Here is a 288358-nt window from a genome sequence, read left to right on the forward strand (position 1 = left end):
GGCACAACATACTGTTCATGGCTAACGATCCGGCAGGGAATGGATGTCAGGTCCGGGCTTATGAAGAGGAGAGATGATGATCAGGACCAATGTGTCAGAGGAAACAAAGTGTAAATTAATAACTTCTCCATGCTCAAAGGGATATTCAATGTCTGCTTTTTTACCCAGCTACCAATAGGTGCCCTTTGGAAAACTTCCCTGGTCCTTGTGGTTGAATCTGTGTTTGAAATTCCCTGCTCGACTGAGGGACCTTACAGATAATTGTATGAGTCCATGCAACTTAGTGAGTCCATGCAACTTAGTGAGTCCATGCAACTTAGTGAGTCCATGCAACTTATGTGACTTGTTAAGCACATTTTTACTCCTGAACTTATTTAGGCTTGCCATAACAAAGAGGTTGAATACTTTTTGACTCAAGACATTTCAGCTTTCACTTTTAATTAATTTGTAAATATTTCTAAAAACATAATTCCACTTTGACATTATGGGGTATTGTGTGTAGGCCAGTGACAGTAACACAAAATCTCAATTTAACCCATTTTAAATTCAGGCTGTAACACAGCAAAATGTGGAAAAAGTAAAGAGTGTGAATAGTTTCTGAAGGCACCTTACATTTATTTAGCAACGCTCGCACACGCAACATGGCCGGTGAGGTTTTCACGTAAATCAATTAAAACTTTATTTAAAGTGCATTTAAAGTTTGATTTGATTTAGTCAAATTCTTTAACTTGAATCCAAAATATCAATTATTAATTGTAATTAAAGCCAGACAGTGGCACAAGATGGAACTATTGAAGCATAAGCATCTCCTCCAAATGTTGCGTTTGTAACAGTATAGCTTCCGTCCCTCTCTTTGCCCCTACCTGGGCTCAAACCAGGGACCCTCTGCACACATAGACAATAGTCACCCTTGAAGCATCGTTACACATCGCTCCACAAAAGCCACGGCCCTTGCAGAGCAAGGGGAACAACTACTTCAAGGTCTCAGAGCGAGTGACGTCACCGATTGAAACGCTATTAGCGAGCACCCTGCTAACTAGCTAGCCATTTCACACTGGTTGACAGTCTAAGCCCAAGCCCTGTCTAAGTTGGGGTAGAGGGTTCTACTAAGCTATATGGAATTGTTTTAAGGTTATACGAAGGATAATTCTGCTATTTGATTTTGAATTATTTATATTTTGCCTTACTGCTATTAGCCCATACAAACATATTGAATAACAGAGTCACTACATGGAACAACAGATAAAAACCCCTAAAAAATCTAAAGGAAGTTTGTTCTGGAGTGTCTGTCATACTGTATATCTGAGAGATATAAGAAAGATCAGGAATTTATTGTGTATATTATGTATTTAACCCCTTATTTTTGGCAATGAACAGTCTCCGTATATACTTCCATTAATTTTTTCAACTGGTACCAGGGGACCTTCAGACAAGTCTTATGAGGCCTGTGGACATGTTAATTAGAGTCTCACTTTTCCACAGAGGGGTCATATTAGTGTGTAGCCCAAACCGTTCGGCCAATAGAGACAGAAGTTGGCACTGACTTCAGACTAGTTCCAAGACGCTTGTGGGGGGACCTTCAGACAAGTCTGGTGAGGCCTGTGTACGTGTTCGTGAGAGTTTCACCTTTCCATATGGGTTAAAACAGTTTGTACAGTCATGGACAAAAGTTTTGAGAATGACACAAATATTAATTTGCACCAAGTTTGCTGCTTCAGTGTCTTTAGATATTTTTTGTCAGATGTTACTATGGAATACTGAAGTATAATTACAAGCATTTCATAAGTGTCAAAGGCTTTTATTGACAATTACATGAAGTTGATGAAAAGAGTCAATATTTGCAGTGTTGACCCTTCTTTTTCAAGATCTCTGCAATCCGCCCTGGCATGCTGTCAATTAACTTCTGGGCCACATCCTGACTGATGGCAGCCCATTCTTGCATAATCAATGCTTGGAGTTTGTCAGAATTTGTGGGTTTTTGCTTGTCCACCCACCGCTTTGAGGATTGACCACAAGTTCTCAATGGGATTAAGGTCTGGGGAGTTTCCTGGCCATGTACCCAAAATATCGATGTTTTGTTCCCCGAGCCACTTAGTTATCACTTTTGCCTTATGGCAAGTTGCTCCATCATGCTGGAAAAGGCATTGTACGTCACCAAACTGTTCCTGGATGGTTGGGAGACGTTGCTCTCGGAGGATATGTTGGTGCCATTCTTTATTCATGGCTGTTTTCTTAGGCAAAATTGTGAGTGAGCCCACTCCCTTGGCTGAGAAGCAACCCCACACATGAATGGTCTCAGGATGCTTTACTGTTGGCATGACACAGGACTGATGGTAGTGCTCATCTGGTCTTCTCCGGACAAGCTTTTTTCCGAATGCCCCAAACAATCAGAAAGGGGATTCATCAGAGAAAATGACCTCACCCAGTCCTCAGCAGTCCAATCCCTGTACCTTTTGCAGAATATCAGTCTGTCCCTGATGTTTTTCCTGGAGAGAAGTGGCTTCTTTGCTGCCCTTCTTGAATACCAGGCCATCCTCCAAAAGTCTTTGCCTCACTGTGCGCGCAGATGCACTCACACCTGCCTGCTGCCATTCCTGAGCAAGCTCTGTACTGGGGGTGCCCTGATCCCACAGCTGAATCAACTTTAGGAGATGGTCCTGGCACTTGCTGGACTTTCTTGGGTGCCGTGAAGCTTTCTTCACAACAATTAAACCTCTCTCCTTGAAGTTCTTGATGATCCGATAATTGGTTGATTTAGGTGAGATCTTACTGGCAGCAATATCCTTGCCTGTGAAGCCCTTTTTGTGCAAAGCAATGATGACGGCACATGTTTCCTTTGCAGGTAACCATGGTTGACTGAAGAAGAACAATGATTCCAAGCACCACCCTCCTTTTGAAGCTTCCAGTCTGTAATTCGAACTCAATCAGCATGACAGAGTGATTTCCAGCCTTGTCCTCATTAACACTCACACCTGTGTTAATGAGAGAACCATTCACATGATGTCAGCTGGTCCTTATGTGGCAGGGTTGAATTGCAGTGGAAATGTTTTTTGGTGATTCAGTTAATTTGCATGGCAAAGAGGAACTTGCAATTAATCTGATCACTCTTAATAACATTCTGGTGCATTTGCAAATTGACATCATACAAACTGAGCCAGCAGACTTTGTGAAAATTAATATTTGTGTCATTCTCAAAACTTTTGACCACGACTGTAGGCTAAACATTTTGGACGCAACAGAACATTTTGTGAGAAGAACGAATTTCTTGATGTCTCATGTTCTGACAAACACCACTCTAGCTCTGACAGCATATGTGGAAGTGCGACATCGTAGGATGCGTTGGAATGAGACTCATCCAATGCAAAAAACAGATATAACTATCTTAAACGGACAGCTTGTTTTGGGGATTTTTTATTATGCTAATTTGATTTATGCGTTAAAATTATATGAAGTAAAAATATATATCTCCAAAGTTTTTTTTGTGTTTTTTTTATTATATGAAGAAAAAATAAATATCCCAAAAGTTGTGCACTGGGCCTTTACTAGCCCTGTATTAGCTGACCGATATAGCCGTCTGTAGCGCGGGCAAATTATTTCCTTTTCAGCTCCCATACCCAATGGCTTTTGCGGCTGTTTTCATTTTGGGGGGGATATTCTGTGCCATTGAAGTCGGTATCTGTTCACACAGTACCGGACAGGACCGGGAGCCGCTACAGTTCTGTTCATGGGGTCGACTGAATCTGCGCAGCAGCGGGAGGATAGCCGCAAGTGCGACGACGAGGAAGCTAAAGCAGATGAGGAGGAGAGTGCGAACAACCTACAGGATGGCGAGACTCCAGATGCCAAGGTAAAACTAAATAGCAGATTGATGTATTGATAACTAACCCAACAGGAAACACATTTCTATATCTACAGCATCATCAAGGGGATGTTGTCCTTAAATAGCTGAAGTGAAATTTAGGGAACGTTTTAAATATGGACAGAGGAGTGCATAAACAATCACCACACTGTTACAGTAATTATACATGTATCTTATTAAATGGTAGGCTTTTATTCGACGATGTTAATAGAATAACCTGTATATGTCTCCTGACATTCAAGTGAAAGGCTTATATGGCCAATTAAAGCCTCACAATAAGAGACGATGTTTCTCAACTGTCTGTGAAGTGTTGTTTTTGTCGGGCTGCAGAGATAAGGTTGGTCGTTCAGTTGATTGAAGTGAGCACCAGTGCCAGATACCGACCCCATTTAACAACAATACATTTGATACAGTATCTATTTTCACAGCTTCACAAAGTATTCCACTTCATTCCCAAGTATTTAAATGAATTAAATGGCACTGGAAATAAGCTAGGTAATAAAATCAAAGGGTTACATTTTCACTACTGGAAATTGTCCAACCATTATCTTTCCAGGATATATATTAGCCATATGTATGAGAAGACGTTTTACAATCGGAAATGATACAATATTTCTGATGTAAAACATGTCAAATGGCCACCGGAATATTGCATTGACCCCCACCCCCCATATGTTTGTACACTGCAGCTACTCGCTGTTTATCTATGCATCGTCACTTCATCCCTACCTACATGTTCAAATTAATGAACTAAACCGCACACTGACTCGGTACTGGTACCCCCTGTATTTGGCCTCGTCATTGTTATGTTATTGTGCTACTTTCTTTTTTTACTTTAGTTTATTTGGTAAATATTTTCTTAACTCTTCTTGAACTGCACTGTTGGTTAAGGGCTTGTAAGTAAGCATTTCATGGGAAGGTCTACACTTCTAGTATTCGGCGCATGTGACAAATAAAGTTTGATTTGATGTTCTCTTTTTAGTCATAGTTATGGCCTGATACATATAGGCTATTCTTTTGTTTATTCCTATTGACTTGCTTTACAAAGCATCACCTTCGGTGCTCGGTTATCTCCACCAAGTCTGTCCCCAAATAATTTGATTTGCTGGTTTTAAGCATTAAACTTTCAAATAGGTCTTTGTTGATTGTTGCTGGGTGCTATCGTCCTCCATCAGCACCGGCCTGTACCCTACCTGCCCTAAACGCTCTCCTGGCCCCTTACACTAAGTCTGAATTTGTCCTGCGAGGTGACCTAAACTGGTACATGTTTGAACCACCTGACCAAGTCCTAATTTTGTATAGCCTTTTAATCATTATATGCGTTATTGTTTTTACCATCTAGAACCACTTTGGAAACAATTGTTTTAATTAATACTTTCAAGTGATATCCTCTGGGTCCACATTGAACATTTTGTGTTATATGTCTGTTACCCAAAATAAATTCAATTCAAAGCAATGGGACTCCCTACATTTTTCTCAGAGTACTACCAATCCCACAAGGTATGACTCCAAACACCCAGAAAAGGCTACTCTCCTCGTTGTTATCCTCACAAATAATCCTGATCGGTACCAGTCTGGTCTTTTCTGTATTGACCGTAGTGATCCCTGTTTTACAGCCCGTGTTCATAATAGCTGCTCAGTGAAATGACCTCTCCTGATTTGTCATAGACGCTTGCAAAAAAACTTTAATGAGCAAGCCTTCCTTCATGAACTGGCCGCTGTGAAATTGTATAGAATCAGCTCTGTCGAAGACGCTTGGACTTTATTTTTAAAATATTTTCAGTGGTATTGTTAACAAACACATCCCCATAGCGAAAATAAGAATTCAAAACAGTTCCAGCCCCTGGTTCGACCGTGATCTTGCCGAGTTACTCCACCTCAAGCATTGCATTAGGCGAAAGGCTCGGAACACGCATGCTGGCTCTCGTTCAGGCAAATGAGAAATAAGTGCACTCAGGCTATCAGGGAAGGCCAAAGTTAGTTACTCTAAGGAGCAGTTTGCTCTCTGTGTGTCTAACACCAAGAAGTTCTGGAAAACGGTGAAAGATCTGGAGAATAAACCCTCCTCCTCACAGCTGCCCATGTCCCTTAATGTTGATGATGTGGTTGTTACTGACAAGAAGCACATGGCTGAGCTCTTTAATCACCACTTCATTAAGTCAGGATTCCTATTTGACTCAGCCATGGCTCCTAGCCCATCCAACATTTCCTCAGGGGAAATGGGAACCCCTTCTAATGCTCCTCCCTCTTTTTGCCCCGATGCTCCTCCCTCTTTTCCGCCTGCCCTGCTACAAAGTCTCTCCCTGCAGGCGGTCACTGGGTCCGAGGTGCTGAAGGAGCTCCCTAAACTTGACCCCAAAAAAACATCTGGGTCAGGTGGTTTAGACCCTTTCTTGTTTGTACCATGTTTTGTGCTAGTACCGTGTTCTGCTGCCATGTTGTGTTGCTGCCTTGCTATGTTGTCATGTGTTGCTGCCTTGCTATGTTGTTGTCTTAGGTCTCACTTTATGTAGCGTTGTCTCTCTTGTCGTGATGTGTGTTTTATTCTATATATGTCTTTTATCTTGAATCCCAGCACCCGTCCACGCAAGAGGCCTTTTGGTAGGCCGTCATTGTAAATAAGAATTGGTTCTTAACTGACTTGCCTAGTTAAATAAAAGGTTAAATAAAAATAAATAAAATACAAACAAAGCCCTGTACTTTCTTAGTAGGCTCTCTCTAATAACTTGGAGTTAATATAATTCTCACAATACAATCTCATAGCAAATTTTTCAGATTTATCCCACATGAAAATTACAATAGTTTATTTATGCATGAATACTGTAGTATTACTAAAGTTACAAAACTGCTGTGTTTTTGCAAACATTACTGTAGTATTTACTAGTGGTTTTTGCAGATAAAACTGTAAAAAGGCCTATTTACTATAGCATTCTACAGTATACTACAAATGATCAAGGGATACTACAGTGTGTAGTATATTATAAACTGGGGGGTTCGAGCCCTGAATGCTGATTGGCTGACAGCTGTGGTATATACCGTATACTGTACCAAGGGTATGATTAAACATTTATTTTTAACTCTCTATTTATGTTGCTAACCAGTTTATAATAGCAATAAGGTACCTTGGGGGTTTGTGGTATATGGCCAATATACCACGGCTAAGGGCTGTATCCAGACACTCCGCTTTGAGTCGTGCAAAAGAACAGCCCTTAGCCGTGGTATATTGGCCATATATCACACCTTGTGCCTTATTGCTTAAGTATACTACAGTTTACTACACAATTCTATAGTAAGCACTGCAGTATTCTATAGTAAACTGTAATATTCTTTCATATTCAATTACACATTGTGTCAGTCCTTTTTGACACTTCTCTGCGAGTCAATGATTTGATTGTGTGTTGCTATTATTATGCTGCCTCTTAGTCAGGTCTTCCCTGAGAATAATATGTCTTCCTCAATGGGACTAACCTTAAAGAGATACCATCTTCTTGTCTCATTGGAGGGTCCATTCATTATTTGCACTATCATGGTCCATGTTTGACTTTTCAGTTGTTGGAGACCATTGAATAGAATACCAGAATACCAGTGGAAACTGCTACTAGTGGAATGGTGACCTTCCACTCATAGATGTATCTAAGGGCTTGATTCAATCCGTATAGCCCAAGTTCAGCGCTATAGTGCGATTGAAGTTTAAAGACAATGTTGCCACGTTTGCGGAGACTGCATTCACGGTAAACGCTGACTGTAATCACGGCTCAATCGGTAATTACCTTTACATTTCAACTGAGCTATAGTGCTGAACTTTGGCGATACGGATTGAATCTAGCCCTAAATTAAGTGTGTGACCCTAGAGAGAGAGAGAGAGAGAGAGAGATAGAATTTCACCTTGTCTGCACTCTTTATAAAGCATTGATTATCTTTGCACTGTAAGACACGATGAGCTCAGCTGTGGGTGAGCAGGAAGTCTGTTAGCTGTGTCTGAGGACTCAAAATCTTCATTAAATACTTAGGTTACACAGTATAATACCTTTCCAGATTAAGCCATTATACATGCTTTTAACATGTGTAGATGCTTACAAAGGCTTCACAAATGTTGACAAATAATTACTTTTTTTGTCGTTGTTTATAAATAGATAATAGAGATTTAAATTGAATAGATTCATTCATTAAAAGCTTATTCATGATCATTTATTACCAAATGTTACCACTTGATTACCAATTTAGATATTCAAGGGATTAAAAAGAAACAACTACAATGGCTTTGTTGCTGAGGGTTTGTGTGTGTGTGTGTGTGTGTGTGTGTGTGTGTGTGTGTGTGTGTGTGTGTGTGTGTGTGTGTGTGTGTGTGTGTGTGTGTGTGTGTGTGTGTGTGTGTGTGAGCTGTTTTAAAGGACCACTCCACAGCAGGGATGGATAGAATCATGAGTCAGCAGCAGCTATGGTCCAGCCAACGGAGCCAAGTGTCTCTACATGGATGCTACCCAATTGGCACCCTATTTAGTTGTTACCATTTAGGACAGACATCAAAACAGGGAAAGTATATGTGGGTTGTTGAGTACGTCACTAAAAGTCACAAGAATTTGTCACAACGTAAAAGCGATGTAATGACACGAGGAACCATTGTGCAATGTTTATTTTGCACCTTGTCTCATGCATATTGGTCCAAAAAACGGTGTAGAAAACCTTGAACATTATCACATTATAGAAATAAATGAAGACTTTGTACTTTACTGTGTGCTTTTGGTCAGCATTTTTCTTGCAATCTTATTAGAGATTAACTATCTTCAGAGTAATGACTCGAGACGTCGGTTATAAGGCGAAAGTTTCTTTTTTAAATTATTGATAAACCTTAACATTTTACCACTTTAGATTCTACAAAACAATAAAAGCAAGTTGCTAGCACAAGCCACGCGAATCACTTGTCGGGTTCTTAAGTGGACCACCAGTGAAAACATTGACATGTTTAAGATGAGACAGAGGCCCTTTTGCCATTGTTCTTTGTTGTCTCGTAGTCACAGAATGACGAGCAGCATCGGTGTCTCCTTGTAATACATTTCAACCCAGCACAAACACTACTGTTAAACATTTGTGCCTGAGATTCCTTTTTAGCAACCCAAGTTCTACAAATCTTCCAAGCTTATTTGTCTGAGGTGGCAAATTCTCAGATTCTTTGCATGCAAAATGATCATAACTTCATAGAGGACGTCCTGGTTCCTGATAAGTTGAAAGCAATAAATAACATTAAGGGATAACATGACTCATGCACTAGTACTGCTATTGCAGTCTTAAAAGCTGTCAATCTAATTAACATAATACAAACATTCCCATAAAGAAATTAAGCTGGAGATATCATCTGCCTATGTTGGCCTTCCACATCTGCAGAGGAAGGTGGCTGAGCTACAGCTGTGTGTCAGACCATGAGACATTCCGAAAATGGGCCTACAAACTTTTATGTTATTACTCTCACGAACTTGATGGTGTTCTCCATTTTGCTCCATGGCCCCACTAGTGTCATGTCTGAAGGTAACCCATACACACGAATGAAAGTAAGCAGGTAGTTTTGTGCCAACAAAAATAAGGGCTTAAAATAAATATATGTAAAAAAATATATATATCTCCTAGATATAGGACAGACACTTCAAAACACTTATTCATTATTATAAATTGTTTTCCTGTCTTTTTTTTACATTTATGAATGTGTTATTCAATGCATTTATATTTTATTTAAAAAAGTATATATATATATATAAGTATATATATATTCCATACCAAAAAAAGAAGATACCTGAAAGAGATCATAAAATTAAAAATCAAATAGTTAAATGATCCATGTTATCTTACAACAATTCCATATGCTAGTTTAGTACCCGCCCCACCCCAGAGGTCAAGTCATGTTGTATGTATGTGTATATATATATATATATATCTCAAAATGTTCCCTTCTCCGTTTTAGTTACTCCAAAAGAATGGACAGATGTCCGGGCTGAGTGAAAAAGCAGCGGGAAAGATTGAGGTGGTCAACGGACTGTGTGAAGACAAGGGTCGTTGCAGACGGTGAGTCATCACAGTGTGGACGAGAGTTCATTTGTGTGTGTATGAGAAAGGATCTACTTTTGGTTTCTTTGAAAAAGAGTTCCGTTGTTTCCTCATGTTCTTGCAATGTTACGATCATGGTGAACACTTCACATTAAGCTATATATGTGGTTGTAAAGAGTTTATTTGTAGTTTATAATTATAGGTTATTTGTATGAATCAGGTAATTTAACAGTTTTGGGTAATGCATATTTGTTTTTTCATTGCAGTTGGTGAGACAAATTCAGTTATCATTTCTCAGAATAAGGACATTCTGGAGACGATAGAGACTCTCACAGAGAAGATACCACCTCTGGAAAACATGATGGGAAGGAATCACCAGATGCAGACGATGAGGCATCAACAAATGAGACTAAAACAGAAGTTAAATTAAATAAAGTCAATGAACGTTTAAAAAAATTATTCAGTTCAATTGGTTTAAAATTTACATTGAAAAAAGACTGACACAACACAAGAAGAAGTGAGCCCTAAGAAAGTAGATGGAAGCAAGAACTCCTGAGGATATCAAGGACACAAAAGAGACCACTATAGATAATGCTGGGGAGAAGAGCAGATCAGATCTGACTGATGAAACAATAAAATCAATTGTTGGTGATACACCAAAATAGTCTGTTAGCGATACACTAAAAGAGCTTCTAGATGATACACTAGAAAAACTGGTTGACAAAATACTAAAAGAGCCTGCTGATGATATACCAGATGAGCCTACTGATGATACACAAAAAGAGCTTCTAGATGACACACTAGAAGAAGCGCATATCGACGATGCACCGAATGAGGTTGTTGATGACACAACAGAGGAACCTGCTGATGATTGTACCTCTTGCCATATGATGACAGACCTCACATTTGTGACATTTTCTCTATAAAACCACCAAGGAACATACCACAGAAATGATAGAACCTAAGGAGGAAGTCACACCTGAAGAAGTGGCAAAAGTAGAGAGAGAGGCAGAGGCACCAGCCCCACTGGTTCCGAAAGTTGACGAAATGTCTCCATTGAAACATTTTTTCCTGATAGGACAAATACACAAGCAGGTTAATCAAGAACCCACAAAAGAATACAAGGTGGAACCTAAGGATGAAGTCAAAGAAGAACCTACGGAAGAACCCAAGACCGAATCCAAGGATGAACCCAAAGAGGAACCAAAGGAAGAAGTCAATGAGAAATCTAAGGACAAAGTCAAGGAGAAAGTAGAGGAGGAAGTCTTCCCAACCGAAGAGACAGAGGCACCAGCACTAACCATTCTGAATGTTGAAGAACAAATTATATCCCCAATTAAGAAGTTTTTCACTACTGGAATCTTTGCCGGTTTAAAGAAAAAGAAAAAGCTTATAGAAGAGGAAACGCCCGAATATGCGACCGTTGAGAAGGAACAGGAACTGCAAAGCATTGAAAAACAGGAGGACATAAACACAGCAGAGGAAGCTGGACTTGAACAAGAACAAACAAAAGAGGAGATCAGTCCAGGTGTTGAGGGGGAACAAAATGAGAAAGAACTTCAATTTGAAATTGCAGCCACAATGTTAGCCGGAGTAACAGATTCCCTAGTGGCTGAGGCATCCAATGTCCCCAAACTCATTAAGAGTAATGTCCCTAAAAGTAGTGGAAACAGAGAGGATGTTCTTGAAGAGCAGAGAGCTACTAATATATTACAGACAATTATCTCAAATGAAGCTGAACTTCTTAGTTCAGGAAGTTCAGTCCAGGATATTCTTGAAGACCTGTGTCCTTCTTGGAGTTTCGTAACCATTATAACAAATAAATTTGAAACAAATGAAGCCAAACTTCTTAGCTCTCAAAACAAAGTTAAAACACAGGAAATTCTTGAAGAGCAGTCTCATTCTTGGGGATTTGTCACAGTCACAGAGGATGTTCCTGAAGAGGAGCCAGCTCCTGTGGTATTACTGACAGTTACCTCAAATGAGGCTAAACTTCTTAACTCTCAAGAGAAAGCTAAAACCCAAGGAAGTCCAGTCCAGGATATTATTGACAAGCAGTCTTCTTCTTGGGGATTCCACACAGTTATCTCAAATGAAGCTGAACTTCTTAGCTCACAAGAGAAAGCTAAAAATCAAGGAAGTCCACTGAGGAAGCTCTTGTCTGGGGCTGGTTTGAAGAAGCTTACTAGGAAGAGGAGAGGTAGTAAACCAGACAAGTTGACTGGATCTGGTGAGCATGTAGCTGAGGATCTACTGTCATCCACAGATTCAGTGGAGTACCAGAAAGAAGAAAGTACTGCCTCTCTGCCAGATGAATTATCAGCAGATCAGGTAAATGTGTCTGCTCAGGCTGGGTTGAGCCACGAATCAGATGATGTAACTTCTGACATTGAAAGGAAGAAGGATGGTACCTGGACTTCCTTCAAAAAACGAATGACACCCAAAAGACATCTCAAAAGATCCTCTGAGAGTGAGGATGAGTCAGCACTTGTAGGCTTACATGAGGAGCCAAAGCAAAGTGAAGGGGAACAGGTACTAGAACATATCACAGAAGAGCCCAAAAAAAAGGTTGAGATATCTGTTTCTTGGGAGGCTTTCCTATGTGGATCTGCAAAGAGGAGGGGCAGAAAAACATCGGACTCAGAGGAGCAAGTACCCATGAATGAAGGTAAAATACTAAGTGAACCAGGAAACACTGCAGCGTCGCCATTGGACAGTTCTCAGGAGAGAGGCTATGAACATTTTACCTCTTTCCCTGAGCAAGTTGGAAGTCCCTGGGGAGTGAAGGGGTGTCTACATGGAAATACCTTAAAAAGCTGATCACCCCCAAAACAAAGGCAAAAACCGAGGAGGCTGTCAAAGTTAACTCACCAGAGCAGATGCAATCTGGCATCGAAATCACCAAAGAGAAGTCTTCTTTTTCTCTAAAGAAACTCATCCCTGGACGCAAAAAGGGAAAGCATGGAGAAAAGCAGGAACCAATCTCTTCTGACAAGGCAGATATGGGTGTTGGATCGGACTTTGAGGAGGACTCTGAAACGCCAGCAGTGGTCCCCATGTCAGAGTTTGATGCAGAAGAGCAAGGAGAGAAACACAACATATCAACTGAGGCTGTTATAGAAACTCTATTACACATAACAGAAGAAGAAACCCAGCCAGACGTCTCTAGCACTTTCACCGAATCGACCATACCCAAAGACACCCTGCCCACTGAAGCAGAGAAGGCAAAATATACTGTGGAACAGTTGGCCCCATCAACATCCCCCACTGCTATGAAAAACTTTGAGCACCTTACGGAATTCATAAGTAAACATCAGCAACTTAGTGATATACCTGAAGAAGCCACTCAAGACGATACCATAGCCGAGGACCTAATAGAGTTGACATCTGAAGCAGTCACTGCCCCAGAACCTCTAGATGAAGAAACAACAGAAATGGTTTCAGCAGTGTCACAGCTGACAGATGAGTCCCCCAAAACATCAGGCAGCACAACACCTGTCCCAATAGAATACGAGTTAAAGGATACAGAGTTACTTCTGCATGAGACTGTTGATACCATTAGCAGAACCCAAACTCTCTCATTGGTAAATAGAAAAGGCCCACATCTGGAAGCTATTTCAGTTTCTCCACAAATATTACACACACCAAAAGAGAAGGAAGCAACAGTTTTGATAGCTCATGAAAAATCAGATGCAGTTGAAATCCGCACAGGTGAAGAGTCTCAACAAATTGATCTTGTTGATAAAAGCCCAGTGACTCCTATGGTAGAGTGTCCATCTGAGGTCACTGAGGTAGTACCCACAGAGTTGGCACCTGAGGACACTGAAGAGTCTGATGCTGCAAGAATCACTACAGATGATTTACACAAAGCTGAAGATGAATCAAATCCAATCATGCTCATAGAAACTGAAAAGGACCCACCCAATGAGTTAGAAGAGGCAAGACCAGAACTTGTAGCCTACATTAGTTCAGAAGAAGGTGTAGCTCAGGTTGACGAAAAGGTGGTAGCAGAAGAAACTCCACAGCCTGATACAGAGAGTCTGGATGTATCATTCACAGACAAACTTATCTCCATACAACCTCTCACGGAGTTCACTCTTGAAGAAGAGAAAGCAGAATTCCTCGATGTTGCGGAGGATGCTGCAGACAATGAGAATGCACCAGTTATAGAAACAATCACATGTGAGGTTCAAGATGTCACAGCTGCAATGCATGACGTTTCAATGTCGGAACCATCTGACGTTCTGGAATGTTTGATTGCCATAGTGACACCTGAAGTAGAATCCCCAGAGAAAAGGGATCCTGTGGGTTCTCTAAGACCACTTGAAGAAGCAAGACCAGTACTTGTCACCACCGTTAATTCAGAAGAAGCTCAGGTTGAAAGAAAGGACGTTCTGAAAACTTTGATTGCTGTAGTGGCACCTGAAGTAGAATCCCCAAAGAAGAAAGATCCTTTGGGTGCTCTAAGACCACTCATATGCTCTGCTATGGTTCAGACACTAAAGGTAGAGGACATGGTTGTGATGAAGAATTTGCCTTCAGCACAGTTTGTTGATGGCCATGTGATCCAAGTACAAGTGACGGATGCAGAGCTAAAGTCAGCTGAAGAAATAGTTGAGATAGTGCTTGAAATGGGCTCATCTGATGCAAATGATCACAAGATTCTATTACAACAGGTGAACACTGAGATTAAATCAGATGAAGCAAATGTTAATACAACCTGTGAGGTGGGCTCAACTGATGATCACGAGATTATAGTACAAGTGGCAGATGCACCGTTAAAGTCTGCTCAAGTAATTGTTGATCAAGGGCTTGAAATGGACTCAACCAATGTCACTGATCATGAGATCCAATTGAAAGGGTTGGATGTAGAGATTGAATCAGCTGAAACAATTGTTGATACAGTTCTTGAGGTTGTCTTAACTGATGTCAAGGGTCATGAGATCCAGGTACAAGTAACAGAGGCAAATGCTGAGAAGGGTTCAGCTGAAGCTATTGTGGAGACAGCACTTGAGGTGGTTTCCTCAACCGATATTAAAGAGGTCATAGACGTTTGTGACAAAATGGAGGACGAAGGAGAGGGTGAGAATGCCACTGAGAAGATTGAGGACGACATGTTTGAAGAGGCCAGCAGTATTATAACTCAGGAAATTGTCCAACATGTGCAGCAGAACTCATCAGAAGACCCCAATGCTGTACCACAATCAAGTGAAAAGGCTGAAGTTGAATTATCGAGTGAAGCAGAAGTTTCAAAATCACCAGAGAATACACCAGCGGTCGCAGTTATAGAGAGTCAAGGACATCCACATGTAACTGCACAGGTGCAAAAGACAATTAATTTATTTGAAAACTACTTCGATCTTAATACTCAGGGAATTGCACAAGAACCTTCAGAAAAAGAAACGGAGCCCTCGATTGCTCTCGAAGTTGATACAGTACGTGAGGATATAAAAACTCCTGAGGCATTTGTAGAGCCCACTTCTGAATTCAACAGCATACCTGATGACACAGTTCCCACTACATTTGCAGAGTCTTGTTCACAGGCAGATGTGCAAGATGTTTTTGGAACAGAGGCTGAATTCATGATTTATTCTGAAGTAGATCAAGCCATTGATGTTTCAGACTCTACTAGCGGGCATGAGAAGGAACTAGTGGGAATGGTAGTAGAATCAGCAAAGGAATCAGTGGAGTCGTTTGAAAAGAGACTATCTATTGAATCCCATGTCCATGTCCACATTAAACCCAGAAATACTGGAGTTGTGTCTGCGGGATTAGAGTCACCACCGCATGCTATTTGGTCACCTCCAAGTACTACTGCAGAAGTTGCAGTGAATACTGACAGCCTTCTAACAGAATCAATAGAAAGTGCAAGTACTATTGCAAACAGTTCTGCGAATACTGACTGTGTTCTAACAGAATCAATGGAAAGTGCTCAACTTTGTGAAGTCAGTCAAATTGAGCAAACCAGTGACACTGCACCTCATACCCCACCTGCAACAGTGCTGTACACCCTAAACCCTGAAACAGAACAGGTAATGACCAATGCAGTAGGGTCTAACCCACACATAGAGGAAGAGAATGACCTAGAACTGTGGCTGGATGCTGAGGAAGATATTGGCACGGTAAAATCCAGTATCTTGGAGGTTCTAAGCAAAAAAACAGAGGAGTAGAGAAGACGCTACAGGACAGTGGAGATATATTTGATATTGCACTTGAGCCTCAAAGCTTTCTGTCTGGAGGTGATACCTAATAAGACTGCAGCCATTCCACCAAACTGGTAAGTCAGTCCTTTACATTTCTTGTTATTCTACATAGTATTTAAGTACTTGAAGAAGTACACAAATATAATGTCTCCTGAACTTGTCTCCTTGAACTTTCTTCTCTTAGGTTTAACGAGTTAAAGGAGTGCCGGACTTACCAAAGAACAACATGAAAGAGAAAATAGAAGTCCGCACATGAAGGATGACTCACCACAACGGAGCTAATGAAGACATCCTTCGGATCGTTGAATACATTCATGTTAGTTACAATGTTATTATATCAAAGTTGAACTGTATGTGTAAATTACTTCTACTTATTTAAATACAACCAAGTCATCTTATCAGAACTTGGAGGTACAATAATGTATATTATATAATATTTATGTTAAAATGTTTGTCCTTCTACAGAGTATATTTATCTGAGGTGAGTTTTCTTTAGCGTTAATGTAATTTGTGGGTTGAACAGAAGCCTTCCATTTATCAACATAACAACACTTACATTCAACACAGGACATACGTACCCCACTGCTCACCAAAACAATGCAAAGACAAACTGAGATTAGATATACAGGTATGTAGATTTGTTTGCGTTGTTACTGTGTCTTCTGTCAGACACTAAATGTTTGCTCGACTCAGCACATAACGGTAATACAACATTTGCTCTAGTCATGTGTAGTGACTAGAATTTGTATCACATTTATCATCATTCCTAAGAATATTGCCATCCATCTTCATTATCTCAGAATTATAGTTGAATTGCCAAGTTTTCAAACTATGCACTGCGATGGTTAGTTGACACAGACCAAAATACTAAAACAAAATGTGTGTTTATCACGAGTTACGTGATGTATCGGTCACAGACAAACTTATCAACAGAACTATATTTGTGTATTCATTTTTTTGCCTGTGAATATACACGGAGTATACAAAACATTAAGAACATGACATAGACTGACTAGGTGAATCCAGGTGAAAGCTATGACCCCTTATCGATGTAATTTGTTAGATCCACTTCAAATTCAGTGTAGATGGGAGGAGGGGGGGTGGGGGTGGGGGGAGGGTTAAAGAAGGATTTTTAAGCCTTGAGACAATTGAGACATGGACAAAATATTGAAAGATGCTATGCAGAAATCGCTCTGCCATTTCCTGCTTGATAAAATTCTAATAGTTCGCTTAATTTAAGTTTGTGACAAAACAAGCAAGTATAGTGTAGAGAATCATTGTACCATCTAAAATATATTTTCCACAATCAAACATTTTGTATTTTCAGCTGTTTGAAGCTGGTGTACAAAACTGAAAGTAAAAGACACAAAAACGAAACTTAAGAATGGCAGGCAGAGAAATAAGTGCACATGTAACAGATCTACCACTTCTTCGACTTTCTTTCAATGACAATGACAGATCTATAACACACATTTCTATATGAATTTGGCCAGTTAGTGAAAAAAGTGACATAATGCAGCTTTAAGTGCCTTTGAATGGGGTATAGTAGTAGGTGCCAGGTGCACCGGTTTAAATGCGTGTCAAGAACTGCAACGCTGCTGGGTTTTTCACTCAACAGTTTCCCATGTGTATCAAGAATGCTCCACCACCCAAAGGACATCTAGCCAACTTGAAACAACTGTGGGAAGCTTTGGAGTCAATATGGTCCAGCATCCCTGTGGGATGCCTTGCCTTGACGAATTGAGGCTGTTCTGAGGGCAAAAGGGGGTGCAACTCAATATTAAGGTGTTCCTAATGTTTTGTACACTCAGTATATATATATATATATATATATTCCTCTTTATCTTCACATGTAATATTAACTAATAACTAAATGCAAAACATAAAATAGTTGCATGAACACTTTTATATTTCAAAGCTGTGAATGAAATAAATGAAAACTATTTACATCCGGCTTGAAGGACCACTCTGAGCCTCTTGGGGCCTTTCTTACAGATGAGTTAAGGTTCTGTCACTATGCTTCTACCTATACTAAATACACCAAGACGTGATGACAATACGCAAGTTAGTTCAGTCTACTTTATCTTATAAAATCAAACACAACAAACTTACCATAAGGAGATGACAGCTGTCACCAAAAGTATGTGCTCTAGATATTCATGGCTCATATGAATGTGAATAACATTTGACATGGCAAGACCACAGACAATTAGCATCTTCTAAATGACCTGCAGTGCCAGGCAATAGGCTCAGCTTTTTCCAGACAAGTCACTGGGTTGATGAGATATTGGATTGTTTGGTTGAATTATTACAGTTTGCCAGAATGAAGAAATACACCGAAATGTATGTCTGCAAATATATAAATACGTACAGTGAATCAATACATATAGGCAATTTAAAGTTTCAACTCAAAATATAAACACAAGCATATAATGCCCCAAAAAACATGCATATATTAATGATGGGGATGTAATGACGCACCGATACGCATCAGTTCCTTATTCAAATGTTTAAAATAGGACTGCGTCGGTCCATGGACCACAAACCATCCATATGTAGCATGCATCGGTCAGAAAATCGATTCAAAAGTGACGAATCGCACATTCGCAATTCTTTCTACCTTCCCGAAAAGACCTCATACTTGTGTGACAACTAATGCGAACCAAGCATGTAACTGTGTTGACTGTCATTGCTCTACAAATCATTTTGATTGTTGAATAACCCTAGGGAATGTATTTATTTATTACAAAAAACACAAAGGTTAAATAAATAAAATAGATACATCCATTAGGCATCTCCCAGTCCTCTAATCTGATTGGTGGACGGCATCAACTTGTCCTCCTTTGGGGTCGGCTGATTGGTTCTGGATGGTTGTTTGGCCCTAGGGTTTTTAGGAAGTTTCTTCCCACTTCCAGGCATGGTCACTGGTTTAATAGGGGCCGTTGAATAGAGCCTCCTCTGTATACTGACACCCAACTGTCTGGTGGAGGTGGAATGACCAATGATAGCTGATGGCGACACAACACCAGTGCTGAAACATGGTGACACATTACGAAACTTCTCGCTTCCTGTGTCCTCTGATAGTCCTCTGATGCTGTTGGGAGTGTGTGTGTTTGAATGACAGGTCCTATGATGAACATATAGATAGAATAGAGTTCTAGGTGGAGTCACATGCAGCCGGACAGGGTCCGACATATTGACAGGGGTGAAGTCATCGGAACATGTCCTACTCCTCAAAGGCTGCTGTATCCTCAGACAGCACAACAGGGTCCGGAGCATGTTATCTGCATGGAGGGACTGTACACAGGAATGTAAACAGAAGAGAAAACATAAGCATTCTGCCTAGCTAAATCAATAAAAGTGAAATATTGAATAATGATGGGAACAACTATGGGTTTTATTATATTCAAAAGGACCCCATTATAAAACCTTTACATATTGAAATGCATTTTGGCAATGTACTGTACATTAATATGGCTAGCTATATATACTGCAGGGCAGGAAGATTGACCTTGGCTGACTGGCATTGAATGGGAATGCATGCAATAGCTAGCTAGATAGATTACAATAAACGTTCTGGGCAACATTAGCTATGGTCAGAGGTCACTATATTGTGGCTGTTCATGATCCTCACAATAAAGCAGGAGAGTATCACTATCCCAAATCAAACCTTCCATGATGTAGCTAAGGTTCGTGCACTAGCACGTGCAAGGCACTATAGCTAAATACCGAGCTTCAAATGAATGAGGATGTAACCAGACAGAAGGGGCTTTAGTTATAAATACCTTTGATGTAACGTTAACGTTAGCTAACCTAAAGAAAATAACTCACCAAATCAGGCTTTGCAAGCAAGAATATGTTTCAATGGCTGTCATGTTAAAATGACTACAGTATCTACGTTAAGTCACACTAGATCCGCATAACAGTTTGAGATTTGAACGCAAGCTTGTTGTGCATAAAGTTTCATTTGAACAGCTACGGTATTTTCTGGTTGCAGTGATGCGTCGTAGTGCCATCCTGAAGCAAGGGATCCTGAACAACAGTACCCCCTGTGGTGAAACGAGAGACAATGTTTTCTGTTGCCTGGAGACTCCTGGAAACAGCACTGTATAGCACTTGGTTGAAATCCCAACCCAAAACTCTCACCTATATCTATTCTATATATAAGGCGACCTACAGATAACACAGAGAAATAAAATGGAAAGTATTGATACCGCAACAGAAGGCAGACAACTGGATAAGGTAAAATAGAAATGTCATGAATAGAGCTGACCTTATTCTGCATGTTTGTTCTACACTTAAAGGACTTTTTTGTTTTGTTGTTGCTGCAAACGTCACCGCAAATCGCAGTGTTTGAAAATCACTGTTAAAAAAAAATGATGTTATCTGGTATAACTTTTTTACCTAATATTTTTTTTAAATAAAAAAACGTAATTTGCCATTTTCACATATACACAGGTAATGAAAATTAGGTTGTAAAGTTGTCCTTTAACATAACCTAACATATTGTTATAATTTAAAAAAAATTTACCCACTTTTTCTCCCTAATTTCGTGATATTCAATTGTGATCTTGTCTCATCGCTGCAACTCCCCAACAGGTTTTGGGAGAGGTGAAGTTTCCTCCAAAACATGACCCGCCAAATTGTGTCCCTTAACACCTGCCCGCTTAACCTGGAATCCAGCTGCACCAATATGTTGGAAGAAACTGACAACTAGAGTCAGCCTGCAGGCACCCGGCCTGCCACAAGGGGTCGCTAGAGCGCGATGAGCCACGTAAAGCCCCCCCCGGCCAAACCTTACCCTAACCCGGATGAAGCTGGGCCAATTGTGCGCCGCCCTATGGGTCTCACGGTCATGGCCAGTTGTGATAAAGCCTGGGATCCGCTGCCTTAGACCGCTGCGCCACTAGGAGACTACTAACATAACATATTTAACTTGTTCCACAACATTGTGCCCTGCTTAATGTGTCCCCAGGTGGAGCCCTGCCTTGAGAGGGACAGACTGAGGATGAGGGTCTCTGTGTTGGAGGAGAGTGTGAGGTCCTACGAGGTAGAGTGTAAAGCCAGCAGAGAGACGGTGATGAGACTGGTGGCAGAGGTGGCCCGGGAGAGGAGGAACACAGCAGGCAGTGCAGAGGCTCTCGATCTGCTCAGACTGGTATGTATCCATATGTGCATCCTTTTAAAACACATACGCTTTTCACTTTGTGCTGATACGAGCTGTACTTTGCTCGCTCTGATATATATTTTCCAGGGCAGTACAGCCTGGAATTGGCTTGTTTCAGTAGTGTACTACCGTCATCTTTGTTGTGTATATAAGCATCAATTAATGTGTTAAATCTTTATACATGCATTATGTACAGTAAATGGTTATTTGTTGCAATTTTGCATTTCCTTATCAAAATATGTCTTCCAGGATTTAGATAGTGCCTTGCTGATCAAGAGGAGCACAGATATGGAGAACCAGAGTCTAGCAGAGAGGCTGGAGGCCAATCAACGTGTGGTTGAGGCAGCCAAGCAAGAGGCAGGGTGCCTGGAGAGGCAAATCCAGGAGCTGGAAGGGAAACTCCAGACCAGCCAGGGGAAAAAACAGGCTACAAAGGTAGGATTTCAATATTCCCAGGTTTTCCCAGAAATCCAGTTTGAAGGATTCTAGAAATTTTGAGACTCCATTCACAGGGGAGACTGCAGGCCCTCCTGGGGGAGGTAGGGGCCCTTCTGCAGCTGGGTCTCTCCATGCCAACTGAGGAGGAAATACTACAGAGACTCGGGGACCTCTGCACCAGGCAGGAACGTATGAAAGCGGTAAGTAGGGTTTTTTCTGTTCTTATACTGCTACATTGTTATTACATCGTGTGACAGTTTCAATAGGCAAGAATATAAGATACTGATAGATAATCAATCAGGATTTTCAATCATTTTATACATGGAGATACAATGTTTGAACGATAGCCTAAAGTGGGTGCGCATTGCAATAACCTTGAGTAGTTATTCTTCATCAGTAGTTGTGTTTTTAAGTTTTGGCCGCCAATATTTCCTGTCAGATTACGGAGGAGATGGAGAGGAGGCTGTCCCAGGTCCGTGAGGATGTGTCCAGGCAGACAGAGCTCCACCACAGTGCCCTGCAGAGAGCCCAGCTGGCTGAGCAACAGGTCACAGACCTCAGCAACAGGCTGCAGGGTTTGGAAGCTGAGCTGATGACTTCAGACGTGCACCGAGATGGGCTGAGTCATGACAGACAGCTTGTGAGTGAGCACACTGGCAACCATGTAGAGTGTGCAGTAGGTGAACACCACACATTTCTCCACTGGTGCTGCCCCCCCCCCTCCCCAAAATGATAACAGTCTTTATAACTAATGTTAGACACAGTATATAGAACATATAACTACGGTAGTATATAACACTATTGATACCTCCATGCTATAGTACGCTATAGTAAATAATCCCACAGCACCCAATCCCCCTCCTCAAAAAATATCTAAACAACTACACCCTTGCCTTTCATGAACCAACTCCTTTTACCTACTAGCATGGGCTTTTCTGATACTTTATTGAGGAAAAATTGACATACTATAACTGAGATGTGGTTGTCCCACCTAGCTATCTTAAGATGAATGCACTAACTGTAAGATGCTCTGGATAAAAGCGTCTGCTAAAAGACGAAAATGTAAATGTAAAATGTACACTGGGTGTACGAAACAATTACGAAAACCTGCTCTTTCCATGACATAGACTGACCAGGTGAATCCAGGTGAAAGCTATGATCCCTTATTGATGTCATTAGTTGAATACACCTTAATAGGACCAGGACCACGACCATCCTCGTACTAAAATCATAATGGTACATTTACTGTAAATGGATTTGGATGTTTCTAGAATAGCAGAGATATTACTGCCTTGGCCTGTATTCAAAGTGTCCCCAGAGTAGGAGTACTTATCTAAGAACAGGCATCTAAGAACTCTTATTCGTTATGACCACCCGTACGTAAAATGTATGCATGTATGACTAAGTCTCTTTGGATAAAAGAGTCTACTAAATGGCATATATTATTTAAAAGGCTAAATTGCAGCACTCCAACTCCGAGACACTGTAAATATGGGCCTTGTGTTTTTCCATGCAGTATGAGCAGTTCCTGGAACAGTTGTCAGAGAGGATGAAAGTAGACGGTATCGCCACTGACCTGGGCTACGACATGAGGCTTCAGCTCATTCTGTCTCGGGCAGAGCAACTTGTCAAACTAGAAGGGACGGCTTTGGTGGAGAGCAAGACCCTGGCCCACAATCAACAGCGAAAGGTACACAAAATGAAACTAGTAGCTACTGAACCAACAACTTAAGAGTGCACATATCATTTGTTTATAGTCAGAGGGTTGTTTGCACACCTTACATCGTTGTGTACATTGTCACACCTTACATCATTGTATAAAACAAAACTCAAGCATTTTTGTATGATCCGCATTCCACAATGTACAGTATTTATAATGGATCGCACGCCAACATTTATGTCAATCTAGTTACTATCATTACTGTTCCATCTACTAGTATCATTGTATGGCGTGCTTAAACACCTGTTTACCATGTTTACCGTATACCATGTTACCTGCAGTTGAAGATCCAGAAGGAGCGGTTGGAGAGTAAGGAGCTCCACATGGAGCTGTTGAGGAGGAAGGTGTCTGAGCTAGAGGAGGAAAAGAGAAGTCGCTCAGCCCTGGCCATGCAGCGAGACGACGCCAATGTGACCGCCCGGAAGATGCAGGTAGCCTAGAGGTTAGAGGGGTGGGCTAGTAGCCAGAAGGTTGCTGGTTCAAGCCCCAGGCACAGGCGTAAAAAGTGGAAACTGAACCGGCAACTGAAGGGCTGCTGGTCTGTGATCCCAGGTACTAGCTCCTGCCATTGTGCCCTTTAGCATGGCACTTACCCCCTAAAACTGAACCCCTAAAGCTCCACATCCAGGGGCGAGGTTAAGATAGACAGAAGACACATTTCTGTTTCTTACTAAACTGACGATAAAGTATGTATTCTACTGTATCTAAAGAACCTATTATATCTTAAGTATCTATTCTATCCTAAAGAAGAAGGTGGAGCGACTACAGGAGGAACTAGGATCCAGTAAGGTCTCCATCACAGAGCTCAAGGCCCAGCTTTCACACACCAACGAGCTGAAGGTAGAGGGCAGGACAGCTCAGGCCCACACATCCTCTAGAGGCAGAGTCATATAACTTCATTTCCTGGCAACTTCCTGTAGCTACAAGATTGCATATTGAGTTTGAATAAAAGTTGGTTATTAAAACCCCTAAGCACTGTCTTATAAGTAAATTGGGAATAATTGTTTAAAGACTATACTTTCTAATGTTATGTTGTTGTCAAGTAACATGATCAAAATACATTCATGTCCAATTTGGAATGATGTGTCGAAGCTCAAAGTCCTGGAGCAGAGTCAGACCAATGCGGAGCAGAGTAAGAGACTGGAGGACCTGGAGAAGGGCAAGGCCAAGGTGGAGAAGAAGTTCAGCACAGCCAAGACAGACCTACAGAGCCAGGAGCATCTGGCCAGGGAGGCCCAGCAGCAGTTGACCAGCCTTAGACAGACCCTGGCTCAGCTCACTGACAGAGAGAGAGAGGTGGGGAGGATGGATGGATGGATACATAGTCGTATTAACATGCACATGTACGCACGCACGCACACATAATATAATTTGATTGAGGAGTACAGAAAAATTCCACCCGAAACCTGACTGGCGGTATGTTTACTCTGTTGTTTCAGTTGGTAGACTTCCGTATGGTGGTCTCTCAGATTTTAGGTCTGGATGTCTCAGCCCTGGCCCTTCCAAACTATGAGATCATCAAATCTCTGGAGAGCCTGCTTCACCCCCACCATGACCTCCACCACCACTCTCTGGCCCTGTCCTGGCCCTGTCCTACCCACTACCAGAACCACCATCTCCTACAGCTCCAGGACCGAGATACCTCTGGGTCTGTCACATCCCGCTCAGCTTTCTCTCAGAGGTCCACTGGCCCCGATGCTCTCCTGTGAACGAAGCGTACATCTGCTCATCCTGAGGACTCTGCTCAGGACAGGCACCTGTATGATATGAATGATTTATTTAAATGATCAAAATGTATTCATTTGAGATGCATCATATATATTTTTGCCCGTTGAAATTGGATTTGACATGAGTTTATGTCGTATCCAAAGTCAGATCCACTTACTGTCAAGTCAATAGCACTGAATCAGCCATTTTAAATAAAAGACACAATCAAAATGAGAATTTGGCATTCAATATTTGTGATTTAGGCTCAGATATACATTATAGATATACATTTATATTATGTACAGAACATGTTAAGTAATCCTGGACTGTTATACATGTAATACTGAACGCACAGAGCCATAGAAAATATACAGTTGTTTTATAATTCGTTATAGTTTTGATTAATAGTAAGTAGATCATTTCCATATTTTCAATTACAAAAATAACAACAAAATGTGTTCAGTACATTATTTCCATACAGTTCATATTTTTAAAGGTTTCTTATACAGTCAAACAGTTTAGAGCAAACAACTCATTATTTCATTTGTTTTACATACACACTCAAAACACAATTCAGATTAAATAGATTCTTCACACACAGTATAGTTCATATTTCATATTTAAAAAATCAACTATTCAACACGTATCAAGTAAAAGCATAATTAAAATCAAAGATTATAACTGCATGCCAAAATACATGTAAAAAATAAATTCAATGAAAGTCATCTTAAAATGTTAAATTACAAATTGTCAATGGTTTACAACAGGCAAATTCACAGGTTACATGTTCTGTATTGAACTAGGTGTCAAATGGCAGCTGTGTTTCAACCCAACAGTTCCAGCATCCAGTTGATATCCACTGACTGCAGTCAGAAACACTTTTGGTTCTTACATGTGCTGCTCCCAAAAAATGCTTTTCCCGTCTATACATGACAGACAACTAAAAGATGACATGAGTGATTCTATCAGCCACAAAAGATACGTTAAAGACAGCTGCTGTACTCCAACCACACAAAGAAGACACGTCCAAAGATCAGTTTGAGATTTGGGTTCCTATGTTTCTTGCACAAGGAGCCGAATGACGGCATTGCTTATCTGTCTATTCTTCATGGAAGCTGCAAGGTAGTGGAGCATTGAAACTGTTCCAATACAATTAAAAACCCCAGACTGTGATGATGTTCAAAAACCCCAACTGTCCTCCTCAGGTTCGTCTCCATGCCAGGGCCAGGCTGGAATATACCGGAAGTAATCTCGCTCGGCACCCAGAACCAAATGTTTGGTCTGTCATGATAGACTACACAGGAGGGGGCCCGTTGGTGTATTTGAGCATGGGGTAGAAGGAACGGGCAAAGTTATTGGACTGGCTGCAGCTGAAGTCCCCCTCGTACATTGGCACCAGGCAGGCCATGCCCACCAGCAGCAGGAGGAGGAGCAACTGGAGGGGCATTGCCACGCACAGGACGCGGTACAGGAATGACGATGGTATCACCTCGGCCTCAGAAGGGGAGGAAGCGGACCCAGCGACGTTGGGAGACCTGATTAAACACGATTCGGGGAGCACACAACAACACCAAGCCAAGTAGATTTAGGTTATGACACCTGTAGAGCTACGGATCTGCATCCAGACCACACATCCATCCAAGTATACCGTATGTACTGTAGGTAGATTCATTAGAATCAAAAAAGAAATGAATAAACTATTTACTTATAAGATATAAACTATGCCAAATGATCTTGAGGAACTACGGTATGGCAGTTCTTGAACTACAATTACAATGACGAACTGTGTATCTCCACAAACATGATCGAATAACCAAACGATATCTGTGATCAATACACTGAGTCATTTGAACATCACTTGACAAACATTTTCAAGGAACACAATCCTTTCCGGCCCATAAAATAAATATGTGGAGCTGACATTCCTTTCTAAAGGATGCGAGGTGTTAGGATGCGAGACAAAAAGGAGCAGTTGAACATTTAGATAGACCTACAAGGGTCTCACTGATGAGTTTATATCCTGTTAAAATAGCATGCCAAGACAGGAGCATAGCAGCATAGAGCAGTCTGTTTTAAAGGGGGTAGCTGTAGCTCTGCTCTTTTTTTTAATAGCATTAGTCAGCAGCAGAAGCATCGTAATACAGCCTCATCTGACTGTGAAAAACATTGGCTGCTGTCAAACTGAGAGGAACCGTAATCAGTCAATGCAGGGAGTAAACTGAAAACCGAAAAGCAATGAGGGCTTCTTGAATTTCCTGAATTGATCTCAGCTCTGACCGGAACACTAAATCGCTACGAAATACGTTAAATAACCTTTTTGGACAATGCACAAGGGATGTAAAAGTAACAAAACAACAGCCGAGAAGAGTTACAGTACAGTGACTTTGCGGCAATGTGATACCTGATGTTGATCTGTTTTACATAGCTCTGAGGTCTATTTTATAACTGTGAAATTAGCTTACTCTAAAATGATTACTAACAATATGTGTGTAGATAACACTGATGTCTGTTTTACCCTCAGGTTTGACCGTCTAGACTCTAGACTGTGACCAAAATCCCCCCCCCCACAGCCCCTCCTAACACTTCACAAATGGAGACCTGAGAGGCGAGACCCACAGATGGCAGATTGAGGGGAACGAGGGGGAGATGGTGGATTAGTTATGTGAAATAGAAGAGATGTCACACACAAGAGAAAGAAAGAGAAAGGAATAGAGAGATAGACTTGCTGCCATCACATTGTTCATTGCAGACACTTGCTGGCTTGGCAATTCAAAAGAAAAACTGTGTGTGCCCATCAGCAGTAGAAAAGGAGCGTTAAGGGCCCTGTATTAGAGAAACAGTTTACAGTATGTTAAGCACTCAAGGTGCATTCTTGGTAGCGCAGTTAATCAAGCAGCCGAGGACATTGGCGGCGAAGAGGCTTGCAAGTCTCATTATATTTTGTGGAACTGTAGTGTAAAGGATTTGTGGGATATATCCACCACCTACTGTAAACCCCTAGCCTCTACATAGTATCTAGAATGGTAGAAGATGATGGAATTCATTTAATCATTCATCTTTAATGACCCTTTGGTAGTAAGTAAAAGTATCCCTGTATTGTTCATTTTTGTTGTTGTTGCACTGTAGCGTTGCCCTGTACCGTATGCGTGCAGTTTAGCACAACGGACTGCGGTTTCAGAACAGGTGTAACATGTTCCATGAGTTCCATTATCTTCTGGGTGTTCTAGAAACCAGGAGAAAGGTACCTGTGTGGTCTGTGTGGACTGCTCACAGAGGGTCCAGAGGTCTGCTGGGACAGACTACATTTGCCCCGTTGCTGTTTGCAATGAACAGGGGGGTAAAAGAAAGAAAGTATGTTTCAGTCCAGGCAAATCAAGAACAAAGCTACCGATGAAAAGGAACTACCCAAAATGAAAGATTAGAAAGGCAGCAACAAAATCAGATGTGTGAAGGAAGGTGACAACAAGAGAGATAATTCAATGGAAAACAAGGAAACTGGCTTTTTTTTTCAAAGTACACTGCTACTTTGAACCGCTACAGCTGAATGGCCATGCTGTTATTTTGAACAGCGTGAATTCATACGCTGCTGAAGCACGACTTGTACTATGTCCTATATTATAGGATGAATGACTTGTTATGTGGGAGACACAAGATATACATGTACTGTATCTTAAAATCATTGAGATCAATCATCGGGATTGACTTTTTTAAAAACAGGTCATTCATTACGTTAGAGAAAAACAAAAAGAAATTAGAGAATTGGATTGATAAAAACCAAGCAGGATTAAATGTTCTACTTTGTGTTTTCAGCAGTATCAAAGAGCCAGTATTCCTTGAGCACTACACTACAGGGACCTACAGAACACTAAATAATGGAAGAACAAAACAAGAAAGAGTCAGTCTGGTAGAAGTAGAAGTTTAGGGGGCAGAATTTGGGACGTAAAGACATGTTGACTTCAAATGTTCAAATTTGGGTAGAAATTGAAGTCAAGTCAATCAAGAAGAGAAGGGGAAAAGAAAAAAGGGGGAAAGAAAAAAAGAATGAAAAAAAGAGAGGGAATAGCCATGTCTCCAAAACTCTGGTGGGTTTGGCTCGGGGAAAAGAAGACATGCAAGGTGTAAAGGTGTGGAAACAGGATCAGAGTGTGGTGGGAAAAGTACATCAGTCGATGTACAGATCAGAGGTGAGAAGGAGAGGTGCTGGGATGGTGGGAGGGAGTGACTCTGCATGGGCTTAAACTGGAGAAAACTGAGCGTTGCATTCGGGGGCACAAGTGATGCACTGTCTGGGCCTTTCGGGGAGTACCAAACACTTTCCTTCTGGTAGAGCACCGTGTTGCGCAAGGGGGACTACTATACGTTACCGATCGACGGCGACTTGGCGTGCTCCTGCCCGACACCGGGCTGATGGAACCAGAGGTGGTGTCCAGCTCATCAGCCGACGACCATGAAGACAGATCCTGAGAGGAGAGAGAGAGAGAAGCAGGACCGAAGGAAGAGAGAGAGAGTAAGGGGAGGGAGAGACAGAAAGGCAGAGAGAGAGACACACACACACACAGGGAGGGACCGAGCATGAGAAATTGTGTTAGATACAGTAAAGAAAGGCACCAAACCTTTCTCCTGTACTATTTATTTTTGTGTCATTTGTGTACTGCATGGACGTGCATTCAATTGCTCTATTTAATTGTGCAGTACAAGCGCTGCTGTTCTGACCTGTTGGCTACTAGTGATGTTCAGAATCTTCTCCAGCTCTCTGAGGTCTCTGGTCACCTCCTTGAAGAGCAGTTTGAGGCGGTTCCCGATGACGTGCACCTTCTCTTTGGCCTCCAGACAGTCGCAGCCCTCGCTGTTGACCAGCAGCTGCAGGGACATGTCCTGCAGGGACGACACTTTCCTCTGGGAGTCCAGCAACTCACCACGGATTTGCTGTAGAAGGAGAGGAGTGGAGATAAAAATGGTGGCTCAGGCTCACTATCATAGTGCAAGGAGTCAGTGATTCACAGAATATGTTTTTGCATGTTTAACATTGACTACATTGCAGTCCGACTGCACAGAATCTCTGATCTATAAATGACCTTGCATTCCAAACAACTAATCATAAAGGAATCAATATTAGAGATTCTGCATCAAACGGATTCCTAAAAAACAGAGTTGAACTAGCCTCTCGTCACAAACAAGATTTGGTTCTGAGTTTCAGGATTACACATCAACATAAGGCTTCTCTGCCGACCATGAGTGTCTTGTGGTGATCGTGGAGGGTGTCGCTGTCCCGGATGGGGTCAATGGGAACGATCTCGTTCCTCCTGCGGTCAATGTTCTCCAGCCACAGTAGCAGGCCGTGACTCATCTCATGGAAGTCCTACAGGAGACGAGATGTGAATACAAATGCAAAGACGATGGAGTATTCAGCACTCCACGCCACCTTCTATCAAAAGTCGTGGCTTCTACCGAAAGTAACATATTTCACATGTCTAACTAATGATAAACCTTGATTTTGATGTCCTGGACACCGAGACTGTCTCAGTTGTCAAACATGCAAACAATATCTGTCCAGTTTTGGATCTTTGATTAAGTCAACAGTAGCCTGGTCTACTTCTTAATCTTCATAATGGAAATGCTACCAAAAATTATTTACTGAAATTTGTTACGATTCACCAAACAACATTTTTTTGAAAGAGGGAGCAAAGTACTTGGAGCATATGTTTTCATTTCAGTCTCCTCCATCTCCACTAACTGAAGTTAATTACTAGGATTTTTTTATATGAGTATTTTTAAATTAACAGCTGTACAGAAAGCCAATTTACAGAGGAGGAATTTCTTGATGCAATTAAAGCCTTTAAAATCAGGGAAAACTCAAGCACTGGATGGCAAACCAGTTGAGGTATATCAGACTTTTTTTTTAATGTACTCAGAGGACTGCATTTAGCATGTTTTAACCACTCCAGATACTCAACAACAAGAGACAGAATCATTAGATCACTTGTTTTGGTACTGCCCATATGTAGCTTGTTTTTGGTTGGGGGTTCAGGGATGGCTGAAGAATAACAACATTTACCTGGTGCTTAACTCTGCAAATAGCACTGCTGATTTGAAAAGTCATAGTTAATCGATCCATAATATAATACTCTTAGAAAAACATTTGTATCTTTAATTTACAATCTGTAGAAACTATGAGAATAGAAAGGTTGGGGACTTTTGTGAAACATCACAGCACAGTTGAAAAATACATGGCTAAGAGAAATCCCAAAAAATTATGGTATTCAGAGATAGATGGGAGGGGTTAAGGGGAGCTGAAGGGTGGGACATAAAAAATAAACACAAACACGTTTTGAAAGACGAACGTAAAATATACTGTGTTCGTAAAATGTATATAGTATATATAAGCTGGAAGTAGAAGCCTAAGTATTGTTATCCATTAGTTTACTCCAAATAAGGAAGGGATGATTAGGGTTAAGTGAAAATAATAAAGAAGGAAAATATATACATATTATATATATTTCCCCCAAAATACTGTATATGGGGGACTACAAATTATGCAGACAATTACATTGATAGAAGCCACTATCTACATGCAATATAAAAGCTGATCTACCCCCTAAAAGCAAAACAAACCAAAATAACTGTAGCCTGGTCCTAGATCTGTTTGTGCTATCTTGCCAGCTCCTCAACGGCCATTTGAGTTGGCAAGACAGCACAGATCTGGGACCAAGCTAGGTGGATAAGACAGCTGGACACCTACGTGACACTGCATGAGGGCATTCTGTAGTGCTGCCCTCCACTCCCCAGAGAGGTGCCAAGTCTGTCCCAGCGGTTGTTCATCTCTTTCAACCTGGCCTGCAGGTCCTGGCATTCCACTGTGACAGACTGGACAAAATCTGCACTGCACAGGTTAATGGATAGCACAATGGCCTTACGCTTGTCAACAGCCTTCTGCAGCTCCTGTAGAAAGACATTATGGAAAGAGATGATTGGAGATGGTGTATAATATCAGCATAGAGTCTTTAAAAAAAAGTAACTTATGAGAATTAGGGTTGCACAATTTCAGAAACGTTCCCTAAGAGCCCAGGTTTTTAAGAAATCCCATTTGGAGGATTCCCGATAACTAAGAGGGAATAAGCAAGGAGGGAATCCTCCAACTGGGAACCATCCAACCGGGATTTCTGAAAAACCCGGGAACTTTGGGAAAGCCTTGCAAATCTTGCAAGCTTTTATAATCGTAGTGAGGATGCTAAACACCCATTTCAGGACTCAGAGAGCAAAAAGCCAAAGATCACCTTGAGTTTCTTGATGCGCATCTCCATGGTCTGGATGTCGGTGCTGAGGTCCAGGCTCCGCTGCTGCTCTAGCTCCGCCGCCGCCTGCTCCAGCCACACCCACACGGCACTGAGGTCAGAGTTGAACTGCTGCCACTGCTGAAGGTTCTGCTTCAGACGCATCTCTTTACTGAGGGCCTGGGCCTGCAGCAACTCCCAACGTTCTATCACACCTACACCACAGGGGTGGAAGAAAGGGGTATTATAATATATAAATGGCGTTATACAATATAGCTATACTATATTTATCCATCTCTTTACTGAGAGCCTGGGATGGGGCAGCAACTCCCAGTGTTCCATCACACCTACACTGCAGCGGGAAGGAAGGAGTATTTTAATATTTATTTGGTAATGGGATATATACGTATTTATTTATTATATCTATGTCTTTCTCTCTCTTTACTCAGGGCCTGAGACTGCAATAACTATCCTACAGTACAGTACAGTATAGGAGGAAGGAAAGAAAGGGTATGAAATTATTCATTTGGTAATGGGATATATGTGTAGTTTATCTAGTTTATCTATTATTTATCTATTATTTATGTCTATGGCTAGTTATATAGTCAGGCATTTGAGGTTCGATAGATATTGTAAATAAATAACATCTACCAAAATTAAACCAGGAATTACATTCCACTTATTTAAGTTGATCTAAGTGTTAAGGAACTATATTGAGCCATTACATCACTTCCTTTTTCACTAGGGTATAAAAATGAGGTAACACACATGCAATATCCCCTTGTCATCCAATACCATGAAGAAAAGAAAAGAACTGGCCGTTCAAAAGAGACAGATGGTCGTAGACCTTCATAAATCTGGTAATGGCTACAAGAAGATCCACAAACGATTGAATATACCACTGAGCACTGTCAGGGCAAGTATTAAAACATTAAAAAGATATGAAACAGTTGAAAACCTTACGGGTAGAGGACGCAAATGCATTTTGCCCCCCAGGATAGGGAGAAGGATCGTGAGAGAAGCAACAAAATCCCCAAGAATCACTGTGAAAGAATTGCAGGCCTTGGTAGCGTCTTGGGGTCACCAGGTTTTAAAAAAGCACCATCAGATGCCACCTTCACAACCACAGGCTCTTTGGAAGGGTTGCCAGAAGAAAGCCCTTAATGACCACAAGACACAGACGCAAACGCTTGGAGTTTGCCAAACGTAATCTAATTTATGATTGGAAGAAGGTGCTCTGGTCAGATGAGACCAAAATTGAAAGTTGGTCAGATACAGCATCGGCATGCTTGGCAATGAAACAGAGAAGCATACAAGGAGAGGCACCTCATACCCACGGTGAAATATGGTGGTGGGTCAGTGATGTTTTGGGGCTGTTTTAATTCCAGAGGCACTAGTTAAGATTGATGGCATAATGAATTCCACCGGCAATTTTTTCTGACAATCTGGTTGCCTCTGCCGGAAGGCTGGGACTTGGCCGTATGTGGACTTTCCAACAAGACAATGACCCAAAACAGACCTCAAGATCCACACAGAAATGGTTCTGTGACAACAAAATCAATGTTCTGCCATGGCCATCTCAGTCGCCGGACCTCAATCCAATCAAAAACCTGTGGGCTGAGTTGAAGAGGACAGTTGATAAGCGCAAACCCAAGAATGTGAAGGATCTTGAAAGGATCTACAGAGAGAAATGATCCAAAATCCCTCCAAATGTGTTCCTTAACCTTGTCAAACATTACAGGAAAAGACTCCATGCTGTTATCCTTGCCAGAGGTGGTGGCACTAAGTACTAAATGAGGAGTGCCAATAATTATGAAACCTTGATTTTGGTGAAATGTATTTTGTATTAAATAATTCTATGATTGTGGTGGGTTCCATTGAAACATTAATAAAGTACAGTATTTCTCACATGTTTGTATTTTGAGTTTCTCTATAATTATATTGTTTATATTTTTTAAAGTATTGTTTGTGCATTGCCAGTCAGGCGGGCCAGTAATTTTGGAGCCACTGTATGTGGTAGTAGAATAGAGGCCTGGGGAAGCACTCTTGGTGTGTTGTGAAAAGTGTTCTGAAATGTAATGTCATGTAATATTTAACATTGTATTTAACTGCCTTATTGTTGCTGGGGTCCTTAATAAATACAAATACAAACATTTATTTGTAAAAATATTGAAAAACATAATTCCACTTGGACATTATAGGGTACATTTAATCAATTTTAAATGCAGGCTGTAACACAACAAAATGAGGAAAAAGTCAAGGGGTGTGAAAACTTTGAAGGCACTGTATACAGTACAGTATCAACATCTGAAAGCCAAACGTTACCTGTTGTTTGTGAATCACCACCAATGGGGTCAGCGAGTCCTGAGGCCTTGTCCTCATCCCCCTTCAGCTCGTAGCCCACCCTCTTCACCGTGTCTATACTACCACGACACTCGCCCAACAGACGCATCTACACAACACGATTGGACAGGCAGCGGATGGAAAGCATGTCACTGAGATGTTCACATCATGTAATCCCGCTGAGTAGATACTTATTTTACAAACCACAATGATTTGTGTAGATAAACACACAATGTTTCCCAAAGACCTTCCATTGTCAAAAGTTTGGACACACAAACTCATTCAAGGGTTTTTCTTTATTTTTACTATGTTCTACATTGTAGAATAATAGTGAAGACTTCAAAACTATGAAATAATACATATGGAATCATGTAGTAACCAAACAAATGTTAAACAAATAAAAATATAATTGATATTTTAGATTATTCAAAGTAGCCACCCTTTGCCTTGATGACAGCTTTGCACACTCTTGGCATTCTCTCATCCAGCTTAATCTGGAATGCTTATCCAACAGTCTTGAAGAGTTCCCACATATGATGAGCACTTGTTGGCTGCTTTTCCTTCACTCTGCAGTCCAACTCATCCCAAACCATCTCAATTGGGTTGCGGTCAGGTGATTATGGAGGCCAGCTCATCTGATGCAGCACTCCATCACTCCTTCTTGGTCAAATAGCCCTTACACAGCCTGGAGGTGTGTTAGGTCAATGTCCTGTTGAAAAATAAATGATAGTCCCACTGGGCGCAAACCAGATGGGATGGCGTATCGCTGCAGAATGCTGTGGTAGCCATGCTGGTTAAGTGTGCCTTGAATTCTAAATAAATCACGACAGTGTCATCAGCAAAGCACCCCCACATCATCACACCTCCTCCATTCTTCAGGGTGGAAACTACACATGCGGTTGGAACCAAAAATCTCAGGTTCGGACTCATCAGACCAAAGGACAGATTTCCACCGGTCTAATGTCCATTCCTCGTGTTTCTTGGCCCAAGCAAGTCTTTTCTTCTTATGTGTGTCCTTTAGCAAACTCATCAAAAAAGAAATGTCCTCTCACTGTCAACTGCGTTTATTTTCAGCAAACTTAACATGTATAAATATTTGTATGAACATAACAAGATTCAACAACTGAGACATAAACTGAACAATGGGATTGAGATCCGGGCTCTTTGCTGGCCATGGCAGAACACTGACATTCCTGTCTTGCAGGAAATCACGCACAGAACGAGCAGTATGGCTGGTGGCATTGTCATGCTGGAGGGTCATGTCAGGATGAGCCTGCAGGAAGGGTACCACATGAGGGATGAGGATGTCTTCCCTGTAACACACAGCGTTGAGATTGCAGGCAATGACAACAAGCTCAGTCAGATGATGCTGTGACACCGCCCCAGATCATGAGGAACCCTCCACCTCCAAATCGATCCCGCTCCAGAGTACAGGCCTCAGTGTAACGCTCATTCATTCGACAATAAACACGAATCCGACCATGATCCCTGGTGAGACAAAACTGAAACTCGTCAGTGAAAAGCACTTTTTGCCAGTCCTGTCTGGTCTAGCGACAGTGGGTTTGTGCCCATAGGCGACGTTGTTGTCGGTCATGTCTGGTGAGGACCTGCCTTACAACAGGATTGCAGATAGTCTGAGCACTGATGGAGGGATTGTGCGTTCCTGGTGTAACTCGGGCAATTGTTGCCATCCTGTACATGTCCCGCAGTTATGATGTTCGGATGTACCGATCCTGTGCAGGTGTGTTACACGCGGTTTGCCACTACGAGGAGGATCAGCTGTCTGTCCTGTCTCCCTGTAGCACTGTCTTAGGCATCTCACTAAACTGACATTGCAATTTATTGCCCTGGCCACATCTGCAGTCCTCATGCCTCCTTGCAGCAAGCCTAAGGCATGTTCATGCAGATGAGCAGGGACCCTGGGCATCTTTCTTTTGGTGTTTTTCAGAATCAGTAGAAAAGCCTCTTTAGTGTCCTAATTTGACCATGAAGGCCAAATTCAAGGAATCTCTTCTGAATAGTTGATGTTGAGATGTGTCTGTTACTTGAACTCTGAAGCATTTATTTGGGCTGCAATTTCTGAGGCTGGTAACTCTAATGAACGTATCCTCTGCTGCATTAGTAACTCTGGGTCTTCCTTTCCTGTGGCGGTCCTCATTATAGCCAGTTTCATCACAGCACTTGATGGTTTTTGCAACTGCACTTGAAGAAACTTTCAAAGTTCTTGACATTTTACGTATTGACTGACCTTCATGTCTTAAAGTAATGATGGACTGTCATTTCTCTTTGCTTATTTGAGCTGTTCTTGCCATAATATGGACTTGGTCTTCTACCAAGTAGGGCTGTCTTCTGTATACCCCCCGCTACCTTGGCACAAAATAACTGACTGTCTAAAATGCAATAAGAAGGAAAGAAATTCCACAAGTGAACTTTTAACAAGGCACACCTGTTAATTCAAATGCATTCCTGGTGACTACCCCATGAAGCTTGTTGAGAGAATGCCAAGAGTGTGCAAAGCTGTCATCAAGGCAATGGGTGCCTACTTTGAAGAATCTCAAAATATAAAATATATTTTGATTTGTTTAACACTTATTTGGTTACTACATGATTCCATATCTGTTATTTCATAGTTGTGATGTCTTCACCAATTTTCTACAATGAAGAAAATAGTAACAATAAAGAAAACCCTGGAATGAGTAGGTGTGTCCAAACTTTTGGCTGGTACTGTAACTCACAGAACGGTGATAAGGGTCTCTTATCAGACATACCAATAACATTCATGGAATAGTTTAAATCGTAACTTCATGTTTACAAACCCTGAGAGCCACATTGGCTGCAGAAGACTTAGGTGTCTAGTCTAGTGAATGAGACCAGTAAATTACACAGTGAATGAGAACAGCAGTACTCACATATCCCATGTATGAAGCATCCAGCTCGGGGCCAGTTGGGGTGCGGCTGCGGATTATGTTCTCTGTCTGTTGCAGGTGGAACCGGCTTGTGTCCAGAACCTTGTCCAACTGTAGGATGTGAGTCTCCAGGGTACCTCCCTCTCCTGAGGATGGGAAGATGGGATGGAATACAGTTAGATAAAGGCTTTGATTTTATGTTCAAGGGCCGGTTTCTTAGATCTAGATTAAGCCTACTCCTGTTGGATTTAAAAGCACGTTCAATGTAGATTATTCAGGAGTTTTTTTTATTTTAAATTTTATTTAAGTTTTATTTAACTAGGCAGGTCAGTTAAGAACAAATTCTTATTTACAATGACGGCCTACCCCTGCCAAACCCGGACAACACTGGGCCGACCGTGTGCCGACCTTTGGGACTCCCAATCACGACCGGATGTGATACAGCCTGGATTTGTTTAAAGGAACATTCCACCCAATAATCTAGTTTTCAAGATATGTAACTTTCAAAATACATGAAAATAATATGAAAGTTACATATTTTGAAATCTTGATTGCTGACAAGCAAAACATTTTGGGACTATGTCAACAATGGATTAATGAAACCATTACCAAAATGTAGTTTTTGGGTGGAGTTTTCCTTTAATCTGTCTTAATCTGTGCCCGAAAAACCGTCCCTAAATGTTTTCTTCAAACAAACATAGAAATCCATCCAAAACATTGTAAGATATCATTAATTGTGAGTGTTATCCATTCAGTGGTAAATTAGAAGACAAGGGACAAAGGACATTTGTAACACAAAAAACAACATCTCCCCAACAGTGCACAACAACATGCACCTTTTGAAACACACAGGATGCCAACCACAAATTAGCTTGAGGTTAGCTACAGTAGCCTATGTGCTGCAAAATGTAATATAAAAAATACAAATTGTTAGGAAGTGGTGCTGTCGGTTAACAGTAATTGCTGTTATGCTTCAGTGTGCGAGTAAGAAAACCAAACCAAACTACTAGCAGGCAGTAAGTAGGCTGTTAGTGTTATTTTTCCACACTACGGCATCTTGCCTACCATCCAAGGACCTCAGGGTTTGTTCAGTTAGTTTAACAAAGGCCTCAGGGCTCTCTGGGATCACTACATCTGGAAGAAACATATACATACACACATTTCGTACAATTAACAAGGCTGAATATGAGTGTGCTTTAACAGCCACTGTACAATACTGTATCTCTCCACTGTGATGTCTCCACTCTCTCTGAGATCGAGGCTATCTTAAGTTGTGAGGGGTGTGTTATCCTTAGTATCTGACAGTAAGGATGTGAGGGGTGTAGACTAGACTGACCTGACAGAGCAGAGGCAGAAGTTGATCCCTGGTAGCTCCCCTCATCTCCGTGCTCCCCCTGCTCAGACGCCAGGCCCAGGGCCCTGCTGGCGCTCTCCAGCCCCCGGCTCAGGTCGTAATCGTGGTCCCACTCCAGGGGGATGGAGTCCACACTGGCTGGGGTGTCCCTGCCCGAGCGCTCAGCACCAGTCCGCAGAGGGGCAGCCAGGGAAGCAGAGTGGCTTAGGGAGGGTAGAGGGGACATCAGGCAGTCTCCCAGACGCTCACTCCAGGGAATGCTGGACAGGTCCCCAGGTTCATCTAGTTCAAACTCCCGGTCCGAGAATGACACGTCGTACTCGTCACCTGTTAGCTGGAGGAAGAGGAGTGGGAGGTACACTTATGAGACAGTGAACAAAGACAACGACGAATCAAGACATGGCATCATTTGGTAAAATGGCCACAGGAGAGAATGTGCTCAACTCTATCCTCTTTTTTTTTTTTTTTTTACTATGAAAGGGTGCTAGAAGCCAAGTCACCCAACATTAAAAGGGGGCCAGTAGATGTCATCCCTAGGCTTACCGGTAGGCGTATGAGCTTCTTGTAGTAGCGCTCCACACGTCCAAACACCTCCTGGCAGTATCTCTGCAGCTCTTCCAGCTCCTCCTCTATAACAGCGGCATCCAGAGGCTCACTCTTCTCTAGCAGCACCTCACCCTGGTGGAAGATATGCTCAATCTTCCCAGTGGTCAGAGAGATTTCCTGCTGGAACGCCTGGTAGACAATCAATCAATCAATCAATCAATCAATCAATCAATCAATCAATCAATCAAATGTACTTCATTTTACCTCAGAGGTTGTCAAAAAGTGGAAGAGAAGCAGAGACCAACCAGGCAAGGTTGAGTTCACAACCACCAGGTGTGAAACTTATTAGCAAAAATAGTGACTTGTTCTCCCGAGTGGCGTAGTGGTCTAAGGCACAGTGCTAGAGGCGTCACTACGGACCCTGGTTTGATGCCAGGCTGTATCACAACCGGCCGTGATTGTGAGTTCCATAGGGCGGCGTACAATTGGCCCAGCGTCGTCCGGGTTAGGTTTTGGCCGGAGTAGGCCGTCATTGTGAATAAGAATTTGTTCTTAACAGACTTGCCTAGTTAAATAAAGTTTCTTTAAAAAAAATGACCAGTAGCATGTACCTTGGCAGCCCCAAGGTGTGAGGTATTGTGGGCATTCTTACCCTGAGCTGTTTGATCTTGGCCTGGATATCACACTCTGAGAAGTGCTCTATGTTGGTGAGCTGCAGGTCCATCTCCGTGAGCCACACCAGGATGCTGTCTCTGGCCGTCTCAAACTCCTCACGCTGACTGATAAAGTGCTGGAGAAATCATGGATGCTTTAGGATACACATTTCTCGCAGATTTTCTTTCTTCTACCAATGAATTGTAATTTTGGGCAGACACTCCTCATGATTTCTTTCTGTGAGCACTTTGGATATTTAGGAGTGCAGAATTGGACTATATACAATACTTTATGTTGTGTTACACCTTGAGTCTGCGGAGGATGGAGGCCACCCTCTTCTGCAGGTTGTCCCAGCGCTGGTTCCCGTCATGGGCCATCTCCCGGAGGCGACAGGAGGAGTCGGTGCGGTTCTCCCTGGCCAGACGGCGGTACTGCTTATTGATCAGCTCCAGCTGGGTCAGACTCTCATGGACCTGACGTTGGAATGCCTACAGGACAACATAGAATTCAAATATATATATTAATCAACCCACACATTTAGTATTGATCAAGGAAATGTTGATTAATCATTCAGTTGACAATTTAGTTGATCAATTGATCATTTAGTATCAATCAGAGACAAGTTAGTCCATCCATGAGTTTTGTCTAGATATGTACTGTAGAGGTACTGTCTTCTGAATATGAGATACATGGGGAGAGAATATAGTGGTTTACAGCATATCAAATAAGGTGGTCTGTAATAGATGTACTGTACCTCAAACTTCTTTAGTTCTTCCTTGGCCACAGTGTAGAGCACGCCTGACGAGTTGGGCAGAGCAGCAGTCTTCTCTGAGGTCACAAGCCACTCCTCAAAACGTGCAAAGTCCTCTAAGAACTTCTGCCATAAACGCCATGTCTCTTCAATCCTTAGAAATGAAAACGATATGGACTATTTTAAGTTATGGCGACAGCCTACATTATAAGCGATCAAATAGACTAACCAACCCTAGAGTTACATCACCGCACTTTGCTTGATGAAATAAAATTAAAATGGCACTACTGTAGAAACAACTGCATCTAAAAGTAGTAGCCCTTTCCTGCAGTCAAATGACCAAATCACCCTCTAGTGACCTCAGGGGTGGAATGTTATTCATATTTTTCATCTTTTCATAATTAATAAACATATATATATTTGTACATTTCTATGTGAAACGGTTTGAACATATCTACTCATTAAAGGATTTTTCTTTATTTGTACTATTTTCTACATTGTAGAATAATAGTGAAGACATCAGAACAATTAAATAACACATATGGAATCATGTAGTACCCAAAAAAGTGTTAAACAAATCTAAATATATTTTAGAAATATATTTCATATCTTCAAAGTAGCCACCCTTTGCCTTGATTACAGCTTTGCTCACACTTGGCATTCTCCTCATGAGGTAGTCACCAGGAATGCATTTCAATTAACAGGTGTGCCTTGTTAAAAGTTCATTTGTGGAATTTCTTTCCTTCTTAATGCGTTTGAGCCAATCAGTTGTGTTGTGACAAGGTAGGGTTGGTATACAGAAGACAGCCCTATTTGGTAAAAGACCAAATCCATATTATTGCAAGAACAGCTCAAATAAGCAAAGAGAAACGACAGTCCATCATTACTTTAAGACATGAAGGTCAGTCAATATGGAAAATATCAAGAACTTTGAAAGTTTCTTCAAGTGCAGTAGCAAAAACCATCAAACGCTATGATGAAACTGGCTCTCATGAGGACCGCCACAGGAAAGGAAGACCCAGAGTTACCTCTGCTGCAGAGGATAAGTTCATACGAGTTACCAGCCTCAGAAACTGAGTTCAAGTAACAGACACATCTCAACATCAACTGTTCAGAGGACACAGCGTGAATCAGGCCTTCATGGTCAAATTGCTGTAAAGAAACCACTACTAAAGGACACCTATAAGAAGAAGAGACTTGCTTGGGCCAACAAACACGAGCAATGGACATTAGACCGGTGGAAATCTGTCCTTTGGTCTGATGAGTTCAAATTTGAGATTTTTGATTCCAACCGCCGTGTCTTTGTGAGACGCAGAGTAGGTGAAAGGATGATTTCCGCATGTGTGGTTCACACAGTGAAGCATGGGAAGAGGAGGTGTGATGGTGTTGGGGTGCTTTGCTGGTGACAATGTCTGTGATTTATTTAGAATTCAAGGCACACGTAACCAGCATTGCTACCACAGCATTATTTTTTTTTTTCACCTTTATTTAACCAGGTAGGTAAGTTGAGAACAAGTTCTCATTTACAATTGTGACCTGGCCAATAAAGCAAAGCAGTTCGACACATACAACGACACAGAGTTACACATGGAGTAAAACAAACATACAGTCAATAATACAGTATAAACAAGTCTATATATGATGTGAGCAAATGAGGTGAGATAAGGGAGGTAAAGGCAAAAAAAGGCCATGGTGGCAAAGTAAATACAATATAGCAAGTAAAACACTGGAATGGTAGATTTGCAATGAAGAATGTGCAAAGTAGAAATAAAAATAATGGGGTGCAAAGGATCAAAATAAATAAATTAATTAAATACAGTAGGGAAAGAGGTAGTTGTTTGGGCTAAATTATAGGTGGGCTATGTACAGGTGCAGTAATCTGTGAGCTGCTCTAACAGTTGGTGCTTAAAGCTAGTGAGGGAGATAAGTGTTTCCAGTTTCAGAGATTTTTGTAGTTCGTTCCAGTCATTGGCAGCAGAGAACTGGAAGGAGAGGCGGCCAAAGAAAGAATTGGTTTTGGGGGTGACTAGAGAGATATACCTGCTGGAGCGTGTGCTACAGGTGGGAGATGCTATGGTGACCAGCGAGCTGAGATAAGGGGGGACTTTACCTAGCAGGGTCTTGTAGATGGCATGGAGCCAGTGGGTTTGGCGACGAGTATGAAGCGAGGGCCAGCCAACGAGAGCGTACAGGTCGCAATGGTGGGTAGTATATGGGGTTTTGGTGACAAAACGGATTGCACTGTGATAGACTGCATCCAATTTGTTGAGTAGGGTATTGGAGGCTATTTTGTAAATGACATCGCCAAAGTCGAGGATTGGTAGGATGGTCAGTTTTACAAGGGTATGTTTGCAGCATGAGTGATGGATGTTTTGTTGCGAAATAGGAAGCCAATTCTAGATTTAACTTTGGATTGGAGATGTTTGATATGGGTCTGGAAGGAGAGTTTACAGTCTAACCAGACACCTAAGTATTTGTAGTTGTCCACGTATTCTAAGTCAGAGCTGTCCAGAGTAGTGATGTTGGACAGGAGGGCCGGTGCAGCATTCTGCAACGACACGCCATCCCATCTGGTTTGCGCTCCGTGGGACTATAATTTGTTTTTCAACAGGACAATGACACAACACACACCCTGGCTGTGTAAGGGCTATTTGACCAAGGAGAGTGATGGAGTGCTGCATCAGATGACCTGGCCTCCACAATCACCCGACAGCAACCCATTTCAGATGGTTTGGGATGAGTTGGACTGCAGAGTGAAGGAGAAGCAGCCAACAAGTGCTGATCATATGTGGGAACTCATTCAAGACGGTTGGAAAAGCATTCCAGGTGAAGCTGGTTGAGAGAATGCCAACAGTGTGCAAAGCTGTCATCAAGGCAAAGGGTGGCTACTTTGAAAATCTCCAATATAAAATATATTTTGATTTGTTTAACACTTTTTTGGTTACTACATGATTCCATATGTGTTATTTCATAGTTTTGAAGTCTTCACGATTATTCTACAATGTAGAACATAGTTAAAATAAAGAATAACCTTGAATGAGTAGGTTTGACTGGTACTGTATATAAAGTGTAATATTGGGATGCAAACTCAAAACTCCATATCTGACATGATATTGTGTCTTTTTTTAGTGTTTTATTTTTTACTTTCACTTGTACCCCTTTTTCTGCCCAATTGGTAGTCTTGTTCCATCGCTGCAACTCCCCTACGGACTCGGGAGAGGTGAAGGTCGAGAGCCATGCATCTTCCGAAACACGACCCTGCCAAGCCGCACTGCTTCTTGACACACTGCTCGCTTAACCTGGAAGCCAGCTGCACCAATGTGTCAGAGGAAACACTGTCCATCTTGCAACCGAGGTCAGCTTGCAGGCACCCGGCCCGCCACAAGGAGGCGCTAGAGCGCGATGGGACAAGGAAATCCCGGCCGGCTAAATGTCCCCTAACCTGGACAATGCTGGGCCAATTGTGCGCCGCCTCATGGGTCTCCCGGTCACGTCCGGCTGTGACACAGCCTGGGATCGAACCTGGGCCTGTAGTGACGCTTGTCACTACAGGCCCAGTGACATTTGGAAGGCCCTGTGTATTATTTTTTTAAGCCCATAACCATGTGTGTGAGGTGTATACTTTTGTTTCAAAGTAGATCTGTTTAAGACTACCAAAAAAACACCCTGTGCGACCTGATTTAGCCACCTGCAGTAAAAGGTTAAGTTAAACTGTGTAGGTCTTACTTGAGCCTTCTCTCCATGGACAAGGCACAGATGCTCCTCCATCGGCGGTCCAGGCTGCGAGTGGCCTGCTGGATAGATTCACACTCTGTGTCCGTGGCACAAGCGTCACAGTCGTGCAACAGCACCTCACACAGGTTCAACACAGACGCCACACCCGTACTGTGCTTCTCTATGTCACGCTGAAGCTCCTGGATAGATGGAGAGAAAGATGGAAGGATGTTATGGTATGCTATGTTAGAGAATGAGGGTGGGATCTTTTCAGAACCAAGAAACCCGCTAAGATCTTTCAATAAGCCCTTCTCTATTGTATTGTCTGTAAGCATGTCTGCTAGGAACTAAAAATGATCTATAAAATATCAACATAAGCAACCATCATTGACTATCTACAGTATCTGTATTAATAGCTATACCAAGGGGTGTAAACTACAGTGTGTTTTCAAAGTACTCACAGCCCACTGATGCGGTAGCCTGGTGGTGCCAGATCTGTTAATGCCATCTTGCCAACTGCTATGACAACGACTACGGGAGTCTACAAGACAGCACAAACAGATCTGGGACCACCAAGCTGACGGGATATTTACCTGCTGCAGGTCCAGCTTCCTCTGTATCTCCTGGGAATCACAGGTGTCATAGACGATGGGTCTGGATAGCTCAGTCTCTATGTGGGCCAGCCAGGACCGCAGACTACTCATGTTCTTATCCAGCTGCTGCACTGCCACCAGAGTCTCCCTCAGCTTCTTCACTCTATAGCAACCGGATACATGATGCTTGTTTTAGAAGAAAACATACCACAGCAGATTCCTAGTAAAGAAGCACCTAAAAACAATTAACACAGTCATTAAACCACTTCTTTCCACTCATTGTTTTTATTTTATTCAAGCTATATTTTACTAGGAACTTGTGGTCAAATTGTGCTAAGTACAGTACTGTACACTGGGCCAGCCAGAGAGTTTCTGAAAGTCAAGAAGGCTGCATCAAAGCAAATATTAACGCCAATGGCGTGTGTAAACAAATGTGTGTATATATCCTAACCCACAGCAGTATAGCATATCCATGTACTTCCTATCCCACACACCCGGCCATAGTATATACAGTGCATTCGGAAAGTATTCAGACCACTTCCCTTTTTTACACATTTTATTTTATTTTATTCTAAAATTGATTAAATAGAACATTTTCCTCATCAATCTACACACAATACCACATAACGACAAAGCGAAAACAGAAATACCTTATTTACATAAGTATTCAGACCCTTTGCTATGAGACTCGAAACTGAGCTCAGGTGCATCCTGTTTCCTTTGATCATCCTTGAGATGTTTCTACAACTTGATTGGAGTCCGTCCACCTGTGGTAAATTCAATTGATTAAACATGATTTGGAAAGACTGTCTATATAAGGTCCCACAGTTGACAGTGCATGTCAGAGCATAAACCAAACCATGAGGTCGAAGGATTTGTCCGTAGAGCTCCGAGACAGGATTGTGTCGAGGCACAGATCTGGGGAAGAGTACCAAAAAATGTCTGCAGCATTCAAGGTCCCCAAGAACACATTGGCCTCCATCATTCTTAAATGGAAGAAGTTTGGAACCACCAAGACTCTTTCTAGAGCTGGCCACCCGGCCAAACTAGGGCCTTGGTCAGGGAGGTGACCATGAACCCAATGGTCACTCTGACAGCGCTCCAGAGTTTCTCTGTGGAGATGGAAGAATCTTCCAGAAGGACAACCATCTCTGTAACACTCCCCCAATCAGGCCTTTACGGTAGAGTGGCCGGACAGAAGCCACTCTCAGACCATGAAAAACAAGATTCTCTGGCTTGATGAAACCAAGATTGAACTCTTTGGCCTAAATGCCAAGCGTCACATCTGGAGGGAACCTGACACCATCCCTAGGGTGAAGTATAGTGGTGGCAGCATCATGCTCTGGGGATGTTTTTCAGCAGCAGGGCCTGGGAGACTAGTCAGGATCGGGGGAAAGATGAATGGAGAAAAGATCCTTGAAAACCTGCTCCAGAGCGCTCAGGACCTCAGACTACAACCCTAAGCACACAGCCAAGACAACGCAGGAGTGGCTTTAGGACAAGTCCCTAAATGTCTGAGTGGCCCAGCCAAAGCCTGGACTTAAACCCGATCAAACATCTCTGGAGAGACTTGAAAATAGCTGGGGCAGCGACGCTCCCCATCCAACCTGACAGAGCTTGAGGATCTGCAGAGAAGAATGGGAGAAACTACCCAAATACAGGTGCGCCAAGCTTATAGCGTCATACCCAAGAAGACTCAAGGCTGTAATCACTGCCAAATGGTGCTTCAACAATGTTCTGAGTAAAGGGTCTGAATACTTATGTAAATGTAATATCAGTTTTTTTTTTTTCCAGAAATTTGCTAACATTTCTAATAACCTGTTTTTGCTTTGTCATTAATCCATTTTAGAATAAGGCTGTAACGTAACAAAATGATCTGAATGATCCAAATGATCTGGTCTGAATACTTTCCGAATGCACTCCTTACCTGGCTCCGATGAGGTCCAGCAGGTGTTGCCAGCGCTCGCCCACCTTGCTGAGTTTGTGTTCTATCTCAGAGGCCTTGGTCTCGTGGCTGGCCCTGGCCAGGCGCTCACCCATCTTGTGCAGCTGCAGCTTGTTCTCCTTAGCCACCGCTATCTCCTCCTGGTAGTCCTGGGAGAGGGATTAAAAACCGTCATCAGACCATGTAAAAGGGAGAATAGTGTAACAGTTTGGACTGAAACATTATTCAAAGAGGAATCAACTTCTACAAGCATTTCTCATTGAAGCAATTGAGAGTAGAGAAGACCATTTCAATGGGATATTTGTCTAATTAATCAAACTCGAATGAAAAGACAAGGTCTGGTATCGGTTGGTGTTTACCTTGCGTAGCTTCTCGATCATCTCCTCGATGCTGATGTCTCCATTCTGGGACACCTTGCTCTCCATGTCGGTAAGCCAGTCACACAGCTCCTTGTTCTTCTCGTTAAACACGGCCCACTCATTCAGCTTCTCACTCACCTGCTTCTGCCGAAGGGATAGCTATGGAGAGAGAGAGAGAGAGACAGCTAGACAGATACACAGGTGTTGTAAATACATTAATTAATTCACCATGGTAAGGATAATAGCTAGTTGCACAGAGAAGTGAACGTTTTTATATAAAAAAAGAAACATACACAACAAGCAGTACTAGGCAATATGCATAGATTTCGCAGAACATTAATGAAGAGGTAGTGGTGGTGTTACCTAATGTAAATGCATCTAACGCTAGCACTGTGTGACTTCCTGTCACTATGTGGTCTATATTCACATACAACACCGGATGTAGTTTGAAGGGGAAACATCCTGTACTGTTTTGCATTAAAGTTCTCTCTATCTCAAGTCTAGTTATACTAAACACTACGCTTCCACCTTTATGAAATCACCAGAGATATGTTTCACGAAGGCGATAAAGAATACTGCAGAACCACTATTCAATCATATTGACCATAGTCTGCTGCAAATCTTTCTGCAAGAGTCGGCAATCAGTGCAAGCCTGCAAGATTCAACCCTGTTCCCATAACTATGCGTACGTAGTGCGGCCATGGCCTATCGTGGAGCTTCAGCACCACCATTTGGCACATGTCATTACAACTTAAAATGACAGCTCTAGTCTCTCTTGCTGGACTGATGACACACCTATTGAGTCAGACACACAGAGGCCGTGGGAAGATACTGCTTTTCCTCACAGCAACATATTCAATAGCCATACAGTACCTGGTGACAGATCTCCTCCCACTGGCGGTGCAGAAGCTCTATACGTTCCTGTAGAACAGACAGGTCCTCAGCACTGATGTAGCTAGACAGGGACTCCCTCAGCACCGTCAGGTGGGCTAGGTCTTCTGTCCAGCCGTCAAACGTGTTCTCCAAGTCCTGGTCACAGGAGAGAGAACGTTATCATCTGCTTTAAGCAGCCAAGACTATGTTTAGCTGAATATTTTTTAAAGACATCACGGGTCAATTTGAAATGGCTTCGTATGCCATACAAGGTGCACTCCATTAGTGTACCATTTAGGACACAGTTCACTATAGGACTAAGCCCACCTACAGATAATTTCTCTGGACATTATGTGAGCCTGCATGTATTCAGTGTTGAACATAGTATAATAATTGTAAGGTCATTTAATATTTTAAGTAGACATTTTGCACCAATATTGCATTTTAAAAGCTCGTTGTAATAAATGAAGTGCCCTTTAATATAGACCACATGGAGACTTAAAATAAATCAGATTTTTTTTATATGAATAAAGACTTGCTAATTCAGCATTTTGACATTTGGTGTTTGGTATTTTATTAGGATCGCCATTTAGCTGTTGCAAAAGCAGCAGCTACTCTTCCTGGGGTCCACACAAAACACAAAACATAATACAGAATGACAATACAGAACATCATTAGACAAGAACAGCTCAAGGACCGAACTACATCATTTTTTTTAAAGGCACATGTAGCCTACATATCAATGCATACACACACACTATCTAGGTCAAATAGGGGAGAGGGGTTGTGCCGCGAGGTGTTGCTTTATCTGTTTTGTGAAACCAGGTTTGCTGTTTATTTGAGCAAAATGAGATGGAAGGAAGTTCCAAGTTCCACCTTTATAGTAGTGTAAAGTGGCATGTTGTCATGTCTTGTCATATTATGTCTTGTTCCTGTTCTTTCTCTTCACTCTGTCTCCCTCTGCTGGTCGTATTAGGTTACCTTCTCTTTCTCTCCTCCAGCTGTTCCTCATCTCCTCTAACTACCTCGTTCACCCTTTTCCCACCTGTTCCCTTTTTTTCCCTCTGATTAGGTCTCTATTTCTCTCTCTGTTCCTGCTTCTTTTTTTGTCAGATTCTCGTTTGAGTTTCTCATGCCAGAAACAAACTATCGTCTCGTTTGCTTCATCCTTGTCCTGTCGGAATCTGCCTGGCAAGTGCATCCTGTACTCAGCTAACTGTCTTATCGTTTGTACTGTGTCCAGTTCATCTGATGCTACGTGAGATCAGGTACCACTGTTCCTCTACGACCAGCGCCTACCCAGAGAGACCTGCAGCCTGTCGCCGCTAACCCAGCTATTCTCCTCTGCTGCTAAGAAGGGGGCTCTTTTGTAATTATCAGAAGGACTTTTTGTTTCATTTGTCACCCTCTCTGCGGGTTGTCTATTTTTCCATTATCTACATCTGAAGAGGATCTATGTCTTCCCTGTGTTTACATTAAAGGACTCTGTTTTTGTTAAACCGCTTTTGGGTCCTCACTCTAGTGCATAACACATGTGAAAGTATTCACCCCCTTGGCATTTTTCCTATTTTGTTGCCTTACAACCTGGAATTAAAATGGATTTTTGGGGAGTTTGTATCACTTGATTTACACAACATGCCTACCACTTTGAAGATTCAAAATATGTTTTATTGTGAACCAAACAAGAAATAAGACCCAAAGAACCCAGAACTTGAGCGTGCATAACTATTCACCCCCTTAAAGTCAATATTTTGTATATCCACCTTTCGCAGCAATTACAGCTGCAAGTCTCTTGGGGTATGGCTCTACAAGCTTGGCACATCTATCCACTGGGATTTTTGCTCATTCTTCAAGGCAAAACAGTTCCAGCTCCTTCAAGTTGGATAGGTTCCGCTGGTGTACAGCAATCTTTAAGTCATACGACAGATTCTCAATTGGATTGAGGTCTGGGCTTTGACTAGGCTATTCCAAGACATTTAAACGTTTCCCCTTAAACCACTAGAGTGTTGCATTAGCAGTATTAGGGTCATTGTCCTGCTGGAAGGTGAACCTCCGTCCCTGTCTCAAATTTCAGGAAAACTGAAACAGGTTTCCCTCAAGAATTTCCCTGTATTGAGCGCCATCCATCATTCCTTCAATTCTGACTAGTTTTCCAATCCCTGCCAATGATCCCCACAGGATGATACAGCTACCACCATGCTTCACTGTGGGGATGCTGTTCTCGGGGTGATGCGAGGTGGGTTTGTGCTAGACATAGCGTTTTCCTTGATGGCCAAAAAGCTACATTTTAGTCTCATCTGACCAGAGAACCTTCTTACATATGTTTGGGGAGTCTCCCACATGCCTTTTGGTGAACACCAAATGTGTTTGCTTATTTTTTCTTTAAGCAATGGCTTTTTTCTAGCCACTCTTCCGTAAAGCCCAGCTCTGTGGAGTGTACGGCTTAAAGTGGTCCAATTGACAGATACTCCAATCTCCGCTGTGGAGCTTTGCAACTCCTTCAGGGTTATCTTTGGTCTCTTTGTTGCCTCTCTGATTAATACCTTCCTTGCCTGGTCTGTGAGTTTTGGTGAGCGGCCCTCTCTTGGCAGGTTTGTTATGATGCCATATTGTTTACATTTTTTAATAATGGATTTAATGGTGCTCCGTGGGATGTTCAAAGTTTCAGATATTCTTTTATAACCCAACCCTGATCTGTGCTTCTCCACAACTTTGTCCCTGACATGTTTGGAGCTCCTTGGTCATCATGGTGCCGCTTGCTTGGTGGTGCCCCTTGCTTAGTGGTGTTTCAGACTCTGGGGCCTTTCATAACAGGTGTATATATACACTGAGATCATGTGACAGATCATGTGACACAGATTGCACACAGGTGGACTTAATTTAACTAATAATGTGACTTCTGAAGGTAATTGGTTGCACCAGATCTTATTTAGGGGCTTCATAACAAAGGAGTGAATACATATGCACACACCACTTTCCAGGTTTTCATTTTTTATATTTTTTTAAAAACAAGTTATTTTTTTCATTTCACTTCACCAATTTGGACTATTTTGTGATTGTCAGGTACATGAAATTGAAATAAAAATCCATTTAAATTACAGGTTGTAATGCAACAAAATAGGAAAAATGCCAAGGGGATGAATACTTTTGCAAGGCACTGTACGTTTTCTTGAATTTGTTCTGGATTTGGGGACTGTGAAAAGACCCCCGGTGGCATGCCTGGTGGGATAAATGTGTGTGTCAGAGCTGTGTGTAAGTTGACTATGCAAAAATTTGGGATTTTCAACACGTTTCTTATAAAAATAAGAAGTGATGCAGTCAGTCTCTCCTCAACTCTTAGCCAAGAAGAGACTGGCATGCACAGTATTTATATCAGCCCTCTGATTACGATTAAGAGCAAACCGTGCCGCTCTGTCCCGGGCCAGCTGCAGCTTAACATGTCCCTCCATGCACCCTCTGTGACATTTAGGAAGATTTTAACCCACTTAATCCCAAAAGGTCTCCATTGTAAAGCCCTAGTTATTTTGTTGCATTGACAAAGTCATTTATGAAGATTATTATTTAGTTTGTGTGATTAATTTACGTCAGTCCCTCATTTTAAGGTCAACCCTGTTACGTAAACTGAACTCTCATTTTAATATGATGAAACTATTCCTTTATAAATATTTATCAAAAAGAAGCAATGAACATCTTATAGTCAAATCATAGTGTAAAAGCAGGTGAGCTGGTTCTAGTCTTTCTGTCAACTTTGGGGTGTTTTGTGGTGGAAAACTGAGCCAGTTCAAGCTTTACACGTCAACCCTGTTTCCAATGGCGACCCGTCATTCAGGGTATGAGCCCCACATTTTGTGGGTTACCTATTTTGCATGTTATTTTGGCATTAATAAGTGTCACATATCAGTTTGCAAACAAAGTAAGAAAAAAAGACAAAATCATTGAGTTAATAAAGCTTCCTTTCTTGAAAAAGGCAGCTCCAAATGTAGGTGTTTCAGCCTAGCTCAGTGCTTTCTGTGGTGGTGGGGCAGCCAGTGGATAATACGGAGAGTAGGGGTTGGTAATGTTCTCTTGTTGCGCCGTAATTGTCTTCGTGTCCTGTCACTCATAGGGACACTACGTCACTGCCAAATCTAATAGTAGAGCTCGAGAATTCAAGCACTTCCAAACCACTCATTGATTGTAGACTTGATTCTTGATGATGATCGCGAGCTAAGATTTTGAAAGTATGATGTTGACATGATCAGTCCAATCAAAGCAACTGTAGATATAACTTGACATGACGTAATTTTATCTGTGGCCAATGACCTTGAGCCCTTTTGGATGGGCACTTCTAATGTAACTATGCTGCCAAAGTTACATTAGAAGTGCCCATCCAAAAATCCAGAATTTCAATCCAGACTTTGATGATAAAATTTGCCCACGCCACCTTCCTGTTCAAGTGAGCACAGCACAACAAGGTGAGTACGAAAATGTATTGTATGCTGCTGCATAAATTATGTTATATGCCAGGGAGATTTTATACTGTAGCTAAGAAAGTAATACTAAGTGTGTGTTGTGTAGTGAGCTGTTAGTAGCCCATGTGCCTCACCCTAATAATTTGGTCTATTTTCCACTCTTAATTTCGCCTACTGTTCTGTTCTGACTTGGTGGTACAAATGTAGCATATAACCTGTTTTAGAGAAATGTAATCATCGAATATTGTAAGAGTTGTCATTGTCTGCTTATATACCCCCTTTATTTATCCTAAGGTTCTGACTTGGTGTACTGGGAGAACACTGTAAGAACGGCCCATGTTCTGAATTCTGTTTCTGTACACTTCAAAAGTGCTGAACAAATAGTTATATTGACTACGTCCGTCCTAGCTTGCTCATTAACGTCTTGATCGAAATAACAAATGGCCTCTTATCTACTTGTTGTCCCCTTATGCCATAGTTTGAACATCTCAATTGTCAGCAGAAACTCCATTTGTTTAACCAAGTCAGCCATATCAGCTATGTTTTTTTTAAAGGCAGTAAATGAGGCTGAATGAACTGTTTCGCTGCCAGACAAGACTGCGCTGATAGCCAGGTGTAGCAGTGGTAAGGCGTTGGGACTCTGCTGTTGGGACAGCTTCATGTAGGCCCTAACATATTGTGGGCACCGTTTGTCACCGTTATAGTGCAATTAATATATTATTTACTGTTGTGGCTTTGCTGGCATGCATCCACCCAATTGGAGGGTTTGCCCCACCAAGAGTTACATGCTAATATCGCCACTGCCTGTTACCCATAGATAGACAGGCTAGAAATGTTTTAACAATAAAAATGTTTTTGTGAAGATTGCATTCAATTGCCATTTCCTGTTGCACAACAACAAGCTTCCATTCCTCCTGTCAAAAGGGGATTTATGTTTGTCAATCGTCAAACCTGTTACTTTATTTGGCACTTACTAAAGTCATTTTAGTAAGTATTTTTTTTAAATTAGGATCATATACTTCTCAAAAGACACCGAATTGGTGGAACAACCCAGTAATACAATCCATTTCCTGATTACCTGGATCATGAACCGCAATGCCATGTAACCTGGCTATTATGTTCATCACATCCTTAGTGAGTCAGTACTGCAAACCAGCTCCCGGCATTGGTGTGGGGAATGTTGGAGAAATGTTGTAATTAATTCAGACCCATAAAGATGCCAAGTAAGTTTGTCTATTTTCTCTCTGCTACCGCACGGCAAGCAGTACTGGAGCGCTTGCCAATCCAAGAGGCTTCTAAACAGCTTTTACGCCCAAGCCATAAGACTCCTGAACATCTAGCCAAATGGCTACCCAGACTATTTGCATTGCCCCACCCCCCTCTCCACTTCTTTACACCACTGCTACTCTCTGTTGTCATCTATGCATAGTCACTTTATTAACTCTACCTACATGTACATGCTACCTCAACTAACCGGTGCCCCCGCATATTGACTCTATATCGGTACCACCCTGTATATAGTCTCGCTATTGTTATTTTACTGCTGCTCTTTAATTACTTGTTACTTTTATCTCTTATTCTTTCTGTATTTCTTTGAAAATGCATTGTCAGTTAGGGGCACGTAAGTAAGCATTTCACTGTAAGGTCTACCTACATCTGTTGTATTCGGGCATGTGACTAATAAAATGTTATTTGATTATAATTACATCAGTTAAATATACCTCCAAAACAAGGTGTTCTAAAGCCTCTAAAATCATTATTTCCAAGAATAAAACCCACTGTCCAATGAGAGTTTATCTGAACATCACTGTCCAGAGAAATGTGAGGACAATGTCTAAAGGTCCAATACCCAAGACGAACATTCAAAATATGCGTGAAGGAAACATCTGTGAAATCATATCACCTACACGGGATTGAAAAAGCTGTCTGTTATTGTACTGTGCTGGATCACATACCCCTTACTTTTAAAGATGCTGTACTTCTCTAACTATCACACAAGATTCTCAAACCTATCAAATCAAAGCACACTGGCGATATGTGGTTTTAGTACACCTCTCCAAGTGCCCCGGGCCTAGGCTTACCTTGCAGCGCATCTGTTCAGCCTGCAGGTCCTCGTGGTGATCAGGGAGGGGCTGAGAGAGCTGCCGTTTAAACGCCCTCAGCTTCTCCAGAGAACCCTCTATGCCTCTCTCACATCTCTCCCAGTCCTGTGGACAACAAGCATATCCACACAAAGTGTCAGTACTTAAACATCCTTGTGTTAACATCGTAGTATAAAATATGTCCTCAATCAATCAATCAATCATTCAAGACAATAAGAATGCCTATAATTGCAGTTGAAATGAATAATCTACTTGCAGTTAAAAGGTAAACCTCCAAAAAGGTCAAGTTAAAGGTACTGTGTGTTTAATGTTACAGTTGGGTGCAGTGTACCTTTATCAGGTTGGCCAGCTCTCTCCTCTGTTCCTCCAGGCAGATGTTGGCGTGTCTCCAGCGGTCCTGGATGCCTGTGAGCTCTCCCTGCAGAGACACCTCCACCCTGCTGTCTGCAGACAGGAGAAGCTGCTTCCCAGCCTCCACCGTCAGGATGTAGCTGCCCTGCTGCCGCTGTAGGACCTTCTCTTTCAGCTGGAGGAACACAGAGACACAGGACAGTTAGACCGTAACCCTGACCCTAACCCTCCACTTATAGGATGTAGCCACTAGAGAACCTTGATGCCACTACAGAACCTTGATGCCTGACCCTTACCCTAACTCTATCCCTTACCAATGTCTCTATGGTGATAGCAAACAATAAAGGTGATAGATGTCAGCCCTGCCTTGTTCTTTGGGAATAAGTACAATACTGTTCTCCATGAAATACGTCTCCATCTCCAAAGGGTGAAAAAAGCTAGTCCCATTCAGCACAGTCATACTGATGAGCATACTGATGAGAATGAGTTGTGGTATAAATAGTCACACGTTTCAATATTACCAAGAAGCAGGTAGCTAGGGTCATGAGGTCATCAGAGTGAGTTGAGCCTACAGTACCTGAACTGCGTCCAGCATGGATCTGGCCTGCTGCAGGGGTACGGGCACCCCAACCTGTAGGGCCTCGGCAGGGTGTGAAACCTCCCCCAGCCATTTCCTCAGCTTCTCCGCCATCTCCCTGTAGCGCTGCCACTGGCGGACTAGGCTGTCGATGATACCCCGCCTCTGTTGGGTGCGACGCACCACACCCTGCCACTGGTTACTCAGCAATGCCAACTTCAGGTTGAATTCATCCCTGCGTTGAGACAGAGGACATTTACAGTAAGATAGGGAAAGATTAGACGGATATACCGTAGAGGAGTCATACAAATCTGACAAAAATGACCATATTTCTACCAAGGCACTCATCTATAGCTTTGTGAATGATAAGAGACAAGTGTACGTCAAGTTAAGTCAAGTTTATTTAAAGTGCATGATATGGGTATCATGATACAGTTGAAGTCGGAAGTTTACATACACTTAGTCATTAAAGTCATTAGAGTCACTAAGACTCGTTTTTCAACCACTCCAAAAATGTCTTGTTAAACAAACTATAGTTTTGGCAAGACGGTTAGGACATCTACTTTGTGCATGACACAAGTAGATTTTCCAACAATTGTTTACAGACAGATTATTTAACTTATAATTCACTCTATCACAATTCCAGTGGGTCAGAAGTTTACATACACTAATTTGACTGTGCCTTTAAACAGTCAGCTTGGAAAATTCCAGAAAATGATGTCATGGCTTTAGAAGCTTCTGATAGGCTAATTCACATAATTTGAGTCAATTGGAGGTGTACCTGTGAATGTATTTCAAGGCCTACCTCTTTGCTTGACATCAGGGGAAAATCAAAAGAAATCAGCCAAGACCTCAGAAAAGAAATGTAGACCCCCACAAGTCTGATATATCATTTACATTACATTTAAGTCATTTAGCAGACGCTCTTATCCAGAGCGACTTACAAATTGCTGCATTCACCTTATGACATCCAGTGGGACAGTCACTTAACAATAGTGCATCTAAAACTTAAGGGGGGGGGGGGTGAGAGGGATTACTTATCCTATCCTAGGTATTCCTTAAAGAGGTGGGGTTTCAGGTGTCTCCGGAAGGTGGTGATTGACTCCGCTGTCCTGGCGTCGTGAGGGAGTAGTTTGTTCCACCATTGGGGGGGCCAGGGCAGCGAACAGTTTTGACTGGGCTGAGCGGGAGCTGTACTTCCTCAGTAGTAGGGAGGCGAGCAGGCCAGAGGTGGATGAACGCAGTGCCCTTGTTTGGGTGTAGGGCCTGATCAGAGCCTGGAGGTACTGAGGTGCCGTTCCCCTCACAGCTCCGTAGGCAAGCACCATGGTCTTGTAGCGGATGCGAGCTTCAACTGGAAGCCAGTGGAGAGAACGGAGGAGCGGGGTGACGTGAGAGAACTTGGGAAGGTTGAACACCAGACGGGCTGCGGCGTTCTGGATGAGTTGAAGGGGTTTAATGGCACAGGCAGGGAGCCCAGCCAACAGCGAGTTGCAGTAATCCAGACGGGAGATGACAAGTGCCTGGATTAGGACCTGCGCCGCTTCCTGTGTGAGGCAGGGTCGTACTCTGCGGATGTTGTAGAGCATGAACCTACAGGAACGGGCCACCGCCTTGATGTTGGTTGAGAACGACAGGGTGTTGTCCAGGATCATGCCAAGGTTCTTGGCGCTCTGGGAGGAGGACACAATGGAGTTGTCAACCGTGATGGCGAGATCATGGAACGGGCAGTCCTTCCCCGGGAGGAAGAGCAGCTCCGTCTTGCCGAGGTTCAGCTTGAGGTGGTGATCCGTCATCCACACTGATATGTCTGCCAGACATGCAGAGATGCGATTCGCCACCTGGTCATCAGAAGGGGGAAAGGAGAAGATTAATTGTGTGTCGTCTGCATAGCAATGATAAGAGAGACCATGTGAGGTTATGACAGAGCCAAGTGACTTGGTGTATAGCGAGAATAGGAGAGGGCCAAGAACAGAGCCCTGGGGGACACCAGTGGTGAGAGCGCGTGGTGAGGAGACAGATTCTCGCCACGCCACCTGGTAGGAGCGACCTGTCAGGTAGGACGCAATCCAAGCGTGGGCCGCGCCGGAGATGCCCAACTCGGAGAGGGTGGAGAGGAGGATCTGATGGTTCACAGTATCGAAGGCAGCCGATAGATCTAGAAGGATGAGAGCAGAGGAGAGAGAGTTAGCTTTAGCAGTGCGGAGCGCCTCCGTGATACAGAGGAGAGCAGTCTCAGTTGAATGACTAGTCTTGAAACCTGACTGATTTCGATCAAGAAGGTCATTCAGAGAGAGATAGCGGGAGAGCTGGCCAAGGACGGCACGTTCAAGAGTTTTGGAGAGAAAAGAAAGAAGGGATACTGGTCTGTAATTGTTGACATCGGAGGGATCGAGTGTAGGTTTTTTCAGAAGGGGTGCAACTCTCGCTCTCTTGAAGACGGAAGGGACGTAGCCAGCGGTCAGGGATGAGTTGATGAGCGAGGTGAGGTAAGGGAGAAGGTATCCTTGGGAGCAATTTCCATACGCCTCAAGGCACCACGTTCATCTGTACAAACAATAGTGTGCAAGTATAAACACCATGGACCACGCAGCCGTCATACCGCTCAGGAAAGAGACGCGTTCTGTCTCCTAGAGATGAACGTACTTTGATGCGAAAAGTGCAAATCAATCCCAGAACAACGGCAAAGGACCTTGTGAAGATGCACAGGTACAAAAGTATCTATATCCACAGTAAAACAAGTCCTATATCAACACTGCTCCAAACCGTCCATAAAAAAACCAGACTATGGATTGCAACTGCACATGGTGACAAAGATCGTATTTTTTGGAGAAATGTCCTCTGGTCTGATCAAACAAAAAAATAACTGTCTGGCCATAATGACCATCGTTATGTTTGGAGGAAAAAGGGGGAGGCTTGCAAGCCGAAGAACACGATCCCAACCGTGAAGCACTGGGGTGGCAGCATCATGTTGTGGGGGTGCTTTGCTGCAGGAGGGACTGATGCACTTCACAAAATAGATGGCTCATGAGGATGGAAAATTATGTGGATATATTAAAGCAACATCTCAAGACATCAGTCAGGAAGTTAAAGCTTGGTCACAAATGGACAATGACCCCAAGCATACTTCCAAAGTTGTGGCAAAATGGCTTAAGAACAACAAAGTCAAGGTATTGGAGTGGCCATCACAAAGCCCTGACCTCAATCCCATAGAACATTTGTGGACAGAACTGAAAAAGTGTGTGCGAGCAATGAGGCCTTACAAACCTGACTCAGTTACACCAGCTCTGTGTAAACGTTCTGACCTTAGTTCCTTTATTATATCTGTGTTAGTTTGGTCAGGGCGTGAGTTGGGGTGGGTAGTCTATGTTCTTTTTTCTATGTTGTATTTCTGTGTTTCCCCGGTATGGTTCTCAATCAGAGGCAGCTGTCGATCGTTGTCTCTGATTGAGGATCATACTTAGGTAGCCTGTTTTCCCCATTTTGGTTGTGGGTGATTATTTTCTGTGTCTGTATTTTCCACACGGAACTGTTTCGTTTTCATTTTGTGTAGTGTTCAGTTTTAATTAAAAATATGACGGACACTTACCACGCTGCGTATTGGTCTGATCCTTCCTACTCCTCCTCAGAAGAGGAGGACGAAAACCGTTACACTCTGTCAGGAGGAATGGGCCAAAATTCACCCAACGTATTGTGGGAAGCTTGTGGAATGCTACCCCAAACGTTTGACCCAAGTTAAACAATTTAAAGGCAATGCTACCAAATACGTATTGAGTGTATGTAAACGTCTGACCCACTGAACCTGTGAAATAAATCAAATATGAAATAAATCATTCTCTCTACTATTATTCTGACATTCCACATTCTTAAAATAAAGTGGTGATCCTAACTGACCTAAGACAGGGGATTTTTACTAGGATTAAATGTCAGGAATTGTGAATAAATAAATGTATTTGGCTAAGGTTTATTTAAACTTCCGACTTCAACTGTATGTGTATCAACACACTTTACATACGTTTGCAGTGTACTGTACCTGTCATCCACCTGTCCCTGCTCCAGCATCCTCTGGCCATCACTGATTATGGAGTGAAGGATCTGCTGACGACTGAACATCTCAGCTTGGAATAGCTGCGGAGAAAACACATTCAGATCTGGTTAAGGAGAAGCATATCTTTAATTCTGTGAATAACACTTGTATCGTTTATCAATGTTTATTATGAGTATTTCTGTAAATTGATGTGGCTCTGTGCAAATTCACGGGATGTTTTGGAGGCAAAGGCAAATGTAAAACTGAGGTTTTTGGATATAAATATGAACTTGATCGAACAAAACATCCATGTATTGTGTAACATGTTCTCCCGGGAGTGTCATCTGATGAAGAATATCAAAGGTTAGTGATTCATTTTCTCTCTATTTCTGTTTTTTTTGTGACTCTTTTCTTTGGATGGAAAATCACTGTATGCTTTCTGTGACTAGTTGCTGACCTAACATAATGATATGTTCTGCTTTCGCCGAAAAGCTTTTTTGAAATCGGACACTGTGGTTGTATTAACAAGAATTCCGCTAGCGGAACCCCGTTCCTAGACAGGTTAACTGCATCTTAGAAAGCGACATTGCATTAATTATTGCACTATAGCAGTCCTGATGACTCTATGGAATCCAGACGTTCCAAATCCCAGCATGCAAAGCTGGATGAAATTATGTCATCACAACCAGAACTGTTTCAGAACTGGTTGTAAATATGGATTGAAGTCACTATAACAAGTTTTTCCAGCTGGGTTCACAACTAGGTTATATTCCAGCAGGACTCCTCCAGTACCTCATGTGCTCTCTGTTGCTCCATCAGACTCTGGTAGTTCCCAGATATTCCCACGGCTAGCTTCTCCTCCGTCTGTACCAGGAACTCCATCCACGTCTCACACTTCTCCAGGAACGTCTGCTGCTGCAGCAGGAACGACTGCAGTTTACTGAGGAGAGACAAAGAACCAAAATATCAGAACCAAAAACCTTCAGTCGTGAATATTTCACGAATTTACCTTATTTCATGAACTTCAGTTTTCAACCTTACCTGAATCTCTCAGTGGTTTGGGCATTGGCTGAGGACCAGCTCCGGTTAAGGTTCTGCATGCGTTTGATCTCGGTGTCGTTAAGAGGAAGCCGATAGCCCAGCTCATTCAGACGTTCCAGGTCAGGGGCCATGCTGCTGAATCTCAGAATCTTTCTCTGCAAGGGGAACAAGAGCAACTAGTAGTGAGTTTCAGTGAAATGAACTCACCCCAGGACAATGGCTTTTCCTAATAGTCTAATAAACTGTTGGTAGAGCATGGCACGTGTAATGCCACGGTAGTGGGTTTGATTCCTGGGACCACCCATACATAAAATGAATGCATGCATGACTAAGTCGCTTTGGATAGAAGTGTCTGCTAAAAGGCATATATTGTCTAAGAATTGTTTCCTTTCCTTTATCGATATCATCTCAAATAAAGGACCACTTAAAAGACCAGCCTAAAGAGCTTCCATATTGTTTTCACCCGTCAAGTCTTCTCCAAAGTACACGAGGAGAAGAAAGGAGCAAAGGATTGAGTTTTTGACCTTTTTTTATAGTTGGATCACAGTCATATAGCTAAATCACGGTGCTGACTTACCTTGAGTTCCTCCATGCGGTCCTGGATGATGGACAGGTCAGAAGAACCGTTGGGATCTTGGACCTTCAGAGCCTCCTCGGCCTCCACCATCCAGCGCCCCAACGAATCCAGCTGCTCACTGAAGGTCTCATAGTCCTGGACTCCCATCTGGAGGAGGGATTGGAGGACAAGAGATGTATGTATTTATACATGCAACATTCATCCAGGTGAGTCCCATTGAAATGTAAATACATTTTTTCAAGGCCAAGAGGAATGAACCAATGGCTATTGAAGCAACTGAAAATTACATTCTTTGGAAGATCTCAGAAGCATGAGGTTACACTAACTTCTGAACGTGGTAAACGCTTGTCTTGTTGGGTAAATCTGGTCCCATATTCCCCTGTACCTGTAGTGTAATGAGCTGCCTGCTGAGGGCCTGCTCCACGGTGGCAAGGCGCTGGGTTAGAGAGAGGTGGTCTGACTGGACGGCGGACGCTGCAGACGTTTCCACCTGTTGCTTCAGCTGATCTCCCAGCTCCTGGAGAACCTGTAGAGATGCCTGCACTGGAACCTGAGCCCGCAGCAACTCCTGGAGAGACACCACCATACACCAACACACATGAGTGTAACAGAACACAAATCACCTATTATCACAAAGCAATATGACCAAATGTCATTATGTTTTCAGACAAGGATCATTGTTGACTGAAAGCTTAGGACATTAAACCCTGAAACTAGAATCTGATTCAAGTGTGCCAACACTTCTTTCCATAATAGACCATATAGGCAAAAAGGCTTTTGAAGGTAGATGACAGTTCATGAATACTGAGTCCTATGCGTATGTAAAAGGATCAATCCAACACTGTCCCTGTTCCAACTCACACTGCAGTCTTGAATCCAGGTGGACACCTCCTCGTCTGCGATGTCCTTGCTGCAGGCAGTCTCCAATAGCTGGCCAGCCTGCTCCTCCTGCAGCTGGATGCTGGAGCAGCTCTGTTCATACAGCTCTTTGTAGTGCTGCCACAGCTGTAACAGGGCTTTACTGCTCCTCAGACGCTCAGAGATCTCCTCCAGCAGACTGCTCCACCTAGACACAACATACATAGATGATGAACATCTTGGATCAATGGATCCTGGATCAACAACATAACATTGTTGCTGGATCAACACCGGTGGTTCTCACCCATTCATGGAAGATAAGCCCCCGTGGGGGTCATAAAGTGATCCAAATAAACAAACAAACCTAGCGTTGACATCCTTCAGGGTATTGTTGAGGCAGTCGGACACAGACTGGTGGCACTCCTTCAGCAGCTGGTGTGTCACAGAGCCAAACTTCCTCAGACTGCTCTCCTGCTTCTCCAGGTCCTTCTGTAGGTTCTACACAAAACAAGTCAAACATAATTAGGCCAAATTCCTCCCGAAGTGTGCACTTCTCCACAACCCCTCAAATAAGTAGAAGTATTGGATATCATCTTTACCATATTTCTTAAACCAATCCAATGTGTTTAAATCCTTGAGGGGGATGGAACTAGTACACCCACACTTTAGGAATAAAGGCTACTGTGTAGGTTTAACCAGTCATTAAATAAAACAGGGTGTGGGAAAAAAACATTTCTAAAAGCCTGAGATGCATGTTCGTCCTAGAATTACCTGTAGACTCTCCACTTGTAACTGTACAGCCTCCAGGGAGCCGGTGAGGAGGCGGAAGCGAGACACAGAGTACCTCCCCTCCATCAGGTAGCCGTTCATCTCCTCTGAAGACAGCTTGTACAGAGTCCACTGGTCCAGCACTGACACAAGGCTGATCTTCAACTGCCCAATCTGGGGCGGAGCAGAGATGGAGAAGAACAATAAGGTCTGCACTTAAAAAGTGGTTCAAGGAACTTACTTGATTTTGCAGTTGTGTTTAGTACTTTTCTGCAACGGGGGATCGTCATAGTAGCTGAATGAGTGTGAGGTAGTTGAAATGGGGCAGTTGCAGAGTATGCAGTAATAGGTGACTATGGGGTACTTATAGTGGGTTAGATCTATTATCACTCTCATATACTCTTATGTAACGCAGAGACTAAGCACACATTATTTAAACTCTATAGAGAATAAATAGTGGATGAAGGAGGGAGATGTATATTGAGTGAAATTAACAGAAGATAAGATAGCTCTGCCTACAAGGTGATCTAGGTTAGCCCAGGTGTGATTGACAGCTTGGAGCGTCTCCATGACAACAGCGCAGGCCTCATCTGTTTTGTTCTGGATGAGGGCACAGGCCTGCTCCTCCACGCGCTCCACCTCACCCTCCTTCTCCTTCACCACCTCCTCCATCTCCTGCAGGAGCAGTGGAAAGAGAGAGCAGTCAGAGGTTTAAGATCAACATCAAGATCATGAACCTGATCAAGATTCTTCATTGAATAAAAACCAAACAATTGAAACCCAAAGGCCTACAGAGTATAATATACACAGTGTAAAATAAATATGTGATTTATATAATAAATCAATACAAAGTGTAGACAGCGGGTACTCCTACCCGGCAGTCTTTGAGGGCGTTCTGTACGGAGGTTAGGTCCTCTATCCTGTGTTTCCTCTTCAGCCTCTCCTCCTGAGTGAGCAGCCAGGTCTTCAGGCCCTGTATGTTGTTCTCATAGTCCAACCAGTCCTCCAGCAGAGTCTCCAGGAACTGGACCTAACCACACAACACAGCAGGGCACATACTCAATACGTTGTACTGAGACAATGAAATAATCCCTCTGATCAGAACTAGTCTCTACACTCGTGGAAAAAAGGGTTCCAAAAGGATTCTTCGGCTGACCCCATGGGAGAAGCCTTTTTGGTTCCAGGAAGAATCCTGAAAGTTGAGGTTGAACGTGGTTTGTTTTCTCTCTCTCACCCTCTCCGTGATGAGTCCCTGTAGTAGCTGCCAGCGTCGGTTCATGACTCCAAGCCTCTCCGCAAAGTCTGTCTTGTCGCTGCGCCTGCTTTCCACATCTGGACCGCTGATCTGGAGCACAGACTGGTTCACAAAGTCCACCGTCAGCTGCTTACAGATCACATCTATTCTGAAGCCCTGGGGAAGTAGAAAGAAGGAGAGCGAGAGAGAGAGAGAGAGAGAGAGAGAGAGAGAGAGAGAGAGAGAGAGAGAGAGAGAGAGAGAGAGGCAAAAGAGAAGGACAAAAAGAAGATCACTTTATTGTCTAACAGACATTTGTATTCTGCGTTATCTTTTAGAGTGAGAGAGTCATTCATTATTTACGATGGGTTGTGAGAATGTACAGAAGGTGCTCCATTTAGACAAAAAATACTTGAAATATATATGGAATATTTGAGTCTTAGTAACCAGGTTTCCATCTAAGCTTTGTATGCGAGTAAAGTGCAAGTAATGACAGGCCTGATGGAAACAGAACATTTTTCTGTAAACTTTCCAAATGTCGACAAAACAAAATACCCGAGAAAAGGTGGGATCTTTTTGTGTCGGTAAAGTGAATTATGCGAGAAATGTCGGTGGAAACGCTTTTATGAGCAAATATTTATATAATAATCATATCGAAAAATAAACTTGGAGTCACGCGATGACCTGTGGTTCTCCCACTACGACTTGGGAAAGTGTGCCGTTTATTAGCCTACAGATGAAATAAGTAACGAAGGAGTGCAAGGTTTATTCTTGATGCTCCTTTCCAATACATATTGAGTGTCTTAATCTGGTGACATGATGATCGACGCTTGGCTGCTCTTTTGTCCATTATAATCTTGCTCTTTTGTCCGTAATAATCTCATCATGTAGGCCAGAGGTTCCAAAACTGTGGATCGTTTCTTTTTTTGGCTCTCAACTAACTTTTGAAAGTTGTAATAGTAGACAGCACAAGGTGAAATTTCGAAATTGGGTAGTGCATCATCAGTATTCTTCTTGTCATGTCTGTCATTGCATACCTTAGAGAGCAATTTATAACTTGTTAGAAATGTCCAGATCAACTAGCCCAAGTCAGCTAACCTTTTTAGCTACATGTAGGATTTTTAGCCCATAGATTTATTTTCAGTAATGTTCGAGTCACTCAAACGTCACTTGACTAAGACATTAGACATGTCAAAATGTTGTGGCAGACGGCAGGGAGAGGTGAGGGGAGTGGTTATTCAGGGGAGATATCTGGCAGACCGCTGGCTCCACCCTCGAGCCTTATATGGACTTCCTGTCCCAACGAGGCAAGGCTGTCATTTGTTAAGCCAGGGAGTGTTGGGGATAATGGAGGAAGCAGCCTGCACAAAGGGGCAGAGTAGGAGAGAGCCAAGTGCGTTATGAAGAGTGGGAAAAGAGAGAGTAATATCAGTGAGATTTTCTGTTGTGACCTGGACTGTTGGACTACCTCCCTTGTGTACTGGACCGGATTGGCTGAGGACCCGAGTGTGAGAATTACCCCTGGAAAACGGAACAGACAACAAGAATGGCTTGTGGACTGTGAGGTGATTAGAGCCTGTTTAAATATAAAATATTTAACAGCTTGGAATAGAGAAATCACCAAGTAAATAAAATGGAAGAGGATAAAAAATAAATGACAATTGGTTGTCAACCAGTGGGATCTCCCCCTTCTTCTCCAGTTTACCAAAATCCCTAATAAACTCCTCATTTGCATTTATTTGTGTTACTGGTGCATGTTTTGTTATTGAACTTGGTGACCAGGAAATCCCACATGCTTAGGCCTGCTACAATGTATAGAATTGCAAGACAATTAGCTTTAAAACTGCAAAATGTTCTATCCGCCAACAAGAGGGATGTGAACCATTTCTGTCAAGAACAGTGATTGTGCCCATAGTAAATAGATGTGGCGCTCACGCAGGGGGGGGCACGGAATTTTCACCAATGCTGGGAGGGGGGCCTGAGTGAAAACATTTGGGAACCCCTGATGTAGGTTATACTGGTGACGTAGCCAACAATTCGCTGTAGCCTGTCTCTATACTGTTGGCTAGAGCACACGTGCCAATACCAGAGCGGGCAAACTTGCTATCTAAAACAGTTTTGTGAGAATCATCAGTAGAGTTGAAAATGCAACGGAAACCCATTTAACTTGTATTGTTATTTCGGTACATGGGAATTTAACCGCAAAGGTATATTTGTGTGGACTATGTCATCACGCACAGACTTATCTTCCAAGTCAATTTGATGGAAACATCTCTGGTGGGAAAATGTGCATATTGTTTTTTTTATATTCGCAGGAAAATCTCTCGCCAATTGGATGGAAACCTATTTAGTGTTATGTTCCCTACCTTATACTTCTGTAAATAGTCCTGGATGACAGTCGACCCCACTGCTCCCTTCAGGTTCTCCTCGTCCTCCTTGATCACAATCTCCATCAGAGACATCCAGTTGACCAGCTCAGAGATGGCGTGGCGAGAGGCCAGCTTCTCCATTTGAAGCTGAGGAAAAGAAACGGGCCAATGTATGAAACGTATGCAAAAGGGAGAAAAATAGCCTACTAGCCTGGATCCAAACTGAATTGCTCTGTTTTTACTTTTTGATTCCAGCCTGGCATTCCTAAATAAGGGAAAAGGAGAGCTTCTTTGCATACAAAAATAGTAAAAAATAGACATTCCTCTAATAGATAGAACTTCTATACACAACATGGTCGAGAAAATAAGGTGTTGCTTGATCTAACTACTGTATGAGAGTGAAGCAGAAGAGTAGGAGTCAAACACTAATCCTATTTGCCCTGACCAGATAAGCCGGTTTCCGGCAGTACCTAAACTGCATCCCAAATGGAAGCCTATTCCCTTCATAGGGTGCAAAGTTTGACCAGGGCCCATAGAGCTCTAGTCAAAAGTAGTGCACTATGTAGTGGAATAGGGTGCTGTGCCTTGTCTCTCGTGAGACACAGTTACCGTAAACCACTGTTACTAAATCGAGAAGCTGGACAGTGTTCACGCAAGATTTGGTTTTGGGTTCAGAGGTCAGACAGTACCTGGTGTAGCTTCTCTTGCACCATTGGGATGCGTGTGAGTAGTTGGGTCCACTGTGAGTCCATGCGGGCCAAGTCAGAACGCAGGGCTGCGGTGTCAACCCTCTTCAGCCTCATGAGCTGGTTGCCCTCTGTCATCACAGAGCACTTCAGAGATGAATGAGTCTCCACCTCCTTACAGAACTCCTGTGAACAGAGAACGATATAACAGTCAGTTTCACATGGAATATAACTAGTATGTGTATACAGCAGTCGGATTTTATGTTCCGGATAATGGTTCTCTAACCCCTTATGCCTAAACTTAACCCTTACCCCAACCCTACCCTTAACCCCCTATAAGGTATCACCTAGTCTTTTGACATGTTGACTCACCAGGAAGGCAGAGAGATGATTCCTGATGGTCTCCATCTCCTGTGGAACCAAGTCTGCCTGTGTGTTCCAGATTTCCAGACGTTCTAGAGCAGACTGCTGCCAGCCATTTAGCTCTGCATACTCCTTCTGGTACCTGGACATCAAATGGAGAGGAACCGGTTGAGTGGGTGCTATTCAAACTCTCCAAAATATCCACTTACATATAGTACAGACCTAGGTTCAAGTCGTGTTTTATTTTTTTTTCAAATAATTTTAGTTTCTGTTTGAGACCTGCCTTAAGTGACAGAAGGATGGGGTTGGGACTATTTAATTGATCCCAATGTGCCAGGCAAGCTCAATGAAGCGCAGCTAATATTTTCGGAAAAAATATCTCATACAGTGCACTTTAAATAACATCCCTTGGGGTTTATCCCTGACCTGGTCCAGTGTTTGAGAATGGCCTCTAGTCTTTGCAGCTCCTTGTTGACCTTGGTAGCGTTGCTTAGCCAGTGTTCCCCCAGCATTGTGAGCTGGTTCTCCAGGCCAGGAGAGCACACAGACAGCAGCAACCTCTTCCCCTCCTCCAGGACCTGGTACAGCTTGTGCTGGTGCTCCGTCAGTCTATCCATCAGACTCTATGGTGAGGAGATTAGGTAAACCAAGACGATGAGAGGGGGGCAGTGGTGTAGATACTTGTACTTAAATTACTTAAGTAAAAATACTTTAAAGTACTACTTAAGTCATTTTTTGGGGTATCTGTACTGTACTTTACTACCTCCCTAAAGAAAATAATGTACTTTTTACTCCATACATTTTCCCTGACACCCAAAAGTACTCGTTACATTTTGAATGCTTTAGCAGGACAGGACAATTGTCTAATTTACACACTTATCAAGAGAATATCCCTGGTCATCCCAACTGCATCTGATCTGGCACTCACTAAACACAAATGTTTCATTTGTAAACGTAGTCTGCGTATTGGAGTGTGCCCCTTGCTATCTGTCAATAAAAACAGAAAATTGTGCCGTCTGGTTTGCTTAATATAAGGAATTTGAAATGGTTTATACTTTTACTTTTGATACTTTAGTACATTTAAAACCAAATACTTTTAGACAAGTAGTATTTTACTGGGTGACTTTTACTTGTCATTTTCTATATCAAGGTATCTTTACCTTTACCTATTAAGGAATCTTCAAGTAGGACAATTAAGTACTTTCCCCACCGCTGCATAAATACATATCAAATGTATGCTTGGTAGCATTTTATTTTACTGTACTATTTACCAGGTAGTTTACCTGGAATTCATTAGGAACATCATGATAAAGATTAGGGTGGTGCTGTGTATGATGCTATTAGAAGGTAGTATAAGAGATGGCAAAAGTAACACACCGTATACATGAGAGCGCCATTGGTTTTCTGTTATGGTTGCATGCCATTGTACAGAGGGATGATAGTGGCATACCGTACCTGACACAGTGAGCTCCTCTCAGTGAGCTTCTCCTCAGTCTCCTCCACTAAGCCCACTGTGGGGATGCTACCCTCCACTGCCTCCAGCTGTCTACACAGAGCCTGGTAGTCCTGCACCAGACGGCTCCAAGTCTAAAAACACACAGATAACTCATGAAAAAGTAACAATTCAGCTATACTCGGGTTACAGATATAACCTTTTCAGACTATAGTGCCGACCCCAGATGTACTGTGCTGGCTCGGACATTGCCTTTTTACATTGTCCTTTCCAGCATGGTTCCAGCAAGTCTGGTGGATACGTAACCAGGCCAGCCCAGTACAGTACAGCTTGGCACTAGTGTGAAAAGGGTATTTGACTGATTGATAAGTATGATAGCAGTTTGTTTTGTGGTCGTCTCTGACCTCCAGTATGTACTCCAGTTCCACTCCTCTCCTGTGGGCCTGTTTGAGGACTCCCTGGGCCTGGGCCAGAGTCTCCTCCAGACTCTGGTTGTCCCTGGGAACCACCAGGCCACTGATCTTCCTGAAGAATGTCTCTGTCAGGATCATATGGGACTCCAGACCCTGGAAGAACTCCTAGAGAAAGAAACCAGAGATGGTATAATGTTACGGTCTTCTGAAAAGCACCCTGTGGGGATATCCAATATGGTGAACCAGAGACATGTCTTCCCTTGTAGCGGACTTTAAATCATCATTGAGCGATATACTCTTGAATTGCCTTTTGACAATATACTTACTATGCATATAATTCTTTGTACTATCCAAAATTGCTGTAATTCTGTGAGACTTATATGTAAGGTTAAAGTCTACCTTGTGCTTGTCCAGGAGGATCTGTACTTCCTCCACAGAGCTGGCGATGATCCTCTGGTCGGCAGCCATCTTGTCTTGAGCGGTGTCCACCAGGTCAGCCAGATCCTGTAGAGCCCTCTCATACTGGCCTTTCAGAGCCATGTTCTGGTTCAGGCCGCTACGCCGTGACCCCACCGTCATCACCAGCTCCTCGTAGGTATCCTGGAGGAAGAGGAGGAGGAGAGAGGACAGAGAAGCAGAATAACACCTCCAGATATGATACGATTCACCAATGCTTAAGCAGTGTTAAAACAGTGTCTGTGGGTGTCTGTTTGTAAGAACTGTCTGTAAGAAGAGTTCAGATACCTGTAGCGTTAGCAGTTCGTTGGTGGAGATCTGGTCTGCCTGTAGCTCTGCTCCTCTGGTTTTGAGCTGGGTAATCCTCCGCTCAAACTCTCTCAAACTCTCCTCAGCCTCAGCAATGACCTGCAGGAGAGAGCCCAATTAGCATCTTAGACATCCAAATCAAATCAATTTGTATTTGTCAAATGCACCGAATACAACAGGTGTAGACCTTACCGTGAAATGTTTACTTTACAAGCCCTTAACCAACACTGCAGTTCAAGAAATAGTTATGAAAATATTTCCTCAATAATCTAAAGTAAAACATGTAATAATAAACACATTAAAATGACATAACAATAATGAGGCTATATACAGGGGATACCGAGTCAATGTGTGGGTGTACAAGTTAGTCAAGGTAATTTGTACATGTAGGTAGGGGTAAAGTGACTATGCATAGATAATAAACAGCGAGTAGCAGCAGTGTAAAAACAAAGGGAAGAGGGGGTCAATGTAAATAGTCCGGATGGCAACTTGATTAATTGTTCAGCATCTTTAAGGAGCATTTTGGACCTAGACTTGGCGCTCCGGTACTGCTTGCTGTGCGGTAGCAGAGAGAAGAGTCTATGACTTGGGTGACTGAAGTCTTTGACTATTTTTGGGGTCTTTCTCTGACACCGCCTAATATTATAGGTCCTGGATGGCAGGAAGCTTGGCCCCAGTGATGAATTGGGCCGTACGCACTACCCTCTGTAGTGCCTTATGGTCAGATGGCGAGCAGTTGCCATACCAGGCGGTGAAGCAGCTGGTCAGAATGCTCTCGATGGTGCGGCTGTATAACTTTGAGGATCTGGGGACCCATGACAAATCTTTTCAGTCTCCCGAGGGGGAATAGGTGTTGTTGTGCCCTCTTCACGACTGTCTTAGTGTGTTTGGACCATGATAGTTTAATGCACTTATTGATGAAGCCGATGACTGAGGTGGTATACCCCTCAATGCCATTGGGTGAATCCCGGAACATAATTCCAGTCTGTGCTAGCAAAACAGTCCTGTAGCGTAGCATTCGCGTCATCTGACCACTTCCGTATTGAGCGAGTCACTGGTACTTCCTGCTTTAGTTTTTGCTTGTAAACCGGAGTCAGGAGGATAGAATTAGATTTGCCAATTGGAGGGCGAGGGAGAGCTTTGTATGCGTCTCTGTGTGTGGAGTAAAGGTGGTCTGGAGTTTTTTTCCCTCTGGTTGCACATGTGACATGCTGGTAGAAAGGAAAAACAGATTTAAATTTGCCTGGATTAAAGTCCCCAGCCACTAGGAGCGCCGCTTCTGGATGAGCATTTTCTTCTTTGCTTATGGCTTTATACATCTATTTGAGTGTGGTCTTAGTGCCAGCATCGGTTTGTGGTGGTAAATGAATGGCTACGAATAATATAGATGAGAACTCTCTTGGTAGATAGTGTGGTCTACAGCTGATCATGAGGTACTCTACTCTATCTTTTATACGGTCGGTTAAGAAGGAAGTGTCATGTACTCGTGGACTGCCATCACAGATCTTACCTCAAGTTGTTTGGAGGCTGCTCTGTCCGTGGCTCCCGCCAATGTCTGAAGAATCTGGCACTTGGTGTCGGTTAGATCAGTGAGGAGAAGCTGTGACTCCGTCTGCATAAACCAATACGAGATCAAACTCAATGCATAACTGCAAGCTTTTTAGTCCAAGAAGTACACCACATGCTCAGTAGCCTAGAGAACTAAAGCATAGAGATTACACCACATAGCCTGACCTGGTAGGCAGTGAGTTCCTCCATCCTGGTCCTCATGTGTTCACAGCGTCGCCCCAGGGCAGAGTCCATAGTCCCTAGCCTCTCTGTCAGACAGTCCAGTGTGTCCTCTAGCAGGGCCTGGTCCTCCCCACACAGCCCTGTAGGTTGGCCCAGGAGACCCCGACTGTGGCTCACCTCCCCATTCACCTCACTGACATCCTTCCCTAAGGCCTGGAGGAAACAGAGATGACAATGTCACAAAACATGCACGGTACCAGGTGGGAGGAAGGCTTGGAAGGAGTCTTTTTTTTGCTCCCTCCCCCTTCCCCTTGGCCCTAAACTCCTCCATGTTTGCAGATCTCTCCGGGGGAAGCAATACGGTGGAAGCTCCACCACTGCAGCACTTATCAGATCCTTCAGATCTGCAAACATCGAAGGGCAAGGGGAGTGATTGCAGGACCAGAGGACTGTTTCTGAAGACCATGATCACATTTTGAGATGATATAACACTAGGAGAGCAGACGTTGTGTGCTTTACACAAAGGGATGTTACTATTCAGGTGTTGCGGTGGCCTACCTCCTGGTTTTGTAGCTGTGTCTCCGCGTTCTCGGCCAGCAGGGCAGCACCAGAGAAGAGGGTGTTCTCTACATCATCCAGCCAGGAGGAGGTAGCTGACACGGCTTGGTAGAGCTGCTGCTCCATTGGCATCACCTGGCCCTCAGAGGCCTTAGTCTGAGATACCAGGGTTGGCGTCAATTCCATTTCAATACAGTCAATCAAGGACGTGAGCTCAAATTCCGTTTGAATTCCATCAATTTAAGAAGTAAACTGAAATTCCCATTACAATTCAGTCAATTCAGATGAAATGGAATTGGCCCCATCCCTGATAGATACAGTGCATAGTTGTCTTGTATATTTCCATACATAAACATAATTTAACAGCCGAAAACAAGGACAACCTACAGTACAATAACAGGGTGGGATGTTATAGTGTTGTTATAACCTACCCGAGAAGACATCTCCTCCATTGTTTGGCTGAAACCATCATATAACGTCTTCAGTGAAGGCCTGTCCTCTGTTTTATCTGTCTCTCCTTTAAACAGGGTCCCAGAGGTGGTCACTCTGGCCGTTCTGGAGTAAACCTGGAACAGAGTATGAACACTATCACTGTCAGACGACGTCACTGTACTGTACCTCAGAGCAGGGCTGGCCCTAGCCTTTTGGAGGCCCTGAGCGATTTGGTTTGGGAGCCCCCCATGTCGTAGAAAAAAAAACATTAAATTGCTCCCGAGTGGTGCAGCGGTCTAAGGCACTGTATCTCAGGGCAAGAGGCATCACTACAGTCCCATAAACTTTGATTTGATTTGAGGTTCGAATCCAGGCTGTATCACATCCGGCCGTGATTGGGAGTCCCATAGGGCGGTGCACAACTGGCCCATCGTCATCCGGGTTTGGCCCGGGTAGGCCGTCATTGTAAATAAGAATTTGTTCTTAGCTGACTTGCCTAGTTAAATAAAAGTTCAATAAAAATGTTTAAATAAAAATGCCATGCAACTCTACTCATTTTACCATGGGACAGAGATTTTTTTCTCAGTTTTAAAGCTAATTTCCTGAAATTCTACATAATTTTTCCATGACTTATGCCATGTTAATATGATATCTGAGTGAGAGTGACTAGCAAAATCAATGTGGGCCCCTGTCACACTTACACCCGCTCCCCTCCCCAGTGCTCGACGTTACCGGTCTACTAACCACCCGTCCTGGCAACCATCGTTACGCAGACCTGCTCCCCATCATTACGAACACCTGGACTTCATTATCACTTTGATTACCTTCCCTTTATTTTACCCCTCAGTAGCCTCAGTCATCAGGCAGTATTGGTTTGTTTTCATTCACGTTCTGCAGTCTTCTCATGTTTGGTTTATCTGCAATTATCATTATTAAACTCACCTTCTGCACCTGCTTCCTGACTCCCAACGTATACGTAACAGCCCCCCAGCACGTGCCCTGCGTCAGTATTTGGCCATGATTACTACAAGTTTAGATAGCTGGCTAAACTAATTTGCTAACTCTCTGTCATGTCTAATTGAGTGACTGACATAACATAAAAACTGCTGATGCACAACCAAAAATAACTGGTTGTAATCTGGTTTTGGCCGCTGGGATAGGTGTTGATGGTGGGGTCAGTACCGGTTGCTTGTTGTCTTGCTCCAGGGTTTTCTGTAGGAGCTGGAGTTTGGTACTGAGCTCTTTCCTCAGGCTCTCCCACCTCTGTCTCATCTGCTGCTGGGCAGCCCGGGTCTCTCTCTCCTGCAGGAGCTCCGGAGAGAAGGGCTCTGTCATACTGCAGACAAAAGAATAGACGGAATATGATATAACATAAAATCATTACACAGAGGCTAAGGCCTATTGGCCTCTGGTAATTCAAAATAAACTGTCAGAACCCTGTGTTGTTGTGTTAAAGTGGATTCACGTTACTACTTTGTAGTAAAGCATCACAAAGGCAGAGCCGTGGATTCACTGTTTCATGGCCATACCTGACACTGCTGGGTGAGGCCTGCTGGATCAGGATCTCCTCTCCTCTACTGGCTACTGACTGGAGCAGCTTCTTCTGCTCTGCTAGCTGCTCCTCCAGCTCCTAAACAGCAAGGCACAAACATGACCACTCTTAACAGCAATGACTTCTCTTTGAATGAATGAATGAATGAAGGAAGGAAGGAAGGAAGGAAAGGAAGGAAGGAAGGAAGGAACAAATGAATGAACACGCAAACAACCAAACAAAACAAAGATCATACACTGGCATGGTAGCACTAGTGCAATGGTGTGTGTTTGAGAGTGACTACCCTACCCTCTGTCTCTGGAGGCTGTCCTGGTGATGTTGTGAGCGTGTGGTACGGGCCTGGGCCAGCCAGTCCTGTACACTGGGCCCCGGAGACAGGCTAGAGTCAGACTCATTGTCCTCCTGGTCCTGCAGAAAGCCCTGGTGAAGGACACAAGCAGAGAGAGGGTTACTTATGGAAACAATAGTGAGAAAAATGACAAGAGAAATGGTTATTCATGTAAGGATTCGTTTGATTCACATCTTGACAACAAGACCGAAAAACCATCAAGGCTGGTGAGGAATACAAGTCATTTGATTATAAGTCAATTCCTTATTTTGATTTTTAAACCTCAAACAATAGTGTGGTTGAAATAATTCAAGCAAATGTGTATGCAATCCAGTTCACCCAATCATATCCCTGCACACATTAGCCACAATAAAGAATAGTAGATGACAAACAGGGACCATGTCAAAGACAGAAGACATTACATTAAAGGCTCAGAACAGACATTACATGTACATGCTTCCTCAATGGGCCTTTCAGCTCCTGAAAAGCATCCCATGCTAGAGTGGCCTGCAGGACAAACAAGGTGAAGGCATAGGTTTTAGCGCTGTGGTCTAACATGATCCAGGAGACCTGGACTTGAACACAGTCGGTCACATAAGCGACCAGGCACCTCAGTTAACACTGTCTGCAATCAAATTGAAATAATTATTCTAAAGAGGTTTCAGTCGCAGAGATGACTGTAGCAGTAGCCAGGTCACAGATCTACCAGTACATTCCTCTCTGCAGATAAATCCGGCAGCACCTTTTAATGTAGTAGTAAGCTACAGGGCAGGTATCCAGAAGCAGCCTGACTCACCTGAATGTTGATGTGTTTGTCCTGCAGCATCTTCTGCAGCTCCAGCAGACTTCCCTTCAGCGTCCGCAGCTTCCTGGCCAGCTGCTCAGCGTCCGCCCTCATGTCCATCCGCATCTCCTGCCTCCCCTCCAGCAACAGACTCTCGCTCCGCATGGTCAGCTCCGACAGGGCCACCACCTTCTGCTCAATCTCCTGCAGCATGTTCTGGAGCAGCAGGAGGAGAGAGGCCATCTCAAACATGGTGCTGGATACCAGGCAGGCCCTGCCCGCAAGGCAGCTTCAGTCAACGGGGACTCCAGTCCAAGGGTCAGTATAGACCCCTTCAGAAGACCCAGCAGCAGGTCTCTGTAGGTACTGTCCTGCTCTCATTGTAGGTCCACCTCCCTACCAACACCCTCGCCTCCAGCACAGCCCAACACACCAGCACTAATCCTTCACGTCACATGCTCAAGATCAAAAATATAGATTCACCAAGTGGCCTGGACTGTTGTAGACCCTTGTAATGAAAAGATCCAAAGCTACCACAGATGTCCCATAGTAAATGCTTCCTCAAAGATCCGTGCACAAAGGAGATTCCTCCATATATAGACCCATATCCTGTCTGTGTGTATCGGTAAGTTGAACAGGTTTCAACTCCCCGCCTCCCTCCTCTCGTCAGTTGGTATTCCTACTTGGATATTCTAGCAGGCTGATCCAGCTCCACCACCAACACCAACACCAATCCCTGCAGTCGGAATCTACTAATCTAGCAAATAAGGCCTCCCACCTGAAGACACGGCCCCATGCAGTCACACAGAAGACATCTGCATAATCTGCTTAACTAGACTAGTGTTACAGACGCTTAGGAACCTTACCAGGCCTCTGAAGGCAGCCCTGCCCTCTAACACTGCTCCTAATACTCTTGTTTACTGCTGCCAGGTTCCTACCCCTCCCGGGTGGATCCATATGTGGCAGGCAGGATCAAAAAGGGGAGTTATAGTGGTATTTAATAATTGGATGTTAAATGAGCAGTTGTGTAAAGGGGAAAACGCATGTGACTCACGGAGGAGCTTTTAAATAAAGGGTCTCTGTCTGCGTTCGTGCATATGGGCGTCTGTGCGTATGTGTGTGCGTGGGCGTGAGTAACCGCCAGTAGGGGGCCCTCTGTTCTAACCTGGCAGTCTATGAGCTGCTCCTCCATGTCCTCCTCATCCTCCTTAACGCTGGGCTGGAGGAAGGTTGTGAGTGCAGAGCGGGTGCTGAGCAGCCAGTGGTCCATCTGGTCAGCCTGGTCGAGGTAGTGTTGTAAGGCCTGCTCTTGACGCTGCTCCTCTAGATGGTCAGTCGTACGCTCCTGGACAGGGAATCAGAAGACACCACATGAGGTAAGGCCAGACACAGCTTGTTGTGATGTTCGTGAACCTCTTGACCCCTCAATATACATGCTTTTAATGGCCCTCTCGTGATGAGCCTGACCTAAGACACTCAAATACAGCTAAATGAAATGAAGAAGTGGAAGTGCACCTATCCGAACAAAAATATAAAAGAGAGAGAGAAAAGGTATTGGGAGCATCACTGTACCTCCAGAAGCTGTCGTTTCCCTGTGGCCTTCATATGTATGGTGGCCATCCTCTCAGCCAGGACAGTGAGGGTGGACTGCATGGCTAGCCGGTCGGCCGTGTCCGAGTCCACAGCATCAGTACCCAGCTCCTCTGAGAAGCTGGTCTGCAGCTTGTCTATATCCTCCTGCAGACTCTGGATCTCCTCACCCATGGCCTGGTAGAGGGAATAACAGTAGTTAGTTATGATGGGTATAATGAGATGTTACAACAGGATTTCTGTCTCGAGCAGGACATTTTTTTTTTTTGAGCATTTCGAGATGTCAAATAGGTTTACTGCCTTGTGGAAATTGGTATCTTGAGCATAGTGGAATGTTACAAAAGACTTCCCTAAGCAATACTGATTCTCCCTTACCTGATGGGCTTCCATATGACTGTCTGTGCTCCTGTCAGCCTCCAGTGGCTCGTTGAGTTTGGCCTCTAAGGACTCCATCTTAGAGGAGATAGACTGGAGAGAACCCTGGTAGCGCTGCTGCTTCTCCAACGCTTCGTACAGAGTCCTCTGCTTCTCACTGATCTGTAAAGGGAAGGATAGGAACTAGGTAGCAGGCAGGCCTCGGCCCAAAAGAATGGTACTTCACAGTTTATTTGTAAATACAATTTCCTAAATAGCCGATGAAATGTTTAATCGATATGCATTGAGTACCACATTCTTCAAGGTCTCCCAGGAGCGTTGCAGGTCATCGAAGTTGGCCACAGATTCAAATGTCGGGTCATATAGCTCCTGTATGGGGGCTCTGGTGAGGGTGGCTCGTCCCAGTCCCATCTGAAAGAAAACACAAGCAACATATACAGAGAAGCATCACAATGTTACTCGGTGTATAGGTAGGTACACAATAAGGTAAGTTGTCAGGACCTGGTTGCATAAAACACCTTAAATGAATTTCCCCCCTTATCTATTCCCTTAAAGTTTCCTTAACTTTAAGTCAGTTGCACAAAATATTTTAAGGATAATTCCCCCCTTAAATTATGTGAAAAAGTTAAGGGTGCCCATGAGGTCCATTAACTGCAATGTAAATAGCATTGCATTGGTGGAGTTGAATGTTGCTTTCATCTGCTCTGGGTTCCAAAAGAAAAACATCAACCGGCTAGCTACTTACTTTAGCTAGCTAAACACTGGAAAGTGCTCAATCCATGGCTACTGAGCTAGCTGGCTAGTTAGCTATGTCCTCTGTAAACTAGCTTGACGTACTAGAAAGTAATATAAAGTTCGGGAAAAAATGTGCTACAAGAAACAAGATTTTATTATCTTCTGGAGCAATTTGGTTATCCTGTCTTGATTGTAGAAGTTCTATGTTGCTATCTCAAAAAATAAAAGTGATCTCTTTGAGGAGAAGTTGTCAGTGAATCAGGCCGTCTCCACGGTAACCAGATACTCTTTTAGCCATACCGGCCTTCAAACTACTGTAAAACCCCTTAACATATGCCCTTACCTAAGGGAATATTTGAGGGGCTCTATGCAACGCCCTTAAACATTTCCCTTAGTTAAGAGGAAATGATTCCTTAAGGTAAACCCTTAAGGGAAACACCTAAGATGTTTTATGCAACTGGGCCCAGGCCCTTAATGGAGAAGTATAGAAGCCTTGCTATGCATTAATCTGTGCTAATGCAATGTATTTAATTTGAGGCATACAGGATGACAGGATATGGAGATGTATCTCATATCTCATGGTCTGCAGCTAGAGTATAGAGAGAGCGAGAGAGAGAGAGAGAGAGAGAGAGAGAGAGAGAGAGAGAGAGAGAGAGAGCTCAGTAGGTGATGCCCGAGTGTGAGTGATGGGAGAGGGAGTGCAACAGACCTGGGAGTGAGTGATGGGAGAGGGGGAGCGACAGACAGGAGGAGAGGAGATCTCACTGTTGGTGCCCTCCTCCCCAGACTCCTCCGTGACAGGGGACAGGAGGGTGTGACAGCGGCCAGCTGTCATCTGATCACACCATAGGATCAGAGTTAGACAGAACAGACAGACATAGCATCCAGGTTTTAATCAGTAAACACATGCAGAGAAGATTGTGTGAATTTGTTAAAAGTCCACCACAGAGAGTGGAGTCTTTCAGACAGACATCATGCTAGCTCGAGATTTGATAAAGGGTCACAGGATTAAGTGTGATTTGTTAATAAACCAGAAAACACACAAAGTAATAAAAAAAACATGCTGTACAATTAGTAAACTCGTATCGTTTACCACATCGATAAGCTCGATTGGGGAGGGGAGTTGGCCTCTCACCATGACTACAGAGGGTTTGTGTGTGTCTCCATCCAGGTCCTCCTCAGTAAGCCCCTCCCCCTCCGTGTCACTCACAGTGAGTAGCATGGTGGCGTGCTTGGCCTTCACAGCAAGCATCTTACACTTAGAGTTCAGACTGGCTATCTGCTCCTGGTAACCCTTGATCTTCTGGGCCAGGTCCTGTTAGAAACATCCCGATCACGGTCAGTGGTTATGGTGACAACAGGGGAACAAAGCATCCATATAGTCCTAACATTTTACAGCTTAACTAGTGTCCTTTTTGTCGTTGTTGTTTTTTTTGCTTTGGGTACCTAGTTGTTCCTACCAGCACCTGGATCTAGAGGTTTTCACAATTCTGCATTCCTTTCCATTGGTAATGCTACAGTATGTAGAAGTACCTCATGGTGTAGGATCTGAGCCTGCAGCTCCTGGATGTTGTTGGTGGGAATGGGTCGGTCCTGGATGACTCTGTGGGCGTCCTCTATCAGCCCCTGGAGGTGCCTCACCTCCTGCTCATACTGCTCATACTGCACAACAGCCTCCTACAGAAGGGACAAGAAATCAAGGAATGTTGATACTAGTGCACAATGTAGGAGGTCAACTGCTCTTGGCTTGCAGGTGTGGCCAACCGGATTCAGACCGTGACTTTCTGTGTTCCTCAAAACCTAGCCATTAGCTCGGGGGAACTAACACAAGACAAGAATGAATTATTCATGATTGTGCTGTGGCCTCCCTACCTGTAGAATGTTGCACTGCTGTATTGCGACATGCTGCAGCTGGCTGGCCTCCTGCTGTAGGCCCAGTGCCGTGCGACAGATAGCCAGGCCAGGCATCACCTCCTCTGGGACGCGCAGGGCGCTCTGACACAGCTGCACCACCTGCACCTGCTGCTTGAAGCCCTCCATCTCCGACAGAAGACGCTAGGAAAACAGACAGGAAGGAACGTCACATTCTCCGCAGCAGCAGCAGCAGCAGCAGCAGCAGCAGCAGCAGAAGAAGAAGAAGGAGTAGTTACCTGTCTCTGGGCCAGTTGTTCCTTGAGACTCTGTCGGGCCAACTCAGGAGAGGTCAGTGTAGCTTGGACCTGTTCCAGAGCAATGTGTAGGGTCTTCACCTCGTACTCCAGACGCTCCATACTCTGAGAGGACGACACAGGACACACACACAGATTAATCTCAGAACCCAGAACCAAATCTTCTGAGGGCTAGCTGGCTAGCTAATCAAGTCATGCTAACCGTCTGTCACTACACACAGGTCAATCAATCAAATATATTTGTACGTACAGGTGAGAATAACACTGAGATGCTAAAAGCTATTTGACCATCTCTGAGACTAACAACAATGCTAGAGTGAAAACAGATGCTAGGCTAAGATGCAAGGTCAGTGCATACAGTATGTCTGAGTCAGTACCTTGGCTGCGTCCTGTAGGCTCTGCAGTCGTGTCCTGATGGTCTGCTGGAGCTCCTCGGTGTTGCGGCTGAGCTCACACACCTGCTGGGACATGTTCTCCGTCTGCAGCACCTCAGATAGCAGATCCACCTTCTCTCCCATGGCCTGCAGGTCCCCATGGAGCTCCCGGGACTCACGCAGCACAGACTGATGGGACGGGGAGGGGGAAAGCACAACACAGGCAATGAATGGAATAAGAAGACACTGTTTTTGAACCAACCAGTGATGGATGGACCCTAAGAGGTGCCGGTAAATAAGAAAAGAAGTAACATCCTGGAGGGATAATGATAGGAGACAGGGGAACAGAACCCATGTTTATTTCCTTACACACACAAACACCACCAGTATTGTTGAAGATGGTACAGTGGAAGTGAACAGTGAGAGTTTCATACAGTCTCTATCAGCATTTCAATCCAATAACTCTACATGTGTTTATTCATGTCTCCACCCACCTGGTACATCCTTATTTGCTCCTGCAGATGAGGGGAGGAGTTCCAGATGATGTTGGCCCTCACCAGGCCCTTGGCTTTCTCCGACCACCTCACTATGAAGTCCAGCATCTCACTGTACTCCTCTAGATGGGCATCGGCCTGGAACAGGTGAGATAACAGAGAGGAATTGAGCAACCAGGGAACAACAGCAGGGAAATGCATACTTTAATGACACTGACAATGTATGGGTAATGTACGTTATGGTATAAATAGCACCTTTTACAATTAAAAGTCAAATGGCCCCATATAAACATTTTGGGCTGGGCAACACAGTGCATTAATGCCACCTCTTCAATGTAACAACAACATTGTTAAAACAACAACAGTGTAACAACAAGACTTCTCATGTATATTGTGTTTCCCCTCCTCAAAACATTTATACAATTGGTTCCTAACCTTTTTGAGCCAGATGGTTCTACACTCGGCCAGTCGGGCGGTGTGGTGGTGGATGTCTCCTAACTTGACTATGGCATCGCTCAACTGTTTGGCCAAGACGGGGTTCCGTCTGCCGAACTCCTGGACCGCAGCATCCAGCTCTGAGAGAGTCCGACGGCAGCTCTCCAGGTCGTCACAAAGACACTGAGGGGAGGAGAGAAACTCGGGGTTAAACGGACTGACCAAGATAGCAGCTCTGGGTGCTCATTCACTTTTGTATGTATTTCAGTTTACTTCCTGAATTGATTGAATTGACAAGAAATTGACCCCAAACCCTTATTCAGAGGCATATGCATGAGCATCTTCAGCTCCCGCTCACCTTGGTCTCGTCTTTAGCGTGTTCGACATCACTGGCTTTGTCTTTGAGTCTGGTGGAGATGGCTTTCATCTTCTCCGACACGTCATGGATCCTGGAACTGAAGTCCTCCTTGATGTCTCTCGTCTTCTGAATCTCTCTCTCTTTGGATAGAACCTTAGGAAATTCAGAAGAAAAACGTACACACTTAACCCTGTAATAACTTCTCTATTTCTTAACATTTACATTAGTAAAAGATACAGTAGTTGATGTAGTAGACCGGACACATGATTAAGCCTAATCTATTTTAATCGAGATTCTCCATTGAACAGGCTTTTTAGTTCATGGCTAGGCTTAATCTGTGTCCAGGAAACTGGCCCAGTGAGAAATAGCAAGCGCTAGATAGTCCGGTACCTGGTCCTCGATGGCCCCCAGTGCAAGCGACACCTCAGCCAGCTGCATGGAGATCTCTGAGGGCAGGATGGTGTACAGGTCCAGATACTTGCTCTGCTGCTGCTCAGCTATCTTATCCAAATGCTGACGGTACCCGATCACATCACTGTGCACCACCTGTACAATACATAGTAGAAACATGGTCATGTACATGTACCGAGACTCAAAAACAAGCCACTCGCATAACAATTCTTTAATTTACGCCATAGCTAGCCTTGATCCCAGCCTGAGACTACGCCTTAGCACACAGTAGTACTTGATTCAACAATTGAGTAAATGCATAAAGGAATTTTGCATTTGCAAAAATGGCAAAAAAAGGATGTGATCATGTGTTAGATTGTGTTTACTCAATCTCTAGTTCCATAGGGTTCGTCAGCGGCTTACCTCCAGCTCCTGTAGCAGAGCATCGATATCCGGGGTAGGGTTGAGAAGCAGCTCCCTGGTCTCCTGGATCCAGGCTTTGACCACACTCAGGTTATTTTCCACCTCCTCTCTATCCCTCAGCTCCATCCCAGCCTGGCTACGCTTGGTACGCGCCTGCTGCAGCAGACTGGTGGAGAGACATAAAACCACTCAGCTCCATTATTCTGTTCCTAAGATATTTGAACTGTTTTTGAACTGGAACGTTGGGAAATACAGAAGACACATTTTCACTTGTAACTAAATGGACAATTATCTCTCTTATTCTGTTCAATGCAAACAACAACTGATCTAATTCCTGAGTTGCCAATCCATCTGTTATGCAAATGCTAAACATAGGCTCGATGGCCAGACTCATGGAGCTCCACAGCGGGCTGTGGGAAGAGACCACGCAAAACCTAACAATCTCGATCCGCACCTTTCCATGCGGTCTTGTACAGCTCTGATCTCCTTGAGACTGGGCAGTTCGTCCTGTCCGGAGGTGGGGGATGGTGAGGGGACCTCCACGTCATGGAGCAGGCTGAGGGCGTACTGACGCAGCAGGGTGAGGGAGGACAGCTCCCTCTCCATGTCCTGGATCAGCAGCTCATGCTGGTCCAACACAGATTGCAAGGTGGCCTTGGAGGCCTTCTCCACAGCACAGTCTATCACACGGCTCTGAAGCTCGTCCACCATGTTCCTCAGCTTCACCATCTGAAAGGAACACAGGCGGGGGAAATCTAGACATTGTCCTGAACCTGTAATGACTTGATAAAGCATCGTTGTTAGCTTCTACTATGGAGTAGTGTACACTCTTTAGAGAACCTTCACGGCAGACAGCAACAAAGGGTATAAGGGGAACAAATAAATAATCCAGCAAGTGCTGATAGTATACTGTTTAGTTCCCTTTCAGTCAGTATACTGCACAACGGACAGCTATGAGGATTGCACTCTTGTCCCCCTAACTGTGTTGTACCTCGTACCTCCTTAGGGAACAGGAGTTATATTCATGGACTTAGGTTGATATTATGGTCTTCTCCACTGTCTATTCGCGAACACACTGTACTCACACTCGCAGTCCCATGTTTCTGTGTAGCCTACTATACCTTCTCCCTGAATGTCCTCCACTCCTGGGCCGTGTCCTCTAGGACCCTCTCCTGCCCTCGTGCTACGCTGCGTAACCGGGTCCAGCGCTGCCACACCGTGGTCATGGAGCGGCTGATGGTGGCCTTGCTGGCGTCACTACCCACCAGCTCCAGCTGGGATGCCTGCTCCTCCAGCCCGGTCAGCTTCTCCTGGAACCCATTCACCATCGACACCAGGGACTGGCAGGGAGGGAGGAGAGGAGGAAATATACACACCAGAGAAGAGTCGCGGTCCGTTCGCATATTATGGGTGTTCATAAATAAAGTCTAATCATTAGTTCTTTTTGCTTTGATTACTAAAGATGACTGTACAATGACACCATCATGTGGTCCTTCTGTAGCTCAGTTGGTAGAGCATGGTGCTTGTAACGCCAGGGTAGTGGGTTCGATCCCCGGGACCACCCATACGTAGAATGTATGCACACATGACTGTAAGTCGCTTTGGATAAAAGTGTCTGCTAAATGGCATATATTATTATTATTATATATTATGTGGCTAATTATGCGGCCATTAGCAAAATGTTTCAAGTAATGTAAAAGTCAAAACAGAAGAAAATCTTTATTTTCCCAAGGTCCTCTTTTACCCTATGACTCCTGAGCTTCTCCTCTGCCTCCAGAAAGGTGGCAGCCTTGGCGGTGGAGAACTCAGTCAGCTTCTTCTCTGCCTCGTTCATCAGTTCAATCACTGTCTGCCTCGTCTCCTGGTAGGACTTCCACTGGGCAACACAGCTAGGGACAACACAGGACAGTCAATTTAATTCAATTCCATTCCAACTTTATTGTACCAGTAAGGAAATGCATGGTGCAGCCAAGTATTTACAGAATCATTAAGGCCAAGGAGATGTGGTATATGGGCAATATACCACGGCTAGACCACAGCTAGGGGCTGTTCTTATGCATGACACAATAAAGCCATTGGCTGTGCTATATTGTCCATATACCACAAACCCCTGAGGTACCTTATTGCTATTATAAAACTGGTTAGAATATAATAGCGATAACAGTAAAAAGTTACTTTTTGTCATACCCGTAATACATGGTCTGATATACCACGGCTTTCAGCCAACAAGCATTCAGGGCTCAAACCATCCAGTTTATAAAACACAATATGCACTTCATTGTGTTGGAGGGAAGCATGTGTTGAAGGGGATTTAATGTCTTAGTTTCAATTGAGTAACAACGTCACGATGACGGCGATCACTTTAAGACAATCCAATCAGTTCTGTCTGTGTTATATTAACACTAAATTGCCCATCTCTGCACCAAGGTCTCTCTCTCTCTGTATTCAACACTTGTAAAACCATATTGTCCATGCACAAATGGTTTTAAGTCGCTTTGGATGAAAGTGTCCACGAAATGGCATATATTATATGTCCATATTTTGGTTACAATTGAACCTTTTCCTTTACTTCCTGTACCTGATCAGGACGTCCTGGTGACACTGCAGCTGATCTCGGACCTCCACTCCTCTCTGCTGAGCAGACTCCACACTCAGCCTAAGCTGCTCCTTGGCTGAATGGTTAACCAGGTTCTCCAGCTGGGGGGGCAGAGCCTCCAACTCCTGCAGGTGGCCCAAGAACTCCTACCACGAGGCACATGGAGAGAACATGGTAAAGGGAGAAAAAAAAGAAGATTTTTTTTGTTGTTGAAAAAAGGCACACCAAAAAAAATCACTCTTGAATATAAGTTGCAATTGAAGCTTTGTTTCAGTTTGCTTTACCTCTTAGCAACATGTCCTAATAGACCACACTTGATTTAGTCCTGACAAAGGCCCAGTTCGTCGAAAACATCCTATTAAACTAAACACTTTGGGAGCGTTATACCATTGCGCGGATTCATTTTTTGCTCTACATTATCCACCCGGACAAGTTATTGGAGCACCCACCTGCTCCGAGGCCATGATGTCCTCCTGCTGGCGTAGACATTCCTCATAGTTCTCTACGTCCACCCCCAAGCTGGCTAGTTGTAGGAAGGCCACTGCATCCTCCAGCCACTCACACGCTGACTGCATCCGGAAGTGGTACTTCTGACACAACGCTAAGGCCTGCTCCAGGGTGATCTGGAGAACAGACAGGGAAGGGAAATGGTGAGTATGTGAAGCTAACAATACTAATAGATGTCAACAAACAGGCTATGTTATTGTCACTATTACTCCCTCACAGCGTACAAAAATTCCAGAAACGTTCGCAAAGTTCCCAGATGAAATCCTTCAACTGAGATTTTATAAAAACCTAGGAGATTTGGGAAAGTTTCCAGACTTTTGCAACCCCACTCCCTTATATTATAATACATCGAGACAATAAGATATCACTTCACCTGTTTGGAGCTCAGAGCCTGTTGTACATCAGCCTGTAGTTTGGCCATCTCCTCCAGGCTCAAGTCAACATGGGCTGGGACCAGCTCATTGGCGCTGGTGTACTTCTGTTTCTCCCTGCTGCTCAGAGCAGCCACGATCCTCAGCCTGGACTGGACCTCTTCCTGCATAATCTGCTGCTTCCTGATCTCCTCCTGGACCTTCTCTACCCTCACGTCCACCACCACAGCACAGTCCAGCTCATCCCTGATTTGCTGCAGCCAGTCCAGGGTCCGCTTCACCTCCGTCTCAAAGTCTTTACTCTGGACAAACCTATTCTCACACTCCACTATCAGCTCCCCTACAGCAGACTGCAAGGACTGCAGCTCCTCCTGCCACAAGACCACCTGTTCTCTGGAGGACTCGTGGGCAGCCTGGTCCAGCTGAGGAGCCAGGTTGTCCATCTGCTCCATGAGTCTAGAAAGATGAGAGCTGGCGCCCTGGAGACTCCCGGCCAGGGCGTGGTAGTTCTTCAGCCTCTCCTCCGCCGACTGAGTCTCTGCGTTGACCTTGACCAGCTGTTCTTTGGTAGCCTTCAGCTCCGAGTCTACCTGCATGGCCATGGCCTTGTGGTCCTCGAAGGACTCCAGCGTGTCGTCGAGGTGCTCCACCCGCTGTTCGATGAGCCTCTTGAGCCCATTGTAGAGGCTCACCAGCTGGGTCATCTCTTCAGGCCGCCAGGGTTGACCAGTGCTTCGGAATCCTTCTTTCTTCTGGTTTAGTTCACTGACAGCCAGACCAAGGTTGCTCAGATCAACCTGAAGAGCTTTGTAATCGTTCTGTAAACTGACAACCTCCTCTGTCTGTAGACCAACAGGCTGAGTCCCCAAGTTATGGAACTGCTCCTCAAGCTCCTTCAATGCATTATGTGTTACATCTATGAAGGAGGCATACTCCTTTCTGGATAGAATGGCCTGTTCAATCTTTTCCTGTTTCTCTTTGGCCAGAGCCAGTATGCTATTGTATTGCTGTGGGAGAGCATTGAGTTTCTCGTCCAAGTAACAGTGGTCCACTTCATTCAGAGTGGGAAGGATCTCCTGACCAGCTCTCTGGACGATCAGTAGGAGGTTTTCATATTCCATCGCCTGCTCTACTATCTGCTGGTACTTCAACAGCTGCACGTTCAGCTCCAAGTCGCCATTCATGAGGTTGATCTCAGGGAAGGTCACTATGTCTGCCTGTTTCAACCACTGACATGTCTTCTCCAGGTCTGCCTTGAAGTACTTTCTGGAGACAAGCACCTTTTCCAGCTCCTGCAGCCTCTGGCCACACTTCTGCAGGGCCTTCTCAAAGATGTTCTGCAGCTCCTGCAGCTTGGTGAGCATCTCAACCTTCTCGTCCTCGGTGGCGTCCCTCATCAGGTCTCTGCCTTGGGACCACAGGGAGGTCAGCTCGCTCTGGTAGGCCTTTAGGCTGCTCTGGATGTTCCTGCAGGTTCGCACCTGCTTGGCCAGGTCGTCAGGTAGCAGGGCGATGTACTCCTCTGCCTGGGCCTTCTTCTCATTCTGCTGAACCCAGGTGATGGACTGGTTGACAGCCTGCAGGAACTGTGTTCTCTCTGTGAAGGCCTTGCTGAGGTGCTTCCTCCTCTGGGCCACCTTTATTTTATTTACACAATATAGACATGTAAAAAGGATAATAGCATGAAAACAGTCTAAGCATAAGTTAAACAGGCATGTGCAAGTGTCAGAAACCCAAATAGTCTTTTATTTTATTTTGAAACACACAAAAAAACACCCACCTTCACACTGAGTGACTCCACCTCAGCCTGGGTGTCTGAGATGAGCTGCTGCAGGCGCTGGCGCTCGTTGAGCCCCAGGTGAGCCAGGACGCGGTCAGCGTCGGTCATGGCCTGGGCCAGAAGCAGCTGCTTAGCCTCCAGTTCACTGCAGATGCTGAGGTGGTCAAACAGGAAGCTTTGGGACAACTCTGGAGGAGGACTCATCTTCATGGCTTCAGACAGGGCAGGCTGCTGCTCCTCGGCCCACTCCCTGGCCTCCCTCAGACGGGCCTCCACCTGATTAGAATAAAATAGATACTTAATTGCCCATAGGTTAGACCAGAAATGTGTCTTCTGCCTTTCCCAACACTCCCCTCCCCCCCACACACACACACCTGGGCCATGTCCTCCAAGGTCAGCACCGAGTCCTGGATCTTCCTGTCGATGAGGCTCTGTAGCTGGGCCCAACGCTGCTCGAAGTGGCTGATTTGCTCTTTGACCAGCTCTTTATCGTCAAGATTCAGGTGGTAGATGACTTTCTGCCTCTGGTCCTTCAGGTCCTCCAGAGTTCCCTTCTGGTCTCTGAGAGCCACGGAAAGTTTTTTCAACGCCTCCAAGTGCTCAGATGAACTTTCAGCATCAGTCCTTGGAGAGAAAAATAATATATTCAATGACTAGATTTCACAATAACAATTGTTCAAAGCTAACCCACATTCTGGTGATGAAGAAGTATTTGAGACCCATTGTCATGGTTTTTAGAACGTTGGTACAGCTCCCGAACTCTTAAGCCATGTTCGTTCCAGCCAGTTCGTTCCAGTCACAGGCAGCAGAGTCCTAACGTAGTCTTCACTAGCCAGCTAGCTAACGTCCACTGATTAGCTGCACTGGGAAAACTATTACACTCAACTGAACGACTTGATTAGTGTAGTGTTAGCTAGCTCAATCATAGCTGTCTTTGCTGTCTTCGTATCTTGTCGTTCCAAGATAATTGCGTTGTTTAGGTTTAGAGTGTGTAGTCTTAGAGTGATTATCTTAATTTACCGAGGTTAGCTAGCCAGCTATTTGTCGTCCTTAACGTAGGAGACTCTGCTAGCTAGCCAACGCTAGCCAACGTCTTCTGAATAGAACTCAACAACCCGGTCGCATTCACAGGTAGTATCACATTTTCATTTCATTTCATTACAGTACAACGGTTTGATTTGTTTGATCGTAGCTAGCTACATAGCCGTCTTTGTATCAAAGATAATTGTGTAGTCTAGAGCGATTTTCTAGGTTAGCCAGCCAGCTATTGTCGTTCTTTTAACGCAACGTAACGTAATCAACACTGCTAGCTAGCCAGCTAGCCCCCGAACAGCAGCACTGTAGAAACTATTACACTCAACGGAACGACTTGATTAGTGTAGTGTCAACAACGCACCCACTGCCAGCTAGCCTACTTCAGCAGTACTGTATCATTTTAATCATTTTAGTCAATAAGATTCTTGCTACGTAGCTTAACTTTCTGAACATTCGAGACGTGTAGTCCACTTGTCATTCCAATCTCCTTTGCATTAGCGTAGCCTCTTCTGTAGCCTGTCAACTATGTGTCTGTTTATCCCTGTTCTCTCCTCTCTGCACAGACCATACAAACGCTCCACACCGCGTGGCCGCGGCCACCCTAATCTGGTGGTCCCAGCGCGCACGACCCATGTGGAGTTCCAGGTCTCCGGTAGCCTCTGGAACTGCCGATCTGCGGTCAACAAGGCAGAGTTCATCTCAGCCTATGCCTCCCTCCAGTCCCTCGACTTCTTGGCACTGACGGAAACATGGATCACCACAGACAACACTGCTACTCCTACTGCTCTCTCTTCGTCCGCCCACGGTTTCTCGCACATCCCGAGAGCTTCTGGTCAGCGGGGTGGTGGCACCGGGATCCTCATCTCTCCCAAGTGGTCATTCTCTCTTTCTCCCCTTACCCATCTGTCTATCGCCTCCTTTGAATTCCATGCTGTCACAGTTACCAGCCCTTTCAAGCTTAACATCCTTATCATTTATCGCCCTCCAGGTTCCCTCGGAGAGTTCATCAATGAGCTTGATGCCTTGATAAGCTCCTTTCCTGAGGACGGCTCACCTCTCACAGTTCTGGGCGACTTTAACCTCCCCACGTCTACCTTTGACTCATTCCTCTCTGCCTCCTTCTTTCCACTCCTCTCCTCTTTTGACCTCACCCTCTCACCTTCCCCCCCTACTCACAAGGCAGGCAATACGCTCGACCTCATCTTTACTAGATGCTGTTCTTCCACTAACCTCATTGCAACTCCCCTCCAAGTCTCCGACCACTACCTTGTATCCTTTTCCGTCTCGCTCTCATCCAACACCTCCCACACTGCCCCTACTCGGATGGTATCGCGCCGTCCCAACCTTCGCTCTCTCTCCCCCGCTACTCTCTCCTCTTCCATCCTCTTCCCTCCGCTCATCTCTTCCCTCCTTCTGTAGCTCAAACCTTCTCCAACCTATCTCCTGATTCTGCCTCCTCAACCCTCCTCTCCCCTCCCTCTCCCTCTCTGCATCCTTTGACTCTCTATGTCCCCTATCCTCCAGGCCGGCTCGGTCCTCCCCTCCTGCTCCGTGGCTCGATGACTCATTGCGAGCTCACAGAACAGGCCTCCGGGCAGCCGAGCGGAAATGGAGGAAAACTCGCCTCCCTGCGGACCTGGCATCCTTTCACTCCCTCCTCTCTACATTTTCCTCCTCTGTCTCTGCTGCTAAAGCCACTTTCTACCACGCTAAATTCCAAGCATCTGCCTCTAACCCTAGGAAGCTCTTTGCCACCTTCTCCTCCCTCCTGAATCCTCCTCCCCCTCCCCCTCCTCCCTCTCTGCAGACGACTTCGTCAACCATTTTGAAAAGAAGGTCGACGACATCCGATCCTCGTTTGCTAAGTCAAACGACACCGCTGGTTCTGCTCACACTGCCCTACCCTGTGCTCTGACCTCTTTCTCCCCTCTCTCTCCAGATGAAATCTCGCGTCTTGTGACGGCCGGCCGCCCAACAACCTGCCCGCTTGACCCTATCCCCTCCCCTCTTCTCCAGACCATTTCCGGAGACCTTCTCCCTTACCTCACCTCGCTCATCAACTCATCACTGACCGCTGGCTACGTCCCTTCCGTCTTCAAGAGAGCGAGAGTTGCACCCCTTCTGAAAAAACCTACACTCGATCCCTCCGATGTCAACAATTACAGACCAGTATCCCTTCTTTCTTTTCTCTCCAAAACTCTTGAACGTGCCGTCCTTGGCCAGCTCTCCCGCTATCTCTCTCTGAATGACCTTCTTGATCCAAATCAGTCAGGTTTCAAGACTAGTCATTCAACTGAGACTGCTCTCCTCTGTATCACGGAGGCGCTCCGCACTGCTAAAGCTAACTCTCTCTCTCTCTGCTCTCATCCTCCTAGATCTATCGGCTGCCTTCGATACTGTGAACCATCAGATCCTCCTCTCCACCCTCTCCGAGTTGGGCATCTCCGGCGCGGCCCACGCTTGGATTGCGTCCTACCTGACAGGTCGCTCCTACCAGGTGGCGTGGCGAGAATCTGTCTCCTCACCACGCGCTCTCACCACTGGTGTCCCCAGGGCTCTGTGCTAGGCCCTCTCCTATTCTCGCTATACACCAAGTCACTTGGCTCTGTCATAACCTCACATGGTCTCTCCTATCATTGCTATGCAGACGACACACAACTAATCTTCTCCTTTCCCCCTTCTGATGACCAGGTGGCGAATCGCATCTCTGCATGTCTGGCAGACATATCAGTGTGGATGACGGATCACCACCTCAAGCTGAACCTCGGCAAGACGGAGCTGCTCTTCCTCCCGGGGAAGAACTGCCCGTTCCATGATCTCGCCATCACGGTTGACAACTCCATTGTGTCCTCCTCCCAGAGCGCTAAGAACCTTGGTGTGATCCTGGACAACACCCTGTCGTTCTCAACCAACATCAAGGCGGTGGCCCGTTCCTGTAGGTTCATGCTCTACAACATCCGCAGAGTACGACCCTGCCTCACACAGGAAGCGGCGCAGGTCCTAATCCAGGCACTTGTCATCTCCCGTCTGGATTACTGCAACTCGCTGTTGGCTGGGCTCCCTGCCTGTGCCATTAAACCCCTTCAACTCATCCAGAACGCCGCAGCCCGTCTGGTGTTCAACCTTCCCAAGTTCTCTCACGTCACCCCGCTCCTCCGTTCTCTCCACTGGCTTCCAGTTGAAGCTCGCATCCGCTACAAGACCATGGTGCTTGCCTACGGAGCTGTGAGGGGAACGGCACCTCAGTACCTCCAGGCTCTGATCAGGCCCTACACCCAAACAAGGGCACTGCGTTCATCCACCTCTGGCCTGCTCGCCTCCCTACCACTGAGGAAGTACAGCTCCCGCTCAGCCCAGTCAAAGCTGTTCGCTGCTCTGGCCCCCCCAATGGTGGAACAAACTCCCTCACGACGCCAGGACAGCGGAGTCAATCACCACCTTCCGGAGACACCTGAAACCCCACCTCTTTAAGGAATACCTAGGATAGGATAAGTATTCCCCCCCCGCCCCTTTAAGATTTAGATGCACTATTGTAAAGTGACTGTTCCACTGGATGTCATAAGGTGAATGCACCAATTTGTAAGTCGCTCTGGATAAGAGTGTCTGCTAAATGACTTAAATGTAAATGTAAAAATGTTACCACTGTCATGGCAACTATGATTATTCAGCTATACCACATAGAGTCAGTCTTCTACGTGCTCTGGAGACTGATCCCACATCAATATACTTTTGCTATGAAAGGGCCCGCTCACTCACTAGCAACCCACATAGCAACAAGACTGGCTGGGATTTGGCCATAGAGAACCAAATCAATTTTAAGTTGTTGCTTTTTTGTGATTGTTATCAATACATAAAGTAATCACTTTAATAGTGTATTGTGATACTATTACGGGTGAAATCAGAGCAAAGTTATTGCAATACACCCATATTGCATACACTTCTAGTTCCCATCCTGTAGTAACTCAGTTGTGTGTTTCAGATAGATAGATGACCCCACCTGGCCAGGTTGTCCCACTCCTTGGACACCTGCTCAAACAGTGCCTCCATGGCTGTGATGCAGTCGTGGTACTCCTGAGTCCTCTGCAGGTCCTCCTGCCTCTGATCCTGCAGCCTGTTAGCCTGGTGACAAAGCTCCAGCCAGGAGTGGCTCAGACGCCCTACTTCCCCATGCTCCGGGCTGGCCTGGCCCTCAGTCAGACGATTCACACTCTCTGTCATCCTGGTTAGGGTGGCTTGTTTACTCTGCAGCTGATTGCTAAACTCCTGTTGGAGAGAGTAGAGAAACATTAATTGTGTTAGTGGTTTGTACGTGAGCAACATCCTAAATCGGTGAAACTGATATTGACAATTACACATTTTCATCTAAATTAAGATTTGTATTCATTAATCTGGCTGATCAGAGAAGGTAGGGAAGATGGGAGTGCAACCTGGACTCGGGGGTAGACATAGTAAACAATAATCAGGGTTACTCAAATTAGAATGATATGTTACGTTTGGTATGTAATGTGGATGTCCATCATCCATTTTGTATGAAATGTTACAAATTGCAATTCGAATGATACAGTACGTTACGAATTACAATTTGTTGAGGCTAACATTAACTAGGTGGCTAACGTTATCTAGGCTAGGAGTTAGGGTTAGGGGTTAAGGTTAGGAGTTAGGTTAAAAGGTTATGGTTAGGGTTAGGGGAAAGGTTAGCTAACATACTAAGCAGTTGCAAAGTATCTCAAAAGTTGCTAATTAGTTCAACTGCTAAAGTTTTCCGTCATGAGATTCGAACACGCAACCTATGGGTTGCTAGATGTTCACGTTATACGCCGACCAACCACCCTCCTTTTGTTTTTACCTTAAGTAACCTTCTCTTCTGTAAACATACCAAATGTAACATATCATACTAATTTGAGTGTCCCTGATTTCCATTTACTATGTTACATCTAGTCTATGAGACCACGCTGGGGAGTGGGACCCTGCTCCCTAAACTTCTTCTTTCTTTGTTAACTCTGCACATTGCATTCTATGCTCCTATGTGGTTTATTGGTGACAACGTTTTGACCATAAGATCTCTACCTTGGCCTGGGTGAGCATGTTGTGGGCGATCTTGGTCTCGAGCTCGGCTGGTCTTCTGGAGAGACTGAGGAGCTGCTGCTCCATGTCCTGGAACAGACCAGACAGCTCCTGCTTCTGCTCCTTTATCTCCTTCCAGCCCTCCGACAGCCCCTGGGAGCTAGACATCCTCTCCTCGATCTGCACAGTACACGGCACAGTGTACAACAACATGAAGTATACAACAGAGAGCACAACAACATGAAGTAACATGGGATTGTTTAATTGTGATACTTTATGTACATCTGCTTTATGATGTCTTTACTGGTTGTTGTATGTCTATTTACAGGCCTACATATTTTCCCTGAACTCTCACGCCCTGAACTAATGTTGTTTTTATTGTGAGAGATTGTGAGAGTAAGGTGTATGTATTACATACTATTACAATACTTGAAACGCTTGGTGAAAACCCTGTTGTCAATATGGTAAGGATGATGTGATGATGACCAGAATTGCGTGTACGGTAAGACCAGCCCACACACCGTGTGTTTGACCCGCTGGACCTCAGCAACAGTGACTCTCACAGCATCATCAGATAGGTCACACACAGAACACACCAGGTCCAGGTATGTACTGGCCTGCTCCTGTAGAGCCCTGTAGTGCTTCACCTGTACAGGTAATATACAAACAAATGTAATCAGTTTGATAAAACATTTTCATTTGTTAATTTCCCCTATTTACCCAGGTTTTCCCATTGAAGCAGAGCCTTCTATTTTCAAATGACCACGAAACTCCAAAATCATATGGCATGGCATAACATTGAAAAAAACATTATTGTGTCATTTGATTCTCGTTCTCTGCCTATAAAAGAGCAGGGAGCAGTCAGTCAGGAACCTGTTTGAGGGCCTCCTGCAGGCCAGAGGGAGGTTGACAATGCAGCCGGAGCTCCTCATGGACGGTGGAGAGCCAGGTCTGGCACTGCTGCAAAGTGTCCTGGTGACTGACATGTTTCTGCAGCTCCCTGTCAAGACTTTGGTACACCTGATGAAGCAGACACAGACACACAGAGACAAGTGAAGAGATGGAGCCGGTAAGTGAGTAGAGTAGTGTAGCGTAGAGCAGATCAGAGTAGAGTAGAGTAGATTAGAGTAGAGCAGAACAGAGCAGACCAACGTAGGGTAGCTTAGAGTAGAGTGTTACTATAGTACTCACACGCTGTGCGGTGCTGCAGATGGCTGAGTAACTGTCTCTGGTGCCCTGCTGGTGAGCCTGGACCTGCTGGCTGATCTTAGCCTGGACCTGGTCTGTAGTACAGTTGGACATCAGGTCATCTCCCTTCTCCTTCAGACTGGTCAGGCGCTCCTCGAAGCTAGCTATCTCCTCCATGATTGCCTGAGAAGAAATGTGACAGACAAGGGTTATGATTATAAACCCCAAACTTCTAAATTGCCATTTTAGAATGCTGGTTTAGAACTTCAGAAGCACAATTCCATTATCACGCAAACAGGTGTTATTGCATAATTTCATTCTCATGGATTCTCATACAGTTCCAATCCATAACTTAATGAATCTACTCACCTTGTGCCGAGCTAGTTGCTGCGTGGCAGTCTCCATGCTGCAAGTCTGCATGGAGTCTGAGGTGACCAGCCTACTGGACATCTGAAGGAGCCACTTCTCCACCTCCTGAAGCTCACTGCTGTAGCCCTCATGCTCCTTCACCAACTCCATCAGTGTCTGAACCTGGCCCTGTAAATAGTACAGGATTACTTTTTTTTAACCTTATAGACAAAGCTACAGTGGCTGTCTCAGCCACCACATCAATCAGGTAGGACAATGACATATTTTGGTTGCATGCTTTAGGTAGCTAGCTAGTCTGTCACAAGAGACTAGACAACCACAAACCACAAACCAAGGAAGCTCTCTAATGTATACTGTAGTAGAACACCTACCCTGGCTGCAGTGCAGAGGTCCTGGTAGTCTGTCTGTAGTCTGCTCATGTTGTCCCTGATGGTAGAGTCGCGGACCGAATCCAGCAGAGCCTCTCCTTTCTCAACCACAGACCTCACTGCTGACTCGTGAGACTGCACTGTCTGCTGGATCGTCTATGTACGAGGAAAAACATCCTTTGAATGTCAATAATGAATCAGTTGTTGATGATATGTCTATTTTTACAAGGCACACATAGATACAGTTGAAGTCAGAAGTTTACATACACCTTAGACAAATACGTTTAAACTCAAGTTTTTTACAATTCCTGACATTTAATCCTAGTAAAAATTCTCTGTCTTAGGTCAGTTAGGATCACCACTTCATTTTAAGAATGTGAAATGTCAGAATAATAGTAGAGAATTATTTCTTTCAGCTTTTATTTCTTTCATCACATTCCCAGTGGGTCAGAAGTTTACATACACTCAATTAGTATTTGATAGCATTGCCTTTAAATTGTTGAACATGGGTCAAACGTTTCGGATAGCCTTCCACAAGCTTCCCACAATAAGCTGGGTGAATTTTGGCCTATTCCTCCTGACAGGGCTGGTGTAACTGAGTCAGGTTTGTAAGGCCTCCTTGCTCGCACATGCTTTTTCATTTCTGCCCACAAATGTTCTATAGGACTGAGGTCAGGGCTTTGTGATGGCCAGTCCAATACCTTGACTTTGTTGTCCTTAAGCCATTTTTCCACATCTTTGGAGGTATGCTTGAGGTCCTTGTCCATTTGGAAGACCCATTTGCAACCAAGCTTTAACTTCCTGACAGATTTCTTGAGATGTTGCTTCAATATATCCACATAATTTATCTTGCCTTATGATGCCATCTATTTTGTGAAGTGCACCAGTCCCTCCTGCAGCAAAACACCCCCACAACATGATGCTGCCACCCCCGTACGGTTGGGATGGTGTTCTTCGGCTTGCAATCCTCCCCCTTTTTCCTCCAAACATAACGATGGTCATTATGGCAAAATAGTTTTTTTTTTTTTCATCAGACCAGAGGACATTTCTCCAAAAAGTACGATATTTGTCCCAAAGTGCAGTTGCAAACCGTAGTCTGGCGTTTTTATGGCAGTTTTGGAGCAGTGGCTTCTTCCTTGCTGAGCGAGCGGCCTTTCAGGTTACGTCGATATAGGACTTGTTTAACTGTGGATATAGATACTTTTGTACCTGTTTCCTCCAGCATCTTCACAAGGTCATTTGCTGTTCTGGGATTGATTTGCACTTTTGACGGCTGCGTGGTCCCATGGTTTGTACAGATGAACGTGGTACCTTCAGGCGTTTGGAAATTGCTCCCAGGGATGAACCAGACTTGTAGAGATCTACAGTTTATTTTCTGAGGTCTTGGCTGATTTATTTTGATATTCCCATGATTTCAAGCAAAGAAGCACTGAGTTTGAAGGTCGGCCTTGAAATACATCCACAGGTACACCTCCAATTAACTCAAATGATGTCAATTAGCCTTTCAGAAGCTTCTAAAGCTATGACATCATTTTGGGGGGTTTTCCAAGTTGTTTAAAGGCAGAGTCAACTTAGTGTATGTAAACTTCTGACCCACTGGAATGGTGATACAGTGAGTTATAAGTGAAATCATCTGTCTGTAAACAATTTTTGGAAAAATGACTTGTGTCATGCACAAAGTAGATGTCCTAACTGACTTGCCAAAACTATAGTTTGTTTACAAGAAATTTGTGGAGTGATTGAAAAACATACCTTGTATTTGGCTAACTGGGCCTTCTTCTGATAGAGCTCAGCTTTGGGTTCAACAGGCATCCCTAGCAGAGCCTTGGTCTCTGTGAGCCACTGAGCCTGGGCCTTGTACTTGTCCAGGAAGTCTTTGGAAAGGGAGATGCATTTCTCCAGTGAGCTGTGTTCAGTGCGTAGCCCAACCATCAGGCCCTCTAGCTGGGAGAGATGGGCGTCCACCTCCTCCCTCAGCTGGTCTGCCTCTGGTTCCTCCAGGAAGGCCATGGCTCGTTCCGTCTTCTCACGCATCGTCCTCAGGAAGCTGTGGCCCTGCTCCATGTCACCCTGCAGAGCCTAGAGGACAGACACACATATACATAGAAAGAAAGCAGAAACCATTATGCCTGGGACCATAACGTTCTTAGAGGATGAAGCAGAGCAAAGGGAGTTAAAGCCTTGGGAGTATCACTGCAATGCTAAAACACACTAGGTCCGCACTCACAAGTAGTTCAAAAGAGCCAACTTTTGTTGTCTACCAACTAAGTCACTTGAGGCATGGCTTCCATTTAGCTGAAGCTCAGACTGTAGTCGCTCTTATGCCAGGCTCAAGGCAGCGGCTGTAAGAGGAGACTATAACTGTACCTCCAGTTTCTTCTTCTTCCTCTCCATGGTAACACGGTCCACTACATCGATGCTGATGGCCACGGTGCTGAAGTTGTTCTTGGCGGAGCTCAGCCAATCAGAGAAGGTACTGAACACACTCTGGGCCTCCTCTATGCAATACACCTCCTCCTGCAGCTGCTTGATGCTCTCCTACGTCATCAACACAGGCATTTTAGGAAAAAGCGAGAGACAAAATGGTCAGATCTTGCACTTTGGTTTCAGAGCTTTGTGAGTGCAAAGTGTTGCTGACCAGAAGGTCCCAGGTCCGTGCCCAGGTCAGGACAGGGATGAAATCTACTGTGTTACATGTGGTTGTATGCGTCAGTGTGTGTGTGTGCATCTTTAAGTGTTCCATACCAGTAGGTGCAGTAGCAGGGCGTGGTAGCGGGCGGTGAGCTGGGTAGCTCTGGTGCTGACCCGGCTGCTGATGTGTGTCTCGTCCAACACTTGCTGGGCTAGAACACTCAGACCCTCCACCTCCTCCTGGTACACCAGCACTTCCTCCTGACAACCCTATATACAGAGAGACACATATACCGTAATTTCCGGACTATAAGTCGTTACTTTATTCCCACGCTTTGAACCTCGCGGTTTACACAATGACGCGGCTAATTTATGGATTTTTCCCGCTTTCACAAGATTCATGCCGCCAAAAAACTGAGCACTGTCACATAATGTGACGTAAATAGAGCGCGCTCAAACTTCCCATCATTCTGATTACGGTAGTAATTTTGTCACCCTCATCATGGCAAAGACACGGAGAAATGCATATGATGCAGCTTTCAAGTTGAAGGCGATCGATCTGGCTGTTGGAAAAGGAAAGAGAGCTGCTGCACGGGAGCTTGGCCTAAATGAGTCGATGATAAGACGTTGGAAAGCAGCGTGAGGAACTGACTCAGTGCAAAAAGACAACAAAGGCTTTCAGAGAGAAGTGAAGCAGATGGCCCAAAGTATTTGCAGCCACTCGACATCAGTGTAAATCGTGCATTTAAGGTGGCGCTCCTTGTTCAGTGGGAGGCTAGGATGACAAGTGGGGAGAAATCCTTCACTAAAACGGGCCGCATGCGAAGAGCAACTTATGGTAAAGTCTGCCAGTGGGTCCTGACAGCGTGGAGCATTGTCAAAAAAATCCACTATCATCAACGGGTTTTGAAAGGCTGGACTGCTGCGTGTTGAAGGGGCAGCATGAGCTCAGCGGGGTATTTGCCTCCGGATGAAAGTGACGAGAGCGACAATGAAAACGATCCAACATCGTATGAAGCAATTCTGAGGCTATTCAACTCCGACACCGAAGGAGATGCCTTCAGTGGTTTCAGTGCACAGGAGGAGGAAGTTAGTGACCAATGACTTTCTTGGTAGGCCACTGTTTAATTTTTGTTACAAGCCGTGTTTCGTTTAAAGGCTGTGTAAAGTTAATTTGTTTCAATGTACCGGTAGGCACCTGCGGCTTATAGACATGTGCGGCTTATTTATGTACAAAATACATATTTTTTATAATTCAGTGAGTGCGGTTTATATTCAGCTGTGCGCTTAATAGTCTAGCAATTACGGTAAATATGGCATATCATTTATTGAAACACAAGGGCACTGAAGGAGGAAGATACGGAGGAGGAGGATGAGGAGCAGGAGAAGGCTACATGCTACCCCTTACTGCATAACGCACACAGACAAGACTGTAACTACTCATATAACAATAATCAACATCACCATTGATGTCACTTAGTGTTTCACAGCAATCTACTCTGAACCACTGCTGACCTTAATTAGTTGCAGCTGAGCGTCCTTGGTGGCGCGGGATGACCTCCGATGGCTTCGTAGTTGACCTTTGCTCTCCATGCTCTTCAGCCAGCTGTCCAGACGCTGAAACTTCTGCTCCATCTGGCGGAGCTTGGCCAGGGCACTGTTGAGCTGGCCCCTGGTGTCTCCCAGCCTCCCCTGGTACAACCGCCAGTCTTGCTGCACAGTCTCCAGGACCCGGTCCTCGATCTGAGGGACCCCCCATGGCACAACCTGATCTCTACTGTCTAGCAGAGTGTTGAGCAGGGCCTGGCCCTCCGTGCACTGGAGTTGTAGCTCCTGGGAATGAATGCAGAGAGACAGCTGTCATTATTTACACTGGCCATTACGAAATATTACTGGACATTCCAGCGCCATTATACTGTACATCTTGCGCCAACAGGCAAAGATAGGCATTTTTCCCAATGCTGAACAACATCTGACTAACCCATTGAAATGCTTGCTATCAATACTATCTGATGTTGTTCGCATGTTCAGGTAAAAAGACAAATAATGTCCCGTTTGGAACACTGCCAAGTAAAGAGCAAAATATATAAGTTTGGACACACCTACTCATTAAAGGGTTTTTCTTTTTTTTAAACTATTTTCTAGATTGTAGAACAATAGTGAAGACATCAAAACTATGAAATAACACATACAGAATCATGTAGTAACTAAAAACATGTTAAACAAATAAAAGTATATTTTATATTTGAGATTCTTCAAAGTAGCCACCCTTTGCCTTGATGGCAGCTTTGCACACTCTTGGCATTCTCTCAACCAGCTTCATGAGATAGTCACCTGGAATGCATTTCATTATACCTACAGCCTTACTTCACACATGCCACGGTCTCTGCATACAATATAGCTGACTACACGCATGCAACACTCAATCTGATCGTATGCACAAACTACCTCACTTTGTTGCTCACATGCCCTTGTCCACCACCCTGTTCTCATTATCCTCCGCCTCGACCAGCCTAAATCCTAGCCAAGCCATAATAATCACCGCATTTGATGAGAAATCTTCCTCGCTTGGTGACGAGGCAGGCATCTGTAGGCTACATGTCCATTGGTGATCAATTAAATTTAAAAAATTAAATGAAGAAAAAGGATGTCAGCCTTTCCCGGCCTTTGCCGTGGTCGGCATATCTAATATACGCTCATACCCCGCTCTCACTTTTTGTATGCCACTATTGTATCAAATACACCAGATTTAGAGCCTCAGTTTTCCTGCCCTATCTCACACATGCAGTCCCTCAGACAGGCTAATACCAAAGCCTCTTCCAGATAATAATACGTGTAATATACAGTGGGACAAAAAAGTATTTAGTCAGCCACCAATTGTGCAAGTTCTCCCACTTAAAAAGATGAGAGAGGCCTGTAATTTTCATCATAGGTACACTTCAACTATAACAGACAAAATGAGAAAAAAATCCAGAAAATCACATTGTAGGACTTTTTATGAATTTATTTGCAAATTATGGTGGAAAATAAGTATTTGGTCAATAACAAAAGTTTATCTCAATACTTTGTTATATAACCTTATTTTGGCAATGACAGTGGTCAAACATTTGCTGTAAGTCTTCACAAGGTTTTCACACACTGTTGCTGGTATTTTGGCCCATTCCTCCATGCAGATCTCCTCTAGAGCAGTGATGTTTTGGGGCTGTTGCTGGGCAACACGGACTTTCAACTCCCTCCAAAGATTTTCTATGTGGTTGAGATCTGGAGACTGGCTAGGCCACTCCAGGACCTTGAAATGCTTCTGACGAAGCCACTCATTCGTTGCCCGGGCGGTGTGTTTGGGATCATTGTCATGCTGAAAGACCCAGCCACATTTAATCTTCAATGCCCTTGCTGATGGAAGGAGGTTTTCACTCAAAATCTCACGATACATGGCCCTATTCATTCTTTCCTTTACACGGATCAGTCGTCCTGGTCCCTTTGCAGAAAAACAGCCCCAAAAGCATGATGTTTCCACCCCCATGCTTCACAGTAGGTATGGTGTTCTTTGGATGCAACTCAGCATTCTTTGTCCTCCAAACACAACAAGTTGAGTTTTTACCAAAAAGTTATATTTTGGTTTCATCTGACCATATGACATTATCCCAATCTTCTTCTGGATCATCCAAATACTCTCTAGCAAACTTCAGACGGGCCTGGACATGTACTGGCTTAAGCAGGGGGACACGTCTGGCACTGCAGGATTTGAGTCCCTGGCGGCGTAATGTGTTACTGATGGTAGGCCTTGTTACTTTGGTCCCAGCTCTCTGCAGGTCATTCACTAGGTCCCCCCGTGTGGTTCTGGGATTTTTGCTCACCGTTCTTGTGATCATTTTGACCCCACGGGGTGAGATCTTGCGTGGAGCCCCAGATCGAGGGAGATTATCAGTGGTCTTGTATGTCTTCCATTTCCTAATAATTGCTCCCACAGTTGATTTCTTCAAACCAAGCTGCTTACCTATTGCAGATTCAGTCTTCCCAGCCTGGTGCAGGTCTACAATTTTGTTTATGGTGTCCTTTGACAGCTCTTTGGTCTTGGCCATAGTGGAGTTTGGAGTGTGACTGTTTGAGGTTGTGGACAGGTGTGTTTTATACTGATAACAAGTTCAAACAGGTGCCATTAATACAGGTAACGAGTGGAGGACAGAGGAGCCTCTTAAAGAAGAAGTTACAGGTCTGTGAGAGCCAGAAATCTTGCTTGTTTGTAGGTGACCAAATACTTATTTTCCACCATAATTTGCAAATAAATTCATTAAAAATCCTACAATGTGATTTTCTGGATTTTCTTTCTCCTTTTGTCTGTCATAGTTGAAGTGTACCTATGATGAAAATTACAGGCCTTTCTCATCTTTTTAAGTGGGAGAACTTGCACAATAGGTGGCTGACCAAATACTTTTTTGCCCCACTGTAGATGATAATAATAATTATACAATTATCACTAATACTATATATACTCACTGCTACAACTATAGGAAGAAAGTTTTATAAAGCCTCAAATGAAGCAAAAATTGTGGTATTGATACAATGAGGGGTGTAGAGAATAGCGGCAAAATGCAACAGTCAAATTCTAGAACAGCAGCATAGAATTCCTGCACCGTGTGCAAAAATTACTCTCACTGTAAGGGCTGTTATTAATATTTAGAATCTACATGTCAAAAGGTTAATGTGTTTAAGCCAATCAGTTCTGTTGTGGCAAGGTAGGGGTGGTATACAGAAGATAGCCCTATTTGGTAAAAGACCAAGTCCATGTTATGGCACAAACAGCTCAAATAAGCAAAGAGAAATTACATCATTACTTGAAGACATGAAGGTCAGTCAATGCGGAAAATTTCAAGAACTTTGAACATTTCTTCAAGTGCAGAGTTAACTGCACCTCAGATTGAGGCCAAATAAATGCTTCAAAGAGTTCAAGTCAACATCAACTGTTCAGAGGAGACGGCGTGATCCAAGCCTTCATGGTCAAATTGCTGCAAAGAAACCACGACTAAAGGACACCAATAATAAGAAGAGACTTGCTTGGGCCAAGAAACACGAGCAATGGACATTAGACCGGTGGAAATCTGAGATTTTTGGTTCCAGCTGCCGGGTCTTTGTTAGACGCAGAGTAGGTGAACGGATGATCTCCGCATGTGTGGTTCCTACCGTGAAGCATGGAGGAGGAGGTGTGATGGTGCTTTGCTGGTGACATGGTCTGTGATTTATTTAGAATTCAAGGCACACTTAACCAGCATCGCTACCAATCCATCCCATTTGGTTTGCGCTTAGTGGAAATATAATGTGTTTTCAAACAGGAAAAACATTCCTCATTAATCTGGTTGAGAGATCCCAAAAGTGTGCATAGCTGCAGAGAAAAGGGTGGCAACTTTGAAGAATCTAAAATAAACATGGCTTTGTTTAACACTTTTTTGGTTACTACATAATACGTGTAATATACATGATAATAATAATTATACAATTATCAATAGTACGTGCACATGACATGTCTTTTATCACCATTATTATTTGCACTGGCACCGGACATGATTCCTTATTTTCCTTCATAATGTCCTTAAATAAATCTTAAAGGTGATGTTTTGGTGCCTTTAGGGCAATTCATCAAGCTGATTGAGGACCTTATTCCTGATGAATGTGTTTTTTGACCGTGCTTTGCTTTCTGCTTGCATTTTGCATTTATATTGATGTGTGTATTTTCTGTAATTCATGTAATTTAGGTCTCAGTATGACTCCCTGATAAAATAAAAGTTAAATAAATAAAAAAATCACATTTCCCATCAACTGTCAATAATAATGAGAAGTATAGCTGAACGTGGGTCCCTTGGCTTTACCCAGGTTGGTAGTTTTGTCTCATCTCGGAGAGTGAGAGAAATGGGAAAAGCCACTTTTCTTTGGCTATGTATCTGGAGGTAGCAGTATGTTCTTGTTCTGACCTGTAGTTTCTGAAGCGTCTCCTCCAGGGTTTCCACATCCCCCTCTAGCTGTGTGTAGCAGCCCAGCTTCTCCTGCTCCTGCTCCAGCCACGCCTCAAACACATGCAGGCCTCTCTGGTAGTCCTGGTGGGCCTGCACAAGCTCCTCTGCTTTCCCCATCGTACTCTGACAACACAATAACAATGACGTGCATTACAGACATGCAACTACTACTATTTTTGTGCATGCTAATGCATAGGAGGAACAACATAAGTCTGACGCTCTATATACTCTATATACGCCAAGGTACTCTATATACCTTGGCGTTGTCCTTGACGGTGTTGTATCGTTCCTGCAGGTCCTGGAGCTCTAGCTGTGTGACGTAATGTTCGGCCATGTTGGCTCCCTTCATAGTGATGGTGTCCAGCAGACTGCTGTGGCTCAGCACCTCCTCATAGAGAAGCTAAAACAAGCACAACATAGCTCAGGGTTAATGTGTACGTTTCTACTGTACTTAAACCACAGCATGATACAGGGTTAGGTTAATTCTTGTTAAAACCAAACATATAGGAGACTGGCATTTTGAGACTTTTTAAGGCGGAGGCACCCGACAAGAATGTCTTCTTTCACCGTTATAATTTGCACTGTCTGAAGCTGAAACAAACAATGGCAATTCACAGGGTTAAGGTCATATCTCTTGATAAAACTAGAAGCACTTTGTGACCAATCATTACCAAGGTCACATTATCCAAATGTTTTTATAAGACAGAGGCACATGACATGTCTTTTTTTACCATTATTATTTGCACTGGCACCAGACATGAGCCCCTCTTTTACTGTTATTATTTGAAATCCCATTTCCCATCAATTGTCAATAATAATGAGTAGCATAGACGACGGTGGGTACCTTGGCTTTACCCAGGTTGGCAGTTTTGTCTCTCATCTCAGAGAACTGTTTGTCTGTTGTGTCCAGGCTCTCCTCAACATGCTCCACCCAGCCCACAAACTGAAGCACATCCTCCTGGTAGCTGGTCCACTGGGAAAGGGCTCCCTCCAACTGACTGTGAGGGGAATAGAGTGTAGTAAACATAAATATATCAGCTAATCGTCACTAAAGTTACTTGTACACTACCCAAATGTTAAAAATAAAACAAAACATTAAATTTGGTCAGATGTTATCATAACCCAGTAAGTATTCTACTAAGGCAGTACACAAGAAAGAAAAAGCTCAAATCAAATCAAAGCTAAGCTACCTTTTGCAATGGATGGAGGTGGAAAGCAGGGCATCCCAGGAGTCCTTGAGTTCCTGGATGTGCTTGCAGACTACTGGTACTCCCTCTACTGAGGTGTTCCTCTGGACAGACTCTCCCCTGGTGACCAGCATCTTCAGCTGGATCTCCTTCTCCTGGCGTGCTGTCAGCAAAGCCTGGGAGAATGACATTAAGGGTCAGTCCATGTATAACATAGTGAGGTCTCACGAAGGCAGGAGGAATGCTAACTTAGCTACCTGTTACATACTGGAGATTTACAACAGCTTCTACTCTGTTATCCAAGTCTGATTCTATTTTAGTTTAGCTTTGTTTCATTTATTTTATTTGATCTAGCTTAGCTTATCTTAGCTTTGTTGAATTCAGTTTATCTTAGCATAGTATAGTTTACTTAGTTTAGTTTAGCTTAGTTTATCTTGGTGTAGCTTGGTGTAGGTCAGAGGTGGTCGCACTGTACCTCCAGCTTGATCACCCTGCTGTCCAGGACGTTCTTGTCTGCTGTGGGGGTGCAGTAGGTCTGCAGCATGTGGCTGGTGTCGGCCACCCAGTTCTGCAACTCCTTCAGCCCCTGGCAGAACAGCTGGTGCTCGGTGACGATCCGGTCGATACGGGAAGCCTTCTCCTGTGGGATCACACAGCACAGCACACAGGTCAGCCTCTGTGTGTTCATTCATGTGCACACTCATGACAAACTCAACGTAAAGCGAACCTGGGGTTTGTGTATGCAAATGACAACGGGCTACAATCCAGTATGGAAGAAAAGAACAGCCGTAGTAATTTTGCCAGCAAAAATTGAAATTCAGTATTAGCAGTATTAAAGTGTTAGCAATTCAGCATTGCCTCAAAACGAAATAGCATCAAGCATAATTACGTTTACAATGATACAATGTTTCATTCTACAGCTATAAGATTGTAAATTCATTGATTATCTACGCAATTTGAACCGGAGTGGTAAGCTCCAGACAAACACAGCCTAGTGCCTCCTCCCTGCCCTCTTGCAGGTGGACAGGCTGGCAGGCAGGCAGACATTAGTTACCTTGGTCATGTTGGTTAGAGCTAGGTACTGTGCAGAGAGTTGTGAGACACGGTGGACAAAGCCCTTTCCGGCCGCGTGTCCGTCCCACAGCAGCTGGGCCTTCTCTTTGAGCCTGATCAGCTGAACCTCTTGAGAGGCTAACTCCTCGAGCACAGACTGCAAGGGCACAACCAGGTCATCACCGAGACAGAGGCATGCAAGCCAACACACAGACAGTTAGCTAAGTTAACATAGACACTTAGAGTCCAGACATGGAAGAAGGAGACTTGGTCAATGTTATGACCATGAAATACTGTCATGAAATGGAAATCCAAAGAAGGCTAGAAAACACAGCAGACAAAGATGTTTTTGTTGCAAGCATTTGAACAGGGATGTCAAGTGTCAACTCTGTAAACAATTATTCTTTACTCTGCATTGAACACACATACAGCAGAAGCATTTGAAAATAGATTGAGTAGATGGCAGGGCAGAGATGAGCAGTTAGCAGTTATGATAAGCTTTGACAATGCAATGCGGAACTCCATCAGTGACTATGATTGACAGAGCTGAAAAGGTGAGCTTCTGTAACGGCCGCGCTGGTGCCTGGCAAGGCTGGTGCCTGGGAAGGCCGGGTGGATGGTGGGATGATGGGAACAGTTATGGTGATACGAAAGTGACATGATGACACAGGCTGAGAGCCACGTATACCTGCAGCTTGTGCAACTCCTGCTTTTTAGCTGTGAGGTCGTGGAGTCGTGTGCTGCTCTCGTGTACAGCAACCTCTGTCCCGTGCAGCCACTCCTGAAGGGGCTCCGCACTCGCCTCAAAGTCCTTCATCTGAGACTGGAGGTTCTGAAGCATAGAAGTGAAACAAAAACACCTTCTGATGCACAATTCAAACCAGAGTTTTCAGCACCACACAAATTGCTAAAATGCTTCCTCTCAAGATACAGTAAAGTACACCGAGTGTGAGATCTTTTTTTTAAAACAAAGTGAATAGATTACACATTATCACCAGAAAGGATTCACACGCTGTACTGTACATAGATTGATTACCTGTAATGCAGTCTCCCTCTGGTGCAGGTTGGACATCAGAGTCTTCCAGTCCTCTCTGGCACTGCTAATCTTGGCCCGGACAGTGTCCACTCGGTCTTTGGCAGCAATACTGACCATCAGCTCACCACTTAGCACCACAGCATTCAGCTTGGAGTGGCCCTGTTCCCTGTCACTCAGGAACTCCTTTGGGGTGGAGACAGAAGTCAAGAGATGAGATGCATACTTTAAAACGTTTGTCCTTGAACAAATATGTTCAAGGACACAAGGTTTCCTGAACAAAGATAAGAAGTGCTTTTATTGGAGAATATCCATTGAAGAACTCATCAATCAAATGTAAAATGTATTTATAAAGCCCTTTTTACATCAGCAGAAGTCACAAAGTGCTTATACAGAAACCCAGCCTAAAACCCCAAAGAGCAAGCAATGCAGATGTAGAAGTACGGTGGCTAGAAAAAACTCCCTAGAAAGGCAGGAACCTAGGAAGGAACCTAGAGAGGAACCAGGCCCTGAAGGTTGGCCAGTCCTCTTTCTGGCTGTGCCCGGTGGAGATTATAAGAGTTCGTGGCAATTAAGACCAGATCGTTCTTCAAGATGTTCAAACATTCATAGATGACCAGCAGGCTCAAATAATAATCATAGTGGTTATAGAGGGTGCAACAGGTTAGCACATTTAGGAGTAAATGTCAGTTTGCTTTCATAGCTGAGCATTCAGAGGTCAAAACAGCAGGTGTGAGAGAGAGAGAGAGAGAGAGAGAGAGAGAGAGAGAGAGAGAGAGAGAGAGAGAGAGAGAGAGAGAGAGAGAGAGAGAGAGAGAGAGAGAGAGAGAGAGAGAGAGAGAACTGATGGACTAGGCTTGATTTTGAGTCCAGGGAAACTTGCCCTTAGTGTACCTGTATCTTCTGCAGGCTGGAGGAGGCCTCGCTGAGGTTCTGAGGCACGTCAAAGCACTTGGCTGTGATGATCTTGGCGTTAACCAGCCACTGCTGGAACTCTCGGAAAGTGGCACGGAACCGCTGCTCCAGAAGCTTCTCTTTGCTCTGGCATTCTCTGGAGGCCTGCAGGCTCAGACTAGGAGGGAGAAGAGAGGACCAGATACCAGACCAGGACCAATTACTTTTACACAGCACCTACAGGGTGGTATTCTGGCATGAGATCTGATTCTGCACGCGTAACTTTCTGTGCAAGTCTCCCATTGACATCAGTGAACGGTTTGCGTGTAAGTTTGAGTATAGTAGGAATCCTCCATCCTGCTGCTGACTGACTCACCTGTTGTACTCCTTGATGACGGAGGACACTCTCTCTGATGGAGTGCCCAGGTCCCTGGAGAACCGCCATAGGTCGTTGAGCTGGGACTTCAGACTGTCTGACATGGGCTCCACTTTAACCAGGCCATCCAGAGTGTCCTGGGTGGCACACACACGCAATGAGAAGATGCTTTAGAGGAGAGGGAACGGAGGATTGTGGATGCCTGAGTATATGGCGATTTTGGGCATTTCATTTTCACTTTGAAAAGTCAACACTCATCATAACTATAACGGATCCTTCCTTTATTGTTGCATTCCACTTTGGCATTGCATCAATACTTGAACAATATATATATATATATATATATATACCCTGCCTTGCGAAAGTATTCGGCCCCCTTGAACTTTGCGACCTTTTGCCACATTTCAGGCTTCAAACATAAAGATATAAAACTGTATTTTTTGTGAAGAATCAACAACAAGTGGGACATAATCATGAAGTGGAACGACATTTATTGGATATTTCAAACTTTTTTAACAAATCAAAAACTGAAAAATTGGGCGTGCAAAATTATTCAGCCCCTTTACTTTCAGTGCATCAAACTCTCTCCAGAAGTTCAGTGAGGATCTCTGAATGATCCAATGTTGACCTAAATGACTAATGATGATAAATATAATCCACCTGTGTGTAATCAAGTCTCCGTATAAATGCACCTGCACTGTGATAGTCTCAGAGGTCCGTTAAAAGTGCAGAGAGCATCATGAAGAACAAGGGACACACCAGGCAGGTCCGAGATACTGTTGGGAAGAAGTTTAAAGCCGGATTTGGATACAAAAAGATTTCCCAAGCTTTAAACATCCCAAGGAGCACTGTGCAAGTGATAATATTGAAATGGAAGGAGTATCAGACCACTGCAAATCTACCAAGACCTGGCCGTCCCTCTAAACTTTCAGCTCATACAAGGAGAAGACTGATCAGAGATGCAGCCAAGAGGCCCATGATCACTCTGGATGAACTGCAAAGATCTACAGCTGAGGTGGGAGACTCTGTCCATAGGACAACAATCAGTCGTATATTGCACAAATCTGGCCCATGTGGAAGAGTGGCAAGAAGAAAGCCATTTCTTAAAGATATCCATAAAAAGTGTTGTTTAAAGTTTGCCACAAGCCACCTGGGAGACACACCAAACATGTGGAAGAAGGTGCTCTGGTCAGATGAAACGAAAATTGAATTTTTTGGCAACAATGCAAAACGTTATGTTTGGCGTAAAAGCAACACAGCTCATCACCCTGAACACACCATCCCCACTGTCAAACATGGTGGTGGCAGCATCATGGTTTGGGCCTGCTTTTCTTCAGTAGGGACAGGGAAGATGGTTAAAATTGATGGGAAGATGGATGGAGCCAAATACAGGACCATTCTGGAAGAAAACCTGATGGAGTCTGCAAAAGACCTGAGACTGGGACGGAGATTTGTCTTCCAACAAGACAATGATCCAAAACATAAAGCAAAATCTACAATGGAATGGTTCAAATAAACATATCCAGGTGTTAGAATGGCCAAGTCAAAGTCCAGACCTGAATCCAATCTGTGGAAAGAACTGAAAATTGCTGTTCACAAATGCTCTCCATCCAACCTCACTGAGCTCGAGCTGTTTTGCAAGGAGGAATGGGAAAAAAATTCAGTCTCTGGATGTGCAAAACTGATAGAGACACACCCCAAGCGACTTACAGCTGTAATCGCAGCAAAAGTTGGCGCTACAAAGTATTAACTTAAGGGGGCTGAATAATTTTGCACGACCAATTTTTCAGTTTTTGATTTGTTAAAAAAGTTTGAAATATCCAATAAATGTCGTTCCACTTCATTTTTTTTTTTTTACCTTTTTATTTAACCAGGCAAGTCAGTTAAGAACATATTCTTATTTTCAATGACGGCCTGGGAACAGTGGGTTAACTGCCTGTTCAGGGGCAGAACGACAGATTTGTACCTTGTCAGCTCGGGGGTTTGAAATCGCAACCTTCCGGTTACTAGTCCAACGCTCTAACCACTAGGCTACGCTGCCGCCCCTCATGATTGTGTCCCACTTGTTGTTGATTCTTCACAAAAAAATACAGTTTTATATCTTTATGTTTGAAGCCTGAAATGTGGCAAAAGGTCGCAAAGTTCAAGGGGGCCGAATACTTTCGCAAGGCACTGTATATATGTAAGAATACCTGCAAAGGAGCCTTACTTTTGCAATCTGCCAGCCCTGCACAGCCTCATCCCCACAGTTTTTCCCCTCGGTCTGAGAGAGTCTGTCTCGCCACTCCTGCAGCTGACTGCTAAACTCCTGCAGATTCTGCTCCAGCTGAGCAGCCAAGCAGTTAAACTCCTGTTCTGAGCTGGCGATCTGAGAGAGCGCAGTCTCCAGGCCTGCCCTGGTCTGCAGTGCCCCACGCTCCCAGTGCTCCCAGGCAGACAGCAGGGCTGCCTCCTCCCTCTCCACTGCCTCGAAGCCCCCGGAGCCCGTGTGGTCCCTCGCTGCAGCCCCACAACGCTGCACCTGACTGAGACGCTCTCGGCCACACTGCCTGGAGTCTATCAGCTCCTGGATTGGAACATGGAACATTTGAACAGGAAACATTCAACTGTTACTGTTCCTGCCAACTACTCTCCATCCGTCACTATGATGTCCTATAGAGGCTTGGTGCAGCCAGAGAGACATACATTTCCTTACGGGAGGGTAACATTTTTTGCATGTTCCGTAATCTCTAATGATTACTTTGATGTGTCAATGATGTGTCAACAAGGTGTTTATATTGTATGTGACGATTGAACATCCTCACCCGAACTTTGGCGAGCTTCCTCTTTACAGAGGTGGAGTCTCCTGACAGATCCGACCAGCGCTGGAGCTCCTCCCTGGCAGAGGTCAGCCAATCATTGAAGTCCCTCACAGCTTCCAGGTAGTGCTCATGCTCTGTCACTATGTTCTCCATGGCGTGAACCTTACTCTGAAGGGTGGACGGCAGACAGAGATGGAGTTCGGCTGTGTCAGATTTACACATCGAGTACACTGTGAACAAAGACTGGATATTGTCTTGATGCAGTAACATCAATGCAAGTCGATTACAACAACCAAACTAGATGAATTGAGGCTACTAACACAAACAGATCGTCAGGCTTGAACTGAATGCACTTATGTAGTTATTAGATGTGGTTATTACACAAAGGAGAAAAGCATGTATCTAACTGCCATCCTTTAGGAGCAAGGCTTGATTACCTTGACGACAGCGGTGATATCAGCAAAGTGCGCATTGAGCTCCATTCTCTGCTCTGGTCCGAAGGCCTGGTCGCCTGTCTTCTCATGCAGCTCTGCAGCCTTCTCTGTCAGCCTGGCCAGTGGTGCTGTATGAGCCTCCACGTCAGCCTGCAGGGCTCTGAGACGCTCCAGGAGAGAAGCCTTTTCCTTCAGGCCTGGCTGCTGGGCGAGCGCCAGAACCACCTACATTTACATTGACCTTTGAGTCACCTAATAGACGCTCTTATCTTGAGAAACGTACACGCAGCGCATTCAAGTAAGGAAGGTAAAACAACCACACCTCAATCAATAAAGTATTTTAAATAGCCGATATATGCTAAATCAGTGGAAGTAAGAAAAGATAAGTCGAGAGGTTCTACCTGCTAAAAGAGGATTCTGAGATAATTGGTTTTAATGTTCCGAACCCGCATTGGTTTGAATAGTGTCAGCAATTTTTATCTTGTTTTCTTTTGAACAGAACATGAATTGGGTTATTTTTTAGTATTATCTGGTATACAACATTGAAGAGAACAAGGAAATGTCAATAACTCAATTTTGACAAAAATGGTGATAGAACCTTATTAGTCCCAATCTCTAAAAGTGTGCACAGCGAAATCTCACCTCCTGCTCTACAGACTCCATCCACTGCTGCAGCTGACCCTTACTCTCCTGGTAGCTACTCCACAGGGCCACCGTCCACTCTAGTCGACTGGGTTGGTCAGCACAAGAAAACAAACACAAGCACACACACACACAGATTAACACACACAGAGACGTGGAAGATTGGAGCATACTTACGGGTAGTGAGAAGCTTGTTATACACATAACATCATGTATTGTGCTACTCCAAACTGCAGCAAGAGATTCACTGTAGTTGTATCGGGGTAAACGGGCAGCGTACTCTACCTGTGACAACTCATGGCGGTCATGAGCATGTTGGCCCAGGCATCCTTTAGGTTCTGTAACTGGGAGCGGATGGCCTCCTGTCCCTCCACACTGTTGTGCTTCAGGACCTGCTCGCCCTTCCCTACCGCCATGTTCAGCTTCACCTCGCCCTCGCCCTTCATCAGCAGGATGTCCTGGAACATGGAGGAAGAGCAAAGCAAACTTTATTTAGACTGGTTGAAGACTTGTTCAACATCCATGTCGACCATTTCCTCATTGAAACGTTGACCTTCCATGGCTCGTGTTATCCAAAAGTAGTGGTTCTCAACCTGGGGTACTAGCACCCAAGGCGGTACCTGGTCTGTCCACAAGGGGGTACTTGGGAGGACTCATAAGAACATAGGCTAATGATTAGTTGCACATGAGGTACTTGAGGTAAATGTAATAGGGGGTAAAGTAACCAACAAATATAAAATGATAACCCCTGAATTAAGGTCTCTATCATGGCTACATCAGCTTCAGTTTGTCATGTTGTCTGACCTGTACAAGTCCCAGCCTCTTCTCCAGCTTCTCCTTGTTCCCCAGTGTACTGTTGAGGCTCCCCAGTCGTTCCTGTACACCGTTCAGCCAGGACCAGGTGCTCTGCAGGATCTCCTCAAATGCCTGCTGTTCCTGTAGGGTAATCTGGCAGCTCCGCAGCCTCTCCCTCACCCTCCGCAGCAGACCTTGGTGCTGAGACTGCAGCCCCGCAGCCGCCCGCGTCTCGCCACCGTCGCCCCGTCCACCTTCGTTCAGGGCCTGCGACTCCTGACACAGTCGCTCGAACGAGTCCCTTTCTTTGAGCACGTCCTGGTGGTATCCCTCCACCCTCTCCAGTGTTGCCTTCTCAGGATCCCTGTGTTTCTCCTCAGGCAGCTCTGTGTTCAGCCTCTGCTCCATGTGCTCCAGCCAACTCTTCAGCCTCTTCCGACGCCCCTCAAACCTGACAGACAGAGCTATATCACCATTTAACAGTCACAGACTCATAGACATCTATGACTGTATCCCTCAGGTCTACTCTTGGGCTCCAAGGCTGCATCTCAATATTCTATAGTTCTACCTCTAGAAGTTGATTTTGCCCCATCTGTACTGAAATAACAATATAGGACAGAGCAACACCTGGATAGGCCTGGATAAGTGAAGATGAGGGAAAGGAGAGGAAGTCTCTTTATATTATTGAGATCCATCCCAAGTATCTCTTACCCATTTAGTTGTGCAGTGCTGTCCTCCAGGGCCTGTTGGTTGAGTCTACACTGCTCTACGAAGCTGTCCCAGTCCTGCTGGATGGAGGAGAGATGATGCTGCACCTGGCCAGCGCTGGCCTTAGGGAGATGGAGAAGGAGCTTCTCTCCTTCCTCACACACCTGAGTCAGACGCACCTCCCCTTCCTCCACACGCTCCAGAGCCCCCTAAACGATAGGAGGACACATCTTTATACTGTATGTGACAGGGCAACACTTGCACAAGTAATTAACAATTAACTGCCAGTTTCCAGGGCACAGATTTCGTCTAGTCCTAGAATTTTTTTTAAACAGACTCAATGGAAAAATGTTCATTTTACTCCAGGACTAGTCTTAATCTGTGTCCGGGGAAACCTACTTTAAGAGACTGAGGATTAATGGTATAGTTAAGGGTTGTATGGGTTATATGTTGTGTTCGGACTGTACCTTTAGCTTTTGGAGTTTGCGCTCCACGATGCTAGTGTCTCCTGATCGGTCAGAGCACTCCTTCACTACCTCCCTCTGCCCAGACAGCCAGTTGTGGAACTCCCGAACCAGTTCTACAGAACAAGAGAGACAGTGATTATCATCATCCTCGTCATGGTTGTAGAATATTGCAGAATAGAATACAGTAGTGTAGTGCAGAATAGATATATCGATAGATCAATCAATCCATCCATCAATTCAGTCCTTCTCACCATTGAAGTGTTTTTGCAGGCCGTGCTGCAGGGACGCCAGGGTCCTGGAGGAGAGCTGGTTGACAAACTCGTAGCTCTTGATGAGGTCAGTGAGGGCACTGCCCAGCCCAGCCAGCTCCTCAGAAGGGTACTTCCGACACAGAGTGTTCAGGCTCTCCCTGGTAGAATCTATGCTGCCTTGCTGGTTCTGAAGGTCCTTCTGGAGGTCCTGTCATGCAATTCACACACATATGAGTTCCACACCTACAGCAATAATAATATACAGAATAACACGTGTGAGCGCTCAGAAAAATAACTTAGTCAGGAATTCCTGGAAAGAGGTAAAGGCCTTGCACAGAAAATAGTGAAGTGGAGAGCCGTGGTGGATTCCCTATGATCACAAGAGGGCCAAGTGGACTGAGTCAAGTACGTTCTCAGGTAAAAGCTGTTTCAATTCAACATCTACCCACCTTGACTCTGCAGATGTCCTCTGGGTCAGAGCCAATCGGTGAGCTCGTCAGGGATCGCTCCATGCTCTTAAGCCAATCAGACATCTGAGTAATGTAGTCCTCTAGCTGCTTCCTCTGGGAGCTGAAGTCCCGGAGGTTTCCCCTGGCCTGCTCACACAGCTTCTGCACCTGGCTCATCTTCTTCCTCAAGTCTGCTTCCAGCACCTGATAGAAACATACAGAAGATCTTTAGCTCCCTTCTGAAGTTGTATGGGGCAAACCGACTGAGCACGAGTTTCCCAAAATGTTCGTAGCACTATTGTTCATTCATTCAGTTCTTCAAAGGTTTTAGGAAACTCAGAATGTGTCAGTTAATGTGTCAGTTAGTTAGTTGCTTCAACATACATAACTTCAAACAAGATTTTCAAAAGATATAGATGTCTGACGTCTGGGCTTCAAAATAATAATGAGCAACACCTGTAGTTTGGATGGAGTTTCCTGGCTACGGCTGAGATGCTTCAGTTCTGACACTTTCCCTTGCAGGTTTACAAGCTTGTGCTCGTTTTTTCCCATCTCCACCTATACATAAGGGAAGAAAATTGAAAAATTGATTTAATCTATATGTTTGAGCATTTGGGATTGGCAGAAATGAAAGGGTTGAATGATTCGTGGATTTGGGATGCAGTATCTGAAAAATGACAGAATCATTTAGCAGACAACTTTAGCTCCACCATTCTCCCGTTTTGAAGGGTAGTATAGAAGGAACATCTTACTGTATATCTGTGTCTGGTGTGTCTCAATGCATCATACCTGTAATGCAGAGAGTTTGGTCTCCATCCGCTGGCTGTCGTTGAGGTTGTTCAGGCTCTCACTGAGTTCCATCACAGAGTTGGTTGTCCATCCCTCGATCTCCTCGCTGATTTGGCGTACATCGTCCCATAACGCCAAGCTCTGGATCAGATGTTCAATGTTGTCTTCAACCCTCTCCGACACCTGTAATGTAAAGGGACAAATTCCCAAAATTGTGGGGCAAAATAAATCACGGAAGACCAAGGAACACCTGAAGAGGACCTGCACAAACAGAGATGGACAAACTGAAATACTCATGGAAGGAACTTGAGGGAACTTGAGAAACTGTCCCAAAACAGAGTGCTGTGGAGAACATTTGGGGATCACCTATGCTCCTCACGGTCAGATTAAAAAGGTCAATTCAAGACTCCAACGGACTGTATCACTATTGTACCTCTTGTTTTTTATTCAATTCAAAATACTGAATATCCCACAAGGGGCAATGATGTAGGCTGGCATGCAGGTGCATAAAAACAACATTTAACAATCAACATAGAGCACAGCAACAACACACCAATAGTGGATGACCTAAACTCCTCATGGCAAGGCTGGCAATGTAGACTTACATCGAGCCACTGGTCCACCAGTGTCTCCATGTCCTTCCTCATTAGCTGGGTCTCACAGTCTGAGACCTTCTTCAGCTCACTCAACAGCTGCTTCCCTTTACTGGAAAATTGGTCGAGCTCACTCTGCCTGGCTGACGTCTCCGCCTTCGCTGCTTCATGCTGCACAGGTGAAGAATGGGAAAACAGTGAGAACGAAGAGCAACAAAAAACTTTTATTTTGAAGTTCACTGTAGCAATATAGTAGTATTAACAAGATACTAGCTGGTAACAGTGTACTAATGTTTAACACAAGTTTATATGAGAACTGAGATGAATGTCATTATCCTAACCTTAGACAGCGCTCTCTTGGTCTCCTCATGGTCCTTCAGAGCAGAACCTATGTCAGCCACAGCCTCAGTGTTCTCTGTGATGGTTGTTATGGATGTCTTCAAGCTCTGGTACTCTCTCATCAGCTCCACCAGAAGACTGCACTGCTCCTGTCTGCCAACAACCGTACAACTCTTACTATAGGATTCATTTGGGTGAGTGAGTTTCATATGGTCTCTTGGATGAGCTACAGTTTTGCTAAGTTTTCCCATTCTTAAAGGATCTGATAATTATATGTCCCTGATTAGTTTAGAGGCTTTGTGATAGTTTGGTCTTTATTCTATGTTATGCAGATGACAGAGACCTACGCACCTGTCAGTGATGAGTCTCTTGGTGTCCTCCCAGGTGGTTTCCAGGAGGCTGATTTCTCGGAGAACCTCCCCAGCCAGCTCTGCATCTCTCTGGGCTAGCTGCTGGCCCTTGTCCCTAAGCCACTGCTCCTCGTGTTGGTGAGACTGGAGCTCATCCTCCAGCTGGTTGAAGAACCGCAGCCTGGATACCACAGAGAATGAGAGAAGAAGGAGGGACTCATTTACAGTCAGCTATTCACAACTCACACATTAGAGAAGGGTTCCCCAACTGGGTTCCTGAATTTGGCCCGTGATTTGATTTGGCCCCCCAAGTTTCCAATGAAAAAATAAGCAAATCAGCTCCAAGTGATTTTAATTTTGGGAATCTGTTCCAAACTATTCCCACTCATAATAGAGGGGATATACTACTGTATGTGATCTTATACAATGTAAGCAAGGTTTGAAAATATTATGGTTTAGTCAACGAATATGTCTGTTTGGGATTCTTATCAATTTGCTAAATTTATTAGGAATTAGGAATTATGTTCCTAATTATGTTCCGGCCCCATGACGATCCGCTCAAGAAATAAAACGACCCGCGGCTAAATCCAGTTGATGATCCCTGCATTAGAGAGTATCGAAGAGATAGAGAGTAGCAGGGTATGGCCCAAAACCTAACTTGAGATCCAGTTGCATAACCATTGACATCAATGCATGATGTACACCGTCTTCCAGGTTAAACGTGTTCAATTTCATGTTTGAATTCTGCTCTTTGTGACACTAGCATTAAACTGTAGCTACCTCTGCTGCAGGGCAAGTGGGCTGGGTTCTCTGAGGCTCTGGTGGTCCGCCTTCTCCTCGATGTCCTCCACACTCTTCAGCAGCTGCTCCTTCCTCTGCCTGAAGGAGCTCCACAGCGCTCCCAAAGCCTCTGCCTCACTTTGCTTGGTTCCCACCAGGTTCCTCACCATGTCTAGCTCTCCGCTGAGACCATCAGCCAGCACCCGGCACGACGTCCGGGTGCCTCCCTCTGCAGTGCTGCTCACCACGTGTAGGTGGCCTTCAAATCAAATCAAAACTTTATTTGTACAACACGTCGTACAATGTAGCGATACAAAGTGCAGGGTAGCAATACAATTCAGAGGAACAAATACATCAAATAAATAATAGGAAATTAAATCAATCATAAAAATACCTTTACAGAGGCTGCTGTCCAAGCTGGCTGCCAGGTTCTCCAGTCTGCTGATGTCTGGGACGATGGCCTCCAGTTCTCGCTGCAGCTCTTCCACCCGACCCCGGTCCCAGCTCCCTGCGCTCTCCACCGTTTGCCTCAGGCCTCGTAGTACCCCTGCAGCTGCACCGTGGGTCTGTAGGAAGGGAGGCATAAGACAGGCTGTGTTTTTTTAACTCCTTACACTCTACATGTTAACCCCTTACACTCTATTTAACAACTTTTGAATGACTATCCCAAACCTTACCTCTACCTTAAACCTGACCCTAACCTTACCCCTAAACCTAACCATATTCCTACTTATTGAATGTTTACTTAAACAGGTTTCAGCAACATCTGGGTACTCGGAAATGATGACCAAGAAAGGACGCAGGACTACGGCAAGCTAGCCAGCCAAAGCTTACCTTAACATGTTGTCTGGTCATGTTGTAGGACCTATGCCCCCCTATTCAGCCTATATCTTACCTCCAGCAAGGCCTCTAGCTTCTCCAAGCAGTCCAGACGGACTTCAGCCAGCTGCTGGGCCTCCAGGTAGGGCTGTAGGCAGCTCCCCTGTCTCCCCTGGAGGAGCTGAGCATCTTGGGGATCACACGAGGCACACAGACCCTCTGTCTGAAGCACCAGGCTCTCCCTCACACCGCTCTGCTTCTGAAGTGCAGCCAGAGTCTCCTACAGAAGACCATATAGGATGCAGAGGAGTAGGAAGAGGAGATGTCATATATAACACTGATATTACAGATATCTTACAGTATAACAGACAAACAAACAAAAAACATTATTGACCAGTTGACCGTAGTTCGTACCTTGACTTGGGCCACAGCAGGCTGCAGGTCTGTGATGTTGACCTGGGAAGCTGAGTGTAGGTTGGAAAGGAGCGTCTCACTCCACTGAGAAAACGTATGCAGGGCCTGGTCAAACTGCTCCACCTGGGACAGGTGGCTCTGGAGCTCCTGGATTCTGTACAGTATGCAAATAACAGACACATCTATCAACTGTGTGCTGTGCAGTAGTAGTAAGACCTAATTATGTTGGAAATGTGATGTGACAAAACAGACTTGATTAGGAAGATGTACAGGATCCATCTGCCAACAATGACAGTCTGTAGTCAGTAGTGCACTACATAGTATAGTGAATAGGGTGCCATTTTGGAGGCAGCCTGATTGAATCAATGTGTTACTGCTGAACCGAGCGACAAACACACCATCTTCTGACTGACCTGTGAGGGATGAGTTCATTCTGGGAGCTCCATCTCTTCTTCAGCTGCTCCAGGTCCTCTCTAAGCTCTCTTGCCCGCTCCACTGGAGCAGTGGGGTACAGAGATGTTCCTAAGTTCACCAGGCCAGTATGGAGGGGCTCCAGCGACACCACCTCATACTGCAAATCCTACAGAAGACAAGCTTTTGTTGAGCATCTACTCCAGCAAGCCTTTCAACAAAATTATTTCCCATACAGAGATTAAATCTAGTTCTGGACCAATAAACACCTTTAATGGAGAATCTTCAGGCTTAATCTGTCTCGGAAACTGGCCCTAATTACATATGGAATCGTGTGCAGGATCAGTCCAGGAACAAAAATTCAAAATGGATGAATTTACAGTACCTGCAAGTCTTGCAGCTCACTCTGTAGCTTTGTTTTATCTGCAGGCAGGCAATGGCTCTCAGATTTGGATGTAGACTCACATCTCTCCAAGCAGGATACAAAGCTCGAACGATCCTTCTCATACCTGAAACAAAGTATCCAAGTTTAAAGATCCAAATCAGACATTTTTATCTCAATATCAAATCATTTCTGGGTAACAATTAAGTGCCCTACCGTGATTGTTTTCAATTAAAATGTTCAAAAAGAAACAAAAAAAGCTTCTTAGCAAAGATCAATTTCTCAAGCAACATTTTGCTAGGGCTGTCTGAGATTGGTCTGAGGTGGGAGGGGAAAACTGAAAACTAGCTGTTATTGGCAGAGAGGTTTGGAACTCTTTCTTATTGGTCTAACAAATGTACCAAAATTCAATCCCACCAAAACAGGATGACATTTCAGGCAGTCTCTTCAAACAGCGCTTACACTAAAAGTGCATTATCATAATTTTCACAATTTCCTAGTATTATTCCAACCTAGGGCTATGGCGGTCATTAAGTTTTGTCAGTCGGTGATTGTCAAACAAATAACTGTCGGTCTCACGGTAATGGACCATTAATTAACACATTGAGCATCTCCTGGCTTCCACAAGCCACTCATTGTCACACCCTGACGATAGAGAGCCTTTTAATTCTCTATTTTGGTTAGGTCGGGGTGTGACTAGGGTGGGTAATCTTGGTTGTTTTATTTCTATGTTGGCCTGGTATGGTTCCCAATCAGAGACAGCTGTTTAGCGTTGTCTCTGATAGGGGATCATATTTAGGCAGCCATTTCCCCACTGTTTCTTTGTGGGATCTTGTGTATGTGTAGTTGCCTGTGAGCACTCCATCGCTTCACGTGTGGTTTGCTCTTTATTGTTTTTTTGCGTTTCACTAATAAAAAGATGTGGAACCCATATCACACTGCACCTTGGTCCGAATGTTATTTCGACAATCGTGACAGAAGATCCCACCACATCAGGACCAAGCAGCGTGCCAGGAGGAGAAGGTGTCCTGGGTATCAGAGACTGTCAGTGAGTTAATGGAGAAATTGGAGAAGAGAGAAATGAGAGAGTTGTTGTGTTGGTGTATGATGCACAACATTCGCCCTAAGGAGCGTGTCATCAGTTTGCTGCCACCTGAGTCAGCTCTCTGTACTCATCCTGAGGAGCTTGCTAGCAGTCTGATAAAAACGGCTCCACGCACCAGGTCTCCAGTACGCCTCCACAGCTCAGTACGTCCTGTGCCAGCTCTCCGCACTCGCCTTGAGGAGCGTGTCATCTGTCCGGTACCATGTGTGCCGGCTCTACGCACCAAGTCTCCAGTATGCCTTCACAGCCCAGTACGTCCTGTGCCAGATCCCCGCACTCGCCGTGCGGAGTGTGTCATCTGTCAGGAACAATTTCTGCTAGCTCTATGCACCAGACCTCCAGTACGCCTCCACAGCCCAGTACGTCCTGTGCCGGCTCCACGCACTAGGCCTCCAGTACACCTCTCCAGTCCGGTACCACCTGTGCCGGCTCCACGCACTAGCCCTCCAGTGCACCTTTCCATTCCGGTACCACCTGTGTGTCACCAGTCTGGTACCACCTGTGCCGGCTCCATGCACTAGGCCTCCAGTGCACCTCTCCAGCCCGGACCAACTGTGCCAACTCCACGCATTAGGCATCCAGTGCGCCTCCCCAGTCCGGTATGTCCTGTGCCTGCTCCTCGCACTCGCCCTGAAGTGCATGTCACCAGTCCGGTGCCACCTGTGCCGGAATCACGCACTAGGCCTCAAGTACGCCTTCACAGTCCGGTGCGTCCTGTCCCTGCTCCTCGCCCTCACGCTCGCCGGAAGCCTGGTGCGTGGAGCCGGCACAGGTGGCACCGGACTGGTGACACGCACCAGGCTTCCGGCGAAGGTTCACAGTCCAGAGCTTCCGGCGACGGTCCCCAGTCCAGAGCTTCTGGCGACGATCCCCAGTCCAGAGCTTCCGGTGACGGTCCCCAGTCCAGAGCTTCCGGAGATGATCCCTAGTCAAATAGCTTCCTGCGACGGCCCCCAGTCCAGAGCTTCCAGCGACGGTTCCCAGTCCAGAGCATCTGGCGACTGTTCACGGTCCGGAACCTCTTGTGACGGATCACGGTCCGGAACCTCCTGCGGCGGTCAACGGTCCGGAACCTACAGCGAGGGTCAACGGTCCGGGAACCTGCAGCGAGGGTCAATGGTCCGGAGCTTCCAGGCACGGCGTCCAGTCCTGCTCCATGGCCAGAGCCATCTTCTGCGCCGGTGCCCAGTCCAGGCTCGGCGTCCAGTCCCGCTCCATGGCTGGAGCCTTCTTTTTCGGCAGCAATGTCCAGTCCAGGCACGGTGTCCAGTCCCGCTCCAAGACCGGAGCCTTCCTCTGCGCCGATGTCCAGTCCAGGCATGGCGTCCAGTCCCGCTCCATGGTAGGAGCCTCCCTCGGCACCGGTGCCCAGTCGAGGCACGGCGTTCAACTGAGCTCCATAGCCGGGTCCCTCCTCTGCACTGAGGCCCAGTCAGGGCACGGAGTTCTACCCGGCTCCATGGCCAGACCTGTGGTCTGGGCAGGGGCAAAGTCCCGCACCAGAGCCACCACCGATGCTGGATCCGCGAGTAGAGTTCACGTGTTCAGCGGTTAACAAACAAATAAGTATTGCTATATGCTTAATTTAGAATCTTTAGTTGTTCAACAAACGTTGGGCTATATGTTTTGATTTTTAAAACATTGTAAGGCTGCATGATGCGACTAATGATGATTTGAAAAAGGTTGCTTGAAAGGCATGAACTCTGCTTTGTTTTTTTGCACAGGCTATACACACTAAATCAGTCACTCATTCACAATTTGACAAGCACTTGATAATGCCTATTATTTCACGGCGGCATCCCCTTTGTGTGGCCATAAAGCATCCTACATTTTTAAAATTTATTTTGCGGCCAGTGGCCGCTGTGCTCTTCTCCCTGAGTGCTTCAGGCTCCATCATGTGATCGGATCTTTCTCACAGGCTACAAGTGAAGACAGACACATTGGGGATGCAACTACACAAGCCCTTATCCAATTACGAGGTGCATATTGAATATATTGGAAGAACTGTCCCCATTTGCTTCTCTTCAGCCAACAATATGAGTAGGCCGCAAATGCAGCAAATGCAATTATGCATGTAATGTTTTGATTAAAAAGATGCATTTTCTAATGGTGAAATTATCCTCCCCAAACTTGAAACTCACGTGCTGCTTATGTATGCCACTTGGGCTCTACACTCCTTGTAAAGCGGATTAATGTGCTTAATTTTAAGAAGTTTTAAGAACCTTATTAAAACATATAGGCCTATGGGCTAGGCTACATGACTATGATTAGAAAAATAAGTGAAAAAAGGTATTGTTTCTTATGCTGGGCATCATTCACAAGTGATAATATATAAGTGATAGGCTAATATTGTCAACCATCAGATAATTCTTGATTAATTATTGTCTTATATGTGTGAAATTTGTTTTGATTTAGAATGGACCATTATCATGCACCTGTATCGAAACAGGGTCAGTCGGAAGTTTACATACACTTTGTTTGGAGTCATTAAAACTCGTTTTTCAACCACTCCACAAATGTCTTGTTCACAAACTACAGTTTTGGCAAGTCGGTTAGGACATCTACTTTGTGCATGACACAAGTAATTTTTCCAACAATTGTTACAGACAGATTATTTCACATAATTCACTGTATCACAATTCCAGTGGGTCTGAAGTTTACATCCACTAAGTTGACTGTGCCTTTAAACAGCTTGGCTAATTGACATAATTTGAGTCAATTGAAGGCCTACCTTCAAACTCAGTGCCTCTTTGCTTGACATCATGGGAAAATCAAAAGAAATCAGCCAAGACCTCAGAAAAAAAATTGTGGACCTCCACAAGTCTGGTTCATCTTTGGGAGCAATTTACGAACGCCTGAAGGTACCACGTTCATCTGTATAAACAATAGTACGCAAGTATAAACACCATGGGACCACGCAGCCATCATACCGCTCAGAAAGGAGACGCATTCTGTCTCCTAGAGATGAAAGCACTGAAACATTATTGAAGATTTATGTTAAAAACATCCTAAAGATTGATTCTATACATCGTTTGACATGTTTCTACGAACTGTAATGGAATTCTTTTACTTTTCGTCTGGCCTGCGCGTTGTGAATTTGGATTTGTGAACTCAAGGCGTGAACAAAAAGGAGGTATTTGGGGATAAATTATGGACTTGTTGAACGGAAATTCCTGGGAGTGCATTCTGATGAAGATCATCAAAGGTAAGTGAATATTTATAACACTATTTCTGACTTTTACTGACTCCACAACATGGCGGGTATCTGTACGGCTTTTTTTTGTGTCTGCGCGCCGTACTCAGATTATTGCATGGTGTGTTTTTTCGGAAAAGCTTTTGAAGTTTATCTAGAGTTCCATGCATAACACTTTTTTTCATCAACATTTATGATGAGAATTTCTGTAAATTGATGTGGCTCTCTGCAAAATCACCGGATGTTTTGGAAGCAAAACATTAGTGAACATAACGTGCCAATGTAAACTGAGATTTTTGTATATAAATATGAACTTTATCGAACAAAACATAAATGTATTGTGTAACATGAAGTCCTATGAGTGTCATCTGATTAAGAAAATGGCTGTGTTTTTCTGTGACTAGGTACTGACCTAACATAATCATTTGGTGTGCTTTCATCATAAAGCCTTTTTGAAATCGGACACTGTGGTGGGATTAACAACAAGTTTATCTTTAAAATGGTGTAAAATACTTGTATGTTTGAGGAATTTTAATTATGAGATTTTTGTTGTTTGAATTTGGCGCCCTGCACTTTCATTGGCTGTTGTCATATTGTCTCTGTTAACGGAGCCATAAGAAGTTAATTAATAAATGTACAAAAACTAGTGTTTCAGAGCTAAAACCCCAGTTTCCCAGATTCATACTAAGCCTAGTTTTGGACTAAAAAGCACTTTCAATGGAGGTTCTTTAGATGCTTTAATTGAGGACTATGCATAATCTGTGTCTGGAAAACCTGCCCAAAATGTCTCCCTCCAGCCCAGCCTTCCTACTTTTGCCATAGAGACAGCAGTTTCTCCAGTGTGTTCTGTTTGTCCTTGGCCTGCCGTAGACTCTGGTCATAGCTGATCTGTAGAGCTGCCACGGCCCTCTCAGCCTGCTCCCTGTCACTGAGTCTACGTGCCCCAGCAGACAGGGACAAGAAGGCTGCCTTCAGCCTCTCCAAGCTCTGGCACACATCCTGGGGGATAAAAAGCAAAAACCACATAATGAAATAGAACATTTTACTAAAACAACACCATATATTATACAGTGCCTTGCGAAAGTATTCGGCCCCCTTGAACATATCCAGGTGTTAAAATGGCCAAGTCAAAGTCCAGACCTGAATCCAATCGAGAATCTGTGGAAAGAACTGAAAACTGCTGTTCACAAATGCTCTCCATCCAACCTCACTGAGCTCGAGCTGTTTTGCAAGGAGGAATGGGAAAAAATGTCAGTCTCTCGATGTGCAAAACTGATAGAGACATACCCCAAGCGACTTACAGCTGTAATCGCAGCAAAAGGTGGCGCTACAAAGTATTAACTTAAGGGGGCTGAATAATTTTGCACGCCCAATTTGTCAGTTTTTGATTTGTTAAAAAAGTTTGAAATATCCAATAAATGTCGTTCCACTTCATGATTGTGTCCCACTTGTTGTTGATTCTTCACAAAAAAATACAGTTTTATATCTTTATGTTTGAAGCCTGAAATGTGGCAAAAGGTCGCAAAGTTCAAGGGGGCCGAATACTTTCGCAAGGCACTGCATATTGCGCTACAAAGACAACACTCGGGAAAAGACAGCGAGACAATATTGTCAGTCAAATGGCAGAACCTCATAGGTGGCAGTGTGCCAGGGACATGATCTGAATGTACAACTCTAAAGCTAAAAATGTCTATCTCCAAGGAGAAGAAACAGCAGAGGGAGCCAATTGTGGTTTTATGTCTGACATGAAATTAGGATAATGAACTAACCTAAGTAAGTAATTAAATAAGTAGTTAGTAAGATACAGTCAGTATATCGTAATGATGAAACGAGAGTGAATGAAAGACATACCATGTGGTTCTGGAGTCCTTTGTAGGTCTCTGACGAGGAGGTACAGGAGGTGACAGGATGGTCCAGTTTCTCATGGAGATCACCAAGAGTTGTTTGGGTCTTTATAAAAATAATTCAGACAATCATTGACTTTGACATACATCATCTGCTCCAACACCTTTAAAGGGATACTTCGGGATTTTGACAATGAGGCCCTTTATCTACTTCCCCAGAGTCAGCAGATACCCATAAACTACTAGTCATTGAGCTAACACTAGTTAGCATTGGCTCACGAAACTAGCTCTAACTTCTTTCACACTGGACACAGAGGCATAAAAATGGTATCCACGAGTTCATCTGACTCTGGGGAAGTAGATTAAAGCTCTCCATGCCAAAATCCCAAAGTATCCTTTTAAGGGATATTTTTATTGATTCTAGAGGTGACATATAGGTAGCTAGTGGTAATTCTAGCAGTGATGTCTCGTTCTCCCGAGGTTACTCGAGTAACCAAGACTCTTTCTGTCAGTCGTACCTCTTCAAGGCTGGTGTGGAAGCGGTGCTGTGTGGAGGAGCTCTCCTGTAGCTGTCCATTTAACTGGTCTACACTCTCTCTCAGCTCCTCCCAGTACCTGAAGATGAAAAGATGATACTCAGCAATTTTTGTAGCACAACGTAGAAGATAAACACACAGGTTCAAATCAAATGAAATAACATTTTATTGGTCACATACACGTGTTTAGCAGATGTTATCACGGGTGTAGCGAAATGCTTGTAAAAGGTTCCAGAACAAGATGTCAAAATATACTCAGTGACCAGTATATTAGGTATAGCCATCTACACTGAGTGTATAAAACATTAGTAACATCTGCTCTTTCCATGACATATACTGACCAGGTGAATCCAGGTGAAAGCTATGATCCCTTATTGATGTCACTTGTTAAATCCACTTCAATCAGTGTAGATGAAGGGGAGGAGACAGGTTAAAGAAGGATTTTGAAGCCTTTAGACAATTGAGACATGGATTGTGTATGTGTGCCATTCAGAGGGTGAATGGGCAAGACAAAAGATGTAAGTGCCTTTGAACGGGGTATGGTAGTAGGTGTCAGGCACACTGGTATGAGTGTGACAAGAACTGCAACGCTGCTGGGTTTCTTCATGCTCACAGTTTCCAGTGTGTATCAAGAATAGTCCACCACCCAAAGGGTATCCAGCCAACTTGACACAACTGTGGGAAGCATTGAAGTCAACATGGGCCAGCATCCCTGTGGAACGCTTTCGACACCTTGTAGAGTCCACGCCCCGACGAATTGACGATGTTCTGATGAGCAAAAGGGGTGCAACTCAATTTTATGAATGTACTATTGTTTTGTACACTCAGTGTAGTGCCAGGTCGGACCACCCTTTGCCTTCAGAACCGCCCTATATTCTTTGGGGAATGGATTGTACAAGGTGTGGCGTTCAAACGTTGCTCAATTGGTATCAAGGGACGTAACATGTTCCAGGAAAACATTCCCCACACCATTACACCTAAGCCACCCGTCTGTACTGTCATGGACTGCTGCTGCTTACGAAACAAATATTTCTGTTTAAAAAAATTACATTGACATTTCTGTAATTTAGCAGATGCTCTTATCCAGATAAATGCCCATTTACATCGCATTTAGATGTTTACAGTCAGTGCATTCAACCAAGGTAGGTTAAAAAATCCACAAATCAGTACCTGCCAATCTGGGTGAGCCGGGCCTTGACGCGGGCTGCCTCCCCAGAGGAGATAAACTGGGCCAGAGCCTGGGATTCTGCCTCTAGCTGGGAGAACACCTCCACCCTGTCCCCCAGCTCCATACCCACCGCCTGGGAGGAGAGTGGAGGATAAAGATTGTTAGGGGACTAAATGCTAACGTTGATTAATTAGCACTTTTCTCAAATGTCAGATCAATAACAAAGGTTTTACTGTTGGAATGGGGTCATTCAAGTTAAGTTATGAGTGCTCTGTTGAAATGATCTGTCCCTGATTTGGATCAAAGATGGAAAATCTTCGAAACAATTAACATGTTGTGTATATCGTCTCGGGAAAATGTGCTGAAACATACATGACATGCAGAGGTTGCTGACAGTACCTCTACTGTGTTGATCTGTTGTCCAAGTGGAGCAGTGGAACTCTTTAAAGCATCCAGCTCTTTCTCTTTCTCAGAGATCCACGAGGAGAAGGCCTCAAACTCTGTCCCGAACCGGTCCCACTGAGTCTTCATCCCATCAAGAGCCTTGACACTTGAAAAGGAGAACGATTCATTTAGCTCAGTGATTCTCAGCTGGTGGGTCGGGAGGTTTTGAATGGGTCGCAGGTGTCAAACTTTTTATTTATGTTTTCTTTTGCTGGGATGAAAAAACACTCCGTCTGAACTTTAATGACTAAGAACACGTATAATGTGTGTAGAAATTATAATGAAACTACATTTTACAATCATTTAATCTCTGAAAAGATTTTTCTTCAATCACCATATTAGAAGCATATTTTGTTAATTTTGTGTTCTTAAACCAGTGAGTTTACCAATGTTCTTCATTAAGAATATGATTAATAGCCAGCAGCAAGCCAGAGCATACCACCCTGCATACCACTGCTGGCTTGCTTCTGAAGCTAAGCAGGGTTGGTCCTGGTCAGTCCTGGTCAGTCCCTGGATGGGAGATCAGATGGTGTTGGAGGGACAGTAGGAGGCACTCTTTATCTTTAAAGATCTTTACTCTTTAAAATATCCCAATGCCCCAGGGCAGTGATTGGGGACACTACCCTGTGTAGGGTGCCGTCTTTCAGATGGGATGTTAAACAGGTCTCCTGACTCTGAGGTCATTAAAGATCCCATGGCACTTATCGTAGGGGCGTTAACCCCGGTGTCCTGGCTAAATTCCCAATCTGGCCCTAAAACCATCATGGTCACCTAATAATCCCCAGTTTACAATTGGCTCATTCATCCCCCTCCTCTCCCCTGTAACTATTCCCCAGGTCGTTGCTGTAAATCAGAATGTGTTCTCAGTCAACTTACCTGGTAAAATAAATATGGAATTATTGACATTTACTGTCAATATAGCATACTTTTCTTTCCCATTGAATAAAAATATGATGCAAATGTTGGGTCGCGACTGAGACAACCTGGTTCAATTTGGATCTTGAGGGAAAACCACTAATAAAATAAAACTGTGTAGGTAGGCAACACAACAAATAGAATTCAGGGCCCGTATGCAGGGTAGCCTAGTGGTTAGAGCGTTGGACTTCTAACCGAAAGGTTGCAAGTTCATATCCCCGAGCTGACAAGTTACAATTCTGTCGTTCTGCCCCTGAACAGGCAGTTAACCCACTGTTCCTAGGCCGTCATTGAAAATAAGAATTTGTTCTAATCTGACTTGCCTAGTTAAATAAAAGGGGAAAAAAATCATAAAGTCTCTCAGAGTAGAAGTGCTGATCTAGGGTCATGTTGTCCATGTAATATTAATCATTATTATCTAAAAGACAAAACTGATTCTAGATTAGCACTCCTACTATGAGAGTGTTTACGAATACAGGCCCAGATCAGAACCTCGACAAGGAAGTGTTGTAATTACTCTTTCTTGAGGCCAGCCTCCACTTTGTCCAGTTGTTCACTGAGGGAGCGGGCTTGCTTCTGTAGCAGGGTGCTGTTCTTTGGGCCGAGCTGGATCTCTGCTGCTTTCCTTAACAAGGTGTTCACCGTGGAGGCTTCTGCGTCACTCTGCTTTAAAAGGACCTGTTATGACAATGGAGAATGTGAGAGTCAGAATGTGACTGACACGTTGCGATATGACTAAGTTGAATTATTCTTGAAAGGTTTTAAAATCTTAATTTCACATCGCAACATGTAGCCTGAATAGCAAACCTTTAATGTAAAGACATGATACAGCTCTGCCAACTGTCAACTATCCTTCAAAAGTGTCAAATGCCACACTATAATGTTCACAAAAAGTACTTCTCCCTCACCCTGGACTGGTCCAGATCAGTAGCCAGGCTCTCTGGGCTGCTGAAGTTGAGGTCTCTGTCCATGACAGAGCGGGCCCTTGTAACAAACTCCTGCACTGCCCTCTGCTGACTGTCAAACTCCTGCCACGAAGACAGGGTCACCTGGGAGACAAACAGAGACATTCAACACACAGACACCCTGACATCTGGGAGACAAACAGAGACATTCAATACACAGACACCCTGACACCTGGGAGACAAACAGAGACATTCAATACACAGACACCCTGACACCTGGGAGACAAACAGAGACATTCAATACACAGACACCCTGACACCTGGGAGACAAACAGAGACATTCAATACACAGACACCCTGACACCTGGGAGACAAACAGAGACATTCAATACACAGACACCCTGACACCTGGGAGACAAACAGAGACATTCAATACACAGACACCCTGACACCTGGGGACAAACAGAGACATTCAATACACAGACACCCTGACACCTGGGGATAAACAGAGACATTCAATACACAGACACCCTGACACCTGGGGACAAACAGAGACATTCAATACACAGACACCCTGACACCTTGGGAGACAAACAGAGACATTCAATACAGACACCCTGACACCTGGGGACAAACAGAGACATTCAATACACAGACACCCTGACACCTGGGGACAAACAGAGACATTCAATACACAGACACCCTGACACCTGGGAGACAAACAGAGACATTCAATACACAGACACCCTGACACCTGGGAGACAAACAGAGACATTCAATACACAGACACCCTGACACCTGGGGACAAACAGAACCATTCAATACACAGACACCCTGACACCTGGGAGACAAACAGAGACATTCAATACACAGACACCCTGACACCTGGGGACAGGGACATACAGGGACATACATGTAATACACAGATGAACAAATGGGGACGTTCAGCACACTTATTAACACCCTGATATGGTCTGCATTGTTACATCTTGAGCAGACAGGTCGTTTCTAATCCACAGCGAAAAATACCACAGGTAAAGAAAGTCCTGGACTAAGAAGCACTTTTAATGGACAATCTCAATTAAATACGCTTTTTAGTCCAGAACTAAGATGAATCTGTATCTAGGAAACTGACCCTAAGGCTCTGGAACATTGTGCAAGAGGATTTCCAATAACCCCAGACAGTACATTCTGGTGAGAGAGGTCACCTCTAACTCCTGCTCCTGTGAGTCCATGGTGTGGTCCATCTTGCTGAGGGTTGTCTCCAGACTCTGTAGGTCCTGCTGTAAGGACTCCCCCAGCCCCTCCTCAGCCTGTAGCTGATGGCCCCTGGCGATCTGCTGCTGCACATCCTTCCTCTTCATACGCAGACGCTTCAGCTGTTGCTGCACACGGACAAGAGACAATCAAGGTGTACGTGTTGGAATGTCATGCAGATGCTTTACATGTCATATACTGTATTACTGTTTGAAAAAAGAATGCATCGACTGTTCAGTATGACAAGAAAAATGATATTTCCAACAACCACAAAAAAAACATCATTTTATTTCATGAATACAATGTAAAGTTCCAACAGCCAGGGCAAAGTTTGTTGCTCCAACTCAATCATTTTACATCGCATAAACCTTTGAGAATAGTTCAATCTAATCAGAAGCAATTAGCGGCCAGTTATCCATCTAACATAGACGGCCAGTGGTGCTCCACTCCAGTCCGACTTACCTGGTGAACCTGGAGCAGTTGCTGGGCCTCCCTGACGGTCTCAGAGTCCAGTATCCTGGTCACTTCCTGGTGTACCTCCTGCTGACCCTGCACCAGCTCATCCAGCGTACCACGCACCTCCTCCCTGAACTGCACACAGTCCCCCACCGCCAGGACCAACTTCTCAGACTGGGAGACCAAAACACAAGAGAATATATATCTTTTTTTAATGAATTCCCATTTCCAAACAAAACAAATGCAGGACTTAGACACCAGAAATTACTGAGATACCTCGCATTCAAACCAAGGTGCAAGAACAGTGGAGCAAACTAAAGAAGAAAATATATTCAACAACTCTTGCTATAAGGACCATGGAAGTTGGTCAAACAGACTTGGAGACAACACAGAGGAAAGCGAAACAGCCTCACTCAGTGATAAGGAACCCGAGCTGACCCAAACAATCGATAACATATCACCTTGAGGTAGTGATAGTAGTGGATCGATGATGAAACCACAGAGGGAGAGTATCAGGAATGTGGGTGCAATATAATGCTGTGGTTCTGACTGTGTGGCCCGGACAAGGGTTATGCTACAGCGCTGACTACCTGGCTAACAGTATGTTGATTTATATTCGACTATTCTTCAATACGACAGAGACTATATTTAATAGAATAATTCAGCTCCAGGATTGATCCAGATAGACACTGCTAGGACCTGTAATAAGGATCACTAATGTCAATCTGGAGGAGATAGGTTTCTCATGGGACAAACTGTTGCAAAAGACAGCCTTCGGCAACAGAAGAGTGTTGCAGCCATCGAGTTCTACATGCAATTCTGACTATGGTTGCAGCCCTATGTCCTACAGTATCTGGAACGACGAGAACTAAGTAAGTTATGGGTCTTTCCATGTCATTTCAGCAAGCCATGACACCCAACATCACAGATTGTTCTGAAATCATTTATTTAGTTAGAAATACATAAGACTAGCATTTATGCAACATTATTTTGTTTAAATATAACTTGATGTGTGAGAAATGAATCTAATTGAATGCACCTAAATTAGCCATTTTAATTCATAGGATTCATATACTATTCAACAAATATAGTACCTAACATCTGATTTGGATTTTTTTTTTTTAACAATGGGTAAGACTTGAGGAATTCAAAATAAATGGACAAAAGCCACCAACGGACCCCCCATGCCAATCCCACCATAAAGGCCAGTATACAGTATAAGTTCTCTATGTCTGGCAAGTAGTATGGAGCTGCGGCTTGGAGTATTGCTTCTTCAATCTATTCTCAGTGAATTTGGTGATGTTTTTTCCCATCAGAGAAATTAGTCATTGAAGTTGTTAGGTTTATGTCCCATCCTAAATCCTGATTTCACCAGGTTCTGACCACTAGATGGTGCTGTTCCTGTTATTAGCCTTTAAAAAAAAATATGTTTCTAACTACATACTACAAACAATCTGAGATACTGGGTGTTAAAACTCCTATTCTTTGTGCTTTTTGAGGTGGAACAAACCTTATGTAATGTAATGCCATTCCTAAGCTTAATTTTCTTACCTCAGTTAGATAGAAGAGGAGGCCCTTGAAGTTGGTGGAAAGTTTATTCAGGGCCCCAGCCTGCCTCTGTGCATCTGTCTCAGAGGAGATCTCTATCAGCACAGACAGACGGGATTTTAGCCAGCCCAGGTTCCCCTCCTGCAGCTCTGCATCGTTCCTCAGCTCCTGGAGAAGGTAGAGTAAGGTGTCAACGGTTACTGTTCTGTACAGTGTATTTAGCTCAACAGGGTCATAATGAGTAGGGCACACCATTGAAAAACATTTTGAAAAGTAAAGCCCAGGTAGTCCCTCCCTGTTTTAGTCCATTTCTGTCAGTTTGGTTCCTAATGAACCCGACGACCCTGATGTCTTTAAAACATAAAGTATATGCATTGTCGTACACACAGGGAGACTCCAACTTACTGTAATGGTGGACTTGACCTGTCCGTACTTGCTGGGGTCATTGGCTCGCTTCCTCAGCAGTCTGAGTTGGCTCTCTTTAGACGATAGCCAGGCTGACAGCTCAGAGAACCTGGGATGAAGATGGGCAAAGTATGATCATACTGTATATCTACCCAATATTTCATTAGGTTTAAATAGTAAATAGATTAGTGGTTTGTTACAGTGGCATCATTTCAGCTAAACCTAGGGTAGGGCAATGTGACAGGGTGGGTGGGGGTAGTTGAGGAAGGGGGGATCCCCCCACCCAATACATTTTTCAAGCTCATTTAATGTATTTCTACACAATTTAAACATTTGAAAACAAGCAACATTTACTACAGCCACTATCACCTAGCCTCATTCCCTTCAGTCGATATTAGGGGATTTATCATTCGACAAACATACAGCAATTAGCTGCTGCTCACTAGTTTAGTGCCGGGATTAAAAAGTTTCTAGTTTTTAGTTTCATGTGAAGTCAAACAGCAGTTACCTAGCCATCTACAGCCATCTTCCACCTCTGTACTGTTTTAAGAGAAACGTTGCTCTGTTCACAGCGTATGCCTCGACGCGCTCTAAAGACATCCCACCCGCTAAGCCAGCCAGCTAAACTGCATTTCCCTTTTAATCAGGATTGGAATGATTTCAGTAGCCTATTTTAAATTGTTGGTGTTGAGCTACGCTATGGTATGGCAACTGCCATACTCTGCCAAACCCAGTTGACGCCCCTGGTTTGTTATTAGTCAGTGCATAAATATTGATAGTGAGTAATGAGTGACTACGAAAAGGCAGAAAAGGTCCTTGGACTTGAAACAAAAACAAAACAAAATGATATGTTATGATGATTAATAAGAAAATACAAATCATCATCATGACAGTCTTGGATCAGCATCGTTGGTGAGGCCTTATTACCTAGTGTTAAACTCCTTCCACTTATCAGGGTGATGCATCAGTTTGTGATGGGTGCTGTCTATCTCCTCCCGGAGTTCAGAGTAGACCTTCTTAGAGCTGTCCAGAGTCTGGTGGGCTGGGTCTCTGTCCGGGAGCTTCTGACACAGTTCCTCCATCAACTGTAGTCTCTTCTCACACAGAGACTGAGGACCCTTCTCTCTGAAGAAGCCCTGCAGAAAGATACATTGTTAATGTGACAAACTCTATCACAGGGAGACATCAAGTGCCAAATACATTGACAATCATCAAACAATAACTTATATCATGAAATGCAATTTCTGAAATATGCACTGTGGACCAGCACTGTGATTGTGATAGATTTTATTCTACAGGGTAGAGTGACAGTCCCCACACATTCACTGCCTGATATGGGCCAGATCATGTGATCTCGGCAAAGCAAACTGAGTTGCACCGTGGAATAGAGATCACTATTAGATCAGGATGGAGACCACAGCCATCAACCCGTCTCACCCTGTGTTCCTTGACCAGCCTCTCGCTCCCCATGCCAGACAGGTGTCTGTTCTCCCTGGTCAGCTCTGACTGACACTCCTGAAGGGAGACCATCAGCTTGCTTCCCTCCACCTCTACCTTCAGTTGCAGCAGGTGGTAGGGCGCCTCTGTCTGGACATCCTGAGAGAGGGAGGGAGGGAGGGGGAGGGAGGGAGGGAGGGAGGGAGGGAGGGAGGGAAAGAAGTAAAGAGTGAGGGACTCTTTCAGTCTCACTGTTAACCTGAACATACTATACAATACAATGAAGGTCTATCCAGGACTGACGAAGTGCACTAGACATTGAAGAGGAATTTGATAGACTTTGAATGATTATGATAGCTAGTATGTGTCCTTTCTGTCAACATGGCACCAACCTTCCAGTGTTTGTGCAGTTTCCTGACTGTCTCTTGCAGACTCTGCTGCTCCTGCTCTGGCAGGATGTCTGTCAACTCATCACACGCTTTCAGGAACGCATTGAGGACCCGCTGGTCCAACTGCCCAAAGAACTCCTGCAAATATTGCCAAATATTTGTCACTGAGATTTTCCTTATGATCCTACCTCTCCTCCCCTTATCTACTGATTCCCTAGTCAAGATTAGCCTGGTCCAGATCTGTTTGTGCTGTGCAGCCAAGTGTGCAGCCATTGTCATGGCAAACATTAAAAGTAAGAGTTGGCAATGTCACACAAACAGATCTGGGACCAGGCTAAGTCCAGATCAAACAACATCTAAAACCCTGGTCCTATCCATGAGCAAGCTCTTGTCTTACTGTGTGTTTTCTGAGCAGGTCTTCTGGGTGGCCTCTCTCTGTCAGAGAGGCCTGAGCCACCTTGAGCACCTTCTCCAGCTCGACACGGGACTCATCAAACCTCTTCATTAAGCTGCTGTTGGCCTCCATGTGTTTCCTCCAGTCAGTGGACTCCTTGATCATGGCCTGTGACACACAAATACAGACATACTCACAAGCAGTCTCATCATCACCATCATGTCCTTCAGGGACAGCAAAGTTATATTGAATTGAGTTGAACATGCTGTATAGCACGGCTACGTCATTCAGACGCACTCTCCCTCACATTACACAGTGCGCTACATACGTTTCCTCTGTCAAAACCCCATGATTGATTGATTGATCAAGATCGATTATGTTTATTCAGTCATTTCCAAAATTACACACAGCCCTAACCTAACCGGGAAGCCTGCAGTGCCATGTATAGTCATGTCTAATACCTGTGAGGATGCCTGCAGGTCAACAACTCTCTTCTGCAGCAGGGCCATGTCCATGTGCTGTAGGGTCTTACTGCTGTCCAGGGTTCTCTGGATGCCCTGATGGTTCTTCTCAATCACTGTCAGACACTTCTTACAGCTCTGGGTGAATGTCACCAGCTCCTGGAGAGGCAGAACCAGGATAGTAGAGTTTAGAGACTTTGGGTTACTAGTAATAACATAAATGGGTCAATTAAGCAATTTGTTCATGTTAACTAATTAGGCGATTAAGTAGAATTATGTTTTTTTTTATGTAGAAAGTCGGTCTAACAGTTTGAACGGTAACCAAAACCTAATCCCTCACGTTTCATCACTCATTCTGTTCAACCCCTGACCCTCCTGATCTCACTTGGCATTTCTGTTTGAAGTCCCCAGGGGCCTCTGAGTCCCTGGAGCAGGTGATGTGGCTAGCCTTCTCCAGAGCCTGGTAGAACCCTGTGATGTTCTTCTCCATCTCCTCCAGAGGGGGAAGCAGTGACTGGGCCTCCCGCAGCAGCGGCAGACACCTCTCCCTTATCTGGTGGAAGGAGGACACAGTGAGAGAGGTAGTGTTAAGGTCATTTGGAGAGGAATGGCTGATCGGAAAGACTAGGTGATAGACAAGAGGTAATCACTGATCTAACAAAGTTGGCTTGGTGAAAGTGGGGCTTCCAGTAAATAACTTTCAGCAATCTAGTAATATCTGATCTATGATTATTCCAAGGAAAGGAGGAGGGGAAAGATGCAATTTTGAACAATTCGAACAGGAACAGGTGAGCTGGATGGTCACCTTGCTCATCTCCTCCTTGATAGAAGCCATGACAGCCAGCATCGTTGAGACCTCATCCGGGGATGTGTCCTTGGTCAGTAGTTGGGCGGTGCGGGTGGCTGTCTTACAGGCTGCCTCCATGGCAGGCACTTTGTGCTTGATGTCCTGGAAAGGGATGCGGAAGGACAGAGATCAAACATCGGTCCATTCCTTCTTACTTTAAGTATTTATGTATTCATTAATTGATTTACCATTTACGTAACCGGGAATGTCTATAAAGAACAAATGTTTTGATTTACAATAACAGCCTGATGACATTGCAACAAAGTGAGCCAAGCTGAAAACTTTATAGGTAGTTCAATCAATTTTGAAAGAAAAGCAAATGTGAATGTTCTGTATGTTCTGTGTGCCTTCAGAAAGTATTCATACCACTTAACTTATTCCACATTTTATTATGTTACAGCTGGGTTATATTGAGTTTTATCTCAACCATCTACACACAATACCCCATAATGACAAAGTGAAAACATGATTTTAGAATTTATGCACATTTATTGAAAATGAAATACAGAAATATCTCATTTACATAAGTATTCATACCCCTGAGTCAATACTTTGTAGAAGCACCTTTGGCTGCGATTACAGCTTTGAGTCGTCTTGGGTATGTCTGTATGTTTGGGGTCATTATCCTGTTGGAATATAAATCTTCACCCCAGTCTAAGGTTGTTTGCACTCTGAAGCAAGTTCTCATCAAGGATTTGCCTGTATTTGGCTTCATTCATTTTCCCCCTTTATCCTCACCAGTCTTTCAGACCCTGCCACTGAAAAGCCTCCCCATAGCATGATACGGCCACCACCATGATTCATGGTAGGAATGGTGTTAGACAGGTAATCTTTTGCCTTATGCTCTCAGTATTTCACATGCTATTTTGCAAACTCCAGGCACGCCTTTTTATCAGAGTGACTTCCATTTTACCACTCTCCCATAAAGCCCAGATTGGTGAAGTGCTGTAGAGACTGTTATCCTTCTGGCAGGTTCTCTCATATCCGCCAAGGAACTCTGTACTTCTGTCAGAGGGGTCTTCGGGTTCTTGGGCACCTCCCTGACCAAAGTCTTTCTTGCCCAGTTTCTCAGTTTGATCGGACGGCCAGCAGAGTCTGAGTAGTTCCATATTTTTTCAATTTTCCAATGATGGAAACCACTGTGCTCTTGGAAACTTTCAACACTCTAGAAATGGTTTTATAACCTTCCCCAGATATATACCTAATCATCTCGGAAATCTACGGACAGTTCTTTGGACATGGTATAGTTTCTGCTCTGACATGCACTGTCAACTGTGGGACCTTGTATAGACAGGTGTGTTTCTTTTTAAATCATGTCTAAACAATTGAATTGGCCACAGGTGCTCCAATCAACTTGTAGTTACATCTCAAAGATGATCAAATTAAATTGGATGCACCTGAGCTCAGTTAGAATTACATAGCAAAGGGATGTGAATACTTATGTAGATTACATATTTCTGTATTCTGTATTTGATTTTCAATAAATTTGCCAAAATGTCTAAAAACATGTATTCACTTTGTCATTATTTTGAATAAGTCAAGGGGTTATAAATATTTTCTTAAGGCACTGTATGTACGTGATGGGTACCTCAACATCTTGAACGAATGTCCTGACATTCAGGAAGGACACTTGGACAGGGGCAGTCATCTTGTCATTGGTTGCATTCATGAAAGTTTTGAGAGTAGCGATAGAGTCCTGATAGTCCTGTTTCAACTTGTCCACCTCATCCGCTCTAGCATACTGCCATGGAAACAGTGAATACAATGAATGTCTTTATAATTTGAGCATTCAATGTGAACTTTGCTTATAAAGGCAATGCCAAGATATTTTATGACACCTGAGTCTCACAGCCTAAATAATAGTGGTTAGCCCTGACACATGGCTGTAGACTAATGAGTCTACAGCCATGTTTCATGGCCCAATCCAGAAGTATGCTTCTCAATAATCATAATCTACTGTAGGTGCAGGAAAAATAGGATATTTAAAAAAATAATTTACATGTTTGACTTTAACAAACAGCTCTCTCCACCTCCCATTGAGAAGAAGCAGCTGCTGCTTAAGGTCTCTGGAGACGGTCTCGTCGCATGTCTCAATCAGGAAGTTCCCTGCATCATTCATGTCCATGTGCTGCTGGATCCAGTGAGGAAGGTTCCGGAAGAAGTCCTAGGGTTGAAGAAGAAAGACAGAAACTCTACACAATTGATAGAAATGGCTGTGAGCATAGAATATACAACATTGAATATTCTTTAAAGGGGCCAACAGACATAGTGGGTGTCTATACAGCCCAAAAATAGTATTTTGGCACAGCGCTTCAAGTGTAATGTTGACCCAAAAAGCATATACAGTACCTTCGGAATGTATTCAGACTGCTTGACCTTTTCCACATTTTGTTACGTTACAGCCTTATTCTAAAATGGGTTAAATAAAATAAAAATAAAAATAATCTACACACAAAACCCCATAATGAGAATGTGAAAACAGGTTTTTAGAAATGTTTGCTAATTTATCAAATATAAAAAACAGAAATACCTTAATTACATAAGTATTCAGACCCTTTGCTATGAGACTCTAAATTGAGCTCCGGTGCATCCTGTTTCCATTGATCATCCTTGATATGTTTCTACAACTTGATTGGAGTCCACCTGTGGTAAATTAAATTGATATGACATGATTTGGAAAGGCACACACCTGTCTATATAAGGTCCTACAGTTCATGTCAGAGCAAAAACCAAGCCATGAGGTCAAAGGAGATAGGATTGTGTCGAGGTACAGATCTGGGGAAGGGTACCTGAAGCTTTGAAGGTCCGCAAGAACACAGTGTCCTCCATCATTCTTAAATGGAAGAAGTTTGGATCCACCAAGACTCTTCCTACAGCTGGCCGCCTGGCCAAACTGAGCAATCGAGGGAGAAGAGCCTTGGTCAGGGAGGTGACCAAGAACCCGATGGTCACTCTGACTGAGCGACAGAGTTCCTCTGTGGAGATGAGAGTACATTCCATAAAGGCAACCATCTCTGCAGCACTCCACGAATCAGGCCTCTATGGTAGCCAGACGGAAGCCACTTCTCAGTAAAAGGCACATGACAGCCCGCTTGGAGTTTGCCAAAAGGCACCTAAAGGACTCAGACCATGAAAAACAAGATTCTCTGGTCTGAAGAAACCAAGATTGAACTCTTTGGCCTGAATGCCAAGTGTCACATCTGGAGGAAACCTACGGAGGAAACCTACGGTGAAGCATGGTGGTGGCAGCGTTATGCTGTGGGGATGTTTTTCAGTGGCAGGGAGACTAGTCAGGATTGAAGGAAAGATGAACGGAATAAAGTACAGAGAGATCCTTGATGAAAACCTGCTCCAGAGCACTCAGCAAAGGTTCACCTTCCAACAGGACCACAACCCTAAGCACACAGCCAAGACAACGCAGGAGTGGCTTCGGGACAAGTCTCTGAATGTCCTTGAGTGGGCCAGCCAGAGCTCAAACTTGAACCCGATCAAACATCTCTGGAGAGACCTGAAAATAGCTGTGCATCGAAGCTCCCCATCCAACCTGACAGAGTTTGAGAGGATCTGCAGAGAAGAAAGGGAGAAATTCCCCAAATACAGGTGTGCCAAGCTTGTAGCATCATACCCAAGAAGATTCGAGGCTGTAACTGCAGTGAAAGGTGCTTCAACAAAGTACAGAGTAAAGGGTCTGAATACTTATTTAAATGTGACCCGTTTCAGGAAACTAGGCGTATGTATTGGGTCACTACTTCACAGGGGAGCCATATGAACATAACACTTTTTTTATCAAAATGTGTTTTTTGGGGGCAGAAATGCCTTCTCGAACATGTGAACTTTCATGTGCTTTAATAACAAACTTGTATGACATCTGTAAATACAAATAAAATTGTTAAATTACGAGCCTAGTTGGTTTAGCCACAGAAAAAGTGAGCAACCTTCCCGCTAGCCATTATTGGCTAAAATCATGAGTGGGCTGGACATGCCGAGAGATGAATTTGGATTGGTCTGCCATATAGCAGTAATCCTGTCTACACCGACTTTTTTATTTATTTTATCTGTAAAATCTGCATAAACCTCATGTCAAGTTAAAGTATACTGTTAGCTAGCTAACGTTAGCTGGCTGGCTTGCTAGCTAACGTTACGTGTATGCTCTCCACTTCTTGGAGGACAGAGTTTTGAAATCAGTGGAATTCGAGTATGACAGCTAAGGAGATGGAGAAAACACCTGCCTCTGGATTACATCTTCAAACTAAGGGCAACCATGGATTCCGACAGGAGATGTGTCCAACCATGATGTAAAATAGTCTAGCTAGCTACATTTTCAGACATTATACGTTTCTAACTTTAACATAAAGTATTTTCATTTGAAGTGTACTGTTAGCTAGCTTACAAATGTTAGCTGGCTCGCTAACTAACGTTACGTGTATCTTATAATTTGTATCTCAAAGCCACTAGTTATAGCCTAATGTTAGCTAGCTAAAGGTAGTAACGTCATGAGTTGGGATTATGGTTCATTGTTTACCTAGCTAGCTAGCAACATGTCTTAACAAAAGGCTCTCGTTTTAGTGTGCCAGACCGCAGAATAACTGATGAATTTATGAACGCTCAACACCCATTGAATATGGCTGGTGTCAGTAAACATAGGCAAAAAAGCATATGACATTGTTGCCAACTACACAGTTAAAGTCACCAACGCTCTGGATAACATGAAAACAGCCTAACCAGCTCTGCTAGGGCGAGAAAAATGGTCAGAGTGGGGCTTTCTCTCATTATGTGTCTGGAAGTAGCTAGCAAGCTAGCCAATGTTAGCCAGTTAGCTTGGGTGCTTGACTGCCACTGTGAGGTCAGAATGTTCGGATCAACCCTACTCCTCGGGCAGAGCGTCCAGTGTGCGCTCTGAACGCGAAACAATCTGGATTTATGTATGGACAATTTGAAAGCACAGTTGCAGTCACCAACGCTCTGGATAACATAACAGCCTAACCAGCTCTGCTAGGGCGAGTAATGTTCAGTGAGCTGTTCTCTCTCACTTAGATGTCTAGAAGTAGCTAGCAAGTTAGCTTGCATGCTTGACTGCTGTTGTTAGTATATTCGGATCAACCCTTTAAGAGATGGCTGAGGCTAAAGCTTAAGAGAGTGTGAACGATCCTGAATGGTGTAGACAAAGAAGGGCTCTTAAATAGCAGTACCAAAACATTCAAAGGGCATTTTCTCAAATATAAGTTTACAAGTTAATCAACTTTCAAAGCAAAATGACTTTCTCATTGTCCCTCAACTGTAGTGTTTGATATTCCATTGTGTAGCTCTGAGACTCTACTTTTATACAATGTAAAAAACACAATTTCAAATTTTGCTACATAAGACCGATTTGAGCCGGGCGTCACAAATGTGATATTTCAGTTTTATTTTATTTTATACATTTGCAAAGAATAATTCAAACCTGTTTTCGGTTTGTCATTATGGGGTATTGTGTGTAGATTGATGAGGTAAACATTTAGAATAAGGCTGTAACGTAACAAAATGTTGAAAAAGTCAAAGGGGTCTGAATACTTTCCAAATGCACTGTAAATCCAATAAGAAAAAAGGGAATGGGAGGTAAAAATGTAAGTTTAGAGTATTTCTATTCCAAAACATCAATTGTTGTCATGGAATAAAGATACTCTTAGCTTAAATGTTTCCCTTTTTGCCTGCCACCCACCCAGCCTCATGCTCACCCGTTTTTTGTTCTCTGACTGGTTGAGCATCTGCTCTGCGTCCTCCAGCCAGGCCTGCAGTCCAGCCACCGTGCTGCTGTACTTCTCCCAGTTAGAGATGACCTCCTCCAGCATGCTCCTCACGCTACGCACCTCCACCGACAGGTTCCTCCACTGGGCCGACGTGTCCGACAGGAATTTACCCACCCCCTCCGCTTCCTCAGCTGAAAGAAAACATCATGGAGTCAGTTCTCTCTTCATCAAGACATACGATTTTTCAGTGGTTAATTGGGTCACGTACCAACCCCATTACTCAAGATCTTATTAATAGAGCCTAGTATAGAGACGTTTCAAGGCTGTTGGATAAGCCAAGCAAGTCAAGACAGCAAGGTATTTGCATTTGTAGTGTTTCACATTCCAAGACCTACTGTGACTATTGTTACTGTATCATGCAAAGAGTAATTGTGTTACAGGAAATGATCTTTGTGGAAGAATATAGAGTAGTCAGTTCGTAAACAGCCAGGCGCAGTGAGATTCTATCAGATTTCTTGGATTTATGTTAGACCAGTGAACCACTAGTGCACAGCAAATCAAAGGCTAGTGTGGTCACCATGTTACCTATTGTATATCAATACCAAATGAATCTAGACTTACCTTTCCTACTGATCTTAATGCCTAGAATATGAAATCAACAGTTAGCACATTTAGCCCTCTCTGACAGACAACATTCAATCAAAGCACATCTGAGTTAAACACACACAAAAGAAAAACCACCCTACCTGAACCATCAGACTTGATGTAGACATCTGCAGCTTGCCTGAGTGCCTTAAATGTTGTCTCATACTGTTCAAAGAACTTGTGTCCATCAATGAAGGACTGTTGGGAATGATGGTGAGATAAGCATGGAATTATCATGAGGATACGATTGGAACAGTATCCATTGGAAATTAGCTTGGTGGTTCCAGATCTGTTTGTGCTGTCTTACCAACTCCCATAGTCATTTTCATGGCAAACATGAGGTCGGCTGAACAACACAAATAGATCTAGACCACCAGGCTACCACAAACCAGTAACAACTAATGGAAAGGCCAACTCACAATGTAGCTATGCAGCAGTAGTTCCACGGAGTCACGGCGGCCATATTTGATGATCCAGGACTTGAGCTTGGACTCAGCCAGGATGAGAAACGCCATCAGACGGTACTTCATCTCCCAGAATTCCAGTTTGATCAGGTGGGCATGAGATGATGTGGACACATAGTTGAACCTGTTTGACAAAATAGAAAATCCATATTAACATTCTTATCAAACTGATCAATATCAGTCTTATTTAAGTAATGTCATATTGTCCCTGATCTGTTTGTGTTTTCTTGTCAACTCATGGGTTGACAATGACCGTAGGAGTTGGAAAGACAGCACAAACAGATCAGGGATCAGGCTAATATTGTCCAGAGACATCCATAGATGTGTTACAGCATTAACACTAATGTAGAGATGACTGAAGGATGACTAACCTCTCTGCCATGTCTTGGAGCTGTTCAGAGGGGACAGGGACCCCGTTCACAGATCTGTCTCTGTGGATCTGCTGGAACGTCTGCTGGTGGGATTCCAAGTTCTTCAGTACCTCCTAAAAACACATATCCACATACATGCACGCTAAAATAAAAAAACTTGTTGAATCATTTAGACTAGACACGGGTGCAACATCCATAACATCATTGTGACTTTGTCATCTTTTCTTATATGACCAATAAAACCAAGAATTTTGAGATTTGCTGTACCTTCGCACAACGCCTATCCAAGGATCGTTTTTACCACAGCGCATGTACATATTATGAGATTTGCTCTTGCTGAATACCTTGTGCTGCTCCAGCTTCCTGTGGATCACGTTGGCTGTCTCTTCATGGGCTTGTTGGATGGGAATCTCCTCCCTCAAGGCGATCTCAGCTCGATGCAGCCAGGCTCCGATCACCCCCAGTGGGCCAGGCAACGACTTATCCAGATGGATGTGCCAGTCCAGGAGCTAGTATAGGCAAATATTACATGTCCAAAGACTTTGAGCAGGTGCTGGATAAAAGTACAATTCTGCAAAATGTGGCAAAAACTGCAATCTATGCTCCCATGTGGTTTGTTAGTGATATTGTTTCGACCACTCAGGTCATCTTCAAGTTTCAGTCCAGGAGCTGCAACAGCCACTCATTACAGCCAGAACAATCAGTACAATCGAGGCATTAGCATTAACTATGCTGTTTAAAAAGCAGGTGGTGCTTAAAAAGGTTTCCACATGTTCTCAAGCATCTACTCCAGTGGATGGCCACAGTGCTGCGCTACTCCAGTCCACAGTCCATATAGGCTGGGGACACTCGATCAAGTGAACAAAACCCTTTCTGTTCCCCTCACTCCAAAACTCACATGCCCTCTTAATGAGCGCTCCTTCGAAAGCTTGCGCCTCACTGAACACTCATTCATTTTATTATGATAGCTATCTGGGCTCACATTCTGCAATGCAAGTCTCAGTCTCACTAATAAACACAGGGCAAATGAAAATGAGTTGGCGGACAAAAATAACAATTTCTCAATGACAAAGGTTACAGTCTATTTATAATGGTCTCTGTGGGCCGGTTTCCCAGACAGAGATAAAGCCTAGTCCTGGACTAAAAAGCTATTTCAATGGTGATCCTCCATATAGTACGCTCTCTAATCCATAACTACAGTGGACTTGATCTGTGTCCGTGAAATTGGCCCTTTTGAGTCTGGCCCATAGATTGTGTGTAGTCTTGGGCTGGTTGTGCAGTAGCCTGGTGGACTATCTTTGTAAATAAGAGTTGACTGAAGCAATACGGGATCAGGCTAGTTGTCCAGGGGTCCATAGACAGCAATACACTGACTCACCCTGATAGAGACACGTTCCCACGCTTGTTTGACCAGGGCCTGGTCTACAGACAGCTTCCCATCCCTGTGCACCGGCTGCAGCAGAGGCTCTGTCTGTTTCTTCTTTATCTCATACTGCACACGGAAACTCTTGAAGCCCTGGAGCAAAGTAGAAACACGAGTATTAGAGGTGTTCCATTCACATTGAGTATATGACACACAGGAACGTAGAGATCAGTCAAATATGGGTCTGTTCTTAATAGTATTTCCTCGATTTTTAGTGCCCTCTTCCCACATCCTTTTTTAAAACATCAGCGAGGACATGAAGGTACAAGAAATTGATGAAGGATTATTGAGAAAGAGTCATGGTGTTTACGACGCTCTATCTCTTCCCTCTACACGTAGTATGATGTACGTTACCTCGTGACCTGGAACTAAATATACCGTAACATTAGCCAGCTACATAGGTAGCATGAGATTTGGTTCCAATCACCTGGTACTTGTTGGTCAGGTTGCTCTCTGCCCCCTGGTATTGTCTGTCAGATTGCCATCTGCCCCCTGGTCAAATGGTACTAACCTGGTACTTGTCAGTCAGGTTGCCCTCTGCCCCCTAGTCACCTGGTACTATCCCTCTGCATTGCCCTCTGCGCTGTTGGCTTGGTACTAACCTCGTACTTCTCGGTTAGGTTGCCCTCTGGTCACCTGGTACTAACCTGGTACTTGTCTGTCAGGTTGCCCTCTGCCCCCTGGACTCGCAGCACGTCCATCTCCAGTTGATCCAGCCACACCTTCAGTTCTCTCAGAACCTTACGCTCTTCTCTCTGGGAAGTCAGTTAACAACACAGCATTCAGATGACACATAATATTCAGGTAATACAATGCACCATTATTCTTCCTCTCTCAACCCGAACAGAATTCTCAACAAGCTACATACAGTGAAACCACTCCTACCAAAACCTTCCAAATAGATTTCCAGTACCACAGCAAGCACAATAAGATTCAAAGCAAAATAAGAATCCCTGATGAATCTATGTATTCAGTGACAACATACCTCAAGCATTTGCTCTATATCTTGAGGACCATACTATCCAGGAAAGAAAGCCACACAAAGAGATGCAAACAAACAGACAGCACAGAAAGGCATTAGTGGCAGCGAGAGAGAGAGAGAGAGAGAGAGAGAGAGAGAGAGAGAGAGAGAGAGAGAGAGAGAGAGAGAGAGAGAGAGAGCAAAATCAAAGCGAAGCCATGACAAACATAAAGAAGAGGAAATATAGCACACTGCAGGCAGACACTACACTACATGGGCATGGATGGACTTACCCGTAGGTTTGGGATAGAGAGTGCAAAACTTGGAAAGTAGCGAAGAAGCAGCTTCAAATGCAACAGGAAAGATAACATAAGATGGAGGGAGAGCGTGACGGAGAGATGGAGTGAGTGAATGGCGTAATGCACAATGAGGAAAGTAAGATGATTGCCGAGTTCATGCAATGACAAATTGTTTTTATGTATCTTTTTTCATTAAAGCTGTCGTTGGTGTGATGGGAAATATGGTTAGCAACAAGCATTAGCATACTGAAAACACAAATACAATAGCAGATACAACAATACAATAACAGAGTACATAAAGTATTACAACAATGAGGGTGCCAGTATTAGTTAGCCACTTGATATTAAATATACTGTAGCTGGGTAAACTAGAACAATCATACTGAAAACGCAAATACAATAGAAGACAAAAGAAAACAAAAGCAGAGAAAAGTACTTATGGGAGAGGTGGTTCTAATCCTGGATGCTGATTGGTTCAAATGGAATTCCAGACGGTATCTATTCCACAAGTTACCACCGGCTAAATCTATGATGTTAAAATGCCTATTTACTCTGTTCCATCTGACTGCGCAATCCACTGTCTCATCAGCTCAGTCAGGCAATTTATATACTAGATCTACCCCGTAAAAAGCCTCTAGACTTGACCTCCTATTTCTTTTAGACGAGCATTTGGTTTTCAACAGTGGAGATTTATAATAACCTTGCTGTCTGTCTCTCTGACATTTGAAACATTGTTTCAATATTAAAATGTGATCTCTGGCTGTCCTATGGTAATGAACATGACGGCAGTCAGGACAAGACAGACAGGCTGGCATCTTTTATCAGCCAGTCGAAATCATGAATTACCATAATTTTTGTGGATATATACAAAGAAATGTCAATAGAAAAACAAGAAATGCAGCTAGTTTGCTGTCATTCCAGCTTTAGTTTGAAGTGATTGTGTTAGCTGTGTAGTTGGGTATCTCTTCTGAACAATGGTCTGGCGAGAGAGACAATGCTCTATGCCAGACGAAATCTCACATCATAAGGTCATTGTTATGGGTGTATCCAAAGAAAGATCCCCAGTTGGCTAGCCAGCAAGCAAGGGATAAGGACGTTGCCAGCCATCATGGCAACGAAACATTTAGAACGAACAACTGGGTCATGTCCATAGACTTAGAACAAAAAGACTTAACGACAGGGTCTCGTCTCTGGCAACCAAACCTTGGGTAGCAACCCTAGATTTGTGTTGGGACTATATCTTGTGGAAGGATTAAATAGTATTAATTCATTAATTCATCCAAACAACTATTTTAATGAAAATATGTCAATCATTATTTGAATATGTTGGTAACCCGTTGTATAAAAGTGATAATACCGTCGAAGCCGGTGTTTGGGGGATATATTGGCACGGTTTGCCGGCCCGAGACGAACAGAACCCGTGCCAATATATCCTCCAAACACTGGCTTCTCAGGCATTATCACTTAAATAAAGCATTACAACACAACACTGAGTTTGCCCATGCCAATACAGTACTTGACTCAGGACTGCAGTGAATATAGCTTGGTACCTCATCTTCCTGTCCATCTGTCTCGGAGTGGTGGGGGTTGGGGTAGTGCTTGAGGAACTGAGCAACATATGTCATGATGGACTTCTCATCCGGTTTATCTACATCCACATCTGCAGAAGAAGAGAGTGAGAGAGAGAGTCTGGCGTGAAAGTAGCAAATCATAAAACAATGGCATTAGTGGTGTCCATCAAGCAAACTACAGTATGTCAATTAAGTATGATTGATGTGTGTATAGGTCTATATGCCACTTTCGATTAGCCGTATGTAAACTGTGGTCATTTAAAATGTATGTATAGAGTAAAATACAGGCAGTGCAGGAACATCATTTCTATAACAAATATGACACAGTAAAAACAGGGAACACATTTGTGCCCTGAAGGAGACTACATTTTGTGTTTCCTCTGACACACTGACATCTAATTATAAATGTCTCCTGTCACCTCTATCGCTGACCTGATCTCTGAGAAAACGAGGGCCATGGTTAAACACAGACGTTTATTGAGGTTCGTAATGAAGCCTCAGGAGTCAGGAGTCTGATCTCTCCTGAAGTGACACTGAGCCATCTCTCTCTCTCTCTCTCTCTCTCTCTCTCTCTCTCTCTCTCTCTCTCTCTCTCTGCTGCTGAGCTGCTGTCTGCATTATTATCTCCAGACAGACATATCAACAACACTTTGAAGGAACGAAACACCCATAAATAAACCTTGCACAATCTTCAATGAAAACTTTAAAAGAGTATTCCATAAAGTTCTGTTGGAATTGTATTCTTTATCCCCTTACACTTGTGTCTATAAGGTAGTAGTTTTGGAATTGTTAGCTAGATTACTTATTACTGCATTGTCGGAACTAGAAGCACAAGCATTTCGCTACACTCGCACTAACATCTGCTAACCATGTGTATGTGACAAATACAATTTGATTTGATTTGATTTGCATAGTTCTTGCATCATGGAAGACAGAGGTGGAGATCCTTTGTTGCGCCCTATGTACCAGCCAGAACTGGGGATGAGTGAGGGAGTGTACGCTTATTTTGACAAAGCAATCTTTTATTTTTCATTAAATAGAAGAGGAGAGGTAAGTAACCTTCTGGATCCAGCAGGCGTGGGATGCCCAGCTCGTTCTCGGCCAATGAGAAGGCTTCCTCCAGATTCTCTTTGTTGCTCCTCCTCCTCACCACCTCCATGTCCACCAGGTCTGGGCGGATGGCATGGACCACAGAGTGGAACGCCACCCCGCTCCGCCAACTAGCACCAAAGTCCTTCACTTCCATGCCCTGACGCCTTGGGACAAACAGAAGTACATGTTTACAGTGGGCCGGTGGCAGAGCACTCTTGAAATTATAACTCAAATTAAAATACAGACAGTTCGGGTGATACAGACAGCTGTTTCCTATCATCTTGGCTGACATGGAGAAAATGGTAGAGAAAATGATGTTGAACTGCTCTTAATTTAGTTGTAATGACATCATTTCAACCCGTTTTGCCCGCTGGAGCACTGGTTAGAAAAGCTGGCCAAATATATAATGGCATACGTACTTGGCGGCGGTGCACTGCACCCATCTGAGCAGGGCCCTCTTGGCGTTGCCCTGGAACTTCTTGGGTACTACCTTCCTCTTCATAGGGGGACTGCCCGTCTCTGAGTTACTGGCCATGCTGTCCATTGAGGAGGTACTGCTGGACAGGGCTACCAGGGCTGGTAGGTTACTGGTCAACTCCTCGATCTGACAGAGGGTCAGCAATTAGAGCAAACATGCTGTGATTAACCATAGCAACATCAAATAACTGTATGTAGATCCAATTAGATCTAAAAAAGTGCATTAAAGGGTCACTTCTCGATATAACAGGTAAAAACAACACTGAAAGACCACTCACGGAGAGTTGTGAGACACTGTTAACAATCACAGACAGTCATATTACAACATGTAAGTGTCAAACTGACCATGATACAACAACACATTACCTGGAAGTAGAGAATGACGGTCCATATCAACCCCAGGACAATGGATGGTCGACCGTCTGCGATGTCAGTGGCATGAATGTTGACTAGCTTGATCTGTTGGGAAAGAAAACCCCAATTTAACTGCAATTCACAACTTGTCATGAAATGAAATGTCTGGGAAATACATGTACTCACACATAGGTACGTTCTGAAACAATGTTTAATTAACAAATAAAGGCATTGTTGAGTGAGTGGGCCATTGGCAGAGTAATGACGATTTTATGCTTTTTTCTTTCACAGCCATCAAAATCAGCTCTCTGATGCAACAACGTGATATTGGAAGAGCGGAAGCAGGTGAGGCAGAAACAGCCAAGCTCAACAAAGGAAAAACATAAAAGCTGTAGAGTACTCAATTTGGCAGGACAGTAACAATAAAGCCAATGGAGTGAATATCACTGTAACAAACTTTGGATGAGCAAACTAGTTGACATTAAGGTTGCTGCATATTTACATTCGTCTTTTTGTAGGATTTGTTTTGATGATGTGACTATTTCGCAAAGGTTGGAGAAAGGAGAGGGCAGGAAAGATTTGACTCCAAAGTTTCAAAATGCATACAAAATGCATGACAACCAGAAAGTACCTGGTTGATGGCACTACAATAGTCAAGATGCACAAAGAGGAAAAGGATGGCTCAACCAAAGAATAGCTAGGAATAGACACTGTGAATTAAACAAAAGGAATGCATACAGTATATGAACACAGTGTGTTTTACAGGCAGCCACTGACCGGGGATCCTCGGTACACAGACTGAGGTCAGAGGTCAGGCATGGTGAGAGAAGGTCACAGTAAGATACAGGCCTCAAAGCAATACTGACTGAGAGAGGATATACCATCCATATGGCCTTGCATAGATACATATTTCCATGCATTGCCTCCATTTATCTATCTTTGTTCATTAACACTATGATACAATGTCGTATTTTCAAACCGCTAGCATTAAACAGAGATGAATATTCTTTTCACAAGCCTTGGCCAAATGTTTTGAATAAAACCCTTAGAAGATATGTGACATTGCGAATGGGCCCTTAGGTTTACATGTTAAACTCGAGCTATGACAAAATACTCAGGGAAAATACTGTGTAGTTACTCTGAGGGCGTGCTTACCTTCCTGCCTTCGAGGAACCTGAGGGCGGTGCCGATGTTGGACACCCAGTGGATTCTCTTCAGCTGGCGGCCCTGCTCACATGGCTGGGGAGAGAGGAGGGAGGGTTCAGGTAAAGTTTAAGTGTATTTTCCATATGGAGTACTGTAAATACACAAAATCTTATCAGAACGCTCACATTAAATACAGCAAGAAAGTTCAATACAATATTATGGTAATTGAATGCGACTGAACTCTGTAGCATGAATAGAATAATCCAGCATTACCAATGACTGTATATATTAAGAGCAGTGCTTACTAGTCTCTGTCCAGACAGCACCTCCAACAGAGCCAGAAGTTTCACCCCATCTTTGATGTCCTCGAAGAGGTCTGTGATCTCTAGAGGTGGTTTACGCTAGGGAAGAGAAGATTCAACAGTGAAACTAATACACTAATAATTGGCAATTGGTAGGCTATACTGTTACAAATTATAAACCACCTATTGTTTAAAACTTCTTACGGCTGCAATTCCGTTAACGGGATGATATGACAACAGCCAGTGAAAGTGCAGGGCGCCAAATTTAAAACAACAGAAATCTCATAATTAAAATTCCTTCCTTGTTGTTAATCCCACCACAGTATCCGATTTCAAATAGGCTTTACAGTGAAAGCACCACAAACAATGTTATGTTAGGTCACCACCAAGTCAAAGAAAAACTCTGTCATTTTTCCAGCCAAAGAGAGTAGTCACATAAAGCACAAATATAGATCAAATTAATCACTAACCTTTGATGATCTTCATCAGATGACACTCATAGGACATCATGTTACACAATACATGTATGTTTTGTTTGATAAAGTTCATATTTAGAAAAAAAATCTGAGTTTACATTGGTGCGGACGTTCACTAGTTCCAAAAACATCCAGTGATTTTGCATAGCCACATCGATTCAACAGAAATACTCATCATAAATGTAGATGATAATAAAAGTTAACACATGGAATTATAGATATACCTCTCCTTAATACAACGGCTGTGTCAGATTTCAAAACCACTTTACAGAAAAAGCAAACCATGCAAAAATCTGAGACGGCGCTCAGAAAAATAATCACATTAGCCGCCATGTTTGAGTCAACAGAAACCAGAAATTACATTATAAATATTTCCTTACCTTTGATGATCTTCATCAGAATGCACTCCGAGGAGTCGCAGTTCCACAATAAATGCTTGATTTGTTCGATAATGTCCGTTATTTATGTCCAAGTAGCTACTTTTGTTAGCGCGTTAGGTACACATATCCAAACGCTCGTGTAGTACTTCGGACAAAAACTTCAAAAAGTTATATTACAGGTCGAAGAAACATTTCAAACTAAGTATAGAATCAATCATTAGGATGTTTTTATCATAAATCTTCAATAAAGTTCCAACCGGAGAAATCATTTGTGTCTAGAGGAGCAATGGAACGCAGGGCGATATCATGTGGAATGCGCATGACCAGGAAATGGCTCTCTGCCAGTAACCTGAATCATTCAGCTCTTATTCAGTCCCACAACACAGTAGAAGCCTGTTGGGGAATAATCAGAATTAGGTGGTAACATAGGTAAGATGTTTTATATTGATCATATGTTTGTAAATTAATTCTCATCAGAATGTTATTTTTGTATAATACTGTGGCAGGGTTTGCAGTATCTGTTCTATGTCAAGACTAAGTTGTTTGGGCTGGAGAGAGGGGAGAGGTCAAGCGTGTATCTCTTGGCTCCACAATGTCTGTGTGCCAGTCAGTGTGTCTCTGTGATCTTGTCATGATTTGGTAAATAGAGGAAATTTCCACGACAAGCCTCATTCAAGTCTCTAAAGACAGATGACATCTAGTGGAAGCCCTAGGAAGTGCAACTTCATTTATATCCCACTATGAATTCAATAGAGCTTGGGTTGAAAATCGACCAACCTCAGATTTCTCACTTCCTGTTTGGATATAGAAACTTCCGAGTGTTTTCTATCCAATACTAATAATAATATGCATATATTAGCAACTGAGACTGAGGAGCAGGCCGTTTACTCTGGGCACCTCTTGGGCACCTTTCGTCCAAGCTACTCAATACTGCCCCTGGAGCCATAAGAAGTTAATAAAGACAGTATCTTATTACAATCCACTATAATCTTTCAATAAGTAAATCCTAGAAACACAACACATTCATTCTCGCTCAGCCCTTGTGTTGAGGAGAAAATAGAGCAGAGCTAGCTAGCTACGGGTAGAAGTACAAGCAGAGCTAGCTAGCTACGGGCTGGAGTACAAGCAGAGCTAGCTAGCTACGGGCTGGTGTACAAGCAGAGCTAGCTAGCTACTATACAGGTTGGAGTAAAAGCAGAGCTAGCTAGCTAGAGCTACAGACTGGAGTCCAGACTGAACAGCCCTCTCCCCAGCCCTTGTGTTGAGGAGAAAAGAAAGCAGAGCCAGCTACAGACTGGAGTCCAGACTGAACAGAGCTTGTTGGCTAGCTAACTGCTGGACTATAAAGAGAACAGAAAGAGCTCCCCTGCAGCTGAAAAGATGGTGCCTGTGCATCTGAGATGGCGAGGTGCCCGTGCCTGAGGCAGTGTGATTCAGAGCAAAATCAGAGCATGGGTCCATTTAACCCTAGATGGGCATAATTGTTTCATGTAATACACTGTATCCAACTATCCATGTATTATCAGAGCTGAGGGGAATTCTGACAGAGTTAGGTGACAGAGCAAACTACATCATGAAACACACAGAACATTCTCAGAAATCATACACGAAAACAATGCATTAATTAATGGAACGCTGGTCTTTGTGGGAATTGTCTTGGCAGGCTGAGCTGTTCATTTCACAACTCGTCACATTTCATGACAGGACGACAGGATGCAGTTGGCTGAGACTGTGGAGTACAACAGTGTGACAATTATACACTGTTTTTTTGTGCTATTTTCTTTGCTTCAAAAACAGAATCCAATGGAAGTCTTTTAGATAATATTATTCCTCCTTTATGACCACCAGTATCCTAACAACAAGATCAATTTAAATATAGAAATTACATTAAACTATTTGACTGGTAACACGAACCATACATCTCCAGAATGTCATTATACTTAAATGAGTCACAAGGTAAAAAAACAAAACATCAAGCCCATCCTGGGTTTTGTGACAAACAAAATAGGAGTCACATGACAAGCCCCATTTTCACTGTCATGACACACACACATGCACATGCACACGCACCCTTGCACACACACATACACACACGCACATGCATGTGCACACACACGCTGTCATAACGCACACACACAAGCACACACTGTCATTCAATCAATGCAAAAGTGCTTGGTAACGTGAGAGGAAATGGACACAATGGGAAAAGCGTGACTGCCCAGTGAAAGTTCAAACTAAAAGGGCCAGCACTTTCCATCATAAAGCCAAACATATTACGTTTTGTTCCAGTCAGAATTTGATTAAAAAATCTATTTTAAAATGGGAACTTTAAGGCACCCGTCATGTGGTCTATCGTAATCCATTCAGAATGGCTTGCTTACTTGACGGAAAAGGTTTAGATGAGATTAGATAAACTGATTGAAAGATGAACTGATAAGAATTGAGATTTGAATCCCTCCTACAGTAGCAGTAGCCTAGTGAACTGGAGCGAGAGGCTCATGACTAGGCCTATTCTACAGGTTCATTGGTATGCACAGAGAGCGAGAGAGAGAGAGAGAGAGAGAGAGAGAGAGAGAGAGAGAGAGAGAGAGAGAGAGAGAGAGAGAGAGAGAGAGAGAGAGAGAGAGAGAGAAATGGAGAGAGGAAAGGAGAAAGAGAGAGAGTGAGAGAGAGTGAGACAGTGAGAGAGAAAGGAGAGAGAGAGAGAGAGAGAGAGAGAGTGAGAGAGAGAGAGAGAGAGAGAGAGAGAGAGAGAGAGAGAGAGAGAGAGAGAGAGAGAGAGAGAGAGAGAGAGAGAGAGAGAGAGAGAGAGGTGACAATGTGTGAGAGAGAGGGGGTGTATAAGTGTACAGCATGAATAATGAGGAATAGACCTCTGTGGTGACTTATTGGCCAGCCACATTACTCAGGTTCGCTTTGAACTGCCGCCCCGTGGGCCAAATCTGACAGGACAAAAGACAGATCTCTCCCCTGGGTTCAAAACTTAAACCCTGAACTAGTTGATTAGTCACCCTGTCTGACCAAGCAGCAGCACAATGTGCTGTGTCACCGAAAACCTTTGAGCCAGCAAAACCTGGCTGTCTAAAATACAGCAAGAAAACATGGTTGGCACTAACAGTATCTATGAAGCACGTATCTGTAATGCGTTATGCACACACTCATGATGATGATGATGATGATGATGACATTATGAGCTATCCTATGTGTTTATATATAGCTATAACTCATGATGAGTATGTTTATAGTGTTAAAGAGCTGAACTGTCATATGGCCTTTTGGAGCAGACTCTGCTTCCTGCAGAGAAATGTTCCTCCCACATCACACTCTCCATCTGCACCGTGCTGCTAAACTCTCCCTGCCTGCCAAATCTAGCCAGGGACAAATATATACACACACGCACGCCCCCCCACACACACAAACAAGTGTGCAGGCATACTTATAGGCACAAACGCAGCACACACACACACACGTGCGCGCACACACACACAGCTTTACTCTACAGGTATTATCTTCTCTAAAATGCTGCCCTGGTGATCTCCTGTATACAACACAGTGACACGGATCGTTCTACCTTCCGAGTCAACTTTACCCTGTCCATCACATTGGCTCGGCAAGGCATGCTGCAGGCATATTGTAAGCCTACTGAGGAACTGAGAAACACACGGATGGATCTCTGCCCTGAGTCATCTTTACTAGTGTCTCTCTCTGTCTCACTCTCCCCTGGTCTCGTTTAAAATACATTTACAGGACTGATTCTACAAACAACTCAGTAGCTACACTGTAACACAATCCAAACATCCGGATGAGGAAAAACATATCTTGAAATGTGAACGGTCTATTATGGCCTCAATCAAACTGTAGTTTTCCACGTGTACAAAATTGACATAAAAACCTCTGACACTTTGTTTGCATAATGTGGTTCCATTACACTAGGAGGTGCCTCGCAGAATCAATATGATTGGATGACAACCCTCATCTCATGGTCCAATCTCTGTTCACACAGGGTCAGGAGGACTACTGAAATGCCACTGTCCAGTGAGCAGCTATAAAACTGAGCGGTCAAAGACAGCAGTACAATACTACTACAGCCATCTGATAACAAAGGTCAGGATAATATTCGGGATAGCAATATTATCATAGTGATACAATTGCTGTATATCAGTGATTATACCATTGTAATAATGTTATTTCATCATCTCCGCTCCTATACGGAAAGGGAAGCTGCGGGTGGCATGATAGTTAACTCATCATGATGTGTTAACACACAACACATATCTTATCAAGTGTTGTGGTGAAGCACAAAGACATAGTAAAGGATATCTTCTTACCTTTGCCAAGTGGGAGTTTATCCATTTTGTAAAGGTCCTCTTCTGTACGGCCTCTTGTTCATCTGGAATTGAAGTGGTACAGAACATGGTCAATACATGATGTCACACAAGATAACTGCCTACCCTGCTCACAACTGCTGCCTCCCCTGTTTCATCGGTAGTTCGAGCCCTAAATGCTGATTGGCTTACAGTCATGGTATATCAGACTGTATACCACGGGTATGATGAAACATTTATTTTTACTGTTCTAATTAAGCTGGTAACCAGTTATAATAGCAATAAGGCACCTCAGGGGTTTGTGGTATATGGCCAATATACAACGGCTAATGGCTGTATCCAGGCACTCCGCAACTAAGAAAAGCCCTTAGCCATGGTTTATTGGCCATATACCACCCCACCCACCCCACCCGTGCCTTATAGCTCAAGTATATTCTCTATTCCCAACGCTTCTTGCAGCCTGTTCAAGTAAGTGCATTCACAAACAATGTGAATATTTAATTGAGTTGTGAGTAGTATCCATTCTGTTTACGTGTGTAGACCTCTGATCTGCGCAGCCCCAGACCACACAGTAATCTAAGCAGGGATATGGCACAGAGTTTCCCAAACTCGGTCATGGGGACCCCAAATGTTGTTTTTTACTCTGACACTCCACAACTGATTCAAATGGTCAAAGCTTGATGATTAGTTGATATTTGCAATCAGCTGTGTAGTACTAGGGCAAAAACCAAAACGTGCACCCCTTGGGGTTCCGAGTTTAGGGAAAACCTGGCATAGAGGAGGTGAAAGAGGAAGGAAGTTATGCAGTGGTATGGAAGATCAGAGGAAGAGATGAAGAGAGGAGAGATACATTGGTGCATCCTGCAACACAATTACAGCTCCTAGAACGCACATATATAAACATTTAGGTGTACAACAACAGAACATGTGGACATACAGTTGAAGTCGGATGTTTACATACACTTAGGTTGGAGTCATTAAAACTCATTTTTCAATCACTCCACAAATTTATTGTTAACAAACTATAGTTTTGGCAATTCAGTTGGACATCTACTTTGTGCATGACACAAGTCATTTTTCCAACAATTGTTTACAGACAGATGATTTCACTTATAACTCACTGTATCACAATTCCAATGGGTCAGAAGTTTACATATACTAAGTTGACTCTGCCTTTAAACAGCTTGGAAAATTCCAGAAAATGATGTCATGGCTTTAGAAGTTTCTGATAGGCTAATTGACATAATTTGAGTCAATTGGAGGTGCACCTGTGGATGTATTTCAAGGCCTACCTTCAAACTCAGCGCCTCTTTGCTTGACATCATGGGAAAATCAAAAGAAATTAGCCAAGACCTCAGAAAAAGAATTGTAGACCTCCACATGTCTGGTTCATCCTTGGGAGCAATTTCCATGTTACACAAATATAAACACCATGGGACCACGCAGCCGTCATACCGCTCAGGAAGAAGATGCTTTCTGTCTCCTAGAGATGAAAGTACTTTGGTGCGAAAAGTGCAAATCAATCCCGGAACAACAGCAAAGGACCTTGTGAAGATGCTGGAGTAAACAGCTACAAAGTATCTATATTCACAGTAAAACAAGTCATATATCGACATAACCTGAAAGGCTGCTCAGCAAGGATGAAGCCACTGCTCCAAAATCACCATAAAAAAGCCAGACTACAGTTTGCAACTGCACATGGGGACAAATATCGTACTATTTGGAGAAATGTTCTCTGATCTGACGAAACAAAAATATAACTATTTCGCCATTATGACCATCGTTATGTTTGGAGGAAAAAGGGGGAGGCTTGCAAGCCGAAGACACCATCCCAACCGTGAAGCACGGGGGTGACAGCATCATGTTGTGGGGGTGCTTTGCTGCAGGAGGGACTGGTGCACTTCACAAAATAGATGGCAACATGAGAAAGGAAAATCATGTGGATATATTAAAGTAAACTCTCACAACATCAGTCGGGAAGTTAAAGCGTATTGCTTGGTGGCAAATGTGTCTTCCAAATGGACAATGACCCCAAGCATACTTCCAAAGTTGTGGCATAATGGCTTATGTCAAGGTATTGGAGTGGCCATCACAAAGCCCTGACCTCAATACTATATACAATTTTGTAGGCAGAACTGAACAAGTGTGTGTGAGCAAGGAGGCCAACAAACCTGACACAGTTACACCAGCTCTGTCATGAGGAATGGGCCAAAATTCACCCCTTATTGTGGGAAGCTTGTGGAAGGCTACCTGAAACGTTTGACCCAAGTTAAGCAATTTAAAGGCAATGCTACCAAATACGTATGCGTAAATGGCTGCAAGGGAGTCAGGCGCAGGAGAACAGATAGTGGGTAGCAAACAGAGCCTTTTATTTAGGTGAACCAAAGGCACACGGCACAACGAACACAAAATACAATACGGGCTGACATAACCCAGCGCAACCAGACATACATGAAACAGATAAACAATACCACACAAAGACATAGGGGAAACAGAGGGTTAAATACACAACACATAATGAGGGAAATGAGAATCAGGTGTGTGGGAAAAAGAGACAAAACAAATGGAAAATTAAAAATGGATCGGCGATGGCTAGAAGATCCGCGACGTTGGACCGCCGAACACTGCCCGAACAAGGAGAGGCATCGACTTCGGCAGAAGTCTAACTGAGTGTATGTAAACTTCTGACCCACTGGGAATGTGATGAAAGAAATGAAAGCTGAAATAAATCTTTCTCTCTACTATAATTCTGACATTTCACATTCTTAAAATAGAGTGGTGATCCTAACTGACCGAAGACAGGGATATTTTACTAGGATTAAATGTCAGGAATTGTGAAAAACTGAGTTTCAAATAATTTGGCTAAGGTGTATGTAAACTTCCAACTTCAACTGTACCTAATGACTAAACATCGGAGCCAGGACATTACCAGTATCATGATACTCGTTAGTATTGTGGCAAGGAAACAAAACACAAAGCAGATTTAAATTCTTTAGGAAAACAGCCCTAATGATGGAAACTAACATCATCAAACTCACATTTAATTATTTTTCCAAGCTTTAGCTCACAAGTTTTCATTTTTGCCATGTAAAAAAATATTATGATACTGGTATCCTCCCGACCCTACTAAAGATGCACCCAAACCACCTTTAAAAAATATATATTTATACATATATATAATGATTAGATATCGACAGGTGTTTGCTCAAATAAAAGTCCCATCAAAGTAAGAGTCCTAAGTAGATCACAGTATAAGCAGAGGAGACTTCTGTTCACAGCTTCACACATCGTGCAGACTCATTGCTCAGTGTCCAACCCACCAATAACGGCACACATACTCTTTCAGGTCACCCCCAGCCTGCGCTTTTGTAGAGAGGGGGATAATATATGCAGACAGACTCTGTGCCTCATGCATAATACATTTCTGATTTCACACGACACAAAACATCTGTCGCTTCATAGAAGAAAAGGGTGACTTGCATTGCACAGCGTTTGTAGTTCACTAAACACACAGTGACATGTGCATATGTGTCAGTAGGTTGAGCAATGCTGCACATACACAGTGGCCATTTTTAAACATCCACACTTAAAGTATACTCTCTGGTCACGTGATGCTGGAGAACATGCTAACAATAGAAAGCCTCCACTGAGAGAAAAGAACCCATATTAACTCAAAGGCATATAGTGTAATCTGAAGGAGCATCAGTGATGCACATACAGGGATGCCCAGTGAAGCGTACAACACGCATAGTGCTGTATCTGGTTTACCTTGCTAAACCAAAGCCTCAGTAAACTCCTTGTTATTTTCTGCACTAACTAAATCCTCCAACATATTCCTTACATACATTGTGCTGCTGTGTCTGTATATATCTGGTTCATGCATCTGGTTCACCTCCATATAAATCACAATCCAAGCTTGTTTCCTTGTTATTTTCCATATGCATGAACTCAATCATCCACTAAGGATGAGAGGATGGGATGCAGTGAGAGATGACAATCTATAGAAATCACTGCTGCTGGCCTACTTACCGCGGAGATACTGAAAGAATCCTGTCACCAGGTTGAGAGAAGAGGTCTTTTTGACGGCTACATCCTTATAGTGAGCCATTATCCACACACACTCCTTGCCTCCCTCCCTGTGCCCTTCACATTGCAAGCTTGTTGTGAGCCTCTGTATGTCTGTCTGTCTGTGGCAGTTGATGATGAAAGGCTATCCACAGTGGGAAAAAAACAGAAGAAAGAGGAGAAAAACAGAGCTGTTCCTTTCCCTTTTATTCCAGGCGGCAGGAAGCAAAACAGGTCTGGGCTGCCTCAGCCTGGTTGGTCACTTGTTTCCCCGGTGACAACACAGAGCTGAGCTGCTGGGGGCTGACTGCCTGCTGCAGCCTCAATCCCCTCCTACCCCGACACACACCCCTCACACACACACACACACACACACACACGTCCTAAGTACCAAACACACAGAGGTCAGTGGAAAGCCCTCTAATAGAGTCAGATACATACAATCTTTCCCATCCCATCCTTCCCTCCTCTTCCTGTTATTCTCCCAATATCCAGAAGAGCTATGCTTGTGTTGTGTGGATGTGATGTGTGGTGCATGTGATGTGTGCACTGCCCAGCCCCCGCTGCATTGTCTGCCTCCCTCCCTGCCTCCCAGTAGCCCTGCCTCCCTCCCGCAGCAGCATCCATCTGAGACAGAAGCAGGGGGGGATCAGCTTGGAGCACTGCTCAACCAATCAGCACAAGGGACGGCATTGATGTCACGGGCTGCCCTAGCTGCATTATCTCAAGCAGGGTGTGTGTGTGTGTGTGTGTGTGTGTGTGTGTGTGTGTGTGTGTGTGTGTGTGTGTGTGTGTGTGTGTGTGTGTGTGTGTGTGTGTGTGTGTGTGTGTGTGTGTGTGTGTGTGTGTGTGTCACGTGTGTGTATGTGTGTGTGTGTGTGTGTGTGGGGGTATATGTGTGTGTGTGTGTGTGTGTGTGTGTGTGTGTGTGTGTGTGTGGGGGGGTATATGTGTGTGTTTGTTTGTTTGTTTGTGTGTGTGTGTGTGTGTGTGTGTGTGTGTGTGTGTGTGTGTGTGTGTGTGTGTGTGTGTGTGTGTGTGTGTGTGTGTGTGTGTGTGTGTGTGTGTGTGTGTGTGTGTGTGTGTGTGTGTGTGGATACAAGGTTTAGATCTAATCTGCTGTAATTGAAACTATAATTCTGTGGGACACTCAAACAAAGAGTACTGTGTTTTATGCACTATTATTAATGTAATACAATACATAACAATAAATGTATGGCCAGCACAATGCTAGCAGTTCCGTCTTATTAAATGATATACAGTATTACACTCATTTCTACTAAAATTGAATTATAGTAATGATATATATTACGTTAGTTTCCCTTCCACAAAGACCAGAATAGTATCAAGAATATGCTACAATAGCTCAGCATGGGACAACCGTTCTAAATTATTTATTTAATAGCTGGTAGATGGCATCAGCCACCTGCTCTCTGATTGTCAGGGCTATTGTTGTGAGACCAAACTAGATACAGTACCATAGGATTCCCCTAGGGATTTCCCCACAGGCAATCAAGTAAATGAATGCTCTATGTTGATTAACAGTACCTCCAAACGAGCCTACAATAGTCATTCTACAATGTGAATCTGTAACTTGTTTTATTAGAGTTCAAACTATTATTTCTTACTTTAGGTTGAAATGTTCTCTTGAACTCTTCAATTCTCGTGTACCCTCCTTACATTGTGCAGTACTCACAGCTACACAATGAATTTCCGTGTGGGGACAATAAAGTTGTAAGGGTATTTGATAGCTCCTGCCTGAATGTATGTGAATACAGTTATTGTCTCCCTCTCCCAGACGCCCACTTTATGACATAGTTGGAGAAGTCTCAATCAGCCTATTGTCTGACTGACTGTGGAGAGAGTGAAACGTTGGACAAGAAACCAGTTGTAGGAAAACAAACTGGACTCAGGTCCAGTTAATACTCACTACCTTGTCTGTATACAGTAGCTTCACTATACTAATGACCGTGATGTTAAAAAGATTAAAGGGGAATGGAAACACTTTAGATTGACAGTTACAATTGCCTGGTGTTCTAGTGTTCCCCTTCCCCTTTAAAGGCTATAGATTGGATGGAACATGGAAGTGTTAGTGTTAAAATGATAAAGGGATACTTCAGGATTTTATCTACTTCCCCAGAGTCAGAGGAACACGTGGATACCATTTTTATGTCTCTATGTCCAGTACAAAGGAAGTAAGAGGTCATTTTGCGAACTAGTAGATACCCATAGACTTCCAGTTGTTGCGCTGACGCTAGTTAGCATTACCACGCGAAACTTCTCCAACTTACTTCATACTGAAAACAGAGACGCTTATTGCCAAAATCCCTTTCAAAAACCCTCAACACTGTTAAAAATACTTAATCTATCCTAAAGAGTTAGCAACAATTCACTTTTGTTTGGGGGAAAAGCCTACATCGACTACCATAACTTGCTCATCCCCTGAGTTGTCACTAATATCGGACACTAATGTTGGGCGAATAGGCCTGGCTCGCAGTCGGCATTCCAATTCATCCCAAAGGTGCTCGATGGGGTTGAGGTCAGGGCTCTGTGCAGGCCAGTCATGTTCTTCAACACTGATCTCGACAAACCATTTCTGTATGGTCTTCGCTTTGTGCACGGGGGTATTGTCATGCTGAAACAGGAAAGGGCCTTCCCCAAACTGTTGCCACAAAGTTGGAAGCACAGAATCATCTATAATGTCATTGTACGCTGTAGCGTTAAGATTTCCTTTCACTGGAACTAATGGGCCCAGCATGAACCATGAAAAACAGCCACAGACCATTATTCCTCATCCACCAAACTTTACAGTTGGCACTATGCATTGGAGCAGGTAGCATTCTCCTGGCATCCGCACAACCCAGATTCGTCCATCAGACTGCCAGATAGTGAAGCGTGATTCATCACTCCAAAGAACGCGTTTCCACTGCCCCAGAGTCCAATGACAGCAAGCTTTACACCACTCCAGCTGACGCCTGGCATTGTGCATGGTAATCTTAGGCTTGTGTGCCCGATAAACAGTTCTGGTGCTGACGTTTTTTCCAGAGGCAGTTTGGAACTTGGTAGTGAGTGTACTGCTTCAGCACTGTGAGTTTATGTGGCCTACCACTTCGCAGCTGAGCCGCTGTTGCTCCTAGATGTTTCCACTTCACAATAACATCACTTACAGTTGACCGGGGCAGCTCTAGCAGGTCTGGAATTTGATGAACTGACTTGTTGGAAAGGTGGCATCCTATGACGGTGCCACGTTGAAAGTCACTGAACTCTTTAGTCAGGCCATTCCACTGCCAGTGTTTGTCTATGTGGATTGCATGGCTGTGTGCTCGATTTGACACACATGCAAACAACGGGTGTGGCTGAAATAGCGGAATCCACTAATTCAAAGGGGTGTCCACATACTTTTGTATATAAAGTGTATCTGGGACCAGTCTAATACAGCACCACCGTCCTGAATAAAACACAAAATAGAATGAATATCATTTAGTACCTGGTTGCTTGTCATATGCAACACAGAAAGCCTTTTATTCTTTCTGGACCACAGCAGCTATTCCTCTAAAAGCTTTTTTCTAACCGACTATATATACACTAGACTAGTGCTCATCAAACCATTTCAGTACTACAGTACAGGACCCTGTTAGTCAGGCAGTTCTGACTGAAAAAGCTTTTAAAGTAAAAATAGAAAGAAAAAAAGTACATGAATTGCATGTTGCTGGTATTGAGGATGGAAAACTCATAAAGTTTCGCTGAATAAACTGTACATTCATCTAGTGTATGAAGGAGCTGTCCAGTCCTGAACTCAGAGAGAGTTATTGTGCTATTTTAGGGGAATCAGTAGGCTTTTGGAGCAGCAGGTAGCCTAGTGGTTAGAGTGTTGGACTAGCAATCGAAAAGTTGCAAGATCAAATCCCTGAGCTGACAAGGCAAAAATCTGTCATTCTGCTCCTGAACAAGGAGCTGTTCCTAGGCCAACATTGAAAATAAGAATTTGTTCTTAACTGACTTGCCTAGTTAGATAAAATGATACTGTGCAAGACTATTCTAAACCATGACTATATATCTACTGGGCATCTGATATCAGGTCACATGCAGCTGGTCACATTTCCTCCAGCATTATATATTAGACAATTAATTCAATTTAGTTTGCCATACGGTAGGTAAGCACTACAATATGGATGTGGCATTGAAGGGGATAGACCCAGGAGCAAACACAAACCCCATCAACCCCAGAGTAGAAGTCATTTACATGAGTGATGTTGTACTTTAAGCGATCTTAGGAAATGATGATACCTTTGGCAAGAAGCACACTGTAGTGTAGTTCAGCTCCAAAGGTTTCTGCAGGTCACCAGGGACCACTGTAAAATCCCACTCTCTCTGTTGCTCCATTTACCTGACAGCAACAGTACTTTGTAGTCCTGACAAGCATAGAATGTTGATATAGGGTTACAGGGCTTGGACTGATTCTGCACTTGACTTCAACCAGTCAAGTTTGATAAGGCAACATCTGAACTTGCACAGGAAACAGTGACATCTGGTGTGTGGCTTTACAATGACAGAAAATAAGTCCAATTATTCAATGATTTATGCGTGTGGGGGTGGGAGGGAGAGAGAGAGAGTAGGGGGGGGGGGGGTCGGCTGTTAAGAGCTTCCGCTAATCTACCTCCCAGACAGTGTCAGCAGCAGCTGCCAGGTCCTCTCAGGGTAGAGCTCTCAGACTCAATGATCTACAGTTTACAGCTTAAAGCTTGATTGATATGATCTCATGTATGGAGACTGACAGAATAATCACCACTCTCTCACATCTACAGAAGAGGTTGGTAGGAGGAGCTATAGGAGGACAGGTTCATTGTAATGGCTTGGGCTCATTGTAACGGCTGGAATGTAATAAAGGAACGGAGTCAAACGCGGTTTCCATGTGTGTGATACCGCTCCATTTATTACATTCCAGTTAGTACAATGAGCCTGTCCTATTACAGTTCCTCCCACCAGCCTCCTCTGTAGCCTAAATATCCTGCAAATGTATGAATGAATGAAAATGAATGCAACACAAGACAAGTCTGGTCAGAAACGGCAACTGGGCTCTATATAGAGCCATATGACATAGAAATGTCAGTGCCACTTCACAAATCCACAGAGCAAACTGCATACAACCTTTTTGTGCTAAGCTGATTGTGAGGGACCAGAATGAAATCTGGTGGGTGGGTTCTCTCCCTATGCTTTTCACTGTGGTTCCTGTAAGGGAGGGTAGTGATCCCACACGGAAGGGGAAGGCTGCCGTTTTACGGGCCCCTAACCAACTGTGTGTTTTTTTCGAATTGTTTGTAACATATTTTGTCATAATGTTGCTGTTACTGTCTCTTATGACCGAAAAGAGCTTCTGGATATCAGAATAGCGATTACTCACCTCGAACTGGACTAAGATTTTTTCTTCAATGAGTCCGACGCGAAGGATATACTACTTCTCCGAGACCAAGCCCAAATTCCTGTAATTCGCACGAAGAAAAGACGGAAATACAGTGGGCGGAGATCGGGGTGCCTTGTGAGAATTTGTCAGTGTGTGGGTAACCCGCCTCTACCATCCGTTCTATTGGCCAACGTGCAATCACAGAAGAATAAACTGGATGATCTCCGTTCAAGACGAACCTACCAACAGGACATTATAAACTGTAATATCTTATGTTTCACCAAGTCGTGGCTGAACGACAACACGGATAATATACAGTTGGCGGGGTTTTCTGTGCATCGGCAGGACAGAACAGCTACATCTGGTAAGAGGGGCAGGAGTGTGTGTCTATTTGTCAATAACAATTGGTGCGCGATGTCTAATTGTTAAGGAAGTCTCAATACCTCATGAGGTAGAGTACCTCATGATAAGCTGTAGACCACACTATCTACCACAAACGGATGCTCACACTAAGACCGCACTCAACGAGCTGTATAAGGCCATAAGCAAACAAGAAAATGCTCATCCAGCAGCGCCACTCCTAGTTGCCGGGGACTTTAATGCAGGCAAACATAAATCCAATTTACCTCATTTCTACCATGTCACATGTGCAATCAGAGGGAAAGAACCAACAACAACCTCGAGACCATCTTTACTCCACATACAGAGACGCATACAAAGCTCTCCGTCGCCCTCCATTTGGCAAATCTAACCATAATTCTATCCTCCTGATTCCTGCTTACAAACAAAAACTAAAGCAGCAACTACCAGTGACTCCCTCAATACAGAAGTGGTCAGATGACGCGGATGCTACGCTACAGGACTGTTTTGCTAGCACAAACTGGAATATGTTCTGGGATTCATCCAATGGCATCGAGGAGTATACGACCTCAGTCACCAGCACCATCATTAAGTGCGTCGACGACGTCGTCCCCACAGGGACCGTATGTGCATATCCCAACCAGAAGCCATGGATTACAGGCAACATCCGTACTGAGCTAAAGGCTAGAGCTGCCGCTTTCAAGGAACAGGACACTAAATCCCGCTATACCCTTTGATGGTTCATCAAACAGGCAACGCGTTAATACAGGACTAAGATTGAATCTTACTAAACCAGCTCTGACGCTCGTCGGATGTGGCAGGGCTCGCCAACTACTACGGACTACAAAGGAAGACCCAGTGACGCGAGCCTACCAGATGAACTAAATGCCTTTTATGCTCGCTTCGAGGCAAGCAACACTGAAGCATGCATGAGAGCATCAGCTGTTCCGGATGACTGTGTGATCACGCGCTCCATAGCCGATGTGAGCAAGACCTTTAAACAGGTAAATATTCACAAGGCCGTAGGGCCAGACAAATTACCAGGACGTGTACTCAGAGTATGCGCGGAGCAACTGGCAAGTGTCTTCACTGACATTTTCAACCTCTCCCTGACCAAGTCTGTAATACCTACATGTTTCAAGCAGACCACCATAGTTCCTGTACCCAAGAAAGCGAAGGTAACCTGCCTAAATGACTATTGCCCCGTAGCACTCAGGTTGGTAGCCATGAAGTGCTTTGAAAGGCTGGTCATGCTCACATCAACACCATCATCCCGGAAACCATTGACCCATTCCATTCGCATACCGCCCCAATAGATCCACAGATGATGTAATGTAAATTACACTCCACACCTCCCTTTCCCACCTGGACAAAATGAACACCTATGTGAGAATGCTGTTCATTGACTACAGCTTAACGTTTAACACCATAGTGCCCACAATGCTCACTAAGCTAAGGACCCTGGGTCTAAGCACCTCACTCTGTAACTGAACCTTCCTGACGGGCGTCCCCCAGGTGGTAAGGGTAGACAACAACACATCTGCCACATCTGATCCTCAACATGGGGGCCCCTCAGGGTTGCGTGCTTAGTCCCCTCCTGTACTCCCTGTTCACCCACGCTTGGCCAAGCACGACTCCAACACCATCATTAAGTTTGCAGACGAACACTGGCCACCGGCAATGATAAAACAGCCTTTGGGGAGAAGGTCAGAGAACTGGCAGTGTGGTGCGAGGACAACAACCTCCACCTCAACGTAAGCAAGACAAAGGAGCTGATTGTGGAATACAGGAAAAGGAGGGCTGAACACGCCCCCATTCACATTGACGGGGCTGAAGTGGAGCGGATCGAGAGTTTCAAGTTCCTTGGTGTCCACATCACCAACAAACTATCATGGTCCAAACACACCAAGACAGTCATGAAGAGGGCACGACAACCCCTTTTCACCCTCAGGAGACTGAAAAAATTTGGCATGGGTCCTGCCATCCAGGACCTACATACAAGGCGGTGTCAGAGGAAGGCCCAAAAATTGTCAAAGACTCCAGTCACCCAAGTCATAGACTGTTCTCTCTGCTAACGCACAGCAAGCGGTAACGGAGCACCAAGTCTAGGTCCAAAAGCCTCCTTAACAGCTTCTACCCCCAAGCTATATGCTGAACAATTAACCAAATGGCCACCCCAACTATTTACGTTGACCTCCCCCTCCCCTTTGTTTGTCCTCGCCATTTATTATCTATGCATAGTCACCTCAACTAACCTGTACCGCCGCACATTGAATTACCCTCTGTATATAGCCTCTTTATTGTTATTTTACTGTGTTACTTTTGTTTATTTATTAAATATTTTCTTAACTCTATTTCTTGAACTGCATTGTTGGTTAAGGGCTTGTAAGTAAGCATTTCACAGTCAGGTCAACACCCTGTTGTATTCGGCACATGTGACGAATACAATTTGATTTGAAACCCTTCACTGGCAGTCCTCCTTAGACCACCATCACCAGCCATAAAAGGGGAAACCATAAGGGCTCAGTCAGTCATGTCATTCTGAAAGCTGGACGGTCTGGAGTGGGCTGGGCTAGTCATACACACCACTCTACTCTCCGGTCTCTCCTGGCAGTAAAATACATGTCAGTGGTAACCTGAGAGTCCCCATCCATCCGTATGAGGAGGATCTATCGGACTGGATGGATTCCATGGTGCTCTAGTCTAACGTTATGCAATGGTTATGCTAAATGTTTGGATTAAATGACATGGACAGCACTGTCTATGAATGTTCAATTTCAATACTTAGTCATTAACCATGCGCAAACATGTTTCGGCCAAAAGCAGTGTGTAAATGGTATGCAGATTCCCAATGTCTGAGGCCAAATGTTTCCCAAGGGCAAGTGACAGAGAATTTATATTGACTCTCAGGAAGCACAAATTAATTGGGCAGACTAGAGGATAAATCCTGTCATAATTTCACATGGTTCTGCAGTATAGTGTACTGGACTTGCTTCCAGTCGAAGAGCCCAACCAAAAAACATGTCAGGAAGAGAATTACGTAAATCATCATCAAGATGAGACCATTCAATCCGTCAGTACCCCAACAGCCTGACAGAAGGTGGTAACTTTCTCCACAGGATATCTCCTTTTTGTGACAAGACGTGGTATTCCCTGTAAGTTCTGGGTTGTGTTCATAAGGCACCAAACAAAAGAAAACAGACAGAGCGGGAGTACCTGGACGTTTTCTGTTGCATGCCCTAATGAACTAGCTACTTCAACGTTGGTCTCCACAATGCATGACACTACCCTGGCCTGAAGTCTACCATTATGTTGATCTGTTCCAGATGTGACCTACCTACAGAATACCTCTTTCTTTCAGCCACAAGCTATGGAAACTCAGTAACCTCCGCTACTGGTAGAGCTGGGTACCTTCTGTACATTCATAGAATGGGGGCCCTTTCCAGCTTTAGGATGGGGCCCTTTCCAGCTTTAGAATGCGTCCCAAATCGCACCCTATTACCTACGTATGTAGTGCACTACATTTGACCAAGGCCCATGGGGCTCTGGCCAAAAGTAGTGCACTATATAGGAAATAGGGTGCCATTTGGGACACAACCTTGGTTGTGATTGAGGGAAGAAGAATGTCAGCAATGCAGTAGTTTATTAGGAAGTAGCCAATTAGGTGTTAAAAAATATATATTAGGGGGTAAAATATTATGGACATTTCAGGGAAAGAGGAAGGATAGAGAACTGCATCTTGTGTAACTTCTGTAAATGTAGCCTACATGAATAGGCTTTTGATCACTGTTGAGTTTACCTGTCAAGCACTCAAACATGCAGGTGAATGTCAAAACATATAAGCCAACCCCCTGTTTGGTAAGATGTACGCACAATAGATTGTCATTGACTAAGCAAAAAAGCTTTACCTTCAACTGACATTGAGCCAGGTTAGCACATGCCCACTTCAAGCCTGGGCATTGCCTAACATGCTGACCACACAGCTCTCATTGCAAAATAAATGTACACATACATGTTATTCAATCATTGCACCCACACTGCTCCCGCACGCCAACGAGTGTCTGCGTTGCAAAGCGCTAAGATAGAAGTCAGTTCTATTTGTGACGCTAGATGCGGTGCAAGTCCTGCCTCTCCCATCTCCTCATTGGTTATACCCACATGGGTAATTGAAAGATTAACTGAGGTCGGGCAGTTCTGGTAATACACCTTATTATGAAAGTTAGATGCCAATTGCCATATAAAGTCCAAAGGAGAAAAAGCCTGGAAGGAGGAGAGATTACTAGAAACGATTCGGTCGACCGTTTTATGTGTGGATTAATTGTCCGAGTAGAGGACCTTGTGCATTTCAGGTAAAATAACAACTCAACGTATATATCCCAGGACAAATTAGCTAGCAACAGCAAGCTTGCTAAATATGACAAATTAGCTAGCAACTGCAAGCTAGCTAGATAAATTGCCAGAAATGTTTAATGCTTTTCGACGTGTCCCCAAATTAATATAATTGGTTCAGTTTGTTTTGATATTTCAACCTGGTGACGTGATTGCGTTTGGTGTGGGGGGACAAAATCAATTTGCGCACGATGGCGCACGCGGACGGACGCACACATCCAGTTTAGGCACGGTAGGTAAGCAAAAGGTTTCAAACTAAGGTTTCAAACAAAAACACACACACAAACACACAAATACACTGGCACTCTAAAATGCACACACACACACACACACACACACACACACACACACACACACACACACACACACACACACACACACACACACACACACACACACACACACACACACACACACACACACACACACACACACACACACACACACACACACACACACACAGAGGTAAGTTTTAAAACTATAGATAGCCTTTATCGTTCCTATGTTCAGTCAACATCACATCTTTCTCAAAGACTATGACTTATTCACAAAAATTAAATAATAAAAATACCAAGCTTTTCACTTTATCTCACAACCTATACAATTCAGACACTATTCTGCTATGTATAGTTTAAGAGAGCCTCTCCATATCAAAAACCACATGATGATTAACTCTTGAACGTTATGGCAAAATGTAGATTTCCTCTTAAATAGACATGCACAAAAGTAATTATTTTCCACGAGATGGCAATAAACAATAACTAGTAATGCTGCATAGTTCTAGAAAGGTCTGGAACTCACCTTTCTGGTAAAACAAAAGTGGGGGAATGATGACTGAAATGCTTTGAAAATATAGTAACAATCAAATGATAAATTACTTACTGTAAGAGTTCACCTTTCTTATAACTGTAAAATAAATAGGATCATATTTAGTGACTACAAATTTGGCCCCATTTCACTGACTTGAGTGTTAGCGGAAATCAGACAGATGGGGCTTTCTGGCACTATAAGGCACTGGACCCTAAAAAATTCACAGAGTGCCTGGTACACCCAAATGTCCAGAACCGCTCAAAGTTCCCTAAAATAGGGCACTTAACGTCTAAGAGAAGATACAGTCCATTCAAATGGCAGGTGTTCTGGACTATTGGCACTTATTGTTTCTCACAATTAAAGTGATACTTTGAGATTTTGGAAATTAGCATGCTAGCTTAATATACCCATAGACTTCCAGTCAACGCTAATTGGCTTGCGAAACTTCCTACCTCTAACTTCTTTCATACTGGACACAGAGACATAGAAATAATAATAATATAATATAATAATAATAATATAATAATAATAATAATAATAATAATATGCCATTTAGCAGACGCTTTTATCCAAAGCGACTTACAGTCATGTGTGCATTCTACGTATGGGTGGTCCCGGGAATCGAACCCACTACCCTGGCGTTACAAGCGCCATGCTCTACCAACTGAGCTACAGAAGGACCACAAATGGTATCCACGAGTTCATCTGACTCTGGGGAAGTAAATCCCAAAGTATCCCTTTATGTCCACACTTAGTGTTCAAATTTGACATAGATTAGAAAAAGCTCAAGATAAACGAACAGAAAAAAAAACCATCCTCCCAAAGAGCTGGAAGTTACTTATCGGGTAGCAGTGGTACAACCACACACAGATGTTTTATAACACAGTACCTATGGTAATGAGCGACACACACACACACACACACACACACAATCTGCCTGCTGACTTTATCAGTAACAAAACATCCACACGTGATGGTGCAGGTTACAAGCACAAATTCGGTCCCAATTTGCCACCTACCCCTTTCCCTTGACCCTAACCCCTTTGATGTTTTCAGACCTGTGAGTTCCAACAATACACTGCTTTTGACCCTTTGGATCTGCAAACATTGACAGGTTGGGGCCAAGAGGAAGGGGTAGGAAGATAATTGGGACTACAGACACTAGACTCTCAATTTAGGGGTGGATTTAGAATTTCTATGGGCAAAAGTCCCATAGGTGAAGGTTCAAGTTACAAGCTAAAAACCTAGACTCTCAATTCAGGGATGGGCCCTATCAGGGGATGGTGGTGATGACCTGATGCCCTTGTAACAGGAGGGTAACACCAACAGAGAGACACCCTGTATTGATCTGACGCCTTTCCAAGGACAGACAGGAATGGTATCAGGTTTTACCCATGCCCAGCACACTGACTGTGGATTTGTTACAGACTTTGGGTTGGGCCACTGACGTCCATTTCAGGGAACAGATCAATTAATAATTTTAGGACTGGCTATAAAACAGGGAGTACACCAACGGTATCATATGCACCATCCGACACAGCAGGGATGAGTCGAGAGAGTGAAACCAATGCCTTTGTTTCCAAGCCTATTCTTAGACTAAATTGGACTTTTAAGCAAGATTGCCTGTGCCTATTTGTAAATCCTCATTTGTAATTTTTCCAGGACTAGACTCTGAAATAGGTCATCCCATGTCTGTGTTTGTGGAATCACACTTTCAGTTCTTTTATAAAACTGAACAGGGTCGTTCCACCAAACGAGTACCTTTTGCGGCCCTTTGATATTTTAAGTAGAAATTGTGCACCAATATTGCATTTTAAAAGCTTGTTATGTTGAATGAAGTGCCCTTTAATACAGACCACTTGGGAAATTCAATGACTCTTTTTAATGTGAATAAATACTTGCTAATGTGCCATAATTCAGTATTTTGACGTGTCCCTTCGTGCACCCTTTGAGAGTTCTAGGAAGATTTTAACCGACATAACCAAAACCATTCTCCAAGTTTTCACCATCATGTTTTCTCCATGTTCTAACAATGAAAATGTAAAGTTGAACAGGTGCTATTTATGTCAGAATTATTTAAAAAAATATATGAAGTTACAATACCCAAAAGGTACTAATTTGGTGGACCCAATTAGGCCTACTCTTGAGTCATGTCATACCTGACCTAAAAGAACTAGCACCCAAGCATATGCCAACCACAAAGTAAAAACCAAGCAAACTCCTACAAACTGTGTTTAATGCTGATCATTTAAGTTCTGATAGCAAAGACAAACAGATAGCTATGAAGTTTCATTGTAGCAACCATTGGGCTCCATGACAACCAAAGTAAAGTGTGAGATGCCTGGCGACCATATCTCTGACACTTCACCAAGTAGCATTGCTCTACTTCTAGAAAACAAGACCGTGACTAAGACGAACATAATTTAATAGATAGTGAGGAAGTGTCATGAACATTTTGTGTGGTTTAGAGCAAACAGGAAATGGTGTTTTATTTCAATGGCACCAACCAGAGCTGTGTAGTACATGGCTCAGGCACCAACAGACACATTTACTGTATGATAATCCATTCTGATTACGCTATTTTAAAATCAAAACATTTCCCCTTGATACGGTGACCACTCCTGTTGCAGGAATTCTCTAAATTCATCTCATCAGTCACCTTAATTCAATTATCAATTACTTTAGTTCAAGAAAGACTTCAACAACAAGATAACAAAAGAGGTGCCTTATTCCCTGTTATAGGATGAATGGGTAGGCAATCCTAAGAAGAGGGAGTAATTCTCTCCATAGCCTATCCCTCAGGCAGCACTGCAGTGGCAGTACACACAAGGCTATTTACGAACACAGCCTTGTTTTCAGAATCATGCATATCTTCTCTCTGAAAGTACTTCACCTAAATGTAATATCTCAACATGCACCTGGCAAACTCCAGACATGCAGGCACATGGCCAAGGTAATGAATCAGCATAATAGCACAGCAGCAACGAATGGATATTAACAAAAAGGTTTGTCTAAAATGGCATCCTTTATCCTATATAGTAGGCTATATAGGCCAGGGAAACGGGTGCCATTTTGTACACATCCAAAGTACCAGTACCCCCATAGTACCCAAATGAATGAGACCTACTTTGCAGTTTTTGCATCAGGTTGGCAATGTCCTTGGAGGTTCTTCCGGACTGCCATGGTGAGGCCATGTCGTTTTTTCTGCTACTGTCCGGACCACAGCAGGTGATACACTGATGCAGTCGAGACAACAGGAGATCATCCCACGTTACTTTTCTGAGGAGGGCATCCCCTCACGCCCCTCCTCTCCCCTCCTTTCTCTGACTGTCTCTCTCTCCCTCTCGGTGTGTCTCTCTCGCTATCTCCGTCTCTTTCACTTTCTAGCTCTCAGAGGCTTGATTTGGGCTACTGCAGCAAAGGGTCCAATCGAATCTCAGGTTTCAGATAGGGGAACAGCAGCTTTGCTACCCAATGGCAGCTGTCCTTCCAGTCATTGTCTAGAGAGGAGAGAGATGATACATGTGCCAGTCAGTGTGTTTCCTTGAAAGTGACATCTATCACTGTCAAGTATGTATTTATATATGAATATTAACTAAATAAAAGCATTATTCATAGCTCATAAATCATTATAAATGTGCTTATAATGCATTATATTGAGGCTAGGTACGCTATAGGAAGTGTTACCAAAACCCCTAGTATCTATGAATGAAATAGCATTGTGAAATCATGAGTCAACAGAAAATGCTCTATGAAAGTGACATGAAGTTTACAGCACGCCTACAGTGCATGCATCGACTGGATAAACAAAAAATGAACGAGCTGTCAAAAAATTGATTTTGAGTCACACTGCAAACAACAAGGCATTGCATATTAATTCGCTATAATATTGGTTCCATTATGAGTTCTTGTCTTGAGCTATTGCGTCAATTGTCTCGTCTCGAGCTATTGCATCTATTGGCTAGGCAAGAAATGTTCCTTCCCATATGAAATAACTAGAAAAAAAACGGAACATACTCAGTAGTAAACACATTAGTAAAACAAATTGACACAAATTGATTAATCTAGTAAAAGAAATGCAACTGTGAAAAGTTGCACTAAATAGAGCATTCAAACGCTTCTTACCCCTACTGTCAATCCTACAGCAAGCGCATGAAGCATTAACTTCGGGGAGGAAGTGTATGTGCTTGTGTTACGATGTTGCCAATGGCAACAATCAAACTCTGTAGCAGTCGCCGTATTTTTAACTATACATTTTTTTATGTGAAACATTGTAGCATTATTAAATACTATTTCAGTTCCTTGTAGTTTCCTTGTAGTTTGCTATTAAAAACGAAGAAAATGGTCCTCGCGCTAATGTTATCGCGTAGTTATTCGCGCCATGTCAAATTGGAACATTCCTTTCCTTACACTTTAGTTTTTTATGTGCATCTGTCTATCATTTGACTTCACTGCCATCTTCTGATTTCTTCAAGTAATGTAGGTTATCTAGTTTGTCTGCCCTACTGTATGGACCTACAGTGCGCTTATCAGTACACACTACACAGTGCTGCATAGTAAATCAATGGACTTTTATTCAGGAAAGTTTGGGAAACTGTCTATTTATCTAGGCAACCACTTCATACCAGCAATTTAGTGACAGTGTCAATAGATTAATGGAGCCGACATGGAAACCGCAGGGTAGGTTACTTTCTAAATGTAATCAGTTACAGTTACTAGTTACCTGTCCAAAATTGTCATCAGTAGAGTAAATGTTGGATAACTCAAACTCAGTAATATAATCTGATTACATTCGGTTACTTTTAGATTACTTTCCCCTTAAGAGGCATTAGAAGAAAACACAAATGTTTTGGTAAAAAACTAAGGGATGGGCCGGGAGAAATGTAACAACTATCGGATTAATAGACAGAGCTATGGATGCACTGACCATCCATGATATCAAAATTACTATTTTAACCATGTTATGAGGCTATACAGTGTATGTTAACATTTACAATGTTTACAAAACATTGGAGAAAGACAAGCTTATATTGTGGGTTTTCATGGAGTGTGACAGTTGAAATAAGCTCATGAGGCATTTATACTTTATATTCTTCAAGAATCATTGGATATATATACACACTACCGGTCAAAGATTTTAGAACACCTACTCATTCAAAGGCTTTCTTTATTTTCTCTCTTTTCTACATTGTAGAATAATAGTGAAGACATCAAAACTATGAAATAACACATATGGAGTCATATGTCCTCAAAAAGCCACCCTTTGCCAGCTTTGCACACTCTTGGCATTCTCTCAACCAGCTTCACCTGGAATGCTTTTCCAACAGACTTGAAGGCGTTCAAACATATGCTGAGCTCTTGTTTGCTGCTTTCCTTCACTCTGTGGTCCGACTCATTCCAAACCATCTCAGTTTGGTTGAGGTCGGGGGATTGTGGAGGCCAGATTATCGGATGCAGCACTCCATCACTCTCCTTCTTGGTCAAATAGCCCTTAAACAGCCTGGAAGTGTGTTGGGTCATTGTCCTGTTGAAAAACAAGTTATAGTCCCACTAAGCCCAAACCAGATGCGATGGCGTATCGCTGCAGAATGCTGTGGTAGCCATGCTAGTTAAGTGTGCCTTGAATTCTAAATAAATCACGACAGTGTCACCAGCAAAGCACCTCCACACCATCACACCTCCTCCTCCATGCTTTATGGTGGGAAATACACGTGGAGATCATTGGTTTACCAAATCTCTGTCTCAAAAAGACACGGCGGATGAACCAAAAATGTCCAATTTGGACTCCAGACCAAAGGACAAATTTCCACTGGTCTAATGTCCATTACTCGTGATTCTTGGCACAAGCAAGTCTCTTCTTATTATTGGTGTCCTTTAGTAGTGGTTTCTTTGCAGCAATTCAACCATGAAGGCCTGATTCACACAGTCCCCTCTGAACAGTTGATGTTGTTACTGTTACTTGCACTGTGTGGAGCATTTATTTGGGCTGCAATTTCTGAGGCTGGTAACTCTAATGAACTTATCCTCTGCAGCAGAGGTAACTCTAGATCTTCCGTTCCTGTGGCGGTCCTCATGAGAGCCAGTATCATCATAGTGCTTGATGGTTTTTGCGATTGAACTTGAAGAAACTTTCAAAGTTCTTGAAATGTTCTGTATTGACTGACCTTCATGTCTTAAAGTAATGATGGACTGTTGTTTCTCTTTGTTTATTTGAGCTGTTCTTTCCATAATATGGACTTTGTCTTTTACCAAATAGGGCTAACTTCTTATACCATCCCTACCATGTCACAACACAACTGTTATGGGCAGACGAATCTAAGTTTGAGGATCACAAAGAAGAACATTCGTGAGATGCAGAAAATAATGAAAAGATGCAGAAGGAGTGCTTGACGGCATCTGCCAAGCATGGTGGAGGCAATGTGATGGTCTGTGGGTGCTTCGGTGCTGGTGGGAGATTTGTGGGAGTGGGAGATTTGTACAGGGTTAAAGTGATCTAGAAGAAGGAAGGCTATCACTCCATTTTGCAAAGCCATGCCATACCCTGTGAACGGCACTTAATTAGAGCCAATTTCCTCCTACAACAGGACAATGACCCAAAGCACAGAACCAGACCATGCAATAACTATTTAGGGAAGAAGCAGTCAGCTGGTGGCCTGCACAATCACCGGATCTCAACCCTATTGAGCTGTCGTGGGAGGTGCTTCAGAAAACTTGGGGTGAAATCTCTTCAGAGTACCTCAACAAATTGATATCTAGAATGCCAAAGGTCTGCAAGGCTGTAATTACTGCAAATGGAGGATTCTTTGACAAAAGCAAAGTTTGAAGGACAATTATTATTTCAATTAAAAATCATTTCTAACCATGTCAATGTCTTGACTATATGTCCTATTCATTTTGCAACTAATTTCATGTATGTTTTCATGGAAAACAAGGACATTTCTAAGTGACCCCAAACTTTTGAACAGTAGTGTAATTTACAAGTCCAAAAATGGATGTAGCAGCTACAGGTTGCAGCCTTTAAGTCTACCAAAAGTGTATGAGTTCGAGCGTGTGTCCTTTAGGCCTATGGATAATTTTTAAAATCAGAATGAATTAGATTGAGCAATAAAATCCCCACTTTTATTCCACAGGCTGAGGGTCAAAACCAGGAGGACGAGAAAAAGAGAGACTGGGGGAAACCCAGGAGCTGAGAAACCACTGGTTTACTTGAACAACAAGACAAACTGGTACAGACTGACAGAAAACACAGGTATAAATACCCAGGGGATAAGTGGGGAAGATGGGCGACACCTGGAGGGGGTGGAGACAAGCACAACGACAGGTGAAACAGATCAGGGCGTGACATAGGCAGTTTAAACTTCTTGAATTCAACCATTATTGGGTTCAAATACGTAATTCGCGAATGGCTAAATGAGAGAGCAGCATTGTGATTCACATCAATGTGCTATGTTGATATCAATAATAAGTGATATCAGTATCACCGTAGACTACACCCCTGCTGTCGGCCTTACCTCCAAGCATTTATTCAAGTTGGATAATCTTTGGATGCCGGCAGCAGTCGCACCATTGGAAGACATAGCTTGGACTGTAGCCTGCTCTTTTACCGCAATCCATTAAACACATTTGGTGTGTCATCATAGTGTCTCTGATTTGTGGTCAGACTCGCTCAAGTGGAATAAATTTAAATGTGCACCTTTGTTCTATGCTGATTTGAATGTCATTAAGAAAACAGTTGTGTCAATTATATATTTTTTGCAAACATCCTTTCTGAATTTAAAAGTAATCCTCTAAGTAATCTACTTTTTCAAAAGTATCTGTAATCTGATTACAATATTTTTGCTGGTAATGTAACGGATTACAGTTACCGTGTTTTGTAATCCCTTACATGTAATCTGTTACTCCCCAACCCTGCCACTGCAGTTAACGAAGTTTTAGAGTTTAGGGAGCACAACAATTGAAGGAAATCCCATCAGAGGCTGTATACTTGATAGTGTTCACTGCAGACGTTCCATTGGATAGTGACGTTTTGTTAGGTTTGCTTATCATACATATCTCTTGTGAAACACTTGCAAGACACTTGGAAACATTGAGATTATTGTGTACACTATATCCTCACTGCCCCTATCACTATACCTTAGACAATATACCCTTAAAACACTCTATATAAGATGAAAAAGGCTCCTGATCTAAAAGTCACAACGTTGCCATTCAAATACAAGTAAATTACAGTATTTCATAACAGAGCCAAGAAGCCATTGTTCAAGAGGAACATTGATTGTTCATTAATCAAGAGGAAATGATGTCAGAGGAAGCAGCCTTGTTTCCCAAAGTTCTGCCCCACGCAGATAAGAAAAGCACAAGCTAAATTTAAAAAGTAGAGAGAGAGGCAGGAAGCATGACAGCAACATTTCCACTATTGCAAACAAAACAGACAGGAAGAAATGGACCAAGCAGACAGCCTGTCTTGAAAAGAGTCCAGTTCAATGTGCTGCAGTGTTCTCAGTTTGGATGTGAACTACTTTTCTTTTCGTTAGTATAATGGCGTTCAATGAGACAAATCCATTTCTGGATATACTAAAATCATTTAACATTGGTAAGAATTTTAAGCCTGCCTTTTTAATGTGTTTATTTTTCATTAAGGGATATGAGTATTATATCTTTAAATGACTGCATTAGTCTTATATAATACTACTACTACTAATATATGCTATTATGCAGACGCTTTTATCGCTTTTATCCATACATTTTACGTATGGGTGGTCGCTGTAAGCAAACCAACTACCCTGGAGTTACAAGCACCATGCTCTACCAAAGGACCACTCAACTTCTGTTTAGTTCTGTGTTCACAGTAAATGTGTTATCAAAGTTATTGTCTGAATTTTACCTACAGTCTGTCCATTAAGTGATATGAGACCATCTTCGAGTAGTCGATTTACCACTGTTGGTTTTTCATTTGTGAAAATGTAAATTGTGAACCATGGAAGCAATCAATTGCAATTTGCCAATGAATGTATACTGGCATTTTGAATCTGAAAAATAATTTATCCAACAAGTGAGTTCCTTGCCACTCCATTTTGATCAACCCCAGCAGGCAAAACTGGTTGCAATGATGTCATTACAACCAAATATCAACTTGATTGCCCTCAGTATCAGTTCACCTCAAATACGATGACATTAAATTAGGGAAAATCTAAAAAAGTTGTCTAATATCTTCCTCCTTTTCCTCCAGGGAACCTAGTCCTAGCCTTCTGTCTGTCCATGTTGTTGGGCCTCCTGATTGGAGCGCTGATCTACATCCTCCTAACATGGCTGTCGAGACGCAGAGCATCCACCCGGATTACCAGGCGTCCCAAACAGCAGCACCGCTCAGCCACCTCCCAGCGCTCACACAACCCCATAGCCAACTGCCAAGGCCTCTACCGGAGCACAGTGTTCGACCGGCACAGCGACAACAGCCTCGGAAGAGGTATTCTGAGCCTATATAGACAACCATCGGTGGAGCCGGTTGGCCCACTGGGGAAGAAGACCAGCTCAGGATCATCCACCTTCCGACCAGTGCCCAAGGGCAGCAGGATGGGTCAAGGTGACGGGGCTGAGGGTGACACTAACAACCAGGATACTTTGCCTCTTCATGACACTACTGCCAACAATTCATCAGCAGTAGATACTGCCTCCCTCATGCCAAATCAACCCCAACGGAATTCGTTTTGGTTGGGAAACAGCAGTCTTAAAGGGTTCCTGCCCACACAGACTCCTCCTCCCACATATGACAGTGTCATCAATGCCTTTCAAGAGACATGCACCTGATGATGTCACCATATGCTGCCTGGGATACATAGGTTGACTGGTTACTACAGTATAGGCTTTACTACTGGGGGCCTTTGGAAGAGATAGGGGCTCTGTCTTATGGAGAACTGTTCAGTTTTGAGTAAGGTGACCTTTGGTCCTTCTTTGGGCCATCGTCCAACCTGCCTTATATTCAGTCTACTATCTAAGAAATCTAAATAAATAGATTGTGCTCTGACTGACCATAGGTTATGTTTATGTTGAAGAACGGTGTGTATCCCAATGGAATCTATATAAAAGAAGATGAAGGTTCGAGAGGATTGTCTATTATGGCCCACGTTTCTGTGATATGTTGATAAAGTTGTTAATAAAGTTGTAATTATTATTCAGTCTTATGTGATCTATCTACATGTTATACATCTGAACATTTCTGTGATATGTCTGTAGAGAAGAGGTATGATTTTCCATAAAAGCAAAAAAAGAAACGCACTTTTTTCAGGACCCTGTCTTTTTCAAAGATAATTCGTAAAAATTCAAATAACTTCACAGATCTTCATTGTAAAGGTTTTAAACACTGTTTCCCATGCTTGTTCAATGAACCATAAACAATTATTGAACGTACACCTGTGGAACGGTCGTTAAGTCACTAACAGCTTACAGACAGTAGGCAATTAAGACCACAGTTATGAAAACTTAGGACACTAAAGAGGCCTTTCTACAGACTCTGAAAAACACCAAAAGATAGATGCACAGGGCCCCTGCTCATCTGCGTGAACGTGCCTTAGGCATGCTGCAAGGGGGCATGAGGACTGCAGATGTGGCCAGGGCAATAAATTGCAATGTGAGACGCCTAAGACAGCTCTACAGGGAGACAGGATGGACAGCTGATCGTCCTCGCAGTGGCAGACCACGTGTAACAACACCTGCACAGGATCGGTACATCCAAACATCACACCTGTGGTACAAGTACAGGATGGCAACAACAACTGCCCGAGTTACATCAGGAATGCACAATCCCTCAATCAGTGCTCAGACTGTCCGCTGATTACGTTCAGTCTAAGAGGCTGGACTGGGGGCTTGTAGGCCTGTTGTAAGGCAGGTCCTCACCCCACATCACCGGCAACAACGTTGCCTATGGGCACAAACCCACCGTTGCTGGACCAGACAGAACCTGTTGGATCGGAGGGTGGGTGCTCGGGCCAATCCCCCCAGAAATGTCTGGGAACTTGCAGGTGCCTTGGTGGAAGAGTGGAGTAACATCTTGCAGCAAGAACTGGCAAATCTGGTGCAGTCCATGAGGAAGAGATGCACTGCGGTACTTAATGGAGCTGGTGGCCACACCAGATACTGACTGTTACTTTTGATTTTGACCCCCCCATTGCTCAGGGACACATTATTCCACTTCTGTTAGTCACATGTCTGTGGAACTTGTTCAATTTATGTCTCAGTTGCTGAATCTTGTTATGTTCATACAAATATTTACACATGTTAAGTTTGCAGAAAATAAATGCAGTTGACAGTGAGAGGACGTTTCATTTTTTGCTGAGTTTATATATTTCTGTTTTTGTTGCTAAATTATTTCTGATTATTGCTGGAGAAATATCTTCATATGTTCATCTGTTGACCCACTGTGATCACCTTTGATATTTTATTTTCTAATCAACTGATTTTTCTCTGCAAGTAGCATGTCTTTGGGTATTGGTATTGGTATTCACGCCGCGGGTCTCAAATCAAATCAAAAATCTAATTTATTTTTCTCAGAAGATTGCTATATCACACTGACATGTTTTCTGAGATATTGAACGCTTCTCCGGGATTTGTGAGATCTGATGATCGGCGCAGCGTGACTACAATGAAGTCAACCTGCAACGCACCCAATGAAGCCGACATGGCAATGAAAACTACATGGCAACCGGCATTAAAGGCGCACCGAGCGTCAGCAGAAAGCAGCCTGGCAATCTATGGTGGACTGCGCAGATGAAGGATATGGCAGCGACCTTATATTTGATCAAGTGAGTTCTGCATCTTGTTCGTGTTGGTGTCCTGCATATTTTGTCAGAATTGGAATTGGTCAGATAAAGGGCAACGAGCAAGGGACATCATATTTTTATACAGGTTCCTATCCACTGATTCAATCTCAACGAATAGCGGTGGATGAGGGTGATTGATTACGTTCAGTCTAAATGTATTTTCATTCACTACGACAGGGCGATTTGATTGATTCATTGATTATCCATCTTATTGTAAATATGGAAAATATAGCCGGTGGATACTGGGCATATTGTGGGGTGGTGGGTTATTTATTTCGCGTACTGCCATTTAAGGGATGATTCTTATTCTGTCTATTCATTGAAATCTACAAGTTTTATTGAATTAGTATCGTGTTAATGACGTAACAGACTGACGTTCTCCGTATCTATGGAGACACGAAGGCAAGAGTGTTCGGTTCAGAATGTTCAATGCAGTGTTGCATAGAGACCAGGATTCTAGACATTCCCATGTCATAGCTGAGAGTAAGATACGTTTCAAGGTTGATGCACTGAATGGACAAGGCAGTGCTTTTCCTGTTTAAAGGCTGCACCCCTTCGATGGAATCTATATAGGCTATAGATAACTTGGAATAAAAAAGCCACATTTATTATTTAGCTTTTTATTTTTATTTGACACAGAATAGTCATCAAACTGCATATTTCCATACTGTAGCTACAGTATTTCCGACACTTGATTGGAATCACCTCATGAAGACACAGGCCTATTGAATAGACCTGCCATAGGCCACCATGTAATCAGGATGGACATTTCAAGACATGAGGACCAGGTTGTCTCCATGTAGTAAACTGAATGCTGTGTGATGCTCTGAATCTTTTCAGTGATAGATTTTCTCCATCTGGGAATTAGGAAATATCTCACTCTTTAGTGCACCCACCTTCTGAATGGAAACATGGACACCACCTACAAAGGAGGAATTGTAGTCAACAATGTCCAGGAACTTTGAGGTGAGTAACATGTAGGCTATTATAATTCTATTCTATGTTACATTACCTGGTCATACATTACCTAGTAATGTTGTGTTATGACTTGACTGTATTGGATGGTTTGCTAGGCCTACCTCTTGCAGAAACAACCTAAGCACATGAGCCTACCTAATAATCCAGAATAAAGAGTGATATAAAAACACAAATGAAAAACAAAACAAAATAAATCAAGTCAGTCAATGATACCCTTGAAGAAAGACACCAACCTCCACTATATTCTCCTCCTCTGCTTACCTCCAAGCCTGGTCACTCAGTAGGGATGTTGGCTACTGTGGAACATGGTCCCATCCTCTGCAGCGACTCCAACATCCTCTGCCTCTCCTGGAAGGGCCGGGTCCCCAAGAGTGAGAAGGACAAGCCGGTGTGCCAGCGGCGCTACCATGAGGAGGGCTGGCTGGCCACAGGGAACGGGAGAGGGGTGGTGGGCGTGACGTTCACATCCAGCCACTGCAGGAGAGACAGGAACACTCCTCAGAGAATCAACTTCAACCTGCGAGGACACAACAGTGAGGTGGGTCTTGTTATTTTTTTTCCGAAACTGCGTTTATTTGCAGAATTAATAAAAAAATGCCCTCATATATAAACACCCAGATTTAATCTGACAATCATCACAAAAGAGCATTTTGTGTTAGTATAAAATAGGCGATGTAGAGTAGGTGGAGGAAGTGGACTGTTTTGTACTTTCTCTCATTCAGCATGTGCATCTCATTTTGAATATGAATTGTATTCCACTTTCACATTCCTAGAGAGCCCCCTGTGTTTGTGGAGTATAATAGCAGTTGCATACTTCCCTTTGCAGGTTGTGTTGGTTCGTTGGAATGAGCCCTTTCAGAAGTTGGCCACGTGTGACATGGAGGGAGGCATCTTCGTCTGGATTCAGTATGAGGGACGGTGGTCTGTAGAGTTAGTGAATGACCGTGGTGCCCAGGTAGGTATAAGATGCCCGGGTACGATATTTTTACTATATTTTTTATTGGGAAAGATAATGTATTGGTGAAAACATTATGCAATGCTGGAAAGATAATATAATGGATGCATTTCTAATCTCTCCATAAGGTGAGTGATTTCACATGGTCCCATGATGGCACTCAGGCCTTGATCGCCTACAGAGATGGGTTTGTCTTGGTGGGGTCAGTCAGCGGACAGAGACACTGGTCCTCAGAGATCAACCTGGAGAGCCAGATCACCTGTGGCATCTGGACACCTGACGACCAACAGGTAAGTACACCTGAGCTAACCTGGTTTCTGGCTGAACCTAAACAAAACATTGAGCATGTATTGCCCTTTTACAAACAAATAAGATACATATTATAGTATTGACCTTTTTGTTACAGGCAAACAATATATGAAATAATCTGTTGGTTTCGGGGACACAGCTTTAGCCTTGACTAAAAAGCATGCTCATTTGAGATTCTTGCATACTTGTTTGTCTATTGCCTGTCCAGGACATGTACTTGTACATCAAGCTGCCTTGTTCTGCAGAAAGGTTTGATAGGCTCCCTGCCCCTATGGGCTGTTCTGGCTCGGACACAGTTTACTTACACTTTGTCTAGGACTAGGTTTCATCTTTGTCCAGGAGACTACCCCCATTGATGTTTTCTCTCAGAAAATAAGGATTCCTGCCAACTGCCTTTATTTCAGGTGTTGTTTGGTACAGCCGACGGTCAGGTGATAGTGATGGACTGTCATGGTCGCATGCTGGCCCATGTCCTGCTACACGAGTCGGATGGCATCGTCGGCATGTCATGGAACTGCCCCTGCTTCCTAGTGGAGGACAGCACAGAAAGCGACACCGACTCTGATGACAACCCACCTCAAGGTAAGATACTGTAATAATGAGAATGCAAGGTAGTGTGGTTATTTAGATCATTTAGGCACTGATTCTATGGGCACAGAGAGTGACGCTGCGTCTTATGACAATAACCCAGCTCAAGGTCACACATTGTAAACAATCAAGCGAGAGAGAAGAACATCCCTGTCTTGTACCGCTCTCGAATGTGAAAAAAAAGAGATGTGATAACATTTTTTAACCTCTACTGTGAACACTATGATCGTGCACATTAGCCAGGAGGCTAATGTGTTTATTTCTCTCTCCCAAGTGCGTATCCCGAAGCCCCTTCTGACAGTTAGCTTCATATCAGGAGACATCAGTTTGATGAACAACTACGATGACCTCGCTCCTACCGTCATCCGCTCAGGACTCAAAGGTAATGACTTTGTCAATCTTAAACGTGTGGGCGGACCGAATGTGTTGTGACTGAGCTCCTCCTGTTCAGATGTGGAGGTCCAGTGGTGTTCTCAGGGGGACCTCCTGGCGGCAGCTGGGATGGAGAGACATGGGCTCCCTGGAGTCCCCTCTGACCCTATCGTGAGGAACGCCCTGGTCAAATTCTACAACGTCCAAGGAGAACATATCTACACGTTAGAAACACCTGCCCAGGTGAGCTCCCCTCTTTGATTCACTTTTCTGAAATGTTATTGTATGATATTTACAAACGGGTTGTAATTTGTTTGTGATGGCATCATTTTTGCCTTCTGGGTAGGTCCTCTAACACGTCTAAGTCAAATTCTATAAGTCATCTGAAATCTTCAATGAATAACTACAATATTAACAGAAAGTATACTTGACATGAAATGTACTGTCGCCGCACTTCCAAGTCTCGTTTAGTGGTCTATGGAGAAAGCCAGAAATCAAGGTTCCATAGAATGTGAATACAACAGAACAGGGCCGACTGGGAACCTGCCTTGTCAACCTTTGCCTTGCAGCGCCCCATCACCACTATCTGCTGGGGCCACAGAGACTCTCGTCTGTTCCTGGCGTGTGGCACGGCGCTGTACGTGGTGCGGGTGGAGCACCGGGTGGCCAGCCTGCAGCTGCTGTGCCAACAGGGCATCGCCAGTGCCCTGCGGGAGGAGAGGGACGTGGGCAAACTAAACATGCCCTCCTTACTCTGTTCCTATGTCACAACCGCCTTCATACCCACCATCAAGGTAAAATACGCTTTATTCAGTTGGCTACTGTAGGTTATTATCTGAGCTCAAAGCCATCTGGACTTGTTCATTTCAAAATGACAGGACCCCTTGGTCGTAATCCTTCAATGTTTGTAGATCGGTAAGGTGCAGGGGATATGCTGGAAGCTCCATCACTACCCTGAGTGTACCTATCCAGATCCTAACGATCTAAAGGGGTAAGGGCCAAGGGGAAGGGGTAGGGGTAGGGAGCGGATTGGAACCAACTGTTAATGCTTTTCTTTTGTTTCTCTAGCCTCCTATTCCTGATCCCAACAACATCCGGGACTTTGTCAGCTACCCCACAGCTGGTAACGAGAGGCTGCACTGCACCATGAAGCGAGCGGAGGACAACCCAGAGGCAGGGGGACCCTGTTACACCCTCTACCTGGAACACCTAGGTGGTCTGGTGCCCATCCTCAAAGGCAGACGCATCAGCAAGCTACGGCCAGAGTTCATCATCATAGACCCTAAAACAGACAGCAAAGCAGGTGGGATTGGCACAGAAAGATTTATTATAATGCACTTTCAAAAATAGTTAGTATGTTATACACAAACAGCTCATTTTAGACCGGTATATAATGATGAGTTGGGCAACCCTACTATTGTGTGTTCACATGTATATTGTATATTTTTTTCCTGAAGTTCTACTGGTCTGTCCTGTTTATAGAGGTGGAGTCAAATATGATTTTTTTATTTGTTATTTGTTTGTTTGTTTATTTGCTTGTTTGTTGTTGTTTCTTCCCCCTCCAGATGAGGTGTGTGTGAATGCTATGATCTCCTACATGACTGACAGCTGTAACTGTTCGGACTCCAGCGACATTGAGTTGAGTGATGAGTGGGTCGGGAAGAAGTCCCCTAAACTGTCCAGAGGAAACGGGTCACCCAAGCTTTCCAGGTATCTTTCATGACAATGGTCTGGACTCTGGAAGAGTGAGGTTATAAGACTAATGTTTACCATATTCAACCCTAATCCTAACCATTACCTTTAGTAGACGATCCATGTTATACAAAAAGTTCAACCTTCTTCAATAGGTCATACTGATCATTTTATTTGTTTCAAATGTTATTTGTTCATCATTTTAAATTGGTCTATTTTGGCTTTGTTTGCCATTTGTTTTGGTTGTTGTCTGGCATAGAAGGAACATGGAATCTAGAAAATCTCCCAAAATGTCCCGGGCTAGTCAAGAAGGCCCACGATCACCCCGGTTACCAACAAAGAAGCCACCAATTCGATCTCCCAGTTTGACGCGTCGAGAGATGTCCATGGATGGAATCTCTGAGGTATTGTCTGAATATGTGTCGTGTGGAACGTTGGTATAGTGGTTCTTTAGTGGTTAGGAGCTGAAATTGTGGTTTCTGCATGTTTAGATTTAGCCACTTCTGTGCCCAGAAGTTAACCGGGTATAGCTAGCTGGCTAGCTCATGCAATATTTGGTTCTGGGTTCTGGATCATTTTTTACATAATAAAAAATATGAATCTATTTGCTTGATTTCACAGCATAATTATCTTGCTCAAGTCACGTCCAATATTTGGGGGACAAAGTTCAAAATCGTTGGACTTGCTTCTTTCCTACCTGCTAATCTTGGTGCAGGTAAGATCACCAACATTTGGAGGGAAAAAACACGGACATATTTTCAGTATTTACCCTATTTTTTATTATTCCTTTATGTTGACTACTCCATCTCATTCCAATTTGATTGTAGAAATGTTTTCCTCTGTTTTAGTTATCTATAAGACCAGTTTGCTGCATCTTCAACCAAGGCAGATGACAATCTACCTTCCGGAGGTCCGGAAAATATCACTTGACTTCATGAGCCTGCCTGTCTTTAACCCAAACGTCTTCAGTGAGGATGAGGATGACTTGCCTGGTAAGTCATGAATGAATGAACAATTTAAAAAACCATAAATTCATTGATACTGGAATTAAGTATCAAGTGCAAGTTTACATGAATTTCGGTTGGATGTTGACTTCTGTTTAGTAATGAATAATAATAATAATGTAGTACGTAACAATACCTAAAGTTATTGGAATATTCTTTGACTTGTCTTTCAGTGATGGGACCATCTGGAGTGACAAGTGACAACCCTCCCTGTACGGTCAACATCCCCATCGCACCCATCCACAGCCCTGCCCAAGCCATGTCCCCCACTCAGAGCATTGGACTGGTCCAGTCCCTGCTGGCCAATCAGAACATCCAGCTGGATGTCTTGACCAATCCCACGGCTACGGCTTCAGCTGCAGCGGCCGCTGCATCAGCCTCGGCCTCTATTGCAGGGCCTGGTCACGGTCAGAATGCAGTAGCAGCACAGTACAGTGGGACTCTAGGAAGGTACTCCAACCCAGGACAGGTGATCTTTAACAGGCTAGAGATGGGACCCCTCCTAGCTGGAACACTGCCTCCACCTCCGCCTCCACATCATCCCCCTCAACAACCTCAACAACAACGTCCTCAGTCTCAACAGACACACCAACATCAGTCCAAACAACCACCGCAGATACTAACCCAACAGCAGCAGCAGCAACAACAACAGAGAATGCAACAGCATCAACAACTACAGCACCAGCAACAGCAGATTCAACAACAACATCAACAACTACAACAGCATCATATACAGCAGATCCAACAGCAGCAGCAGCAACAGACTCAGCAGCACCAAGCACTGCAACAACAGCACCAACAACAACAGGCGGCACTGCAACAGCAACAACAGCAGATCCAACATCAGCACCAACACTTGCAACAACAGCAAATCGCTCAGCAGCACCAACAGATGCAACTGCAACATGAGCAAATGCATCAGCAGCAACAACAAATGCAGCAGCAACAGCAGCAGATCCGACAGCAGATTATAGAGATGAGGCAGCAACAACAGCAGCTGCAGCAGCAACATCAGCAGATACAACAGCAACACCAACAGATGCAGAGGCAGCACCAACAAATGCAGCAGCAACTGAAGCTGCAGATCACCTTGCCCCCTCCGCCTACTGGCTATCCCACCATCTCTCTGCAGCAGTTCCAGGTACTGCAACAGATACCCCACCCCAGTGCAGAGTTGGGACCAGAAAGAGGAGAGCAGGGGCATACTCAGAGTCATACTCTGGGCAGGCCAAGTCTACCGCGATCCAGGCCTCCATCATTCATTGATGTAGACAGCTTACGGTCCAGACCTCCTTCCTTCATCGAAGCAGACACATCAAGATCTAGACCACCGTCATTCATCGACATAGACACAATACGGACTAGACCTCCTTCTTTCATTGATGCAGATACAGGTACATTGCGGTCTAGACCCCCGTCGTTCCTCGATGCAGACTCCTCCCGATCCAGACCTCCTTCATTCATAGACACAGACACACTACGTTCTAGACCTCCTTCCTTCCTCGATGCAGAGACTTCCCTTGAGATCCAGATGAGGAAGGTGAACCCTCCACCACCCTACCCAGGAACCATAGTGTCTGCAGCCACCGCCACAACCTCCACCGCTCCTCAGACCCTCATCACCAACTGTGACAGCCCCAACATACTGGTCACTGCAGACCCGTGTCTGAAGAAAGACGAGTTCTCACTCCACCCAGTTGGTCTCCAGTACCAGATGGGATACGAGAGGATCACAACCTTTGACAGCAGTGGGAATGTAGAGGAGGTGTGTCGCCCTCGCAGAAGACTCATAAGCAACCAGAACACCTACGCTGTTCAAGGCATGGGAGGTTCGGCCACACTTAAAGTCACCTCATCGTCCGACAGTAAGAAAGTCCAGCTTCCTTACAGCTCAGCAACTCTAAGCCGCCTCTCTGTGCCACGATACTCCATACCCAGCAGAGACCCGCCCCCCTACCCAGATCCAGCCAATCAGGTTAACATTAACACGACGACACTTTCTCCTCCCCAACGCATGGACAATAGTCACATGATTCACGCCACCTTGCGATCTGACCGGCGAGACGTGGAATCTCGCCTGAAGGTGTCCCAGATGGTTGACGCTTCAAGGACTCTACCAACCAAGTCTAAGATCAACAGTGCGGCCCTAGCACTCTCTTACCAGCAGAGGGTGCCCACGGCTCTGTATACCTGCACTCAGTGCAGCAGCAACAGCACCAGTGTCAGTGTTAGTGGTGGTGGTAGTAGCAGCAGTGGCATCGCAGGAGGCACTGTAGTGCGACAGGATTTCCCTCCAGGAAAAGGTGCTCATCACAGCACCATCATTGTTCACTCCAAAAGCACTTCGCCTCAAGCTTCTCAGTCATCTTACAATCTGCTGAGTCCTGTTGATAACAGCAGGGATAGGACTGTGTATGTGAACTCTGCCTTTACCGAAGACGAGACATTAAGTCAGCAGTGTCGTCACTTGACTCTTGGGGAAGTTAGTTTGACACTGAAACGTCCTCCACCATACCAGTGGGACCCAAACACTGCAGAGGAGTTCTGGATACCCCCAGAACAGACTATCGTAGCTCCTCCTCCACCTCCACCACCAACACACAAACCACCACCCCCGATCATCTTCAGCAATGCTCAGCATCTGGACATGACACGGCTGCCTTTTGTACTTTCAACAAAACCTCCCAGCAGCCCAAGTACTGTTACTTTCCCATCAGGTTACCAGATCTCCATGTCACCTTTCCCTCCAGGGGTTGGTCAGGATGGATCCCCACTCCAGTCCATGCAGAGCCATCCACCACCCTGCCCTCCCAACGAAGTAGTTGCTCCAGTCCCCCAGTTTGCCCAGCAGGACCCCAACCTGGTCTTGCCACCTGGATACCCTCCCAGCCATGCCAACCTAGCTTGCTGCCCTCTGCCCCCAATGTACCCAGGGGCCGCCTCCTGTGCTGGGCTTCAGCTGCACCCTGTTAGCCTGCACCCCTGGAACCCATATAGCCTACCCATGCAGGACCTGTCAGGCTCTGCCACCCTCCTCAGCAAGTCTCATCAGGTGTTAGAAAAGCCAGTCCTCTCCCCACCTCCTCCTGTTGCTCCCCCCCCACCACCTCTTACACTTCCTCCTCCTCCACCAACCGAGCTGCCAAAATCCAAAAGCCCTACAGAGGAGCTGGCGGAATCTGCCAGTAGCTTCCAGGAGCCGTCTTCTCTAAACGAAAGCCCCGTTCCAGACCGACAGGGGTCCGACATGTTCAGCAAGAAAAGTCGTAAACGTCTAGACAGCCGAGCCGAGGCGGCAAACATGACCACCGTCTCAGAGGGCAAATCCAAAAAGGAAGGGCGCGCCCTCTCTGACTTCAACTCCCTCATCTCTAGCCCCAGGCTTGGCGGCAGGGAGAAGAAGAAACTCAAAGGCCAGAGGGAGCAGCTGAACAAAACCAAGAAGCTCAACAGGACCAGTACCACTAGCGAGTTCCAGGACAGTTCGGAGAGCGAGCCCGAGCTCTTCATCAGCGGAGATGAACTGATGAACCAGAGCCAGAGCTCCAAGAAGGGTTGGAAGAGTAAGAGAAGCCTGAGGATGGCCAGTGAACTGGAGGAGATTAAGTGCAGGAAGGCCAATGAGAGAGAGGACCGTGGGCTGGGGAGCCAGGGATTTATCTATGTCATGGCCAATAAGCAGCCACTCTGGAATGAGGCCACACAGGTCTACCAGTTGGACTTCGGAGGACGAGTCACTCAGGAGTCTGCTAAGAACTTTCAGATCGAGCTGGACGGGAGACAGGTAAAATTTTGCTTCCATTATTTACAGAAACCTAGATACATTGTAAAAAAAGAACCACCTATTTATAATTTAGAATGGGAAATCTGTTTGCGGTTGCTTTAAATATAAGTTTAGCTTCCAGTCTCTCTGGAGGCCTGGGTTCAGTTCCCACCACTGCCACCAACTGTCACATTGCCCTGTTTATGGCTGAGATGAGTCAGCACTCAAATTGAACTTCAGGCAGCAGTGGCACAGCCAGAAGTTCATTGGTGGGTGGGCCTGCAGAAATTTGGGTGGGCCAATTATTTTGTATTTATTTATTATTTTTGAGGGGGTTGGGGAAAGCAACTAAATTCCTGCAATTTGACACATTTTGTCATGGGGACATTTTCACAGCTAATCTCATGCTATTCTACACATTTTGCCAACAGGCCCACCCAGGCCCATCTGTACCTATGCCCCACAGATGCAAACAGGCCTTCTTTACAGCTGTGTTCCTGTCTCTTTTCCCCTGTTTTTCTACAGGTGATGCAGTTTGGCAGAATCGATGGGAACGCATATATCCTGGATTTCCAGTATCCTTTCTCAGCAGTGCAGGCCTTTGCTGTTGCCTTAGCCAATGTTACTCAAAGGCTGAAGTAAGAGACTGCTCTAACCAGTGGTGTAGTGGAGGATATTTTGTGCAAGTGTTTACCTACCTTTTTGCGGAAAAATGCATTGAAAGTATAGGGAGCATTACATTACTCACGGCAAATGGCGATCAGTGTTTACCCACCTATGTTTTTTAACACTACATCACTGACTCTAACCCAACGTCACATATGTGTTCGTAAAAAAGGAGGAAGGGAAGCGCTGCTAAGGTACACAATAGTAGATTGTGGGGTAAATGAATAGAATTCATTAAAATGCCTTTATTTGTATGGCATGTTCAATGGAAACAAAAGTTTAGAAACGCTGACATGTGTGTCATATACAGTATATGGCTCTGTTACAACGTGCTCTGATGCAAAGTGACAGAATAATCCGAGATGATTATACTGTGTCCTGTAACACGGGACTGTCAGTGTAGTTCTGACGGATAATAGGGCTATGAAATACATTTTAGTAAGCCTCACAACAAAGCTTTTTAGTAGGTACGTTTCTCTTACTTACCGTATATATGCATTGGATTTAAAAACTGCCCTTGGAGATGTGCAATTTTAAAATGCAAGACTAAGATTGCAGGTTACCATGGTCATAAGAAAAGTAAGTGCAATGTTGGACAACGTTGAAATAATGTATTGTGAGAGAGGAGGCCATGTTGATTGTGGAAAGACAACACGATGAGTTTGAAAGTAATAGAGTTTATTTAGATGTTATTTCGAAGATCACTTCTATGAAGTGATCCTAGGAATACCATCATTTTCCGTAAATGTTTTTGTAGGACCTAGAAATATCCACATTTCCATTATGTAAACGTTATTGTAGGACTACATACCCTCATATGACATCAATTGTAACACATTCTTAACTCAATTGTAACATGTATGTTAACAAACCTTTCTGCCCATCATTTCATTTGGTTGAACCTATGAAGAAATGTCATGCATGTGTAAATCATTCACCAAGATCATCAAATGCATGGTTCATGTATCTGGGTGAAAATGCATACAGTAGATATCCCACCTGCGGCCAAATCCGTCAACTTATGCTAAACCCTGCAAGAAAATGAAAAGCTATCCTTAATTTAATGTTATAAGCTTGGTTGGCTCTGTGTTTTAGTCACTGGGTGTGGTTATGATGCTACTTGAACATTGCATTTGAATGTGAAGTGCTTTGCCTCCTTGGAGTTTCTGCTGCTGCTTTTGGTAGATATTGTCTGCATTGCTGCTAATAGTGTGTCACTTGGTACTGAAGACATTCAAGTTATCATTTTTTACATTTTCAGATTTGAATTGGATTTGATTGACTAATTAATCTGTGAATATGTTATTCAGTAGTTAACATGTGTATTATGCTGTTTTATCTGAAAGTACTGTAACTTCCAAAATAATGGAAACACTTGAGTGAATGAGGGATACGAAGTATATTGAAAGCAGGTGCTTCCACATAGGTGTGGTTCCTGAGTTAATTAAGTAATTAACACCCCATCATGCTTAGGGTCTGGCATACAAATGTTGGGCAGGCCATTATTTTGGCTACCATGGCTGTGTTATGACAATTCCCCCATCCACAGGGCACGAGTGGTCATTGAATGGTTTGATAAGCATGAAAACCATGTAAACCACATGCCCATGGCTGTGTCAGTTACCAGATTTAAACCCAATTGAACACTTAGGGGAGATTCTGGAGCGGCGCCTCCCTCCAGCATTTTCCGTGTTTCGCCCACCAAGCAAAGAGTTTTTGTATGGAGGCCAATGAGAGTGTCGAATTTGGTCAGCAAAAAAATGTATGGCTTCTTTACTAGAGGTTTATAGACGTTTCATAATGGTTAAGTTGTTACGCGTGTACTGATATAAGTAGGACACGTGACATCTCGCCAACATTGAGAAAAAACACTTTGTATCTGAGTTGTCTCGAGTTGGCTATGGATATTCATGGCATGCAGCTAATAGCATAGCATCTCTTGCCATTGAATACACGAGGTTAAAAACGATTACAATAGTGAGATGTATCCACCAATCAAAAGAAAGGATAGGCGGGAGCTAGACAGCCCGCCATGCCGCTTTATGGACAATGACTCCCATTGTTATGGCAGGGATACATGTATATTGTTAGTATATACATCATTTTTGGCGGTGCTTGAGACAGCGTTTTCCACCACAATCAACCAAATTATGGAATTCCTCACAGAAGAATGGTGTCGCAACCCTACAATAGAGTTCCAGATGCTTGTAGAATCTATGCCAAGGTGCATTGAAGCTGTTCTGGCTCGTAGTGACCCAACGCCCTATTAAAACACTTTATGTTGGTGTTTCCCTTCTTTTGGCAGTTAACTGTATATCTGCAGGATTATTTGAAAAAGTATTGTAGACAAGTTATGCGATGATTCAACTATTCAAATCAAATCAAATGTATTTCTGAAGCCCTTCTTACATCAGCTGATATCTCAAAGTGCTGTACAGAAACCCAGCCTAAAACCCCAAACAGCAAGCAATGCAGCTGTAGAAGAACGGTGGCTAGGAAAAACTCCCTAGAAAGGCCAGAACTTAGGAAGAAACCTAGAGAGGAACCAGGCAATGAGGGGTGGCCAGTCCTCTTCTGGCTGTGCCGGGTGGAGATTATAACAGAACATGGCCAAGATGTTCAAATGTTCAAAGATCATCAGCAGGGTCAAATAATAATAATCACAGTGGTTGTCGAGGGAGCAACAGGTCAGCACCTCAGGAGTAAATGTCAGTTGGCTGTTCATAGCCGATCATTCAGAGTATCTCTACCGCGCCTGCTGTATCTAGAGAGTTGAAAACAGCAGGTCTGGGACAGGTAGCACGTCCGGTGAACAGGTCAGGGTTCCATAGCCGCAGGCAGAACAGTTGAAACTGGAGCGGCAGCACGGCCAGGTGGACTGGGGACAGCAAGGAGTCATCAGGCCAGGTATTCCCGAGGCATGATCCTAGGGCTCAGGTCCTCCAAGAGAGAGAGAGAAAGAAAGAAAGAATTAGAGAGAGCATACTTAAATTCACACAGGACACAGGAGAAATACTCCAGATAACAGACTGACCCTAGCCCCCCGACACATAAACTACTGCAGCATAAATACTGGAGGCTGAGACAGGAGGGGTCAGGATTACTGTGGCCCCGTCCAACTAGTCAATGCTTAGCATTGTTACTCTACTGTGTAATACAGCAATACTTCAATGCTTATTATTATCAATACAGACAGTGTGTGTGGGTCATTATGAATCAGCATCACCACCTAAAATAATATTATTTTGTTGCCTAAATGGATTTTTATTTTATTATAAATCTTATACAATTATTATGTCCAGTTTATATATCAGAATATATATCATACATTAACATATAGGCCAACCACCCGATGTTCAAAAACGTAATAAAATGTAGAACACTTATGTCTATGTCTATTCATTGTGTGTGTGTGTGTGTGTGTGTGTGTGTGTGTGTGTGTGTGTGTGTGTGTGTGTGTGTGTGTGTGTGTGTGTGTGTGTGTGTGTGTGTGTGTGTGTGTGTGTGTGTGTGTGTGTGTGTGTGTGTGTGTGTGTGTGTGTGTGAGAGAGTAGCCAGGTCACCCGTGATACAAGTCAGTATTCAACATCCAGCCATGTCCGACGACGTCGGGGAGATGACGTGAAAACTGGCCACTAGGGGCAACAGTGATATAAATTTGTTTTTGACATTTTAAAAAATGTGTATATATTTAACTAGGCAAGTCAGTTAAGAACAAATTCTTATTTACAATTATGGCCTAGGAACAGTGGGTTAACTGCCTTGTTCAAGCGCAGAACGACAAATGTTTACCTTGACAGCTCAGGGATTCAATCTTGCAATCTTTCAGTTACTGACCGAAAGCTCTTAACACTAGGCTATCTCCCGCCCCAGGTAGCCTATCCCAAACCTTAACCGTTACTTTAACCATTCTGAGTTAATACCTAACCTTAAAGTGTGGTAGTTAATGCCTAAACTTAAACATTCTGATTGATGCCTAAACTGTGAGACTGTGAGAGCTTCAGCCACTCCATTGTGTTAGTGCACTCCCTTAAGGACGGGATTTATCGAACATCAGGAAGACACCCTACTCACTCAACGAGTCAGTTCACAGTCACAACTCTAGATTTAACAGTGCAACTCTCTAAACACGCGCGTTTGGGTTCAGTGCTTTTTCTAAAGACAACAGCCACGCTGTTTTTGACGAGCGCCAGCGCCGAACTTTAATTTATGGATTTCACCAGCCAAGTTGTGACGCGTTTGGTTTCCCTGTGTTGTTAACACGTTATGAAGCCACATCTTGTCGTCTATTTGTGTAACAGGAATTTGAGTCTAGGCATTTGTGACTTGAATAACAATCCGGATCGGGAGTATAATTTAATATGAATGACAACAATATGGATTCTGATCAAGTTCAACAAACAGGTTGGTGACATTATATATAATCGATTATATACATTGCCGTTCTTCTAATGATAAAACATTGTTTCTGAGAGCTTATTTCTATAAATGTCTAGTTTCAAATATCATTAAAACGTTTGTAATTCAGCGAATGTAATTCCTACCACTACATATATTGGAAATGAGCTGTATTTTTCATTGAACAGTTGTTACATTGTTAACATGTTTTGTTTTCCGTCGGACTCTTGACTGCAATTATGTAGTCTAATATGGCTTTGTGTTATGTTCTAATTAAAGGAACATAACAGTTTACTGCGTGATTGACTGATTGATTGATTCATTCATTATTTGATCACTTCATTCTTTAGATGGCAGCACATCAGAAGAATCAATAAGTAGTCCTAATCAAAGGATGACAAGATATCAGATCCTCACATTGATATCAATGGCATCTGTCAACTTCAGCTCAATGATCTGCTACTCTATACTGGGGCCATTCTTCCCCAACGAGGTAATGTTCAATACCAACCATTTGATTTCTTCGTTGCCTGTGAAACAGACTATGCTGTCTGAGCAGTAATGCAGAATTATTATGCAGAATCATGATTTCTTTATTCAGATTATAGAATAAGTTGTCACGTTGCCAATGGAGAAAATAGCCCACAAAACAGAAATGACAAATGTTAAAGTTCACTCTTAATTTTCTTGGTTGGGTGGAAGATTTCACTATATTATTGTTTAAATGATTGTGTGAGTATCATGTGTTGGACTTGAGAAAAGCCCCAGAGGGCAATGATGTGCCGTACAATGGACACTCACACATCAACACAGGTCAGATGATAGGCTGTCCAGTAGACATACGCATTTCAGTGACCAGAGAGTAGTCTCTTGTGACTGACTGAAATCTCTGTTATAAGGCCTAGGCTATATAATGGTCTCAGAGTAATGACATAACCAATGTAATAAAGTCATGACGATTGAAATGATAACGGCCCAAACCTTCACTGGTGAATTTTCCAACACAACAACAGATCATCTTCGGCATGAATATCATTGTTTGTCTATTGCCGACCAATTGACCATTGGTGATCAAATTGCTAGAGCCGATCTTTCTGCTTTTGGGAAACTCACCCCAGATGATCGAACTGTGGCTAGTGATAGACTGACCGAAACAACACTTTGAGTCACAACTGTTTCATAAGGTCAGCTGTTATGACTGTTGCCCAATTTGTTAATTTGTTAAGCACATGCCCTCGTCTTCCGGAAGGAAAACCACTTCTTGTACACAATCTTAACGAGTTTTTTTTTCAGCATTTTTTTTTCAGTATTTGTATGTTTGATTATTGTAATGTCTGGATAGTACAGGACCATTATGTATGAATTGTTTCTACTCAGGCCATGAAAAAAGGAGCCAGTCAGACTGTCATCGGACTTATATTTGGCTGCTATGCTCTGTGCAATCTGATGGGCTCTTTAGTACTGGGTAAATATGTAAGTATTTGGAATTACTAGGCTTATGTACCAAGTGACACCCTATTCCAAATGTCGTGCACTACTTTTAACCAGACTCATGGGGAATATGGTGCCATTTGGGAGGCACACATCCTACGTCTAGTCATCAGACTACTCTTCTTGCAACATGACTTGTCACACACACGTAACACAAGCCTCCTCTCTCTGTCCTTTCAGATTGTCCAGATCGGGGCAAAGGTCATGCTAATTTCAGGCTTATTCGTATCATCGGGGTGCACCATTCTCTTTGGGTGAGTAAGTTATCCATCAACAGACACGTGCCAAAGCACATTTCTAAGTGCCCTCTTCAACATTTTACTGAACTTGGACAAATACATATTTTCGTCTAAAACTTTTCCCCTTCTTGTTTTGCAGCTTACTCGACCGAGTTCCTGAGGGAGCTACTTTTATTACTTTGTGCTTTATCATAAGGTCTGTTGATGCTCTGGGCTTCAGTGCTGCAATGACTTCTTCTTTTGCAATTTCGGCAAAAGTTTTCCCCAACAACATAGCAACTGTTCTGGTGAGTTTAGTCAACCAACCCTTGTGTACGGGTCTTGCCTGGTATGTTATGTGTAGGCAATAGACACCATGCTCAAACAAAAAAGCATTATGGCTTAGGTTGTTAAAATGTTTTGTATCCCAAAAAGTTTTCCTCTAGTCTTGTTGTGGCTGTCTGAAAGCCTCCTTAGCAACAGGCATCGCATGACTAGTTCCTCTATTTGGTCGTAATGATATGATGATACAATTGGATTCTGTTTGGAATTGTAAACAAAAGCCTGTGGGTACGAGGTAAAACTGCATGTGGACGTTTACTGTGTTGAATTTGTCTTCTCAGGGTAGTCTGGAGATCTTTACAGGGCTGGGTCTGATACTGGGACCACCAATAGTTCCTTTCATGGCTCTGGGATGCTTTCTATTTCTTATGGTCCCCTTCAACATCTACATCTTGCCAAGCTTTGGTAACTGTTTATTCATGAACTTTTAACTAATAGTCATCTGTCTATAAACTTGTTTTTTAAAATTGAACTAGGGCAAGTCAGTTAAGAACAAATGTTTATGTCAAATGACGGCCTACCCCAGCCAAACCCAGACTGCGCCACACTATGGGACTCCCAATCAAGGCCAGATGGAAGGCAGCCTGGATTCGAACCAGGGACTGCAGTGACGCCTCTTGCACTGAGATGCAGTGTCTTAGACCACTGACACTATTTAGTATTTTTTGGGGGGGGGTTAAATGATTCTTGTGATGATATTTTGTGCGAAATTATGTTAATCTGTTTGTTCCACTGTTCAGCTGCTGATCCTACCAAGGACTCCTTCTTCAGGCTGTTCACACGTCTGAAGATAGTCCTCATTTGCTTTGCCATATTCACCCTGAGCTCTGGACTTGGCTTTCTGGATGCAACCTTGTCCATATATGCCATTGATAAGGTAAAGCCAGGCGTATACCATGGTTGGGGTGAATTCCATTTCAATTCAGTTTACTTAATGAATTGACTGAACTGGCATTTTCCAAACCCTGGTATAACTGAAGGCCTCATATTTGAAAATGCATTTCAAAATGTGATTGTTATGTCTAGTAGGATGGACCTCGATACCTTAATATGTTTCTCCATTGTTTCTACATGTAGTTTGACCTCTCTCCAGGTTATGTGGGTCTTCTCTTGCTTGGCCTGTCGTTGCCTTACTGTCTGGCCTCACCTCTGCTTGGTATCGTTAGTGACAGGTTTCCTGTGAGTACAGTTAACCCAACACTATACCAACCAATGCCAGTGGTGTATCGAAGTCACAACTTCTCTTTTACACACATAGACAATAATGTGATTTTACCTTCTGGTTGTGTTTCCAGTCCATAAGGCCATGGCTGATGGTGCTAGGAGGCTTGTCTACAGCAACTGGTTTCTGGTTCTTAGGTCCTGTCCCCATTCTGCAGATACAGAGGTCCGAATCTGTTATTATCAGTGTGAAATGCACTATTATTACTATACTTGTACTACTATTATACTAACAATAAGAATTATACTTTTTTTTGTCTCTTTAGTCAGCTGTGGCTGTTGGTCTTCATGCTGGGTGTCATAGGATTCTCTCTAAGCATGATTGCTATCCCCACCTTCCCTGAAATACTCAACTGTGCATAGTGAGATTACCATTTACATACACACCAGGGCACGTACACACACACACACACACACACATATACTATATTTACAATGTCCACTTTCACTTAGAAAAACAGGTATCATCATAGTGCACGAGGTGCAGGTCACAGAATAATATTGATCATTTTCCGATGGCAGTGAAAATGGATTTGAGGAGGGGCTGAGCACTCTCGGACTGGTGTCTGGATTGTTTGGAGCAGTGTGGTCCATTGGGTATGTGCTTAAAGTATCTGTCATATCAACTCTCTGAGGCATGATTTGAAGGTTCGAGTTGGAGATATGAATCCTAAACAAAGTGTGTGTTTTATTGGTTCAGAATGTTTTGTGGTCCGACGCTCGGTGGCTTCACCACACAGCAGCTGAGCTTTGAGTGGGCTGCTTCTGTTCAAGGAGGCCTGGCCTTTTTAGCCGTAAGTATGGCTATTTACCTGTCCTATTATACACACTTCAATACTGTCAGTCCCGCCTCGACACTAATGACGCTACGGACGGCTAACTCAAATTACTGTGCTAAATTGCTTGCTTTGACATCAACACATTACGCTAGTTAGTGAGAGGTATTGAGGTCACATGGATGTTCTTTTGTTTTCCACATGGGTCTTAGCCCTGGGGCCAAGTAAAAAACTGGGATGTCTGAATACAACTAATGTGTCCTCCTCTCCTCAGGCTTTCTTTCTTGGTATATATTTTCTCTGTCAAGGAACACGACAAAGAAGGTAATGATTACGTCATATATTTTGTTTATTAACTTCTTTTTTTTTTTTTAAATAGAAGAGAAATGTTGAGAAAGTCATTTGAAAAGAGTAACCGGTCCGGAGAAATGTTTATTTGTCCCCGAATTTGCTTTTATATGTTTGGATCTAAAGGGCTCCTCAGATCAAGAGGAAAATACCTTCAGATGAACGTACCCGTCTTCTGTCCTGAACAACGATCATCTACCAGGAACATGTACAGAGATGGGTACCGAACAATAAACACCACTTCTTAAAATATTATGTGTATGTATTGCTAGAGATTGTGATAAAACAGAACTATGAGAAAGATATTTCACCAGATGTATAAATGTGAAGCATTCGGTTTGCGTTTCCACTGATTACCAAACATGGTGGTGAGAAGAAGCCCAGTGGCCGGGAGTGGGAGAAGATGGAGCGAGATGGATTTTGGCCGACATTCTGCAAATTTTCTCTTCGATGAAACATTTGATCTCATTACAGTTTTCTGTTTCCAAAACTGTTACGAACAGAGTGGACTACGTTTTGTAGACTTTGCATTATGGAGGAGTGCAAGGGCAAATTTCACAGAGTAGATGTTCCCTAACAGAAATATGCAAATACATGCTAGAACGCACCAATAGGCTCTCGCTAGCTTTTGCTTGGCTATGCCCACCTCACTTGTTCTGCCCACTATGATTCATTTGCTTACATTGGAAACGACAGGCTGTGCTCTATCCTGGGTTAGTTATAAAACATCTTTGGTGATAATGTACAGTGCATTCGGAAAGTATTCAGACCCCTTTACTTTTTCCACTTTTTTGTTACTTTATAGGCTTATTGTAAAATGTATTAAATAAAAACATTTCCTCATCAATCTACACACAATACCCCATAATGATAAAGCAAAAACAGATATCACATTTACATAAGTATTCAGTTTCTCCAATTCCTCTCAAGCTTTGTCAGGTTGAATGGGGAGCATTGCTTCACAGCTATTTTCAGGTTTCTCCAGAGATGTTCGATCTGGGCTCTGACTGGGCCACTCAAGCACATTCAGAGACTTGTCTCGAAGCCACTCCTGCATTGTCTTGACTGTGTGCTTAGGGTCGTTGTCCTGTTGGAAAGTGAACCTTTGCCCAAGTCTGAGATCCTGAGCACTCTGGAGCAGGTTTCCATCAAGGATCTCTCTGTACTTTGCTCCATTCATCTTTCCCTCGATCCTGACTAGTCTCCCAGTACCTGCTGTTGAAAAACATCCCAGCGGCATGATGCTGCCACCACCTTGCTTCACCGTAGGGATGGTGCCAGATTTAGCAAAAATCTCTAAAAACCTGTTTGCGCTTTGTCATTATAGTGTATTGTTATTTAATCCATTTTAGCATAAGGCTGTAACGTAACGAAATGTGGAAAAATTCAAGCGTCTGAATACTTTCTGAAGGCACCATACATAAGCAGCCAGACAGTGAACAATATATATCTATATACACTACAGAGGTGCTAAACGTGGACTGTGACATGTATTAAAATGTAAAACTAAGAGGATGATGCTACACAGATTGACTTCTCATTTGTTGTCATAGAGTAGCACTAGCAATTTAAACAAAAGCAGTTCAGTTTGCATTATGCCAATATCAAAATAAGACCTGTGTATAGTTACTTGAACTGTCAAGGACCTCAACAAGCTGTGGTAAAGCTTTGGAACTTTTTTGAATGAGCTTTTAGCAAGTTATTTCAAAACACCATTTACTTAGGAATAGGTGAATGGTTCATGAAATAATGTTAATGACAATCAATGGGCATTTATCAGTTGGCAATGTAAACATGTACCCATTGAAATGCAGTACTATGTAAATGCCTCTCATTTCCAACACCACATGACTTGAATTATTTATCTGAACAGTGGGGTCAGAACTAAATGTGCATAGCTATTGACCTCCTTCATGGTTATGTAGATTGCCCATTGACCAAAATAACTGTATCCACATGTCAAGTGATCATAACTGTGGTTCATTCAAGTACACCAAACTATTTGAAAATATGTAACTAATGTAATCTTAGACCTTTGTTACAGTCTTGTAGTTACATGCCTTTGGTGTTATTCCAATGTGTGCTTCTGCTCTCTTAAACTCCTATTTTACAATAATGGCATTAGGGGAAATCTAGGTACCTTTTTCCTCACTGACTGCAGAGTTCCAAATGACATTAGTCTGGTCAAATAAAATAGGGAATTCATAATAAAAGATAACAGATTTGGTCTACTATCTGTGTTTGAGATAGTTTTGTATCACACTCAAAGAGATGATTATTTTTTATATGTATTTAGCTATATGTACCATACTTTTCTAACAAAACAGATTTTCCTCACTCATAACACATTTTAAAGTTGTTATATTTAACATAATCACTGCGGACATATTTAAAGAAATGACTAGCAACTGTAATTTTCTGTAATTACAGAAATACATATACAAACAATTCACTTGGCAACTATTTTTAATTGTATTGGTGACACTTTGGTGATTACGACTTTCCTCGTCCCTTTAAGCTATAAAAATAAAACTGTAGTATTAATAAGTATATGCCTTTCTTATAGCTCATAACAAACAGGTTACAGAAGTCAATGAATGCATTACTCCAATAAATAGGATAAAAACAGCCAAACATACAAAATCTTTCCAGGACTGATACTACATTATAGGACATAATTAGTAAACTTTTTAAAATTCAGATGTTCTAAATATATTTTTTTCATCAATAGTTATTCGGACATCATTTAAAAAGTATTTGAACCCCCCCCCCACCCACAATAAAACAATATGTGTACGCTTTACAGGATGGTTTCATTATTAACATATTTGTTATCTTCTGTTCAAAAGGGAATTTAGCGTTAAAAAACAGCTCTTAGTGTACTCTTAACCATAGGTCCATGGGTCTAGGTATCAGGCTCCAAGGCTCTGTTAGACTGTCCTCTCCTGGGGCTGGGGGGCAGTGGTCTGCTGCCTGCAGCATAGGCCCTCCTCTTGGTAGATGACGTTCCTGGGGCATCAGGGTCGGAGAATGTGGCCGGTGGTGGTGATGACGGAGCTTCTAACTTCTTCACTAACTTCTTTTTCTTCTTCTTCACTCTTGAGAAATATGGGGGAAAAACACATTGGCCTGACATTAATGTATATATATATATATAAAAAATACAGAAAAACTTTAGGAAGGGGAACTGGCAAGAGGTCAGCAGGAAGTAGTCAGCATGACCATAAAATACAAGAGCACATACAAGGAAAATACATTCCAAACAATTACAGCGGTCAACAACATTTCAGTCAGAGTTTTAAACTCACTCAGAGATACCCTCTTGCCCAGTTCAAAGTATTTCGTAGCTCTCTACAAGACCAAAGAGCATTATGGGAAAATAATTGTTTCAGCTTTTTGGACAAGTTTACAATATGCTGTCTAAAACTTAGTTCAAATGCCTAGATACTATTTCAAATCAGTGAATCATCATCAAACAATCATAATTCACACTTAAAATCTGCAAGTGACTCCATTTGTTGAGAAAGTTGTTTGAGAATGTCATCAAATGCTAGTAAATCCAGAAAATCCTTCTCAATTTTAGAGGCACAAGAGTAAACGATTGTGTCGTCAGAATATTGTTGGGAGTTCTGCAGATTTTCCATTTCTTCCTATATCATACAGTGTAATAACGGCAGGCCCTAAAATGGAACCTCAAGAGACCCCTTTTGTAAGCTGTCAAAAGTCTGATTTCATGCCTTCCAGTGCCACACACTGGTTCCAAAACGAACTCTCTGACAGAACACAATCTAACACGTCAGCACTTAAACCAATTAATTGTATGTCATCTAATAATGTATCTCGTATAATGTATCTAGTAAGTTCATTTTCTTCCCATTTTCTCGCCATGTGGTTAGAACACGAGTGTACAAAATGAACTAACGGGATGATATCGGAACCACTGCTGTGACTTATGAGGACTGTTGCTGTGAGGAAGAGGACTTACTTGGTGGCAGCAGGCTGCTCAGGGTCTGTATCCAGCTCAGAGATGAACTTGAGTTCCCCAGAGACAACGGCAGCTGACACCTGTGAGCGGAGGGAGAGTAATCAAAGAAGAGAAGGTACAAGGAAATGAACAGTAATTCCTACAACCTTGGTTCCCTGAAGAAGGGGAACAAGATGATCTCTAGGTTGAAGATGACAAAGGTTAAGACAACAGGATTCTAATATCCCATAACTCTTAGCAACAATGAGACTAGCTATGCTAGTTAGCAACGGCGCTAGTAGTTAGCGACATCGCTGGTCCAGATTTGTGACGACGTTGTCTTAACCTGTCGATTTTCGGCCTAGGATGAGCAAAGGACCGTATTGGTGGAGGGGATGTCTGGGTAAATTCTAAAATAAATCATCAATCAATGATTTTATTTGAAGTACCCTTCTCCATCAGAACCAAGAAACACTTTAGCTACACCACACAACGATCGCTGAAACAGAACCCAGTCGCCTTACCTTGGTAGGTGTCAACCTCCCATCTGATTGGTCAGTCCGTTCAGAAGGGGGGACTGATAGGTCGGTCTGTTCAGACAGGGCAGACTGTGCCTTTAGGGCCTGAGACAGCTCGTCGTTGTAATCCCCTGGGGCAGACGAGAGAAATAGCTCAGCAACAAACAACACATCCATATAGACTTGACTTTATAGGCTCCATATCCACATGGGTTCTTTTTCATTGTCCTGTGTGGCTGAGTTGGTAAGAGTATGCTAGCAACACCACGGTGGGTTTCCCATAAGGATTAAGTTGCTTTGGAGAATGATGAGAAGTGCATATATTATATTAATGTGGAAAATATATAAAGCTCTACTTACGCTCTTCTGCCACATAGGTAGCTGGGAAGTATCCCTGCTGTCCGTTAGCCAGGCGTCCAAACCACCAGTTGTCGTTGTCTTTGTAGAGCACATGGATGACATCACCACGCTGTACCGTTAACTCATCTGACCGGGTAGCACTGTAGTCATACAAAGACACAACCTGACAGAAAGAAAGAGAAATGAAAAGGATTTAAGAATGGTTGACCATGGTGTTAAAATAACGGATCATTTTAAATTGTCATATTTGATTGTTGGGTATAGTATGTTCCAGAGTACAGTCACATGGCTTGGAGTCACAAATATGATGACTTGCAACTCAACTTTAACACCAATGACTCGTGACTTAACATGGACTTGAGCCTTTTGACTTGAACGGACTTGATACCCTCCCCAAGCCCAAATATAAAAAATGATGCTATTAAAAAAAGTGTGCAGTGCATCAACTCTTCATTTAACGGATTACAGTTTGAATCAAGCCCAAATATAAAAATTATTTTCAGATATAAAGACTATTAAAAAAAAAACGTTGTTGCAAAACATGTGACATCAACTCTTCATTTAACGGATTACAGTTTGAATCGGACAGCAGTGTAGTGTAGCATGTAGGCTAACATAACGTTGAATCAATGAGCCTACACACAGTCAGTCAGTGCAGGATCGTGATCATTGCACCCAAGATTGAGCTACAAATGGCTAGGCAATTGGTAGCCTAAATCCTGACTGATGTTACTGCTGTTCGTTAAACCATTGACAAACGTTAACTGTAACCACACACAGAGAGGGGTTGGAGGTGGGTGTGTGTGTGCTAAGGTTGGGCAATTGGGGGAGGTCTTTCTCATGGCTACTGATGGGGTCAAATTTGGGTCATGATAAGGGCTGCACCAATTGTATTATAATAATTAATTATGCTTATGTTGTATTAATAGAAGGGGAAGGGTTATAAGACCCCTCCCCCACTACATTTATAGAGTCCATGACTACAGACAAACCTTATAATGTATATATTGTTAAAAATGGTTTCACAGTTCTTTTCTAGTCTCTGCCTCTTATAAAGAAAAGGTCAGAGATATGTGAGTTATTGCATGGGGTATGTGAGAAAGCACTTCAAAGATAAACACAGAACCCTGTTGGGGAGTAAAAGAGTTGAGAGATTAGTCAGACATACCACTATAAATCAACTATTACTCTTGTTAAAAATATGAAATGGTATTACATTTGGTGAAGAGCACATTATGACTTGTTTAGGACATGAAACTCAAAGTTTAGGACTTGAGACTTGACTTGGGACATGACTTGGGACTTGAGTGCTAAGACTTTAAGACTTACTTGTGTCTTGTAAAACACTGACTTGGTCCCACCTCTGGTATGTTCTAATAATGCATACAGTTGTCAATGTTAGAATAAAAACAGGAACTTACCGTTTGCTGAACTGGTACCAAGGAATCTGCGTCCACTCTAATGGCTGTAGACAGATGATCAGGGAAGCTCTGAGGGAAGAAAGGGAACGCTCCTAAACTTCCATTCCATATTCAACTTCATGTGTTACGTCGGTTTCTTTCAGATAGATAAAGGAAATATTCAGCCCACAAGACTAAAATAAAGTTACTGTTAAAACCCAATAAAATCCACAAAAAAGGAAGCAACGAGAATAGCATAACATTATAACGATGCCTTACAGTCTGTAGCCTGAGAGATGGAGCTCTTCCTAGATGCTGGCCCACTGGGCTGAAACCACCTGCAAACAGAAGAGAAAGAAGAGAAAGGAAATACCAGATGAATATATTAAAATCGAAGAGCTCAAAGCATACATTATCGTAGAGGTGTGTACATCTACGGACAGCGTTGAGGACAAGGAGAGGCCCGTCTTGGTCTTTATGTACAGTGAACATGCTGCTCTGTAAGATCCTTAACAGCTCTAGTGAGTCTGGGAATGTTGCGTTTTGGTAAATCCTTCCTTTGCTTTGTTGTTGAAATGTCTGGCCAAAGCTCTCTTTCTGCATGAATGGGTCCTTAAGCTCATTTGGGTAAACGGACCTCAATTCTTACAAATTACTGACGACACAGTGGTTCGTTCACAGAGCTGCTTAGATTCATAGGCCTGTAGCAGTAAAATCTGTCTCCTTCCCATCATCTGAACTGACAGGGAAAAACTTGACAGTTGGAAGCTTATCTTTAGGCAGGCTTAAGGATCAGGGTAATGAAGGCCAGGAGGCGAGGACTGGACCGATTTGTTTTTCTTCAGAGAAAGGGCATGTCTAGAGCCACTCACGGTTCTGGGAGGTGAGAGTTGCCTGGGGGATGAACTGAGCTCCGAGGGAACTAGACAGCTGCAGTTTGGAGTGTGGTGACAGGAGGGACGGAGGAGGCAGGGACGAGTTCAAGCTCATCTGAAAACAGCAGAAGAATAATTCATTTTCCATTATTACAGGGAAACTGAAATGTGTTCTGCTATATCCCAACCCCTCCAGACAACACACATACACACAGAGGTTGGACAATAAAACGGTTAATTTTAAGGGCTTACAGAGTTAATGAGAGTACTACTTACTGGGCCAGCTTCCTGAGATAGGCTCCTCCCCATCTGATACATGCCCGCTTTATCTACAAACCACAAAAACATGTCAAACAAATGTCAACATATTGTTGCATAAACATACCAATATCATTGTTAAAGCATACCTTGCTCATACAAGTGTTCCACAGCAGAGGAGCTCCGAGATGGTTCCTACAAAAACATGAGTAAATTCTAGTTAGTTTGCATAATGATTTACCCTCAATTCGAGGTAAAAATATCATTCACGTTTTTAAAACTAAATCAAAACAAGATTTGTACTCACTAGAACAGAGTCCAGTTTATCTTTGACACGCTGCATCTTCATAGACAGTCTGGCTGCTCTGGCGAAGCAGTCCATGGCTGCTCCGGAGGTGTCCTGGAATGTTACTGGGTCGGATGTGTTCCTGAACATCTTAGTGTCGGCTGATCCAGACCTGCTGTGGCCCTTCAGACTCTCCACCTCCAGCTGGGCCGCTGAGAAGAAACAGAGAGAAAATGTGTTTTTGCTTTGTCTTTATTGTGTGTATTCCATCAGGGACCACGTTGGAAACAAGTATAATTGCTTTAATGTGTTAATCCCCGTGTTGTACTCAGCTCAACCGTTTCCCAATAAATCAATCAGATTTTCTTCTCAGTCCACAAAACAGACAAAAATACTCATCCAGTCTACCCAATCTCAAGGCCTACCATTTTTGAACATCCCAAAACAGACTAAGTTAACACAAAATATTCATAAGCCTGTAAACCAGGGGTGTCAAACTCATTTTGCCCCGGGGCCGCATTCGGTCTTCAACGAGGTCCGGAGGGCACCACAAAAAATGTGTTATTTTTCCTCGCTGTCAAAATTACCAAAACATTGTCCTCTATCCATTATTTTGGACATTTTCAATGCTCCCTGACCATCTAATATCCATTTCTGTGATTAATAGCAAGCTGGGGAGAGCTGGAAAGTATAAGAATGAGGTAGGTCCATTATAATTTCTACAGTTTCGATTTGGTTTTAGTCATTTGAAAGTATATTGAGCCCCCCCTCCCCAATTAAAAAAAAAATATTTATATACTTTTTTTATTTTACTCAAACCACCCGCGAGGCAGACACCCCTGCTATAAACAGTCATATGGCTCCTACACTAATGACTCAAGTTGTGTGGAATCAAGACTTAGTAACGCCAGAGACATCATCCCACTCCCTAACTTCTGATCGAGGCGGTGCCACTCTGGTCTACTTATTGGCCCCCGTCCCGCGGAGGGGACGCTCCAGACCAAGACATCTAACTGGCAAATGTTTTCTGGGTGGGATGAGAAGGGAGGGGACAATAAGTAGACCAGAGCCAGTTGTTACCTCACTCACGTTGGAAAGCATGCCCACCTACACAGAGAGGGAATGCCCACCTACACAGACAGGAATATTTAAACAATTTTACAATGGTAAATGGCTTGAGTGAACAATCTTTATTTAACCACCATCTTTGGTAACGCCACTGTCCTCTTACAATACAATTATTTGAATGCTCTGAGCAAGGTACTCAGGCACAGCCCAGTGTTCCTAAGACCTTCTCATTGCGTGATCGATCTCAGTACAATAATGAGCTGCTCACCTCTGCGGTCGTACAAGTAGACGTGCACAGGCTGGTTCTGACCGAAGGCACAGAAGGCCACCATGTTCTCATGAGGGTGGAAGCCCACACCACGGAGGGCTGTGGGGTAACACAGCTCCGAGTACACCGCCACCTGGTCACCTGGTAGATGCAGGCACAAAACCAGCAGTTATTATTGATCATAACAACAACAAAAACGAACAACGCATGCACTTAGCTAGAGACCATTTCCCCAGATACAGATTTAAATTAGTCCTGGAACAAAAAACATTTCAAAGGAGATTATCCTTTGAGCAGGTTTTTTAGTCCAGGACTATACTTAATCTGGATATCGGGAAACTGTCCCTAAGTGCATAGATTATTAGTTTGTGTCTAAATTCATACTGGATGATCAGATGTGGCTGTCTTGTCCTCACCTGTTTCTGCGTTCCACACGTAGGCCATTCCATCCTCGCTGCCTGAGAAGATGAAGCTCCCACAGGGTGTGAACGTGCTGTGGATCCTCTCCCTGTAATTAGTGGCACCTGTGTATTTCTTCACAGCCAATCTGCAACAACAGACACACAAACACATTTTAGAAGCCTGTACATTAGATCAATAAAAGGACATGGAAACTTACTTGAGTTGTGGCAATACAGAACTACACTCACTGGATAGTTTATTAGATACACCCCGTTCACAAAAATGGATTGCTCCTACAGACAGTGAGTCACGTGGCCGTGGCTTGCTATATAAAGCAGGCAGAGAGGCATCGAGGCATTCAGTTACTGTTCGATTGAATGTTTGAATGGGAAAAATGAGTGACATAAGCGACTTTGAGCGTGGTATGATCGTCAGTGGCAGGCGCGCCAGATCCAGTATATCAGAAACAGCCGCCCTCCTGGGATTTTCATGCATGGCAGTATAGGAACATTTTGAAGATAAATACACAACACAGAGGATGAGAGGACAAGAGTGCTAGAGTACTAATGGTCAATAGCGATTTGTAAATAGGAGTTGGGTTTCAGTTCAACAGCCGTTAAGGATCTGTTGAATGTCACTCCTGAACTCAGAGCGACATTGTCATGGGTCTATACATTGAGTCGGGGGCAGGATACTTGTTATTTGGCCATTGGCCAAGTTGTCCTGCAAGGACTTCTGATTGGTCAACCCCAGGCTAGGGTGGGGGGTTATAAACCCACGTGGAGTTCCAGGTCTCCGGTAGCCTCTGGAACTGCCGATCTGCAGCCAACAAGGCAGAGTTCATCTCAGCTTATGCCTCCCTCCAGTCCCTCGACTTCTTGGCACTGACAGAAACATGGATCACCACAGATAACACTGCTACTCCTACTGCTCTCTCTTCGTCCGCCCACGTGTTCTCGCACACCCCGAGAGCTTCTGGTCAGCGGGGTGGTGGCATCGGGATCCTCATCTCTCCCAAGTGGTCATTCTCTCTTTCTCCCCTTACCCATCTGTCTATCGCCTCCTTTGAATTTCATGCTGTCACAGTTACCAGCCCTTTCAAGCTTAACATCCTTATCATTTATCGCCCTCCAGGTCCCCTCGGAGAGTTCATCAATGAGCTTGATGCCTTGATAAGCTCCTTTCCTGAGGACGGCTCACCTCTCACAGTTCTGGGCGACTTTAACCTCCCCACGTCTACCTTTGACTCATTCCTCTCTGCCTCCTTCTTTCCACTCCTCTCCTCTTTTGACCTCACCCTCTCACCTTCCCCCCCTACTCACAAGGCAGGCAATACGCTCGACCTCATCTTTACTAGATGTTGTTCTTCCACTAACCTCATTGCAACTCCCCTCCAAGTCTCCGACCACTACCTTGTATCCTTTTCCCTCTCGCTCTCATCCAACACTTCCCACACTGCCCCTACTCGGATGGTATTGCGCTGTCCCAACCTTCGCTCTCTCTCCCCCGCTACTCTCTCCTCTTCCATCCTATCATCTCTTCCCTCTGCTCAAACCTTCTCCAACCTATCTCCTGATTCTGCCTCCTCAACCCTCCTCTCCTCCCTTTCTGCATCCTTTGACTCTCTATGTTCCCTATCTTCCAGGCCGGCTCGGTCCTCCCCTCCCGCTCCGTGGCTTGACGACTCATTGCGAGCTCACAGAACAGGGCTCCGGGCAGCCGAGCGGAAATGGAGGAAAACTCGCCTCCCTGCGGACCTGGCATCCTTTCACTCCCTCCTCTCTACATTTTCCTCTTCTGTCTCTGCTGCTAAAGCCACTTTCTACCACTCTAAATTCCAAGCATCTGCCTCTAACCCTAGGAAGCTCTTTGCCACCTTCTCCTCCCTCCTGAATCCTCCTCCCCCCTCCTCCCTCTCTGCAGATGACTTCGTCAACCATTTTGAAAAGAAGGTCGACAACATCCGATCCTCGTTTGCTAAGTCAAACGACACCGCTGGTTCTGCTCACACTGCCCTACCCTGTGCTCTGACCTCTTTCTCCCTCTCTCTCCAGATGAAATCTCGCGTCTTGTGACGGCCGGCCGCCCAACAACCTGCCCGCTCGACCCTATCCCCTCCTCTCTTCTCCAGACCATTTCCGGAGACCTTCTCCCTTACCTCACCTCGCTCATCAACTTATCCCTGACCGCTGGCTACGTCCCTTCCGTCTTCAAGAGAGCGAGAGTTGCACCCCTTCTGAAAAAACCTACACTCGATCCCTCCGATGTCAACAACTACAGACCAGTATCCCTTCTTTCTTTTCTCTCCAAAACTCTTGAACGTGCCGTCCTTGGTCAGCTCTCCCGCTATCTCTCTCAGAATGACCTTCTTGATCCAAATCAGTCAGGTTTCAAGACTAGTCATTCAACTGAGACTGCTCTTCTCTGTATCACGGAGGCGCTCTGCACCGCTAAAGCTAACTCTCTCTCCTCTGCTCTCATCCTTCTAGACCTATCGGCTGCCTTCGATACTGTGAACCATCAGATCCTCCTCTCCACCCTCTCCGAGTTGGGCATCTCCGGCGCCGCCCACGCTTGGATTGCGTCCTACCTGACAGGTCGCTCCTACCAGGTGGCGTGGCGAGAATCTGTCTCCTCACCACGCGCTCTCACCACTGGTGTCCCCCAGGGCTCTGTTCTAGGCCCTCTCCTATTCTCGCTATACACCAAGTCACTTGGCTCTGTCATAACCTCACATGGTCTCTCCTATCATTGCTATGCAGATGACACACAATTAATCTTCTCCTTTCCCCCTTCTGATGACCAGGTGGCGAATCGCATCTCTGCATGTCTGGCAGACATATCAGTGTGGATGACGGATCACCACCTCAAGCTGAACTTCGGCAAGACGGAGCTGCTCTTCCTCCCGGGGAAGGACTGCCCGTTCCATGATCTCGCCATCACGGTTGACAACTCCATTGTGTCCTCCTCCCAGAGCGCTAAGAACCTTGGCGTGATCCTGGACAACACCCTGTCGTTCTTAACTAACATCAAGGCGGTGGCCCGTTCCTGTAGGTTCATGCTCTACAACATCCGCAGAGTACGACCCTGCCTCACACAGGAAGCGGCGCAGGTCCTAATCCAGGCACTTGTCATCTCCCGTCTGGATTACTGCAACTCGCTGTTGGCTGGGCTCCCTGCCTGTGCCATTAAACCCCTACAACTCATCCAGAATGCCGCAGCCCGTCTAGTGTTCAACCTTCCCAAGTTCTCTCACGTCACCCCGCTCCTCCGCTCTCTCCACTGGCTTCCAGTTGAAGCTCGCATCCGCTACAAGACCATGGTGCTTGCCTACGGAGCTGTGAGGGGAACGGCACCTCAGTACCTCCAGGCTCTGATCAGGCCCTACACCCAAATAAGGGCACTGCGTTCATCCACCTCTGGCCTGCTCGCCTCCCTACCACTGAGGAAGTACAGTTCCCGCTCAGCCCAGTCAAAACTGTTCGCTGCTCTGGCTCCCCAATGGTGGAACAAACTCCCTCACGACGCCAGGACAGCGGAGTCAATCACCACCTTCCGGAGACACCTGAAACCCCACCTCTTTAAGGAATACCTAGGATAGGATAAAGTAATCCCTCTCACCCCCCTTAAAATATTTAGATGCACTATTGTGAAGTGGCTGTTCCACTGGATGTCATAAGGTGAATGCACCAATTTGTAAGTCGCTCTGGATAAGAGTGTCTGCTAAATGACTTAAATGTAAATGTAATAAATTACATCCTGTTCCTTTGCTCAGTGGAGAAAAGCTGAGGAGAGGGGAGACTGAACATCTGAACATCTATCTCTCAGCATAACATCTTGATTTGTCCTTCTCAAATAAACCTATTTTTCTCCCCCTGATTTGCTTTGGAGTTCGTGTTATTGAAGAATAACATCAATTGCCAACAGCAGTGTCTACGGTTCACCGAGAATGGTGCGACAAACAAAAAACATCCAGTCAGTGGCAGTACTGTGGGCGAAAACAGCTCGTTGATGAGAGGTCGAAGGAGAATGGAAAGAATCGCTGTGCAAGCTAACAGGAGGGCCACAAACTGACAAATAACGGTGCAGTACAACAGTGGTGTGCAGAACGGCATCTCTGAACACACAACTCATTGATCCTTGTCACGGATGGGCTATTGCAGCAGAAGACCACACCGGGTTTCCTTCCTACCAGCTAAAAACAAGAAGAAGTGTCTCCAGTGGGCACGCGATCACCAACACTGGACAATTGAGGAGTGGAAAAACATTGCCTGGTCCGATGAATCCCAGTTCCTGTTGTGTCATGTTGTTGGCAGAGTCAGGATTTGGCCTAAGCAGCATGAGTCCATGGACCCCATCCTGCCTGGTACAGGCTGGTGGTGGTAGTTTAGTGGTGTGGGGAATGTTTTCCTGGCACATGTTAGGTCCCTTGAGCAACTAATGTTTTTCTGACACATTGTAGAATCCATTCCCTGAAGAATTCAGGCTGTTCTGGAGGCAAAAGGGGGTCCGACCCGGTAATAAATAAACCTAATAAACTGGTACACCCATTTAGTTCGGGTCGGACCCCCCTTTGTGTATATCGATCATAATAACATGTTGGGAACAAGTACAAAGATAGTGAACATTTTTGTACTCAGGGCACCATTGCGAATGAGGCTCTGGTCTCAATTGGGCTTTAAAAATATATATATTTACACTCTGAGATCCATCACCCTGACAACGCTGTCTTTGGCGTGGATCAGTAGACGGCGACCATTAGGATGGACCTCTAACGTGTTGATGGGAAGCCCACTCAGGTCACTCTCTCCTATCTCCTGCAGGACAAAATAAAGTATTAATCCAGCTCTCCAATTTGTAAGTCGCTCTGGATAAGAGCGTCTGCTAAATGACTTAAATGTAAATGTAAATGAATGACTGAATAGACTTCCTTGACCCCCAGAGGGGACATTGTCACCAGCATAAGACACATTTTGGGTGAACATTTCATGCAATAACATTATTGTTCTCAAACCTTCTCAATCTTCCAGTGACGACACGGTCTCTGATGCCGACTGTCATCAACCGACGTCCTCCACACAATGATGAACCCAACGTTGTCCGCAGAGAACATTCGGTTTCCTGAATAAATATACAATAAACACATTACACATCCACCAAATGCCATGAATAGATACTCTAGCCAGGAACCAAAAAAACTGTTATTCTCGAACAGAAAGAGACTTGCTGGAGTAAAAAGTGCTCCATAAAAAATTTGATTGATTGTTTTACTGATTCCGTACCTTCGGAGTCAAAACACAGAGCGTTGATGAAGCTCTTGTGACCCTCGAACTCCTGGAGCAGCAGTCCGTTGACATCTTTGACGTTCACCCTCCAGACCCTCACCAGACAGTCGTACCCAGCCGTTACCACCATGCCTTGGGCCGTAGGATGGTACTGAGCACAGTAGACAAACGACGGGTGGGGGAGCACCTTCTGGGCGATGGCCTGGAGCCTCTGCACGTTCCACACTCTGCAAGAGACAATTGAGAGGGTTGAGAGGGATCATAGTGTTGAATAATTAAATCAGGATATCAGACATGTCAAAGAAGAGAATGCAAGTGCTGATGATGTACGGAGTGCTAAGCTTGCTGAGTAAACTCACCCTTACTTATACCCACCGTGTCCTCATGTTACTGAGCGTACTACACCACACATCATTGATACTGAACAAAAATATAAACTCAACATGCAACAATTTCAATGATTTTACTGAGTTACAGTTCATATACACAAAAGTAGTAGGGCTGATTACCAACAAAGACGAGACAGCCTACAGGGAGGAGGTGAGGTCTTCATTATATTATTCACCTCCCTGGGAGTGTGGTGCCAGGAAAATAATCTCTCCCCCAACGTCAACAAAATAAAGGAGATGATCGTGGACTTCGGGAAACAGCAGAAGGAGCACTCCCCTATCCACATCGACAGGACCGTAGTGGAGAAGGTGGAAAGCATCAAGATCCTCGGCATACACATCACTGACAAACTGAAATGCTCCATCCACACAGACAGTGTGGTGAAGAAGGTGCAACCTCAGGAGGCTGAAGAAATTTGGTTTGGCACCTAAAACCCTCACAAACTTTTACACATGCACAATTGAGAGCATCCTGTCGGGCTGTATCACCGCCTGGTAAGGCAACTGTACTGCCCGCAACCACAAGGCTCTCCAGAGGGTGGTGTCAAAGCTGGGACCGAGAGACTGAAAAACAGCTTCTATTTCAAGGCCATCAGTTAAATACTGTTAAATAGCTACCACTAGCACATTAGAGGCTGCTTCCCTATATACAGTGGGGCAAAAAAAGTATTTAGTCAGCCACCAATTGTGCAAGTTATCCCACGTAAAAAGATGAGAGGCCTGTCATTTTCTTCATAGGTACACTTCAACAAAATCCAGAAAATCACATTGTATGGATTTTTTATGAATTGATTTGCAAATTATGGTGGAAAATAAGTATTTGGTCACCTACAAACAAGCAAGATTTCTGGCTCTCACAGACCTGTAACTTCTTCTTTAAGAGGCTCCTGTTTGAACTTGTTATCAGTATAAAAGACACCTGTCCATAACCTCAAACAGTCACACTCCAAACTCCACTATGGCCAAGACCAAAGAGCTGTCAAAGGACACCAGAAACAAAATTGTAGACCTGCACCAGGCTGGGAAGACTGAATCTGCAATAGGTAAGCAGCTTGGTTTGAAGAAATCAACTGTGGAACAATTATTAGGAAATGGAAGACATACAAGACCACTGATAATCTCCCTCGATCTGGGGCTCCACGCAAGATCTCACCCCGTGGGGTCAAAATGATCACAAGAACGGTGAGCAAAAATCCCAGAACCACACGGGGGGACCTAGTGAATGACCTGCAGAGAGCTGGGACCAAAGTAACAAAGCCTACCATCAGTAACACACTACGCCGCCAGGGACTCAAATCCTGCAGTGCCAGACGTGTCCACCTGCTGTTTTTCTGCAAAGGGACCAGGACGACTGATCCGTGTAAAGGAAAGAATGAATGGAGCCATGTATCGTGAGATTTTGAGTGAATACCTCCTTCCATCAGCAAGGGTATTGAAGATGAAACGTGGCTGGGTCTTTCAGCATGACAATGATCCCAAACACACCGCCCGGGCAACGAAAGAGTGGCTTCGTAAGAAGCATTTCAAGGTCCTGGAGTGGCCTAGCCAGTCTCCAGATCTCAACACCATAGAAAATCTTTGGAGGGAGTTGAAAATCCGCATTGCCCAGCAACAGCCCCAAAACATCACTGTTCTAGAGGAGATCTGCATGGAGGAATGGGCCAAAATACCAGCAACAGTGTGTGAAAATATTGTGAAGACGTTTGACCTCTGTCATTGCCAACAAAGGGTATATAACAAAGTATTGAGATTCACTTTTGTTATTGACCAAATACTTATTTTCCACCATAATTAGCAAATCAATTCATTAAAAATCCTACAATGTGATTTCTGTTGTTTTTTTCTCATTTTTCTGTCATAGTTGAAGTGTACCTATGATGAAAATTACAGGCTTCTCTCATCTTTTTAAGTGGGAGAACTTGGTGGCTGACTAAATACTCTTTTGCCCCACTGTACATAGACTTGGAATCACTGGGCACTTTAATAATGGAACACTAGTCTCTGCATCTGTCCTCGTGCACCTAGACCTTAGTGCTGCTTTTAATACCATCGATCACCACATTCTTTTGGAGAGATTGGAAACCCAAGTTGGTCAACACGGACAAGATCTGGCCTGGTTTAGATCTTATCTGTCGGAAAGATATCAGTTTGTCTCTGTGAATGGCTTGTCCTCTGACAAATCAACTGTAAATGTCGGTGTTCCTCAAGGTTCCGTTTTAGGACCACTATTGTTTTCACTATATATTTTACCTCTTGGGGATGTCATTCGAAAACATAATGTTAACTTTCACTGCTATGCGGATGACACACAGCTGTACATTTCAGTGAAACATGGTGAAGCCCCAAAATTGCCCTCGCTAGAAGCCTGTGTCTCAGACATAAGGAAGTGGACGGCTGCAAACTTTCTACTTTTAAACTCGGACAAAACAGAGATGCTTGTTCTAGGTCCCAAGAAACAAAGTGATCTTTTGTTGAATCTGACAATTAATTTTATCGGTTGTACAGTCGTCTCAAATAAAACTGTGAAGGACCTCGGCGTTACTCTGGACCCTGATCTCTATTTTGACAAACATATCAAGACTGTTTCAAGGACAGCTTTTTTCCATCTACGTAACATTGCAAAAATCAGAAACTATACGGCTGCTAGAATCCTGACTAGAACCAAAAAATGTGATCATATTACTCCAGTGCTAGCCTCCCTGCACTGGCTTCCTGTCAAGACAAGGGCTGATTTCAAGGTTTTACTGCTAAACCTACAAAGCAGTACATGGGATTGCTCCTACCTATCTCTCTGATTTGGTCTTGCCGTACATATCTACACGTACGCTACAGTCACAAGATGCAGGCCTCCTAATTGTCCCTATAATTTCTAAGCAAACAGCTGGAGGCAGGGCTTTCTCCTATAGAGCTCCTTTTTTATGGAATGGTCTGCCTACCCATGTGAGAGACGCAAACTCGGTCTCAACCAAGTCTTTACTGAAGACTCATCTCTTCAGTGGGTCATATGATTGAGTGTAGTCTGGCCCAGGAGTGTGAAGGTGAACGGAAAGGCTCTGGAGCAACGAACCGCCCTTGCCATCTCTGCCTGGCCGGTTCCCCTCTTTCCACTGGGATTCTCTGCCTCTAACCCTATTAAAAGGAGCTGAGTCACTGGCGTACTGGTGCTCTTTCATGCCGTCCCTAGGAGGGTTGAGTCACTGCTGTGATCTTCCTGTCTGGGTTGGATCTTTGTGGGCTATACTCAGCCTTGTCTCAGGATGGTAAGTTGGTGGTTGAAGATATCCCTCTAGTGTTATGGGGGCTGCGCTTTGGAAAAGTGAGTGGGGTTATATCCTTCCTGTTTGGCCTTGTCCGGGGGTATCATCGGATGGGGCCACCGTGTCTCCTGACCCCTTCTGTCTCAGCCTCCAGTATTTATGCTGCAGTAGTTTGTGTCGGGGGGCTAGGGTCAGTTTGTTATATCTGGAGTACTTCTCCTGTCTTATCCAGTGTCCTGTGTGAATTAAGTATGCTCTCTCTAATTCTCTCTGTCTTTCTCTCTCTCAGAGGACCTGAGCCCTAGGACCATGCCTCAGGACTACCTGGCATGATGACTCCTTGCTGTCCCCAGTCCACCTGGCCATGCTGCAGCTCCAGTTTCAACTGTTCTGCCTGCGGCTATGGAATCCTGACCTGTTCACCGGACGTGCTACCTGTCCCAGACCTATTATTTAACCATGCTGGTAATTTATGAACATTTGAACATCTTGGTCATGTTCTGTTATAATCTCCACACAGCCAGAAGAGGACTGGCCACCGCTCATAGCCTGGTTCCTCTCTAGGTTTCTTCCTAGGTTTTGGCCTTTGTACAGAGTTTTTCCTAGCCAACGTGCTTCAACACCTGCATTGCTTGCTGTTTGGGGTTTTAGGCTGGGTTTCTGTACTGCACTTTGAGATACCAGCTGATGTACGAAGGGCTATATAAATACATTTGATTTAGTCACTTTATTAATATTGTTTACATATTTTGCATTACTCATTTCATATGCATATACTGTATTCTATCCAATTCTACTGTATCTTAGTCTATGCCGCTCTAACATTACTCGCCCAAATATTTATATATTCTTCATTCCATTCCTTTAGATTTGTGTGTATTGTTGTGAAATTGTTAGATATTAGTGTTAAATATTACTGCACTATTAGAGCTAGAAACACAAGCATTTCGCTACACCCACAATAACATCTGCTAAACACGTGTATGTGACAAATAAAATTTGATTCAATTTTTATAAGGAAATCAGTCAATTGAAATAAATTCATTAGGCCCTATTCTATGGAGTTCACATGACTCGTAATGGGCACAGCTATGGGTGGGCAATATAAGGTTTTTGTGCATTTGGAACGTTTCTGGGATATTTTATTTCAGCTCATGAAACATGGCCCAACCCTTTACATGTTGAGTTTATATTTTTGTTCAGTATATTATACAGTATATTGCTCATGCGCCATTAGAGGCATTGTGCCTAGTGCACACATTCCCCCTAGAGGAGATATGTGGGTATGACTTCAATCCATTATATTAGTGACAACACATGCACAAATATATCCTAAGCATCAGCGTAATCTAATCGAGGCTCCATGTTTATCCTACCCAGGCAGGGTATATATGAGGTACAGGTAGACCATTTACCTGACGGTGCCATCAGAGGAGGAAGACAGGAGGCTCCAGTCGTCTCTGGACCAGCAGAGATCATACACGATACTGAGGTGGCCGTTGAAGGCAGCCAACACCTTGCCTGAAGGAATCTCATACACTGAGAGAAAAAAAAAACGGTGAGATAACTTCAATAATAAATCAAAATAATTCACACCTGTTTGTGGTAAGCACACAGAATTAATTCCTCAAGTGAATCAATCTCCTTAGCTCGGTGTAAGTGACGTTTTAGTGTGTTTTCACACTTGCAACAAGCCACCAAAGATATACTGCAAAACATTTTTAAAAACAATTCAACTTTTTGTCCTGAATACAAAGTGTTCTGTTTGGGCCAAATCCAAAACATTACTGAGTACCACTCTCCATATGTTCAAGCATATGTTGTAGATATGCTTGTAATCATTAAGTACTGTGGAGTTTTTCAGGATAAAAATATCTACGGAATGGAGCTAAGTACAGGCAAAATCCTAGAGGAAAACCTGGTTCAGTCTGGAGATGAATTCACCTTCCAGCAGGACAATAACCTAAAACGCAAGGCCAAATCTACACTGGAGTTGCTTACCAAGAAGACAGTGACTGTTCCTGAGCGGCCGAGTTACAGTATGACTTTAATCTATGGCAAGACTTGAAAATTGTTGTCTAGCAATGATCAACAACCAATTTGACAGAGCTTGATGAATTTTTGAAATAATAATGGACAAATGTTGCACTATCAGGGTGTGGAAAGCTCTTAAGAGACTTACCCAGAAAGACTACAAAGGATTGACTCAAGGGTGTGAATACTTAAGTAAATGAGACATTTCTGTATTGCATTTCTAAAAACATGTTTTCCCTTTGTCATTATAGGGTATTGTGTGTAGATGGGTGAGAAAAATAATCTATATAATCCATTTTGAATTCAGGCTGTAACACAACAAAATGTGGAATAAGTCAAGGGGTATGAATACTTTATGAAGGCACTGAGCACTAAGGTGGCTCTGAGTAGGGGTTTACAATTCTTACCTATGATGGGGAAGGCATCTCTGTCAGCACACGCAGCAGCCAGCTTCCTCCCGTCGTGGGAGAATCGTATCGTGAAACAACCCATCTGACCACCACGGAACGACAGCATGGGCTTATTAGGGATCCGGCACACCTGCAACACAAATACAACTTCATCAAATAACACATCTGGGGATAATTGATGGCATTTCTGGATTTCCCAGCAAACGCACGACCACCACAGAACGTTGTGTAAATGTTGGCTCAAAGTTGTGTTTCTCAACATGCCATCATGACTTTATAACAGCAATTGGGCAGCCCTTGAATTGGGTAGCAGTTAGATACTGTTAGACAACAGAACGGAGATAGAACAGAGAGTCGAGAATAGAAGTTCTTTAGTAAACAGACCTGGCCAGGCATTCTGCTCCAACGGAGCTCAGGTTTGTTGCCTAGAGGTTGTGTTATGGTTCTCCTGGTGATCTCACTCTGCAGCTCGCTAAAGGAAGTGGAGCCTCTCTCCTGCTGCAGGGCCATCATGGAGCGGATACTAGGGTCCACCTACACAACAGACCTAAAACAGTCAAACCTCAACAGCCTAAAACAGCATTGGACCAAACCACAACTCACCCTTTGGGAAATAAAACAGCAACTCCTTATGGATGAAGATTTGATTTCTACAACTAAACTGCTACTACTACTAACGTACTAATGATTACTATTATACTACTGTTATTAGTATTATTAGCATTATCATCATAGTGGTGGTAGTGGTAGTTTTGCTAAAGCAGACATATCAGTAACATGTTTGTGTAGTATGATTTCAAAGCAGTATCGACTTACATGATCAGGTAGTTTGAGGCCTTTCACAGTGATGTAGAGGGTGGATGTGTATCTGCTACGGGGATATCTCCTCCACCAGTCCACTACCTCAATGGTATTTTCTTGTCTCTTGCCCCGGGGAGGGGGACAGAAGAGCTGCAAACGCAGTTTACTGTCGATGTTCAGCACTCCGTTAGTGCCCACAAGCTGCAGAGAGCCGAGATGTAGAAATAAATTGTTACAAATCTCTTTTTTTCTTCAATAATGGATATTCATAACTGAAAATATTTCTAAATGCATTACCTTTAGAAATGCCCAGGCGATTTTTCGAAAACCTCGTTCATGTCTGTCGACGTCAACATTGGCTCTGGCTTCCTCCATGGTCATAAAATCCAGGACCTGAAATATATTTAAAAGAATCTTTTCAAAATGGCCTTTAGGAAAAAGTTTTGAGTTTACATCTGGTTAATGATTGACGTGTGTCAAGATATTGGTGTCACAAACCCATCCTCTTTTCATTATTTTTACCTCAAAAAAGAGCATAACTCTAGGGCCTTCATGGTTATCCTGGAGGAAATATCCAAAGCGCTCGTTGAATATGATCTGCTCATCCCACTCTGGAACTGTTGATTTGTTTTTCTTGAAGTCAAAAGGCTGGGTGATGATGGGAAGGATATGCTCCACACTCTCCTGCTCGTAGAATGACGAGACCGGGCGGTGACTGCAAAATATGGAGAGGGACACAAAAAATGATTTGATCACAATTCTCGTCACCACCAGTTTTTACGTTTGTTGTGACGGCAACATTTAACAATTGGTTCCAGATTGGTTTGTGCTGCCAACTGCTACGGTCATAGTCGGATCGATTTAACCTGAATAACAGCACAAACAGATCTGGACCACCAAGCTAGTAACATCAAAAACCCACAATTAACAAAATCACAAACTAACAAAACCATTTCTCACCTGTCCTCTTTTTTCACATATTGCCCAGTCATCTCGTCAATAACGTGGATCTTGACCATGGGGTGTGAGACCAGCAGGTCAGTCTTCAGGCGGTCTGTCCTGTGGATGTAGACGCCCAGGACCAGGTTGTCATCAAAGACTGGTCTCCGAGGAGTTTCAACAATCTCTGTATCACTCTCCTCCTTCACCACTACCACCAAGGAAAGAAGTGTTACTCAATGTTATTATCATGTTATTCACCTTTCAAGTAGAGTATTTTGTGCTTCCATATCGTCGTACCATAGTATCACACTAACTAATGTTACTGAAGATAGCAAAAAAAAACATCACACCAACTTTTCAAGAACAGCTTAGCCACATAATTTCTAACTGTTCATAAAACAAGTTGTATGACCAGCTGAATGTTTTCTTAGCTTTTTATACCCACATTGTTTTATTTTTTTCTTCTTTTTGCCTTTTGATTTGAAAGATTCTCGTCTGTCCTCCTCGTCGTCCTCTTGGTGGCTTTCCTGACTCTTCTCTTTGGACCTCTTCCTTTCAGTGACGTCGTCAGACTGGCTGCTCTGCAGATCTTCTATCATACTGTAAAGCAAAATGGAAAATAAACATGATAATCTAGTCTATGGTATTAGTGGGTAATTTAGGTTTATAGCCTGGTCCCAGATCTGTTTTTGCTTTTTAGCCAACTTCTATGGACATTGTTATGCCAAGAATATGTCCATAAAGTTTGCCAAGATAGAACAAACAGATCTGGCTCTGTCATTTACAGCTTTCTTCCAGGTTCATGTAAACTTCACTAGTTATCCTGTAAGACTTCTACACACCTCGTCTCCCTATCCGGATCCAATGACGACCTCAACTTCTTCTTCTTCTTCTTTGCACCTTCATTGTTTAATGCTACTACTTCCTGAGTGGCAGCGTTGGTCTGGTCTGTTGTTGACTTCTTGTGTACAGTCTTCTTCACAGTAGCCATCTCCTCTTCCTGTGCCATCTGCTTCTGGTACTCATGAAGTAACTCATCCTCGGCTTCCGCCGCAACCTCACCCTGGACCTCGGACACCTCCTCTCCTCCTTTGCTGTTCCCTTTCTTACTCTTTCTCCTCTGTATATTCGCAGGGTCTTCCGACTCTAAGGAGGCCTTGGATTTGGGTGTTTTGGCATTTCCAGCAGTACTATCAGTCTGGTCGATTTGAATGATATAACTGTCCTCCTGCTGCACTGGGGCTGGAGGCAGCTCCCTTTTACTTTTCCTCTTCCCTTTGGTTGGTTGCTCCTCCTCATCCTGGTTCCCATTGTTGTTGTTGTTGACCTTCTCTGTTACCTCCCTCTCCCTACGCTTGTTCTTGGTGAAACGAGGGCTGCCCTGGTCAGCGTGATAGGTGTTCTGATGAACAGTCTCATCGTCCTCTAGGTCTTTCACAATGTCAAGGTTTTGTTTCAACGTTTGGAGCTGAACGAGAAGAGGTAAGAATAGGTAAGAATATACATTTATGTGCATGGAAGTTAATTTTACAGAGACCATGCACAACAAATATTGTTAAAGTGATTTCAGTGCCAACCCTTCTTGATCTGACCTATTCCAACTTACCACAATACTCTCCTGCTCTGGCTGATCTGGGCTCTTCTTCTTCTTCACTTTTTTCTTCTCCAATGTAGCCGGCTCAGTGTATCTCTTGAAGACCTCGTCAAATCTGGCCCTGGTTTTAGCTCGGGCTTCACTCTCACCTAGAGAACAAATATAGTGTGCTACTCTGTTTACTTTATTCATAGGCCAGGTATTAATTTATTAACCATACTATGTAGCTACAATACAGTCAATGTTTGGAAAATACTGCAATTGTGTGTACTCACCTGCTGGCATTCTCGAATGCTGAAGTGACACTCATTCTGCATGCAAAGGGCCAAGGGAGACTTTCCTCCTAGAAAATGCAAGGCAGCAGACTAATCAGATAGCTAACTAGATAGCTAATTTAGCTAACAATACAATGGTATGGGTCTGACTGCAAACAATGGAACTTTTCTACATTTTATTTGAACAATATGCAAGCCTGCCTAGTTAGTCCATTTTGACCAGATGGGTTAGGCCTATTCAACTGATGACAACAAACATAGCTAGCTGACTAGCTAGCTTGCCGTTATAGCTAAATTGCTAACGTTACTGACATTAGCTCATGCTAGCTAATCTGGCTAGCTAGGGTGACCACAATGATGCCAAACTTAGCGGTGTTTTCGAATATTGTTATTTTCGTGAATGTACATGCAGACTAACATCGACAACCTGAAAAGCATACAATTTACCACAATATTTGAGTAAACGATTGGGACCACACCACTGGCTCCGTTGCGATGGTTTCCAAAACAACAACAGCAGTGATAGGGTAAAAATATTGTGGATGACGTTACAGCCAAGGTCTTCGATTTCACCAACTCATCAACGGAGCGAAAGTATCCTCCGCCCATCTAACGTCCGGCTGAATCCCATTTAATTGTTTAGCAATATGTGTGCAATGTAACTTTTATCAATCAGTAATATTTCCTTGGAGAATATATAGATGAAAATGTATGCAAGACATTGCACATCAGCCATTTTTTTCACCATATCTGAATCTACTCTGCAGAACTCTACTTTTGGATAGCAAGTCATGCACAGGAAAACGTATATGCATTTATCTTTTACGTATTTAGCATTTTAATGAATGTTAAGTCATATTTCGTTGTTTGTAATGAACAAGCTCAGAATATGTGCAATGGCAAAGAAACATGCAGTCCCCACATACAGTTGCGAGTTCAGCAGGACGCAACGCTCAGATAGAAATAGCCTACGTTGAACAAACATACCTCTCTGACATGCAGAATCACATCAGCTCTAGCCATGGCATTTCTATATGCAACGTTCGAAAACGTTTAGCAACTGAACTTGGCCTTGGTATAATATTTTAGTAGCCTTTTGCAGATGCATGTTTTTGGTCCATGAAATTAAGCAAGAAGGCTGCCCAGTGGTTAGAGCGTTGGGCCAGTAACTGAAAGGTTGCTGGATCGAATCCCCTAGCGGACAAAATATGTTAACCCACTGTTCCCCGGTAGGCCGTCATGGTAAATAAGATTATTTTTCTTAACTGACTTGAGTTAAATAAATGTATTTTTGTTTTTGTTTCAAAGGCTTGAGAAGAACACTGACACCTGAGTGCTGCTACTGGAATATTACGAATAAGTAACCCATAGCCTACTTGAAATGTATTTGAACAATATCAATGTTTTACGATAGTGAATGTTTTCACTTTACTTTGGAAATGGCCACTAAAATATGTCAAGTGTGCGCAACTGCTGAAGAACTTCGATGCACATGTAAAGAGATTGTCAGCTGAACTTCTTCAAATGAAGGAGTGTATAAAGGCGCTGTCAAGATGTTATGTTTGCTGGCTGAGGAAGAAGGGAATCTTTTGCGTCCTATACTTCTGAGCTGCACCAGATACATGCAGTTCGTGCACTGCTGGACACATGCAATGTAAATGGATGTGTAGTGCACTAGTCTAATAACAGGTTTAACCCCACTGCCCAACCCAGTATTGTCTACAAGCATTAAAATATATACAAGCATCAGGAAATCATGGGGCAGTATTCATTTATTTCACACCTTGGTCTGTGTAAGTGTCGTTTTGAGTTGCTGACTTCAGCATTAAGCCCACTGGAAGTGTCATGTTTATTTGAGACAGCTGGTTATAACTTTAATAGTCGATCTGCTTTGTCATTGCTGTGCAGTGAGGTATCCCATCACTTTAGCTCTCAAACTCAAGGCTGCTTTCTGCCTTCTCCCTGCAGTTTCCAGCCGTTAGCTTCGACCACGTCTGGTTCATGTGAACTACAACCCTGACACTGTGTTTAAACATTTAGAAGTGTAAATCATCGCTTGCTATGCAGCTTTCGAAACATATGTCCCTTATCTTTCATCAGCAAGAAACAATCCTTCAAATAAAAAATACACTTACTATGACATTTGTGCAAAATCCATAAAGCTATGGGTGCCTCCATTCAACGAAACTACACTTCCAGAGTTAGCTTACACACAGGTGTCGGAGCATGCTAGATAGCTAATTAGCACAGGTCTTGTTTTCCGTAAACAATTGTTGGAACATGGAGACATGACCATGTGAGAACGCTAACCTTAACCATGTCAAGGTGTGTATCAATTTGACCTTTTGTTTTTTGAAAATGAAGGTCCTTGTTTCCAAAACCATACCGCAAAAAACGCGTGTGAATTGATCCGACGGGCTCTTAACAAAACTCCATATAGGAATATGATTGGTGACATTGATTGTTTTCATTCTGTCTTGACTCTTGTTGCAGTGGAGTCTGCTTTACCTGTTGCTCTCCTGGAGCCATACACAGCCCTGGAGGTAAAGAGGACCACCTCTCTGTCTCTGGTTCATTTGGTAGTTAAGAAACAAAGGTATTTACACACTCACACTGTCTTTGCCACGTGTCAAGATTTAACACTGTACTATTGTTTTCCAGTGAGTAAGGAGAAGGGAATTGGGATGCTGGTGGCCCTGCTAAAAATGCTCCAGTCTGGTGACCCCACTGTCCAGTGTAACTCCTGTCAATGTGCTGCCTTACTGGCCTCCTCAGGTTGGTGAACTACTGTTGTCACTTTTGATTTGGACTTTATTGATTCCCAGAGGAAAATAATGTCCCAGGCTTACACAGAACAAGATCACTACACAAGGCAATACAAACATTACAAAATCACGTGCTGGTGCTGTTGTCAGTGCATTTCATGTTTACAGTCAATCAGCCTGGTCTCATAGACTAGACATAACATAGTAAATGTACATCTGGGATACTCAAATTAGTATGATATGTTTTGTAGGGTTACATAAGACAGATGGTTATTTAAGACAAACAAAAGTAGGGTGGATGGTCAGGCTTTTAAGTCAAATCTCATCACAGACAACTTTAGCATTTTAGCTTAATTAGCAACTTTTCAAATACTTGCTACTTTGCAAATACTTAACATGTTAGCTAATCCTTCCTGTAGCTCTAACATTAACCCTTTCAGCTATCCCTTTAACATAACTCCTAAATTCAACACTAGCCTTTCTAGCGCAGGCGTTCCGCTAGTGGAACCCCTCGACAACATTCCGCTGAAAAGGCAGCTCGTAAAATTCAAAAATATTTTTTTGAAATATGTAACTTTCACACATTAACAAGTCCAATACAGCAAATTGTCATGCAGGTGAAAGAGGACCCAAAAGCGACTTAACAGAAACAGAGTTTATTCAAGTCCAAACAGAAAACGACAAATCCTGAATCCTTAACAGGAAATGTCCAAACAGGGAATAACAGAAATCCTCTAGTCTGTAGAGGGGGAATAACAGGAGAAGCGGCCACAGACTGCAGGTCGCTTCGGGTAGGCGCAGGCCGTAGCTGACAGAGACACCTGCTCACACGCAGCATCTGATGAAGGCAAAAACACGACAGGACAGGGCGATACACAATCACAGCACGGTGAATTCTAAACAAGGAACCGACAGGACAGGAACGGAACACAAAGGAAGAAATAGGGACTCTAATCAGGGGAAAGGATCGGGAACAGGTGTGGGAAGACTAAATGATGATTAGGGGAATAGGAACAGCTGGGAGCAGGAACGGAACGATAGAGAGAAGAGAGAGCGAGAGAGTGAGAGAGGGAGGGGGAGAGAGAGGGATAGAAAGAGGGAAAGAACCTAATAAGACCAGCAGAGGGAAACGAATAGAATGGGGAGCACAGGGACAAGACATGATAATAAATGACAAACATGACAGTACCCCCCACTCACCGAGCGCCTCCTGGCGCACTCGAGGAGGAATCCTGGCGGCAACGGAGGAAATCATCGATGAGTGAACGGTCCAGCACGTCCCGAGACGGAACCCAACTCCTCTCCTCAGGACCGTAACCCTCCCAATCCACTAAGTATTGGTGACCCCGTCCCCGAGAACGCATGTCCATGATCTTATGTACCTTGTAAATAGGTGCGCTCTCGACAAGGACGGGAGGGGGAGGGAAGACGAACGGGGGTGCGAAGAAAGGGCTTAACACAGGAGACATGGAAGACAGGATGGACGCGACGAAGATGTCGCGGAAGAAGCAGTCGCACAGCGACAGGATTGACGACCTGGGAGACACGGAACGGACCAATGAACCGCGGAGTCAACTTACGAGAAGCTGTCGTAAGAGGAAGGTTGCGAGTGGAAAGCCACACTCTCTGGCCGCAACAATACCTTGGACTCTTAATCCTGCGTTTATTGGCGGCTCTCACCGTCTGTGCCCTGTAACGGCAAAGTGCAGACCTCACCCTCCTCCAGGTGCGCTCACAACGTTGGACAAACGCTTGAGCGGAGGGAACGCTGGACTCGGCAAGCTGGGATGAGAACAGAGGAGGCTGGTAACCCAGACTACTCTGAAACGGAGATAACCCGGTAGCAGACGAAGGAAGCGAATTGTGAGCGTATTCTGCCCAGGGGAGCTGTTCTGCCCAAGACGCAGGGTTTCTGAAAGAAAGGCTGCGTAGTATGCGACCAATCGTCTGATTGGCCCTCTCTGCTTGACCGTTAGACTGGGGATGAAACCCGGAAGAGAGACTGACGGACGCACCAATCAAACGACAGAACTCCCTCCAAAACTGTGACGTGAATTGCGGGCCTCTGTCTGAAACGGCGTCTAACGGGAGGCCATGAATTCTGAATACATTCTCAATAATGATTTGTGCCGTCTCCTTAGCGGAAGGAAGTTTAGCGAGGGAATGAAATGTGCCGCCTTAGAGAACCTATCGACAACCGTAAGAATCACAGTCTTCCCCGCAGACAAAGGCAGACCGGTAATGAAGTCTAAGGCGATGTGAGACCATGGTCGAGAAGGAATGGGGAGCGGTCTGAGACGACCGGCAGGAGGAGAGTTACCCGACTTAGTCTGCGTGCAGTCCGAACAAGCAGCCACGAAACGGCGCGTGTCACGCTCCTGAGTCGGCCACCAAAAGCGCTGGCGAATAGACGCAAGAGTGCCTCGAACACCGGGATGACCAGCTAACTTGGCAGAGTGAGCCCACTGAAGAACAGCCAGACGAGTGGAAACAGGAACGAAAAGGAGGTTACTAGGACAAGCGCGCGGCGACGCAGTGTGCGTGAGTGCTTGCTTAACCTGTCTTTCAATTCCCCAGACTGTTAACCCGACAACACGCCCATAAGGAAGAATCCCCTCGGGATCAGTAGAAGCCACAGAAGAACTAAACAGACGGGATAAGGCATCAGGCTTGGTGTTCTTGCTACCCGGACGGTAAGAAATCACAAACTCGAAACGAGCGAAAAACAACGCCCAACGAGCTTGACGGGCATTAAGTCGTTTGGCAGAACGGATGTACTCAAGGTTCTTATGGTCTGTCCAAACGACAAAAGGAACGGTCGCCCCCTCCAACCACTGTCGCCATTCGCCTAGGGCTAAGCGGATGGCTAGCAGTTCACGGTTACCCACATCATAGTTGCGCTCAGATGGCGACAGGCGATGAGAAAAATAAGCGCAAGGATGAACCTTATCGTCAGACTGGAAGCGCTGGGATAGAATGGCTCCCACGCCTACCTCTGAAGCGTCAACCTCGACAATGAATTGTCTAGTGACGTCAGGAGTAACGAGGATAGGAGCGGACGTAAAACGTTCTTTTAGAAGATCAAAAGCTCCCTGGGCGGAACCGGACCACTTAAAACACGTCTTGACAGAAGTAAGAGCTGTGAGAGGGGCAGCAACTTGACCGAAATTACGAATGAAACGCCGATAGAAATTAGCGAAACCTAAAAAGCGCTGCAACTCGACACGTGACCTTGGAACGGGCCAATCACTGACAGCTTGGACCTTAGCGGAATCCATCTGAATGCCTTCAGCGGAAATAACGGAACCGAGAAAAGTAACGGAGGAGACATGAAAAGAGCACTTCTCAGCCTTTACGTAGAGACAATTCTCTAAAAGGCGCTGTAGAACACGTCGAACGTGCTGAACATGAATCTCGAGTGACGGAGAAAAAATCAGGATATCGTCAAGATAGACAAAAACAAAGATGTTCAGCATGTCTCTCAGAACATCATTAACTAATGCCTGAAAAACAGCTGGCGCATTGGCGAGACCGAACGGCAGAACCCGGTACTCAAAATGCCCTAACGGAGTGTTAAACGCCGTTTTCCACTCGTCCCCCTCTCTGATGCGCACGAGATGGTAAGCGTTACGAAGGTCCAACTTAGTAAAGCACCTGGCTCCCTGCAGAATCTCGAAGGCTGATGACATAAGGGGAAGCGGATAACGATTCTTAACCGTTATGTCATTCAGCCCTCGATAATCCACGCAGGGGCGCAGAGTACCGTCCTTCTTCTTAACAAAAAGAACCCCGCCCCGGCCGGAGAGGAAGAAGGCACTATGGTACCGGCGTCAAGAGACACAGACAAATAATCCTCGAGAGCCTTACGTTCGGGAGCCGACAGAGAGTATAGTCTACCTCGAGGAGGAGTGGTCCCCGGAAGGAGATCAATACTACAATCATACGACCGGTGAGGAGGAAGGGAGTTGGCTCGGGACCGACTGAAGACCGTGCGCAGATCATGATATTCCTCCGGCACTCCTGTCAAATCGCCAGGTTCCTCCTGAGAAGTAGGGACAGAAGAAACGGGAGGGATGGCAGACATTAAACACTTCACATGACAAGAAACGTTCCAGGATAGGATAGAATTACTAGACCAATTAATAGAAGGATTATGACATACTAGCCAGGGATGACCCAAAACAACAGGTGTAAACGGTGAACGGAAAATCAAAAAAGAAATAGTCTCACTGTGGTTACCAGATACTGTGAGGGTTAAAGGTAGTGTCTCAAATCTGATACTGGGAAGATGACTACCATCTAAGGCGAACATGGGCGTAGGCTTCTCTAACTCTCTGAAAGGAATGTCATGTTTCCGAACCCATGCTTCGTCCATGAAACAACCCTCAGCCCCAGAGTCTATCAAGGCACTACATGTAGCACCCGAACCGGTCCAGCGTAGATGGACCGACAAAGTAGTACAGGATTTTGATGGAGAGACTTGAGTAGTTGCGCTCACCTGTAGCCCTCCGCTTACAGATGAGCTCTGGCTTTTACTGGACATGAATTAACAAAATGTCCAGCTACTCCGCAATAGAGGCACAGGCGGTTGGTGATCCTCCGTTCCCTCTCCTTAGTCGAGATGCGAATCCCTCCCAGCTGCATGGGCTCAGTCTCAAAGCCAGAGGAGGGAGATGGTTGCGATGCGGAGCAGGGAAACACCGTTGATGCGAGCTCTCTTCCACGAGCCCGGTGACGAAGATCTACCCGTCGTTCTATGCGGATGGCGAGAGCAATCAAAGAGTCCATATCTGAAGGAACCTCCCGGGAGAGAATCTCATCCTTAACCACTGCGTGGAGTCCCTCCAGAAAACGAGCGAGCAGCGCCGGCTCGTTCCACTCACTAGAGGCAGCAAGAGTGCGAAACTCAATAGAATAATCCGTTATGGACCGATCACCTTGGCATAAGGAAGCCAGGGCCCTAGAAGCCTCCCCACCAAAAACTGAACGGTCAAAAACCCGAATCATCTCCTCTTTAAAGTTCTGGAACTTGTTAGAGCAATCAGCCCTTGCCTCCCAGATAGCTGTGCCCCATTCTCGAGCCCGGCCAGTAAGGAGTGAAATGACGTAAGCAACCCGAGCTCTCTCTCTAGAGTATGTGTTGGGTTGGAGAGAGAACACAATCTCACACTGCGTGAGAAAGGAGCGGCACTCAGTGGGCTGCCCGGAGTAGCAAGGTGGGTTATTAACCCTAGGTTCTGGAGGCTCGGCAGGCCAGGAAGTAACAGGTGGCACGAGACGTAGACTCTGGAACTGTCCAGAGAGGTCGGAAACCTGAGCGGCCAGGTTCTCCACGGCATGGCGAGCAGCAGACAATTCCTGCTCGTGTCTGCCGAGCATGGCTCCTTGGATCTCGACGGCAGTGTAACGAGCGTCTGAAGTCGCTGGGTCCATTCCTTGGTCGGTTCCTTCTGTCATGCAGGTGAAAGAGGACCCAAAAGCGACTTAACAGAAACAGAGTTTATTCAAGTCCAAACAGAAAACGACAAATCCTGAATCCTTAACAGGAAATGTCCAAACAGGGAATAACAGAAATCCTCTAGTCTGTAGAGGGGAATAACAGGAGAAGCGGCCACAGACTGCAGGTCGCTTCGGGTAGGCGCAGGCCGTAGCTGACAGAGACACCTGCTCACACGCAGCATCTGATGAAGGCAAAAACACGACAGGACAGGGCGATACACAATCACAGCACGGTGAATTCTAAACAAGGAACCGACAGGACAGGAACGGAACACAAAGGAAGAAATAGGGACTCTAATCAGGGGAAAGGATCGGGAACAGGTGTGGGAAGACTAAATGATGATTAGGGGAATAGGAACAGCTGGGAGCAGGAACGGAACGATAGAGAGAAGAGAGAGCGAGAGAGTGAGAGAGGGAGGGGGAGAGAGAGGGATAGAAAGAGGGAAAGAACCTAATAAGACCAGCAGAGGGAAACGAATAGAATGGGGAGCACAGGGACAAGACATGATAATAAATGACAAACATGACACAAATGAAAGATAAACATCTTGTTAATCTACCCTTCGTGTCCAATTTTAAAAATTGCTTTACAGCGAAACCCCAACATATGATTATGTTAGGTCATAGCCAAGTCAAAAAAACACAGCCATTTTTCCAGCCAAAGATAGGAGTCACAAAAAGCAGAAATATAGATAAAATTAATCACTAACCTTTGATGATCTTCATCAGATGACACTCATAGGACATCATCTTACACAATACATGTATGTTTTGTTCGATAATGTACATATTTATATCCAAAAAATCTCAGTTTACATTGGCGCGTTATGTGCAGTAATGTTTTGATTCCAAAACATCCGGTGATTTTGCAGAAATACTCATAATAAACATTGATAAAGATACAACTGTTATTCACAGAATTAAATATAGACTTCTCCTTAATGCAACCTCTGTGTCATATTTCAAAAAAACTTTACGGAAAAAACATAATCTGAGAATGGCGCTCAGAGCCCAATCCAGCCAGAGAAATATCCGCCATTTTGGAGTCAACAGAAGTTAGAAATAACACTATAAATATTCACTTACCTTTGATGATCTTCATCAGAAGGCACACCCAGGAATCCCAGTTCAACAATAAATTACTGATTTGTTCCATAAAGTCCATAATTTATGTCCAAATAGCCACTTGTTGTTAGCGTGTTCAGCCCAGTCATACATCTTCATGAGGCACGAGCACTTCATCCAGAGAAAAAATCAAAAAGTTCCGTTACAGGTCGTAGAAACAAGTCAAACAATGTATGGAATCAATCTTTAGGATGTTTTTAACATAAAACATCCATAAGCTTCCAACCGGAGAATTCCTATGTCTGAAGAAAAGCACTGGAACAAGAGCTAACTCTGTCGGGAGCGCGCATCACACGCCTGAGACACTCTGCCAGACCACTTACTCAAACAGGTCTCATGAGCCCCTCCTTTATAGTAGAATCCTCAAACCAGTTTCTAAAGACGGTTGACATCTAGTGGAAGCCGTAGGAAGTGCAACTTGACTCCATAGACACTGTGTATTCGGTAGGCCAAGCTTTGAAAAAACTACAAACCTCAGATATCCCACTTCCTGGTTGGATTTTTCTCAGGTTTTTGCCTGCCATATGAGTTCTGTTATACTCACAGACATCATTCAGAGTGTTTTCTATCCAATACTAATAATAATAATATACATATATTAGCATCTGGGACAGAGTAGGAGGCAGTTCACTCTGGGCACGCTATTCATCCAAAAGTGAAAATGCTGCCTCCTATCCCAAAAAGGCTAGCTAACATTAGCCAGTTAGCTAACGTTAGCCACCTAGTTAGAATTCGTAACATATCATATGAAATGAGTGATGGACAACCACAAATGAATACATAACATACGAAATGTAACATATAATACAAAATATCGTAGCTTGAATTTACATACAGCATCATATGAAATGTTCTGAGACCAGGTTGAATCAATAGGATCAGGTTTCTTTATTTTTCTGCAAACTGATCTACTCTGAGCTACTCATGTGGTTAGCATAGTTATCTACAACACAGTATGTTATACAGGAAACAACAAAAATATTGGAAACACTTGAGTGAGGGATACAAAGTACAGTTTTGTTTTTTACCTTAATTTAACTAGGCAAGTCAGTTAAGAACAAATTCTTATTTTCAATGATTGCTTACAAACAGTGGGTTAAATGCCTTGTTCAGGGGCAGAATGACAGATTTTTACCTTGACAACTCGGGGATTTGATCTTGTAACTTTTCGGTTACTAGTCCAACGCTCTAACCACTAGGCTACCCGCTTCCACATTTAATTTTTTATTTTTTTAACCTTTATTTTACTAGGCAAGTCAGTTAAGAACATATTCTTATTTTCAATGACAGCCTAGGAACAGTGGGTTAGCTGCCTGTTCAGGGGCAGAACAACAGATTTTGTACCTTGTCAGCTCAGGGATTTGAACTTGCAACCTTTCGGTTACTAGTCCAACGCTCTAACCACTAGGCTACCCTGCCGCCCCACATGTGTGGTTCCTGAAGTAATTAGGCAATTAACGTCCTATCATGCTTTGGGTTATGTATGAAAATGCTGGGTAGGCCAGAATCTTTGCCATTATTTTGGCTACAATGGCTATGCCTCCATCCGATGACAAAGCCCCCATCTATAGGGCACGGGTGGTCACTGACTGGTTTGATCAGCATGAAAACAATGTCATATGCCAACTGAACAGTTATGGGAGATTCTTGAGGGGCGCCTGTGACTGCATTCACTTTAGGCCTGATACAGCGTTTTCACTTCTGGTGGAAGAATAGTGTCTCTCTCTAAGACATCAGTCGGGAAGTAAAAGCTTGGTTGCAAATGGGTCTTCCAAATGGGTAATGACCCCAAGCATACTTCCAAAGTTGTGGCAAAATGGCTTAAGTCAAGGTATGGGAGTGGCCATCACAAAGCCCTGACCTCAATCCTATAGAACATTTGTGGGCAGAACTGAGCAAGGATGCCTACAAACTTGACTCAGTTACAAGAGCTCTGTCAGGAGGAGTGGGCCTAATTCACTCAACTTATTGTGGGAAGCTTGTGGAAGGCTACCCAAAACGTTTGACCCAAGCTCAACAATTTAAAGGCAATGCTACCAAATACTAATTGAGTGTATGTAAACTTCTGACTTCAACTGTATATGCCTTCCTTCTTGCTGGTTAGTGAAAGGTGAAAGTCATGGCACATATGTGGGATGTTGTGTTTTGTCAACATTTTATTCTAATCCAACATGACTCTGTTTTCCAAACAAGATGTAATCTCAATTTGCTTCAATTTTGTTGTAGACTCAAACAGAGAAGATATCGTGTCACCTGATTGGGTGATTCCACTACTGGGTTTAGCCAAGTGTTATGATCCTCAAATCCTAAATAATGCAGTTTGGACCATATTAAACCTCACACTGTCTGGTAGGTCTGCACATGAATGTGTCCACCAGTAGATAATATACATGTCTCTGGTTGCCGCCACATCCTGGGTTGTTGCTGTGTTAATATGTTCAAAATGGGTGGAGTTTAAATGACACATTAGTTGACTGTGTTCAGCTTGTTTGTTGACATCGAGATCAAATCAAGAATAGATTGTGGTCCCAACATTAATTGTGAACCCCCCTAACTCACTCCTAGACATACTCACCGGCCAGTTTATTGGGTAAACCCATCTAGTACTGGGTCGGGTCGGGTCTTTTCAGTGAATGGTAATTATAACATGTAACCAGGGAACACACCAATTTAACGTTATGAGGCACATATTCAACACAGATTGTGCAGAGCCTTGTGGATTGGCTGCAGTGAGTGTGATTGTTATGCTTTATCTTGTGGTTGTGACCCAGGAGCATGAGCAGATGCTGCACCGGTGGGTTGCCTCTGAAAGCTCTGCTGAGCTCCCCTGCTCTCCTTCTGGCTGCCTCTGCTATAACACCACTGTCTGAGCTATCTACACAGCAACCCAATAGAGCGAGAATTTTCATAATAGATAATGATGTTGATGGGGGCAGCCAGTAACTGGAGGGTTGCTGGTTTGAATCCCAGGGCTGACAAAAGATCTGTCAGGATTCTAAATATAATATGATGGTGATTAAAATTTATGTTCTTTGTTCCCGTGTTAACAGTCAGTATTCATTGTGTTTCTTTCCAGGAGAGCGAGGGGCAGCAGGTAATAACTGTATGGCCATTGCATTGCTTAATTTGAGCTGGTCTGCTAAAGGGAGTTGGACTGTAGATGTGGTTTCCATCTAAATGTTCACCACCTGTTCATGTTTTAAAAGGCTTGCTTATCACTTTAGCATCCCTATGGTCCTTCGAAAAAGAATATAGAAATACCGACCTGGTCATGTGATGTTGTTATTGTAAAAAATATTGGCAGTCATACAAATGTAGCTGATATTGAGAGCCATGCACTGTAATTAAAACCTTTGTTGTCTAGGCCTTGATGGACAGTGAGTGTGTAACAGGACTTCTCGAGACCCTTGTGACACTGTTCTGTGACTTACTTCCTGTTTGTATCATCTGACCAGCTGGGGTGAGAGGATTGGGGTCAATTCCATTTCATTTTATTTTATTTTATTCAAGTCAGTTAAGAACAAATTCTTATTTACAATGACAGCCTTGCAAGTTCAAATCCCCGAGCTGACAAGGTACAAATCTGTCGTTCTGCCCCTGAACATGCAGTTAACCCACTGTTCCTAGGCCGTCATTGAAAATAAGAATTTGTTCTTAACTGACTTGCCTAGTTAAAAAAAATATGTATGTATTTTTTTAAGAATCAGGAAGTGAGATTCCAGCAGCTGGGCATTATGCAATCTCAAAAGTTTGTCATGGTTTTGTAACAAGTTTGTCAATCACGCTGTCTATGCCTCAAAATAGCACATTTCTGTAGTTAATATCTCAGTCAATAACATTACATTCTAGTAACTTCTCCTGAGCAAGTTAGTACTATTGGATTAACATAAGGGCAGGTACATGAAGTTATAGCCAAAAGGTGCGTTATGTCATGTTATTCTTCAGACTGAGAGGTGTCCGTGGTGATGAGTGGTAGCTGAAGAGGGTGCATGCACAGACGAGTTAGATCATTCAGAAGCCTCCGTGCTCCTGACCTGTCCACTGGAGCCCTCTCTGCCTCAGGAGACAGACTGAGATGTGGGACATGCGTATCACTGTTTGTCCTGACTTGCCATTACCTTTGAACATGACAATGATTGCTGCGGCAAGTCATGATTATGATGGGGTGTGTTATTTTTGAGTGTTTACACTGGTGTGTTCTGAGGGTTTACATCCATATTGCACCGGTGGATATATTTATATTTATATATATATATATATATATATTATACAGAATTAAAAGCTTTGTATCAGCGAATTTATTTATTTGTTTTTACACTTTTGTACATTTTAATAAACAGGCTTACATTTTACACTTCAGACTCTTTTTATAATTTGTTTTCTAAAATGATTGCACAATTTCCAAGAAGGGGACTGCCAAAACACTTTGCAAGTGGTCAACCACGAGTGAGTATAGTACTATAAACCACACATGTACTGTAACTATTCTGAAAATAAGTTCCATAGCAGTTTTATATATTCCACAAAAATAGGGGAAGTCAGACAAAGTGATCTTTATTTGAACTCAAAACTAAAGCTTTTATTCTGAGACTAGTACACAAGTTCCAACACACAAACTATCCTACTATCTGCAAGGCAAAGTGCTTTAGTCAACGCTTCGGGAATAAGCTAAAGCACATGACTAAAAACATCAGTCACGAATTGTGAAACAGAGAGAGAATACATCTTTTCACAATCGATTGCTGACTCCCACCGAAGCGAATTCATTTTTTAATCACAGTTGAAATCTACAGCTATGCGGCCTTGAGCCCTCATTTAGCCAAATAAGACAGTCATTGCAGAAACACTGAACAAACAAGCTCCCATGTCCAGTGTGGTAGAATGTAGATAGTGATACCACATGCAGCTCGTGCCACTTTGGATTAAAAGAGAAACGTGACCAAATGGTGGTGATCGACTCCGAGATAGGAACGTCTTCCAGGGAAAAGGAGGGTGCGTTGGTTTCACATCACATGCGCTCTCTCAAAGTGCAGGACAGGAAAAAGACTGCAGCTATTTTTTTCTTTGTTGATGAAAGGAAAAAAACACCACAGCTGTGGAAAGATTCTTGGATGGGTTGTCTCCCCTCTTTGATCTGTACGATACTCAGATAACTTCTGAGGAGTATGTAATAGAAAAGGGTTAATATGATCAGATCAGTTGATTCACTTCATACTTAGCTTAGACGCAGAAGCACATGCAACAAACATTATTGAAAGGCCTTAACCTATGCAATCAGCTTCATGGGTCGAATCACACACAGTCTCTCAAGAGTCAATCATCTATTGGAGTGTGGGGTGGTGATTTGCTATGGGGTTGCCCACTGCCCCGCCCACCCTTTCACTCCTGAAATTTGAACCATAAGCTCTTTCGTTCAGGACTCGAGTGTAATATCTACATAGCACAGATCGTATAGATGAGCTGACGGAGGATCTGGTGATGAACTCTCACCTGCTCGCTGATGGGACTGGATCTCCTCCATGCCTGTCAGAGTTCTCAGGGACCTGAATGAATGAACCAAAACGTGCTTGTCAACAAATACAGTACATCACTTCTGATGACAAGCATCACAAGACATGATCAGACAGACAAACATAAATATACTGTGGATATACCTGCGTTCTTTGAAGGCCACAACAGGAACCATGTCTTCTGTGTCACACAGACCTAGCTTGGACGGCTTGATCCCTGTCCCGACCTCTTCTAAAGTGCCTTTGCTATTCTTAACAGGTTCAGTGTTCTCTTTTGGTTGGGCTTCCTCTGGAGAGGAGGAGTTACCGTTTGAGTTCCCATTCAGGATAGGCTTCTGCATGAAAACAAAATAATGTACATTTGGTCAAGGCAAAGGCAAATTCTGTTTATTTTTTAAAGTAAAGTATGGTTAATAACGTTGGTATTTGAGGCAGTGTTTTGCTAAAACCACTGTACCTTTGGGATAGAGTTCTGCATGAAAGTAATCACATCAGTGTGGTCAAGGGCAAGTTTGGTTTGTTTTTTAAATGGTTAACAACTATGATACTTGTAGCAGGAAAATACAAGTGTTTTTTTGTTTCATTGTAAGCCAAAGATGGGTAAACATTGGTAGGTGTGGCAGAACCCAAGTGCTTCAGGGCAATGTTCTTACTTCTTTCCTAGTTCTCCTCATGATCAACTCCAGTCGCTGAAAACAAAAAGAGGTCTGTTAAAAGTCTTGAATGCTTTTATGATAAACTATCACCCGCTAACCTCCCTCCACCCCATGTATTGAAGTTCCCTATGAGCTCCACCACTGTACAGGGATCATGGTTGCTGCTTGTAGTCAATTGTACACAATATGGATCCACAGATTATCTTAGAAGCATTTCAGGATGATCAGAACATTTTTCTCTGTCTCTCACCTTTTTTCTCTCCTGTCGTTGTTCCTCCTCCTCCTGGAAGTGTTTTTCTCTCTCCAGCCTCTGCTGCTCTGCCTTCTCCCTGGCCTGGGTCTCCTCCTCCTCTCTCTGGGACACAGAGAACGGAAAGGTCAGAATGGGACAATGTATTACTTAGTGTTTCAGTTATATATCCATCTATATCCTTTGAAGGTACATAAATATCTGATGGCAATCTGACCAAAGCACTTTCTAGCACTGTGCAGTATTCATAGACCACATCCCTCACCTGTTTCTGGAGGAGAGCAGCTTCCTGCATGGCTCTGAGGGCTTTCTCTTCTTCTGCACTGGCTCTCTCCTCCTCTGCATGTTTCTGCTCCTCTTCCTCCCTCCTCTTCCTCTCCTCTACCAGCCACTTGGCCTCAGCCTCTAGCCGTGCTCGCTGCTCTACCCTCCTGCGTTCCAGCTCCTCTCTGCCTCGCCTGTGATCCCACATAACATAACATTTGCATAACACCACACCATACATCACATTACTATACAAATTCATCTGAACCTCTGAACACATGCTAAATGCCCTCTTGGACTCCCTAAGCTGACAAATAGGTCCACAAGACACAACTGCATACTTGTATTTTACATGAAAAGATTACTCAACAGATTGTGTTCATACTGGGAAGATTAATGTTGGGTCATTCGAAGGAGAGATGGGAAGATGTAAGGTGTCCCTCCCTCCGTACCTCTCAAACTCCTCCCTGCGCAGGCTTTCCTCCTCCTCTCTCTCTCTCTTCAGGCGGGCCTCTCTCCTCTTCTCGGCCAGTAGACGTGAGGCCTCCTCTGGGTCCATGGTGCCAGCAGAGGGCCTTGGGCTGGGAGTGGCTCCAGGAGGGAGGGCTGAGGAGGTGGACATGTCATAGGAGTCACTCTGAACCAAAACACACTGATCCAAATTTCCTGATTGTTTTTCAAAGAGTAGAACTGGATATTCTTCATTGGAATTGACCCCAATCCCACACTCAAGAATACAATATCTGAAATGTACCTAGAAAATACATAGTAGTTGATGGTGCTGTACCTTTCACTTTCAGATCCAAACCCTCCTCTGCACTGCCTTCAGTACTAAGTGTGGTTTCTCTCTGAGTCTGAGGTTCTGGGGAGTGTAGGAATGGTTGGACCTGGTCCCACACTGCAGCTGGGGTCCTGATGGGCCGTGAGTTCCCAGGGGACAGGGTAGGGTCGGGGACTGGAGCCCCAGGAGAAATGGTCTGGCTGGCCTGTGAGTTACCAGGGGAGAGGGTAGGGTCGGGGACTGGAACAGTGTCCTCCTCTGGTACAGGGTCCAGTTCCAGCTCTAACTGCTGTGATAGGGGCTGTCTGATCACAGATGTGTGTCTGATCACAGGTTTGCTGGGAAGAAAAAAGAAGCGGAGAAGACTTTCGTTTAGATAAATAAGTAAACAACATCAAAAGGTGGGGGTATACTCAGTAGAGTGATATCATTGTATGAAAGAAAGATTCCGTACAGTAGTTTGTGTGAAAACAACATCCAGACACAATAACAGATGGACGGACAGTCATACCGTTCTGGGGAGGGCTCTGCTGCGCTGCACTGTGGGTTTGTGGGTAACACTTTCACGCCAGTGTTGGGTAGTGGGTTTGTGGGTAATGCTTTCAAGGGAGCATTGGGTATATGAGGCTGCTGAGTATTCCTCCTGGCCGTCCTCTCATTTTCCTCCTGCTGTGCTGCTTTTAACTTCGTAATAAATCAACAGGCATGTTACAAGATTATCTTTCTGCAGAAAGACATGAAAGTGATTGAGGCTTATTGCCAATAAAGGGTGTGACAAATAATATAATTTACCCAACAATATGGCATAAATATGATAGTAAAATGAGTCAGAAGATATAGAATGGAATAGAGTCCGTTTATTGTCTTCCTCCAAGGACATTATTTCCCACAAGTTCGTACATTACAAGGAGACAAACCAACAACACCATCCCACCAACCCAGTCGACCCAGACATTTACAATCATCTCTATGTTTACAATGACATTTCCAGCGGGTATTACCTGTGCCGCATTGATGGATCTACGGCTTGTACGGCTGGGACTGGGGGAGGTGGCTACCTGGTAGTTTGCCTGGATGATAGACCGGTAGTCAGCCCGGTAGTCTGTCCGGAGGTCTGCCTGCACCAGGTGGTGGTCAGTTGTGCCAGAGCGGCGTGGTGATTTGTGGGAGTTGGTGGCAGTGGCAGGTATGGAGTGGCATGAAACTGAACGGGGACAAATATGGACAACTGAACCAGTGTGTTTGTTGGTTTCATTGTTGTGGAGCAATGGAGTGAGGGTTAGCAAGTGATACAGTGAAAGAATGTAAGTGAGTCCAAAAAGGGTTGAAAAAAAGAAAAATAAGTAGAGTTAGTAAATTATTTACTTGAGAAGCCAAAAAAATACACTATTCACATGTTCTTTTTTTTCTTAGATTGAGATCTGGTCCACATAATTTTCTATGAATAACTGCTATTCTACATTCTGTAGAGTACCTTCTTCTTCTCTTGACTGACAATTATGACTCCTGCTCCTGGCTAGGTAGGAGCAGGTCGGGGTGAGGAGGCGACTGACCAGAGCCCTCTCCCAGGCAGTCAGGGGGGAGCGGCGAGGAGCTACAGCAGCAAAGCCAAGCGTGGTGGGGGGGAAGTCAACACACAGGGACAGAGATAATGGTAGGAAATACAGGACAGAGATAGAAAATACAAGAAAGAAAGGGTAGGAAATAGGAGGAAAGTGAAGAGAAATGAGGATTAAAAGATGTTACAAGGGTGAAAAAAAAGTTTGGGAGCATAAGGGTTAAGAGGATGAAAGTCAAAGAGACACTAAAAAGTAGTACACTAAATAGGAGTAGTACACTATATAGGAGTAGTACACTATATACAGTTGAAGTTTAAGTTGGAGTCATTAAAACTCGTTTTTCAACCACTCCACAAATTTCTTGTTAACAAACTATGGTTTTGGCAAGTTGGTTAGGACATCTACATTGTGCTTGACACAAATAACTTTTCCAACAATTGTTTACAGACAGATTATTTCACTTATAATTCACTGTATCACAATTCCAGTGTGTCAGATGTTTACATACACTAAGTTGACTCTGCCTTTAAACAACTTGGAAAATTCCAGAAAATGATGCCATGGCTTTAGAAGCTTCTGATATGCTAATTGACATCATTTGAGTCAATTGGAGGTGTACCTGTGGATGTATTTCAAGGCCTACCTTCAAAATCAGTGCCTCTTTGCTTGACATCATGGGACAATCCAAATAAATAATTATAGACCTCCATTAGTCTGGTTCATCCTGGGAGCAATTTCCAAACGTCTGAAGATTGTAATTTTTGGAGAAATGTCCTCTGGTCTGATGAAACAAAAATAGAACTGTTTATGTCGAGTATCTCCCCAGATTGCTTAGTGACCATTCTCCTCTGGTATTATCAATCTCCATTCCTACCAAGGTAAATGGAGCATATAGATGGAGACTAAATTCTACACTCCTAAAGCAACCTGAATTTTGTGCATTCATCAAAGAGCAGATCAATATTTTTACTTTGACAAACAAACCCTCTGCTCCTGACAGCTTCATACTTTGGGACACATTGAAAGCCTATCTGAGGGGACTGATCATTTCCTATACTAAAGGGCTGAAGAAAAAACACGGTGCGGAACTGAGTGCCCTTGAATCTGAAATCTCCAAGCTAGAGAACCTACCAAAGAGGCCCGACTAAAGATCTATACAGGCTTTTGGTAAATAAAAAACTTAAATATAATATTCTGAACACATATCAAGCTGAGAGGGCCATCACTAAATCAAAACAACGTTATTATGAGCTTGGAGAGAAAGCTCACAAAGTATTGGCATGGCAACTGAAAGCAGAGGAAAGTAAGAGGACGATTAATGCCATAGAAACTCTTACTAATGAGATATCTTTCGACCCTACTGAAATTAATAATACTTTTAAGCAATACTATGAAGACCTCTACATTTCCCAATCAAGCGATGATCTATCAGAGATCGACTCCTTTCTCTCCTCTCTCAACCTCCCATGCTTGTCAGGGGAAGACAGCGAGCGCCTGAGTGAACACTTCTCAGTTCCTGAATTGTTGGAGGCCATTAAATCCTTACCTTCTAATAAATCTCCTGGGGAGGATGGCTTCCCTCCAGAGTTCTATAAAGAATTTAGGGAGCTGTTGGTCCCCTACCTTATGGAGGTACTTAAAAAAGCCAGAGAATACAACTGCTTTCCAGAGTCCTTCTCTCACGCAGTGATTACTGTAATCCACAAGAAAGGGAAAAACCCGCTAAAGTGCGCCTCCTATAGACCAATCTCTCTCCTTAACACAGATTGTAAACTGGTGACCAAGATGCTATCTAAGAGACTGGAGTCATGTCTTCCCCTGTTGGTCAACCCAGATCAGACTGGCTTCATAATTAATAGATTGTCCTCCTATAATCTCAGAAGGTTCTTTGATATAATTCACCTTGCTAACAAAAACAAAATACCTAGTGTCGCAGTCTCCCTCGACGCTGAAAAGGCCTTTGATAGGGTTGAATGGCCATACCTCTTTCGCGTCCTGGAAAAGTTCGGTTTAGGTACCGTGTTTGTAAATTTGATAAAATCACTCTACAAATCTCCTAAAGCTAGGATTGCTACCAATGGGATTACTTCCTCCTCTTTCCCTCTTTATAGGGGGAACAGACAAGGTTGCCCAATTAGCCCCCACCTCTTTGCCCTTGGCTGAGGCTATTAGAACGTGCCCTGACATACATGGCTTTGAGATGGGCCCCCATACCCATAAATTATCACTCTTTGCGGACGACCTTATCTTATTTCTAACAAACCCAGAACACTCCCTCTCTCACTTGCAGATCCTACTACAGTGTTATAGTTCTTTCTCTGGATATAAGGTCAATTTTGATAAAAGCAAAATCTTACCGTTGTCTGTCTTTGACCATCATACCATCAAGCACAAGTTTCCTTTTAGATGGTCGCCTATGGGCTTCACATATTTGGGCATAATGGTGGATGGTTCTGAACAACCTCTATAAACTCAATCTGGCCAGTTTGTTGCAAAAGGTGGAGGTTGACCTTTGTAAACGGATGGACTTACCTCTCACTCTACTGGGTAGAATCAATGTAATTAAAATGAATGTCCTGCCTAGGTTTCTATATCTGTTTCAATCTCTCCCTTATCCCTGTTCCCGCAGCATTTTTTTCCTCTCTCGACAAGCTGACCAGACGGTTTATCTGGCACGGCAAAACCCCTAGGGTTGGCCTGGATAAACTGACCCTTGATTACAGTCAAGGGGGCTTAAACCTCCCCAATTTTAGAATGTACTACTGGGCTGCACAGTCTAGGTTTCTGGCTCAGAGGTTTGACAATGGTCCCTCTCCCTCATGGTTGAACATTGAAAAGCTTGAGGTAAATGATGACACTGGGGCAGATTTGTTTTACAAGTGGGACAGAAAATCTATAAAAACCATCACAGACAACCCTTTAATCATACATTCTGTCCTGGCATGGTGCAAACTGCATGAGCTGTTCGGACGAGGGGGATTCCTTTCCCCTAAAACCCCTTTATGGAACAATAGATTGATCCCTATGTTTTTCCAGAATAGTAACTTTAGACCATGGTCTGATAAGGGGATAACTCTTCTGGAACATTGTTACGAGGAGGGAGTTCTTATGTCTTTTGATCAGCTGAAACAGAAATACCACTTGCCTAACAGGGACTTCTTTAGCTACTTACAACTACAAAACTTTATTAGGGTGACTCTCAAGGGACAATGGAACCTACCTAAGATGTCACCTATTGAACAACTCTGCCACGCAGACCAACCACTGTTCAAGACCATTTCCCGTGTTTACAATGCTCTTATGTCAGGACTAACACTGCCTGGGCTAGATAAACCCCGACTTAGATGGGAGAAAGATCTGGGTATTAATCTTGATGAGGGACTATGGAGTGACCTATGCAGGGATGGGGTTACATCCACATTGAACTCCAGATACAGACTGATCCAGTTTAATTTCCTCCATCAGCTCTATATCACCCCATCTAGACTGCACAAGTTCAACCCAGATATCTCCTCCCAATGTTTTAGATGTGGCTCAGATGAAGGAACATTCCTCCATTCCACTTGGCAGTGTTCAAAACTACACGGTTTCTGGCAGGGGGTATGCGATACCATATCCTCAATTCACAGGGTTGCATTCCCTTTAGACCCGGAGGTCTGTCTACTGGGTAACTTTACTAACACCAATCTTAGGCAAAGCCATACAATAAAGCTAACAGAAATATTGCTAGCGATTGCCAAGAAATGTATTGCCTTGAAATGGAAATTGGATTCCTCCCTGCCAGTTGCAATGTGGCTTTCGGAAGTTAATAGTTGTATCCCTTTGGAGAAAATCACTTACTGCTTGAGGAATAAGTTAAAGACATTTTACAGAATTTGGCAACTTTTTATTGACTATATGGAGAATCTCCCCCCACATCTCATTGATTGAATCTATATATAATCCTCACATAATGTTCCACACGTAACGTATAATATGTAGCCTACGGCAGGTGATCCAATGTCTCGTTATTTTTGTATTTTCTTATTGTATGTTTGATTATATAATTATAATTATTTTTTATTTTTGTTACGCTCGTCTGTTACTGTCACTTTGTCCTATCTTTGTCTAATATCTTTTCACTTTTGTTTTGAATGTTCTTAATTGGAAAATGCAAAAAAGAAAAATAATAAATACAACTGTTTGGCCATAATGACCATTGTTATGTTTGGAGGAAAAGGGGGAGGCTTGCAAGCCGAAGAACACCATCCCAACCGTGAAGCAAGGGGGTGGAAGCATCATGTTGTGGGGGTGCTTTGCTGCAGGAGGGACTGGTGCACTTCACAAAATAGATGGCATCACGAGGATGGAAAATTATGTGGATATATTGAAGCACCATCTCAAGACATCAGTTAAAGCTTAAAGCTTGGGCGCAAATGGGTCTTCCAAATGGACAATGACCCCAAGCATACTTCCAAAGTTGTGGCAAAATGGCTTAAGGACAACAAAGTCAAGGTATTGGAGTGGCCATCACAAAGTCCTAACCTCAATCCTATAGAAAATGTGTGGGCAGAACTGAAACAGCGTGTGCGAGCAAGGATGCCTACTAACCTGACTCAGTTACACCAGCTCTGTCAGGAGGAATGGGACAAAATTCACCCATCTTATTGTGGGAAGCTTGTGGAAGGGTACCCAATACATTTGACCCAAGTTAAACAATTGAAAGGCAATGCTAACAAATACTAATTGAGAGTATGTAAACTTCTAACCCACTGGGAATATGATGAAAGAAATAAAAGCTGAAAAATAATTCTCTCCACTATTATTCTGACATTTCACATTCTTAAAATAAAGTGGTGATCCTAACTGACCTAAGAGGGAATTTTTACTAGGATTAAATGTCAGGAATTGTGAAAAACTGAGTTTAAATGTATTTGGCTAAGGTGTATGTAAACTTCCAACTTCAACTGTAGGAGTAGTACACTATATAGGAGTAGTACACTATATAGGAGTAGTACACTATATAGGAATAGTACACTATTTAGGAGTAGTACACTATATATGAGTAGTACACTATATAGGAGCAGTACACTATATAGGAGCAGTAAACTATATAGGAGTAGTACACTATATAGGAGTAGTGTGACATTTGAGATGCAGCCTTTATTAATTTACCGCTCTTGTTGTCGGTCTTCCTTCCTCGAGAGCCCTGGCTGAGTCTCTGCTTAATCCTCTGGCTCTTCTCCAAGGTCTTCTTCACCACAGACTCATAGCGCTCCTTCAGACCACAACACAAAACTCAGTGTCAGTGATATAGGAGTCTCTTCCCACATCCACTGTAGGTACTGAGTTTGACTAGTGATACAGTAACTTGGTCCCAAAATCCATAACATCACATTGAGCCTTAAAATAGTTTAGCTTCAGATATGTACACAAAATGTTGAACACAAGCATCTGTAGATTTTCTTCTCCGTGGAAAAACTGTTCTTATTTGAAAAAGCTGTAAAGAAACACTGATGCGCACAATAGACACCTAAACCGAAGTAACTGTTGATCCATGCTGACCCAGCATGCCGACCTGGAACCAACAGGACCCTGAACAACTAGGAATAAAGTGACAGATAATAAACAGTAGCAGCAGCGTATGTGTTGAGTCAAAAAAGGTTAGTGCTGAAAGGGTCAATGCAGATAGTCCAGATAGCTATTTGGTTAACTATTCAACTAAATATTTAGCATACTAAGTAATAAATCTGCTAAATATTTAGTTGAATAGTTAACCAAATAGCTACCTGGACTATCTGCATGTACACTTTTTGCACTAACTTTTTTTGACTCGTCACATACGCTGCTACTACTGTTTACTGTCTGTCACTTTATTCCTAGTTATATGTACAGTACCTGTCAAAAGTATGGACACACCTATTCAAGGGTTTTTCTGTATTTTTACTATTTTCTACATTTTAGAATAACAGTGAAGCCATCAAAACATGAAATAACACATATTGAATTATGTAGTAACCAAAAAAGTGTTAAACAAATGAAAATATATTTTAGATTCTTCAAAGTAGCCACCCTTTGCCTTGATGACAGCTTCGCACACTCTTGGCATTCTCTCAAGCAGCTTCATGGGGAATGCTTTTCCAACAGTCTTGAAGGAGTTCCCACATATGCTGAGCACATGATGGCTGCTTTTCCTTCACTCTGCGGTCCAACTCATCCCAAACCATCTCAATTGGGTTGAGGTCAGGTTGATTGCAGAGGCCAGGTCATCTGATGTTGCACTCCATCACTCTCCTTCTTGGTCAAAGAACCCTTACACAGCCTGGAGGTGTGCTTTGAGTCATTGTCCTGTGGAAAAACAAATGATAGTCCCACTATGCACAAACCAGATGGGATGGCATATCGCTGCAGAATGCTGTTGTAGCCATGCTGGTTAAGTGTGCCTTGAATTCTAAATAAATCACTGACAGTGTCACCAGCAAAGCACCCCGACACAATCACACCTCTTCCTCCATGCTTCACTGTGGGAACCACACATGAGATCATCCGTTCACCTACTCTGCGTCTCACAAAGACACAGCATTTTGGAAACTAAAATAAAAAATTTGGACTCATCAGACCAAAGGACAAATTTCCACCTGACTAATGTCCATTGCTCGTGTTTGTTGGCCCAAGCAAGTCTCTTCCTCTTATTGGTGTCCTTTAGTAGTGGTTTCTTTGCAGCAATTTGACCATGATGGCCTGATTCACACAGTCTCCTCTGAACAGTTGAAGTTGAGATGTGTCTGTTACTTGAAATAAGTGAAGCATTTATTTGGGCTGCAATTTCTGTGATCTTGGGCTGCAACTTATGAAGTTATCCTCTGCAGCAGAGGTAACTCTGGGTCTTCCTTTCCTGTGGCGGTTCTCAGGAGAGTCAGTTTAATCACAGAGCTTGATGGTTTTTGCGACTGCACTTCAAGAAACTTTAAAAGTTCTTGAAATGTTCCGTATTGACTGACCTTCATGTCTTAAAGTAATGATGGACTGTCATTTCTCTTTGCTTATTTGAGCTGTTCTTGCCATAATATGGACTTGGTCTTTTACCAAATCCTCTGTATACTACCCCTACCTTGTCACAACACAAATGATTATCTCAAACGCATTAAGAAGGAAAGAAATTCCACAAATAATCTTTTAACAAGGCACACCTGTTAATTGAAATGTATTCCAGGTGAATACCTCATGAAGCTGGTTGAGAGAATGCCAAGAGCGTGCAATGCTGTCATCAAGGGAAAGGGTGGCTACTTGGAAGAATCTCAAATATATAATATAATTTGATTTGTTTAACACTTTTGTGGTTACTACTATGTGTTATTTCATAGTTTTGATGTATTCACTATTATTCTACAATTTAGAAAATAGTAAAAATAAAGAAAAACCCTGTAATGAGTAGGTGTGTCCAACCATTTGACTGGTACTGTATACTACATATCTACCTCAATTACCTCGTACCCCTGCACTTCGACTCAGTACTGGTATCCCATGTATATAGCCAAGTTATCATTACTCATTTTGTATTTATTATTATTATAATTGTTTTATTACTTTCTCTCTGCATTGTTGGGAAGGGCCCATAAGTAAGCAGTTCACTGTTATTCTACACCTGTTGTTAATGAAGCATGTGACAAATCTAATTAGATTTGACCCCCCCGGGCACAAGAACTCACTGATTCCTCCTTCATTCTCTGCCTCCTCTTCTCCTCCACGGCGGTGCGCCTCCTCGCCTCCTTCTCTCTCTGCTCCTGAAGCCTTCTCTTCCTCTCCTCCATCTGCTGCTCATAGTGACGCGTGGCCCGCTCCTCTCGAGCCAACCGGCCCAGCTCTCTGGAAACTACAAGCACATTTAGTTTTGTTTGGTTTATTCAGTGGTTCTCAACCTCCTTTGGTTATGGAGCCCTCAATCACATTTTGCTCTGAAGTTCCCCTTCATGTAGGGTTGACCGGGGTCGGGTGTCACACATTTTAGTCTTGTGTGTATTTCTCAGCACCAGTATATCTTACAAGACACTTTTCCATATTATGCATTTTATGCCTTGAGAATAACATGACATTTTGAGTACATTTGTGTATCTGTATGTTTGCACATACATGTGTGCGTGAGTGTCTGGATGCGTGACAGAAAATATATGTGTGTGAGAGAGAGGCAACGAAGGGGGCTCTTTCTAGCAACAGCACAAAAGAGCTTGGGATTTATTGTATACTGGCAGGGACAATGTTGACAATGCAGGTCGAGTGGCTGTTGCAGCCTGGTGCAGGTCTACAATTTTGTTTCTGGTGTCCTTTGACAGCTCTTTGGTCTTGGCCATAGTGGAGTTTGGAGTGTGACTGTTTGAGGTTGTGGACAGGTGTCTTTTATACTGATAACAAGTTCAAACAGGTGCCATTAATACAGGTAACGAGTGGAGGACAGAGGAGCCTCTTAAAGAAGAAGTTACAGGTCTGTGAGAGCCAGAAATCTTGCTTGTTTGTAGGTGACCAAATACTTTTTTCCCACCATAATTTGCAAATAAATTCACAAAAATCCTACAATGTGATTTTCTGGATTTTTTTTCTCATTTTGTCTGTCATAGTTAAAGTGTACCTATGATGAAAAGTACAGGCCTCTCTCATCTTTTTAAGTGGGAGAACGTGCACAATTGGTGGCTGACTAAATACTTTTTTTGCCCCACTCTAAATAGAAAATACCAAGAATTTATTTATTTAACCTCACCTATGAAAAACACAAAATACCCTCACTTTAATGTTTTGAAATGCTGACATGAATTGACCAGGTGGATGAGTTATTTCAAAGAATTCACACATTTGAACTTATATACACAATATTACACAGTGCCATTTAGATTGGGACTAATTAGCACCGTGACAACCAACCTGTGAGACAAACAACCCCGGTCTCCCCTACAACTGAGTACCCCCTGGGTATAAGGCAAGGTACTCCCAGTGGAACTAGTACATCATATTGAGAACCAGGTTGAGAACCCCATCATCATTGGTGTTGGCTACATACCAAGCTGTTTCTGATGCTCCTCCCTCCGCTCCAGAGCAGTCCTCCTCTTCTCCTCCTTCTCTCTCTGCTCCTGTAGCCTCCTCTTCCTCTCCTCCAGCTGTTGTTCATAGAGACGCCTGGCCCTCTCCTCTCGAGCCAACCAGCCCAGCTCTCTGGACACTGCAAACACATTGTGGGATTTATTAGCCACAAAAATTACCAGTACCCTGGTCCCAGATCATTGTGTTGTATAGCTAACTTCTAATGAACTCATTTGGCATGACAGTTTCCATGGGAACTGGCAAAAATACAGCACAAATAGACATGGAGCAGGTTCCTAAAATAGTTTCAAGAAATTACAAAAATAAGTGACAAACAATTGAGTGGTCTCATAGGTGTATTAGCTGTACCGTCATCGTGTGTGGGTACACATACCAAGTTGTTTCTCATGCTCCTCCCTCCGCTCTTTCGCTAGTCTCAGTCTCTCATCAACCTTCAGTGCCTGTGGGCCTGGAATATTAGAAGATATGTCCCATTCACTCTACATCAAGTACATACATTAAACAGTATGAGTTTGCTGACATTACTTATCATGACAGGGAGCTCAAGATGGTTCTACTGTAGCTGAAGCTTGGTTCAAATGAACTGTCACTATTTCTTTCAGTCAGAAAATATGTTTACAGTTGGGGGACTTTTTTTAGACTTAAAGTTAAGACATTGGGGGGGGGACAATGTCAGGTTACAATCAAACTTTTGTAAGGCCAAAGCATGAAATCGATAATGTCTTGATAACGGTGATGCACGTCAGAGGAAGACCACTCATGACGGATGACCCACAAAGAACAAGCAGTACCCCAGGCACTGTGTGAGAGCGAGAGAGAGAGAGAGAGAGAGAGAGAGAGAGAGAGAGAGAGAGAGAGAGAGAGAGAGAGAGAGAGAGAGAGAGAGAGAGAGAGAGAGAGAGAGAGAGAGAGAGAGAGAGAGAGAGAGAGAGAGAGAGAGAGAGAGAGAGAGAGAGAGAGAGAGAGAGAGAGAGAGAGAGAGAGAGAGAGAGAGAGAGAGAGAGAGAGAGAGAGAGAGAGAGAGAGAGAGAAAACTGATGTATGACCTGCTGGGTTTCCATGGCTACTTGTGTTGTTACTGATCACAGCTGATTTGATGGAGGCAGGGACACATATGACTGCTCTCCTCTTCTCTGAATTACGGGGCTTCATGTCGTCATTGCCTTTTTCTAAAACGAAATAAAGAATAAAAGAGAACATGCTGTTCAGGTCCCTCTGACTTTTTCAGCTGACTCAAAAGGACTGTTATTTAGTCAGGATCGTTAATGAGATGAGAATAAGAAATGATAAGTACATGTTTATGACAAGTATAACTGTATCATTATGGTTTATACCTGCTGGAAAAGTATGAGACATGACTACCTCAGAAAAAGAGAATCTTAGTATAAATTGCTTAATTCTAGAGGTAGGTTATTTTTTTATTTTTTTATTTCACCTTTATTTAACCAGGTAGGCTAGTTGAGAACTTGTTCTCAACTAGGTAGGTAAGTTCTCAGGTAGGCCATATCATTCCAGTTGTCAGAAAATCGACTGGTCGTACTTAATCCAGGCACTAAGCCTCTAGGCTGAATGCTAGCTGTTAATAAAATAGCTATTATAATGTGTCTGTTCCTGTTGTGCCTTGCAGGGGTAAACAAATGCCAGCACCTGACACAAGTCTTCATGGAGATGGCTCAAACAAACAAGCAAATAGAGACAGAGGAGGATAAGAACAAAGACATGCTTCAAAGGAGGTCACTAAATAGTGATGTGAATTTTGCTGCAAGAGACGTACACCAGAAATGATCTTTGTCCTGCAAGAGACGGACACGCAAAAAGGATCTTCCTTGACACTCGACACTATAACAATGGGCATGAATGTATCTTACTGAATCGGGCCTATGATGAGTGTTGATGTTTACCACAGTAGAGATAGAGGGTGGATTCAATAAGCTACATCATTACCTCCCTGTTTACAAAACAAAATGGCAGTAGAGAATAGGATGAACGTCTATGTAGAAGTACGAGGCGATATCAGATCATCTGATCCATGGACATTTCCAAATTCCCCTGCCTCACAAAATAAATCTAAGTTAAAAATAATGACTTCATTATCTGGCCTAGATACATGATGGATCATCTCCCCACTGAGGATGAACTAGAAGGGAGAGGTTGATTCTGGCTGGGATAGCCTGTCCTGTATACAAACACAGTGAACAGTAAAGCTACAATTACCGACCTCCATGTCATTCCATAAACAGAGTGAACACTCCACAGCAAATCTATCGTACTCACCATATCAAATAAACAGCTACCCACCACCCTGCATCCCTGCTTTTCTATAAACACAGTCAAAATATATATAATATCAAAGCCACAGTACTCACCTTCCTGTCTCCCGGATCTGCTGTCCTTCTGGTTGTCTTGATTGTCTCTGGTAGAAAGCCTCTTTCTGTCTTCTTGGGATACTGGCTTCTTGCTGGGGGTCTCCCTCTGTTTCTCCTGTATCACGGCCATGCTACTGCTAGGCACAGAGCAGGGCATACCACAGCTCTGCAACACAACACTCTCCTCCTCCTCTCCTCCTTTTATATGTCTATTTTAAGATGCCTGTACTGTACCGGCGGTCCTCCTGGTCCCCTGTGCTCACTATGCAGCTGACCGACTGCCTCTTGCTTCAGCTGCTTGCTCATCTGGGCATTTCAAACAAATAGAAGAGAAAAAGGGAGGAAAAAAGCCCCTTTGGGGTAAACTGATAGGACCAGCTGACTTGCTGGATTCTGGCTGGCTAGATCCTGCATCCAGGTCCAGTGAAGTGGAATGCACAGATATGCATAATCCAAATAACACGGAGAAAAATCTGTGAGACTATAAAAGGTTTTTCTCTCTCCCAGTTTCTATGAGGGTTCTTCACAAGCTATATTAGAGACATGGATGCTATATAGCTTTAGTGAAAAGCTCTATATCCTCCTTTCTCTGGGGCTGGCTGCTGCACGGTTACTTCCCTTTTGGATATCTCTCACGGCTCAGACTCTGGAGTGCTACTCTGATCTCTTTAGCTACTGTCATGTACTGCCGTCCTGTCACTTTAATTCAACCCATCCCACCACCCACTGCTGAATACAAGCAGCAATAGACCCGCATCCCAAATGGTACCCAATTCCCCATGTGCTGCACTACATCTGACCAGGTCTCACGGTCAAAAGTGGTGCACTACATAGGGAGCCATTTTGGACTGAACCAGAGCCAGCTAAATGGATAAGAAATATTCAGTGCAGAGGAAATAGGGGAAGGAGGGAGGGAGGCAAAGTCAGTCACTGGTAGGCAAATTAATCCATCTGGCCTTGTTCTGTGAGTGGTTGCCGCGACAACAGTGGTACAGTGCTGTACTGTGGGGTCTGTATCCAAATGACATGCTGTTCCCTATAATAGTGCACTGTAGGGCTTTGGTAAAAAAGTAGTGCTCTACACAGGGAATAGGGCGCCATTTGAGACATGGACATTAACTCGCCCTGTTGCACTCCACAGTTCTCGTTATGAATCTGAGGCAAGGGATGGAAGGATATTTATACCTTGCAATCCCACAATGCTTCACTCAAGCCTGAGTGAGTCAGCATCATCATCAACCACTAGATGGAAGTCTTTCCCTGTTGGCTGGAGGTGGGCAAGCCTCGACCCTTAATCAAACCATTCTAGAGAAGAATATAGTGAGTGTAATGACTGGCAGCGAGGGACTAGAGATGGCCTGAGTTTACATTTGAGCCTCTAGGAGAGTAGCTTAGCTTTAAGCCTCCTTCCATCTAGGGGGATTTCTCAATAGTCTGCATTGTTTTCCTTTCTTAGTCTCTGATGAAGGGACTAGATAAAATTTCTGCTCATGTTCTGCATGATCAGTCATGGAGGAAAGGACATAGGGAAAGGAATCAAACTATTGAATTATCAATTTATCTTAGTCCATCTGGACACTTCAACTAATGACAATCTGCAACTGATTATTCATACAAAGTGAGATGCTCATTACATTAAAAACAATCTTTATTGTACTTCAGTCTGGAACGAACATCTACAAATTCAGGATGTCATATTTTTGTAAACATTTGTTTTTCACAATAAACGGGAAATCATAATCAAGTTAAAAACGAAAGTATTCAGCACATGACAACTTGTTACACTTAAAACAAGTACAAGTCTGACTTCGCCTTGTTATCATAACACATCATACATGCACAAACAGACGATGTACTAATAAAAAAAATCTGGATGAATGTCTATCACATTCAACAAGTACTGGTGAACCTTTTCTCTAGATGGGGCATACATAACATTTCATCAGTAACCTACACCAGTATTCTGAGGCATGATTTCTATCCATTGAGAGTTTAATCCACGAATAGCCTTACTCTGTGTCCGGGAAACCAGCCATTAATATCTGAGACCCTACCCTGTAACATTCAACCCATTCTGGGTAGAGCATGAGCCCACAGTCCTGCCGCCTTTGCTAGAACTAGTCCGTGCCACTATCCTGTCCTCCTGAGGGTCCTGGTTTGAGTTTGTCTCTATAAAGTGTTGTGTGACGGAGGTATCACTACCTGTGGGGGAGTCTACAGTCTCATAGCCCTCGCTAAGCTGGTTCGTTATGGTCCTAAAGTGGCTACAGAGCTTGGAGTCTGTGCCTGTGGTGGAGGGAGATGGAGACGATAGGGACTCCTGAACCTGCTCCGTATTGATGCCTGTCTCTGCCTCTGTGAAAGGGGAGGGGCCGGGAGCTGTTTCTGTCCTATCAAAGGGGCTGGTGTTGCCTGGTCCGTTGGCCTTGACCAATCCTGCCTCGCAGTCTTTGCTAAAGCCAGCCTCTGACTCTGGGTGGTGGTCCAGGGGGGCCGAACCAGGAACAGAGCTCTCTCTCAGGGTTAGCTGATGGCGGGTCTCCCGGAGCTGCTGCTGGAGGACCAGGATGGTGCTCTGCATGCCCTCCACCTCTTCATCCAGCTGGATGATGAAGTCGTTCAACTCTGTGTGGAGACCAGAGAGACAGACATCAATATTACAGCAGTGCACACATACCCAATTACCCATATCAAAAATGTATGCATTCACTGACAGCAGACTCTTTTATCCAAAGTTATGTACAAAGTGGCTAAATTATATTAGCATGGAAGACTGACAGCGCCACAACATATCAAGGCAGTTGTATAATGTACCGAATAACATATTCATCAAATATGTACCACCAGGGCTCTAAAGTGCAACCTGGACTTATATTTTGGGAAAACCAGTGCGACTAAAACGTAAATCCTATTTTTTTTTTTATTCAATGCGTAACAATAATTTACCACAACAATCTTCTCTACACTGTTCAAACAAGACAGGCTGCCTCCCACGGCTGCTTGCTCCCAGTTCCCAGGCCACACACACACACCAAGCCCCACCCTCTGCCTCGAAAGCAGGCAGCACACAGTTCCTCAGTGCTGTTTGTTTTCTCAGCATGTTGTCAATTCATGCACTCAACATATTCTTCCAAAACAAGAATAATGCTGCTTTTCACATTGCTGCTAAATAGGAATCATCAGGTTCTTTATTTTATTATTATTTTGTGAGTTAGTTCATTCTCTTTTATTTGCGAGCATAAAGATGCTGGCATGTGCCGAAAACGATGGTAATCTAAATGTTGACTGCAAAGTAGGCCTACCTGGCAGAACGAAATCATGATGATATGGATCAATCACAGGGCATTTGTTTTGCAAACTCTGCCATCACACATGGCCTTGTGTAGTACAAAAACACTGCTAGCCAAACAATGGTCTCTTGCTAGGCACACAATTGAATTAACGGACAACTACACCCTGCAAATGTTTTCATTTTCACTTCATTGTCACAAGACCTCAAAAGTGGTCTCCTGATATGGTTTAAGCATTGTTGTGGAGTTAGAAAAAATACCAAAAAAATAGGTTCTATTAACAAGGGCTTTTGTGAGTGAAAACTCAAACCTGGAAAAATACATCCAGGAGAACGGAATTTACCAAAAGATCAAACGGATTTCTGTATAGTGACGGTGTAAAAATCGTTAACAAAAACACCCTTCGAGATTGTGCAAAGATTATTTTTTTCTCTCATTCCAAACAATTAATGTAAATATGATAGTCAAGTTCAAATGGAATTATTTGTGTATTGAGGGTAGGTCATTATAGGCTGTAGGCTACTTGCCCAGCCAACAAATTAAAGATAAAATGTAAATCATACATGCATTATCTGCTTTCCCAGAACAGTACTCTTTTCATTGCAGGTGTGCCACTTGCAAATGAACCAATGCCAAGCCCTGCAAGGGCATGCTAATTTAAAAGATGGCTAGTCATTATTAGCCTGGTTCTGGATGGAATGCAGGTCAATATCGCACGCAGTGGTGAAGAATTGGTGCGACCCAATCATGTGCCGATGCAATCAACTGATAAAAATTGTGTGTAAAAAGTTAGAGCCCTGTGATAATTGCTAACTGGCTAACTAAATGCCATTTAGCTAAATGCACTAGCTCGGGCAAAGAAAACATTAAATCTAATGCAGGCTGCTACCAGTGGTGGTATAGTTCAGCTTGTTGTTTGTTCAATGGCATGTTCTGAATCAGATAGGCTACTCTAAATGCAACATCTACTCAAATGTGATCCCCTGGGAAACACTGACAAACAATTTAGTTCCTACACTGTCTTAACCTGTTTTGGCTAGGGGGCAGCATTTTCACTTTTGGATGAAAAGCGTGCCCAGAGTAAGCTGCCTCCTACTCAGTCCCAGATGCTAATATATGCATATTATTAGTAGTATTGGATAGAAAACACCCTGGGAAGTTTCTAAAACTGTTTGAATGATGTCTGAGTATAACAGAATTCATATGACAGGCAAAAACCTGAGAAAAAAATCCAACCAGGAAGTGGGAAATCGGAGGTTGGCCGTTTTTCAACTCAGCCCCCATTGAAGATACAGTGGGATATTTGGTTATGTTGCACTTCCTAAGGTTTCCACTAGATGTCAGCCGTCTTTAGAACGTTGTTTGATGCTTCTACTATGAAGGGGGGCTGAATGAGAGGGGAATGAGAAAGTTACCTCTCGTTCCATTGCTTTTCTACAGACAATGGAATTCTCAGGTTGGGACATTATTGAAGATTTATGATAGAAACACCCTAAAAATTGATTCTATACATCGTTTGATATGTTTCTATGACCAGTAATATAAATTTTTGGAATTGTCGTCCGACCTTTCCGCTGGACTTGCACGCGCGTTCTGATTTGTTTAGCAACCGCCCTAACAAAAGGAGGTAATTGAACATAAATGATGAACTTTGTCAAACAAACCAAACATTTGTGGAACTGGGATTCCTGGGAGTGCATTCTGATGAAGATCATCAAAGGTAAGTGAATATTTATAATGCAATTTCTGACTAATGTTGACTCAACATGGTGGATATCTGCTTGGCTTAATTTGTCGTCCGTACTAAGATTATGCTTTTTCCGTAAAGTTTTTTTGAAATCTGACACAGCGGTTGCATTAAGGAGAAGTTTATCTAAAGTTCCATGTATAATAGTTGCTATTAACAATGTTTATTATGAGTATTTCTATGAATTGATGTGGCTCTCTGCAAAATCACTGCATGTTTTGGAACTACTGAACATAACATGCCAATGTAAAATTTGATTTTTGGATATAAATATTAACTTTATCGAACAAAACATATATGTATTGTGTAACATCAAAGTACTATGAGTGTCATCTGATGAAGATCATCAAAGGTTAGTGATGAATTTTATCTATATTTCTGCTTTTGTGACAACTCTCTTTGGCTGGAGAAATGGCTGTGTATTTCTGTGACTTGGTGGTAACATAACATAATCGCTTGTGGTGCTTTCGCTGTAAAATCTTTTTGAAATCAGACACTGTGGCTGGATCAAAGAGCATTGTATCTTTAAAATGGTGCCTAATACTTGTATGTTTGAGAAATTTGATTTCTGTTGATTGAATTTGGCGCCCTGCAATTTCATTGGCTGTTGGCGAGGGGTTCCGTTCCCAGACAGGTTTTAACTCCTATCTGGCTTTTTATTTTTTTTATTTGTTGAAATTCCAAACACCAACCACAGAATTAGAATAGATCATTCTATGATTCCAACAGTTCACCCAGGTGTTTTGCTCTATATCGCAAGCCAAAACACAACATTTGGTTGAAAATCACATTTATTTTTGCGCAGCCCAACTAACAACCTGGTGACTTTACCCGTATTTGCAAACAGTTGGTGGAACAGAAAGAAAGGAAAAGTGCTTTAAAAGTAAGGATTCATAAAGGCTATATCTCAATCTACTAAAACTGATTTTTCTTGTGCTCCTAAAATTTGCTGTGGTGGTGCTCCTAACTCAAAGATAGGAGCACCAGTGCTACCAATGATTTATTTTAATTTAGAGCCCTGTGTACCACACAGAAATAGTGAAATAGCTAAGGATATAGAGAGACTACAGTACTCACCATCCTGGCTGCTCTTGAGCTCCTCGCTGTACTTCTTCTGCAGGGCCAGCTCTGCCTCCAGCTGGGCAATACGACCCTGAGAGATCTGTCTGCCCAGCTCCTGGTTCTCCTGGATCAACATCCTGCACTTAGCCATCAACTTCTTTCCGGTCTGGCTGCAGAGGAAACAGGGGTTAACGTCAACATGATGGACTATACATACAACTATACATGACAACAAAAGACAGTCCCAGCAGCCCTAATGCTAAGTCCCTGAAATATATCATTGTGGGTTATTTAAGATACCAACTCATACAGCAAACAAGTACTATCTGCATTAGCGTGATGGCAACCAAGATTCAAGGCAATTTGATCCTATATCATATAATACAATATACATTTTGCCCATTTGACTTACCAAATGCTTACACTGCTACACGAACTAGTTAATTGCCCCAAAAAAGTTCAACATTTCAGTGAAATCATTTAAACACATACATCTGAACTAGACCTTGGTAATACAGGCCTGCTTTTAACAGTGCTGTCAAAACATTGCACAATTCAACTGAACAGAAAAGGTCTGGATTATTGAGCGATTAATAAAATGAAACAGTCATACCTGGGTATCGTTCATATTACTGAAAAAGGTGTTCAAGATGACTCCTTGAAGCAAGCCCAGGATCACTATAACAAATGTCTTTAGTGTTTAACAGTCTCTGGACTGGGCCTTGTGCAAGTTCCTCCATTTTCAACTCTTTAATTTAAATCAATATCTATACTCTATGTGGAATGGGGTAACGTTAGTTTAAGTTAACATTTATTGGAGAAAGCACGTAGTAAGTAAGGAGACAAGTTGTGTGATCTTGGCCTAAGCCATTCACACTGAAATGTTCAGATCAAACCAAACATATAGCAATGTTCCTAGCGGGAGAGGGTTTGGAGGTTGAGTGTCAGTGACCATCTCTTCTGAGCAGTCCCGATTCCTTCAAGCCCCTTAACAGGGTCACTCAGAGCTGAAACCAGTTCACCTGACAAAGAGTTTATGACATATGCAGGAGGAGTAGTGGGGCTGATCTGATCTGTCTCTCTTTCCTTTAAAAAAAGTCACAGTCATGTTTGAGCGTATTGCATTTTCCTGCCTTCCTTTCCCTCCATTTTGCATTCTTGCAGAAGAGAGTCAGTTGTCTGGCTGGCACAGTCTTTGGCTGGAGGATCGAGGGTTATTTTGGTTTGGTTTACCTATCAGGTGTAAATTTCCAGGCACTTAGTTCATTTTGGGCTTGCTCCAATTTGTCTTTGTTCTCTTCCAGTTCGCTCTTCATCTTAAGGAAAAACAAGTAGACCGCAGGGTCCACCATGGTAGATCTCAGCTGGGCCACATTGGGTTGCTGGGCTTGCTTCAGGTACTGGATCTGGGTCTGAAAAGAGGTGAAAATAATACATTTGTCAACCATGTGTAACCAGAGCACTCGGGTCCCAAAAAAGAGCAACAGTAGGTACAGTAAATCAAGTTTCCCCATTACAATATGTCCCTGACATATGTTACTTACCAACTGTTGTGTCTTGATTTGTGACAATTTTCACATTTTCACACAGGGTTTGGAAAACTCAAACCAATGGACTTCAGACACAGAACACCACATGACCATACTCACTGTGCATTCTTGCATCTCCTGCTCCTTTGTGGCCAACCGCATAACAAGGATGTTCTCTCTCCTGGCAGCCTCTTGTTGCTGCTGCTTCAGTTTCTCCTCAGACTCCCTCAGGCCCATCACATCATTTGCTGCGGAGTCAAAACAGGATACATTTCAGTTGCTTTTGCAGACCTTTGAAGAGACTATTTGTTCAATGGGCATTAATGTATGTTAACATTTAAGAGTCCAGCATTACTTACAATTCAATTCAGAGTATTTTGTCTCAAGTATCTGCACATAAGCATCCTCCTGCTTCCACCTGAAAGAATATTAAACTATTCATAAAAGGTGCATATGAAGAAAAGTAACCTTGCAGACTTGCACACAAGCAAAGTTAGCTAATTTATAGCAATACCTTTCACAGAGCTCCTCTCTGGTCAAAGTCTTCAGATCACCTTCACTGAGGCGAACCTTGATAGGCAAATGGGATAATAGATCAGTATTAATACTGAGACTTTTGACTCTGGTCTTGACCAGGTAGTCAATTGGCAACGTTACTTCTTGAACTCACCTTTTTAGGTAAAGGTTCCTCAGTCATTCTGGTCTTGGGGATACCTTGAAATTATATATAAATCAGAGCTTGATCATTATATAGTTTAGTTAGCTAGCGTTATTTTAATTAAGTGTTGTAGCACTAGCAGCTTCTAGCTAGCGACCTAGTTAGCTCTCTAAAATGTTGCTAGCTGGCCTAACGTTAGCTAGCTAGCAGGCTGGTTAGGTAAACGTAACGTCCGCTAGCCCACATAATAGCTAGTAGTTAGCAGATATTTATCAAATATAGGGAAATATTGTATATAGCTAGTTAACTACATACTAGTGTTGGTAAACGAGCTCATTTCACTTCAATATTGCTAGGTCGGTAGCTTCTAGCTCTGGTCTATGCGCATGCGTTTGATCTGCCCTACGACGCATGTACATGGACCAGAGCTAATTTTGCTGTAAACATTTACATCATTTACATTTAAGTCATTTAGCAGACGCTCTTATCCAGAGCGACTTACAAATTGGTACAAAATAGTTCATGTTTCGGATAAATTACAGCTTTACTTTGGCGAGTAACGAGAGTATATTGAAGACAGTCATTTATCAAAAACGGATTATATGCAGCGTGTTGAAGAAACCTCAAGCCGCACGTAACGCCCTGGAACAGAGCTAGGTAGCTTCTTGCTAACTAGCTGGTTGAGCAAGCTCAGCTACTGTACCTAATATCTGGTAATACACTCACCTGTAAGCTTGAAGGGTGAACTTGGTCAGTTAGGCAAATTATGCATTAACAGTTTAGTTGTCTATCTTGGTATATTTTTAAGGGACTTAGGTTTCTGGCTCCATGTTGTCGCCGCAAAGTGATGAAAGACAGGAAAGGAAACGCACGTGCACGAGGAGTGAAAGCGTCACAACAACTTGTGGGATTGTGCGCGTGTCCGTGGCTAGGGACGTCTTCTTTTTCATTTTCATTTTCGAGGAGGTTTAACGGTGGTTGGCATCTAATAAATGTTGCATTACCGCCACCTATTAGACTGGAGTAGAACTCCCGTATACTTTGCTCTTAGGGCTAGGCCCCCTTTTTCTCAATTTCTGCCTGAATGACGTGCCAAAGTAAACTGCCTGTTGCTCATGCCCTGAAGCCAGGATATGCATATAATTGGTACCATTGGAAAGAAAACACTTTGCATTTTTTAGAAATGTTAAAATCATTTGGGAGAATATCATTTACATTTAAGTCATTTAGCAGACGCTCTTATCCAGAGCGACTTACAAATTGGTGCATTCACCTTATGACATCCAGTGGAACAGTCACTTTACAATAGTGCATCTAAATCTTAAAGGGGGGGGGTGAGAGGGATTACTTATCCTATCCTAGGTATTCCTTAAAGAGGTGGGGTTTCAGGTGTCTCCGGAAGGTGGTGATTGACTCCGCTGTCCTGGCGTCGTGAGGGAGTTTGTTCCACCATTGGGGGGCCAGAGCAGCGAACAGTTTTGACTGGGCTGAGCGGGAGCTGTACTTCCTCAGTGGTAGGGAGGCAAGCAGGCCAGAGGTGGATGAACGCAGTGCCCTTGTTTGGGTGTAGGGCCTGATCAGAGCCTGGAGGTACTGAGGTGCCGTTCCCCTCACAGCTCCGTAGGCAAGCACCATGGTCTTGTAGCGGATGCGAGCTTCAACTGGAAGCCGGTGGAGAGAACGGAGGAGCGGGGTGACGTGAGAGAACTTGGGAAGGTTGAACACCAGACGGGCTGCGGCGTTCTGGATGAGTTGAAGGGGTTTAATGGCACAGGCAGGGAGCCCAGCCAACAGCGAGTTGCAGTAATCCAGACGGGAGATGACAAGTGCCTGGATTAGGACCTGCGCCGCTTCCTGTGTGAGGCAGGGTCGTACTCTGCGGATGTTGTAGAGCATGAACCTACAGGAACGGGCCACTGCCTTGATGTTGGTTGAGAACGACAGGGTGTTGTCCAGGATCACGCCAAGGTTCTTAGCGCTCTGGGAGGAGGACACAATGGAGTTGTCAACCGTGATGGCGAGATCATGGAATGGGCAGTCCTTCCCGGGAGGAAGAGCAGCTCCGTCTTGCCGAGGTTCAGCTTGAGGTGGTGATCCGTCATCCACACTGATATGTCTGCCAGACATGCAGAGATGCGATTCGCCACCTGGTCATCAGAAGGGGGAAAGGAGAAGATTAGTTGTGTGTCGTCTGCATAGCAATGATAGGAGAGACCATGTGAGGTTATGACAGAGCCAAGTGACTTGGTGTATAGCGAGAATAGGAGAGGGCCTAGAACAGAGCCCTGGGGGACACCAGTGGTGAGAGCGCGTGGTAAGGAGACAGATTCTCGCCACGCCACCTGGTAGGAGCGACCTGTCAGGTAGGACGCAATCCAAGCGTGGGCCGCGCCGGAGATGCCCAACTCGGAGAGGGTGGAGAGGAGGATCTGATGGTTCACAGTATCGAAGGCAGCCGATAGATCTAGAAGGATGAGAGCAATAGATATGGTAGGAGAAAATCCAAAGAAAAACCAACCAGATGTTATTTTTTGAGAGAGACCACCCTCTTAGAAAGGGAAGTAAAAGGTCATATTGATAATTAGCTCCCTGGATTCCTATGGCTTCCACCGGATGTCAGTCTATGTTCAAGGTTTCAGACGTGTAACTTCAAAAACAAATGAGAAATATCAGTTTTAGGACAGGGACAGTCTTGGAAATTTGTGTGTGCGCGCCACGAAGACAGGACGCACCTGCTAAAATTGGTTTCCTATTGAACATACTTCTTTCCGTAAGAAATATTATAATTTGATTACATTTTAAGGTATCTGAGGAGTAGATAGAAACATATTTTGACTTGTTGAAACAAAGTTTAGGTGTAGATTTTCGGATTCCTTTCTCTGCATGTTGAATGAGTGGATTACTCAAATCGATGGCACCAATTAAACATACCTTTTTGGATATAAAGAAGGATTTTATCTAACAAAATGACACTACATGTTATAGCTGGGACCCTTTGGATGACAAACCAGAGGAGGATTTTCAAAAAGTAAGTGAATATTTAATTGTTATTTGTGAACGTATGAAACCTGTGCCGGTGGAAAAATATTTTGATGTGGGGCGCCGTCCTCAAACAATCGCATGGCATGTTTTCACTGTAATAGCTACTGTAAATCGGTTAGTTAGATTATGAAGAATTTAAGCTTTCTGCCGATATAAGACTCTTATTTGTACCTAAATGTTTAATATCCAACATTTTGATGATTATTTATTTGAATTGCGTGCCCTGCAGTTTCACCGGAAGTTGTCCCCCTAGCAGGACACCTAGCCCAAGCAGGTTTTAATAAATAAAAACAAGGGAATAAATTAACAAATACCCTACCATCTACACTCATTAAAACCCCACCACACTACTCCACTATTTAAATCTATCTACCTCAGGCCAACAGCCTGAAAGGACGAGACACCACCACTCAACACACCCTGTAACTCTTCTGACGTCAAGTCTCGAACACCCAAATACCTCTCTACAGCTGCCAGCACAACCTACATTTTTTGCAACTTACGTTTCATCCCTGCAGTACAGCTGATAACCATTGCTATAAACATTAAAAATCCAATCTTAATTAAGCATATATCACTTGTTGCCCTATCCCTCTGTACTGGCACAGCTCTACTAGTCACACCACTCCTCTCAGGATCCCTCCACCTTGACCCATCTTCCTCTACCTTCTTCACTGCCTCAGCATACTATAACTTCTGCACTACTCTAACCCTGTAAATCTCAACCAGCCTCTCTCCCACTGGACATTTCTGATCCCCAGCCCCATGGGCACACCTACAATTAACACATTTCCCCAATGCTACACATTCCTTTGTCTCATGCCATTCTGCACACGTCTCACATCTAGGAACCTCCCTCCTACACACTGCTGCCACATGCCCATAAGCTTGACACCTGTAACAACGTAATGTATTCGGCACAAAAGCTCATACGCGATAACTTAGGATCACTTTGTCGGGAAAAGACTTAACATCAAAACTCAAAAGAACAGACAAAGACTCTTCTGTTTCACCACTCATGCCACCCTGTCTGCATCTCACCAAATGACGACTATCACAAACACCGGGAATCTTCCCCTTCAGTTGGTCAACTTTCACATTTACCGCTACCCCAGTAGTCACTCCTTTCAATGGCAACCTTTTCTTGAAAGCAAAACAATTCACACCTCTTGTCCCTATTCGTTTGAAGCGGAGCAGCGGAAACACAAACAATTATCACATCACCACTTCTGGTTACCTTCACTGATTCCACAGCACCCAATTCTGTTTCCACCCACCCTAAATCCACACTTTTTCCAAAATTGTCACTTCCACCGTCACAGACTCATCTTTATCCTGACCCTCTGTGCAAACCTCAGGCTCAGAGAACTTCATCACACCAACCACCTCCGATAATTCGCCCTCACTCACTTCCATTTCTCCTCCTGTCTTCGATTCGCTGTACAGCTCACTCTGCTAACAATTTCTACCATTCTTCTTTAACAAACCATCTCCCCTTTTCCCGCCATTCTTAACTCATTCAAGCTCACCCTCTTCCTCCCTCTCTCTATTCGACCTCGTCTGACTGTCTTTTTCCCTTAATTCCTCCTCTGTATTCAAAGTATACATCTCCTTATTGTACATTCCTTAACATACATCTCATTCTTGCCTTCCCAAGCGACGCCATTCCCCTTGCTACATGGTGAAACCCCCCCTACCATCTATGGCAAAACTAGTCAACTCACTTCTAGAGAAATGTTCTGCCCTTCCTTCGTTGTTATTGGTCAGACCGTTCAGACTCGGCCAGGGACATCTGCTGTTGTGGTACAGTAAATTCTGTGGTGACTGTGCTAGCGATAATGTAACAGTATAATGTGCATTTAATGTAGGCTGTAGTTCAACAGTCGAGTACAGATGACATCACTTTACTCATTATGATATTCACAGTGTGATGACTGGTGAGACTCTTAGGAAGCTAGCTTGTGGTCCATATCAGGCCTAGTAATACCACGGATAAAAGTTACCAGTACCTTTGCTAATACCAATACACCGGTAATTGTTTCGCAGCTCGAGAGGCAAAATTTTAAATCGATTTGTATTAATTTCCCTCAAAGTTGTTAAAGGAACATCATGTTCCCTCATGTTACCAGTGTATTGGTAACCCTAACCCTAACCCTAACCCTAACCCACACTGTGAATATGATAATGAGTAAAGGGTTAAGTCATGTCACCCTTACTAACACCAGGTATTAACATGACAATAGACCTTGTCTCTCTCTATCCTTCTCCAAGCCAGGTAGAAAACATGCACTCCTATTGACAATGCTTCTCCCTCTCTCTCTCTGCCTTTAATACGCCAGGTTAAAATCCCCAGGAGACTGTCAGGACGACAGGATGACACATTACACCCCAGTCATCAGATGGCATACCTACAAAGCCACTGGAGCACAAACATATCGCCAGCCATCACCTGTCTGTCTCACAGTCAAGAAAGGGCTTTGGACAGCGTGGGCTAACATGGATAAGATTGCACGGTTGGTATCAAGTCATTCTGTAGTCACCCTAGACGGCATTGCGAAAGGTGTCGTTTGTGAGGGCTCAGTTGCAACCTCATGCATATTCATTGATGTAACGTAACCGTAAGTACTACTCGTCCCTGCTCTAACACAGTAATACACATAGTGAAGACGTTCAATATGAAAATTACAATGTCATTTTGGGCCAATTACGGTATTTGAAATGAAAGCTTTGACATGCCGTATAACTATATCTATATTTCTATTTCATTCAATTAACCACTGACCAAAGTACAGACCTATGTATTTAAACCATTAAATCATCCCTGTCTATGTCTGTGTTCATATAGACTCTGTGGTGGATAACGTTTATTCACACAGTGATGGAAATCATTTCATTCACATTCTTCAGAGAAGTGCAAGAAAGACGAGCATGAAGAGGACAAAACCCAAGACAGAGGAGCTGGCTGGCATCATGAGCCTTCAGTGTCAACTCCTGCAGACCAGAATGTCTCCTGGTGTCCTCCTTAACCACACATTAGAGAATAAGTTATAGGTAGGTCAGTAATCTGCTTGTGTGGTGACCCTGTTACTGGCCATGCAGGAGAGAGAGGGCCCGTTCCAAATGGCATCCCATAGTGCACTATATAGAGAATAAGGTGCCAATTGGGACGCAATAAGAGACTACATTTCAAATCTCCTCGGCTCTCAGTCCGAGGCCTGGTACTAAATCATGTAATTAAAGGCCCAGTCTTTCAACGAGGACTTGCGTGTTGATGTTAACGTGGGTATCACACAGTCACACACCACCTGTTTGTTATTGTTCTCCATTAGAATCCTCTGAAGAGCTTGGCAGAATTAGTTTCCCTTCCAAAGAGCTAGACGGAATGTGCGCACAGTCTGGTCTGCACACAATAAGCTTAGGTAAAGCAACAGGATAGAAAAGGCTATGGTAAAAGTATTTTAATGATACCCACCTAATAATAACGCATTGTGAGCAACATAAGACAGTGTTGTACTACTGTTTATACAGTAACACTCAATATTATACAACAAATCTATGGTACTGTAGCTTTCAGTTGAAAGGGAGACCAGTACCAAATCGTTATGACTCGCATTACACGTGTATTGTAGATGCATTCTTTGTATGCAAACCTGAATCCATGTATTTTCTCTTGATGTAGGCGATACCTTCACATAATGAGGATGACACATGCAACACTGGCTGGAACCAAAGCCTAAATAATTGACAGACTTGTTTCATTGGATACAGGCAACGTTAGATGTTAGACATATGGCTTACAGAGTGCATGTGTTATTGATGAGCTGGTGAGATGTACTTTAGTTTTCAGTGGAACTTGTATTGAACACTAGCTGCTAAAGTGTGTTTTAACTGAGTAATACAACTGTAATCAATGCTTTTTGCTCAATGCCTATTTTATTTATTGTGGAAGAAGAGCTTGGTCATTTACATAACAAGTCCTTTTTAGATGCACTGAAGATAGGAAACACTGTCACCACTGATAAATCCACCATAATTGAGAATTTCAATAAGCATTTTTCTACGGCTGGCCATGCTTTCCACCTGGCTACTCCTACCCCGGTCAACAGCACTGCACCCCCCACAGCAACTCGCCCAAGCCTTCCTTATTTCTCCTTCTCCCAAATCTGTTCAGCTGATGTTCTGAAAGAGCTGCAAAATCTGGACCCCTACAAATCAACCGGGCTAGACAATCTGGACCCTTTCTTTCTAAAATGATCTGCCGAAATTGTTGCCACCCCTATTACTAGCCTGTTCAACCTCTCTTTCGTGTCGTCTGAAATTCCAAAAGATTGGAAAGCAGCTGCGGTCATCCCCCTCTTCAAAGGGGGGGGGGACTCTTGACCCAAACTGTTACAGACCTATATCTATCCTACCATGCCTTTCTAAGGTCTTCGAAAGCCAAGTCAACAAACAGATTACCGACCATTTCGAATCTCACCATACCTTCTCTGCTATGCAATCTGATTTCAGAGCTGGTCATGGGTGCACCTCAGCTACGCTCAAAGTCCTAAACGATATCTTAACCACCATCGATAAGAAACATTACTGTGCAGCCGTATTCATTGATCTGGCCAAGGCTTTCAACTCTGTCAATCACCACATCCTCATCGGCAGACTCGACAGCCTTGGTTTCTCAAATGATTGCCTCATACTGGTTCACCAACTACTTCTCTGATAGAGTTCAGTGTGTCAAATCGGAGGGTCTGCTGTCCGGACCTCTGGCAGTCTCTATGGGGGTGCCACAGGGTTCAATTCTTGGACTGACTCTCTTCTCTGTATACATCAATGATGTCGCTCTTGCTGCTGGTGAGTCTCTGATCCACCTCTACGCAGACGACACCATTCTGTATACTTCTGGCCCTTCTTTGGACACTGTGTTAACAAGCCTCCAGGCGAGCTTCAATGCCATACAACTCTCCTTCCGTGGCCTCCAATTGCTCTTAAATACAAGTAAAACTAAATGCATGCTCTTCAACTGATCGCTACCTGCACCTGCCCGCCTGTCCAACATCACAACTCTGGACGGCTCTGACTTAGAATACGTGGACAACTACAAATACTTAGGTGTCTGGTTAGACTGTAAACTCTCCTTCCAGACCCATATCAAACATCTCCAATCCAAAGTTAAATCTAGAATCGGCTTCCTTTTTCGCAACAACGCATCCTTCACTCATGCTGCCAAACATACCCTTGTAAAACTGACCATCCTTCCAATCCTCGACTTTGGCGATGTCATTTACAAAATAGCCTCCAATACCCTACTCAACAAATTGGATGCAGTCTATTACAGTGCAATCCGTTTTGTCACCAAAGCCCCATATGCTACCCACCATTGCGACCTGTACGCTCTCGTTGGCTGGCCCTTGCTTCATACTCGTCGCCAAACCCACTGGCTCCATGTCATCTACAAGACCCTGCTAGGTAAAGTCCCCCCTTATTTCAGCTCGCTGGTCATGATAGCATCTCCCACCTGTAGCACACGCTCCAGCAGGTATATCTCTCTAGTCACCCCAAAACCAATTCTTTCTTTGGCCACCTCTCCTTCCAGTTCTCTGCTGCCAATGATTGGAACAAACTACAAAAATCTCTGAAACTGGAAACACTTATCTCCCTCACTAGCTTTAAGCACCAACTGTCAGAGCAGCTCAAAGATTACTGCCTGGTGTGTTCCTTGTTCTTCATGATGCTCTCTGCGCTTTTAACAGACCTCTGAGACTATCACAGTGCAGGTTGCATTTATACGGAGACTTGATTACACACAGGTGGATTGTATTTATCATCATTAGTCATTTAGGTCAACATTGGATCATTCAGAGATCCTCACTGAACTTCTGCAGAGAGTTTGCTGCACTGAAAGTAAAGGGGCTGAATACTTTTGCTCGCCCAATTTTTCAGTTTTTGATTTGTTAAAAAAGTTTGAAATATCCAATAAATGTTGTTCCACTTCATGATTGTGTCCCACTGGTTGTTGATTCTTCACAAAAAAATACAGTTTTATATCTTTATGTTTGAAGCCTGAAATGTGGCAAAAGGTCGCAAAGTTCAAGGGGGCCGAATACTTTCGCAAGGCACTGTACTTTGCCACCATGGCCTTTTTTTTGCCTTTACCTTCCTTATCTCACCTCATTTGCTCACATTGTATATAGACTTGTTTATACTGTATCATTGACTGTATGTTTGTTTTACTCCATATGTAACTGTGTCGTTGTTTGTGTCGAACTGCTTTGCTTTATCTTGGCCGGGTCGCAGTTGTAAATGAGAACTTGTTCTCAACGTGCCTACCTGGTTAAATAAAGGTGGGAAAAAAACATGAAAAAAAGATCATGTTCGATGTAGGTAGTTTTCCCACCACATTCCTCCTTAGAAATGTGTGATAGATCACTTGAAACATGTAGTCAGAAACCTTGAAAGTTAAAAGCAATGTTTAAACCTAGATAAACGCAATAACACAAGATGTTTACCAAGAAATGTACACTGAGCTGGCCTCCCCACCGGAGCAGCACCCCATGAATGATTTAAGGAAGAGCCTTCTTCTTCCTGCAACATTGAGAAACTCTGACTTTTTGTTTGTTAGAATGAAAATCTATTGAAATGTATTGATTAGCTTCCTGTTGTCCCGTACATACGCACACACATGGCCTCACACATATTAGCGCATGTCTTTGTTTGCCTACAAAGAATCTGGATTATTGTTATGCAAATTGAGTCTTTTGCCCAGGTTAAGCCTAATTCTGTTCATACCTTTTCGGCCAACCCACATTTAGTCACAATTCCCAAAGCTACTTTTAGTTCCTTTTCCAATGTCAGACACATGGCATTACCATCATTTCTTACATTACTAGGCATATTGGATCCCTCGAATGTGCTGTATGTGTTTGCATATCTGAACTTTAATGTCTTCTAAAAAAGTTGCAGTAACTTGGTAGAACAAGTCTTGTTGGCTTGTCTGGCTTGGCACACTCCGTTTGCGATGACGTCTCTCTCTCTCTCACCAACCTATTTAGTTGTAGTTACCTGTCTGTCTCAGGTTCAACATTCATACACTATTCATTGACATATCACATCACTCCAGCCCAACTCCTGCCCTGGACAAACCATGTTCTTTTTAGCTCAACTTCACTTTTGTGACATTTCTGTTTCTGTAGTGTAAATGTTTATAATGGCTATATAGGATAACTATTTTGTTGTCCTCAGAGTTTGGTTTGTTTATTTCACCAGGAACCGTTGGGAGTTGGTTTGAAGAACGGGAGAGGGTGCCCTTTTCTTGTATGGTATGTATGAACATCATTATATACATTTTCCCATATAATTCATGGATAGCAATGCTGTTGTGTATAACATAGTCACAGCTTAATTTAAAGCATCAGCTTACCCCCCCCCCCCCACTTATTTTTGCAGGCCCCCTCTTGACAGAGGAGAGGAACATTTTTTTTGCTTTCATTTCCTGCAATTTCTACACATTTTGACATGGGGCGCAGAGAATATAGTTTAGCAACTTTTAAACAAGTATGCTGCAATTCTACACATTTTGACATGGGGCGTAGAGAACATAGTTTAGCCGTTTTTAAACAAGTATGCTTTAATTCTACACATTTTGATATGGGGTGTAGAGAACATAGTTTAGCAACTTTAGAACAAATTGATGTAGATCACCTGAAAACAGGTCAACGCAAACTGAATAGAGATCTGTCATGAAATCAATCATGAAATAATTCCACCCAAATCCTACTGTATGTGTTTCTTTTGTAATACTTTTTTAGGTTACTTACAGTTCGTTAAGTTTGCTATTATAGATCCTGAAAGCTACTTCGATATTATAACAAATATATTTGACCAAAGAAAAGCCAGCTACAGTATACACCAGAGAGAAAAGCCCATTGCGAAGAGATCTGTTGGATTCATCATTTACCATTCAAATCTTACATTACAATACATGCCTTTAAAGGTGTTTGATGTACAATAATAATTATTGTGAGTTTTATTTCCCACAAAGCATAGGAAATGTTTCCCTGGTTTATTGATGTCCAGTGCCTTCAGAAAGTATTCATGCCTCCTGACTTTTTCCACATTCTGTTTTGTTACAGTCTGAATGGTAAATTGGCCTATACACAAAACAAGCAGACATTGAATATTCAATATCCATTTATGAAATTATTATTCTAAAGTATTTTTACTTAAGTACTTTACACCCCTGTTAAAACAGTTACAGGGTTTAAAGGCTGTAATAGGAGAAAACTGTGTATGGATCAACAACATTGTAGATACTCCACAATACTAACCTAAACGACAGAGTGAAAAGAAATAAGCATGTACAGAATACAAATATTTCAAAACATGCATCCTGTTTGTAATAAGGCACTAAATTAAATCTGCAAAAAATGTGGCAAAGCATATGGGTGGCTGCATTATGTTATGGGCATGCTTGTCATTGGCAAGGACTTTTTTTGTATTTATTTTTTATTTGACCTTTATTTAACTAGGCAAGAACAAATTCTTATTTTCATGATGGCCTAGGAACAGTGGGTTAACTGCCTGTTCAGGGGCAGAACGACAGATTTGTACCTCGTCAGCTCGGGGAACTGAACTTACAACCTTCCGGTTATTAGTCCAACACTCTAACCATCAGGCTACCCTGCCGCCCCAGGCTACCCTGCCGTATAAATAGAAACAGAATAGAGCTAAGCACAGGCAAAGTCCCAGAAGAAAACCTGGTTCAGTCTACCTTCCATCAGACACTGGGAGACAAATTCACCTTTCAGCAATAGCCTAAAACACAAGGCCAAATATACACTTGAGTTGCTTACCAAGACGGCATTGAATGTTCCTGAGTGGCCTAGTTACAGTTTTTACTTAAATCGGAAAATCTATGACAAGACTTGAAAATGGCTGTCCTAGCAATGATCATCAACGAACTTGACTGAGCTTGAAAAATACAATTGTTTCAAAAAAGTCCAGGTGTGCAAAACTCTTAGAGACCTACCCAGAAAGACCCACAGCTTTCATTGCTGCCAAAGGTGTTTCTAACATGTTATTGATTGACACATGGGGTGTGAATACTTATGTAAATCAGCTATTTCTGTATTTCATTTTCAATACATTAGAAAACATTTCTAAAAACATGTTTTCACTTTTTCATTATGTGTGTGTGTAGCTGGGTGAGAGGTGAGGGGGACGACAATTTATTGGTGGTAGAGTGGAAACTAGGCTACCCGCCTTAAGAAATACACTGGTTTAGGGCTCTGGTCAAAAGTAGTGCACTATATAGGAAATTGGTTGCCATTTGTGATGCATCCACTGACTGTTATACTGTGCCATAAGAGGAGACTAATGTGTGCCTGAAATGGCACCCTATTCCCTACATATGGCACTTGGGTCCTGGTCAAAAGTACTGCACTATATAGGGATCCTAAAAGCTCAAATCAATCAAATCCACAGTGCAGTATGTGTTGATTTATTAATTTTAAAAAACGTGGTCTATGTCACAATCAAGGACCTCCCACAAAATTACCTGAATTCTATTTAGTTCACAGAGCTAGAAAAGGACTATTTTGAATCATGAAGAAATCACGTGGCCATAAGTCAGACCACGGAAAAGGAGGAAGAGGTACAGTATACTACAACACACACACACACACACACACACACACACACACACACACACACACACACACACACACACACACACACACACACACACACACACACACACACACACACACACACACACACACACACACACACACACACACACACACACACAAAACGCACACATACACATAAAAACACACATACACACATATACACACATATACACACACATACACACACACACACACACACACACACACACACACACACACACACACACACACACACACACACACACACACACACACACACACACACACACACACACACACACACACACACACACACACACACACACACACACACACACACACATGTACACACACACATTCATGCACGCATACACACACACGCACACACACAGACACACATACACACACACATGTACACATGGACACACACACACATGTACACATGTACACGCACACATACGCACACATACACATAAAAACACACATATACACACATATACACACATATACACACATATACACTCACACACACACACACACACACACACACACACACACACACACACACACACACACACACACACACACACACACACACACACACACACACACACACACACACACACACACACACACACACACACACACACACACACACCACCACCACCCACCCCAATTGTTTCTTGTAAAAAAAAGAAAAAAAGGGAAAAGTATAGATGTAAATGTTTAACATATCCTATGATAAATTGTAAATAGTAACATTAAACTTAAATTCAAACAAAAATAAAAACAAGCTTAGCTATCGTCATCCTGTCAGGCTGTTCTGACAGGTGTGGCCTCCTTGACTGTGATTGTCCAGGCGATGAGCTAGCCATCTTGGAGACAGAGGACCTGGACTTCATGGGAGGGGAAGGGGGTCCTGACCCCGACACCATCTCCCTGGCCTCAGTCACAGCCGTCACCACTAATGTCTCCAACAAGAGGTAAGCACAGAGCACAGTTCTATGTTGCTTGTGGTTTGCCATTCATTTTACAAATAAAATACAATTCTATGGAGTTAGATAACATAGAAGCAAACTCTGAGTTTTGGATTGAAGACTAATGATTCAATTACATTGTTTACAATGTATTATCTTGTAGTTTACAGAATTCTGAAATGTAAGTCTGCATTGATTTAATCACACTGAAACATGTTTCTAACATGTCTATAACATTAGATCAAAACCAGACATTAAGATGGAACCTAGTGCCGGGAGACCAATGGATTTCCAAGTAAATTTAAATATATGTTCAATGAATCAAGGAATAATTAGCATCTAAAAAAATTGCTAAAATAAAGAGTGTTTATACATGATAACCCTATTTTACCAGGTTAGTGTTACCGTCATAGAGGCCAGGCAGCTAGTAGGGCTGAACATGGATCCAGTGGTCTGTGTGGAGATCGGAGACGATAAGAAGTACACTCAGATGAAGGAGTCGACAAACTGCCCATACTACAATGAGGTAACCAATCTGCCCTGGAATGATGAGTTTGATGATAAGGAGGAGGAGGTTGATGAGGAGAATGATGATGATGATAACAAGGTCTAAAGCGTTGTAATGACATGTATGGTCATCAATAAAGCTTCATGTATAATTTCAATACAGTTACACATTTTAAAAGAAAACTTCATGACACTGATACATTTATGTCACATTTCTCTTTTAGTATTTTGTCTTTGACTTCCACGTCCCACCTGATGTTATGTTTGACAAGATCCTGAAGCTGTCGGTGAGTAGCTTTACCACAATACAAACAAACAGTTCTGAAATAATTACCCTCCCTATCTAAATGAACGGAGAGCAATGAGCAATGATTTGATTTGATTTGAATTGAGTAAGAAAGTGGTCAGATGAAGCAGATGCTAAGCTTCAGGACTGTTTTGTTAGCACACACTGGAATACCTTCCGGGATTCTTCCGATGTATTGAGGAGTACACCACATCAGTCACTGGCTTCATCAATAAGTGCATCGATGATGTCGTCAACAAAGTGACTGTACGTACATACCCCAACCAGAAGCCATGAATTACAGGCAACATCTGCACTGAGCTAAAGGGTAGAGCTGCCGCTTTCAAGGAGTGAGACTCTAACCTGGAAGCTTATAAGAAATCCCGCTATGCCCTCCGACGAACCTTCAAACAGGAAAAGTGTCAATACAGGACTAAGATTGAATAGTACTACACCGACTCCGACGCTCGTCGGATGTGGCAGGGCTTGCAAACTCCAATATTACAGAGTACAAAGGGAAGCACAGTCGCGAGCTGCCCAATGACACAAGCCTACCAGACGAGCTAAATTACTTCTATGCTCGCTTCGAAGCAAGTAACACTGAAGCATGCATGAGAGCATCAGCTGTTCTGGATGACTGTGTAAGTAAGACCTTTAAACAGGTCAACATTCACAAGCCCGCAGGGCCAGACGGATTACCAGGATGTGTACCCTGAGCATGCACTGACCAACTGGCAAGTGTCTTCGCTGACATTTTCAACCTATCTCTTACTGAGTCTGTAATAACAACATTTTTCAAATAGACCACCATAGTCCCTGTGCCTAAGAACAACACTAAGGTGACTACCGACCCGTAGGTCTTACGTCTGTAGCCATGAAGTGCTTTGAAAGGCTGGTCGTGGCTCACATCAACATCATTATTCCAGAAACCCTAGACCCACTCCAATTTGCATACTGCCCCAACAGATCCACAGTTGATGCAATCTCTATTGCACTCAACACTGCCCTTTCCCACCTGGACAAAAGGAACACCTATGTGAGAATGATATTCATTGACTACAGCTCAGCATTCAACACCATAGTGCTCTCAAAGCTCATCACTAAGCTAAGGACCCTGGGACTAAACACCTCCCTCTGCAACTAGATCATGGACTTCCTGACGGGCTGCCCCCAGGTGGTAAGGGTAGGGAACAACACATCTAACATGCTGATCCTCAACACGGGGGCCCCTCAGGGGTGCGTGCTCAGTCCCCTCCTATACTCCCTGTTCACTCATGACTGCATGGCCAAGCATGACTAGAACACCATCATCACGTTTGACGAAGACACAATAGTGGTAGGCCTGATCACCGACAACGATGAGCCAGCCTATAGAGAGGAGGTCAGAGACCTGGCAGTGTGATGCCAGGACAACAACCTCTCCCTCAACGTGATCAAGACAAATGAGATGATTGTGGACTATAGGAAAAGGAGGACTGAGCACGCCCCCATTCTCATCGACGGGGCTGTAGTGGAACAGGTTGAGATCTTTAAGTTCCCTGCCCTCCAGGACACCTACACCACCCGATGTTACAGGAAGGCCATAAAGATCATCAAGGACATCAACCACCCGAGCCACTGCCTGTTCACCCCGCTATCATCCAGAAGGCGAGGTCAGTACAGGTGCATCAAAGCTGGGACCGAGAGACTGAAAAACAGCTTCTATCTCAAGGCCATCAGACTGTTAAACAGCCACCACTAACATTGAGTGGCTGCTGCCAACACACTGTCATTGACACTGACCCAACTCCAGCCACTTTAATAATGGGAATTGATGGGAAACAATGCTACCTTATATAATGTTACTTACCCTACATTATTCATCTCATATGCATACGTATATACTGTACTCTATATCATCGACTGCATCCTTATGTAATACATGTATCACTAGCCACTTTAACTATGCCACTTTGTTTACTTTGTCTACATACTCATCTCATATGTATATACTGTACTCGATACCATCTACTGTATGCTGCCCTGTACCATCACTCATTCATATATCCTTATGTACATATTCTTTATCCCCTTACACTGTGTATAAGACAGTAGTTTTGGAATTGTTAGTTAGATTACTTGTTGGTTATCACTGCATTGTCGGAACTAGAAGCACAAGCATTCCGCTACACTCGCATTAACATCTGCTAACCATGTGTATGTGACAAATAAAATTGGATTTGATTTGATTTGATTTGTCCACATCACTAACAAACTATCATGGTCCAAACACACTAAGACAGTCGTGAAGAGGGCACGACAAAGCCTATTCCCCCTCAGGAGACTGAATTTGTTTTGCATGGGTACACCATCGAGAGCATCCTGACTGGTTTCATCACTGCCTGGTATGGCTACTGCTCAGCCTCCGACCACAAAGCACTATGGAGGGTAGGGCGTACGGCCCAGTACATCATTGGGGCCAAGCCTCCCGCCATCCAGGACCTCTATAGCAGGCGGTGTCAGAGGAAGGCCCTAAAAAGTGTCAAAGACTCCAGCCACCCTAGTCATAGACTGTTCTCTCTCTAGGTCCTAGAGGCTTCTTAACAACCTCTATCCCCAAGCCATAAGACTACCCAGACCCCTCTTTTATGCTGCTGCTACTCTCTGTTTATTATCTATGCATGGTCACTTTAACTCTACCTACATGTAGATATTTCTTCAATTACCTCGACTAACCAGTGCCACTGCACATTCACTCTGTACTGGTACCCCCTGTATATAGCCTCGCTATTGCTATTGTTATTTTACTGCTGCTGTTTAATTATTTGTTACTTTTATTTTCTATCTTTTTTTTACATAACACATTTTTCTTATTAACTTCTTAAAGCATTGTTGGTTAAGGGCTTGTAAGTAAGCATTTCACTGTAAGGTCTGCTACACCTGTTGTATTCGGCGCATATGACAAATATAATTTGATTTGATTTGATCACTGTGTCCATCATTTACACAGTCATTCATAATATTCAACTCAGGTCACATATTAATATTGCACATTGCAATCTTCACTTTGCTCATCCATCCCTCAGGTAATCCACTCCAAGAACCTCCTGCGTAGTGGGACTCTGGTTGGCTCTTTCAAACTGGATGTAGGCACCGTCTACTCGCATCCAGGTCAGGGAGAAATAGTTGGAAACATAGTAGCTACTAGTGACCTATGTCTATACTCTGTCTATACTACACTATGACTCTGGTACTGATCAGTATACCTCACATATGCATGTCACTTATTTGTATTATTTTTTCTAATAGAACACCAGTTTTCCCACAAATGGGCCCTTCTCTCTGACCCTGATGACATCACTGCCGGGTGCAAAGGTTACATTAAATGTGACATCGCCGTCGTGGGGAAAGGAGACAACATCAAGACTCCACACAAGGCCACCGAAACCGATGAAGATGACGTAGAAGGGTAAACAACCAACATATTATTGGGGATATTAGTGTAGTAGTAATAATGTAGTAGTAATACTGTAGTAGTAATTTAGTAATAATAGTGCAGTAATAATAGTGTAGTAATAATGTGGTAATAATACTGTAGTAGTAATAACTTATCAGTAATAAAACTGTAGTAGTAATAATTTATCAGTAATACTGTAGTAATAATAATACTGTAGTATTAAAAATTTATCAGTAATACTGGAGTAATAATACAGCAGTAGTAATATGTGGTAGTAATAATGTAGTAATAATACTGTAGTAGTGATAATTGATCAGTAATAATGTAGTAATAATACTGTAGTAGTAATAATTTACCAGTGATACTGTAGTAATAATACAGCAGTAGTAATACTGCGGTAGTAATAATGTAGTAATAATTGATCAGTAATAATGTGGTAATACTAATGCAGTAATAATACTGTAGTAATAATACTGCATTAGTAATACTGTAGCAACAATACTGTGGTAGTAATAATGTAGTAATAATACTGCGGTAGCAATGCTCTAGTAGTAATAATGTATAAGTAATAATGTAGTAGTAAAACTGTAGTAGTAATAATGTAGTAATAATGTAGTAATAATACTGCGGTAGCAATGCTGTATAAGTAATACTGTAGTAGTAAAACTGTAGTAGTAATAATGTAGTAATAATACTGGAGTAGTAAAACTGTAGTCGTAATGCTGTAGCAATAAAAGCAGCAATAGGCCAAGCTCTAGAGTTCCTGTGAAAGCTCTCCCATCTCACAATTCTTGATTACTTTCTATTGCTTTTTTAGTCATAGAGATACAATGCAATGTGTAACAAGTGTTTGTCTTTAATTCTGTGGTTTCAGTAACCTCCTGTTACCTGAGGGGGTTCCCGCAGAGCGTCAGTGGGCTCGCTACTATGTGAAGATCTACAGAGCTGAGGGCCTTCCCAAGATGAACACCAGCATTATGGCTAATGTCAAGAAGGCTTTCATTGGGGAGAACAAGGACCTTGTGGACCCTTATGTACAAATACTCTTCGCTGGCCAGAGGGTAAGTAATAGCACTGTTATGTTGCTTGCTGTGTTATGTTATGTTACATTATGTTAAGCTATGTTACATTATGTTATTCTATGTTAACACTAGGGTAGGGGGCACTATTTTCACTTCCAGATGAAGTAAACTGCCTGCTACTCAGGCCCAGAAGCTAGGATATGCATATAATAGATTTGGATAGAAAACACTCTAAATTTTCCAAAACTGTTAAAATAATGTCTGTGAGTATAACAGAACAGATTTGGCAGGCAAAAACCTTAGAAAGATCCATCCAGGAAGTGGGATTTTTTTATGTTTGTAGTATTCTATTGAATGCCATTACAGTATCAATTGACTTAGGACTCAAATTGCACTTCCTATGGCTTCCACTAGATATCAACAGTCTTTAGAAATTGTTTCAGGCTTGTAATTCTGAAAAATGAGGGAGTAAGAGTAGTCTGAATGAGTGGACAGAGAGCGCGCCTTTCTTGTTTACCTTTTATATTGACAACGTTATTGTCCGGTTGAAATATTATTGATTATTATGACTAAAAACAACCTGAGGATTAATTATAAACATTGTTTGAAATGGTTCTACGAACTTTATGGATACTATTTGGATTTTTCGTCTGCCTGTTGTGACTGCTTTGAGCCTGTGTATTACTGAACAAAACACGTGAACAAAACGGAGGTTTATCAAACTTTATCGAACAAAACGTACATTTATTGAGTAAATGGGAGTATTCTAAGTGCAACCATATGAAGATCATCAAAGGTAAGTGATTCATTTTATCTTGTGTAACTCCTCTACTTGGCTGGTAACTGTTTGTAATGATTTGTCTGCTGGGCGTTGTTCTCAGATAATCGCATGGTATGCTTTCACCATAAAGCCTTTTTGAAATCTGACACCGTGGTTGGATTAACAAGAAGTTAATCATTAAACCGATGTGTAACACTTGTATGTTTTATGCATTTTTATAATGAGTATTTCTGTTTTTGAATTTAGCGCTCTGCAATTTCACTGGATGTTGGCCAGGTGGGACGCTAGCCTGTCACGCCTTGGTCATTGTATCTTGTGTTTTTGTTATATGTTTGGGTAGGCCAGGGTGTGACATGGGTTTATATGTTGTATTTCGTATTGGGGTTTGTAGTAATTGGGAGTGTGTATTATTAGGGGTGTGTCTAGTTAGGCTTGGCTGCCTGAGGCGATTCCTAATTGGAGTCAGCTGATTCTCGTTGTCTCGGATTGGGAACCGTATTTAGGTAGCCTGAGTGCGCGTTGTATTTCGTGGGTGATTGTACCTGTCTCTGTGTTAGTCACCAGATAGGCTGTAATTAGTTTCACTCGTTTGTTGTTTTTGTATTTTTCAGTTATTTCATCTACAGCATTATCTTCATTAAAAGTCATGAGTAACCTACACGCTGCATTTCGGTCTGACTCTCTTCAAACAACAGACGAACATCGTTACATAGCCCTTTGGGATTTTCTGTATTTCTACATACATTTAGCCTAAAATGATAGATCTTCATCTAATAATAGATCAAGTGAACACGATTAAACAAATAACACTTTTACATTTTTTCATTGAGCAAATTGGTCCAACATTCAACTTCTTTGTTGGAAAAAGTATGCGAACCTCTAGATTAATCAGCTCAATTAAGTGATTTAAAGTAGTCAAAAGTGTCGTATTTTGTCCCATATTCCTTGCACACAATGACTACATCAACCTTGTGACTCTAGAAGCTCATTGGATGCATTTGCAGTTTATTCGGGTTATGTTTTGCCTAACAAGAACTGAATGGTGAATAATGTCTACCATTTTGGAGACACTTGTATTGTTATTAAGAATATAATATGTATCTGAACATTTCTACATTCATGTGGGTGCTACCATGATTAAGGTTCATGGATAATCATGAATAGGATGAGTGCCGAGGTTACAGAAGCAAAAAGATCATAAGTCATCATTCACCATTCAGTTACTATTGGGCAAAAGGTCTTCCAAAACAAGCTTGATGCATTCACTGTAGCAGGGAAAATGGGACCAAATACGAAATGTTTGACTGCTTTACTGCACTTAATTGAGCTGATTAATCTAGAGCAGTGGTTCCCAAACTTTTTATAGTCCTGTACCCCTTCAAACATTCAACCTCCAGCTGCGTACCACCAGGTCAGCGCACTCGCAAATGTTGTTTTATTGCCATCATCGTAAGATTGCCACACACACACTATACAATACATTAATTAAACATAAGAATGAGTGTGAGCTTTTGTCACAACCTGGCTCGTGGGAAGTGACAAAGAGCTCTTATTGGGCACAAATAATAAAATAATAATAATCAATCATTTTGCTCTTTATTTCGCCATCTTACATACAAAACCTTATTTGTTCATCAAAAATTGTGAATAACTCACCACAGGTTAATGAGAAGGGTGTGCTTGAAAGGATGCGCCTAACTCTGCAATATTGGAGAGAGTATCAGTCTTACATCATTTTCCACACACGCCTGTATTTAGTTTTCATGCTA

General features: G+C 43.5%; 11 protein-coding genes across 18 annotated transcripts in view; 6 read left to right on the top strand and 5 right to left on the bottom strand.

The window, feature by feature from the left end:
• The first annotated feature begins 3576 nt into the window (after positions 1-3576).
• Positions 3577-16065, top strand: LOC124001716 (A-kinase anchor protein 12-like). 2 transcript variants are annotated; one of them, XM_046308717.1, is made up of 3 exons: positions 3577-3847; positions 9813-9913; positions 10162-16065. In XM_046308717.1, exon 3 carries the CDS (start codon positions 12775-12777, stop codon positions 16063-16065), a length of 3291 nt encoding a protein of 1096 aa, XP_046164673.1. In that variant the 5' UTR covers positions 3577-3847; positions 9813-9913; positions 10162-12774. The 2 variants fall into 2 exon arrangements, with proteins under 2 accessions (XP_046164673.1, XP_046164674.1); XM_046308718.1 differs by having other exon boundaries at positions 10162-13237.
• On the top strand, positions 16030-25480 carry ccdc170 (coiled-coil domain containing 170). Of its 3 annotated transcripts, none has more exons than XM_046308721.1 (11): positions 16030-16172; positions 16283-16414; positions 21074-21256; positions 21515-21700; positions 21778-21903; positions 22143-22343; positions 23220-23393; positions 23705-23854; positions 24174-24263; positions 24516-24719; positions 24863-25480. In XM_046308721.1, the coding sequence occupies exons 2-11, from the start codon at positions 16358-16360 to the stop codon at positions 25130-25132; spliced, it is 1641 nt and encodes a 546-aa protein (XP_046164677.1). In that variant the 5' UTR covers positions 16030-16172; positions 16283-16357; the 3' UTR covers positions 25133-25480. The 3 variants fall into 3 exon arrangements, with proteins under 3 accessions (XP_046164677.1, XP_046164676.1, XP_046164678.1); XM_046308720.1 differs by having other exon boundaries at positions 24171-24263; positions 24863-25477; XM_046308722.1 differs by lacking the exons at positions 16030-16172; positions 16283-16414 and adding an exon at positions 20161-20340 and having other exon boundaries at positions 24171-24263; positions 24863-25477.
• Positions 25362-144285, bottom strand: syne1b (spectrin repeat containing, nuclear envelope 1b). Its single transcript, XM_046308716.1, is given in 136 exon segments — positions 25362-26665; positions 28376-28446; positions 29495-29590; positions 29844-30056; positions 30361-30489; positions 31870-31913; positions 31916-32069; positions 32405-32616; positions 34727-34853; positions 37654-37796; positions 38716-38784; positions 38987-39338; positions 39548-39739; positions 40203-40340; positions 40510-40692; positions 40959-41109; positions 44682-44869; positions 45263-45425; positions 47190-47356; positions 47567-47725; positions 48440-48595; positions 54972-55097; positions 55324-55518; positions 55921-56155; positions 59954-60048; positions 60740-60887; positions 60989-61143; positions 61566-61712; positions 61951-62133; positions 62427-62631; positions 62788-62921; positions 63195-63365; positions 63711-63866; positions 64066-64221; positions 64426-64602; positions 66792-66941; positions 67484-67666; positions 67853-67985; positions 68270-68466; positions 69299-69430; positions 69701-69874; positions 70109-70309; positions 70454-70573; positions 71985-72086; positions 72209-72418; positions 72764-72919; positions 73195-73329; positions 74378-74531; positions 74725-74825; positions 75036-75167; positions 75872-76075; positions 77025-77204; positions 77432-77626; positions 77825-77986; positions 78116-78235; positions 79695-79874; positions 80093-80236; positions 80432-80614; positions 80710-80832; positions 81105-81290; positions 81596-81733; positions 82031-82213; positions 82389-82541; positions 82779-82934; positions 83202-83367; positions 83656-83930; positions 84323-84541; positions 84946-85090; positions 85780-85943; positions 86247-86420; positions 86678-88312; positions 88456-88731; positions 88830-89079; positions 93488-93753; positions 94558-94734; positions 95076-95201; positions 95428-95574; positions 95746-95925; positions 96112-96279; positions 96483-96635; positions 98232-98558; positions 98847-99017; positions 99225-99380; positions 100626-100943; positions 105077-105241; positions 105375-105518; positions 105963-106116; positions 106309-106481; positions 106781-106945; positions 107360-107515; positions 108047-108190; positions 108395-108577; positions 109286-109463; positions 109662-109798; positions 111871-112227; positions 112466-112630; positions 112900-113121; positions 113539-113626; positions 113824-113996; positions 114343-114784; positions 115045-115250; positions 115509-115621; positions 115760-115967; positions 116209-116412; positions 116665-116766; positions 116998-117180; positions 117603-117761; positions 117932-118082; positions 118281-118460; positions 119060-119318; positions 119454-119625; positions 119955-120158; positions 120293-120446; positions 120706-120872; positions 121089-121212; positions 126195-126382; positions 127235-127333; positions 127746-127842; positions 128934-129064; positions 129331-129481; positions 130808-130968; positions 131199-131339; positions 132404-132580; positions 132915-133082; positions 134460-134624; positions 134862-134970; positions 135789-135997; positions 136299-136457; positions 136691-136825; positions 137085-137249; positions 137543-137701; positions 137928-138095; positions 138348-138491; positions 139978-140130; positions 140389-140553; positions 144104-144285. Coding segments are annotated over 136 exon segments (24501 nt in total). The 5' UTR covers positions 144218-144285; the 3' UTR covers positions 25362-26424.
• A 264-nt stretch (positions 144286-144549) lies between these two features.
• Positions 144550-162812, bottom strand: LOC124001425 (nesprin-1-like). The gene is made up of 16 exons (XM_046308158.1): positions 162431-162812; positions 158405-158466; positions 153224-153319; positions 152928-153011; positions 151785-151877; positions 151361-151545; positions 150909-151105; positions 149829-149938; positions 147666-147773; positions 146974-147111; positions 145940-146104; positions 145596-145708; positions 145180-145348; positions 144862-144958; positions 144737-144757; positions 144550-144563 (listed from the first exon to the last, which is right to left on the bottom strand). The coding sequence occupies exons 1-16, from the start codon at positions 162507-162509 to the stop codon at positions 144550-144552; spliced, it is 1731 nt and encodes a 576-aa protein (XP_046164114.1). The 5' UTR covers positions 162510-162812.
• Positions 162813-181812: 19000 nt separating this feature from the next.
• myct1b (myc target 1b) lies at positions 181813-183799 on the top strand. The gene is made up of 2 exons (XM_046309271.1): positions 181813-182019; positions 182656-183799. The coding sequence occupies exons 1-2, from the start codon at positions 181965-181967 to the stop codon at positions 183231-183233; spliced, it is 633 nt and encodes a 210-aa protein (XP_046165227.1). The 5' UTR covers positions 181813-181964; the 3' UTR covers positions 183234-183799.
• A 1342-nt stretch (positions 183800-185141) lies between these two features.
• Positions 185142-198060, top strand: LOC124001167 (tubby-related protein 4-like). 2 transcript variants are annotated; one of them, XM_046307770.1, is made up of 16 exons: positions 185142-185224; positions 186083-186208; positions 186489-186758; positions 187047-187175; positions 187304-187465; positions 187889-188066; positions 188347-188454; positions 188524-188687; positions 189014-189238; positions 189513-189747; positions 190010-190154; positions 190396-190540; positions 190758-190851; positions 190985-191128; positions 191314-194924; positions 195429-198060. In XM_046307770.1, exons 2-16 carry the CDS (start codon positions 186191-186193, stop codon positions 195543-195545), a joined length of 5745 nt encoding a protein of 1914 aa, XP_046163726.1. In that variant the 5' UTR covers positions 185142-185224; positions 186083-186190; the 3' UTR covers positions 195546-198060. The 2 variants fall into 2 exon arrangements, with proteins under 2 accessions (XP_046163726.1, XP_046163727.1); XM_046307771.1 differs by having other exon boundaries at positions 185192-185224; positions 186111-186208.
• Positions 198061-199143: 1083 nt separating this feature from the next.
• LOC124002040 (MFS-type transporter SLC18B1-like) lies at positions 199144-205293 on the top strand. The gene is made up of 14 exons (XM_046309250.1): positions 199144-199973; positions 200318-200460; positions 201345-201440; positions 201639-201712; positions 201837-201984; positions 202300-202423; positions 202759-202895; positions 203096-203197; positions 203314-203405; positions 203506-203601; positions 203762-203836; positions 203940-204033; positions 204290-204339; positions 204490-205293. The coding sequence occupies exons 1-14, from the start codon at positions 199931-199933 to the stop codon at positions 204545-204547; spliced, it is 1332 nt and encodes a 443-aa protein (XP_046165206.1). The 5' UTR covers positions 199144-199930; the 3' UTR covers positions 204548-205293.
• Positions 205294-206707: 1414 nt separating this feature from the next.
• ahi1 (Abelson helper integration site 1) lies at positions 206708-229882 on the bottom strand. 2 transcript variants are annotated; one of them, XM_046309085.1, is made up of 27 exons: positions 229737-229882; positions 228750-228817; positions 228487-228623; positions 227723-228348; positions 227326-227480; positions 226899-227088; positions 226461-226653; positions 226236-226331; positions 225954-226139; positions 225522-225671; positions 225135-225267; positions 224109-224232; positions 219045-219274; positions 218777-218883; positions 218461-218579; positions 213777-213907; positions 213361-213501; positions 212046-212236; positions 211888-211933; positions 211757-211809; positions 211478-211595; positions 210885-210943; positions 210627-210695; positions 209206-209368; positions 208852-208976; positions 208349-208428; positions 206708-207461 (listed from the first exon to the last, which is right to left on the bottom strand). In XM_046309085.1, exons 2-27 carry the CDS (start codon positions 228757-228759, stop codon positions 207269-207271), a joined length of 3825 nt encoding a protein of 1274 aa, XP_046165041.1. In that variant the 5' UTR covers positions 228760-228817; positions 229737-229882; the 3' UTR covers positions 206708-207268. The 2 variants fall into 2 exon arrangements, with proteins under 2 accessions (XP_046165041.1, XP_046165040.1); XM_046309084.1 differs by lacking the exon at positions 229737-229882 and adding an exon at positions 229197-229347.
• Positions 229883-242430: 12548 nt separating this feature from the next.
• LOC124001797 (MAP7 domain-containing protein 2-like) lies at positions 242431-259310 on the bottom strand. 3 transcript variants are annotated; one of them, XM_046308883.1, is made up of 17 exons: positions 258594-259310; positions 257274-257396; positions 256601-256675; positions 256187-256345; positions 254847-255010; positions 252313-252415; positions 247074-247193; positions 246601-246803; positions 246111-246283; positions 245606-245937; positions 245271-245424; positions 244820-245012; positions 244555-244659; positions 244302-244337; positions 243793-243983; positions 243629-243681; positions 242431-243294 (listed from the first exon to the last, which is right to left on the bottom strand). In XM_046308883.1, exons 1-17 carry the CDS (start codon positions 258748-258750, stop codon positions 243284-243286), a joined length of 2352 nt encoding a protein of 783 aa, XP_046164839.1. In that variant the 5' UTR covers positions 258751-259310; the 3' UTR covers positions 242431-243283. The 3 variants fall into 3 exon arrangements, with proteins under 3 accessions (XP_046164839.1, XP_046164838.1, XP_046164840.1); XM_046308882.1 differs by having other exon boundaries at positions 246601-246827; XM_046308884.1 differs by lacking the exon at positions 247074-247193 and having other exon boundaries at positions 258594-259308.
• A 913-nt stretch (positions 259311-260223) lies between these two features.
• LOC124002016 (pre-mRNA-splicing regulator WTAP-like) lies at positions 260224-267927 on the bottom strand. The gene is made up of 8 exons (XM_046309230.1): positions 267606-267927; positions 266892-266935; positions 266736-266791; positions 266581-266639; positions 266342-266469; positions 265926-266104; positions 264708-264862; positions 260224-261218 (listed from the first exon to the last, which is right to left on the bottom strand). The coding sequence occupies exons 2-8, from the start codon at positions 266916-266918 to the stop codon at positions 260644-260646; spliced, it is 1179 nt and encodes a 392-aa protein (XP_046165186.1). The 5' UTR covers positions 266919-266935; positions 267606-267927; the 3' UTR covers positions 260224-260643.
• Positions 267928-279515: 11588 nt separating this feature from the next.
• The window catches only part of LOC124001426 (otoferlin-like), a 35539-nt gene continuing 26696 nt past the window's right edge, over positions 279516-288358 (top strand). Inside the window, exons 1-8 of the mRNA XM_046308159.1 lie at positions 279516-279564; positions 280440-280563; positions 280798-280852; positions 280952-281083; positions 281289-281351; positions 284416-284500; positions 284639-284798; positions 285661-285847. Of these exons, the coding sequence (XP_046164115.1) occupies positions 279516-279564; positions 280440-280563; positions 280798-280852; positions 280952-281083; positions 281289-281351; positions 284416-284500; positions 284639-284798; positions 285661-285847 (855 nt within the window). The remainder of the gene's footprint in view (positions 279565-280439; positions 280564-280797; positions 280853-280951; positions 281084-281288; positions 281352-284415; positions 284501-284638; positions 284799-285660; positions 285848-288358) is intronic.

The sequence above is a fragment of the Oncorhynchus gorbuscha genome, linkage group LG17 (genome assembly GCF_021184085.1).
Source record: "Oncorhynchus gorbuscha isolate QuinsamMale2020 ecotype Even-year linkage group LG17, OgorEven_v1.0, whole genome shotgun sequence".
NCBI lineage: Eukaryota > Metazoa > Chordata > Actinopteri > Salmoniformes > Salmonidae > Oncorhynchus > Oncorhynchus gorbuscha.

Bases quoted from the DNA above. Each gene is read 5' to 3' on its own strand.
- myct1b (XM_046309271.1), top strand. From the start codon at position 181,965: ATGGCGTTCAATGAGACAAATCCATTTCTGGATATACTAAAATCATTT. The intron at 182,020-182,655 runs GTAAGAATTTTA...CTTTTCCTCCAG, and splicing joins ACTAAAATCATTTAACATTG to GGAACCTAGTCCTAGCCTTC.
- ahi1 (XM_046309085.1), bottom strand. The intron at 226,332-226,460 runs GTAAAAATAATG...AATATATTTCAG, and splicing joins GAGTTATGCTCTTTTTTGAG to GTCCTGGATTTTATGACCAT. The intron at 208,977-209,205 runs GTAAGTAGAGCT...CGTCTGCCCCAG, and splicing joins TACCTATGTGGCAGAAGAGC to GGGATTACAACGACGAGCTG.
- LOC124002016 (XM_046309230.1), bottom strand. From the start codon at position 266,918: ATGACTGAGGAACCTTTACCTAAAAAG. The intron at 266,640-266,735 runs GTATTGCTATAA...ATATTCTTTCAG, and splicing joins AGAGAGGAGCTCTGTGAAAG to GTGGAAGCAGGAGGATGCTT. The intron at 266,105-266,341 runs GTGAGTATGGTC...ACCTCTTTTCAG, and splicing joins AGGAGATGCAAGAATGCACA to ACCCAGATCCAGTACCTGAA.
- LOC124001167 (XM_046307770.1), top strand. The intron at 186,759-187,046 runs GTGGGTCTTGTT...TTCCCTTTGCAG, and splicing joins TGCGAGGACACAACAGTGAG to GTTGTGTTGGTTCGTTGGAA. The intron at 188,688-189,013 runs GTGAGCTCCCCT...TTTGCCTTGCAG, and splicing joins CGTTAGAAACACCTGCCCAG to CGCCCCATCACCACTATCTG.
- LOC124001716 (XM_046308717.1), top strand. From the start codon at position 12,775: ATGCAATCTGGCATCGAAATCACCAAAGAGAAGTCTTCTTTTTCTCTA.
- LOC124002040 (XM_046309250.1), top strand. From the start codon at position 199,931: ATGAATGACAACAATATGGATTCTGATCAAGTTCAACAAACAG. The intron at 201,985-202,299 runs GTGAGTTTAGTC...TTGTCTTCTCAG, and splicing joins ACAACATAGCAACTGTTCTG to GGTAGTCTGGAGATCTTTAC. The intron at 203,837-203,939 runs GTATGTGCTTAA...TTATTGGTTCAG, and splicing joins GGAGCAGTGTGGTCCATTGG to AATGTTTTGTGGTCCGACGC.
- ccdc170 (XM_046308720.1), top strand. From the start codon at position 16,358: ATGACTCACCACAACGGAGCTAATGAAGACATCCTTCGGATCGTTGAA. The intron at 16,415-21,073 runs GTTAGTTACAAT...ATGTGTCCCCAG, and splicing joins GGATCGTTGAATACATTCAT to GTGGAGCCCTGCCTTGAGAG. The intron at 24,720-24,862 runs GTGGGGAGGATG...CTGTTGTTTCAG, and splicing joins TCACTGACAGAGAGAGAGAG to TTGGTAGACTTCCGTATGGT.
- LOC124001425 (XM_046308158.1), bottom strand. From the start codon at position 162,509: ATGGCTCACTATAAGGATGTAGCCGTCAAAAAGACCTCTTCTCTCAAC. The intron at 153,320-158,404 runs GTAAGAAGATAT...TCTCTTCCCTAG, and splicing joins TAAACTCCCACTTGGCAAAG to CGTAAACCACCTCTAGAGAT. The intron at 144,959-145,179 runs GTGAGTTGGCCT...CATTCCCAACAG, and splicing joins TACTGCTGCATAGCTACATT to TCCTTCATTGATGGACACAA.
- LOC124001797 (XM_046308882.1), bottom strand. From the start codon at position 258,750: ATGCCCTGCTCTGTGCCTAGCAGTAGCATGGCCGTGATACAGGAGAAA. The intron at 256,676-257,273 runs GTCATACATCAG...CTAATATTCCAG, and splicing joins TAGCCATGGAAACCCAGCAG to GCCCACAGGCACTGAAGGTT. The intron at 244,338-244,554 runs GTGAGAGACAGA...TTTTGTTTTCAG, and splicing joins AACGACAGGAGAGAAAAAAG to CGACTGGAGTTGATCATGAG.